The sequence below is a fragment of the Ambystoma mexicanum genome, chromosome 5q (genome assembly GCF_040938575.1).
Source record: "Ambystoma mexicanum isolate Mex_15411 chromosome 5q, UKY_AmexF1_1, whole genome shotgun sequence".
Classification (NCBI taxonomy): Eukaryota; Metazoa; Chordata; class Amphibia; order Caudata; family Ambystomatidae; genus Ambystoma; species Ambystoma mexicanum.
In genome coordinates, this window is record NC_090933.1 from 1,063,083,717 (window position 1) to 1,063,372,074 (window position 288,358).

Sequence of the window (288,358 nt, forward strand, 5' to 3'; positions counted from 1 at the left end):
TGCATTGTCATAATGGTGCTACCTGGGCATAACATGTCAATAACTGGCAAATGATGTGCATACTTGGGTATATGATGTCAGTGCATCGCAAATGCCTGTCTAAAGTGTATACACATGCCAAAACAGTTAGCTATGTAAAGGTTTGTTTTTAACATGACTTCAGTGCAAGGAACAGATGTGAAGATATATACATTGCTTATAAATCAAGTGTCTCAATGCATACTTGCTTAAGACTTTTTTTTATTACAGCAGGAACTCATTTACAGCTACAATTAAGTCATGAACTCACAATGGACTGCTTAGAAATAACACTGACATGTGCTGTGCAACACAAAGTTTGATCTAACTACATGATAGAGCGAGCCAAAACAAATACTAATAGGCTGCATTTTCAGGGTGGTGGGGTAGGTAGTGAGGGAGAATTGCCATAGGGATTAGGACATCGAGTGGTCAGTGGGCAGGTAAAAATCCCCAAATTGCAGTCGCTAGTCGTACGTGATATACAACACTTTTGGATCGCTGTGGAAAGAACTTCCATTGTTTTACCAGGGCTTTAAGTGTCCCTTGGCCTGCAACAGAAAAAGTGGCCTTGAGACGGGGCCCTGCCTGAGCCCCGGAACACAGGCTGATTTCTGCAATCTCTTTTGCCATGCTGCCTCTGCCATGACTGAGCTTAAACCTCAATACCTGAATGCACTTACAAACCCAAAATGAGCATTTTGACATAAAGCCTTGCTGATTGTTTCAGAATGCAGATAGAAGAACATCCCTTATTTTGTTGAACAGTGCCTTTTGCCTTCCCAACAGAAGATGCTCTCAAATATTTTTCTCTCATTTCCTACCATTCCATATTAGCACTGAAAATGTACAATTTCTGCCCTGGTGCTTATACCATGCCAAACTGTGCTTGTCCCGGTGCAATGTTCTTAAAAATAGGGCACACATTGCCCTGGTGCTAATAGCATGCAATGTTGCACTTCCGCCAGTGCAACATTTATGTAATCTGGCCCCAGAAGTTACCCCACACTGTGGGATGTATTTACCCATGCATCCGAGCCCTACCTCAAAACTGTGCAGTATTGACATGGAAAACATCATGATGGCCAGAGCTTCCCAGAAAATGCACAGGGAAATGCATGAAGAATAGGCTGCCACTCATTTTTGCCGATGTTATGGGCACAGAAGGACACTGCCTAAAACCACCATTGGACTACCCACGCAGTAGTCTGAAACCATTGGGAATGGCAATGCTGATTGCCAAAAGCAAACCCATAACTGTTGGGAATTCATTTTCTTAAATCCCAAAAAGGGGTGCAGTACCAGTACTCACCACTATCAGAAAGCCGGCGTTTTAAAACAACACCAGATTTTACTTTTTTGTAGAAAACTGAATAAATGAACCCAAAGCAAGCCAAAGAAAGACTTACTGAGAGGTGGATCCAATGTAAAGTTATATTCTGAAGTGACTTGAAGGTTTATAACAAGACTGGCTGAGCTGTGGATTTCAGCAGTTTAAGTAATTTTGGACTGAAAGACACTACAAATCTAAATGTTTAAAAGAAATGAGTGACCTACTTTGAGTGTCACATAGGTTGCAATTGTTTAAATGTCATAGTTTTAAACTTAGAATCAGCATCCTAGCTGCATATGTAAAAAAATGTCTTGACTTAAACTGGGGAACAGAAATGACATGTAGCTAAAAACTGGCTTAAAGAGATTCCAATTTTGCCTGGCAACTACCCCCCATCAGGAGTGAAACTTGAGTCACAGCTGTGTTCCCAGGCCTATCTGCCTTTTGCTGGCCACACTAAGGATATGCCATCTCTCTGATAATTGAATTAAGGGGAGCCCCCACAGAATACAGGAGCTCTGAACAATGCAACCCCCTTCACCCAGGCAGATGGTTTATTGCAGATGTCGTAAATGTAGCTTCCTCCTGGAAGTAAAGGGGAGGAGCACTGCCTGTGAGAGCAAGCTGGCTTGGCAGAACCGGAAAAACCAGAAATTCAACCTTGTGCTGGGGGGAAACCACACCCCTTTGGGGCCAGAACATAACTCTAAAAAGATGAATAACTCATAGTACGGACTTGTGAAAATTATTTAAATGACACCATAATTCTTGTGATTTTTCTGCCCACATTTTAAGACGTGCTAGGACCCGGTGGTATGTTCAGGGGGGTTTTAGCGGAAAAGAGGATATTACTCAAAATGTGTGCATGTGAAAAATCTGACACTTCATCAACTAATGTCCATACTCCTTGCGCACATGTGTGTAAATTTGGGTTAATGTCCGAAATTGCGAAACCAGTTAAAAAGTGCAAATATTGCCATTTCTGAATGCAAGCCCCCAGGAAGAGCAGAGTTTGAACAGGGGATACCTCCTGTGATATGTGAGGGGTGCATATGATTTTAAAACAATATGTACCTCTGCAAATATGTATTTGGTTCAAATCTAGATTTGTGTGCAAGTTGACAGGAGGAGTGGAATTTCTGCAGGCTGTAAAATGACATCACTCTGACACAACGTAGCTCCCCCAATCAGGGGAGAAATGAAAGCTTGGCCAATGACAAGTGGAGAGGGGTAGAGCCTAGTGATGCTGCACACACACCCATTTTAAAAACAGATAAAAGCAGACAGACAGGACAGATAGGGACCTTCAAATCCATTTGCAGCTGGAAGCTCTGCCGGGAAAATCCATACTTTACCTCCATCAACCTTCAGAGACCCAGACCAGACCAGCAGAGTAGAGCTGACCTGTTAGCAGAACCAGAGAGAGCTGACCCAGATCACTGTGAAGTGCAGAGACCAGAGTCCAGTCTAAAACCTGACCAGATCCGTGGCGAGGCATATTTCAAAGATATAGTGTGAGTACCTAGCAGAACTGTGCAGAACCAATCTCTTAGTTAAAATAATATAATTCAATCCTATTTTAATCTAAGTAGAACTGTCTCCTAACTGTCACCTGTCATTTGCAAAGCTGTCACTTGTCATTTTCTAGTTGCAAGCTGCACTTGTCTTTTTGAACTTTAAAATTTCAAATCTGAAAAATGACCTTTATTTAATCGCTCATATCTCCGTGACCGTTTGCAGTAACTTTCCTCAGAAAGCTTAGAATCGTGGCTTTCCTACGAACCTAGAACCGCATTCCTACCCCCTATAGTTTTGCCGTAATCGTGAAAAACGCACTCGCGAATTTTGCCGCGATTTGCAAATTTCTCCACGTGTGAAAACAGAAGCTTCTTGCTTTCATTTGCCAAAAATTCATTTAACCTACCAATTACTCCTAGATCCTTGCTAAAGTGAGCCTGGACTAATATTAACTTGATTTCACTCACCCTGAACCTCCTAGAGGGAATTAAAAGCATTTTAGCATATTTTTTTTCTACATTGCCAGCACATTTAAAAGCATTTGGGCCTGTGTTTTCAACGTCTGTAGTCTAAGTTGCTGGGTGAACTGAATCACATTTGATTGCATTTCTGAGAACTGTGTGCCTTCCTTCCATTTCCTTGCATAGCATAAAAGGGGGGGTGAATTGTCCAAGAAAGTGATTACATTGTCTTTTGCTGAAATCCTATCAAGTTATTTTCTGTACTGCATTTCATTCCACATTGCATCCATTTGAAACCACAAAAGTATTGTTGCTATCTTATCCATTTCATGTCAACTCCTTAGTGATTATCAAGAAGTGTGCTAGTGCCAGATTCTCCGTTGTTAATCTTTATCATATCAGATTAAGTGTGCTATTCAATTATTAATTTATTCTAAAGTGTGATATATATACCTATTGTTGAAACTATCAATTAAACCTTTTAACTTGCAAAACAGAACTACTTCTTGGCTCAGTGGGGTCAGGAGGATTCCAAGAGAGGGGTGTTATATAGGGGTAGTCATCCAGAACGCATGAACTGGACATAAAGATATATCAATAAGGGTTTTCATTCAGTATTCTAGACTAGGCGTTGACTTGGCTGTAGTGCTGAATTGAATCCTCTTACAACACTCAATTGAATAGCCAACCGTATCTTTCTGAAAGAATGGAGACTCATTCCCCATGGGGGTGAAGGTGGAGGATCAGATTTGCTCATTTCCCACAATATATAGAATTAACTGTTCATATTGAAAGAAGCCATTGTAGGAATATCCTGTGGACTGAGGGCACAGCCGCCACCTTATGGATGATGCAGAGATGTTAATAAATGGAATCCTTAAAATATACATCCTTGTCCGTAGTGCTCACATAGAAGAAACTATGAATAAAGAAATGTTGTAATTGCTCTCATAAAAACTTTGTTTAATACATCATTCACTGCTTTTTACATGATAGCGTGAAGTGGCATCCTCTAGTCCGGTGTATGATTGCTAACTAGCATTTCAGAAGAATTGATTATATTAGTTTCTCCAGCAATGTTTAGGATTTTGTAATAAAAAGATATGAGGTTACATATATACTCTGCTACGTAAAGACAACCAAGGAAATACAACACATCCCTTGTGGAACCTGGGTCTGTAAAGTCTATTGGCTACATAAGTAAGGAATTTCTAACAATTTATTGTCAAATATCAATCTTTTTATTGTTATTTTATAGCTTTGTATACATCTATGAAACAAAGAACACCATGGTGTGTATGTATACACACACAGTACCACCTCTTGTCACAATAAAATTAAATATACAAACAGTTTTCTTAATAAAAATATGTGAGTAATACATTATGTGAAAATGCGCAAGAATAGGTAAGAGATTGGAAAACTTCTACACATTTTTCAATATGAATATAACAGCAATACATGGCACAATCCATAGTGGACATGTAAAGAATATACTTTTTTTTATTATTTATTTGTTTTGGTTTTACATGAAAAACCTTTACAAAAAACAAGAAGAAAGAAAAAACTCCTTAAAACAAGAAAACAGAAAACAGAAAATCGAAAACAGAAACCTGAAGAGTGAAGACCCAGAAAAAAACTCTGAGAATAACCAGGGGCGACCTAGCTGAGACTGGGCGAGGCCATCATTATGTTTCTATATCTAGCTCATGGCTTTTGAACTGGAAAGTCTAGAACATTTTTCTAAAACTTTTACAATTGTAACCGTGAGCATGATTTCTTGGCCTGCAATCAGTCTGTCCCAAAACAGGTCACACGTTAGGCTCTCCTCGTTGGCCACAAATCATCTGAGCAACGAAGATCTTATTTCCCATGTGCCCTCAAACTCCATTAACAGATGTTTGAGGGATTGGTGGCTCGGAGGATCGCAAAATTTGCAAAGTTTGATGGCTTTGTCGCCTTGGTTTCTTCTGGCCAGTACTTCTCCGGAGTGGGCTATGTTGAGTCTTAATCCCAAGAAATTACTTCTTATTGCTCTGTCTGGAAATTTTACAAGATAGCGAGGGAGAGACCCAATTTTCTTTCCACTTGCATCAAAAGATTTGATGGGTTGAGATTTCTTACTCCGTCAATGTTAATGATCCAGTCATTTGTTTCCAAAAGTTTTTTTACTTTCTTTGTATTACAGATAAGGGTTTCTGGCGATATTTCGAGCCTGCTCAGATTATCCCCCACTTTCTTCTTCAAACCATTGAGTTGCTTTGATTTTGCTTTTTTGAGATGTTCATTTACTTCGAAGTAAAGAGTAGACTGGCCAGCTGTAATTACTTCGCGATAGAGGGAGAGGAGTTTCCAGTCAGCTCGGCAGCCCAATGAGGTCAGACCTAACTCGAATCTGAGACTCACTAATAGAGTGCACATTGGAAGGTTTAGCGATTTGTTCCATAAAAGTCCCTCGACTTTGTTCCAGTTGAAATACCAAAGCAGAGGCTTAGCTTCCAGACCATACAGAAGTACCGGGACAGCTTTGGCCAGGTAGTATTTAATGAGGGGAAGAAGTGAGAATTTGCAAAATTTACCATTCAGCTTCTTAATTTGGGAGATGACCTTTGTGGCTTTGTTCAGGATGACCATAGATACTTTGTTCTGAGAAGGGGAAGCTAGGATCTCGTAGCCAAGATAAGTGAGATCTTCAACCCGAGGAACTACTTTGACATCGAAGGCCCATTTTCTAGATCCCAGATTTTTTTTGGGATGTTTGTAGATGAGAATCTTGGATTTTAGGGGATTGATTATCAACCCATTTTGTGTAGCATATTCCCCAAGTTTGGACAAAAGCCGCTGCAGACCGATCGCCAAATTGTCCAACAGTACTAGATCATCCACATATGCCAGTCAGTGAATTCTCCTCCCATTTAACCTCGGGCTGGCCATTGAAAAAGGGGCCAAAAAATGTCTGAGTTCTGACAAGAACAAGTTGAAGAACAGGGGTGCTCCGAGACAACCTTGTCTCACCCCTTTGAATACCTGTATTTTTTCTGACAGGTGGCCCAGGTAATCCAGTCTCACTCTTATAGTGGTGTTCCTATGCAGTTCTATAAGCATTGCGAGTAGAGCGGCTGGAATCCCCCAACTATATAGTTTCCGCCACAGAAGGGATCTATCTACTAAGTCAAAAGCTTTGGACAGGTCGACCCAAGCACCAAAGAGCGGAACGCCATCTTTCTCACTTAAGATTTCACTCAGTAGGTTCAGAATGAGCCCATTTAAGCTAGTAGAAAGCCATTTTCTGAATCCTGTTTGATGTTTAGAAAGGATCAGCTTGGAGTCCACCCAAAGTGTGAGGTCTTTTAGCAGCAACCGCATAATAATGTATCTGTCAATGTCAAGGAGGGCGATTGGACGATAGTTTGCCGGACTTAACCAGTCGCCCCCCTTGAAAAATGGAATATCCAATGCGTTCTTTCATGATGGTGGGAAGATCCTGTTTCGCAAGATTTCCTTGAAAAGACCATTTAGCAGCTTCGCCCACATTTTTGGGTTATCTTTAAGAACCTGATAAGTAAGTCCATTGGGACCTGACACTTTTGATGTGGAGGATGATTGAATGAGTTCCACAATATCTTGTTCCTTAAAAGTGAGAAACCAGTGAGTATCTGATGGCAAGGAAAAGTCCATGGACTCCTTTTGGTAGAAATTGTTTGACAAATATGTCACCCACTCTTGCTCTGGGACTAGGTTACAGAGAGAACTGTTCTGACCACTCTCTAGTTGATTCAGTGCTGCCCAGAAGTTCTTGCAGTTATTTGCATTAAGTAGATAGAGCATTCTCTCTCCCTCTTCTTGTATTTTCTGATGTTTACGTTTTTTGACCAGTTTCTGTAGGTCTGCTTGGCTAATCTTAGATCTTCTTTTCGTATGTTTAGGTCTCCTTGCCCATTTCTTATGCAACGCAATGTTTGTCGCAGGTTTCTTTTTTTCTTTTCCGTTTCTTCGTCGAAAAGGTGAAGGTCTTCTTGTTTGCCTGCAACCTTTAGTTTGCTTGGCAGGCAGATAGACCAGACAAAATTCCCGAATTTCTACGGGTGGAATTCATCTTGCCACAAAAAGGTAGGAACTTCTTCGAGAAGTTTGTTCAGTGCTTTCCAACCCTGTTTGTATTTTGCTGCTCTCAGTTTTCCTTTACGACCCTCAATTTCCTGCATCTTGTTCGGGAGCCAGGACTTCTGAATATCAGGAAACAGGAGTTCCAAACTTGCATGATCACTTCCCCCTTTCCAATTTAGGGAAAAGTTTGGGCAGAGGACTGAGAGACCGGGAGAAACAAATATGTAATCTAGAGTGGATTCTAGGGACCCTTGATGCCAGGTTACACCCACTTTATCGTCTCCTTTGAATTTTATGTGGATCATTTCAAGGTCCCAAGAAGTCAGAAAGTCTCTCCACAGTTTTCCTTTTCGTAGATTGCTCGGCTTTAAGTTCACTAGCGAGCTACTCCAGGGATGGATGTAATCTGCATTTAGATCCTCTGATAATAAAATGTGCGCACCCTGGTAATCGGCCTTCACTGTTGTATACACAGAGTCCAGGGATTCTAAGAACTGCTGCAGTTTTAAATTGTCAGGATTCCAATAGATGTTGATAACTACTATATTGAAGTCAGAGACCGTCGTTTCCAGTTTCACCTTACATGCTTGGATCCCCACTTCGTTGTTGCATATCGGTATAAATTCTTTTATGCTGGACTTTCTGAGAGCAGTTATCATCCCACCTGCTGGTCTCCCCATTCGATTTTTGTGAGGCTCGTAGACTAAGAATTGTGAAACCCTCGATCTCAATAGGGTTGACGAGCCACATTTGGGCCTCTTGTATTCCAGGAAACTACCCTTAGACCCCTATGCCTAAAGGCAATTTTCCTCAGCCCCCAATTTCAGAATTATTTGAGAGATTATCTCTGGGAGTTTAGCTATGAGGTCCTCATTTCGGCTTGGTCCTACTACCTTAGTCCTGCCTAACTCTCTTGTGTTCCCAGCTGGACCTTCGTTCTTTTGGACTTCCTCCACCCCAGTTTGTTTTGAACTGTGTTCAATCTCAGATAAACCCTCCTCACTGGTCTTATAGACCATTAAGCCATCTCTGGCGAGATCACTTTTATTATTAAAGAGGGCTTGTTGGCCTCTGCTTGAGTTCAGTCCAATTTCCACATAGAAATTATCCTCCCTTAATGAAAATTTTACATACTCAATAACTTCTGATGAGAAAAGAAATAGATTTTGATTTTTCTTTATCTTAGACAAAAGCAGAGATCTACAAAGTGATTTGTTCTTATTTTGTTTAACCAGTCTCAGCCATACTTTAGCATTTTAAAGTCACCCACATCTTGTTCATCATTTTTCTTTACAGGTGTTATATGCAAGCAATCGTCATTCCCCTGAATGGGAAAAGGGAGGTATCTGAATTTTCCCGTGCCGTTCCAGCAATCAATGTCATTTTATGGAGAACTTAGTGCTCCTTCCTCTTCAATACGAGATGGATAATGAGGGATGGTCTGGACCATTGGTAAGGCTGGTTTTTGCACCAGTTTCAGAAATATCGGAGCTAGTTTCACAGCAGTTTTTGAGGTAGGTTTAGCTAGGTCTTTAATAGAGTTTTCTTGATGGTTTTGTTGTGTCTTATTTTTTAGAAATATCGGGGCAATCTTCATGTTCCCTGCCCCGAGTTTTTGACATTGTGTCTTAAGGACTTTTTTTGATGATAATATAGGATCTGTTTGCAAACCGACACTTGGGGTTTCCACCCTTCGACTTTGATGATCAATGTTTTGATGCAGGGGGCCCTTTTTTCTCCTTTTTTCCCAATGACTAATTTGGGAAGAATATTTTGGTTTGGGCTAGATCTCTGTAGCAAGTCAGAAGCGGGCATGATGGTTTCTGACGATTTCCCATCTTTTGGCAGTGCCAGATTTTTTAGAAAGGAATTTGTGCCTGTGTTTTTCGCATCTAAATTCTTTTGATTTTTTGATATCTTCTGGGGTCTTTTCGACTGCGGGAATGAGGTTGTGGATTTTATTTTGCACCCTCTTTTCCTTCTTTGCCTCTTTCTCCCTTTGAAGTTTTGAGAGCCTTCTGGGATCCAGTTATTTTCGCTTTGGGATGAGCTTTTTGGGGCCTTAACAATCTCTTCCAAAGAACTAACCGAGATCTCTTCTAGCGCATCAATATGCATATTAGCCAATCTCCTGAATTCTTCTAAGATTGAGTCTGATAATGGGGTATCATCAAAGCTTGTATTGTTCTTAGGGGCCTCTTCCAAGATGGGCTGGTTGAAGGTTCGAAGGTCAGAGACTTTCCTTAGGAGATCATTTAAAAGTTCTTGTGTAGCAACAGTTCCCTTGGCACCCTCCTTCAATAGGCTGAAAATGTGAGTAATGTCCAGCCCGCTTCACACCTTCAACTTGCATTTCTTTTATGATGGGAACCAGAATGGTGTTGATGATATTACTTAGGGACACCATGGCAGATTCACTCTTGGACATTTCATTAGTTAGCTCTAACAGTAGGCCAGCCTGAGTCTGCACCTCCGATTTTAAAAGTTCGAAAACTGAAACCAGGGAGTTTAAGACAAAATGAAGAGCTGACAGTGTACCTTCACCAGTTTGGGGAGAACCTTTGTTGGGAGCAATAACAGGTTCATCTGGAAGAATTTGGAAAGTAGCAGGTATTGCCTCATTTTGTATGTTAATGTCTGAAAGTAAAGAGAAGATCTGAGGACTTTCAGAGGAAGATACCCTTTCTTCTACCTCTTGGGTGCAATCATAGGGTTGCCATGTGCAAGTAGATAGTTCAGTCAGATCATTCACACTTTTATTTCTTTTCCTGGGAAAGTGATCCTTTATTCTACTCTGTATCTTCTTAGTGGTAATTGTGTATTCTACTCCCTGCTTCCATCCTTTCTGGATGAGGGAGGTAGGGGCGGTTTCCTCTACTGTGTGCTGCCCGTGCGTTTGAATGAGGGCTTGCACAATTTCCTGGGTTGGCTGGCTTGGGGTTTGAATGGTGGTGTTATGGGGGACATTCCCTGTCTCCTCCCCTCCGCCCAGATATGAGCCTTCTTGATCGGGCATGATTTCTGTATCAGGTGAACTGCAAAGTCTCATTTGATGGTTAGATGATAATGGTTAAAGAGAGAAAAAAAAGGCAAAAAAAGGTTTTTTTTGTTGCAAAAAGGTAATATAACCTCCCTAAGTCTCCCGATTTCCGAGGGGCCTACAGGAGCACTTTTCTTCAGGACAGAACAGTAGGCTGCTGTTTTGCTGAACATTAAAACTCCCAGGACCTAGGAATAGGAAGCATGAATTGTGTGCAAGCCGGCGGTCAATTACCTTAAAAATGCGCTCCTCCAGCGCCAAACAGTCACACAACAGTCACCGCCCTTTACCCCTGACGGGCTTAACGCCGCAAGGGTGGCTCGAGTCTTTTTAAATATGCGCAAAAAGTCACGTGATCAGTCACGTGGCACGGCCTGGACCCACCTCCTGCAGGAAGCAGGGAGCCTCGCAGCAAGAGCTGCACTCGCTCGCAGGGCCGTGTGATGTTACTGGAAAGTAAGTCAGCGTTCGATTCTGATTCAAATGCAATCCTTAACCGCACAGTGCAATACACCGCTCGGGCGGCTTGAGTCTTTTTAAATATGCGCAAAAAGTCACGTGATCAGACACGTGGCACGGCCTGGACCTGCCTCCTCCAGAAAGCAGGGAGCCTCACGTCAAGAGCTGCACTCGCTCGCAGTACTGTGTGATGTTACTTGGAAGTAAGTCAGCGTTCGATTCTGATTCAAATGCAATCCTTCACCGCGCAGTGCAAAGAATATACACATGTCTTGAATCAATATATCCATCATGTTTCTGTCATTGTGCTAAGTATGCTGACATTCTTCAGGGAATCACAATTTACAAAAAATGTCCAGGTCGCAAGAATCAACTTCCTAATCTTTACAAGTAAAAACTGGTTTACAAATGCTTACCTTGTACACTCAATTGCTTGTGTATTCAAATCTTTTTACTTCCTTCTCGTGTGACATTTTTTCATTACAGATTGGCACAATTTGGACTTCAATGTGAAAACCGGAAACCCATTGCCACAGTGTTGTTTGGTTATGATTCTGTTAGGATATTTGAGGAAGAAAACGTATTTCCTTGTTTTCCCATCTTGCCTCCTTTTTTGTAAATTTTGTGTTTGATTATACTGACTTGGGTGTTGCTATACACTGCTTAATGTGCATAATGTACCCTGATGAAGGATCTTCATAGATGCACAATGCATTGGATTTCTACATCTGCCTCTTATTTACTATTTGATTGGATGTCCAGATATTAAATATATATTTTTATGACACATTCCTAATTGATATTATGTTTTGCTTTATTAACATACCTATGTTATATAAGTGTTTTTTTAATGCTATAGTGCCAGATACTAGTGGGATGTTGCCAGTATCTATAAGGTGCCTTGTGATGTTTTTCTAGTCTGAATATCACACAGTGCAAGTGTGATTACTGGGGTGCTCCAAATAATTTGCTCGGATGTTCATCGTTATGTCCCTATATATTGTACTCTAAAGGGCGCAGCCCACTTGTGATAATCTATCTCTATTTCCAGGAGGTTTCATTGGGGTTCTATGGCCTTTGGGTATTCACTACTCTGAGCTGTGAAAAGCCTGTCAGGAGTCTGCTGCATTTTAATCCAACTGAATATACACCAACTTAACTAATATTTTTTGGAGTGATAGCAAACTCAGAGGATGTAGATAGTAACTGCATCCTGTTCCCTTCTCAACCACATGCAAAATGCAGTGAGCGGAAGGTTACTTCAGTAACACCTGGAGTACTGGTTCCACAAACATAAAATATAACTAATTTCCTAACCCTAGGACCTCCTAGCCAAAGCCCATAAAAATTAAATTAAAAAAAACTGTTTAGAGTGCGACACAAATCCCTGATAACCCTGCCTTCCCTGGCCCACCATCATCACTGTCATCAGGCTGGATGGATATCTCAAGCATAACATGCTGGCATCTGGAACAGGACAACGTCATGTGCCAAATTTGTGCAACCCCAGTCTGAGCCCACTGACCCCTTCAACCTCATGAGGATGATAAGTCAGGTACAACAAGCAGGTTGCAGCACTGATTATTACAGTGCTTAGAAGCAGCCCCTCTGCATGAAGCACTAGCCACATTACCACATTATCATTAGCCACTAAATGTGACAACTCCTCTCCAGCCTATAAAGAGTCACCCTGAGCGCTTTGTGTTGTCACCACCACATGACATAAGCCACGTTACTAGTACAAGTTCGGGCACACTGCCACAGTGGAATGGTTCAGTAACATGCTGGTACAACATCCTGGAGCACATAGTTTAAAACTCCTTGTTGTACGGTGCAACATGTAATTACAACTTTCTTCAGCTCTCAATAACCAATAATGTAACATATTTCGCATGAGAGCCAACCAAAATGAGCCAGCTAACAATGTTTGAATGATTACTTCAAATTCAAAGAAGGGGGTTGAATGACATGATCTTTAATATAGTTCATAGATTCTTGAGTGAAGCTTGCATTCACAATGTATTGCTTCTTGTACTAACAATGAAATGTCATTGCATATCCAATGTAGATGTAAAACCTTTATTTTTATTCACATGGATTTCGGGTCACTTCAGATATTCATTTCCAAGACATTCTGGAATTGATTTGGAATCACTCTAGAAATTATATGTTTTTGCCCATCATTTGGTACCCTCAACACGTGTTTCACCACTATGTCTCTAGTGCATCACCAGGCGGTATTTAACTCAAAATGTCTATATTATCTCAAACAATTTGCCTAGTTTAGTTATTAAGGGATTCAGAGTAAGGTAACTAAAATAGGAATGTATGAGCAAGCAAATTGTTTGAGATAATACAGACATTTTGAGTTAAATACCTCCTGATGATCCAAAACAAAGTTTGGGGTCTCAGAGATCCTATCACAAAGCGACAATATTGCCTTTACTATTTTTGCACCTCATAGTGGAAGAATGAGCTTCTTGCAAGTGCAACCTTGTGAGGCTTTGTACATATCCTTTCTGCAAATTGGCCTAAATGCACACAAAAAAGACACACTCACACTATGTGCAATGGTCACAGTACAGCACAGTGCTATTAGTCAATGTTTTGGGCTGAAACTTAATAAACCTTTGTAGAGACATAAAGCTTCCACGGCCTTATCTGTGGAAAAACAAACAGTCCATTAGGGGCAGGCATCTACTAAAAAGGTGTAATGGCCATTGAAAAGCCACAACGGGCAGTCTTTGGAGGGATAGAGCAGTACCAAGAAACCCAATTATTTGCAGGATAACCTGGCTGTTCACTGCCGATTCGATAAGTGGAAAATATTCACTCGTTGGCTGTGCCCAACAGTCACCACCTATAATTGCAGGCACATGCTGGCCTCCCTTTCTCTTTGGGCAGAAGCTGAGTTTTCAGACTGTAAAAAGCTTTAAAACACATTTTTGTTCTGGACATATAATGATTTTAGTGTTTCTCACTATATTGGTTGTTCAAACACTGTTTACGTTCCAGCATCAACATTTTGTCACCGGCCGGTTGACAGTGCATTATTACCTTACGGTTGTTGGCGCTATACACACTGATATTAATGATACATATGGTGATCAATTCTTGTATGAAATGTATATCGTACTAAAGTGATATTGTAAGCATATTTTTCTTAGTGTACTTCATGTTTTGTTGAGGGGTGAAAGGTCGTTTGCAATCACTTCCCCGGATGTCACTTCGGGGGGCTGTATAAAATGACATCACTTCCTGAGATGGCATCAGAGGTCATGGGTCGTGTGATGTCACTTCCGCTACCCCTGGCATTTTGTGAAATGACGTCCCTGACCAGGAGTCTGCAAACATCCTGCAAATATTTCAGCAGTTGGCAATTATGAACATCTCTAGACATTAGTTTACATGCAAGCATTGTGTAAAAATATGCTTTATTCAATTTACCAATAGATGCATGGTGCATTTCTATTTTCAGACAAACATAATGAAAGTGGTATCTGACTAGGTATTTGTGTGTATGTGTGTGTGTTTATGACTCTTTCAGTGTGGGAGGAGGTTGTACCAATTAAAACGTTAAATCTGACTCAGGATACCCCCAGTTTCTTTTGGGAGTATGTCCTTATTAATATAAGTTGTGTCAAGTTCCTGTATTGCTATGCATATGATTAAGTTTCCCTTCTTCATGTGTACAGGGTTGAGCTTGTGAAGTGGTGTAGGTTTCTGTGTGTGTGAGATTGTGTATTTGCTATGGCGCCACTCGCTCCATTATGTAACAAAAATCACTGCTCCAACTCTGTGCGGGTTAAATTATCTTTATTACATCAACGTTGAGTGTGGGGGCCAGACAGCAACAACAACACGTTTCACCTGAACCAGTGTACATATATTATTAATAGATCACCCTGCAGCCTTTTTCTCTTTTATGCCTTCTATCTATATGCTAATCCTTTATAGGTTGGCAGATGTTAAAAGATACATTCAGGGTGGGTCCTCACTCTGCCACTGCAGTAAGTAATCACACACCCTTATGCTTTCTCCATTTCAGAATGCAAACCCTGTTAAGAAACCCACAGATTCCCAAATTCTGCTTCCTACGTCGATGCTGGGTAGTGTCAATCAAAGATTCAACAGACTGCAGTGTTTCATAGTGTTTAACTGCTGAACAGTCCTTATAAGTGCCTCTGATGGTCGTTACCGCTAGAGAGCTGAAATTATAGGGAAGCCTTATGTCAGGGCTGTCCAACGTCAGGACTCGAGGTTGGAAAACTGATGGGTTTTCAGGATATCCCTCATTAATATTCACATTTAGAATCATTGTATGCACATTTGGCTCATGAATATTAATGAGGGATCTCCTGAAAATCCAAAATGTCTCTGGCCTTCAAGGCCTGGAGTTGGACAACTCTGCCTTATGTGAATCTATCACAACATATTTTTCAAGTCCACTTTGTTCTTCTCTGGAGTACCAAGAACCAAACATCATCTCCCACATGGACACCCCATTTAGGGAGACATTTGTACATCTGCTAGTACAGCCGCAGGGATTTCCACCCAATTTACAGTGTGCCTTGGTAGATTACCTTTCCATTGCCAGAGTCTTTGGCTCGAACAGTGTGACACATTCCCGCATCATCTGGTCCAAGTGGTAGCTAGGTTAAGATGTGATAAAGGAATCCATTTTAAATACTTTTTTTACCCAACAACTTGTGGTTCTAGTCAACATGTTCAGTTTGAGATTGAGCTGCAAGAACAATCATATCACCAATGACAAGCAGCGGCCGGGCACACTTTTGCCATGAATGTGAACTACGAGCCAACTAAAACAGATTGGAGATATGACCCCGTAACATGTCCTCACGTTTCAGAATAAAAATAGTGCAAGATTTTAAATTACAAGGAAAACCTACACTTAACAATGAAACAGAACAAGAAAATAGTTTGAGCACTTGATTGTGAGTGGACAGGACTGACAGCAGTTTCAGTCCATGCCACCCCAAATGTAATCTCAAGTATGAATCTGTCCCTTTCATGTCTTCTACCAAGAAATTTGAACAAATAAGTCCAGAGGTCCTTTAAGAATGCCACACATTGAAGGTTCTACAGGGGACAAGAACCAAATTCGTCAAAAGGGACAAAGAACCTGCACAATTTGTATCCAACATGGTAGATATTTGGCACCGACGAGTATGTACAAATGAAAACCTTTCAGTGGGTGAAGGAAGCCAAACGTATCCAGCTTCACTGCATTGACAGCGGGGCACCATCTGGCATTTTTGTATTATATTTTTTTAAACTTTTATTGTGGCAGCAACATTTCTGAGAATGCTTAATATATCAATCTTGAGAGCATATATATTATTTCTTAACTGATTTTATGATTATAATTGTTCATTTCTCTGCACCCTTATCACTTCCATAAGGAAAGATTTAACTCAGACTGCTACTGAATGGTGGAATGGTAAGTACTGTTTAACATTTATTTCAAACCTATCCTCAGGCTCATCCGTCCTTGGTTGTGTCAGCGCACAGTTACACCAGTGAGCTCCGACTGATACTCACTATGAGAGTTCATAATTCTGCGGAAGGAAACACCTTTCCAGAATGCCTCCTAGTCCTTCATGTATGGATGCAGACAAACCACTGAAACATGAATTCAAAAAGGGCTGAGATCATGATTGTCAAGAAATCAGTGGGCTTGTTGCCATTCAGGATCAGGACTACTCATCTTGGCCTGTGCCCTAAGTTGCTCCAGTAGCTTTGAATCTGGGCATCTTCATGGAGGCAGACCTGATCATAGAGCCTCAAGTTAGCGCTATTGTTAAGGAGGACTTTGCCTGCTGGCAAAGATGTTTCTTTTCTCAATTATCTGTAGGGTTTAATCAAATGCCCCAACAAACAGAACTGAAGGGCTCACCGGAAAAATGACCTGCCAGCCTTAAAAAAACATTCACACTGAAAATGGGACTATTAAGGCAGACTGAGGTGGTTTCTGCAAGTAACAAAAGGAAATGTTATGTGGAAAATGCCTTTCTGTCATTACAAACGGAAAAGCAGTCTTTTAATTCACAGTGGCAGGTGAAATTCAAAGACCCCTTTTACATGAAAAGCAGGATTGTCAAACACTGACAGTAAAACGGATTTGCATGTACATTTGCTGTTTTAAGACATGAGAAAAATGTTACCCTGCTAACACAAAAGATGTCAGGGACAAGACTTAGGGTGTGTTGACAAGATGTACTGTATCTTATGCTTCACATACGAAATACCGGCAACAATTGAAAAGAAAAGGCCACTTGGTTTCCATGGGTCACATTTAAAATTCACGTAGGCCTGAGGCAGACCCTTTTGCTTGTTTTTGGACAGACTTCACAAAGCACTCCCCCACTATAGGCCAAATGGCATTCTGGTCTGGAAAAACAATTCTTGTGAAGCTTGTGCATTTCAGCTATTTGCGACCTGCAGCTTACTAACTTCAAACAACAGCATAGCAAATGGCCTAGCTACTGCGTGACTGGAATGTGGGGAGGAGCTGTGCAATCAAGGGAAGCTGAACTTAAAAAAGAAATGCAAGAAAATAGAAGGTTTTCAGATTGAAATAGTGGTCCACTTCAGATAACAGGACAGGATGCCAGATGGCAGCAGGGCCACGTGACATCACAGTGCCAGCCTAGCTCATTATCTGCAGTGGGAGATCTCTGTGTAGCCGATGCATCCCAAGTATTTAAGACCTGCAGCCTACCAACTCCAAACAACAAAGAGGATAATAAAAACACAGTACAGGAAGCTCCGATCACATGCTAGTCAGGAATAATAAATGGCCTGGAGACAGAACAGCTCAAATCTGCATACACAGGAAGATATCCCATTAGTTCTAACAGACTATTATAACCTATGCATTTGTCTCAGCAACCACAAGTCGTACTGCATTAATTTGTGTGCCTTTTCTATGATAAAGTCCAGGCAATTGTGTTGAAATAAAATTCATCCACCTGCAATGTAGGGAATTGGAATGGCAAGCTAAAATCTGTTCCTGGCTACTTTGAACATGTCCTGAATGTAAGAGTTGGCAGACTGGTGTAGGGTAAAATTAGGTATTTGGAGAGCAAATTGCATGTTCATAACTATTATACTTTTTGTATAAATGGTGGAAAATTGCCACATGCCTGTGCAACATGGTGCAACAATGGCTGTCAGTTTATTAAATCCCCCATGATAAGCTGAAGTGGAATATATGAAGAAAAAGGGAAAGTTATTCCTTCTTTCCCGAAGGGGATAGCCCACAAAAGAATAATGTTGCACGCCAGTCGATGACTTCTTCCCAATGAAACACCAACAAGATGATCGTACAATCCTTAAAGAGTCCAGTTTATTTAAGCATCTGCTAACAGCTAAAAAACATGGTGCAATGCATTTTACAGCACCCTTGGCTGCTTGGTCACGTAATATATATCTATATTACATGGCCCAAGATAGCGGCCATGTAGTTATCGTTAAGTTGCTAAACTCACAGGAATACCACTTTTCCGGCAGCTTATAACTTCGCTCCCTCTGGAGGAATCGTCACCAAACTTTGCAAAAAAAGTATATGGCCAGGTCTGAATTTGTTCACCAAGTTGGGTGAGGTTTCGTGCATGGGGGCAAAGATATAGGGGGTCCCACATTTTTTTCCCCATAGACTGAATGGGAAAAAACTTTGTGCACAGCTACAGCCCGAACGGCTGGATGGATTTGCACCAAATTTGCAGCAGAAGTGGGGGTTTGGGTCAGAAAATCTTCTTTTGTGTGTTTGGTGGGAATTCGATCAGTACTTTTGTTGCAAACAACTGAAATATACGTCTCTAAAAATTAGTGATATCTGGGTCAGACGTGTCATTGGCTTGTGAAACGGCGTGCTGTTGGAGAACTTTGGACGCAGCCACTGGTTGGCTGGAGGGAAGCATGCTGTGCAAAAACATTTTTTGGCAAATGCTGCCATAGTGTATCGGAGGACATTACGCCAGTGGAAGGGTCTAGAAATCATACTGTACGCCATTTGTTGGCGGCAAGAAGGGAGGGAACGGGTGGGGGAGTGAGAAGTGGTTCATGTGACATTTGTAAATAGATGGAAGAAACATCCAAGATTGGATCAGTGAGAAGAGATGACACTCTTTAGTACATATTCACATTTTATTAGTCAAATTTAGCATATGAAAAAAACATTTTCCACAGTATAAAAAAATTCATAAACACTTTTTCATATCAACATTCATAGCCACATACAAAGCTCATTCTTACATTCACACACAATATATCAACACCCATGATGTTTCATCTTTCATTGGGTTTTCAGTATACAACTTCATTGCCTAAGTGCCTTAATAGACCCAGTCCCTAAAATTAGGTGTCATGGTGTATCTAACGCCAGTTCTATGGGTCAGGTATTTGTCACACAGAAACGTCGACACGTGTTTCGGTCGGAGACCTTCCTCAGGACGTGAGGCAAAGCAAAGTTCTTCGCCCCGATTCTTAATACAGGTGGGCCTGTGACCAATCCCCAAGTTCCAAGTCGAGGGAAGATGAACGGGATATTGGAAATTAATCCTCCACTAGCCTCAGTGCAACTACTGAACTTGTGCCCGTGGTACAGCTTGAGACCCAAAGTCGTGGTGTTTCTACCGCGGCCTTCGGCATAAAAGTTGCACGCTTGATGTCCCAATTACTGTATTTCCGCACGGTAACCACGTCTGACTCCAAACCCTTTCAGACTAGTCTAGTCAGACGTGGTTACCGTGCGTAAATACAGTATTTGGGACATGAAGCGGTTTCGCAGGTGAGGTCACTGTTAAAACATGGTAAAGTTTTTCATGTGTATTTGGAGATAGTGCAGTGAAAAGTGCTTAGGTTGGCAGTGACACAATACTTTCTGAGCGGAAGTGGGTAAGACCATAGTATGTGAATGAAAGAGCGTATGGGTGCCAGAGACAGTGTAATGTTTGTAGATTATGGTAACTTGCATTTTACGCTGCATAGCTCCTTTCCAGTCCAAAGGTTGGGTAGGAGTGCTGGTGCCAGTGGTGCATATGTGCATAGTGGTAGTTGGTAACATGCTGACATGCATGGTTGCATTACGGTGCAGGGAATGTGTGCAAGGAGCACACCCACTGCAGCAATGCAGGTTTGACAGTGCATCAGGCACAGGGTGGTGATCTTTGGAGAATGGGTGTGGAGCACATTGTAGGCGTGCTACAGCAGCACAAGTGAGATGAAAAATGGGTCTTGTGTGGTCCATGGTTGTGGTGATAGTTGCAACATACTACAGTATTTGGTGTACAGCAGGAGATGGTGCAGTGAGAAGTTGTGCAGTGTGGCGACAGGGTGCAGTGTTTATATATTGTGAGTATGGAAGAAGGTATGGTTGAAGTGCAGCTTATAGGCACAGGGTGTTGATCATTGGAGAATGGGTGTGGAGCACATTATAGACGTGTTACAGCAGCAAAAGTGTGTTGAAAAGCATGTATTGTGTGCTCCATGGTTGTGGTGATAGTTGCAACATGCTACAGTATTTGGTGTATGGCAGGAGATGGTGCAGTGAGAAGTTGTGCAATGTGGCCACAGGGTGCAGTGTTTATATAATGTGAGTATGGAGGAGGGTATGGTTGAAGTGCAGCTTACATGTGCTTGGTTACTCTGCTGTGTGCAGATTTATTGAAGTAGGCCCAATGTTGTGAAGATGTTGTGCTAAGGTTGCCAGTGAAACAATACTTTCTGAATGGTAGTGGGTAGGGGTGGTGCAGGCTGTGGTATGTTTGTGGATTCTGGTAATTGTGACACGTTTTCATGAATGGGTGTTTTATGGTGTGGGGGAGTTGGGTAGAAGTGCTGCTACGTATGTTACGTGTGTGCACAATTTTAGTTGCCCACATGGTTGCATGCATGGATCCATAGTGTTGTGTTGGGTGTGGGCAAGGGATGCACTGTTGTGTGCATGGCCAAAGGTGTGCTGGGTGCACCTCAGTATCTTTGTGGATGCTGCAATCAGTCATTCTTTAGCAGAAGTTTTTGGTGGAGGGGCTTTGGAATGAAATGGAAAGTGCACTGAGAGTGTTTAACGCTAAATATGGAGTGGGGTACAGAAATAATAGTGTACAATGCAGAGGTTTTGTATGTGATTGCTGCATGCGTGTTTGAAAATTTGACAGCACCCAATGTGGGAGTGCTGCAAAAATCCCAGTGCAAATGGAAGAAGTATTTTGTCTGCTTTACTGTGCCATGGCCCCCACTGTAGATGGGAAAGCGCACATGCAACATCCAGCCATTATGAGCATGGTGGCCATGGAAATGGAATTGTGGGAAATAGGCAATTAGGCGTTTAGGTTGTGGTTGACCGGAAGGGGCAGTATAATTTCTTCCCAATACTGTGTCGTGAGGTTGGTAGACATTGAGAGATGCACAGTGCTTACCGTTGGCGATACCTTTGTGCGCCATCTGAAAAGGTGTTGTGTGCAAAGAGGCGTTGCTGATAATTTCGGATGGGAAGGAGTGGACACTTTCTGGGGCTGTCAGGGTGACTGCAGTTTCGGTGGGATGGTCCGCCTTTGCAGATATGTGGCCTCTGTCATGAACGTAGACTTTGTCGTGGTGCACTATGGAAGTCTACGTTTGAGTTACATGTCATGTGGACCTTTAATCCGTCACCTGAAGAGGTTGCTGAACGTAGTAATGTAGATATTTCCTACTGCCAAGGACGTTTTCTCATGCATAACACCAAGAGGAGTATGAACCCATGTCGGTGTAATTTGTCCCAAGCCAGAGGTCGGAAGGTGTGTTATAAACAGAAGCACGTGTGAATTTATGCAGACTGCTGGCATGTTCCCCACCCACTATGAGATCATGAGGGTGCAAAATATGCAGTGGTTCCATAGAAATGGCATTTATTTGAGCGCCATTGGCAATGCTGTTTTCTTTTACACTGTGCAAGAAGCATTGACCAGAATGTGGTAAAAATGTGAGGAGAGGCAAGCAGAAACACATATAAAAAAACAAAAAAGTTGCTTGCACACACGTAAATAAAAAAAATAACCTTTATGCATCTACAATGGAAGACCCAATCCCCTACCCAGCTTGATATTGCTGCCAAGGTGCTTTTCTCATGTACACCACCAAGATTACTATGCACTTATTCCAATGACTGCTGTCGCCAGCTAGAGGTCAGAAGGGGTCTCATCAACAGAAGCATGTATACTTTTTTGTCCGTTTGTAGGATGTTCTTCTGCAACAATGACCCCATCAGTTGTGGAAATGTGGAGTTGTTCAAAGCAAATGGCATTTTGTTGTCGTCTATTGGTAATGCAGTTTTCTTTGCTTGTCTACAGGATGCGCTGAAGAGTGTACTGTAATAATGTGAGCACAAACAAACAAAAAAACAAATAAAAACCGAAATAAAGGTGTTCTCTAGAAGCATCTACAAAAAAAACCTCTTTTCAGAGCTTCCCCTTACAACAAACTCCCCCTACCCTGGTTGAAATGTATTCCCAAACACCCTCACGCAGCACGAAAGCCACATACGGGGACTTTCATGATGGCGGTAATGGAAATGGGACTGTGGAGGCAGAGGGATTGCGCAATAACGTTTCTGGGCATGGCATGTACGCATAGGACTGTTGTACAGAACTGATACTGTTTAATGGGGAGCTCTTAAATGTTATTGGTGGATGCGTGTGGAACTGTTTAACAGTACACAATGATGGCGTGTTGGAAAGAAGACAGTAGAAAGGGAAGAAGGAATGTTTCTGCTTTATTGGGGCACGGCTCTCGCCGTCCTTGGGGAAACCTGCTACCCATAACATTGGGACAGTGGGGACTATCGCACCTGCGGGTGTAGGTCAGAGGAAGGGCCGTTCTTAATTTTCTACATTACTGTGCACACTGACATGGTTGCAATTACTTGCAAACGCAATGTAGCACAGCCTATTTGGTCCAACATCACTTACATGCCAAACCTATGTTGCCTGCTACTGTGTTCTGAAAAGCTGCAAACAGATTACGGAGCAGCTCTGGGGTGTGGCCTTTTGTAGGGCTGCTGTGGAGAACTTCCATCTGGAAAACAGGCCTACATTGTTCAAAAACCTACATACATGTAAAGCAGCCCATTGTGGTTTGTTTGTAATTGCGTACTTTCCGAAAAAGACTCCCCACGTTCCTCAACACTGTACTTTGCCGCTGTCCATGGGTCTGGATTGTGTCACCGAAATAAGGACCCACGCACAGCGTTGATGTGGTCACATGGTGACATCACCACTGCTCTCCTTTCGAACTGCTCAGGACGCATTTTGGGCGGAATACGTTGTGGGCATGTGCATACCTTTGCCACTTCTATACTGAGTAATAGGGTGCCATACATGTGCCGAGCATTTTGGAAACGCTGGCTGTTCATAGGGTATAGCAGGTGGGATGTTTATCTGTATAGGTACCTGTATAGGTACCTGTAGGCCGTGGGTGGGCACCACAACCTAATTAACATTTGTTCACATATGCTGCACAGTGGCTGTCTTACCGGGACACAGAGGAACAGATACACATGCGTGTACTTGCACAATGAACAAATGTCCCCTCCCACACGTCATCGTAGGTGGAGGACAACATGGGGACATGCGGAGTATGCTGGCGTTGTACAGATGCCTCCATTGTCATTGTGGATAGGCCGGGCAACTGCGGTGTCTATAGGTCTCCTACCTTTTCCTTAATTGCAGTCATTCCAACGAGGACTGTGTGCCGCTGAGTGAGAATGACATTTCAACAAAAAAAACATATTACATATGCACGCAACAACCTTTCACTTATTAAAGTTTACTTGTACCCATTCATATACACCATTAGCAAAGGGAAGGGGTAGCATAAGTGGATACTTATTGTGGGGAATTGGGGATTTTCTTCAAGTGGGTTGTGAGGGGAGGAAGACATTGAGGTTTCACCTTAACGTTTCTCATCACACGGATTTTGAAGCAATGGTGCCTTTTGACATAGGGAAGGGGTACACGTGCAGGTCTGCTAGAGCTGTTTCATTTTGTTAATAATACACCCTTGTACGCAACCTTTCAGCTGGCACAATTGTTCACCAATTGTTCCACTTTGACTTCCAGCCTGTCCTTTTTGCCATGCACAGAGTTTATTTCCTTTGCTATGGCTTTATGCTGTTGTGGAAGTGTTGCCGCTTGTGCTGCCTTGCTTCCCTTTGCAATATGTTCTCTCACAGAAAAGAAAATGTGTTTGCTGTACATATAGCAATATATATAACATAATGTATGCTTCACAGTACTGTGCGTATCAATGGTGTTAGTAGTGTAAGTCATTGTGCCATGAGGGAAATTTTCTTCCAGCTACTCTAAGGTGCTTGCCATTGCTCCGTAATAAATGAGACATTATGCTTCTCTATTATTGTTTACTGCAGCACCTATGCAGTTAGTAGACAAACTTCAGTGTGCTTACTACATTGTAGTGACGTTCTGGTCTTGGTACTTTCCAGTCGGTACTCTCTGGAAACATGTTGTTAAAGGGATATTATGGTTAAGTTACGCTACTGAAAAATTATTGCCTTTACTGAAAACACTATGCTAGAGCAACATTCTGGTTACAGTGCCCTACTAAAAACCTATGAAATTAATTAACAAAAAAAACGTTGTTAAAGGGACGTTATGGTTAAGTTGCAATAGCAAAAACCTATGAAATGCAATGGAAAAATGTTGTTACAGGGACGTTATGGTTACAGGTAATACAGAGAAAAAAAAAGACATTTGCCAGTTATGGTAAGCTAAGCAACCATAACTCGTGCCACCAGTGTGCACTGCATGGACCAACACCCATGACATCAAAGATGCCATCACAAATCTCATTGATGGCATCACATGTGCATTTAGTTTTCATGGAAAGCCTCCACAAGGGATTGTTACTGTAATGGTGGCAGAAAACTATAAAAAATCATTGGAAGAACTATCATGAGATAAGTAGTTCATTGCTCAATGCATTGCTATACACACCATTGTATTACAGACTTCTTTGCAGTATATGAACCAACTCATGTGGATATGTAGCCATTGTCTGCACCATGCCCCATAGAAGTGTAATCTTGAAAATCTTCCCATGTTACATAGTGAAATCATGAATGCTTTCGTTTTAGAGTTTCAGGCAATATGAAACATGTAAGAAGTAGCTACCATTGCATTAATAACTACATAATTGTACTACTGCACAGAAAAAATAAAGACACCACAATGCATACAAATCTGAGCATATACAGGGAAATTACAGTAAGGAAAAAAGGAGCATTATTACCAGAAACTGTTTATCCTCATGCACAGAAATGATTGCTGTGTTTTACACTTTCTTCTTCCCCTATATGCATATGTATCATATGGTGTGAGTGAACACTGAGGAAAGTAGTGCAAGAACATATGGGAAGGATGCTGTACACAAAGATGGAACCTTTTGAATTGTTAGTTCCTGACAGTTAGTGAGGAAAAGCATCCGGCCTACTTATGTCAGTAAACAAAAAAGGGGCAGCCACACGTGATGTCATCAGTGATGTCATAAATGAGATATGTGATGTCATCTTTGATGTCATGGGTGTTAATCCTTGCTGTGCACACTGGCGGCACGAGTTATGGTTGATTAGCTTACCATAACTGGCGAATTTTGGGGGGGTTTCGGTTTTACCTGTAACCATAATGTGAAATCAAAAAGAAGATATTAAGGCTGAGTACCCCAAAAGGAAATACACCAAACGCGGGTTACAAAGAAAGATACAGAGATCTTTATTCTATACTGTACAGTTTCAAAGGACAAAGCAACAGAAAGCTATCGGGCCCTCAGTACAACACAGCGAACTCCAGCCCTGTTTGGTGTCCTCAGTGAGTGGGGCTGTACATTAGAATAGTCGCGCCTTTTATACAGTTTGAAACATGTTGTCCAGCCCACCTACAAGTTAATACATCACGGATCTAGGGTTCATGTTGAGTTCATGCATCTATACATTTAGGGTTTACCATTAATACATTCACCAACAAGTTACAATGGCAACAGTGTGTCTTCGGATTTCTCGTTGAGTCTTTTCATACATCTATATACAATGCAGTTAAACAAGTGTTCACATTTCAGTATTTGAATATATTATGTTTAACATGTGCTCGTGGATTAACTTTGTTGGTGCAGCTAACCCTCTATAGACAGGTCAACGAAGGACAAGGTCTCAGTTCATAACCCCAACATGTGGCCTGCAGGCAAGTTACATATTAGTTTGTACACAGAGATCAAGACGGCCATGTTACATTCGGAATGACACTATCCACCATTTTAGAACACAGGGTGACTTTAGAGAGAGAATCTAAGATGGCGGGTGAACCTAAAATGGCGGCTTACACTGATCTAAGGTCAAGACCTTCTAACGCGGATTTCTTCGCAAAGCGGCTTGGCTTAGGCCAATATACATATATTCATACTGTATAGGAGGCACGATATTATTTTCCGTTCGACAATAACGTCCCTTTAACAATGTTTTTCCATTGAATTTCACGCTAGTGCAACTTAACCATAATGTCCCTTTAACAATGTTTTTTTGTTAGTGATATTATATATATAACCTCACCTTGATAGTGAGGTTAGCCCTCTTTAAGGCCTGCAACAGTCTACCCAGATGTGTCAAGTGCTCTTCCCAAGTGGAAATGTAGATGGCAATGTCGTCTAAATAAGCCACACAAAAGGCTTCCAGCCCACTGAGAGCATGATTGACCAATCTCTGGAAGGTGGCAGGGGCATTCTTCAACCCAAAAGGCATGACCCTAAACTGGTAGAGTCCCTCTGGTGTTGAGAACGCTGTCTTTTCCTTGGCATGGTCCGTCAGAGCTATTTGCCAATAGCCTGAGGTGAGATCAAAGGTGCTCACAAATTTGGCAGCACCTATGGTGTCCACGAGCTCATCATCCCTGGGCAATGGGTGCGCGTCAGTTTTGGTGATGGCATTGACTCCTCGGTAGTCCACACAGAACCTCCAATCCTTGGTACCTGCATGGGAACTTGCCTTGGGGACAAGGACCACGGGACTGGACCAGGGACTGGTTGAGGGTTCAATAACACCCAGATCCAACATATTGGCAACTTCAGCCTTGATGTGGTTCTTGACCGTATCTGACATTCGGTAGCTCCTGCTTTTGACAGGCACACTGTCACCAGTGTCAATCTCGTGCTTACACCACGGTGTAAGGCCTGGCGTCAGAGAAAACAGAGAGGCATGCTGCTGGAGCAAAGTCCTGCATGCCCTCTGCTGCTCGGTTGTCAAAGAGAGCTGCACTCCCTCCACTGAGCCATCCTGAGAGTTGCTATGCATCAAAACAGGAAGGGGCTCACTCTCATCCTCTTCTTGCTCTGAAGCCAGCAAGAGACATGAGACTTCTGCTTGCCTGTGGAAAGGCTTGAGCCTATTGACATGGAATACCTGAGGGGCTACCCCTGGGATTCCCATGTCAACCAGATAGTTGACCTCGCCCATCTTGGAGATTATCCTGAAGGGTCCAGTCCATTTATCTGCCAATGCCCGAGGCTTGGTAGGCTCCATCATGAGGACCTCCTGTCCCGGAGTCCAATCCACTTGCGATGCTTTAAGGTCATGCCAGTATTTGTTCAATTCCTGGTTGGCCTTGAGATTCAATGTTGCTTGATCTATCATTTGTGTCATCCTCCGCCTGAGGCCTAACACATAGTTCCCCACTTGCTTGGTGGGACCGGGAGTGGTGGCTTCCAAACCTTCTCTGATCAAGGCAAGGGGCCCCCTCACGGGATGTCCAAAGAGTAACTCAAAGGGGCTGAAACCAACACCCTCTTGAGGTACCTCTCTGTAAGCAAACATCCCATTTCCTCCTTAGGGGCTCTTCCAAAGCACCTAGCATGCCCTTGACAGTTTTATTAAATCTCTCAACCAGACCATTGGTCTGGAGGTGGTAAGAGGTGGAGAACTTGTAGGTTACCCCGCACTCTTTCCACATGGTTTTCATGTAACTAGACATGAAGTTGGATCCTCTGTCAGAGACAACCTCCTTGGGGAATCCAACACGGGTGAAAATGCCCAGGAGCGCCCTGGCAACCACCTACGCAGTAACAGTCCGAAGGGGTATAGCCTCAGGGTACCTGGTGGCAATATCTACCAAATCCAAGATGAACCGATGTCCACCTGATATGGGAGGGTCAAGGGGTCCGACAATATCGATGCCCACCCTCTCAAATGGTGTGCCAACCTCTGGCAATGGCTGCAGTGGGGCAATGACACTGTCTCTAGTCTTGCCAGACAACTGACAAGTGGGGCAGGTCCTGCAGTGGGACTCCACTTCTACTCCCATCCGAGGCCAGTAGAAATGGGCAGAGAGCATCTGCTTAGTCTTCTTGGTACCAAGATGACCAGCCAAGGGTACCTCATGCGCCAACTGAAGTAGGAAGGGCCTGTAAACCTGGGGTACCACCAACCTCTTGAGGGCACCAGGTTCAGTCTTAGTGGGCTCACTAACAAGTAGCTCACCCTCCCAATAAATCCGGAATGTCCTAGGCACTTCTCCTTGTGCCTGGGACAGGGCCTGTTGCCTCAGACCCTCGAGAGAGGGACACTCTCTCTGTCCTTTACAGATGCCTGCCCAGGAGGGTCCCCCTTCAGCTAACAAGCATTGAAGATCGGGATGATCCTCCGGGTTGAGAACCTCTCCCACAGGAGAGTCTTCTGGCTCTTCTCCCACAGGAGTTGAGACTGGGTTTACCACTGGACCCAGCCAGTCCGGAGCATGGATCCCAATGGGTGCTGTAGGAACAGCAGGAAGAGAAGGAGCTCCCTCCACAGAGGTGACCTTCTTGCTCTTCCTTCGTCTTGCCTTAGGCCGCGCCTTCGGCTCGGGTACCTGACTCACAGCCAGACCCGGTGTCAACTGTGATCTAGTGACCGCAGCAGCAGTCATGGGAAGACCATCCGCGATCAATCCCAACTCCACTAGATCATTACCTAACAGAATGTTAGCAGAGACATTGTCCTGAACCAGGACAGGAAGCTTTGCTGTCTTGTCTCCAATTACGAGTGTGACTCGGATAACAGGCGATAATTTGGGAGGCCCACCAGCTAACCTGGTGGTTCTCAGAGGAGCATCTACATAGTCCTCTGGCTTGAGCAGGTTCCTCTCCACCACTGTCATGCTTGCCCCTGTGTCTCTCAAACCAGTAGAAGGCTGATCATTCAGGAGGACACTTCTCAAACTCAAAAATCTACGGGTGTTCTCTAGGATAGTCGCCAGTACTTCCGCGTACTGGTCCCAGGCCCCAAGGGACACTAAGGAAATCTTTACGGGAGCACCAAATGTGATCCCTGTAGAGGAGGGGAGGACAGTGGCCTCCACCTCAGACATGGGGTAAGGGTAGGTCAGGCTGACAGCCTGTTCTCCGAGTGCCTTACCTTTACACTTGGAGTCACCCCTTTTGTGATCTAGAGCCCCACAGTCCCAACAAGTGCCGGGAGTGCGGGGTACGGTACTGGAAACAACGGGAGCCTGCTTTGCAGCAGGTGGACCACTACTCTTATTCCCACCCACAGATGACTTATCCCCACTAGATCTTTGGGTCTTAGGAGAGGAGGGTTTAGGTTTATTCGACTGTGACTGCTTTTGGGACTCCTCAGCTTTCTGAGAGGCCCCCTTTTCTTTGTCCTTGTCCTTCCCACTGGAGTCCTTAGGGGACACCCGTTGGGAGACCCACTTGTCAGCCAACCTAGCCAGCTTAAAGGGATCCAAAATGTTCTGGTCAGCAACATACTGACGCAGCTCCGGTGAACAGGCTTCAGAAAAATGCTAAAAAACCAACAGGGGGGACAATTCAACAAACGTTTTCACCTTGTAACCATCAATCCACCCCATCATATTCATGTGCACAGTACTCACCCAGTCAACCCAAGACACATTCTCTCTTTTCTTAAAATCCTTGAACCTTTTAAGGTATTGGGTAGGTGTTTTGCCAAACTTGGCAATCAAAGCAGATTTCATACACTCATACCGACCCCTTTCTTCCACACTCAGCTTCAGAATACAGTCATATCCAGGTTGAGACACTCTGCTTAGCAAACACTTAGCCCAATCTCTTTTGTCAACATCATGAATTGCACAAGCCATTTCAAACGCTTCAATCCATTGGAGGATATCAGAACCCTCCACAAACACACCAACCAAATCCTTCATAAATTTAGCTGCTGGGGACCTGACACTCTCACTGGGTTTCGCTGAAGTCTGCACTCGAGCTTTCTCTAGCTGGATTCTCTGACATTCAGTGTCCTTGTCTTTGATTTCATGATCCCTATTCTTGAGTTCAAGATCCCTATTCTTGAGCTCCACTTGAGCCAACTCCTCCTTCTTAAGCTCAGCATCTATTTCCAACTTGCGATATTCGAAGGCCAATTTCATCCTCAATAACTCAAGCTCCAAGGAATTGCTGGGGTTCGGAACAGAGGCAGCAGGAATGGTGGCATTCCCAGAAACAGATTCAGCAGAAACCCCAGGGGCAGAGTCCTCATTGGTTGCATTCCCCCCCTCATCAAGAGTTTGACCATCGGTCTGGTAGTCCACCAGGGCAGCTATCAGCTCAGCCCTAGACTTATCCACAAAGTCTAACTCCCTGGCTTCACAAGCACACGGGAGAGCCTCTAAACTCATCCGAGTCAATTTACCATTCGCAATAGACTCCATTGCTTGTAATGCAGTTATTTTGTACACACCCAAACCTTAATCTAATAAAGTGCAGATATTTTGTAGGTGGCACGGTTATACACTGATTCTTAAAACCATAAGCATCCCACCGCTGCCACCTGTGTAAAGACTGGTAGGGGGTGTCTGTACTTCCGTCCTCTCTCTATATGGTAGAGGAGAGGCACAGAGTACCCCAGCCAAGATTCTCTATTATTGGTAACATAGTCGAGCAATCAAGACCTAGCTTCTCAGGAGGTGATGCAGGCTGGTTCTTAAGTACAGTGTAGTCCCTGAACCCCCACAAAGGAATGTCCACACACTGTATTACTAAAAACACAGTCTTTATATAATTAACATTCAAAGGTATGTACACGATCACAATAACGCACTTTGTACTCGGAAGTCAATAATGATAAATATATACAATTCTAAAGTGGTACCACCAATGTTATCAAATCTCATTAAAGTGCATCAACTGTACGGTTAAAATGTCACACAGATCAATAACGAGGAAACCAGCAATAGAGATAGGCAGGAACGTAAGATGGTTGAAACAATAGGCAGAATGCTGATCCCTACCACTAGGCACAGTTCTGTGTGGAGATCCCCCCACCTGGGCAACCTGTAAAATAAAGATATATAACACATATAACACAAGCCCAGTCCATGTAATGTTCAATAGTCTTATCTCCTCCTATTAAGGTTTTACCCCCCAATGTACCTGGTGGAGTAGAGTTCTCCGCAGATGCGTCGACCGATCCTTCTTGAGTGCCTCCCTTTAAAGCAGGAGCCACGGATCGTCGAGAGGCATCGGGGGAACTTGGCGTTCGGTGTTGGGGAATCGACGGCCCTTCTTGAGTGCCCTCCCTTTAAGGCAGGAGTCACGGGTCGTCAAACGTCCGACGGTGAACAGGTTGAACTACGGTGGTGAAGTGGTGGCTTCGTTCCTAGCGGTGCTCGTCGACGACAGAGCGTTGGCGTCCTGCAAGGAAGAGGCGTGCGGGGCTCCTCGGTGACGATAGTTCTGGACTGCAAAGAGATGATGAAGAACTGTGGCCCAGCACGGGTGTCGAGTCGTCGGCGTCTCTGTGGTCTTTAGGTGGCGGGAAACCCACCGGCGGATGCTCCTCGGCGGGTCGACGGTCGGGCCTTCTCCAGCGGGAGAAAAGCGGGTGACGATGCAGAGGAGAGCGTCCGATGATCAATTGAAGTTCTTAGGCAAACGGGAGCATGGTGGCTCCGGTCGGCGACGGCAGTGTCGACAGTGGCGGACAATAGTCCAAGTGCTTCTCTTTGAGATTCCGCGGCAGTCCCCGTCTCGGGTCGGCAGCCTGTCGAAGGTCTGTCTACCAGGGAGCTTTGGCAAAGATCAGCTGTGCACGATGGTCACTCGTAGCTCGGGAAGAGGGCGCCTTACCATGTCCTCTCTGGGTCAGTCCTTGGAGGCACAGCAGCTTTCAGATTGTGAAGGAGAGCAACAGCACTTCTTCTCGTCCAGCGGGGCTTCAAGGTCAGGCTTCAGTTACTCCAGTTACTCGTCGTAGTGGACTTCAGCTTCTGAACACAATTCCTAGCAGTGAGAGGTCCCCAGATATACTGTTGATCACCCATTCATTCCGCTGGGTCATACTCAAGCATCCAATCACGACTAAGGGCATTCATGCAGGCAGGCAGCCAATCAGGCACACAAGGTATTCAGGCCATTCACTTCTCTCCAGACACTCACAACAAGTTATGTGTATTGGGGCAAGTACCGAGCCATTCAACACTCCAAGCTGCATTAATACCGGTTTCGGGCAGGGCTGTCTCAGTCATTGTGTCAACCACCAGATACTAGACATCCACAACACAGAATGCATATTCGTCACACACTCTATTCACCCAGGTTCCACCCACAGGAGGTACCCACAACATACATCACCGGGAAGGCTCCAGCTAGTCTGGCCGGGGCTTCACAACAACACCATATATGGCATTTCCACCCAACAGCCTGTCAGGGGGAAGGGACAGAGTCAGGGCTTCCCAGGACTTTGGGAAAACAAGGTAATGGGTAATAGAAAGCAAGAGGCCACAGGGGCCATCTTGTTTTCCATCAGGAATCAACTGATCCCAATGGCAGGGCAGGGGTATCCCAAAAATGGAGGATGCTCCGCGCACCTGTCAATTTCAGCATGGAGCTGCCACCAGCCCATACCCTGCTCTGTGGGCCACCCACAGGTGCCCAAAAACATACACTAGGGGCACAGGGTTGTACCCCCACCCATGGGTGCCATAAGGGTATCCCACGGGTCCGTTCACCAAACCAAAAGAGAGAGAGCTGCACCGCCAGGAGTCCCACATTAACTCCTGCGCGGAAAACACAACAGAACACACGATAAAAAGCAGTAAAGGACAAGGATACGGAGGCCCTGTCCCTCCGATGCATTTCCAGCATCACAGTGTGCACTCCTTAAAAACAGGAGAGGCTCTTCAGGTGGCTATACGGACCACTACAGCAGTGTGCAGCGATTTCGAGCACGAAGGCGACCTCTGGCTGAAGAAGATGAGCTGGTTATCCCCACCAGCTCAAGGGAAGAAGTCTCTGGACTGGATCTCCTCTTAGTCGTTGAAGGGTAGATAGCTCAGGACTGCAGCAGGGCTTCACCAGTACGGTATAGTTGCAGCAGTCAACCTCTCCTCCACTTCCTTTGGTTTCTTGTAGTTCCAGTGGCGACTCTCTGACTTCCAGCCCAAGAGACCTGCCTTTTGTGCGAGAATCCCCCATTCACACAGCCTGGCTGTCAATCACACAGCAGGGGGGTTGTCCAGCCCGGACAACCACCTCAGCCAATCATGAAAAAGTGTGACTTGGGTTTCCATGGATACCCTGAGCAGGGGGTGACTACACCCTTCCCTCACATTCAGCCCACCTAGACACCCAGGAGCCTTGAGGAGGGCTTCTTGGCAGAAGCCCGCCAAAAGACAGTGAACAAAGAAGGCAAACATGGTTTGCCGCACAAAGTAAAACACAAGAAGGATTTTAACAAAAAGAAATGGCGAATAAACTGCACCGGAGCCAAACGAAAAAGTATTTGGTCAAGCGGGTTTAAGTTCGAGGCTAACACAATAGCCTACAATATTACCACGGTTATATAAGATAACCGCAGTAGAAAAATTAGGGTAGATACCACTGCCACCAGCCATGTCTAAATGCTAAAAGAGCGAAACAATGCTCTATGAGGTACAGATAAAAAGGGCTAAGAGTTAACCCTTCCAGTACTCCATGTAAGATGGGGTGTGCTGGATCTTGGTTAATTTGACTAAGTAAAGTTAATGGTAACTTTACCCTTTTCTGGGGGACGCGAGTCAGCCTCAGAAATGGAGTCGGTGGGAAGTCTGAACGACAACCCTGTGTCACTGCACAGACAGTGCTGTGTGACACACAAAAGAAGGGGGCTACTGAAGTGGTGTACTCCAGAATCCACAATCACAAAAACAGGTAAAAACACATAGCAAAACACAAGTAAGAGTGGTGAAAAGCTCACACTCTTACCAAGTGGAAAGAAACAACTCCAGAGATCCAGCAAAGCTGCTGAGGGACTCACTAGGTAAGGGAAATTAGCCATGAAATGAGAATTCTCCCTAACACCAAGATGTAATATATATTATTCTTCACATGCGAAATTCCGGCAACAATTGAAAAGAAAAGGCCCCTTGGTTTCCATGGTTCACATGTAAATTTCACCTAGGCCTGAGGCAGACCCTTTTGCTTGTTGTTGGGCAGACTTCACAAAGGATTCTCCACTATAGGCCAATGGCCTTCTGGTCTGGAAAAATAATTCTTGTGAAGCTTGTGTATTTCAGCTATTTGCAACCTGCAGCTTACTAACTTCAAACAACAGAATAACAAATGGCTTAGCCAGTGCATGACTGGAATGTGGGGAGGAGCTGTGCAAACAAGTGAAGCTAAACTTTAAAAAAGAGATGCAAGAAAAAAGAAGGTTTTCAGGTTGAAATAGTGGTCCACTTCAGATAACAAGACAGGATGCCAGATGGCAGCAGGGCAACGTGACAACACAGGGCCGGCCTAGCTCATTATCTGCAGTGGGAGATCTCTGTGTAGCCGATGCATCCCAAGTATATAAGACCTGCAACATACCAACTTCAAACAACAAAGTGGCTAATAAAAACATAGTCCAGGAAGCTCTGGTCACATGCTGGTCAGGAATGACAAATGGCCTGGAGACAGAAGAGCTCAAATCTCCATACACAGGAAGATTTATCATTAGTTTTAAAGGACTATTATAACCAATGCATTTTTCTCAACAACCACAAGTTGTATGCGTTAATTTATGTGTCATTTCTAAGATAAATTCCAGGCAATTTTGTTGAAATAAAATTCATCCACCTGCAAATTAGGAAATTGTAATGGCAAGCAAAAATGGGTTCCTGACTCCTCTGAACATGTCATGTATTTAAGAGTTGGCGGACTGGTGGAGGGTAAAATTAGGTATTTGGAGAGTGAATTGCATGTTCATAACTATTGTATTTATTGTAAACATGGTGGAAATTTGGCACATGCCTGTGCAACATGGTGCAACAATGGCTGTCATCCTCTAGGAGTTTCGCAAGGAAGGGGGTGATAGAAATTGGGCGGTAGTTGACTGGACAAGTGGGGTCTGTTGAAGGTTTTTTCAGGAGGGAGCAAACAAGGGAGTGCCTGGGAGAGGATGGGAAAGAACCAGTATCAAAGAGTGGTGGCATAAATCATCCCAATATTTTTGTCCAGCTTCTCCAACACAGGGCTTTAATTAGGGTCGGAGGGTCTGACATTAAAAATTCCTAAATCATCCCAATTATTCTGTACAGCTTCCCCAACACAGGCCTTTATGGGAAGTTAACTTTCCAATCCTAGATGCAAGAATTTTTGCAGGGCACTGGCCAATATTGAATAATTGATGGTGTCATCCAAGGGGCATGAGATGAATCTGAAATTGCGCTGAACAAAGAACTGACATTAAACAGTTTGTTGTGGATTGGGGCGGGAAGGAACTCCCGGTGTTGAGGGTGGCCTCTCAATAAACCGTTACATATCCTAAGAGGTTCAGGTCTAGGTAGCTTTAGTTCTTTCTCTCCTGGACCACTTGAATTCCAGGAGAGAAAGAAGCCATATTCCTGGCTAAATATATGGCTAACTTGATTACTTATTACGGAATGCGCCTAGAGGGCTTCTTCTGTTCGTACGACCCCAAAACTATATATCACTGGCTCCCGGTTGAGAGCAGAGTGAAGGTTTAGACATTCTGTTTGGTTCTCAGTGTGTGCTTTGTATTTGGACCTTAATTCATACAGGAAATGTTTAAAAACGACACCCTGTCACGAGTCTGCAGTCATGCCCCTTCTTACATTATCTGCATGCCAAATGCCACATATAGGAGAACAGGTGATCATAGTGTCTGTACGAAGTCCCCCCTCTATAAGATCGACAACGGGGCACTGCCAGTTTAGGAGCACATTAAAAACTGTTCTCTTTATGGGTAGGCATGTCTTACTCTTTGTGCACGTGTATTTCTGCTGTATGCTTATGGTTAGTAGAGATGGTTATCAGCGTGCTTTCATAAACAATCATAACATAACACAATGTAACAGCATAGCATAACATAGCCTAATATACCCTCCATAGCATTCAATAACTGTAAGAATCTAATGAAGTGTTGCTCTTTAAAGTTGTGATCTCTCTTTCTATATGAACATCGAAACTTTATTCTGGCATTTGAGTGTGGACCAGTATCAGCAGCAGCTTTTGGTGCTGGGGGGTGGATAATAAGGTGCCAGCCATAGGCTGGCGGGTGCCCTGGGAACCAGGGGTGGCAACCTTCCGCCTGAGCCCCTCCCCGGCTCTGTCCCTGGTTTGGGCTATAGGTCCAGAGAAGCTATCACCTTGGGTAAAATATATGTTGTTGTTTGTGATTCCACAGACAGTGATCTATGGTGAGTTTAAGGAGTTTGTTTTAATCTCTAAAACCATTCGACTCGAATTATGTACAATGCGGCCATTATAAGTTCCTTTGGGTGTTCCTCACGCCTCCATCATAGTATTATGCTATAAGCTTTCAAACACTATTTTCTTTTTTCTCATTTATCATCCTCCCCGATTTCAGCATCTTTCCCGTTCCAATATCCTTCATTTGTCCGGCGCGTTTTTACTTTAATTTATTTCGATAAGTGACATTTTGTTCTATGTACCCCTTCCCTCAAAATGCCTGCATGCCACATATTCATATGCAAGGCAAGCTTCTTATTAAACAAACATTGGTGTAGTTATCCAGTGTCCTAATGCTCCCCATTTTGCAAGCAAGGTAACTAAGACTGAGGGTTATAAAGCAATGTGCTCAAGATCACACAATGTGTATATTGGGGAGCTGGGATTTGAAAGTCGGTTGGCTCTACCTCGCACAAGTTTGCATCTTGGCTACTTCTAAACCACTGTCTTCACACTGTCCATAGACCTGTCCTCACCATTAACAAGAGAACATCCATACATCGAGAAAAAAAAAAACATGTGTTTACGACTGGCACTGTGCAATATATCTCGATACAGCAGACATGGTGCCCGATTTACAAAAGCGTTTTTCAACGGGAAATTCCCTTTGAAAAATGCTTTTGTAAATCGGGCCTAGAGTCTCATGATAAAAGAAAAAATGATTCCCCTCAAGCTGAATATTGTATAGGTGAAAATATAACATTGGCACAAACATATTTTGAACACCAGATGACAACCTCGGGCTCATTCAAAAACAGTCACTGGTAGTACTCTGACTTACTCTTTACTTCCTATTGGAGAGAAACCTATGGAGTAACATTTAAGTTAACAGAAGTATCTCTTATTCCAGGAAAGAGATAAGCCAGGATTAAGTCAAATGTACGACCAGTAACTATTTTGTACATCAGCCCTTTAGTGCTTGGCAGCCAATCCCATCACACACAGGGATAATTCCTCCATAATACTTTCCCTTATCACCTAATTAGAGAAGTTGATTTCCTGCATTTGCAAATATCCTAGAAGACCACTCTCTTGCACATTGCTTTGTAACAGCTTATTTAGAGGCCACCCTCAACACAGGGAGTTTCTTCCCTCGCCGAGCTAAGTGCCACACAATAAACCGCTAATGTCAGTTCTTTCATTCAGCCCTATCCCCAATTCATCTAATACCCTTTGGATCCCTCCCCCTGAGCTACCAATGAGCCAACAACCAGGCTGGTGTACAGGAAATATATTTATATTTATTTGAATTAGATGTTGAGATCATTGCACTAAAATGTCAAACACCACTTTATTCGTGGCACAAGACAAACTTCTCTCAGCATAAATAAATCACACAAGTGAGTTGAAAAGAATACAAATCACAATTCTTTACTTTGCACAAATTTCACTTCAAGAAATTATTAAAGTGATCAATAAACAAAAACAATTACGTATGCAGTGCTGTGCAATTTCTACTTTCCTGCGCGATTAAAAGGCTAGCAGTTTAGTTTTACAAATTTGTGCAAATGCAAGCAGCAATTATTATTTCACCCACACCTTCACTTTAAAATAAACACAGGGTGGTTTTGCAGTTTGTTTATTAGACTGCCCTACTTTGGTCTCTGTTGGGGAAGTCGGACCGAAAAATTGGAATGATTTGGAAATTTTGGATTTCATACCCCCCTCCGCTTTAAGACCTGTGTTGGGGAATCCGGACTCAAAGGGTTACCCAATTAAATTACAGTGCATACTTTTCAGCACACACTGGGAATGAGATATGTTAATTTCAAATTTTAACCAAAATCATCCTGCAGTGTTTTGCCAAGGGGATATCATTAAATTAGTATTTTGTACTTAAATAGGTTAAAGCTCTACACAGTTTTGCCCCCACACCTCTATAAAGGGAAAGGATTTCAGGTCAGCAGACCCTCCCACCTTTTGGTAGCAAAGGGTTCAATTCTACTTAGAAAACCTCTGTTCAAAGCTCATGAAAACAAGCTGCATTTATAGAGCCCTTGAAGGACAATGTGGAAGGACAAGGCAGGGGTCTGGTCACTCCACTCTCAAGGATGGTCCCCAGCTCTTCACCATAGAGACCAGTCAGCTTTTTTAGGCCTCCCTAGCAATATACAGCTCCACCCAGATGCAATATCCTTTGGCGATTCCTTGTGGCTGTCAGATGGTAAGTTTCAGCAGCTCTCTCACTTCCTCATAGTGCTTCCACCTTATATAGCAGTGATAACAATGTCAAGTTTACAATCTTGGGGAGAACCCTGCAAGAGTTCTCGCAACGAGGATTAGACAGTTATCCTTCTCACTCCTCCCTAATCCAGCCTCTCACTAAGAATTGGCTTAATAGTCTGGAGCAAACAGATGGCAGCTTCCAATTGCAATCCCCATTTTTTCTCATGTCAAATGTTTTGCACAAACTAGTTATAGGTCAAAAAACATTGTGATTTACAAGTGACTGCCATAATATATATATATATTTTCTGATTGAGCTAATCATGGAGAATTTAATAAAACAACCGAGAGTCTGCACCATGTTGCACAGTGTTTGGCAATTTTCCACCATTTTTACGAAAAGCATAATTGTTAGGAACATTCAATTTATTATCCATATTCATAATTTTACCCTACAACCGTTGGCCAACTCTCACATTTTCAGATCAGCCAAAAACCCATTTTAGATGGACATTAAAGTTCCATAAATCCAGGTGGAGGAATTTTATATCATCAAAATCGCCTGGAAATTACCTAAAAAATAACATATCAATCACTAAAGAATGACTTTTGGTTGCTAAGAATAATTTCAAATCATAGCAGTGCTTTTAAATTAATAGTTATTATTTAGGTTCATTCATATAGGAGCTCTACTTCCGCCAAGCCATTTGCCATTTGCCACTCTGGCCCAGCCTGTGACTAGAGTTTTTTATTAGTCTCTTTGAAGTTGGTTGCCTGAAGTTGGTTGCTGCTCGTAAATACCTGAGATGCACTATATAGTGTCATCTGTCCTGCCCGAGCTGGGCTTTCAGCTATAGCAAGTTTGGCAGACACTTTGTTATTGCGGTGGTAAATAGCTGGGGGATGTAAATGCCATGCTTGCAGTGGGAGAGTTGTTTGTGAAGTTTGCCCAACAACAAGCCAAAAGTGTCTGCCTTGGGCCTAAATTAAATCTTAATGTGACCCATGGAACAAAGTTTTTCTTTTCCCTTGTTGTCGGTATTTTGCATGTGAAGCATAATATGCATTACATCTTGTTTACACACACCATGCCTTTTCCCTGACATGTTTATGTTGACTGGGAACAATGTTTCTCTTATCTTGCTTTAAACTGAAAACACATATGCAAAGCCTTGTTGTTGTCAATGTTTTAACATTCAGTTTTTCATGTGGAAGGGACCTTTGAATATCCTATGCATTTGTGAATTAAAATGCTGCTTTCGCATTTTTAATGACAGGTAGGTCTTTTTAAAATGGCCCTTCCTTGTGTTCCTTGCAGAAACCCCACAGTCTGCCTTAATAGGCCCATTTTCGGTGTGAAGGTTTTATTATGAATGCTGGCAGGCTATTTTCTAAGTGGGCCCTCAAGTTCCATTGGTTTTGGGTGTTTGATTACACCCCACATGCCCCCCGTTCTTCCATGACTCTTTGGTGGGGAAGAGCAGGCCAGAGTGGAGTTTTAACTGATGTCCCCTTTTCCTTTTCTTGTATTTTTGTTTGGGTTGACGCCCATCCGGCTCAATTTCCTTCATTAGGGAGTGGGCACTCTAGTCTCCCCTTCTCTCTATATGTTGGGGAGTGTTGTATGGCACTCCCATTCTTCTTTTCATTCTGCAGTCGACTAGGGTCCTCTCCGGACTTCCTGCTTTCTCCAGGCTGGAATTTAAGGAGGTTAGTTATCTAACAACAGAAAGAAAGAGAGATTCAGGGCCTCATTATGACTTTGGAGGTAGCCATGCCCTTAATAAGGGCATGTCTGCCTCTAAAATCGTGTCCGGGTCCAGGTTCCCTGAATGGGGAAATACCGGCCATTCCGACTTTGGAGGGCCCGGTATTTCCTTCTTCAGGGAAACCAGGCCAGGTCCTTCCCCATTCCCATTCGAGCCCCCATTGGGCTCAATTGGAATGGGGAGAGAGCTAACAACAAGCCTGTTAATAATGGGCGCATTGTTAGCTCCCTGGTCCCCTCGCGAGGCCCGCTATGGACGTCTGGTAAAACTAGATGCCCAGAGTGGGTCACGCGAGTGAACCTCATAGTAGGGCGGAATGGGTTTAACGGCGCCAGCACCATTACAGGCGCCGTTAAACCCATTACGTCCTTCTCGTAATGAGGTCCTCAGTCTTCTTAAACCCCACATTTCCCCAGAAGTTGGACATTGCATTATGGAGAATATAATAATATAGAAATGGATATCAATTTCAGGACTTCCATTTGAAAGAGGAAAAATTTGCATAAAACTATACAGAATATTTGAGAACATCAACTTTGCAAATGTGTTGTCTCCAAAGAATAATCATTTAAATACTCACCTGTTATAATTCTCCATCTGGTGTTTTCACTTTTAGGATGGTTCCTCTGCTCAACTTTCATTTGGCTCCTCAATCAGTCGTAAAGTGTGTCTGGAATGACAGCTTTACAGCTGATTTATGTGTATCCATTTTTCTTCTGTATCTTATCCTTTTGGGACTCAGAACTTGTTATGTTATTTTGCATTTATATAGCGCCTTATGTACCATTGGTATGGTCTCAAGGCGCTGGTAGGTTGAACGCCCTCGGGAACTGAAGTTCAAGTCAGTAGAGAGAGTAGAGAGAGTCAAAGGTGCGTGTGAGCACCGATATGTGTGCAGCTGGTGTGGCATTCGTGTAATAGCTGCTTCATAGCGGTACGAGTGGTGGTTGAGAGATCAAGAGTATGTGTTCATTCTGGCAGGTTTTATCCAGACCGGTTCTGGCTGCATTAGGCCTGAGGAGGGTGTGTAACCACTAGTGTTTAGTTACAGTGATGTAGAGTATGCGGCAGATGTTGGTATGAGACCAGATATACCCAATGGTGTCATAGTATCTCTGTGTTCAAGTTGAATGGTGGTGTAAAGAAGAGAGTAAGCGTGGTGATGTGATATGATGCTTTGCATGCTATTTCAAATGATCTATGCACTCCAAACCTTTCCATGTATGTCGCACACTTCTATGCGCTCCAGTGTGTTCCATGCATTCCAATCAGTTCCATGTACTCCAGTCTGCTCCATGCACTCAGTCCGCTCCCTGCACTCCAATCCTTTCCCATGCACTCATCTGTTCTACGCATTCATCTGCTCTGCACACTCTTTTGCTCTGCGCACTCTTCCGCTCTGCGTACCCATCCGCTCTGCGCACCCATCCACTCTGCGCACCCATCCGCTCTGCGCATTCATCTGCTCTTACGCACTTGTCCGCTCTACACACTCGTCCGCTCTACACACTTGTCCGTTCTACACGCTCGTCCGCTCTAAGCACCCTTCCGCTCTGTGCACTCGTCTGCTCGTCACACCCATCTGCTCAATGCATCCATCTGTTCAATGCACTCATCCGCTCTACTCACATCTCCACTCTATGCATCCATCCGCTCCACGCACCCATCCACTCCACGCACCCAACCGCTCCACGCACCCACCCGCTCTACGCACCCATCTGCTCCATGCACCCATCCGCTCCACACACCCATCTGCTCTACAAACTCATCCGCTCCACGCACTCATCCTCTCCACGCACTCATCTTCTCCACGCACACATTCGCTCCACGCACTCATCCGCTCCACGCACTCATCCTCACCACACACTCATCCTTTCCACGCACTCATCTGCTTTAGGCACACAACTGCTCTACACAGGCCTTTGCTCTATACACTCATCCGCTCTATACACTCATCCGCTCTATAGACTCATCCGCTCTATACACACATCTGCTCTATATACTCATCCGCTCTATACACTCATCTGCTCTACACACTCACCCTCTCTATATACTCATCCGTTCTATACACTCATCCGCTCTATACACTCATCCGCTCTACTCATTTATCTGCTCTATGCACTCCTGCGCTCTACACACTCCTCCGCTCTTACGCACTCAGCCGCTCTACACGCTCATCCGCTCTATACAGTCATCCGCTCTACACACTCATCCGCTCTACACACTCATCCGTTCTACATTTCGTCCATTTTGTTCATTTTGTCCATTGCAATCATTATATCAATTTCATTAATTTAGACCGCATTACTGTTTTCGTACGATTTATTCTTTTTATCCACTTCACTGCATTGATCTACTTTACTCATTCTATTCTGTTTGTCCTTTTAGTTTACATTAGCGGTTATTAGTTGTTGATTTCTCACTTGGATCTTGACGTTGTATTGTTATTTGTCTTATTGTTATCCAAGATCTACTAGATTGTTGAGTTGGTGTCATTGAGATGCTGTTATTCAGTTTGAGTTAGTTTGAGTGCAGGGTTTGTTTTAGGGGAAGAGCCAAGTTTTCAATAATTTGCGGAAAGACATTAGATCTTCAGTTAGGTGGATGTGGGGTGGAAGTGCGTTCCACAGTGTGGGGGCCAAGGCTGAAAATGATGATCCGCCTAACCTGAATGAGTTTGTTTTAGGTATGACTAGAAGGCCGGTTGACTAGGAGGCCGGCTAAGCTTGATCTTAGAGTACGTGGAGGGTGATAGGGTTTTAGCTTGTCTTGAAGATATTGAGGTCCGGTTTTATGCAGTACTTGGTGAGAAATGCATACGGTTTGAAGGTCACCCTTCGGGCCACCGGAAGCCAGTGCAGAGTTTTGAGGGCTGGGGAGATGTGGTCTCTCAGGGCGAGCGCTAGTAGCAGTTTGGCTGCAGCGTTTTGTGCTCTTTGTAGTTTATTCAGTTGGTAAGCGTGGACTCCAAGGTAGAGGGGGTTAGCATAGTCCAGTCTTGATATAACAATTGATTGGACCGCAGAGAGTCTGTTGGGAAAGGAGAGGTATGGAAAGATGCACCTAAGAGTTTTAAGGTGGTAGTGGCAGGATTTTGAGACGTTGTTGACTTGGCGCGAGAGTGTTAGGTCAGAGTCAAGGGTGCATCCAAGGTTTTTTACTGAATTAGAGGGAGTCGGTGAGTTGCCCATGGCAGATGGCCAGGGTAGTGGGTGTGTAAGAAGTTCAGAGTTGTCACATACCATGGTTTTGAATTTGGAGGGGTTTAGCAAGAGGTGGTTTCTGGTCATCCAGAGCTCTATGTCGAGGAGCCAGGAAGCGAGGTCAGGTCGGCAGTTGGGTTTTGAGTTCAGGAGTTTTAGAATTAGTTGAGTGTCATCAGCGTAGTTGTAACAGAGGATGTTGTGTGAACGAATTATTGGTGGGAGGGTGATCAAGTAGAGATTGAACAGGAGGGCAGATAGGCATGCTCCTTGTGGAACTCCCGTGTCAACTGGTCGGGCTTGGGAGGAATAGGTGGAGAGTAGTGTTATTTGGTAACTATCTTTGAGGAACAAAGCTATCCATTTGAGAGCGGTTCCACAAATTCCTAAGGAGTGGAGGCGGTCAAGGAGGATTGAGTGATTGATTGTGTCGAAGGCGGCGGATAGGTCAAGAAGGATTAATGCGGCATGTCCCACAGAGTCTGCTGTGATTTTAAGGTCATCCCAGATTGAGGTTAGAGTTGTTTCAGTTCCGTTTCGGGCTCTGAAACCTGATTGTGCGGAGTCTAGGAGGTTGTTGTCTTTGACAAAGGTATTTAGTTGGGAGTAGGCATTTGTGTCAATGAGTTTAGCAAGGAACCTGGTGTTTGAGATGGGGCGGTAGTTTTTGGGCTCGAGAGGGTCGATTGAAGGTATTTTTATTAGAGGTTTGCATTGAACCGTTTTGAACGCGTCGGGAAAAATACCAGAGGAAAGGGAGTCATTTATGATGGATCTTGCATGTTCTCCTGCGCAGGTAGAGGCCAAAATTTCTTTGAGGGTTGTGGCCTTGTCTTGTAGGCAACAGATGATATTTTACCTACAGTTTCAAAGGGACCAAGCCAAGAGAGGAGGAAAATCCGCTCCTGGTTCTGATTCCTTTGAAAAGTGTACAAGTAAACCTTGTTCCCTACTTCATACTCTTTCTTGGTGGTCTTTAGACCCTTATAGGTCTTCATTCCATCGGCTGACTTTTCTAAATTGTGCTGAGCATAACCAAAGCATAAAGGAGGTGCTTCCTTACATTTTCAATGTACTCATGAGTAATGTACGCATTTATCAGGGTCTGCTCATGATTTCGGAACAGCAGATGGAGAGGTAACACCATTTTCCATCCGGTCATGAGCTCAAATGGAGACATCTTTATTGCAGTATATGGTGTAGACCTAATAGCCATCAGGATAACTGGTAATTGGATGTCCCAACTGGGTCCAGAATCTGCCACAAACCTCTTTAAGAAACTCACAATTGTTTTGTTATATATCTCTACTCCAACATTTGAGCCCAGGTGCTAGGCAATGTGAAGTTTTCTTTTTAAACCCAGAATCTCCCACATCTTTTCAATACCCTCAGTGGTAAAATGGCTTCCTCGGTCCGACTCAATCCTTTGCAGGAGGCCGAAATGAGACAAGATATGGTTGATCATTAGTGCAGCAGCGTGTCCACCTTACGATTCAGGGCTTAAAGACATTCTACCCACTTTGTGAACTGGCATGTCACAGTCAACATGTACTTGTTTCTTCTCGAGGAGCAGATCATTGACACGATGAAATCAACTTGCAAATCTGACCAAGGCAGTGTCATTCACCTTTTATGTAGGGAAGCAATGTGTGTGAATGTATTGGGCTGAAATTGAGCGCACACACACACGACTCCCCTTTAGGTAAAAGTCAAGGTCCTGGCCCATGCTGGCCAGGGGACAACCCTGTGAAAGATTTCTAATGTAATATGAAACCCCCATGAGCGGTAGTGGCAGTGTCATGGGCCTGGTTCACCATCAGGCTTCAGAATGAAGTAGCTAACCCCCACTGGTCACAGCCAGATAGGGCTCTCTTTACCAACAAACCATCTTACATCTGGAACATCTTGGAAAACTTCATGAACACCCAGAGGTCCTCTTTACTGGTATAATCCCACTCTGTTAGAGGAAAACTTGCAGGGTGTTCAATGTGTCGATAACATTTCCCAATGATTGGATCCTCTTTCTGTGCAGTGATCACATCTGCATTTGGGGTATCTTTACTCCACTGGACAGTCATGAGTTCACTATTCGCGCATGTTTGTTACCTGGTGACAGCAGCAACTTGGATATCACCCAGCAGGGATTCCGTTTCTAGGAGACCCACCTACAGAGTTCCGGTTTTGGCCAGCTGGTCAGCAGGTCATTCCCTGTCTTATCTGACCCCACCATCTTGGTATTACCTCTTATCTTCTTCCAATAGTTGGTAATCTCCTTGGTTGTCCCCAGTTTTGTTTTTAAATAAGTTGCTCATGAAGTATTTTATTGATTTGACATTTTGAGGTTGTAATTCAATATTATGTGTGTGTACACAAAGGTAAGTATGTTTCTTTTCATCCATTAGAGACCTAGGAAGAAGAGGAACATGAAGACGTAGACAGCAACACAGCCTAATAACGTGGCTTGCCAAATCAATGTCAATTGGGAGCAGCTACTTTTTGAAGCTCAGCATGGTCCAGTCAAGATTCAGAGCCTTGATGCAGATGTCCAGTGTCTGGAGTTTGAATGGAATGCCACCAGTGCCACCAATGACCCATGGAAAGTAACCATGGGCCATTGTTACAGCACAAAACATCACACCGAAGAGACAGAAAAGACTGATGATTTTTCCGAATTGCAGAATGCTCACACTATCCACACTCACAAAAAAACTACAATCTAAGAAAGAGAAAATATTCACTCTTTCCCCAATCCATTTGGAAAATCCAGAAATGTCACAAATATAAATAAGTCAAGCAACTTCGCAAGTGATCCACAATGGTGCTCACGATCTGGACTTCACTCATCTGAGTGTCGAGAACATTTCCACCACCATGAAATTGAAAATGACTGTACTGCAGGATGAGTGGCTGTTACGGGAGCCAAAATACATTGTATTCGACTGCTGCCTCATTCAGATTACGAAAATGATAAAATGTGATATTAAATTAGTGTTCAATAGAAACTCTCCTTGTTAAAAATGCGCCAATCTTTGTCAATAGTTTGATCCAAAAATATTGGTTATTTCCACAAATATTTTTGTATTTTAATAGATCACTTTTGAGTAAAAAGCCCTTCTGTGGTAACACGTGTTTCGGCACACCTATAATGCCTTTCTCAAACGAGGGCTGATTTGGACAAGAATATTTTAACATAAAATATAATCACGTATTATTATATAACAGAAAAGAAAAATCACAAAAGAAACACATGATGGAAACATGCATATAAGTTCATATTTGAAACAGTGTCAGAATCCATGTGAGAAAAAGAAGTGTATGTATGAGAAAAAGAAGATTGAGGAGGGGGATTGGGTAAGGAATTTTGAGGGAATGAGAATAACATAAAGAATAAACATTAGTTCAAAAGTCTTATTCAACATGATACATTTGTTCCATTTGTCAATATGAAAATACTAGTACTGCGGTTAAGATGACTGGATACTTCTCAACAACTTCTGGGTTACTCTTCTTATGTGTTCTGTAGCATGATAGTTTCAAATGTAACCAAATCTATACTTCAAAACCTTAAAAACGCTCCATATTGCCCCTTATTTCTTATGCTGTGAATACATGAGTATTTGGCAAAAAATTTAAAATTACCCGCGAACTTGGTACATATATAATTTTCCCGTCTGTACTTGCTGTAATAACGGGTTAGATCCCTGATAAAAGATATAACTATGAATTAGTTATAATTATTTAAATTTGCTAATTACACATGATTTTGTTCGTGACTATTATATTTAAATGTCACCGCGGTTTAATTGAGAACACATTGCATGAATGCTGGTGACGTATTTATTGTGCCATCATGGATTTTGTCTAAATGATTGTAACTGCTACATACTTTAGATGGAATATTTGTTCTAGCCATATAAAGGTTCTGCTTATTTATTTTATTTAGTCACCAATTAGCCCGATCGTGCGCCATGAAAACACGAATATTATAAACTTATAAATGTCAATTTGAAGATAATAATGAACCAGATGCACAAAGTGATCTTAAATTACATAGGAGGATTTGCGGGGAGCCATTGGTGAACTTTACTGGTAGAGTTAAAGACACAAACCTGAAGATGAAAAGTAGTTGTGTACACATCCATAACACATTTTCATGGCCTGCTCCACCTATACTTGGAAAAGTGCCTTCTGGAAAAGTACTTTGTTCACATGCTTTGTTGTTTAGCAGATCAATGTTCAGTAAAATTTCAAGTTTCTGTACATTTGTGGGAGTTGAGTTCCTTGCAAAAACTCAATACTACAGATCTCAGAAGAAATGATTGTCCCCATGCTATTAACCAGGCATGGACACTCAAACAAATATATTTGGACAATACTTACGATGGAAAAAGAATCAGGCTTGCTGGTGATGGACAGTGTGACAGTCCAAGTTTTTATGCTAAATACTGCACTTTCCACTTCATACACATGGAAACCAAACAAATAGTGAGTTTAGTCGTTGTGCAAGTGTCTGAATGTACATCTTCGGTTGCAATGGAAAAATATGGGTTCATTAAATCCTTTGAGCTCTTCCAATCCAGAAGAATGCAAATCGGCCTTATAGCCTCTGACATACACGTGGGAATAGCCAAGATCATTTCCCATACATACAGCATCATTATGATGTATTTCACATTGCAAAATCAATTTCTAAAAAAGTTAAAAGTGCTGGTAAAAAAAGGCTCCAGAAAGCATTTTAAGTTGTTCACATTTTATCAGCAACCATCTTTGGTGGAGCTCAAAAACGTGTGATGGATCTGTAAATATGCTGCTCGAAAAGTGGTGTTGGCACCATTGTTCAAACAAACACTCATGGGAATTAAACAAATGATTCCACAAATGTGCACATGGACCATAGAGTGAGGAGCATGAATGTAAGAAAAGGTAATTGGTGCCAGGCTGCCATCCTCACACAGCACTCAAGAAGATTGTGTATGACAAAACGCTTTCAAGAGGCTTGAGTGGACTAACCGAATTCTGCCACACTGGAGATTTGGAGGTGTTTCATAATATGTGCCTAAGGTACAGTCCTAAAAGGTTGTATTTTGCCATAGATAGAATGGAGGCCAAAACAAGGCTGGCTGTACTTGCACATAATGAGAACGTAGCAGAGAACAATCAAATACTGCAGGCACATTCGGGCTTCTCCATTACAACAAGGTGTTTACCAATAGAAGCAAACACTGGGTGGCCAAGCCTATCTTCCAGCTGATGGATTTCAAATGTGTAAAACATATCACATTGAATGTGCTCGCCATACAAACACATGGACTAGCTCCAGATTTTGTTACCAGTGCCCAGTCTATGCCACAGAACATAGAGATAGAGGTTTGCCCCCCAAACCTGAACTTGTTGAAAGTTTGACTTCACGATTCACATGAAGTGTATCTCTCATGACAATGGGCCTCATTACACGGATGGAGGTAAGGGTTTACCGGTACCGGTATTTTACCAGTACCGGTAAATCTTTACCGCCTTACTACGAGGTCCCTTTGCGGGTTGGGGAATTTAACGCCTGCTTTTTGCAGGCGTTAAAAATCCAACCCACAAAGGGATCAGGGAGCTAATTACGGTACCGCAATTTGCGGTACCGTAATTAGCACCTTCACCTTCCCATGGAGCCCTATGGGGCACAAATGGGAATGGGGAAGGGCAATGGTGGAAGGGGGAATTACCGCCCTGCCAACCTTGGAATAGGGCGGTAATTCCCCTTTCCACCAAGGCGGTGCCGGTATTTTACTGGCATGAACCATGGTGCTAATAGCGCCATGGTTCACCACCATCCGTGTAATGAGGCCCAATGATTTTTCTTTCAAATAAAGAATCATGTACACAGTGTTTGCATAACATTTTTACTGTACAAAGTTGCAGAGAGAGGGGGCAGGTCTCTCTCCTTGGTTGGTGGCTCCCTTTGGAACAGCCTCCCTGCCTCCCTCAGACTTGGTCAGGGCCTAATTACATTCTGGAAAGTGCTAAACACTATGCTCTTATCTACCTCTTTCCCTCTTTGCCTTCCCTTCTAATCACCCCACTGCCTCTGTGACCAGTGTCCTGACCTTCGTGAATCGTACATGATCCGAGGCCCTTCTTCCAGTCTATTCCAACACCCTTTTACCCCCACTGCACTGTCCTGTGGACCCTTGCTTGGTGGCTCAACATCCCAACTTTGTGAGTCACCTGTAGTTGCACTTAGCCTGAGGTTCTTCTCCTTGGCTGCCCATAGCCCTTCTCTCTCGGTCCCTCCTCCAGAACTTGTCCTCTTCTCTGCTCCTCCTTCCATCCCCATCCCCTGCACTTCTCCTCAATTGCACTTGCACATCCGAATACAACAAGGCCTAGTAGGACCACAACTGTATGGTTATTATGTTTGCCCTTATGGTTATTAATTCCACTTTTCCCATCCCATTTAGCCTTGTGGTGCTTTGAAGCACAATTATGTTGTTTAAAGTGCCTTTCAAATGCTCAGTAAAATAAAAATAATAAATAATGGGGGTGCAAACGGTCTTTTAAGATACAGAGTATAACTTTGCTGGAAAGTCAGTGGGCCTCATTACGACCCAGGCGCTACTTGGGCCCTTTGCTCTCACAATCTAGTGAGGTCAAAAGTCTTGGGGTGATGTAAGACTCCTCTGTCTCATTCACCCCTCACATCTTGAACCTTTCCAAAAAGGCACGCTTACAACTTTACCTTCTTCAAAGCATTCTCCCTTTCCTCACCTTACCCCTGAAGCTCAATGTCTTCAGAGCTCTGGTACTTTCCAGGCAAGACTCCTGCAAGAGCCTCTTGCTCAATCTGCTTCTTTCCTCCCTTTGCCTCCCTGAACTAATACAGAATAGGGCAGCAAGACTTATCCTTTGCCTGAATCCCAGGGACAAAATCTAACAGCTTTAAAATCGCTCTACTGGCTCCTGGTGGTCACACACAGCCGCTGTGACTGGTGGCCTGGTCCTTCATGAGTCTTACAGGCTACCAAGCCCTCTGCCAATATGACACCACCACCCACCCCTATCAGCACTGCCGTCTGGACCCCCCGCCTGACTGCCGCAAGGCTGGGCATCCATCCCTTGAGACACCTCCACCCAAGCACTTAGCCAGTAGACTCCTTCCCCGGTAGCCCCTGGCACCTTCCCTCCTGGGCTCTCAGAAGCACCTGTAAATACCTTGGTCCACTACCCTGCCCCACTTCCCTCTCTCCTTCACTTCTAACTGCACTTGCACAATATGAATGTGACATGGCCTAGTAGGACTACTATTATTTATTCATTGTTATTGTTTAGTTACTCCCCTTGTTTCACATCCCACTTTATGGGCCTCATTACACGGATGGCGGTATTAGCACATGGACCAAGGTGCTACTAGCACCTTGGTCCATGCCGGTAAAATACCGGCACCGCCTTGGTGGAAGGGGGAATTACTGCCCCATTCCAAGGTTGGCGGGGCGGTAATTCCCCCTTCCACCACTGCCCTTCCCCATTCCCATTTTTGCCCTATAGGGCATAATGGGAATGGGGAAGGTGCTAATTACGGCACCGCAATTTTGTGGTGCCGTAATTAGCACCAAGGTCCCTTAGCGGGTTGGTTTTTAACGCCTGTAAATAGCAGGCGTTAAAGCACCAACCCGCTAAGGGATCTCGTAGTAAGGCAGTAATGGTTAACGGTCACCGTTACCATTAACGGTGACCGTTAACCATTACCGCCATCCGTGTAATGAGGCCCTATGTCTTGTGGCGTCTGGTGATACTATTTGCTGTATAGACACCTTACAAACATTCATCAACTCTAAGTCAAATTGATGCAGAAATGAGGATGATTGCTGTAATAGATCTCCACATAAGCCAGTAAGCCTTTCAAAACTGAACTGACACTAGTAGTGATGTAAGTTTTCTTTATTGTTAAAGTTGCTCATTGCATGCGTGGCCCTTGGTGCAACAGTGCATACATCCTCGTGCTAAATAGAACCTTTGTGCACCTTTTCACCCCCTTCCCGGTCCACCTGTGTCACCTATATATATCAACCCACTGCTTTTCATCCTTCTGTATACATGTATCTGTATTCCATGCTTTAACCATCTTTATACGTCAAGTAAAATTACCAAAATAAGTTTGTGAGTTTATAAATTGCAGTGAAGGTGGGTAGTGATTAGCTACTTAGCAAACATCAATACATACTTATCAGGTGTTGGGAACTAGGTGCAATGATTAATGTTTAAATAGATTGCATAGTCACAAAGGTACAATTATTTCAGCAATGGACAAAATGGCTAAATGCATTGGTGACCCGGCGGCGGTACGCTCAGTCTATAACTGTACCCATGTTTGCCCCCATTTTGATAAACCACCCCCTTTTCATGTTTTTAACATTCATTCAAAACACCCTTGTTCCCGAAATTAAGACAATTACAACACCCTGATGCTAGAAACATTCTTACATGTGCAAGACCACCAGACATGTCAGTGAATTGCACCACTGGTGTTCACATCACAGAATTGTTTCACACAAGCATCTTGTAAATAAAATCTGCCAGGGTGCATGCCTTACACTTGTTCATGCTTATGTGATGTAGACATTTACTCTGGAGAGTACACACATTGAAGGCCTTCGGAATGCAAATGGTCATTTCCCATTGAGATGTGGGTTTTCCGGGAAAGGGGCTATTAGCACTCTTGAGTTCACATTTGTGTCTACCCCAGCACAATAATAAAAGAGAACACATTACAGAACCACACTTGTGGTATAGCCTGGGGCTTGTGAAGCACAGCATTGGCTTTTATAATCAAGGTACTTGAAAGCCCTGGTTAGTACCAACCTACAATATGGCAACAAATAAAAAAAAGAAACCCTTTTGTTCTGTTTTCAAGGAGGTAGACCTCTGTGTTTCACAAAATCGCACGTTTTTGCGTTATTGGACACAACAATGCGTATTGGGGTCAAGGTGAAAAAGCATGTTTTCCTGATGTGTATTCTAATTCTGTTTTTTGCCATTAAAAGTGACCCCACTTTCAACCAAAAACTGCCTCACACTATCGTTTTGCTTTTCTTTTTCGACCATTGCCCAACGGCTGCACAGGGCAGCCCGACCCTGTCTGCACTTCGACTAGGCGCATCTGTGAAAGAACCCCTAAAATATTGTATCACCAGGCATGTTGTTACCATTACAATGGTAGTAAATATTTTTCAATGCAGAATACTTTCAATATTTCACTGTGTTTCACCACACAGCTTGCCATGAATATTTTTCATTTTTGTGCCATCTGCTCTCTCAGAAATGAAACTTGTTGTTGCTCACTGTAAACACTGCATAAAGGGTCTTATTGTTAATTGGCCTTCAATCCACCACACTAACAATTTGAAGGATGCAATGTGTCTAATATCCACAAAGAATTGATAAGATTCACTATATTGAAAGCGGACATAGCAACGTTCAGTTTCTATTACTGAGAACTGTCTTTCAAAGCGGTTGGTCATCCATCACATATAGAGGATGGAAACTCAATGCACAATGCAAGCAAAGTTTTAATACATTTTTAGGCAAGTGAGGATGACAAGTGTACTGTATGCTGCACGATTAACTATGTCTCGGATGAATGTTCAATTTGACACAAAGAATGGACATTGTACATGTTAATTATAACTTGAATTTATAGTTAACATATTTATGTAATGTGTATGTTATATTAAAAAGTGGGTTCTGAAATATATTTTTTTTTATTTTCGATTTGGAACTGTTACAATGTTTCGATGTGCACCTGTCATGGGGCGAGTCGTCCAGTTAACGGCTTCATAAACCGAAATTGGCCAATACTAGTGAACAACACATCTGTGATAACCATTATCTGATCACCTATTGATTATTTATTTGTGTCTACTGCAGTTTATAGAGAAATGGAGCCAGTCTGTATTTGTGACACAGGCTATGGGGAGCACCTGGCTATCCACTTGACACTGAAACATCCAAATTGGCGTTATAAAACTGTGCTTAATTTTACCCTAATCGAAGCTGGTAAACACCAGATTTCGGTTAGATGGCACCCAGAAACTTGTCATAAGCTAACTAGAAGATTTAGGTCTGACCCATGCATAGTAACTAAGGATACTTTCGATCAACATTCAAGAGCCATAGTGGAGCAGGGGAATGCTAGGCAAATTCAATTCCATGTTAACTGTATTGCTAAAGAAAAAAGACGAGGTCCGCCTCCCATCTTGCATCATCACTCTTTTAACTTGATAATTGACAAATTAAAGAAAGAAAAGAATAAACACATACGTCAGCTCGGTAGACATAATTATGCACTTACAACCTATTTAGATCAAAAAAGGCTTATTAAGCAAGTCTATAAAAATAAAGGTAAACGTCTAAAAAGGGACCTTCTTATGGTAGACAACCAACGTATGATTAACAATTTATTGAAAAATGATACCAGACAGGTATGGGCTACGCTTAGAACCATAGCATGTGTGCCAGAGTCCTATAAAGAACCCTCAATATCAGCTTCAGTGTGGGCAGCATATGTAACTGGAAAATATCGACTGCCCTCCAAATTTGCATGTAAAACCAGCAGGAAGTTTAACAAACTGATATTGAAGGAGTGCCCCATGTCATTCGAAGACATGGTACATGCGATCAATAAGATCAAAGGTTCAAGGGCTGCAAGGCCCAATGGGATTCCGCCATGTGTTTTAAATTCGGAGCCGGAATTGTGGGCAAATATCCTGAAAATCAAATTTGACAATATCTATCAATCCGGACTGATTCCCGAGACATGGTGTTAAGCACATATGATCCCAATATACAAAAAGGGCATGGCTAACGGCCCGGTACATTTTAGACCCATAGCATTGATGGATGCATCCTTTATGTTTACCTTATTGATAATGGAGTAGCTGCCGAGCTATATTGATTGCAATGATATTTTGTCTCGGTACCAGGTGGGGTTCTGAAAAGCCACGGAGTGTCCCCTGAATGCAACCATCATGGCTCATCTGCAAGATCAGACGAAGCATACAAAAACATGGCCAGTATATTTGGTGGCTCTGGATTTGACTGCAGCATTTGATACAGTAATAAGGGACTTACTGTGGTAAAAAATGATTAAGCTCAGTTTCCCAATACATTTGGCTGCTATGATTGCTCTTTTGCACGTAAAATACAAATTACAGAATTTGGCTTAATAAAGAAGAGCTCCTCACCGACCCAGTTCCTAGGGAGATTGCACTCAAACTGGGTTGTAACCTGGCCGCAGTGCTTTTTAATTTGTATTTACCAGCTCTGGATGTATCCTGGAACCAAGCTAATATCTACCTGGTGAAACTAGGTAAATTGGTATTAAATTGGATTGGTTTCGCAGATGACCTACTATTTTGCGATAGGACCCCATTTGGCTTTCAGGCCAAATTGAATCTCTTTGCTTGCTTTGCCCGTAGCCATAATCTCCAAGCAAATCCCTGAAAATCATTTATCATTACTTTTGCTGATGGAAAAAGGAGAACTTCGACATTTACTTGCTTCCTCGATCGATGAACCAACTATTGAATATACCTCGTCCATATGTTATCTGGGTTATACCCTTTCTGACAGGTATTCAGTAGTCATGTGGAAGGAGACATTGATCAACGAAATTAAACCATTGACCTCACAAATGAAGATTATTCTTCATAAATATTGTAAGTTCTCCTCACTCCACATCATCCAATTCTCAGGCCGATTCATGGAATTAATGTGCGCCGCAAATCTCTGCACAAGCGTGCGAAAGCGTGCAAATCGCAGTGCAAGTGCGAAAATTGCAGTACAAGCGTGCGAAAGCCGCACACATCGATTCATGGAATTCCGTGCGCGTGTAAATTCTGGGATGTGCGCTAAAATCCTGCATGTCGCACGCGGGCGCACACGTCATCAAACGGCGTGCGCTACGTGCACAGCGAAAGTGCACATAGCACGGCGCACACAACAAAAGTAGGCGGAACACGGGGCGTCACACGCGGAATGAGGAACAACACATGAAAATGTGGGCGTTACGGGGGAAGTACAGGAGACAAATGCGCGGAATGCCCAAATGCACACCTATAACACGTATTCATGGAATCGAACAGGGCAAACGCGTGCAGCAAAAAAGACGCTCTAATCTGGAAATACATACGCCAGCAGGAAGCAGGCATACGCGGACCCGTGCAGCATAAAAGTGCGCGCAAACAACAAACAAGCTCAGATGCTACAATCAACATACCGTTCCTCGCAGCAGTGGTCGTGAGACACCGCAGGAGGAGGAGGATAGTCAGGGCCAGAATTTTTATACCCAGGACCAGCCTTTTTGGGATGCCTGATGACCAGGTGTATGGGAGGTACAGGTTTCCACCTCACATAATACTCGACTTGGTGAGTGAGTGGGAGTATGACCTCACATCACCCACCTTGTGCTCCCAAGCACTGAGCCCCTTGGAAAAGGTGTTCAATGTACTGCACTTCTTGGCCTCTGGTTAATTTCAGTGGACAAGTGCCATAGTGGGGGGGGGGGGCGTCACAGGCCACGCAGTCACACTGCCTACACCAGGTGTTGGCCATCATGACTGCACGCCCATCAGTCCGCAGGCACATATACCTGCCCAGAACACCTGCAGAAAGGCAGGCTGCCGTCCAGGATTTTTACGGGGCGGCACACTTCCCCAAAGTGCTAGGTGCCATTGATTGCACCCATGTGGCTCTGCGTCCTCCCAGGGCAACTGGGCACATCTATAGAAACCACAAGCACTGGCATTCCATCAACATGCAGGTAGTATGTGATGCCAAGGGAATCATCACCTCAGTATATGCCAACTATCCAGGGTCTACCCATGACAGTTTTATTTACAGAATGTCAACCCTAAACTGGGACCTAGAAGCTGGGCAGCATGGCGATACATGGCTGCTTGGTGAGTATAAATGCCTCTGCACATGCATGCATGTCAGATACTGAGTAATGTCACAACCCCACTAATGAAACCCATCATCACCTCCCCATGGGACATTGCCTACCCTCTGAGCACCCACATGATGACGCCAATTCGGAACCCCACCACACCACCCGAGGTAAGATACAACACAGCCTATATTGCAACCCGGGGCATAGTGGAGCGCACATTCGGAGTGCTCAAGTCACGCTTTCGCTTCCTTGACCGCTCTGATGGTATACGCGCCCCCAGTAGTGTGCAGGATCATAGTGGCAGCATGTCTCCTGCACAACGTTGCAACCCGCCGGGGTCTGCCAGTGGACATGGTGGTGCCCCCACATCCCCAACCACTTGCACGGCCGCTGTGCATGGGAGGGGAAAGGGCATGTGGTGAGGCAGCCCGTACGCAGCTGGTGGCTAATTACTTCACCTAAAATCACACCCCTGTGGAGTGCACACAGCCCTGGCACATACCAGCTGACAATCAATGATGATGACATAAGGGACAGTCAACTGTCACAACCATACCAGCCTGAGATTGGTCACCTGGAAGTGTTACATTGTGTGCATCCCTACCTACCGCAAGATAACCAATGCTGTGTCACAAAAAAACACACATTTATGCTGCATGAATGACTACCCCCTTGCAAAATAGAACATGAAAACAGCGCCACGTCACCCAACCCCTCCCCATCTCCGCTACCCAACACACCATGGCATGTCATGCAATGTGAAAGCAAACAAAGGAATGCACAACACATGACACAAGTGTCACAAAGTGCAGTGTCCCAAATGGAAACAGGCCACAGACAATATGCTCCCAGTAATCAATAACAAACAGCACACATGACCAGATTCTTACCAGCAACGCAATACAGCAACACAGGATGAAACATTGCCGAAATATGACAGTACCAAATCAAAGTAGTGCACGTTTTACAACCTGAATAAGCCAGCACATCCACCCCTTCCAACTGCAGAGTGTTGACGTCAGGCAAATGTGTCAGTGTACTGCATACAACATGAACTGCATCCGCAAAGGAGACAGCCTTGTGAAGACATGAAGAAGGTAACTGTGAATAAGGAGGAAGACATGGATGCACAAGCACATATCAATACACCATGCAGTGTTCAATACAACAACAATCCCCACTAGGGATGTACACACAGTTTTGACTACAGACTGCCCACACAGCTCATGGGAGCCCAATGGCACTGTGTAAGTCACTGTCCCTTGGTCACACCCTTTGCAAGCCCATTGAAAGGGAAGCAGGAAGGGTGTGTGTTGGGAACCCAAGCATCTAACCCAAAGACAGGACAAGCCTGCATGTGCCCAGCTGGAATACACAGTGGATGCCCAGGGGAGAAACACAAGGCAACACACTGTAAAGAAAATAAATAAATAATAATAATAAATGGCCATATGGGGGCCAGGGGGCGGGGGGCAGGTTCCACCCAGGAGGTTCGAGGACAGGGTGCACACCAACACCCGCCTGCGTGGATGTTGCAAAAAAAATACCTCCATGGGCTCATGGCCTGCACGGCTACGCTATTGTGGGAGAACTGCTGCTGTTGCTCTCTTCACCCTCTGCTTCTGCATCAGGAGGTGGTGGTGCTATGGGAGGCAGCCCACACAAAGCCCTGGTATGGTCCTCCATGGCAGCAAGCATGCGGGTGTTGAAGGTCTGATTCTGTAGGATGATAGTGCGGAGATCCCCATGCAGCATCTCACGGGTTGCCTGCATTTCTGCACGCATGGCCTTGCGTGATGACCGGATCTCCACCTGAGTTGCCTGCACCTCAGCTGAGAGTGAACGTGTGAGCTGCTCCAGCTGCTGTTCTGTCCTTAAATTTCGGGAAGCCTCAAGTTTGCTTAGAGTCTGCCTGAGGAACTGGAGTTCTAACCTCAGGGCTTCCCTGTGGCCCTGTGACTCTACAGAAATGGCTTCCCGCAGAGTCTCCAGTGCCGCCCGTGAGTCCCTGTTGGACGCCAACATGTCTTCCCTGTGTGATTGGCAAATGGAGTCTGTTGCTTGCTGTTGTTGCTCCATCTGCCTTTCAGGGGGGAGAATGGAAGTGGCCACCCTATCCATTGCCTGAGTCATCATTTCAACTGATGCTCCCTGTTGTGCAGCTATACCATGCATGGTGTTTTCCCATACAGTATTGCCTACTGGCGTACGGCCACCACCTCGGCGGGCCCCACACCTGTTTGGGGCAAGGCGATCTGCACCTTGCTTTGCCGGCACTGCCTGAGGTTGCAGGACTGCATTCCCCCTCTGATCTGCTGGCCCAGGACCAGGATCAGATGTTGTGGCATGTGACCCTGCATCCGTAACCGCCAAAGGCGGACTTACCAACACTGACATCCCCATAGAAGGTTCTACCCCTGGTGCAGGTGGGTTGGACAGAACAGAATCCCTGCTAGAAACACTCACCTACGACAGCACATACGTCTCATCATCCGATTCAGCACCTGAATCATAGAGGTCTGGGGGGGTGCAACCAGAGATACCCCTGGACAGTATGGTCTGCAATAAGATTGGGATTTCACCCACCACCACACCACGTCCTCCACTCGTGCCCGGTCGTGCCTGAGATTACTCCTAGGTCTGCACCATCTCCTCAACCTCAACAGCATCAAGTGCGTCATCACCTGCAAAAACATGAAAGACAACAAATGGAAACAGGCACGAGCACCATAGCACACACATAGGCCTAACAAGCCAGAGATCCAGTACATGAATTACACATGTCCCACATGACAATAACCCGGGCATGCATGCACTGTCAATGAGTTGGAAGGGGAGGCAAAAAGCAGACACTGAGGACACCAAGATGGAAAAGCAACACATTTGCTGCATGCTGGGTAGCACTGGCATCACGCATTAGCATGTGAGTGGCATGTCCAATAAACATACATGACACATGTCAGCACACAGATGGCATGTAGCCTAGCCATGGTACATTTGACAAGTACAGCCATATGTCAGTGAATGAGTACTATCACCCATCCATGTGAGATGGACATGATGCGATGAAAAATGCTAAATAGTGTGACAAAATATGCATGTGCCACACACTGCAACATATCCAGTGTACAATAATACAGTGATTGCAGGCAGATGTACACATCAATGGTTGGTCACTTCAACATGACAGGAAACAACTATCATGTTCCACATTCAAACAGGCCCCAAAAATTAATGTGAGCAGGCCAATACTCAATCAGCCCGAATGGTCTAATCATTCACATAACAAGGTAACAAATGTGGGCCAATGTGGGGTGTAATCAATGACAGAAGCATGTCACATATGTGGCATTAGGCTGAAAAATGTGTTGTAAAAATGGGAGAATTGAAACAATCAGCCTGAATGAACACTGAAAAATTCAGAACAATGTTGCAAGATGACAGTTCAAGGGCAACTGCAGTAATGTGGTGCTAATTGGCTACTGTGGGCAGAAGGGATACTGTCATACCCAAATCCAAGGCTGGTGAATGTTTTGGTGGAAGCACATGGGTGATCCATACCACTCAGGAGTACACACCCTCACCTGGCACTCAATCAGAACCTGTCACCCATACAACATAAACATGGATTACACACGCATGCATGGGCACTCACCAGACAATGCGTCGTAATCTTGTAGGTCTCCCACGCCTTGGATCTGTTCCTCTTTGATAAAGGTTCCAGCAACAGACTCATGTTCAGTGAGTTGGTTGTCCTCTGTCACCAGAGTAGAGGCATGATTTGAGGCCAGCTTGTTCTTTGCTCTGCGTTTCAGGTCATTCCACTGCTTGTAGCAATCATCAGCCGTGCGCCTCACAAATCCAAGGGCACTAATGTGGTCCGCGATGGTCTGCCAGTGTGCCCTACGTTGACCAGGTGTGGTCTTGCACCCTGCAGTCACCACCATTTTGCGGCTATGTGCCGACACATAGGTCACAAGTGCATCAAGTTCGGCGTCATTAAAGCTAGGCTTCCTTGACGTGCCGGAGTGTGTAGCCGTGTCAGGGGTCTCAGCCTGTAGTGCCAGAGCACCCTTCTTCTTCTTTTTCAAAGGTGGTGCGGATCCTGAGTGGCTTACGCCAGTAGGGGCAGAAGCGCAGGTGGACTGGGTACAATGGCGAATGCACAATGACCATACGTCTTGGTGCAAGCATTGGCTGCAGGGTGATGTTGGCAGGGCCAACGTCGGTTTGATGGACCTGGACCGACACAGTCCCGGCTGGGAGACTCAGAGCTGGGGTGGATAGAGCTGCAGCTGCCCCTGCAGCCTTCCCACCCTTCCTACTTGGGGCAGCAGATGACATTGCTGCCCCAGATCCACGTCGCCTGGTGACAGCAACTTGCACCGCCACATGTGGCTTAGACTTGCTGACCTGGATATCAGCCTGGGAGTCATCCTGTGCCGGTTCAGGTGCCAAAATTGACCGGTCCAACAAGGGCTGAGCTGGGATGGTGTCAGCTACGTTTCCCACAACCATGGGGGGGGGGACATGGGTGTCCCTGATTGGTCCTCCATACACAGGTGTCTAGGGGCACCCTGAAAATCCTGGCCACGTCCCCTACCGTGCCCACCAAGACCACCTTCTGGAGGTGAGCCACATTTGCCTCCCTTACTGCTTGGTCGCCTCCCAACCATGACACTGATGTTGTTGTGCGTATGGGAGTTGCAGTGAACAATTGTCCTGGGCAATTGGGGTGAAAGGGGTAGGGTACTAGATGGAATCCGTACCCTAGGCTCTAGCAAGGCTGTATGTGACCCCTGGGGGAAGATGACGGGTCACGCAACGCACAGGCACCCCAAAAACAAAACCACACGTGCACGCAACCCCTGGTAGACCACATGTGTGGAAAAATAAACCTGCACTACGCTGTGGCACCCAGAAACACAAAAATAAGTGTACGCGTGTTACACGCAGCCTACAATGACCTCTGAAGGGGTACGCGACACATGGGGGCAACCACAGTTGGAAAATACGTGCGCGACACACCGTCTGCCTTGAAAAAGAACGTGAAAAAGATGCACGTGTGCGCGTAGGCAACACCCCCGCCAAAAGAAGAAAAGAACGCAGTCTGAGGAAACAGGGAGTATGAACAGGAAAAGTTGTAAAGTAATCGCGTGTGAACTGACAAGAAGTACAAGATGCACCCGCTCGCTCTCCTCAAAAAGCACGTACAAGGAAATAGCGTGATACTCGTACCTTTTAAGCCAGCCCACATGTGAAACGTCACTTACGCACTTATGCGCTAAGGCCCTTTCCTCCAATAGCACGGTGACGTGCAGTTTTCTCACGTGCTGATTCACAATGCACCCATGTTGTGGGCAACGCCTGCGCACCTAACGTCACTGACGAGCTTACGCGCTAAGGGCCTTTCCTCGAATTACACGCTAACGTGCCATTTTTTCACGTGCCAAATCACTCCGTATCAAGCTGGCCACGCGAATACACACGGAAGACCGCGCTCCTGCCCAAAAGGCCATTTTCCTGCCCCCCAGAGACCCGAGCACACTCCCACCTGCCATCTGCTGCTGCCTGACTGCCTGCTGCCCACGTGCCCTGCTATTTGCTGCCTGCACATCAGCCAGGGGTGCAGTTGCTGTGATCACCCCGGCTGGAACTGAAGACTCCCGACTTGGCAACCATAGCTCCACAGCCCAGCCCCAGGATCCAGTTGCCCACCCACAGCTGCCTCTGGGGTTGCCATGTCAGGCACAACACCATCTGACACCACTGTCAACCCCCAGCCAGAGAGGCAGAGGGCAACCAGCTGGTTGGATGGACATCGTGACTGCCATCAACGAGGAGGGGGTGGCAGTCCGCGACATCAAACATGTCCAGAAGCACTGGGAGGACTTCAGGTCCAGGACCCTCGATAAGGCCCAGCGCCTCTTGAAGGCAGCGGATGCCAAGGAGCACCGGGGCCACCTGTCGGACCACCAAATGAGGGTCCTGGAACGCACATGCCCAGCGCTCCACATCCAGGTCCTTGAGAAGCAGACCCATCTGGAGTCGAGCATTAAGTGTACATGCATACTGATTGGACGCTGTGCGTGTTGGGGTGTGCCAGTAGTGTGCAGGTTGCACATGTGTTTTTGTAGGGCCATGTATGGATGTGTATGTACAGGGGCGTGAGGCTGACACATGTGAGTCCTCTCATGTGTGAGACACATGGATGGTTGTGTGTGTATATGTTGGTAAGCATGCAGGCCAAATGCAGGTGTGGGAGCACACATGTTTGAATTACTGTGTACGTACGTTGGCATGGTTGTGGTGTCACACATGGATGGTGGTTCCAGCTGCATGTATCTGCACTGTGTACATGTGCATGTGTGTGTATTTGACAAGTGTGCAACTGTGATGCAACATGGATGCATGTGACACTGACATGTAGAAGGCTGAATGGCAGATGTGACATGGATGGTGATCTCATCACTGCGACAGTTGGTGGAGATGTACACATGCATGTAAGTGTGGTGGCCTGTGTGCATGTGTTGTGCACTCCCCGTGTTTTATGTGACATCAGGCTCACCTTCGGCTGCTCGTGCTGTTGTTTGTGTATGGATGGTTTTGCCTGGTGCAATAATGCTGTTGAATTGCTCATGTGTGTGAGTTGAAATGACATGTGTGTTGGGGAGTGTGATGCCATGTTTGAAGTTTGACACTGACACTCATGTACAACTGTCATGTGTGTATCAGTCCATTGTCCAGTGCCCTGATGCCTGTGTTCTATCTCTCCCTGTCTGCAGCGTCAACTGATGAAGAGGGCGGAGAGGGTGCTGTGGAGCAAAGCGGCAGGGATTGCACCACCAGCCGGAGATGCAAGGCCCAGCTCCCCTCCCAGGTTGCCATCTTTTCGGGGAGTGGGGAGTCTGGTGCCGCGTCCCAGGCCGCAGCTGCCGAGGGTAGGTTTAAGAGGCACAGGTTGGAGGTCGACTCCTCAGCAGCAGAAGGGGCAGCTGAGACACCACAGGGTCCGACAGAGGAAGATGGCATGGAGTCATCCAGGTTGGTGGGGGGATTGGTGGAGGAGGAGGCCGTGGAAGGGACACACACGGTCTGGAGGTGGGTATTCCACTGGTGCCAGTGGTGCAGTGCAGGGGCAGGGACAGGAGGCAGCACAGGCCGTCGCAGAGGTGCCTGTGTGTAATCCTGTCCCCGATCCTGTGATTGCATCATCCCGCACAAGCAGCGATGCCTAGGTCTAGACCCGTTTTCAGGGAGGGGATCCGCTTACAACAACTGGCCTTCCTCTCCCTGCGGACGTGGCTATCCGGGACCGGGTTGAGCCTGTCCTGAGTGGGATGGCGTTGCATCAACGGGGCATGCGAGGTGACCTGCAGTGTTTTCGTGAAGACACTGCACATCATCTCGAATGCCTCATTGACTGCATTGATCTACTGGGACAGGTCACCAGGGCTGGATTCCTCCGTTTGCTGGACCTTGTTCCAACCCCCTCTTCACCTGAACACCCTACGCGCCAGTCGTCCTCCATGCCATCTTCCCACCCATGTATCACCTGGGTATCCTGTGGAGCTGCCTCTGACCCAGCGGCCAGGCTGGTGGGGGACACATCCCTGCCACAGTCAGGAGTCGGACGTCCAGCAGGGTTGCCACCATGACAACTGCACCCCAGCCAGAGGAGGACGTGCAGGCAGCAAGAGCAGGGGCACAGGCACAGCAGCAGCAGCAACAAGGTGGGAGCCATGATGGCTCGGGGCCATCGACATCGAAGGGGCAGGCATCGGCCAGAGGGCAGGGGGACCCAGGATTACAAGTGTCTTCCGTGTGGCAGCGGTTGGGCCACGCCATAGATGTGGAGCGGCGGCGGGCGGAAGAGGCACGGCTCACAATGGTCAGGGCAGAGAACTCCATGCGGAGGGCACTGAGGCGGGCCGAGTACCTCGAGGCAATTCGCAGGGAGTTGGAGGTCAACATGTCATCGTCCCTGCGAACCCTCGAGGCCATGGAAGAGGACCGCCTGCAGGACATCTAGCAGGAGTTCGATGATGCCCTGGCCCGGGAAAATCGGGAAGTGAGCCGTTGGACTAGCCCACCGCTATTGTATATAGTTTGTAGTTTTAGGTTTCCTTTATCTTTTTCATTCATTTGGGGCGCTTGGACTATGCCCCGCCTTTTTGTATACAGTTCTTTATTAGGTCGTTTTTTGCCTAGGTTTCATTTCATTCGTTGGGCTCATGGACCCTGGATTACTTCTTTGTACATAGTTGAACAGTGGATTTATCTATTATTATTTTTCTCACCATGGATCAATGGATTTTACTGTTTCAGTTTCCTTGGGATTTGATTTGTTGGCCGGAGACTTTGGACACATTTTAATTTCGATTGATTTGGATTCAGACTTCATGATTTTCTGTTTGTGTTTTGGACATGCTGCATTTCATCTTTTTTTGATACATTTTGTCATGTTTTCATTGGATTTCCTTATTTTTCTGTACAATACATTTTGTTTTATTACTGCTCTCTAGGGAATCATTATGGAGTGATGCATGTGGGGGAATAGCCTAAATCTTGTCCTCAAACTGACAAGAGTGTTGTGTTACATTGATGAAAAATTATTAGAAAAGAGAAATGCATTGCTATGTTACAATAGATAATGGCGGTTGTGGAAAACACAATGAAAACCCAATATAAAAATAAACTTAAACTTGTTTATGCATTGACTGGTGTTCAAAGTGTGATTTGATTTGAAATTGAAACCTTTTACAGACCTAAGTGCTTATATATGAGAGATGATCTACGATTTTACGATTTTCATGGTTTGCAATGTAATATCTGTTATGTTTTATGTAGGTTTTTAAGGAAACCGGAGATGTTTTAGGAACTCTGTGAATTGTAATGTTATATTGGTAATGTTTTAAGGGAATCTTGTTTTTAGGATGTGGGGATGATTGTATTTGACTATGTATGTATTTTGAAACTAAGTTATGGTTTTAAAGATAAATTGGATCTTATTTGGTGAATGTTTTTTAAAAAATCATATAATGTTGGTGTAACTTCTACAATTTTGTAAAGGTTTGTTATAAACCAAAGACAATAAAAGAAAACCATTATCTGGGACGATCGCCAGACACCAATCTGTCCTTTTGCCATTGCAGTAACAAGGAGCAACATAGTAGCCTATAGATCATACATATGTGCAGATGTTAAAGTGTAGCATTTGGAACTGAAACCACTCCATTCCTGACGGTCCAGTAATGAAGGGTGCCGGTACGGGACCGGCACCCTTCATTACGGGAGCGCCTATTACGAGGTTCCCTTTGCAGGACTCGGAACAGACGTCTGGTAAAACCAGACTTGCTTTCCGGTTCCCGCGAGGGTATGAGGGAGCTAATAACGGGCCATTTATAATGTGCCCGTTATTACCTCCCTCCCTATTCCCATTGAGCCCTATGGGGGCTCAAATGGGAATGGGGAATGGTTCCTTCAAGGAGGAATTACCGGGTCCTCCAATGTTGTAATGACCCAGTAATTCCCCATTGAAGGAGCACGGTATTGGAGCCCGATATGAAGGCAGTCATGGCGCTTGAAGATGCTATTTCGTTACATCCATCTAGTTCCATCCCTCATATTAGCATACCCTGATACAATGATTTGCATCCCGGTTCTAATTACTGACCAGAGAAGCAGAGATCAGCACATGTGTGAATCATCCTACACTGCCGATCTAAGCGTCCTTTGATAACATAATTATAGGACCTGGATATTATTTACATTCTACAAGGCACTGACACACATGCTATATTTATCCAGATGCAGTGATTCATAGGTCCAGATATTGTCCGATTTTTCACCACACAGGAGGGCTATCGGTACCCCATCTTGAAGTCAGGAAACTACCAAAGGTAAGTTGCCCTTTAGCCCATTTGTTGCTATACATGAATGATCGCTGACGCATTATGTCATACTATCTGAATTCACATGTCACACTCCACATGCTATTAATGTACACATATATATTTTTCATTTTTTGTAGACACAAAATACACATTTGTGTAATTAGAAATTGAATGCTTCCTGATGAAGGCCGCACATCTGGGGATCCACAGCTTTGGTGCATGAGATGGCCAAAACACACTGTGTAGACTTTAAATACAGCAACTACCGACACTGCAAACGAAGGGCAGATCTACCATAAGCAAGAATCTAAAGTTATCCTGGACTCTCTGAGGTTTTTCTACAAATTTCACTGAGAGGAGAGATCCATGCTGTTTATAGTTCTCAACTTTGAACAACCAGGGTTTTTCTGTGTCTGAAAATGAAATGATATGCTATTGTTGGTTATATGAATGTGTATGTAGGCTCAAAGATGGGTCACAGCTGTTGTATATATGAATTGTTTTTAAAGATACAAGTTTTTCTTTATGAATACAAGTATATTTTGTATGAGAAAGTGAAAAGTTAAATATCAAAATATCAAATAGATTGAAGTTATTTAGGTGTGAAATAAAACGCCTTGATCATTTCTACTTTAGGACTCTAGGTTTCTTCTGATTTTGGACTGGTGTAGAATTTTAGGGTGTTCTCTTCCAGTGTGGATTGCCACTTAAAACTGGGAGCATGGCTGAATTTCAAGAATGGAGAAGGGTTCCCATCACTAGTTTGTTCTCCTACTGAGATGACAGTGATGCGAGGGACTTGGTTATTCATGAGATGGAACTCAACTTTCTCAGAAAGTTGATCAATTAAATGACAGGTACCATTCCTGCTTACATAATTGGTACTCATTTTTTAATTTTATAGGTCAGTTAGTCTGGGTCCAAAGAACCTTGTTTACACAGTTGATCAGAGGTGATAGCCTCCTCAGGAGATTCTTCCTTAGTAAACAAGGGGTGTCCTCTGGAGTCACGACTATCACCGGATGTTTAACTCGATGTTGCCAAATTTTTATTTCCAGATCTGCAGTCCCTTTGACGGAAATGTCATTCCCTTTGAAATTTTGGATTTGTCTGGGAAGCACTGTGAGGAGAATTTGGTGGCCCTCCCACCATCCTGAGTTTAGTTGGTTGAAGGTCTTTTTGGATAGGGTGGCTTGGGATCAAGTATCCATCAGAGCTGATAATTCACACTGATACTGCACCTTGACCGGAACATTAAATTGCCTTCTTTCTCTTCCAAGGTGCAAAGAAAGCGTTAATTATTTGACAGCCTGGTGGTAATTTTCTTAATATTTAAGTCAGACATTGTGTGATCTTGGTCAATTTTCTGTGACAGAGTTCAGGAATCATTAAAGACAACTTTGCAACTCGCAAAGGGAGTCGTTGGGGAATACTCATTTTCCCTGGCTCCTTGACTGTCCACCTTTACCTGGCAACAGTTCTCAGAACCTGTTTGGAGAAAGGACACCCCCTCAGTTTCAATTTTGTCTGGTTCGACTTTTTGAGGTTGAAGAGTTTCTTGTTCTGGGTCAGTCTCCATACCCGCCCTGTCCCACGAGGGGTCTTTTGGGACCCATTTTTCTTTCAGAGGGATCCCCTCATTTTTAAAAGAGAAGGTCTGCTACCTGGATCCCCAAGTTATTCTTCTCTTTCAAAGGGGAAGATCCAGAGTTCCTCCACAATGTGGTTTCTCTTTTGACTTCTCCTACTTACCCTCTGTTCTTTAGGTTCCAGCTTTTCGGGAGGTAGAATATTCATATTCAGGCTCAGAGGATACCAGGGGTTTTGTTAGGGTGGGAAAGGAAACTTCCTCTAGGGCTTGCCATCTCCCTTCCACCCGGGCTCCCTCCTCAGGAACCCGTTGGCTGTCAGAATTTTCCTTCAGTCATTTTCTCCCTGTGTCAACAGACCCGCGGGTGGGGTGTCCCGGGCAGAAAGTTTCAGTTGAGGGTTTGACTGAGCCCTCAGCATGCGTCCCAGCTCATTGGTCAGTTGCTGGACCTATCGCTCCAATTGGGAGACTTTTTCTGAGTTGTAAGGAGGTCTCTGTTCATACATCTGCTGCTCCTGGAAAGGGTACCTGTCCCTTCCCCCAGAGTAACTCACGTATTGGAAGTTTCCCCCATAACTTTAAATCCTGGGTCCCGGGATCTATTGTCCTGGAAGCGAGGAGAGAATTATTCTGGAAGTTCTGGTTTGCGGTGTACCTTGTTTACATGCACCATGTCATTTCCCTGACATTTTTATGTTGACTGGGGAACATTTTTCTCTTGTCTTGCTTTAAACTGCAAACACACATTCAAAGCTGTTTTGGTGTCAGTGTTTAAAAATCCTATTTTTAATGTGAAAATGACCTTTGAATTTCCAATCCATTTGAACGTTAAAATGCTGTTTTCCTTTTCTAATGACATGTAGGATTTTTTCACATGGCCCTTCCTTGTGGTACTTATATAAAACCCCACAATCTACCTTAATAGGCCCATTTTCGGTGTGACAGTTTTGATAGAAATGCTGGCAGGCCATTTTTTCAGTGGGCCCTCCAGTTCCATTGGTTTGGGGCCTTTGATTACACCCCACAGCTTTTAGCCAAGACTCAATATATCCTGCAGCTGTTTCACTTCAGAACGTTCCACATCAGCGTTTCTTGCTCATTCTGCTGGTCGTACTCCTGAGACTGAGCCACCAGAGCCTACCTCGTATGGGATCTATCATTAGGGCTGATAAAGCATTATCCTGAAGTATGCCCAGATTGCGATCAAAGAACTTCTCCCCTTCTGCCTTTCACCTCATGTTTGCTATTAAGACAATGTGAGGTGTTCGCTATTATAAAAGTCCTGAGGAGGAAGGTCCGCTTCATGGATATCTTCCTGCTCGCTCTTCATAACAGCACTCTAAACCAAATGCTTTACAGTGTTCTCCACTTTAGACAATAACAAAAATACTCTGAACATATATTTGACCAATTCAAAATGGTCCCGTTTCTCCCTTTTTAATTTATTTTTATTTTTATATAAAGCGAACCGGCGGCCCTTGGGCATTGTGGCGCTGTTACTGAAGGCTTACTTAGTTGCGAAGGAAGTACATAATAATGACAATGACACAATCATGAATAATACATCAGAACAGCATTAAATTTACATGGTGGAGTTGGCCAGGTGTTCCATAGTTACAGTGGAACTATATCTTGGTGGTTTGTGCAGTGGGGAGATTACAATGCAAAGTGGAAAATGTTGAGAAAACAATAGATTTACATTGGCAGTAGCATGTCTAGGGCATGATGGGCCGTGGTTACAGAGGAGCCCGATCAGCCGCACAGGCAGTACTTGGAAATAGGCTAAATGTGGTTCTGGAAGACTCCACATGTATTAGGTGAAGAGTTTGGTATTGAGAGCTTTGCGGAAGAGAGTGTACGAGGCTTCATTTCTGAGTGATGTGGGCAGGGCATTCCAGTTCTTGGGAGCTAGGTGTCGGATGCTGGAGCCTCCCGCTTTAGCTCTTTTGAAAGCGGGGATGTGGATCTGGTGTGCTCGAATGGCTCTGGAGGAGATGACAGGAATAATGTTTTCAGCTAGGTAGGGGGGAGCGGTGCAAGAGAGGCACTTGTGTGTGATGGCCATGGTTTTAAATAGGATGTGCTCCTGACTGGCAGCCAGTGCACATCTCTTCTTGCTTGTGAGAGATGTTCCCTTTTAGAGATGCTCAATGCCTGAGGGCATTGTTTTGCATGACTTGCAGCTTTTTAATGTTGTTGGATGAGGTACCCAGGAAAAGGGCATTATAATAGTCAAGTTTGGTCTGATGGTAGCCCTGGTTATTGTGAGGCAGTTTTCTGTAGACAAGTAGGGTTTAAACCCATTGATGATTTTGGTAGAGGATGCAATGGCACTGACTTGGCGCGTCATGGATAATGATGAGTCAATGAAGACCCCTAGCGTTTTTACTGATGATGACACCGTGATAGGCGTATTATCGATGTTGAAGGTCCTATATCGCGGGTCAAGTTTATTGAGTGTGTCATTGGTGCCTACCAAGAGAAGCTTGTTTTTTTCTCCATTGAGACATAGGCCATTCTGTGATGTCCCTCAATTCCCACGGCCACAGGACAACTATGTTGAGACAGGCATTTAGATATGGCGATTGATTTATTTTCCTTATCAAAAACTTAAGCAAAAATAGAAAAGCAGTCAGTGGCAAGCACACAAAGTTTGAAATAAGAAGTACAGAAACCCAATGCAAAGGCTCTTGACATGTGGCTATGATGGTGCCAGACATTAGCTGCTTTTCCTAGCGCCAACAGTGTCAGAGGGGGCACAATTACATTCGCTGCTCACCCCCCCTGCTTGTCCTTATTCCTTACCCGCTATCCTCCTCCCTTGAAGCCGCCCCTTCCACCCCCCCTGCACACAATGAGAGGCATGACCAGTTGACTGAGTGGGAGAAAATTGCCACAGCAAACGTTATTAACATACATAAAGTCAGGAGTTCTTTTACAGGTGTTCCGTTTCGCCGCTCCCTCAGGATTCTGCGCTGAGCAGTAGCAGCCTAACCCCCCCACCCCCTCCGGTCCTTTGAGGACCCATGAAGGGCCCCGTCCCTCCTTATCCGTCCCTCTCTACCCGTTGGACATTTTATTTTATATTTTATTTTTTAATTTCTTTTAATTTCTTTCCCATTGCTATTTAAGTGCATTTTCTTTCCATTTTCATTTCCTTGTAACTTTTCTGCATTGGCTCGTTTTTTAGGATGTGTCTTGGTTTTCTTTCCATTTCTGTTTCCTTGTCACTTGTTCGCATTGGCTCCTTTCTTAGGATGCGTCCACTTATCTTTTCACCCTTATGCTTCCTTTATCCCCTGAATTCCCCTTCTTCCCCCTTTCCCCTTTTTTCCCTTGGAGGCCTCTCTATTCCTTGCCAAATTCCCCACCCCCAATGATCTTCCCTTAGCCCGTCATGCCATGAATTTCCCCCCCTTTTGTCGAGACCCCGGGTTGCCCTAGCTCCCACCGCCTTAGCTGGCCCATCCCCCTGTGGCCCCTCCTTCCGCTTCATGCCCTCCGGTTCTCCTGAGCCCCATCTAAAGCTACCTTCCCCAGAGCCCAGGCATTCCTTCCCCGTCCTACTCCCCATAGCCTAACAAGGTCCTCCCCAGCTCCCCCTGCTCCTCTGAGGCCTCCTCCCACCGTATGCCAAGGACCCCCCTCCCAGGCATTCTGAGTTCTCCCTCAGCTGTCACTTAAAAATGCCCCAGCTCTCTTCCTACCCCCCTTGCTGACCTCTCGTCCCAGGTTCCTCTCCCCCACTTTTCCATCCTTCTCGCCAGAGCCCTGTTTACTCTCAATCATTTCCTTCCTTCCCCTCCCCTCATTGTATTCGTTGTTACTCTCCTTTTTCTTTTCCATCGATGAACTTCCCCTTTTTCTCCCACCCATGTTGGAGTTGGAAAGTCTTCCAAGCCCCGTAACCCTCCCCTTTAACATGGGCCTCCCCTGAGTCTAATACTCCTCGGCACCGATCATAATAAAATGATGACTGTGCAGTTCCCTTGTGGTATCCGCCAGTACTTTCTAACGATTACACCATGTAACATCCGCTGGGCGTGTCTGAAAGAGAAACAGAAGAATGAAACACAATTTGAAAAGGGTGCGTGGGAGGGCAACAACAACAGAAGGCAGGAAGCAAGAGACCAATCCCACGTGCGGCAGCCCCTTTTAAAGGCTCCCCGCTGGGCCTGCGCCCTGTCGCATCGTGAGGTCACCCACCCCCTCCTCTGGGCGGAGCCATGCTTGGCTATGGGCCCACCCCCCCTACCTCTGACGTGCCCCAATGAGGGGTGTCGGCACTAAGGGGGGCCCCCGCTGAAGACCATTCTGCAAATGGCGCAGGAGCCCGTCGTGGCACCGACAGTCTCAGTGGGTGCACGATTACATACGCTGCTCACACCCCCATGCTTGTCCTTGTTCCTTACCCGCTACCCTCCTCCCTTGAAGCCGCCCCCTCCACCCCCCTGCACAAAATGAGAGGCATGACCAGTTGACTGAGTGGGAAAAAATTGCCACAGCACACTTTATTAACATACATAAAGTCAGGAGTTATCTTACAAGTGTTCCCTTTCGCCGCTCCCTCAGGATTCTGCGCTGAGCAGTAGCAGCCTAACCCCCCCACACCTTCCGGTCCTTTGAGGACCCGTCGAGGGCCCCGTCCCTCCTTATCCGTCCCTCTCTACCCTTTGGCCATTTTATTTTATTTTTTATTTTTTCATTTCTTTTCATTTCTTTCCCATTGCTATTTAAGTGCATTTGCTTTCCATTTTCGTTTCCTTGTGACTTTTCCGCATTGGCTCCTTTTTTAGGATGCGTCTCGATTTTCTTTCCATTTCCGTTTCCTTGTCACTTGTTCGCATTGGCTCCTTTCTTAGGATGCGTCCACTTATCCTTTCCCCGTTATGCTTCCCTTATCCCCTGAATTCCCCTTCTTCCCCATTTTTCCCTTGGAGGTCTCGCTATTCCTTGCCAAATTCCCCTCCCCCCAACGATCTTCCTTAGCCTGTCATGCCATGAATTCCCCCCCTTCCGTCAAGACCCCGGGTTGCCCTAGCTCCCACCGCCTTAGCAGGCCCATCCCCCTGTGGGCCCTCCTTCTCCCCTTCACACCCTCCGGTTCTCCCCAGCTCCATCTAAAGCTACCTTCCCCAGAGCCCAGGAATTCCTTCCTCATCCTACTCCCCATAGCCTAACAAGGTCCTCCCCAGCTGCCCTGCTCCTCTGAGGCCTCCTCCCACCGTATGACAAGGAACCCCTCCCAGGCATTCCCTGAGTTCTACCTAAGCTGTTACTTGAACTTGCCCCAGGTCTTTTCCTACCCCCCTCGCTGACCCCTCGTCCTAGGTTCCCTCCCCTTTTCCATCCTACTCACCAGAGCCCCATTTACTCTCAATCATTTCTTTCCTTCCCCTCGTTGTATTCGTAGTTACTCTCCTTTTTCTTTTCCATTCATGCACTTCCCTTTTTCCCCAACCCATGTTGGAGTTGGAAGGTCTTCCAAGCCCCCTAACCCTCCACTTTAACATGGGCCTCCCCTGCGTCTAATACTCCTGGGCACCGTTCATAATAAACTGATGGCTGTGCAGTTCCCTTGTGATATCCGCCAGTACTTTCTAACGGGAACACCATGTAACTAACATCCGCTGGGCGTGCCTGACCGAAACCCATCACTGCGACCAGTGCCTCCGCCACGACTTACTGCGGGCAACTGGTGGCAGTGAGTTCCCCCTCAGGCACCTTGTGCTGTACCAAAATCCCTGCTATACTCCAATCGCTGTTTTTCTGCCGCCATTCATTCCGTTCGCAACAGACAGGCTTGCCCTCCGGACTCCACCGGTGGCGTGATGATTTGTGCTGGGCACTGCGTTCCTTGGCAACTCAACTCCATTATGTCTGTGCTCCCTGACAGGAGGGCCAACTGTCCAGACAGTGGCGTGCTGGAGTGAGGTCTTCCCTTGACTGTGTGGTTCCTTTTGTAGGAGGCCCCCCTCTTTCCCAACAGGGGGCAGGGCGTGTTGGGCCTTGCTCGGCTGTTGTGATCCCTTCCAGGAGGGCCCTCGCTTGTACGCAATTGCGTAATTTCTTTTATTTAGTTAAACCTGTTTCCTTTCCATTATTCCATCAGTTCACCCCCACACTACTCCCTCCCCTTGCGCCCTGAGTCCCCCACCCCATCAACTGGGTGTAATTTCACCCAAACAAACCTAGATTTACTTCCATTTAATTTCTATACTTTGCCCTCAATCATTCCATAACCTTACATTTAAATAACTTCCTCTTTTTATGTTTAGTTATATTTATTCATTTATTTATTTTTTATAATTTTACCGGAAAGCCAACACTTCCTTCTGTATTTCACCACCATGTGTTTCAGCTTCTTCTTTGAACCCCCTCTTGCCCCTACTTATTACGCAAGCTCGAGCACCCCTCCCCTGCCACAGGGAGAGGGGGATCTGGCCGGCGCAGCCAACCTTAACCATTGCTTGCCCCGCCAAGAACCGTTTTGGCTTTGCTAGATGTGGCAAACCTGCTTGCTGCCCTATCTGTTTTAGTGCACTAATGACCCGCTAGAACCCACAGTTTCTAATATCAGAGCTGCAGGTTGTGTCTGTGTTGTGCCGTGAAGTTTTGCTTCCAAAGCAGGCATGAAGCCCCTGCACTCTGATTCCTGAAATGCTCTGTGATTGGATCTAAGCATACAGGGAACCACACTGATGCCATTTGACACCTTTCCAGCTGTCATAGGCTTTTTTGAGCGAGTACTATAGGCGCTACCAGACTGTCCTTCTTGGAATGATAACTTCCTCCAAAATTAATTCCTATGGTCGGTCTATTATTGTGACATGATATAGCACCCAGGGAAAGTAACTAGATGGGTGCCCTTACAAGTTGGGCTGGGGATACCCATCTGATGCAAATTGCCAGGTTGTGGATCTAGGCCAGGTTGGTTCGTCCACTATGTGGAGTGGAGGAAAGCTTTCACGAGTCGGCAAATAACATTCCAGTTGAGGGGGGGTTGAATTCCTAATTTTGCTCCTGAAGAGAAAGCCTTACAGAGCTCTGTATTAACTATTATTTATGATTTGGTTTTGAAACTCCATCTTAAAGCCTCCCTAACTTAAATATGTGATACCTTTTCATAAACTTTGTTTTCCCATTAGCATTGTCTTCTTTACCATATTGTAATTATTGTTGATTGTAAATTTGTTGCAGTAAAATTCACTAGTGCCCCCTTCAAGAGAGATAACCATTTTATTACTACAAAGGCAGGACACTTTCTGGTCACTTACATCATTTGGTTGTGTGTTGACATCCCCTTTTTTACTTCCTCCTTCTATTGTAGGCCAATGTTTTGCCCCCACCCCCTTCCAACGAATCCTCCACCCTCTTATGCTCCCATATCAAGCTTGGGTCGCTCTTGATAATTCTCTTAAACCTTAGGTCGTTCAGCAGCCAAACAGTGCCTCCCTACTTCCTGTGCTCCTCCTTTCCCCCTCCTTGTCGTGCCAACCGGAGCATCCCTCCCCTGGAAAGGAACAGGGGGATCCAGCCTGCGCACCCAACCTTGTCCGTAGTTTCACCAGGCCAGTTTTGTTATGTATTAAGGTCAAATTACCTTTGTAACCAAGGTATATTGTCCATTTGAGTGATTATGTGATTTGTATTTAGATTCCTGTGCCACTGGACCTCATGTATAGTGGGTACTCCACTGCCTGAAGGGTGCCCTATCACTGTGAAAATGCGTGACCCTATCAACCACCTCCTGACTCCCTGTGACCACCTCCATCACTGGAACTACTGCAGGAACGCTTAGCCCGGACTGCATCCTTCCCCGAACATGAGGGAACCTACGATGCCCATATTTTACTGTATCCATTCGAGTAACCAGCATGCCAGTGGGATTCCTGGGCGCAGTTTGGATCTGGAGCCCATGATATGCGCAGTTGCTGCGTTGGGTTAGCCCTAACCCTACCTAATGGACACACAGGTAGACAAGGCATTATCAGGCTAGAGTACAAAATTGTTTCCATATGAATGATGGAGTTTGGATAATGTGGACCGCACTTCTGAAAGAGCACTGCCTAAGGGTAAAGGGGATAAAAGAAGACTGTCGCTTGCATGCGTTAAAGAAAGGGGCAGGCAGCCACAAGGCAGCCTACCTTTTCTGGATGGGACGCATGGGGGATCGGGACGCATTCTCATGCATGGCACACAATACCCTGCCTTTGCCCCCCCCTTCATAGTAACGCGGCGGCCTCTGCCCATTAGCACCTATCACCTGTATCCCGGCTGCCGCGCCAAGTCAGCACCCCAACTGCTGGTTCCCAGGGTGCATTGCATCCTAAACAGTGCCCTTCCCCATTTACTGCATAACTCTCAACTCACCCGCTTTTGGCAGGTGTCACCCGCCTTGCAAAGGGCTGACTCACCCGCCAAGTCTCCTGCACGCCCATTGATTTCAATGGGCGTCTCACCCGCCAGAAATAAAATCGGGTGATTTCACCCGCCTTTGCGAGACAAATGGTTGAGAGCTATGCCATTGTGTATTACACATGTATATACAGGCACACCAACATCGCCACCCCAGCCCTCCCATGGGAGGCACAGTTTAATAACATATAAGCCCAAGGACTCACTGGCATTTTATTCCCAAAAGACCAAATTCGATGTTGAATCTACCACCTAAAAGCAGTAAGCCAATCAACCCCTTCAACCAAACACTTATTTGATTTGCCGTGGACTGTTGAAAACACAGACATGCGTCATTGTGCTGGAAAGTGCGCTGCCTGCTCTCTCTTACAATGTTGGTGGAGCCGTGGTGCCCAGTTGTAAACTGCGCCATTGTGTGTTGAATAAAAGGCACCTGCGCTTTAAATGACAATAATTGTCTCTCGCACGGTTGGTTCCTTGTTTGCAAGTATCTGTATAATACGCGGCCTCCTGTGCGCTTTGTGTCCTCCTCGGCGTCATTGAAGCCCAGGCATGTACAGTCCCGGCCTGTTTGCTGTGCATTCACCAGGAGCAGCCAAGTTTAAAACAAGCTAACCTACCATAAATATTGACTTGGAGTTGGTAATTGTAAACCTTCACTTTCACTCCAGGGGCTAATTAGAGCTCACAGTGCAGCACACAATCACAGTTGTTCAGGCTCTCCTCCTCCAACCCCTCCTCGGTCCGCCCTATCCCCTCACCCCGCTCCCCTGAGCCAGCCCCTGCCAGCAGTGTGTTGCAATGCAGGGGTTGGCCCTTATATTGCAACCTCCACTAGTGCTGCATTCATGCCTTTCAATAGCCAGCAATGCCCCCATTCCTTGCGCTGCACCGCGCTATAAACAATCCCAAGCAACTGCCCCTTCAAATGGTGTGTGAAGCAAGTGATCCCCACCTAAACATTGCAGCAATCCGACAATTTTAAACACTTGTGGTTAGGCGTGTCATAAAATCTACCCCATTTCACATTATGCATGTTAAAATTGACCCCACCACAACACTTCAACCCACTTAGATCCTTAAATCAGAGCCTTTGCACCAATTGCATTTCGGAACATGCGGTTGCACAAGAAGATAGAAAAACTCACAACCCAAGCGCCGTCATCTCATTGCCTCACTCTCTCCTCTCCGCACCCTATTCAACCCCTATCCCAGTAATACACTTTTTGCACCGCCGTGTCCGAGCCTTGCCCATTCTCTTGTGTGGCCTTGCTGCTCAATCCTCATGCGCACTCCTTGACGCTGTGTTAGCTCTGCCCGGTCCTGTTAACTAGTCACCCGCCTACCCTGCAACCCTCCTCCCCACGAAACGGTCTGTCCTGTATCCGTGGAGCATCCACTTTTACCTAATCCCCAATGCGCTTCACAACTAATGAATGCTTTAGCTGCTACTGTCCCCCCCGGATAGCCCCCTTGCGGTACCCCTCTCTCGACTAGTCCCGTTGACCTTCTCCCCCCAAGAAACTATCGCCCGCTGCTGCACCACCGCAAGACCCACATTCGCACCTTTCCCCAAACTGCTATAGCGTACGCAAAGGTTACCCACGCGGCCCTGTCCATACATGGCACATGCTGTTAAAACTCTGCGCTACCCATCCTCAACGCCCACTCCTCCTATGCTCCTTTATTTCTACAAAACGATCCATGCAACCGAAACCCTTAGTCAACTGTAACGCCTGCACCGGTGCACATCTGCCTTCATTGGAACACGCCGCGTCGACATGTAAAGTTACATGTAAGTAAACAAAACGTTCAATTTCAAACATGTTCCCCATTGACCACGATAAGCATTTGTCTTTTGAAAGGAAACTTAATTGGAAAGCAGTTCAATATGTATAACCCGGCGCGCGGGCCCATACTTTACTTAAATGCCCCATGCCTAGCCTTCTATAACCAGCCTTTCCTATTCCCCCTTGTTTGTGTGTTTTTGGTGAATTCAGAGATGATTTTGTGGAGTTCTTTACTGGGGTTTCCACAATTGAGGATGCAACCCGATGCCGAACTTGCCCATTACCTTGGGAGGCCTCTCAACCCCATTCCACGCATTCCACTAGGCAACATAAACGATGACCACTTCAAGACAGCATGTCCTCTTGGTTGACGTGTGGGGAAAGCACTTCACAGCCCCTTTCTTGCGGCTTCGCACCCGACGGTCCCTTCTCTCCCGACGCTCTACAGCCCAATTCCTAACCACAATAGCCTTGCTGGATCTTCTAACCGCCATGCACCCCCAACGTTGCCGGCCGCCCTTCCCCCGGTAGACCAACTGGCCTCCCTTCCATAGTCACCTTGCTTCCGAACCCGATGTCACAATGCTCCATCCGATCTCGAACTTGTCCTTCCTTCACCGGCCTCCGAAACCACAGCAGCTCTTCATGCACGCAGGAACCAATACACCAACACCAGCAGCAACAACAGAAGGCAGGAAGCAAGAGACCAAACCCATGTGCGGCAGCCCCTTTTAAAGGCTCCCCGGATGGGCCTGTGCCCCGTCGCATCGTGGTGAGGTCACCCACGCCCTCCTCTGGGCGGAGCCATGCTTGGCCATGGGCCAGCCCCCCCTACCTCCGCCGTGCCCCAATGAGGGGTGTCGGCACTAAGGAGGGCCCCCGCCGAAGACCATTCTGCGAATGGCGCGGGAGCCCCTTGTTTCCTTTCCTGCAACACCTAAACTTGGTTTTGAATGTCGACGTTTCCGAAACAGACATCTGCTTGGCCCCCAGCTCCCCCTAATGTGAGAGGTGAATGCACAGAGGGACGAGGGGGCATCTCTGGGCCAGGTTCTGTTTCCACAACTAATTTACGGCACACACTGTTCCTGCCGCAACAAGATAACACGGCCATCTGATTTCAGCCCACCCTGCTAACAAGTAAGCAGTATTGTGCATTTTCACGATTCACAGCAGTAGAAGTCTGTTTTGTTAAAGCCCGTTTTAATTGGCTTAACCGTGTCTGAGAAACAGCCATTCGAATGGAAACTGTAAATAAGCAACATCTGAGAATGATGTCTGAAACTACACTGCTGCGCAGAGGGGAAATGACAATTGACTCGGGGTTACAGAGCACCGGGCGGCTCGCACAGTCTCCAGCTCGCCTCCCCCAGCACAAACAAGCAGGCCGGGCTGCCACACACAGTCGCGAGGCCGGCTGAGATGTGTCTGTCTGCAGGGCTCAAGGCAGAACTGGACAGCTTCATTTTTCCCAGAAGTGGTTCTATTTCGATTCATTGACAGCTCAGAAAGCACACCCTTCTGTTTGTTGATCCAGTGGTTCCCCCTTGTTGGATTTCTACGAATTTGTCCCACCACAGGGACGCGCGAGCAGCAAAAACAGTAGACTCTAATTGAGCGGGGATACAAACTCAATGGATAATAACTTTGTGGCATTAGTCCACTACTCCACATTATAATTCTTGGCAGAGACAACTCGGCAGTTAATTCGCAGGTTTTTTTTGTGTAAAGTCTATCCTATTTCAAGCCTGTCAGTCTCCTGGTCCCGCCACAATGGTTATTTTCTGACGAGTCAAGCTTTCCAGACGATGCATTAAAGGGAACTCTTGGTATTGCCCCTGGTTGTTTGTTGGTGAATTATACAACAGTGATTGTATTCAATGTTTATTAAAAGCCATTGGTAGACTAGTGGTGGGCGAATTGGCTCTAGCAAATCTTAAACCACCCACATTTTGGGTGCTGTGAGTCCCATTAATTTGTCAAACTTTTGCAGATATGATTCTGGAGAAATTTGTGGTGCCACAGGGACAAATACATGAGGGCCCATCTTGGGACAGTAGGTTGCTGGCATCCCCACACATTCCTGTAACATTTCACACGGCCCTACTGAGGCCTGCCAGTTGCCACATGGCATCGGGCATGTTATATTGTGTTCTATTTCCAGAGCTCTTTTGCTAGAAATAGAAAAAAAAAACAGGTACATTTCTAGGGGGAAGGTAGTGGGAGGCATAAGGGTACTTTTGTCGATGCAGGGGGACTGGTATGTAACCCCACAATTCTCCTGTGTAATTTATCAGAAAATAGAACCTTTGGCGAAGTGTCCTGTGACAATTCACTGGGCAGAGTTGGGGGAGTTTGTACATGTATGGTGGACATATATGACTGGACATGGTAAAGAATGCGCTCCAGACACTGACAGGGTAGATTTCTATTTCTATGTCACATGAACTGCCAGACACACCATAATGCAACACGGTGAACACACTGACATGGAAACACAGTGTACATGTCAGGCTAGCCACATTCTGCTAACATATCCTTTTATTTAGGTATTTTGTATAGCATTTGACCAGTGTGACAACACAACTTCTGCCCTGCAGGAGTACAAGGATGAGTAGTGACTATTATCTAAATTCGCGTGCATACCCGATCAGCTGCTTACCTTTGTAAGTGGTGTGTGTTTCATGGATTATAAAATGATCTAATGTCGATAAATACTAACCCTTCCAAACTTAACCACATTTCCAGACACATTGTGAAGTAAAGAGCCTCTATGGCATACTGGCGCCTGAATGGTCAGAAAGACAACCACTTTCATGCGACACCACTTGCCCAAACACCCCTGACTTACAAGTCAATACAGTTAGCTGTCAGAGAGTGAAATGGTCAGTCAAACCACCTGTGATCAGTGACCAAATACAGCATGGACTATGTTCAGGCACTCCTTCTCTAGAAGGTCTATTAATTCATCAGAGGGCTATACCAATTCTAGACATAACATTAGGGGCTGACTCCATATATATATCATAAAGGAGCGTTCAGGTGCTTTAGTAAAATAAATCGTAGCGCTGGTACATGTCAAATAGAAAGCCCTGCCATCTATCAGTCCACAATACCCTTGCCCATTGTATAATGGAGAGGGGGTAGCATTGCCCCCTTTTGTATGGAATGGTCCACCACAGTTGGTACAGCTGGCCAATGAAACTGACCACTGTAAATGATGTCACTAGCAGTCCTAGAGAAAGGAAGAGATCAACCAACTATAATGTTAGGTTGCAACTCAAAGGAATCACATGAAAGAAAAACTGGCACACAAATGCTGCACGTTTCAGCAGGAGGCTAGACTACCATAATGACTAGGCTATCTATGAGGGCATGGATCACCATTTTAGCATGAGGCAAAGAAGAGGCTAGTCACGGACTCATGCTTTCCGAAACTATTAAAATATCTGTAAACATAGATTTAAGCCTGCTTTCCAAACTAGGGAAATAATGCCTAACGCCTGTGTTATCTGGGCTGTGAAACAACAACAAACAGGGCCTGATATCTGGGATAAGAACTGGCTCTCTCCTAAAAAGAAACATGCTTATGGCTGATTCAGAAAAGGAATCTCAGGAATGAAAGGATGAAACCTCTCCCACCCATCAAGCCTTGATTCCTTTCTCAGCTATGTTCATAGTTCTCATCTGGAGACCGTCCATTGGCTTTGTTGGGTCCCAGCATTTTACATTGCTTCCTCAGCTGTCACTTCAGCTTCTTCCATGCGGTGCGCTCTCCTCTGCATGTCTGGTGTGGGGTTTGCTGCCATCCCTGAAGGTGCCGATTGTCTCCATTACTAACATTGGCCAACTCTCTCCAGCTTGGCCAATCTGTCTGCTTTACCCACAGTGTCACTGCTCATGTCCGGACTGTAGTTCCTAACCAACTTCTGAACCAATGGGCTGAGTAATTAATCAATAGTACCTGTTAGACCGAATTGAATGAGATATTTAGGGTCACATTTAACAGTACAAAAGTCACTGTTTGAAATTCTACAGAGAATATTCTAATGTAAGTACTGGACACCTGTGAAAAATCTCAGGTTAGGTCTTGCAAATGATGATAAGTTGCGGGCCTCTATTGAACAAAATGTAAATTGGACTCATATGCCCTCATTACGAGGTTGTCGGTAGGCTGCCGGTAGCACCAGCGGCCTAACAGCAAAATCGGATTACTATTTCCACCACCCCCGATATGGGCAGCGGCGGAATGGTAAGTTTCCATTCCCTAGGACTCCATGGGAATTGGAACACTGAAGCACCTAGCCCATTAATAACAGTGCCGGTGCTTCAGTGAAATATCTCCCTTTTGAGAGGGCCTGGCTGGAAGATGTGTGTTTATTCTGGGCTCAAGAGTCTCCCTAGAGGCTTCTCAAACCATTACTAATTGTACACAGATGTGCTGCATGAATTGGGCGTGGGTGGTGGGTCTGAAGAATGTTTGTACACTACTAATGACTAAGGGCCTGATTCATAGAATAAACGCATAGACCCCACAAAGTACTCTGTGCGTAAAATAACTTTGCGTACAACTGCTCACGAAAGTCATTTGGCGCGTACCGCATATTCATGGAAACCAAAGAAAACCGAGATGTGCGAGGAACGACCACAACATGGCCCCATGCAAACCAAAACCATTGCCAAAGACGAACCTTTGCCAAAACATTTGCGTCCTCCTCTGACCCACCATCCACCACCCCTGGGAAACAGCACACGGTCCCCTGCAAGTCAAGGCTGCACCCCAGCAAAACTTTGCACGGATGCACAAAAGCAACAGCTGCGCTCCAGCAAAACTATGTGCAGTACCCTGTAAGTAACAGCTGCACTCTCACAAAACTGCACACAGTCCCCCATAAATCACGGATTGCACCCCTGCGAAACTACGCAACATACCACCGCGTAACAACGGCTGCATCCCTGCAAAACTATGCGTGGCCCCCTTTAAGTAATGGCTGCACCCCTGCAAACTGTCCCACCACCTCCCAAGGCACCCAAACTGCTGACATATATCTCTCAGCCAATACCTCAGACAACCCCCTCAAGTCCTGACACTACCCACCAGGCCCCCTCACCTATGCCACTACCCCATGCAGCCCCTCAAGCCCCGACACCACCCACCAGACCCCCTGACCTCTGCCACTATCCCAGGCAGCCTCCTCAAGTCCTGACACCACCCACCAGCCCCCCTCATCTCCACCACTATCTCGGTAGCCCCCTCAAGTCCTGACAACACCCAAAAGCCCCCCTCACCTCCACCAATATCCCAGGCATCCCTGCCACCACCCACCAGCCCCCCTCACCTCCGCCAAAACTCAATGCATCCTTGACACCACCCACCAGCCCCACTCATATCCAACACTACCCCAGGCAGCCCCCTCTCAACCCAACACCACCCACCAGCCCCCCTCAGCTATGCCACTACACAGGCAGCCCCTCAAGTCCTGACACCACCCTCAGCCCCCTTCACCTCTGCCACTTCGCCAGGCAGCCCCCTAAAGTCCCAATACCACCCACCAGCCCCCTCACCTCTGCCACTACTCCAGACAGCAATCTCAAGTCCTGACACCACCCACCAGCCCCCTCACCTCCACCACAACCCTAGGCAGCCCGCCTCAAGTCCCAACACCACTCACCAGACACCCTCACCTCTGCCACAACCCCAGGGAGCCCCCTCAAGTCGTGACACCACCCACTAGCTCCCCTCAACTCCAACACTACCTCAGGTAGCACCCTCAAGTCCCGACACCACCCACCAGCCCCTCATCCCCAACACTACCCCAGGCAGGCCTAAAACTACCCACCAGCCCCCTCACCTTTTCCAATGCCCTAGGCAGCAGCCCTGAAACCACCCACCCACCCCCTCACCTCTTATACTACCCAAGTCAGCACCCTCAAGTCCCGACACCACCCATCAGCCCTTTCACCTAAGCCAATACCCTAGGCAACACTGACACCACCTACCAGCCCATCTCACCTCAGGCCCTACCACAGGCAGGCCCCTCAAGTCCAGACATCACCCACCAGACCCACTCAGCCCACTACCCCAGGCAGCCCCCTCAAGTCCCGACACCACCCATCAATACCCTCACCTAAGCCAATACCCCCGGCAACACTGACACCACCTACCAGCCATTCGCACCTCAGACACTACCGCAGGCAGGCCCCTCAAGTCCTGACCCCACCCACCAGACACCCTCATCTCTGACACTACCCCAGGCAGCCACCTCAAGTCTCAACACCACCCACCAGCCCCGTCACCTATGCCAATACCCCAGGCAGCACTGGCATCAGCCCCCTATCACCTCTGCCAATACCCAAGCAGCAAACTGACAGTCATCCACCCCACCCCACCAATTGAATGTGGAGACGCAACTTACCTCAACCTCTGTGGTCTGCTTCCACCATTAAGCAGACCTGCCACATGTCCACCACCAACACACTCAGCTGGAAGCAATATTGTTGAATCCAGGACTGGAGCATTTCCTGTCACTCACTGGCAGCAATTCAACTGGACAGCACACTGTTGCACCACCTACACTCTGGCCACCCCATGTACATGTGACATGTGAATGCAATGCAAGGTGGCATGTGTGTATTGCCCATGCATCACAGAACATCAAGTGAATGCCTGTGTAGGACAGAAGTACCCAGAATCATAGATTGAGCACATCCACGGAGAATGACTGGGCACATCACAGCCTGTGCAAAAGTAGCCCGGGTGGTAAGGGTGTTCAAGTCCATGTCAGGGACGAAAACATGACAAGCCTGTGCATGGGTGATTGGAAGCCAGTCAGAATTGTGTGACTCAGTGAGACATGAAATGTGTTCCACCACACAGAAACACCAATCATGTTACTCATCTGCATTCCAGCGGCAGTGGTGGTGCATGACATGAGAGCAGGCAGTGCATGAATGCAGATCTCAATGGGTGGTTGATCACGACATGGGAGTGACACAGATAAGAAACATCAACTACCCCAGTGAAGTATCCAGGGGCCACCCATCCACAGTGAGCCCACTTCCTAGTCTAGCACCCACAATGACAAACACACACTACAGTGAAAAGAGTATTGGCACATACACAATCCCAAGCATTCACCAAGGGGACACCTGAACAACAGTGGACCCAAAAAGGAAAACAATGCAAAAGAAACAGCACCTCCAGTATCAAATGAGCAGAGGCAATACAGATGACACCAGATACTACACACAATGTAAACATGTTGAACGGGTCGAAGTATACATGAAGAGGTGGCAATCCATCCCCAACGACAGTCAACAAAAACCATCATAAAACAACCACACATCATTACGACCATACCCGTAGTTACACCTTCACACACACAACTGAAGCCTCCACGTCAACCACACTGACACACTGACTCCAAACACGCAGTGCCCCTGCACATGGAATCCAATATTAAAATCATCCAGTGCACCCTCAAGCTGCCTGATGGCCATATCCCCCACATGTCAGGCACATGTCCACCCCTCCACCACCAAACATCACAGCATCGATATGACATACACAGTGAGGCCACAATACACATGACCTGCAATGAACAGATGTACTGGGAGAACATTAAAAAATAAAATGCATAGACAGAGAAACAGACAAAACAAAGCCTGGAATGAAGTGATGGAAAACCTGTCTTGAAATATGACTATATACATGAAAAAGGGAAGACATGTCTTCAAAGTCTGGTGAAGAAAAACAAAATAACAAATCGCAAATTTAACTGAATCCTAAACAAATGACGTAATGGGAAACCTCTATTGAAATAGAATTATATACATGAAAAAAGGCAAGGAATGTCTTGAAAGTCTGGAAAATAAAAATAAAAGAAATCACAAATGAAACCTAATCCTAAAAACTGTTTGAAAGTCTTCTCCAATCTCTGACAACCTTTCCACCAGGGCTGAGTCACAGGCAACATTCTCCTCCCTCAGGCAGTGCTCCGTTGTTGCCTGGACGGCTTGCAGAGTGGCCACCATCTGTTGTTCCACCTCCTCTGCAAGTTGTCTCCAGGATGGCTGCCCACCTCCGTGCCCACTGCAATCCTGGCCACCATCACTTGTGTCTCCCGTGCCCGCTGCCTCTCTGCTACCAGCTGACTCTGGTATCGCCTGAACACAGAAGACAAAGCCTGCATGGCCCCCCTCCTATGATCCTCCTGACTCATAGGTTCCACATGCCTCCTCGGGGTGGTATGCCCTGATACAGTCTGGCTCCTCATATTCTGCTGATGCCATGTAGAGTACAAGCTGAGTAGGTACGCCCTATGAACTGATGACTGTTGTCAGGGACGTACAACACCTGCACTGCTCCAAGACCCTCCACTGCCTGTGGCTGTGTCAGTGCCTTGGTAGGCACAGTGACCACTTCATCTGGCATTGGACACCGCAGGCAATGACGTTAGCTACACCAGATGGTGCATCACTGGTGGAACTTGTGCACAGGGGCCAATGCTGGAATGTGGCCTGGAAGGCACCCTGGAGGATGACTGGTACACAGAGGGGGAAGTGGAGGAGGGGGTCATGACAGTGAACAGCCCATGAGTCCACCCAAGAACATTGTTGTTGCCAGCAAGGCCATGAGGTTGCACAGCTCATTGTGATGATGCACAAGCTTACTTAGATTAGCCTGTACATTATCACAGATGACATCTGGTCTGCCTCTTGAGACAAGCCAGCCGGGGCAGCACCTGATCCCAGATGGACACACCTGGGATCAGGTGCTGGTATGGGGATGCTGGTCTGGGTGGAGGTATGCCAAAAGGTGCACTGCTGCATCTGATGGCCCAGGGACAGGATTTTGTGCAGGACCCTCCACAGTGGCCTGCACAGCCTCATACCCCTGGGACAGGGTTGTAGCATGCACACCCTCCTCAATGCCCACACCTAACCCCATGGGCTGGGCTGCAATGGTCACCTCCTCCACATCCACCTCCATCAACCTGGTTGACCCCAAGGTGTCTTCCTCCATGGATGGCCCCTGTGTGATATCTCTGTGTCTCAATGCTGCTGAGGAGTCCCCTGCCTCCTTCACCTCCTGGGACCTACCCCCTGTAGCCACACCTGATGGTCCAGGTGCTCACTCAGCCACATTGCTCCCCGAAGAGGAACTGTCACAGGGGAGTGGCTGGGGACAGAACCTTGGTCTGGTGGCTCGGGGAACAATAAAACAATAAAGCAGGTGAGTAATTATTTCATATGTTATACATTTTCCAGCACACTGAGTGACGTCATTTGAGGTCAGTAATAACACTTACTTTGTATCACCTTTGCAGCTTTGAGATATAAGGGGGGAAGGTTATGGTTAGATCAGAACATACTGGTATTCTACAAAATAGGGGGGTGCAGGCAGTCTTTTATCCCAGCAATAATAGTATTCAACAATTAAAACCTGTAAGGGAACACACACTGCCAAAGCCAATAGGTTCAGATGGGGCCTTTAGGGAGCCAAGACAGCCAAAGTCAATGGGCCAGTTCAAAGTTCTGATGCTCTCTTCTTAGAAAATAGCAAGTAGTTCAAATAGAAAATCACAGAAACTCAAGAGGAGTCACCTTGAAGAAGCACAAGCTGAAAGGCCAGTGTAAGTGAGTGGAGGTCAACTCAAAAGGGTTCTATGTGAAAATCTTGCAGCCAAGAAGGCAGTTTTTGCAAACTATCACAACAAAAAGGCTGCAGTGTGGACACCCCCGCATCTCCAGGACCCATTATACCGTTCAAGGGGAGCGAGGAACACCCCCGCAACCCCTGCTCCCCTTGTGCGGTATAATGGAGACACTTTTACCAGGTCACACCGCAGCCTTTTTGCTGCGATTTTTTTAAAAAACTGCCATATTTCGGCATCTTTTCTACTGGATACCCTCAGAAGAGGGTAAAATAACACTCCCCAAGGTAGGAAACACCACAAATGGCAAAAGGTTGATGTACCTCAAGCCCCACAGTACCTTAGAACTGAAGAATTTGTTTCAGCTGGATGCCTTCTGGTTGAAGTGCAGCAGACCCTTCCTCTAGGCCCTTGGTCGAGGTGACAAAAGGGAGGAGTCTGGCGAGTTCCTGTGGCAGCACTTGAGAGAGGACTCAGCAGCAATGGATTCTCCTTGATTTAGCAGCTCTTTGTTGTTTTGGCACCTTTTTCTCCGCGCCAAAGTAGAAAGAACAGTTCTGGTTAGAAGTTACTTGATCCCTCGGTCCTGGAATATGATTACGGGACTCTGTATGAAGTTTTCCTGCTTCTGCAGGGTCCTCTGGATGCCCGCAAAGTGTTGACTGGATTTGCACTTGGGAAGTCAATGCAATCGATGATGGTCATGGGTCCCCAGGTATTAGGATTCTGCAGCCTTGGAAAGTCACAGCAAGTCAGGGGTTGCGCGAAAATGGAGTTTCTCTTGAGGCTAGCTGGTCCCACCAGCCTAAGGGAGGAAGTCATCCTGTACGGGTCTTCCCAGTCAAAACGAAAACAGCGTCAGCACAGCTGCAGGGCTTCACTGGGCACTTTGCAGTACAAGAGTGTGCTTCTGGTGTCTCTTCGTGTCTTATTCATTGGATGTTGTCCTCCAGTGATCAGCTCTGCCTCTAGTCCCAAAAGCCGTGCCTTTTAAGCAAGTTCCCATTCATTCACAGCTCTAGGCTGTCAATCACCCAGCAGGGTACTGTCCTCCAGGACAGCCAGCTGGCCAATCAGAACTGTTTTCACTCAGGCACACCTAGAGACAAAGGACAAGGTCTTTTCGGGACCCTCCCTCACTTCCTGCCTTTCTGGAAACACTAGAGCCTGGGCGGGCTTCAGGGCTCTAGCCCGCAAAAGGAAAAACACACAAAGGACTCAAGCCCAATTCAAACAACAGAGTAAAACCCCAGAAGAAACTAACTGACAAGAAATGGTGAAAAAATAAGACAGGGGCCATTTTGGGAAAATGGTCACCCATGGGTGCTGTACTGCAGCGGAGATATCAGCCTGCAGATACATGGCACAAGGTAGTAAAAAAGAAACTACTGCCACTAGCCTTTCTAATGAGTTAGTGTCACAGAATGTTACATGAGGAATAGGATAAAGGAGTTACTAAGTAACCCCCCAGCACTCCACATAGGGTGGTGTGTGCTGGAGCCACAAAAGAAAAGATAAGTAAGATAGGTGTCATCTTACTATTCTTGGGAAGAGTAGATCACCCAAGAAAATGTAGTTAGACATTAAGAGAAGTCCAAGGGACTTCTCAGTGGCACTGCACAAAAGGTGTTGTGTGTCGCAATGCAAAAGCAGATGCCTATCGAGTTTACCAGACTTCATCAAACAGTAAGAAAAAAAAACCCTAGTCAGTAAAAACACATGAGAGAGTGAGAATAAGTCCCACTCACGCAGGAGTTACATTTAAAAAGCCCTGAGTCCAGCAAAAGAGTTGGGGGTATCTAAGGTGAGAGGGAATTGGCACAGAATTGAAAATTCTCCCTAACAACATTCATATGTCAACACAGCACATACACGACGGTCCACAGACACATAACAAGAAACATGACATGGCACAATGGCAAAGCCAAGGTGACCCAACTGCAACCTGCTGCATTGCCATTCGGAACAGGGGCATAGGGAGGTCAGGGAGTCAACTGGTAGGTTGGCCAACCACAGAATGCATGGAAGTACAGATATGATATGATATAAATTATTTATTACTTGCCTGTACACAAGTGGACCGGGGTACTGCTGGGAACACATTGGTGGCAAGACACAGAGTGGAATGCTGGATCTCAGTAGACACTCATGATTATACTACGCACAGCATGGCCATGCAAACACCTGCTTTGGCATCTGTCCACACAATTACATCAACCAACATGCCTCCATGACAGCCTGACCTGTAAGCATTCAACACATAAATGCACACATTGCAGAGGCACATGTGAGTATGCTGTAGCACCAAGCACATACACATGGCATGGTTGCATATGACAAGCACCAGCATCCGTACACACGTGTCACCTCCAGATGTTGAGGGTGGATGCCTACACTTTGTAATGGTCCACACAACAATATGTCCATCGTGCAGGCCCCTCACATTGGGACAACATTGTAATCTGGCACCCTTACTGTCCAAGCCCATCTAACCATCAACTGACATTGCATGTGCATGGTTGGCGCAACTGTACAATGACAAACACTGCACTTACCAGCGTATGTCCAATCAACATATGTCATACATCACACATGGCAAGCAGTGTCTGGGGCTGCATGCCACTGTGGATCACTGAAACACACATGTTGCACACATAAGGGAGTAACTGCAATCATGCAGGCACATGCACAACACACATGATCTGTAGAGCAGTGCACCACATGGCTACTCACAAGGAGCACCCAGACGCTCTTTCCATTTGCAGATCTGGGGATATAGCTCTGGGAAGAACCTCACCAGGACACCATATTGTTAGTGGAAACCTTGCACCTGCCCACATGGTGCACCTACATGGTGATACCAGCCTCCAGGGCATGCAATGCCTTGGTGTGGGTCCTGGACTTGAGGTCCTCCCATCGCTTATGCACGTTCTTGGGGCAATGCCGTGTTACCTATGGGTTTGAGTGCTGTCAATAAATGCAATAAATAAAAATAAATAAAATACATGGACTGCACCCCCTCCACATTGATTGCAGCTGTGATGTTCACCCATATCTGCTTGCGTACTTCAGTCGCCTGCTGCTATGTTGGGTTGAAGAGGGCATCATAGTTCTCCAGGACCAGATCCACCAGGATGCCACCTTCTTTGTAGGTGAAGTTGGCAGCCCTCTGCCTCACTGCCATGGATGTGCCACTTGGTGAAGATGAAGATGGTGCAGGCATGTCAAACCCAAGGCATGTGTGGGTGGGTAAACTGGTCCTGGAAAGGGCTGTGGAGCAGTGGTGGTGGAATGGAGAGGTGGGAGTCCGACACAGAAGATGAGGCGCCCACAGGGCCAGACACAGGCGCAAAGGCAATGGTGAGTCAACAGACACTCCCAACGCTGTGTAGGTGGGCAGCAGTCACTCACTCTGGACAGGCAGCAGCAGATTGCAAGGTGGGAGGCAGCACAGGGCAGGAGGAGGCAGTAGAACTGGCAATGGGGGTAGGAGAAGGGGTGTCTTCTGTGTCTCGCATCAGAGGCAGCAGAATGCAGAGTAAAGGCCGGTATGCAGAGTAAAGCGCGTAAATTACATGACACACGCTGCACACAGTATGCCTACTTGCCTCATGGCAATGACAGTGAAATTTAAGGGGTTCGACATGCATCACTGGTTGTGCGCGTGAAGGTATGAAGATGGATGAGTATCGCATACACGCATTTGGGGGTGCTACTCAAGGCGTTTCCTTCAAGTAATGAGTACCACATTTTACTTTTTTAGGGGTTACTTCTGCGCATTTGTGCATGTAATTTTGTCAATTTTGAGGCGTACGGTGTGTCACATACGCAAGGCCCCAAAAGGGATAGGGAGTAGACGGGACGTGGTGAAGACACATCTGCCGCAGCCCCAGGAGGACATAGTGTGCCCCAGCCCACAGGTGACCCGGGACCTGGGCGTGGATGTGGTCAGAGGCAGACAGTTGAAGCAGCACCAAGCAGCACCACCTAGGGACACTAGGTTCAAGAAGGGACACCCTGCAGAGCAGGAAGGGGCTGCACCCCAAGACACGGGACAGGAGAAGGGTTCACAGATGAAGAAGCACTTCACTGATGACGAGCTCCATATCCTCGTTGACTATGTTACTATTCATCATCATGAGATGTACCAGCATGCAGGGAGCACCCATACACTCGTACAACAAATGGTGCATTGGCAGCATGTCACAGGACTCATCAACACCGTAGGTGTGGAGATGCACACTGCTGAATAGGTCCAGAAACAGATGAATGATCTCACGTGAAGGACCAAGCATAAGCTCAGTGTCAACCTGGCTTCTGCACTGGCCACTGGGGTGGGGAGCAGAGGAGGAGCAGCTGACTCCAATTGAAGAGGCAATGAGTAAACTCATCACCATGGAGCAGGTGCAAGGCGTGGGAGGCAAGGAGACATATGAGGACACATCTGGTGAGTGGCATTTGTGTGCCTCATTTGTGTGGGCAATCATGGTTGACCAACCCATAAATGTGTAATAGTACAGCTGGCTGCAGTTGACAGCCATCGTTGAGCAATGCATATTTGCTACTGTGTAGACTTCTGTCATATGGCCTGCATTCTGGAAGGTTGCTGTGTGGTTCACATGTGTGGCACATGTTAGTGTGACAGTACACATCACTGTGTGCTGGCCTTCACAGATGTGCCAGTACAGGGTTTCACTGTCCAAAATATGTGTAAAATGCAAGACCCCATGACGTGCACCCCTGACAGGCACACATCACCCACAAGGCACACCTCAGTGTCACACCAGAAAATGCCACATCCACATGTCTCGATCATTGCCGCATTCTTTGGGCCTGTCTCTTTGAATTGTACATCATGTACATGCAATATATGTCATCCAAACACACCATTCTCTGCTGAGTTGCATGTTTGTACTGTCATCTTTTCTTACGGGATGCCTTGTCGGAAGCATATCCGAGCAGCCTGCCATGACACACAGTCGTTTGACCGGGCTGCTGGGGCATTTGTGCCCACAGAACATTGCCCTTTGTAGCAGGCATTCTGTAGATGCAACACTAGACAAAACATAGTGGAAAGGAGGTAATGGTGGGTCATCATGCCAAGGTGGTCAGTCTGGTACTCTCCAATTGAAATGTATGTAGACAGCCCATTCAAAAGGTTACTGGCATGAATAATGCCAATGAGTGTGCCTGTCTGAATTGCATGTCATGTATGTGCATGGTTGAATTTCAAATGTGTAAATACAGTTCATATTAGAATCACCAGTCTGACATGAAAGGCCTGTATGTGTTCATCAGTTGATGCATGATCAACACATGCCTTCTTCCACGCATCATTGTGACGACATTCGGATGAACATTGGCCCGCCTGTGTACTTGAGACATGAATACTTGTCCAGACATGTGTAATCTGTTTTAAATGTAATGACATGGCAACTACATTGCCCACTGTGATGCGGTATGAGGGTTCTCTTGTTCCTTGTGTCGTGGGATTTGTAGATGAGGAGGTGCTGGTTCTCAGTCCGAGCATGCCCGGTCAAGAATACTGAAACCTCATCATAGGATGATGCTCATAGACAGGGACCGATGCCCCAACAAAATCACCTATATAGGAGACATGAATGTAGGGAATGATTGTTGCACCCATGTACTACCCCCAGACCACGAATGACCTCTAGCATTATGAATGACAAAGGTGGCTTATGAATTGTCAAATGGGGTACACATTCACAAAGACACAGCCTCCCCACAATCAGTAATATCTCATGGGTCAATTGTGCAGAAAAGAGCATAGACATGCTTCGACTGACAGTGCTGACAATAGTGTCAGCCATTGAATACCATTTTGTGGTGATGTTGAAAGGGGGTTTTGCACAGCGGAGTATTGAATTTGAGGAGAATTCTGTGATTGATCCATGTGACTGAGTAGGGATACAGTATGGCACACTCATAGTAGATGCATATGTCAACGTTCCCAGTGCACTATTGAATGCTCAAGTGGCATAGAGCTGGCGCAAGGGACTATCAAGTTGTGCAGTCACACAGGGCAAGGACGAATACAGTGCACAGCAAGCGCACACAATGTGCAGTGCCACTTCGTATTGTGTGAGATGACAGTGCCCATTACACGACAGTGTCATACACAGCGACAGTCAATGACTGTCAGTCACTCACTCATGGCCAGTCATCACCTGACACGTCATATGACAATGTCATGTGAATGGCTCTGTCATTACACACAATGTGAATTGACAGTGCATATACATAAACTGTGCTAGGCATACAGCAGGGGACTCCTGGCCACGTGAATCCACACACAGGGTGCTGGTAGACCTGCTGTCATCATTGAAGTGACACACCAAATGGTAACAGTCATATATATAGTTACATTTTGGCCAACCACCGGTAGGCCTTCACTGAAAGGGTTGTGAATTGGCCAGCACACACATCATTGATGCACACATATCAAGTCATTTATTGTTCATGAATTACGCTCTGCACAATAACACAATGGACCGTGCTGTCCTTATCAGGGTGCAGAGTAACATTTAGGTGAAATGTGGCAGTTGTTGGCATGTTGGATGGATGTCGATGCTGAGGGAATGCATGGAGGCCATGTCCCAATGTATCTACAGGAGCACTTTTGCAATGACATCACTGTTTAGTATCTCAGGGATGCAGCATGTGGAGCAATAGAGAGAAATGGATGAACAATCTACATCTGTGAATTGACATGGCAAGGTATAAAGTACACATTTGGAATCATGTATTGTCTGTCATTTTTTAATTTTGGTATTATCTGTGGACTTGACTGGCTAACTATGCCATGTGCTGGCCTTCAGCATTACAATCCCCATGTGCAGTACTTGTCCCTGGGTTGTTTGATGATATTTTTGTTGGTATCCGGTCATATTCTTGAAAACATATTTTCAAATGACCATTATGTCGAAAACATTTTGCCGAAATTGTTTTTTTCAAATATTTTTTTATTTAATATGTTTTTTGGGGTTTCGTTAGTAACAAAAAAGTGTAAATAAAAAAAACGGGTTTGGGGGGCAACACCCCCATTTTAAAAATAAAATAAAAAAGAGCATTAAAAAAAACATTTCGGCAAATTTGGTGTCGAGAAAATGACATTCGAAAATATCACTATAAACCATTTTTGTTGCATGGCCCATCAGTCATTGTGCACAGCACTTTTGTACGTCTATGTGTCCACTAACGTCATGGACAGGACCAGGGATGGGGGGGGCCGCATGTCAGCAAATACCATACATCCGTGGCTTAAAGTTCACAGCGTGCCAAGTCACAGTGTCAGATGTATGGGTGTCCAGCCATTTTGTTTCTTTCTGCACTTAGATGCAAATGTGCATGTTTTTCATGAAAAAACAGGACTCAAAATGTCGTTCATTGTCCATGTGCAGGTGATGATACAATGGATACGGGGCAGGGGGAGGAAGAAGGGAAGCTGGTACGTCAGTCCAATCGTGGAAGCCGTGGTGTCCTTCGCCATAAAAATCCACATGTGCTACATGTGATAATCAGTCGTGCTCCTGCTTCTTCGGACTCTTCTGTCTCTGCTGATTCAGATGCATAACCAGAGGTGGATGGCTCACTGAGGGAGAAGGTGAGTGCCCCAAAGGGCAGATTGGATGGCGCTGTTGAGTCTGCAGCAGTGCAGCAGGCTTTACAAGCTGGTCAGTGGTGAGCCCCACGGCTGCAGTGTGTCATGGTGCATGCTCCAAAACACTTGGAGCTGGCAGGCCTTTCCCAGTCACTGACACCCATCAGGGCTTATAAAACCCCAAAGAGTAGTCCAAGGACTTCCTGGACTTAGTACTGGTGCCGTTGGCGCCAGGCTCATCATTTTCCATCTGGTAATGCACTACATGGGACTACATGCAGCCCAGTCAAAGGAAGCTGAATCATCTGGCTTATCTTGGGTGTGGCTGTAGGACTACTTTACCTATGATTGCAGAATGAGGCTGGAGGGACTGTTTTATTGGAACTACTTACAAGGCTATTTAAGCCACACCCTGCCGACAGAACACGCTTTGCGTTATTCTGAACTCCTGCAGCGTAACACTCACAGTGTCTGCTTAACCCCAGTACCTGAATGCCAGAAGCCATGCCCATTCTGCAACTTCCATCCATCGGAACCTGAGGACAGAAGAAGAGAAGAAAGAAACAGGAATTAATCCAGAGTTTTCAACCTTACCTGAAGAATTCCATTCGAGCGGCCGCTCCTTCAGCAGCTCTTCAGTTTTCCACACCTGCAGAAAAGAAAGCATCTGCTAGAACAGCTGATACTCACCCAGAGACCGCTTCCCTTGGGATTTCACTGCAGCGTTTCATTCGATCGCCGCTCCGGAGCCACGCTGCACCTGTTTGCAGGAAAGAAAAGAACACAGCAGGTCGCGCACGGAAAGAAACCATTATAGAGATATTTGGAGCCACTCGCGAACGCTAAACTTCCCGCATAGAACCTGCTCAGCGTTGAAGGACAAGTCAAATCTTCATTACAAAACTGCTCAAAACCGCGCCTGAAAGAAAGGTGAATACAAGGTTAGAACTTGGGTAATAAATCATTTAAGCAGCTATTCCAAGTATCTATTGGTATAAAGACTTACCTGCTGAGTCAAGCAACTCAAGACTCCACTACACCCCCACAGGACCAGTGAAGGAACTAGATCCAGGGAGAGACTGGCATATTGCGCCCCTGCAAGAGACAGCAGGACGGAGAGTCCACCACTAAACAAACCAAGGTGAGGCTGAAGCAGAGAGGGGGCATTCGGAGGTTACGGGAGGTGGGAACTCAACCCCGCTCCTCACGGTGCAAACATCCTATTTCGACCTTGTAGGCAAAAGCATTCGGGGAAGTGACAGGGAAGGAGAGGTCACGTGCAAGTCTCCTCATCCAGCCGTGTAACGCCAGGGCAGACATCATTCCTGCATCTTCGAGTGACGCCCCCCGAGGAAACTAGGTGGGCGTGACACAGTGTTTATGAGTGCAAGACCTCCCTCCCATGAGTTGCTGTCAGGTTCTGGGGCAGATGTCCAAAGGAGATTTGCAGACCTGCAGCCAACGACAGGGGTGCCGCTGCAAAAGGCCTGGTCCCTTGCATCATACTTCCCTGGGCTCAGCACACATGGTCGATGTATGCATGCTGGAAAGACAGTGTGAGAGCAGCAAATGTTGCATGCCAGATGGCAATGAGTTGAGTCGTATTGCAGAGGGCATGGATCACCTGGATGTGAACATGTCCACACCAGCAGTCTGGGATGCACAACAGCAGCAAATCATGTAGTCCTCAAGCTGCTCCCACAGACTGAGCGCGGATGCCCACATCAAGGGCCGATGGGCTGATCTGAAGAATCTGCAGGACTCCCTGCATGCAGATGCTAGGGCACATAGAGAGGCCCTGAGGCAGGAGATGCTGGCATATCGCAAATCCAATTGCTGTGAGATAGAGAGCTTCAGGGCTTCTCTACACAATGAACTCTCAGCCACAAAGACACAGCTCAACAAATAGATGGAAGGCAGACATTGTTTTTTGTGGTCCACTCATGTGGATGAGGACACACACACTCCTCCTGCCCCCTTCAGGGTGGGCATTTGTTTACTCCAGTACAGGATGGACATTATTATTTTGGATTGAACATGACCGGTGTGATCTGATTTTTAGTTTTGTTTTCCCCCCATGATCGTGATGGACACATTCTTCTGATTTTTTCCCATCCCTGTTCAGGATGGAGGCATATGTTGTTTTTTCCCCTGTCCAAGTGTTTTGCTCTCCCAAATATCAGTGCACAGATGTCTATATATATATAATTATTTTCCCCAACACACTGAATAGGAAGGCAATGCACTCTTGGAACACACAAATTCACTCACTCTCAGTGATTATAAAACTGACACTTATATGGCTGTTCACTAACTCAAATACACATTACAAAATAAAATGCAGAATTAAAAAAAGGTTACATCATAGTTGTGCATCACTTAATCCCTACCAATAACTTCACTGGACAGCTTCTATAGAGAAAGACCCTCATAATGGGAACGGACCAGAAAAGATATCTCTGCCTTCTCCAGCCCAGCAGAGGTTTTTGTGTCTCTCTGCCAGCCTCGCCTGATGCCCCCAACGTAACTTACACAACTACAGAACAGTAGTTGTCTAGAAAGGTCACCTGCTGATAGCTCTCCACAGATAATCGGTTGTTGTACCCTGTGGAATGCCGTAACAAGTAAACACGTTATGTTTCTCATGGTAGCCAAATGAACTGCTTTCGGCTCCTGCGAAATTCAAAACAAACAAACCCTGACTGGCCTGGGCAAAAACAAGATGTTTTTCTACTAATTCAGAAAATGCAGACGGTATTCCGAAAGGAAGCCTTTGCTGAAGTTTGGAAGCAAATGTCCAATGCTGCACTCAGAATGCATTTCACACAGACTCCATGTTTGAATCAAAGATATTACAGTTTTGAAATGCATTACATTCCATCCTTGGACATTTGACTTCCATAGCTCAGTGACACTAACGTTGGCCTCTGAAACCTCCACAAAATCATCGCTGAACTAGAAATGTTTTAGAAACAACAACAACAAAGAATCAAAATCATCAAAATAATAGAAATACAAGCAGAAGCATAATGTAGGGTTTCTCCAATATTTGGAATCCATGAAAACAATCAATCCCATCAATTCCCAGTATGAAAATATGTTACTTGCTTTGTCAAATCCTTCAAACTTCGAATGTGGCTTTTTACAGACTGAGAATGATCGCTCAAATTGAAACAGAACATTCCTTCAAATGCATTACACCCTAAATTATGTTGTAATAACAGGTACTCAATAGCAGCTCTGTTGTAAAAAACTGCATTTCTCATAACTTTGCTATCTAAAAGCAATTCTTCTAATGCTTGGGAAGTATGGTTCAACTCTTCCACAACTAAACATCCTAGCTTAATCAAAGATTTATAGCACCCAAAAGCTAATCCCCAGACTGCTAAAAAAAAGAATAAGTAAGAGCTAGAAATGCTGGTTCTGACAATAACTGCACATTTGAATCACAATCTGAGGTTAGCCCTATAGATTCAAAAATGTATCTTTTAACTCTAGGTAATGCTGGCTGCAAAGGAGACAAGGTTAGTGCTAGTTTCGTTATTGCACAGGGTCCTCCAGAGACGTTAGCAGGAATGTAAGTAAAAGTAGCATTCCTGCATGAGAATAACCACCCTAATGGAAGTTTGACATGGTTGAAATGACATGCAGCTACAATTGTATGATTAGAATACATGATGTTGGTTACGTTGGTGCATGTGCTCGGAGCACATGCACATAGTTGTTTTTCAAACACAGTCCAGATGATTTCTTCCTTCAAATTCAATTGCTGACACTTGCCAACCTCCTCTGGCTGACAGTTCAACAAATAACAGATATCGCCATTACCAATATTATAGGTGTAGACTTTAGTTTGATTTCTCTATTTGTCGATGGCCACCTGAAAGAACTTGTAATATTCATAAAGCGACAACGATTGACAAATAATTGTCATTATGCATCGTTTGTCTCAAAGTTGAAGCAGGTGTTGGCACTGCTACCTGACAGGTTGTTAGTAGATCCATTCCATTATGTGAATTTGATAAGAAAAAGTAGGTGATGTTTAGAATTTCCTGAGCCAGATAGATCCATATATTCTATTTTTGGGCGATTTGTATTTGATTCGTCCTCAATGCTTTGCGAATCCGTTTCATCGTGCCTGCTAGTCTGGTATGTCGGCGTAGGCATGAAGCGACCCACGAATCTCATTCTCCAACCACATCAATTTGAAATTGGTTGATTGCAAAAATGTGGCATTTTGCACTTGCTTCTGCTCTGTGTAATTTGATTCTACCAAATCGAGACCATTCAGAATTACACTCACACCAGCCAGGCACAGAATCTGTAAAGCAAACCAGGAAAAGCATATCCGTGTTAATAATCATTCTCTTAAATAACATTTGTCAGCAGGGACATAGTCCAATTTTTCCTTTCCAGGCTCCATAATTAACACCAATTGGTCTCTGCCTGATGCTATGACATTTTCGGGCACAGGTGGGCCACTAGGCTTCTCCACTCACACTTTTGCACCTGGTACCATATGGTCTGATGAACCAAATCCACGGTTCCCCCAGGTAGTTAACACTGTAGGGGGCTCTCCCTTTTTGATCATGGGCAGTTTAACAAGTATGACAATCAATTGGGCTATCCTATCTCCTGCATGTATAGGCAACATCTGATCTCCTCTGTTCATTAATATGACTTTGATTCCTCCTTGATAGCGAGCATCTATCACTCCTCCCAGTACGTGGATAGCCTTCAGTGCTAATCCAGATATAGGGGTAATCAATTCCATATGTTCTGAGGGAATTTGTACTTCAATCCCACTCTAAATGACTATTATACCTCTGAGTTCTAATCTGATTCCTCTATGAGCATGCAAATCTATTCCTGCAGGTTCTGGAGTTGCTCAGTAAGGAGCTAAGGCCCCTGGTGTAATCTCCCAAACAGTAAGGATTCTGTAGCTGAATTATGTTGCACCTGCACAGTAGGTGTTAACAAGAGCGCCAAAGGCGTTTCACACTAAGTCACTGGCCTATTATTCAAGATTTGTAGAACATCAGACACATGCTCACCAGCCTACCAGACTACGATTTCCTGACTTACACAATTGCTCTTTCAACAACCCATGAATTCTCTCATTCAGGGCAGCCCCTTGTGGATGGTACGGGACAATAGTAGATACACTCGACATTGTTCACCTGACAATACTCCTGAATTAACTTGCCTTTGAAATGTGTGCCATTGGCACTCTGAATTTGCAAGAGCACTCCATAATGCAAAATAATCTGATCTAACATCTTAATGGTGTATAATTGTGTGGCCCTCTTGCATGGCAACAGCGTCAAATACTCTGAAAATCAACAATGGTGCATGCATATTGGCAACCTTTACTGATTGGCATAGGAGCGATATAAAGCATCTGCCAATTTTGACTCACTAACTTGCCTCTTTGCAAAGTGCCCTGGACTATATGAGGAATGAGTCTATGCTGTTGATGTTGACACACAGGACATTGCAAAATAAGTGTTTTCACTACCTCTAAAGGATAGTAATCCCTCAGCTTGTGCCCACCTGTGAGTAGCTTTTTCTCCAAGGTGCACACATTTCTGGTGAGCCCACTTGGCCAGACCCTCCAAATCGCCCTCCTGAGCCTCTGCATCCACAGATGAAATCTTTTTGTGTTCATCTGCAACTGAATAAACAAATGTTCTAATGAGTCAGTAGTACAGTTTGCACCCACATGATACGCTGTCACTTCAGTTTGTGATAGCATTTCTATAATATCTTGCCACCATTCATTGTCCCACAATTCTTTTGAATGAATATTCCATCCATTATTTTGCCATGTTGGCAGCCACACACTCCATTGGCTACTGACCATGAATCTGTATACAAATGACATTGACCAGGTGTCTCTTGTTTCAATGCTTGATAGACTGCATAGAGTTCTGCAAAGTGACTGCTCTTCCCTTTCCCTGATTATGTCAAGATCTTTTTTGTCTTGATATTGTATGACACTGCTTTTCAGTAGCGCTCAGTTCCTACATAGTGAGCAGAGCCATCGATAAACCAGGCATGCTCTGTCTGCTCCACTGTCAGATCTCCATAAGGTACACACCATTTCACTGGCGACTCATCTACTTCAGTCACTTTCTGTAGTATGTAATCTACAGGTGGTATATTAGCTACTTGCTCATGTAATTTTGCATCCTCAAGCTTTGCTGATTTGGCTATATCTTGAATGTTCCATTTCCATTGGATTACACTGGCCTCTTGAGCATGACAGATCCTGTGTTTTGGGAGAGCTCAAAACCCACTGCATAGTTGGGATCTCGGGTCTAATCAGTACATCATGACCCACTGTCAATTGTTCGGTATCAAGAAGAGCCCAATCACATTCTATTTATTGCTTTTCAAATGGAGTGTACTTACCACCTGCCTCAGGTAATATGTGACTCCAAAATCCCAAAAGAACTCACTTATTGTTGTGCTTCTGCCACAGAGTCCAGTTAGCATAATTCTCCTGCACAGACTTATAGCTCCACTTCTCCTGACTTAAGGCCACAAATCAAGCACACACTGCACTATGCCCTTTGCCAAATCATTGCTCTCTGCTATTCTTCACCCCAATGAAATGCATATTTCCTTTGTGTCACTTTGTAAAGTGGGGCCAAGATTTGCCCTAAGTGTGGTGTATGCTGTCTCCAAAATCCAAACAGCTGAGCTATGAACTGCTGAGCTTGTTTCTTGTTCACAAGAGTAGTAAATTCAAGTATCTTTTGTTTGGCTTTTAGCACTATCCCTCGGTGTCCATTGTGCCATTGAATTCCCAAAAATATCACATCCTCAGCTGGCCCCTGAATATTACTAGAGTTAATTTCCCAGCCTTCCTTTTTCAATCCACCAATGATTGCTTCTAATTGATTTTGCACACTGCGCTCATCTTTGCCCTGATTTAGAATATCATCAGTGTAATGTGAAATGTGTATGTCAGGCTTACATGGTATCTTGTCTAAGTGTTCTGCCACCAACGAATGACAAAGGGTTGGACTATGCAAGTACCCCATAAGCAATCTTGTGAAGGTGTTCTGACGCTCAACCCAAGAAAATGAGAACTGCTCTTGGCACTCTTCGGACCGAGCAGGGAAGTGAGTCTGGGGACCGAGCCCAGATATCACAAAACATGTTTTAACTACTTTTTGCACAGATTTACACCAAATTTACAAAAGCACGCTTTCGGGACCAAGCCACTGCTCCTGCTGAAAATGTAGTGAAAATCCTTCCAGCGATTTGGACCAAACGTGCCATAAAAGTTTAGAAGGGGTCATATAGTTTTTTTGCAAAGTTTGGTAAGGATTCATATAGAGGGAGCGAAGTTATAAGCTGCCCAAAAGTGTTCTTCCTATGAGATGATCAACTTAACCATAAATACAAGGCCGCTACCGCAGGCCCTGTAATACAAAGTGACATGAAGACAAATACATCCTTTCACCTATACTTTACACACACACACACACACACCCTTATTTTAAAACACACATGAATATAATTGGCCACTGTTTCTCCCTCCCCATCACCAGGTCCAAGGCGTATTCCCCTTGCATTTCTCTCTGCTTCCGTCAGTTGAACTATGCATCCGACTTTCCAGGAAAGTGCAACTTAGCAGCACAAAATGTTCTCCATGTCCAAGTGCATACCCCATAGCCACAATTACTAGCAAGACCCCGACCATGGCTTCTAGTCGTGTCCGGCAGAGTCTGACTGGCAAATCAAGGTTGTCTACTGTCTAACTGTAAGCCAGGGCAACAGAATGTGATGAGGGGCAAAGAATGGGCTTGGTGCGATGAGTATTAAAGGGCGTGATTGGCAAGGAATTGGTGAGTGATCAATGTGGCAGGGGATGGGGGTGCATGCAAGGTAAGGGGTGGGGATTGAGTTAATAGTTCACGGATGGAGCAAAAGGAGAACAAAGGTCTGCAAATGAATTGCAAGAAATAGGCAGCATTGAGAATGTAGTTCAAGGGAAGGACACCTAAGGATGATGAGTAAGCAAAACAGGGTAAATGAGATGGAGGTACACATCTGGAAGAGCAACTCAGCAGGTTGACTGTTGCTGAGATCTATGTCTGATCTGCAGGTCGCTGCACCCAATTGTGAGACTGGCTTGACCCCCTTTTTTTTCTGACCAAGTGATGTATTCTTGCTTGATAAACAAAATGTTCTAATTACTACTTCTCTTATATTTTTTCAAGTTGCTTTATCATGGGACTTGGTGCTTTGAAAGTACACACAACTGTACAGACTAAGATTATACATCATTGTATGTTTTCATTATAATGATTATCTTAGTCTATTTCTCAGATGTATTTACCTCAGGATACAGATGATTAATAGGCTTCCCCCTTGTAATACCATTGGTGTTTGGAAAACCAGGTTTACTGAACAATGTACTAGTTTAGCCCTTGAATAACAACTTTGCAAAAAGCATTTTTTGTTTCTAATACTGAAGATAGAAAAGGAGAAGATCAAGTCACCCCTGCGTTCTGAATTGGAAGCAGTGAAACCAGGAAGACAGAGCTCAAATCCCCACCTTCGACATTTCATACATTATGTGATTCTGAGCAAATCACTTTTCATCACTCTGCCTTATTTTCCTTAACTATTCGTAGAGAAAGCCTCACTCGTATGGGTTTATACTCTATGGTGCGACTCTATAATTAATTATAATCATGACAATGTATGTTAAGCATACTGGTGAGGAAACAGGGTGGCAAATGAGGGTCCTAGGTTGTGGGGTGTGGGTACACAGAACACCAGATATGGGCATTTTGCCATGCAAGTTCATGTTTTGCTCAGAGAGCAAATGCAGACACCCTGGTTCAGCAATGGTTCTGAATTCCTGAGCTTCACCACCTTTTTATAGTGTTCTAAAACTAAATATGGGTTGGGATGGGAGGGGATGTAGCCTGCTGTCAAACTACAAACTGCAACACAATGAAAACTGTGCTTGAATCGCAGATTTCCTATTTCACCATTTATATCATCTAGGTAAAATAAATGTACTGTACAGAAATGTACTGTACAGTAGCACCCTGGAGCGTATTTCATGGGTAGAATGGAATTACCATATCAAATGACCTAGGACCCAAACAACCGTACAGATTCAAATAATATGGCTACTTTATTGTCAGCTCAAATAAAGTAGGGACATCTGGTGACCATACAAAATGCAGCTCACACACTCTCGGTTACTTTTTTCTTATACAAAGACTTCATACTTCGATGTACCTCAGCTATGACATCATCCTACATGGTAAACAGTAAAACCTATCGAGGGGAGGGTTTGTTAGGGGAACATATATACCTATAGTATGTATAAGTGTCAATACATGACTGGCTGATCCTTATCTAGTAGGCACACCTTGAAATATGTATAATACTGATTATAAAAATATTAACAGTGGATTGGCTTCTGCAACATTGTATAACAGGTCACTACATAGCCATTCATGATTTGTTTGCATACTCTCCCAACCTTGGACATTCAGCTTGCAAGCAGCACGTGAACAGAACGAAACCCAGGTGCAGAGAACAAAGTCAGACCACAACCCACATTGGTCAATTAGCCTACCATCTTTCATCAGCTAAACCATGAGTCAAGGCTTCGCCTTTGTAGTTGACCTTGCTGGCTGTTTATTTATCTGGGATTTTTTAGGGAGTCAGAGTACACCACTATCTTCATCCGAGGTTTAATGAATAGACCTTGTTTTCGGGTCTTGCACCACGTGTCAAGAGACCATGAATTTGTCCAGTTTGACCTGTTATTTACTGCTATTTGATTTAATTATGCTGGGTACTAGTACTCCTCTTGGCCTCTGGAGACTTGGTTGCTCTGTCTTACTTTCTGCACTCTTAATTAACCAATACTTGGCACTTTCAGATGTTTTTGCTTCTGCTTAACCGAAGAGAAATGTGCCCTTCGTTCATAGCTTATCCTGGTTAGCGCCCTTTGTACTTTCCAATTATGTCTTGCTGTATCATCCTTACTCTCAGTGAAACAGATAGTCTTTGTTTTTTGCAGGAAGCTGTTTTCTGCAGAATTTCTGATTTGCGGCCCTGGTTTGTCTCTGAGGTAGTTTTGACACGATCTGACACTATCTGACATCCATCTTTCCATCATGGTCGATTTACTTATATTTGTTTAGCTTCATTTCACCTGTCTTCTCGGCATAGATGATTTCTTCATCTCTTTATACTTGATTACTTTGTTACCTGGATTACACCTCCATTCTTTAAGTATTCTTATATCGTTTCTGTGCATCATTGTGTCTTCCCTTTATGACATCACTTTACTCTCATATGTTCGCACTTACAGCTCTTCTATGTCTAATGATATATGCTGACATCCTTCCTGCACTTCAGTGTGGGGGTAAATTCGATATGGTTGTATGAGTCATTGTGGCATAGGGATGATACCTGGTGCCATGAGACTTGCTGCTTTGCTTCCAGTATGACAGAGGTGAGGGGGCTGGCACTAGAGATGATGTTCTACAGTACTATTTGATAAGTGGGGAATTAACAGGGGTTTGGGTGTGTATAAAACCACCAACATAACTGAAAAATATTTTGCATAAAAGGAAAGTAATGTCCATAATGTCAATTATATAAACTTGAGAATGTATGGGAGGGGCAAGAGTTGGTATTGATTTTACTTGATCTGGAAGTTGGGGCGGTTGCACTGTGGGCTTGCTCTGCATGATGGGACAAACATGTAAACTTTCTCCCAGGCCTAATGTTGCCAGTCCTCCCTGATGGAGGTCATGAAGGTAAGGGGTTGTAAAGACAACAGGTCCTGCAGAAAATGGTGTCCTAGGCCAAGGTGATCTACCACAAAAATTAAGGGAAGAGGAGCAGGCCTGAGGGAAGTAGCTTGGTCGAGCACAGGAGACTCTGGGAACAGGGACAATGAAGGGAGATACAAAGCATTCAAAGGGGAAGTAAAAAGACCACAACAACCTTTGCAGCGTGCCAATTCCTCAGCATTTTTGTCGGTATGTAGCCCACACCTTGTGGTCCCCACAACCATTTGGCCTCACCACCGGATTGAGGAGCCGATGGGGGGGCACAGCTCCACGCTCCCATGTACCGCCATGAAGCTAATTATGAGTTACAGCTCATTCCAGGCAGTAGGATGACAGAAGCAATGAGCTATGAATATGCAACTCTATTGTCTGCTTCAGAAGTGCTACTATGTGACGAACATGCATTGTGCAAGTGGTGTTGGTCAAAGTATGCTGTGGAATATCAGCCACTTTACAGACCCCCCATCAAACCTCTAACATGGAGGGATTGAGAGTGACATTTGCATTGTTCATATTGGCATTATGCTAAGCAGGCATAAAGCGCACACATGTGCAATTCATGTGAAGATTTGTGTTATTTTGTGTTTTGGGATTATAGCAAAAGTCTATTTCTTGGGACAAAGTTATGGCTTGGTAGCCGTTTTACATTTAGATACCAAGAGCAGGTCTGCGCAACCTCCTTCTTCCCCTGCTTACCCTGTTTTTGTGTACAGTCTTTGGGTGGCCACCGTGCTGTTCAGCCCGGAGAATGCTGCTATGTATTCGGGAGTTCACTTTTGCAGAAACGTATGCAGGGTGGGTGTCAGAAATCAGCAATCTGTAATGGTGGTGTTTGGGAATCAGTTGTAAGCTGGCAGTGTTTGGCTTTTGTGGTATCGCGAAATCAAGTTATCAGAGAGTTTGAGAACAGTGAACCTGTACACGGGCATGGACACAGATTGTTGTGTGTTCTTGTGCACAGAGTACACAAGACCACACAGAGTAGAACAGCATTTACATTCTCTACAACCTTGTTAATGCAAAGTGCACCATTCACGCAAGTTTGGCTAGATCGGGTGTGTTACTGCTGTCCTCTAGCAATTAATTTCATTATATTTTGTAGATTAAAAAATAGTTTTTTATATGTTGCCTGGATTACAGCCTTCAGTCTTTGCTTGTGAAACTCCATTTCCAAACGTCAGACTTGTGTCATAGGGACTACAGAGTTGTTTTGTGCACATGTAGCAATCACCTGGGGATTTACTGTTTCAGCAATGCTCTCACAGGAGTAATGAGGGCCATTGAGGAATGGCCTGCTTTTTTGCAGGGGTGCAGCTTTGGCTTGGGAGGGAGGGCCTGTATTTTCGCTGGGGTGCAGCATGGGCTTGCCTGGTGAGGCACGCAATTTCGCTGGGGTGATGCCTACACTTAGGAGGGAGTCCCACGTTTTTGCAGGGTTGCACCCTGGGCTTGTGGGGTAGAACATACCAGCAGGGCCCCCTGTGCACCAGTCCCACCCACAACACCCTGTCTGGTGGAACTCACATCCCGGTCCAAGGTGGGAGTCCCAGGCACAGCAGCTGAGGAGGTCACTGTGCCTACCCAGGCACCGTCAGGGTCATAGGCAATGGAGGGACAGCAGGCACCTAGGAGCAGTAAAGGTACCATATGCCCCAGAGGATCATCATCAGCTTGCAGGGTGTACCAGTGTAGCAGGCACTGGGCACTGTGGAAGCAGGCGGCAATGACAAGGAGGCATTATGTTGCAGGGCAGACCACCCAAAGGAATCAGGCAGAAAGTGTGAGGCAGGAGGTACACGTGGAAATGAGGCACTCAGTGTCTTCCGTGTTCAGGCAATATGAAGGGCAGATCATGGCAGAGAGATAACAGGCATGGGAAGCGACATTCATGATGGCCAGGGCTATGATTGGGTTGTGTCAGGCAAAGAGGCAGGCTGCCATCCTGGAGGCCATTTGTAAGGTGGCGCGAGAGGTAGAAGCGCATATGCTGGACAACCTGCAATCCCTCCAGGCAACAACAGAGGACCGACTGACAGATGAGGACGTGGGGTTGGACTCAGCCCTGGTCGAAAGCCTGAGTGACAATGGTGAGGAGGACTAGCCTGCTGCCTTTGTACCTAGTTATTTAGGTGTAGATTTCCTTTTTTGATTTATTATTTGCCCTGGAGTTTGAAGACTTTCCTTCCCAGTTTTCCATGTATATAGTCATTTAGGCATAGGGTTGTTTTTACATTTCATATTTTCTCCTGGACTGCTTGGACCTTCATTCCCCATTTTAATTGTACATATTTGTATTCAATACATCTTTTATTTTTTTACATTTCATGCTTCATGCAGTACATTTGTGTGTCAGCAACTTTGAGAGTTCACTTTTCAGCCAGTGCATCTCTCAATTGCAAGTCATGTGTCTTGTGGCATGCCTACGTGTGTGCTATTTTTGGTGTGATGGTTGCGGCTGGAAGGATACAGATGTGCCTGACATGTAGGGGAGGGTCCATTAGATGACTGGGTCTGCACTGTATATTTTCATTTGCATTTACCTGTGCAGTATCACTGTGCGTTTGGCATCAGTGTGGTTGGGGTAGAGAGAGATGTGCTCACTGTTGAGGTGTGCCATGGTCGCGTTACTTGCACATTTGTTTGTCATTGCTGTGTTAAGCCCTGTCATGCAGACAACTTTGAGAGTTCACTTTTCAGCCAGTGCATCTCTCAATTGCAAGTCATGTGTCTTGTGGCATGCCTACGTGTGTGCTGTTTTTGGTGTGATGGTTGCGGCTGGAAGGCTGCACATGTGCCTGACATGTAGGGGAGGGTCCATCAGACGACTGGGTCTGCACTGTATATTTTCATTTGCATTTACCTGTGCAGTATCACTGTGTGTTTGGCATTAGTGTGGTTTGGGTGGAGAGAGATGTGCTCACTGTTGAGGTGTGCCATGGTCGCGTTACTTGCACATTTGTTTGTCATTGCTGTCTTAAACCCTGTCATGCAGACACGCACGCCAGCATATGCAGGCAAATTCTGCTTACTCTCATGTTTTGCTCGAACTCTACCTCTGGAATGTAGTAGTGAGCCATGTGTGCTCTTTCGGTGTGACAGCACAATTTCCCTGTCTCAGTGACTAATGCACTCTCTGACTGCCCTCCCATCACCCCTGCATGACCCTGTCATTTCATTGTTCCCTGACAGGTATTTTGCCACCCATTACACCAAGGTCACTGATACTCAGGGTGTGACACGCCTGACCATTGTTTTTGGATCTGGAGAATTGTTTTAGTATGTTTACTTCTGCCGTGGGCACACATTCAGTTGGTGTGCCTTGATGCCTTGGCAATGTGCCATGGCAAACATGCACATGCCACTTGGCATTGCATTCACTTGTCACATGTGTATCGGGTGAGCTGATTGGTCTGGAAGAGAGTGTCAGTAGATGCTCCAGTCCTGGATGGATCTACAGTGCTTCCTGTTGATGGTGATGGTGGTAGACATGCTGGTGATCCACTTCATGGTGCTGGCAGACCATGGAGGTTCAGGTGAGCTGCAGACATGCATTGCACTGGTATTGTGGAAGACTGTCAGGGGGCTGCCTGGGGAGGTGTCACAGGTGAGGGGCATTGGTGGGTGGTGTCCAGACTGGAGGGGGCTGCCTGGGGGGGGTGCACAGGTGAGGGGGGCTGGTGGGTGGTGTCCAGTCTGGAGGGGGCTGACTGGGGGATGTCACAGGTGAGGGGAACTGGTGGGTTGATGTGCAGTAGGGGGGTATGTGGCCAGAATGGGTGTGAGGGTGGTGCGAGGGTGGTGGACTCATGAGCGAGGGCTGCATTTTCGAAAGGGTGCAGCCTGGGCTTGGGAGGTGAGATGCAAAATTTCACTGGTGTGCATCCTGGGCTTGCGAGGAAGGGACCGGATTTTAGCAGGGGTGCAGCCTGGGCTTGTGAGGTGATGTGCACAATTTGGTTGGGGTGCAGCCAGGGATTGCGAGGGAGGGCCCTTGTTTTCCCAGGGGTGCAGCCTGGGCTTGCAAGGGAGGGCCCACTTTTTTTCAGGGGTGCAGCCTGGGCTTGCAACAGAGGGCCCGCATTTTCGCAGGGGTTCAGCCTGGGCTTGTGAGGTGAGGCGTGCAATTTCGCTGGGCGCAGCCTGGGCTTGCAAGATGAGATGAGTGTTTTCGCTGGGGTGCAGCCTGGGTGTGCAAGGGAGGGCACGTGTTTTCACAAGGGTGCAGCCTGAGCTTGCGAGGCAGGGCCCATGTTTTTGCGGGGGTGCATCCTGCACTTGCGAGGTGAGGCACTTGATTTCACTGGGGTGCAGCCTGGGCTTGCGAGGGAGGGCCCATGTTTTCGCAGGGGTGCAGCCTGGGCTTGTGAGGAGGGCCTGCTTTCTCGCAGGGGTGCAGCCTTGGCTTGTGAGGGAGGTCCTGCATTTTCGGCAGGGTGCAGCCTGGGCTTGTGAGGTGAGGCTTGCAATTTTGCTGGGGTGCAGCATGAGCTTGGAGGGTAGAGCGTGCCTTCGCGCAGGCGTACTGGATGGTGGGTCAGGGGTGTGCGCGGAGGCTTGTGCCTGGTTTGGGATTTTGCTTGCTTTTTGGTGCATGTGGGGGCGTGTTGTGGGCATTCCCTGTGCAGCTTGTTTTAACTTGCGCAACGGCTATACATGTGCCTTATGGTCCATGAATACGCCGGCCGTGCATTTTATTTTCTCCAGGATGGCTCGCACAGGCTCCTTCTCGGCACGCAGCTCTTGCGCGATTTCTATATCCAAATCCTTGAATCGGGCCCTAAGACTATTGGTATACTCTGGCCGCAACACTTGTCACATATTGCACTATGCTTCCACCGACCCTCTTTCTTGCCAAGACCACAGTTCCAGTACTTTTTTAGGTACACTTCTACCACTGTGCTTTAATCGCTCTACTCCTGCACACATACTCACACAGCTGGCTACGGAAAGGACAATTGCAGGATTTCATGGCAAAGTACCGGCATTTCCTAAGGTAAGTAAACAAATCACCCCGACCCTCGCCGAGCAGACATGTTGAGTTGCATTTCAAAAAAGAAAACATCGCCGACTTGGAAAATGTATTTTTCAACCCTAGAAAGTTGTTCTTTTGGGAAGCGCAAAAACAGGTTTCCAGGAAGTAGCCTGAGTGCCTGTAAAATTTGATGGGACACCTTTGGGACCAGCCTAGCAGGAAACCGAGCAGCAATGTGAACAACCCGCTCTCACTATATGGCCCCATAAAGAATCAACAGCCATGACCGAAAGAAAGTCCTTCACTCCAGGACAGTGACCACATTCATTGATTTTCTGAATGCATAGAGTGAAAATAAAGTCCCTTCAACCCACAGAAATCGTTGTTGCTAAACGAGGCATGCTAGCTAAATAGACACTTCTTGTGTTATTCGTTTTTAGGAAAATCATATCCCTAAGTTCACAAGTCAGAAAATATGTATAAGTTAGAGACTCAAATATTACGCTGATGGTGTTATCATATTCTAGCAAGCGGCAACCTTTAATTCATGTGGAAGTTTATTCTTTTTATATAAAGGACTGTTTACCTAAATTGTCCCATTGTTAGTTTACAAATAAATCCCACCCGTGTAACCAAAAGACCCCCCCATGAAATGTGGATGGTAGTGGAGGGGGACACTCCATCTCTAAACCCACATTATTTAATTTCTCTACCAGTTGTTTATGATGGCTTCTACGAGAGAATTGTGGATCTGTGACGTCATTGTTGTGCTCCTATACCCATAATGACATTGTGGGTTACGAGTCTATGTAATAACCTGCAATTTAAATGTTGATATAAATTACCTAAAACTGTAATGGTTGGTTTATTAAAATGCAATACGTGAGAGATTATGGCTACGAGGTCAACGAAAGGAGGGATCATTATTAAATACAACGTCTTCAAAATGATTTGGAATAATGTAATTTGCGTCCTCTCCAAATTATCTTTCACTCGATCTCCTTTAGGATCAACCAAGGCCGCCTCAGAGGCTATGTGTGTTCATTTTGAAAGCAGAATGATCCCGTTCCAATGCAGCAAAGAATGTACCTAAGAAAATGTAAAAACGAATAAATGTATAATAAGAAATGGATAGTTTTTCTACAAAAAAGCCGTATTTGTAAAACAAAAAAAGTAAAACTTCAAAAAGTTAAACAATCTGTGACAAGGCCTTTTAATCATAGAAACAATCCATCAAGGAGTTATACACATTACAAGGTAATTCAGGAAAAGGGCATTTTTGCATGTTTGTACTCCTCCATAGCATGGGCTGGGCACCAGCAGATCTAGGATATTATACAACACATATAATAATGAGACTCCAATAGATCATGCAAGTTGTCAGAGCAAATGAGCTGAGCCCACAGCTCTATAGGAGATGCAGATGGTGTGTTCACAGGTTGATGTTTAACATAATTGTCTGGGCGTTGGTTTGGGAAGGTTGCTTAACGTAGCGAGACTTTCTTTAAAGGATTATGCCATTTGCCTAGAGCCTATTTGAAGGTTATCCTCTTCAGGACTGGTGAGAGGGATGAGAAGTGGTGCAAGAACATGTGTGTGAATCTACCAGGTGCACATCTATTATGGAATATTCTCCATTCTTCTGTCTTGCTAAACTTAATATTTACCCATGAGCGTTGTGAAAGTGTGTTTTATTGTAGGTGTGTCGAATCTAGCAGTAAGGATCATGAGTCTGTGTCTGTGAAGATGTGGGGTATGTTTATGCCATAACCTGCCATAGTGAGAGTTTGTGCTGCCTGAAGCAAACGGTAAATGGCGTGAAAATTCGGGTGCAACTTACTTTACGGGTGGCAGAAAAAGCCCTGTTTTTCCTATCGCACAAGAACAGGGCCGTCCCTTTGAAAGAATAACTGTGCTGCACCCGAGAGCCTGACATTGCTATGCCCCATTTCTCCCTCTGCACTCCATCCCGATGTAACAGCATCATTGCCCCGTAGCTCCTTTCCATCCACAGCGCACAAGACTATCGGCTTCATTACGAGTTAAGCGGTAAGTGGTCAAATTGGTGGTAACTGTGTTACTGCCAAATTTACCACTGCGCAGAATTATGAGTTTTGGTTTTGAGTGGATGATTTACCTTCAGCAAAACCCTGGAGGTAAATCTTCCCACTCAACGGCGAAAAATAGGCAGAATTGGCGGAATTACCGCGCTGGTAATTCTGCTGCTCTAATTTTGCAAAAAAGCCCCATTGGGTCCAATGGACCCAAATAAAATGGGGAATTACACCACCACCACAACTTGTAATTAGACGGAAATTGCAACTGACCAAGTGGCGGTAACATGAATTCCTCAGGTTTTTTTTTTTTGGAGGATGTAACTCAGAATTTCCACCTAACTCGTAATGAGGCCCATTCCTTAGATCAGATTGACTTGTTCAACGAAAAATGCATTGTGGTTTCTAAACAACAGACCATCCAGTGACAGGCTCAAATAGCTTCAGTATATTTCCTGCAATGACATTCCACCAAGCTACTTACATTTAGACAGATTCCACTTAACAATTAAAAGGGTATTGAAAAGACTTTAGAGAGTGAATGAAGAGAATATACAGCGACCAGACTACCCCCCTGCAAGTCCTTCCCAGCACCCTTTGCCAGCACTTGCCCTTGGTCTCCCTTTCTTTGACTATGCCTAACCAGTCGCCTGCCCACTGCACTTCACCTCTCCCTCTCCCCCTCTCCTCTGGCAATTGCCACCTTGGCCTGTACAGCACTTGCCCTCTCCGCCCCCCTCCTGTATTCCCCCACTATTGCACTTCTCCCTCTAGCCCACCCCTCGGCACTTTATCCTCAAGCACTTGCACGGTAGGATTGTCACAAGACCAATATAACTGTCTCCTTTTATTGTTGCTGTTTTTTCGTTTGATATCCCATGTTCCCCTCCCCCTTCTTGTCTTTTGGCGACTGGAAACACTTGTGCATAGACGCCATACAATTGTCCAATAAAATAAATAAAATAAAACTTCTAGTGGTATCACAGCAACAGTTCCCAGAAAGCCTAATCTTTTAATCTTTTAGTTCTTGTTATCAAAATGCCTAATTCAGTGGTGTAGCCAGAATGTAGAGCCAGTGCGGGTCTTCACATCATACATGTGAGCATAGGGCAGGGGACCAGCAACTGAAGGAGACATATTTATTGTAATGGGGTGTTTTCTTTCTTATGCTCCTGCAGAATATGGGAATGTTTTAACTATTCTAGGCCATTAAATACGTTTAACTAGTTAAAATACCACAGTTCAACACAATGGGCCTAATTACGACCCAGGCGGTAAGTTACCGCCTGGGCCGTGACTTTACCACCATGGCGTAAACTACGTTTACGCCATGGTGGTTGGCGGACTTACCGCCCCATTCCGCCCTTGGCGGGGCGGTAAGTCCCCAATCCCCATTTACCCTTCCCCATTCCCATTTTTGCCCCATAGGGCATAATGGGAGTGGGGAAGGCGTTAATTACGCCACCGTAAATTATGGTGGCGTAATTAACTCCATGGTCCCTTAGCGCCATGGATTTTAACACCCGCTAAAATCGGGTGTTAAAACCTCCATGGCGCTAGGGGAACTCGTAATTGGCGGTAAGGGGTCGGCGCAGCTAACGCTGGCGTTAACCCCTTACCGCCAGGGTCGTAATGAGGCCCAAAATGCCTATTTCAATAGTCCGAGAACATAAAGTAATGTGAGGGCAAATAAAATAATCTCCCAAGTTTTACAATTGAGAGACACACATCAAAAGAAACTCGGTGATAAGGATGCCTACTTGTAGTCATGTACAGGTTTTTGCAGCTTCTTGTTGTATTATATGAAACAATGTAATTACTACCAAATTGAAATAGGGTTACTTTGTGATTCAATACATTATTTTAATTAACAAATCAATCTTCTATAACATGCTTAACAGCTGAGAGACCAGTCTCTAAGCACAGGATCAGGATTCAAACATGTAGTTCTCCGTGTTGTCTTGCTTCCAAGATAAATGGGTTGCCTATGAGCTGTCTGCCCAGCCCTTTTTAGAATGTTAGATTGTGAAATGGGGGTGCATGGGTGTTCTGAATCCAGTTGCACCTATTGTAGTGTATATAACTCAAACATTCACACTCACCAGAAAGAATGTTCACAGGCCAAAGAGTACAAAGTATTGTGTCATAGTGGGTACCATTAGCTTCATAATATGAGTGTAAAAATCAGAAAAAAGGACTCAGGGGTCATATTGGAAACGGATGAAGCAAGACTACATTCATTGTGTGGTTGCAACCACCATAAACAGACAGGATCCTTTCACCCCACTACTCAAACTATTAACCCAACCGACCCCCAGTTAACCTTTCCTTATATCCCCTCCTATCTGCACTGCCACTTTACAGCACAATGTAACACATTGTAAACACTCATAGTCTGTCTTCGGTTTCCGTCTTTCCTGCTGGAACCACATGGTTCTTTACTTCTTGGTCAGCGGCTCTAGTCTGATAGGCCGGTAAAATCCAAGATGGAAGTACAGATGGCATTCACCCAGTGCCCCTGAGAGCTTCCACAAGCGCTGCCTAGGGAGTCCCCTAGTGCATGTTCGTTTTAGTAAGAGCTCTCAGGGCAAGTGTTACCAACAGCCAATAGGCGGGGATATCGCTATTCACTATCTGGGTTAATGAAAAAGCAAAATGACAAATGTCTCCGGTGCATGCATGGTTTATAAAACTGTAGGTATAGCATAGTGTTCCTGGACTCTTGCCATATCATGGATTATTCACACATCATGATCATAGTCATCTAAAATCCTTTATGGCAACATTTTACAGTAGAAATCGGATCCCTTCCCCTCGGCCCCTCGGTGGTGATCACCGTTTACAATAGCATTATAAATAATGCATTTTAGTATTTCCCAACATAGATATTAATGTAATCTACCATGCATAGATAAAGATAGATTTGGCTCTTGCTGATTTCAAACATATGCATGTTTTCTCTTCTGGCAGAGAACAGTCAAATTCAATCAATGTACTCATTGATGTGAGCCTAAAAGATCACATCTGATTTGTCTACTGTATGTAATAAGGTTTAAACATTCCCAGCAAAATAACCTTTGTGATGTGTGCACATACGTTTAGTCATTTTGATGCAGATTTACAGGATGTTCTGTATAATGTGAAACAGAAAACATCCTTTAACCTTTGGATCTCACTTTCTTTATCCATTCACTTGTCTACTTCTGTTCACATATACTGTACTCGTCGGAAATGTCACTTTCATTCTCTTCTCTCTAGTTCCTAACCTCCTCTTTTTCCTTGTTCATTAAATTCATCAGTGCATCATTTTCTTTGGACTATTTAAATTGTTCAACGCTTTGGTTAAAGGTCTTTTATAAGTCTCAATAAAATATGAAAATACAAAAAATACTGAGACATTAAAATAGGTTTGCTAGATGAATGTGACATTTGGTTGACACTCTCCTATAGCTCCAGTCGAAGGGCCCGAATGAAAAGAACAAGTAGATACTAGGCTAAGCAATAATATCAGAATGTGAGAAGGGTCACCCTCTATCCAAAGATTACATTAGTGAGTAGGATGACCTGTACAAGATTACTGTATCTCCTGTTAGCAAAGCCAGAATATGGGCCTTCACAATTTGGCTCTAATGTCTCTAATTTGACTACCTAATCATCTCTCCCGACTAACAAATTATGCTTTTCGTTGGGTGAAGTTGGCAATCTCTGCAAACCTCCTTTTAAGTGATCCACCTCTATACCTGCACCATGCTAATGCTACTTCGCCATAAAGATTTCCGTGTCCTATTTTCGGGCGATTTGTAATCTCACTAAGGCTTTCACCTGGAATCACAAAAAACCAAGAGTCTCTAGTCGAGTGATGTTGATTCCTAGAAAAAAGGGGGAATGGGAGAACCAGATTTTAAAGCCTACTACTACGCAGCACACATTAAAGTCATCAGGGACTGGTCAAAGTAGGACCGTGAGAAAACATGGAGAGATATGCATAGAGCAGTGGTGGGGAACATCTCTGGGAGGTCCTCTGGAAACCTAGGGAAGACAGGCCCTATAACATGCATCTTAGTGAAATAGAGACCCTTGTGGGGAACTCATGGGACATGGTGGTTAAACTATCCAAGATCACCACCTTCCCGTCATCCCTGATTTTTTGGAACCCGCAATTTACACTGGGAATAAGTGGGACCGGATTTTCAAATGGCAGGAAGGAGGGTGTTATAAGGTACGGGAAATGTTCGAGGGAGGGGAAATAAAATACTTCACCCAATATAAATTGGACTTTGGTGTGGGAAAAGGGGAAGGATTCCATTACGCAGAATTGAGACATTGGCTTCAAGACCCCAAGGCAACAAACATATAGTGGGGGCAATATATGGCCTAATTAAAGTAGAGGAAAGGTATAAGAAAGACGATTTATGACCAATTGGGAAAGGGAAGCGGGACAACAGATTGAAAATGAGCAATGGGTAGGGCTCTGGGCAAAGTCTATAGAGATACAGGAGATTTGGACAAAGATGATGTACCAATGGCACCTTACCCAGATCAAACTACATACAATTTATCGGACAGCGAATTACATTTGGTGGCAATGCCTGAAAGTCCTTCCCTTTTGGTTAAGGATTCAAGGAGCAGTAAAAGAAATACTGGGAGTGGAGGCGGAGGACAATCCTGGTTCATAATGGGACGGGCGGGGGGCACTGGAGAGCCTGCCCACGAGAGCTCAACGTAAAGTTTATGTGATGTAATGGTTAATTTGTGATGTTGGTAATGGCAGGGGCCCTGTTAATAGCTCAAAAGTGGAACTCAAGGGAATCTCCCACCGATCACGAATGGGTAGGCAAAGTCTGGAACTTTGTTGCCCTGGAGTGAGTCTTGTACTCTCCCCTGGAGGAGCACCAGAGATTCCTCATGGACTGGGACCTTGTGATGAAATTACTTATGAGGGACTCAAAAAGTCCATGGTGCCCAAGGAAGCTGAAACTAGTGGGGGTGATTTGAGGTCATCAATCCCACCTCTGAAACTGAACTGCCAACAAGTAATCCATGGGAGAGGGAACATTGGGGCTACCCGGACTTGTGGACTTGGTGGAGACGATACATATGCTCAAAAGAGGCAAAATGAAGACCCATAAGAGAGCAAAGGGTGAGGTTGGGGTGAATGATTACACTTTAATGAATGCGACTGGAACACCTGGGAAAGGGCAAGGGGAGTTGGGGATGGGGATTTCACATATTTGTGTTTCTTTGTGCAACATGCCAATAAAATCATATTTGAAAAAAAACAACAGCAGCACAATAGAAACAAGGCAATTAGAGTGTGTGAATAGTCAATGCATTTTAATACACAGGAAAGTGAAGGTGGGATGGGTGGAGTTGGGTCACCTAAAAGGGGGGAGACAATTGGCCTCATTATGAGTTTTTTGGTAGTGCAGAACATTTCTGGTAGTAATTCCTTTTTCTACTACATAACAAAATCAGGTTTTGCTGCATTGCCAATTTTGAACTTCGTAGTTGAATTTGAGGAATTACGCCCATCATATGGATAGGGCAAATTCCCCACTTTACCACCAAAAATCATCAGATTTGTCACATCAGAAATGCTAACAAAATCCCTGTGGATTTAAGGGTTGGGGCTAACACTGCTGTTAGCCCACACCCAGTATTTTGTGTTATAGAGGCATGGTAAAGATAAACACATTAGGAGCCAGTTTACAGAAGTGCTGCACCAGTGCACATTACATTTGGTGGCAATGCCTGAAAGTCCTTCCCTTTTGGTTAAGGATTCAAGGAGCAGTAAAAGAAATACTGGGAGTGGAGGCGGAGGACAATCCTGGTTCATAATGGGATGGGCAGGGGGCACTGGAGAGCCTGCCCACGAGAGCTCAACGTAAAGTTTATGTGATGTAATGGTTAATTTGTGATGTTGGTAATGGCAGGGGCCCTGTTAGTAGCTCAAAAGTGGAACTCAAGGGAATCTCCCACCGATCACGAATGGGTAGGCAACGTCTGGAACTTTGTGCTGCACCAGTGCACATGCAAGTTTGCATGGTATTACCTCTAGGGCAAAGTTTATTCTATTTTTAAAAACTCTGTGACATATCAGAAAACCTTTTCAAAATGATAAATGCAGTTTTTCATGTGTGATCAAGCCCTTGATATTGTCATGTCTTCCCAGTGGGGCCAGGGAGGTGAGGCTGCTACCCGATAGTCCCCCCTGGGGTGGTACTCAGTGGAAGGATCCCATGGGAGGGGACACCCTCTGTGGGAGAGTTGAAGACTATTGAGGGAGAACACAGTATGACAATTACCCCTCTACCCAGAATTACATCCGCACACACTGTTAAAGCCAAAACATTCCCTAAAACTGTACCCTCTGTACCCTTTTTTCTGTTCATACTTACTTCATGAGAGTAGACCTGTTTATGAGTATGAGGAAAACCATACTGACAGCGAGGAAGAGTGAGGAAAATCATGACAAACTCTGACAGGAGGAATGAAGAGAGAGGAAGGACTTTTCAGACTGACTGATCCTACATAGAGAAACCATGAGCAGGAGGGATCTGCCGTGCAGAGAACATGGACACTGAGCCGCCAAACTACACATCCCAGCAGAGCATGCCTCTGGCACACACAAACCACATCAGGAGAAACAGGTACCCTTTGGCGATTGGGAGAAGGTGCTGCTGTATCTGTAAGGGACCCTAGGCTGTGGGTTTATGGCACAACTTCAAGCAATGAGAGAAGCCCAGAGAAACCAAGAGCCAGTGAGAAAGACCCAGAGAAGCCCAGAATCAATGAGAGAAACCCAGGGAGAGCAAGAGTCAGTGACACAGAGAGACCTACACCAATGAGAAAAGCCCAGTGAAGCTGGTAACCAGAGACAGGGAGTCCACGGAGATGGGGTAACGAGCAAGTCCCTGGCGTTGGAAGAAACTATAAAGTTATCTGTGATAATGAATGGGAAAATGCCCTACAAAGTAGGCAGCAGTGTGAAATCCCCAGTGAGAACCTGGGTGTGAAATTAAACCAAGTTGGAGAAAAAGCGTGATCCATGGGATAAAATCAATTATTGAAAAGAATCAAACTGAGTACAAGTGCCATCCTATTCCTCGTACCAGTACTTGGAAGAAACCCAGAGAACTTTATATGTCAAACAGTGCCTGACAATCTAGTGAACTGAGCCTGATTGAGAGACATTAGCAACCTAAGAGAGGAGTGTGGGACCTGAATGCTGAGAGAATTGAAGATGTGTATGTCTGAGACCATGCCTGGCAGGTTAGTGAACCGGGCCTAATTGATAGACACTATAACCTTGAGAGACAGGTCTGGAAACAAAATGCTGAAAGGATTACAGAATTATATCTGCAAAACAGTGCCTCGCAGGATATTGAACACAGGCCTGAGTAAGAGACACTATGAGCCTGAGAAAGTGGTCTGGGACCCCCTCAAGTGGAAAAGAAGAACAAGGGGAGAGAGAGACCTTTTTTACAGGAGACAAGAGAAGACATGGGGAGGAGAAAGTTATTATCTGGTCAAACCACCGGCATCACTGGGAATGCAAAAAGAGAGCCTAAGAAAGGAGTGGGGAAGGAAACATTTTCCCCCTTCTTTATGGAACTGTAAAGAGTTGTCTAAAGGGGCTTGGGAACAGTTGAGCTCCCTTCTAACTGTGTGAAAATAACTAGGAGAAGAAGGAAGTTCTTCACTATCGTCAAAAACTGCCAAATCCCACCCAGAACGAATGGACACCCTTTCTGGAATCAGGGTGAAGCTAGTACTATAGTTTTCTTTTAGAGTGTGAGGGGCGGAAATAGTTTTGAGATGCAGGACAGTGGACTGTTTTTCTTTTGACAGACATTCTAACACTATCCTTAGTTTTGTTTGAGGCGGGGCAACCCCTCTCAGTATTTGAATAAAAGCTTATGGCAAGAGAAATGCCACTTTTGTGTTGTGTTTTGTGTCCATATCTGCATCCTTACACATGTTTAGCATTAGGACAAGAATTGCCTTTGTGCAAAAAGATACGTTTTGAACACATTTCTGCACCAGGGCAAAGTTTGCCCTAGTGCTAATATGAATTGGCAAAGTTTACCCTGGAGCAACATACATTGAAAATGTATGTTTTTATGGGACTAGGGCAATGTTTACCCTGGTGCTTATAACATGCCCCTCTGCGCTGAAATGTTTTTCCAGTATGTCCCATCATTTTAATAATTAGGACACATTTTGCCCTAGTGCTAATACCGTGCAGATCTGTGCTTGCACCGATGCAAAGTTTCTGTAATCTGGCCCCTGCTGGTAATTCCTGTGGAATTACCTTCAAACTCATAATGTGGCCTGTGAAAGAAAGTCTGAGCTCTATTCTTTTTAAATACGAAATGATGCTGGCAATTCTATGTCAAAGTGAAATCCGCTAATCAAACGTCACTTTCAGAATTCTCCATGCTGAAAATTATAGCAAAAACAGATATCTCTGCTGGACTGTCTACTGACAGCCAAAGTAGCTGCCTTGTAGTTTGGTAACATGGCAATTGCAGAGTAACATGTGTATTTCTGCTAGAGGCTGCCTTAAAGAATTACCAACCCATGGTCTGCTGGGAGTTTGATTAATGCATAAATATAAGCCATGTCTGGCTTGACATGGTGGCCTGTGAAGATATACAGTTAAACCAACAAAAACCTTTGATGCAATTTTATTGTCAGCCTGGTCTCTAGTGACTCCTTCAATTGTGAGTATCTTCTGTGTATCAGTGCTCGTGGTCTGATTTTATCCAAAAATAAACCATCTGGCCTCAGCCCTAGGAGCCCCTTTTGTTCTCCCTGGGAATGCTGGCCACCTTCTCAAGAGGACAGGAAATAACCCCAGGGGGAAGGCAGTAACCAGTTCAAAGGACAGACCGTACACTAACTTGAAAAGGACCAATCCACTGTGCCAACATTGATATATAAGGAGTGGGACCAAATGGATATATAAGGCGTTGAACCCTATGACAAAATTAGTTCTGCTCTTCAGGATTACAGGGATGAGTAGTGGATACAACTCCAACTCAGCAGAGATCCCAATCATAAGTTTGAAACAGGCACACCCAAACAGATATACAGCCTTCAGATCTTGTGATGGGCAGAGGACAGGCTAGGATGTGAGTTGGCAAAGAAGTAACTCTCTCTCTTTGTCTCTCTCTCTCTCGCCCTCTCTCTCTCTCTCTCTCTCTCTCTCTCTCTCTCTCTCTCTATATATATATATATATAATATGTATATATATATATATATTACATGGCCACGGTAGTGGCCATGTAGTTATGGTTAAGTTGCTGTTTCCATAGGAAGAGCGGAGTTATAGGGGGATCCCAAAACGTCTTTTTTCCCCCGTAGACTGAATGGGGGAAAAACTTTGCGCATGGCTACAGGTGAAACCGCTGGACGGATTTTGACGAAATCTGCGGCAGGTACAGGGGCTTGGTCCAGAAAGCATGCTTTTGTAAATTTTGTCACCATACATGCAGTACGTTTATTTATAATTATGAAAAAGTAGGTCTGAAATAATTAGTGATATCTATGTTCGCTCCGCGGTCACACTTCCCTGTTCGGTCGACGAACAAGAAACTGATTGGCTAAGGGGCTGCCGTCATGACCACGTACACGCAACGTCTCTGCCCATTGGCTGCTGCGAGACGTGTTCTGAGTCAGATGGTTTGGATGTGCCCGACATCTTGGATCCGCAGAAAGCGGAGCAACAACCAGCGTACACATGCTTTTTTCATTACCCTATTTTGCTGTGTCACAGAGCATTGGGAAAGGTTCACACAGTAAGAAATGGGTGATCTATGCATTTGTTCTTCGGCCGTCATGATGTAATTTCTATGGACACCTTGTACATACAGTAAATGTGGGGGAGGGGGGGTAATAACGATAGCACTTCGGTCCATATAGTGGGCAGGAAATTTGTAACACTTCAGTCCATGTAGTGGACAGGGAATTTGTAACTCTTGAAAGCACACAGGTATAGGTAGGCAACATTGAAATTAACAACATTCCGTGAACGCATTATTTTTCCTAATGGCTATTATTATATTCATTAGTACGCCGCCATGGGTGGCACATGCTACGGTGGTAGCGGCCAGGGGCTACAGTTTTAACATATGGGTGATTAATGCACTTGTTCTGGGGGTCGGTCGTCATGATGTAATGTCTATGGACATCTTGTACGCACAGTACACCTATATCTACTTAATGGCATATGTTCTATGGCCTCCTTGTACACACAGAAAAGGAGGGGTCCAATAAGGCCAGTATTTGAGGCCGTGCACTGCATGGGGGAGTTGTTACATTTGTAAGGACATGTGTGGTGTTAGTTAACATTGAAATTGCCTACATGCTGTGAATACATTACTGTTTGTAATGCCTATTATTATATTGATTAGTATGCTGCCATGGTTGGCACATGCTACGGTGGTTGTGTCACCCATGCATACACCCCTTGTGTTGCATTTTCATTGGCAAGTTGTGGGGAGTGTGTGCAGTGTTCTGTGCATGGCCAAAGGCCATGAACCAAAGAACAAAGAGGTGGTTGTGGGGAGAACCTGCACTCTGGGGTGCAGGGCCGAAGGCCATGCACCCAATAATACACTTATATGCACTTTATTACGTATATTCTGTGGCCTCCTTGTACGCACAGAAAATGAGAGGTCCAATAAGGCCAGTTTTTCAGCCCGTGCAGCGCACGGGGGAGTTGTTAGATTTGTAAGGACACGTACATTACTGTTTCCAATGGCTATTATTATATTCATTAGTACGCTGCCATGTTTGGCACATGCTACGGTGGTTGTGGCCAGGGTCTAGAGTCTTGGATGCATGCCCATGCCGAAGACCTTACTTCCAAGACTGTAGGCCCTGGCCACAACCACCGCCGCATGTGGCACTCATGCATACACCTCTTGTGTTGTATTTTCATTGCCAAGTTGTGGGGAGTGCGTGCAGTGTTAGTTGCATGGCCAAAGGCCATGCACCCAAGAACTAAGAGGTGGTTGTGGGGAGATTCTGCACTCTTGGGTGTAGGGCCGAAGACCATGCACCCAAAAATACACTTATACCTACTTTATGATGTATGTCCTGTGGCCTCCTTGTACGCACAGAAAATGAGGGATCCAATAATGCCAGCATTTCAGCCCGTGGAGTGCACGGGGGAGTTGTTAGATTTGTAAGGACACGTGTGATGTTAGGGAACATTGAAATTGACAACATGCCAGGAATGCATTATTTTTTCTAATGGTTATCAATATATTCATTAGTACGCCGCCATGGGTGGCACATGCTCTGGTGGTTGTGGCCAGGGCCTAGAGTCTTGGATGCATGGCCGTCGGCCAAAGGCCAAAGGCCTTACTTACAAGACTGTAGGCCCTGGCCACAACCACCGACACATGTGCCACCGATGCACACACCCGTAGTGTTGCGTTTTGATTGGCAAGTTGTGGGGAGTGCGTGCAGTCTTGGGTTCATGGCCGAAAGCCATGCAAACAAGAACATAGTGGTAAGTACTAAACTTGGAAGACACTGCACACCCATCCCATGTAAGATCTAGAGACGTACACCTAGGAGGGAAGCCTCTGGGCAGAGGTACTGAAGGATAACACACCTATAGAATAACCCCCACTACCACACATCACCGAGGTGGTTGTGGGGAGACCCTGCAGTCTTGAGTGCATGGCTAAAGCCCATGTATGCAAGACTGAAGTCCTAAGCAGTGGAGTTACAAGTTAATATGTGTGTGGTGGATTGTGGTCATTGTTTTGATGCCCTAGTTTCTTCACTTCATGACTGCAGACGATGGTCCGAAAAGTAAATTTATAAGCAGCTAATTTACAAGGACCATGTTTTACATATGCAGCAATGGTTGTGGATAGGAACTGTACTCCTTGAAACTTGGCTGCAAGGCGTAGATGGTAGGTTACTCACCGCAAACGAAAGACCAGCCTACAGGCACTGCAGCATATTACTACCATGTATTAGACAAGTAGATTCCCATGTGTAGAACATGCCTGCCAATATACTTACTCCTTACTTTGTTCAGAATCCATCAACTCTTTTAAAATTGGTTTTCGTACTTGGTGGAAGTATCACTTTTCCCATTTCTGTGATGAAAGAAAAAGGTGTGTTAATGTTTTCAGTTTTTCCACATTTACCACATTGCATAATAGACAGTTAACTTTTTTTTTAGACCCTCATATTTAGTTTACAAACCAGTGTACTGTGCATTGCGCTCAGTTTCTGTGTTTGCTTTTCTAATCCTTGGGTCTGGGGAAAAAAATCCTTGTCGGATTAAAAAAAAACTTAATTTCTTATGCAACTAAATACTTCATTTTTTCCTTTCAGTGTTTTCTTCATTTTTCTGATCAATGTTATGTTTGTTGCCTTCCTGCCCATTTTTAACAACAGTTAGATACCTGTAGGCATATTCTAACTGTGCATTTGTTCCTACAGATTTTTGATACTCATTCATTTGTGTCATTCTTCCATCCTGTTGGGTAGTTAGATACCTGTAGACGTATTCTAACTGTGCATTTGTTCCTACAGATTTGTGATACTCATTCATTTGTGTCGTTGACATATCCTGTTTCCTGTATCTTTCCCATTAATGTTTTCTTTGTTGCCTTCCTGCCGATTTTTAACAACAGTTAAATATGCATAGGCGTATTCTGCCTCTGCATTTCTTTCCAACGATCTGTGATAATCATTTATTTGTGTCATTCTTCCATCCTGTTGGGTAGTTAGATACCTGTGGGCGTATTCTAACTGTTTGTAGTCTTTCACTTACTTTGTTGACAATTTTGAAGTACACATTATTTCGTAAATTTTGTCTTCAAGAACATTACATACGCATTTGTTAGGTTAGCTGGCAACCTCTGCTTTAGAGTAATGGTGCTATCATTACATTCAAACCATGCAGAATTCTTTTTAATGTATGCAGTGTAGCGACCTGCATTGGTTGTAGCTCCTACATGGTAGATTATTCCTACTGTTGTAAAGGTTTTCTTTCCAAGTGACAGTTGACCGTGTGTAAATCCAGTTAGTTTGCAGCTGTTTTTGGTGCCATCGGCATTATAACGTAGAAGCATAAGTATTATGTAGACACTATGTGATTGTATCAGTAAGGTAGAGCGATTGTCTGAATTGCAAATACTTCATAATCTGCCATGGTTTGCATTTTGCACAAGTTGCTGAAATGGAATGCTCTCACAATTTGGTATGGAAATATACACAAATCGCTCATTTGGGATTTCTTCCTGTATCACTTTGTTACAGAGAGTGCATGTATGAAATTTGGAAGATTTCATTTACAGGTATGCTTTTGTTTTCCAATACTAATAGCATGTAGAAATTCTTGTGGATCTTCTTGTGAGTTCATAGTGAATCTCACCATTCCAGCAAAGTCGTCCAATTGTTGCCTTACTCCATGAACACTGTATGTGTTGTCAGGATTGCTTGTTGCATTTCTATGCAGCACTAACATTTGCAAGCACAATTGGTCTGTGCTGTGCACGTAAATATTGTTAACAATTGGTGGCAATTGAAATACAATATTCATTGCTCATTGCTACACTGATACATAGCAACTTAACCCACTTCATTTGTAAATTAGAATGGGCCAGCAAGTTCTGTATCTGAGTGCATTTTCGTTGTTTCTGTTGCTTCTTTGCCGACGTGCCTGGTTTACATTCCCTAATAGGTTCTTCTATGTTTGCGGCAATTGATGAAATGTTACCTTCTTTTCCTTTTTTTGCAGACTTTTCTGTTGAATTCTGTTGCATTTCTGCTTCATTTACTTTTCTTTTACCATGTTTCACTTTATCTGGAACAGAGTATTGTTTCAGATGAGGGTTGTACAGTGAATGCAATCTATTGTATTCTAGAATGCAAGGAATATCAGCTTTGGCTTTACTTGAATCAAAGTTTATTAGCAATAGTTCGTCAAGTGTACGTAAGCGTGATAATGCCTAGCTCATGCCTTCCTTAAACACTGTCTTTTCTATATCTATCAATGCTTTCTCTAGGGTAAGACCTTGGGATTTATGAATTGTAACTGCATATGCAAGAGTTAGAGAAAATTGCTCTCTACGTACATACGTACATACATGTCTTTGAAGAGAAGAAATCGAGCCATTGAGCACCCTATCCTTTTCACTTCTGAAACTTTATCAAAGCGAATATTTACAAACTGAATGCTGCTATCACGTGGGTATGATTGAAAGCCAACAACTGTGCCCAGTGCTCCATTAACTAGCCCTTGCTCTACGTCAAGGTTATGTTTAAGCATTATTCTACAATTTAATGATAATTTCAATACTTTTTCCAACCCAGCTGTGTTGGAGATTGAATTTTCTAAACTATTTAGTCTTGTTGTGGCTTGCTCACACATGGGTACTCTCAAACCATGTAAGTCTAGTTTGTCTGTGGCGCTAATTTCTATTATTGCTTGCATTTCTTTCTTTAACATTGTTTCATTGAATTTGAAACAGCTTGCAAGAGTTGGCATTAAGGCCATACCGTTGACATTTTTGTGCGCTATTTCTTCCATAACATCAGTTGCACATGCATTATCAAAATAAAGTGCATGTATATGCCGCCTTTTCAATACAGCTTGTGCATCTTGCGATAATACACCAACTCTAATACTTTTTAAGATGTTGGCATAACGTAGATCTGCAGATTGCAGCATGTTCTCAGTTAATTCTCTGTATTGGAAATGTTGCCAAAGGTTAACATTACCTATGCTACCAACAGTTTTCCGGCAGAGTTTGTGGCCTAAGGTTTTAAAAATCGGTTCACCTTTTACTGGTGGAAATTGTAGAAGATCTCCGAAAACGATAATGTGTTTCCCTGCAAAGAGTTCTTCGTTATTACTTTTAAGTACTTCTTGCAATCTGAGATGAATCAAAGCCAACCTTAGATTGGAGACGATGCTCACTTCATCTATTAGTAGGATTTTCATTTGTTTCAATACTCTACGTAATTCTATTGCAGCTTCTGCAGAAAGTTTGTAGTAGTCTAATTTATTTTGGTGCTCTACTGGAAGCAGTAGTAATCGGTGTAAAGTCACACCGCTTATGTTGTAGGCAGCTAAACCTGTTGGGGCTGTTACAACAGCTGACAGTTTGTTGTTTGTCAATTGTTGAAGGAACTTGCTGATAATTTTGATTAAGAATGTTTTCCCTGATCCAGCTTCACCACTGACGTACAGCAGTATAGGTTTGTAATTTTGGCAGGTACATTCTTTATTTTCGTGTTGTACGCCATGCACAATTTGTTTTGTTACCTCTTCAAAAATGATGCGCTGATCGTTGTTAAGTTTTCCTTGTTGTACAGTTAAGTCCTCTGTATCTTCTTGATACTGATACATGGTGTTTTCTACTTCTGCCATAGCAACTTCAGCCTAATTTGCTATTAGTCATTGTCCTAATGGTTCTTGACTTCCTGTTACAGAAGGTTGACTACTGTCGGAAGAGTCTTTATCTAGTTGGGCCTGAATTTCTTCTTCCTGTTGCTGCTCATTGTGTAACATTATTTTGTACTGCGTAAAGTTAACATCGTTGATAGTGCTTTCATTTGCTTTGAAAAAATCTTCACAGCACTCATAATTATCTAGTATGTCTGCCTCTTTTCTCCATGGTTTGAAAAGTTGTAACAGAGACATGTAATATAGTTCTTTCTGTTGAGGAGTTTTTAATGACAATTTCACATGATTAATTAAGCTCCGTTTGTTAAGTTTCACTAAGCTCCCTTCACAATTGGTCACTCTATGTCTACGTTTGCTTTTATCGGGTTTTACATTATTTTTGTATGCAAAGTTTTGAGCTATGTGGTATAGACACATGCTTTCCAGAGTGGTACTCCTGTTCGGATAGTATGGGTCCAGTAAATTGTTTTTTAGAATGTCTTGGCTGTTGGGATCATTTCTGGCAATTGTTTCTATGTCCTTAAATTATTTTAGCACTCTTTTTCTAGATTTTGCAGGACCAAGACTGAGCCATACTATGTTGTCTGATTTTCCCTACAAAGCAGTGCCGGTTAAACGATCTGCTGCTTCATAGGCCCCACATTCTCTATGAGAGAGCATTTTTATGCCTAGGCTGTACAATTTCTGTGATAATGTTTTGTCTAATGCTAGGTCATCCCAGAGGTCTTGCAGCTCTGTTTTTCTGCTTTTGTTAAGTAGGCTGTAACGTATCGTTTGGTTTGGTACAACATTAGTGTGTGTTACACTGTTGTTGTATTGACTTGAAATAATCATTGGGTTATTGGGAAAATAATCCATAGTGGATAAAAAAATACTACATTTTAAAGAATATACATGTTACAGAGTATATGTGTTTTGTTAGAATTCATATATGTTGTGAGTTTGGGTATGGTAGCATGTTTGTTTGAAGTGTGTTGGAAGTATACATATGTTTAACATAGTTAGATACACATTGGCGTATCCTAACTATATTGAATATTAGATGAAGTATTGCAGTAACAATTTTGGTATATTTGAAGTGTATTAGAATCAAAAGAATTTTTAAAGTAGTTAGCGTATTGTAACTGTTTTAGATACTAAAATTAGTATTGTAGTATTATGGATGTAGTTAGATACCCATTGGAATATTCTAACTGTTTATTGTACTATACTTTAGTGAGCACATTTGGGTTGAAGGATTATTAAGTAGGCATTTGTTAGATTTGCTGGTAACCTACATTTTGAAGTAACGGATGTGTTGATACATTCAAACCAACCACTTGTTTTGTTTAACATATGCAGTATAGTGGCCTGAAGTGTGGTAGATTATGCATGCTGTTGTGAACGATTTATTGCCAAGAGATACTTGACCACATGTTGTAGGAAGAGGTGACTCCAAATTTCAACAGTGACTCCACATTTAATCTAGGGCTCCACATTTCAATAAGGATAAACAAGTGATTCCTGTAGTGAGAAAGAGTGTAAGTCTCACATGTGAAACTCAGGCTGAATCTAGTACATGTCAGTATTGTGTGTACATAAAGCACATGCCAGAAAAAGGTTTTGAATTTGGCATTGCATAACAGGATTGTATCACATTGCACCACTACAACAAAAAAAACATGAGACTAACATACGCTAACGTCGACTACCCACTGTTAATATTCGGAACAAGTCAGTTTATGACTTTTATATAAACTTGGTGCAGATTGATAAAGCCAGTTTGCAAGGCATTTGGACTGTGCAAGGTTAGCTTGAAAATGCAATACATACAATGTGCAGAATTAAGGCTTTGCTTTGTTTGAATGAAGACGTGACAAGTCAGGATTGTGGAATGTGAAATCCATTTTGGTAAAAACTAGTTTATTGTTTGGAAGACTTACAGAATGGGAAAACGCACAAGGATGTAGCTGTTTGCTTATATTGCTGCCATTCTGGCCAGTCAGGATGGGCACAGTCAGAGCTTTTGAGAGGGATGGCTGGGTTTCAGGGGAGGGGGTTCAGGCTGACACGAAGCATCACAGAGAAGGGCTGGCACTCTTACATTTCACAAAGGTGCAATTTATGTACATGGGCAAGCTTAGGGAGAGTGCTTAAAAAGGCTGGCAGGAGGACTGACTCCCTCTCTCTCGGGCTTCTGGCCTGGCATTTGTCTCAGATGAGTTTGCATTCTTCAAACACTCTTAATCTTTGACTTACCATTGGAGAACATTGTGGCAGAAAGAGGCAGAAAAGCTGGCAGAGAACTTTGTGGGTTATTTCAAAGAGCAGAGGGACTGGACCAGATAAGGTATTCTTCTGTCCGGCCTCTAGACTGGGGTCGTTGGCAGTCAGGGATATATGCACGATCAACTATTATTCTTGGTGAGTGATCAGATAGTGTAGGGTGGGTAATTCTTTTTAGGTGCTGCAATGTATATTTTAAACATAAACAACTGTGTTCATGTTTCTCCATTAATGTTATAAAATGGAGATGTGACAGAAGTTTATACCCTGCCATATTTGAAAACCAGGTTTAAAATGTCAAGTGGATATCATTGCACATGTCATTCTGTATTGTGCATAGTTTTAACTTCTGATAAAGAATTCAAGAAAAAGGTGAAATAGCCTCAGTGTACATATTCAGTGTCCAGGTTTCTTGGGTTGGCATACGGATTGTTGCAAAAAAAAAATGTTTACTGCAGGCAGTAATTCATTTATCAAATGGGGTAAAAACAAATTGAAAACTGATCACTGTGAAGTGAGTTTTTCTCTGGGGCTCTGATTGAATGATATGATTTCATGTACATTGTAAATGTATTCTGTGATGCAAGCCAAAAGGGCATAATGTGGTATTGTAAATAAAATACTGCAAGGGCATACATTCATCATTTAGAGTTTACTAATTTCTAAACTATGACCCCGGTATAAGAACAATTCTTAGGCGGTACTCTGAAGTTAGGCTCACCACTATAACACAAAATACCAAAAATAGCACCAACCAAAGCTAGCACCAAGCAAAACTACCACCAAAATACCTCAACAGTGTGAAGCTAGTTATCTTAGTTATTTTTTGCACCATCCACATTGCATCCTAGAAGCATTAGTGTGACATATTGGCCTTGTAAGTTTATATGTATGCTGGAACGATTGTCTTAATTGCAAAAAGAACATAATATGCTTTGATTTGCATTTTGGAGAGTGCATGTATGTTTCCATGTTTATGGTTCCTATTACTTGTAGTAAGTATATTAGGAATTATTGAGGATCTTCCTGTGTGTTTAAGGGGTTATGTTATCATCTCTGCATAGTAATCTAATTTGTGCCTTATACCTGAGGCGCTGTAAGTGTTGTCAGGATTATTTGTGGCACTTGTAGGAATAAGCAGCATTTGCATACACAACTGCTCGGAGTAAAGGTTGTGTACAAATGGTGGCAATTGGAAAACAAGATTGATTGCTACATTTGTATAGAAAGTTACTCCACTTGTGTTTCTGAATTTAAATTGACCATAAAGTTCTGCTTTTATATCTTTTGAAGGGCCTGCAGTTGTTTTTTTTAGAAGAAACATTTGTGTGTTTCTTCTATAAAGAAAAACTGTACATCTGTTGGATATACAGTTGTTTTTGAACTAGAGAGTTTTGTGGTTGTATTATTTGATAGACTAGCAGTGTTGTTGTTTTTCAGCAGTATTGCTGAGTAATCCTGTATAGGTTCTATTTGAATTACATTTCTTTTTAAAAAAAATCTTTTTTTTGGGTACAGTGTACATAGCTAGGTGGGTGGTGAACAGTACATGTAGCCTGTTGTATTCTAGGATGCAAGGAATGTCAGTGCAGACTTAGTGTGCATGAACGTTAGATAGGAATAGACCATTGAGTGTACGCAGATACAAAAGTGCTACATAACTCATACCTTCTTTAAAGACTGTGCTGCCAATGTTAATCAATGCATGATCTAGGGTTAGACCTTGCGATTTGTGAAGTGACAGCATATGCAAGGGATAGAGAGAATTGTTCTTTGAAAAGAAGGAAGCATGCTATTTTGCTGCCTATTTTCTTAACGCCTGCAAGTTTGTCAAAGTGGATGTTGACAAACTGAATTCTGTTCTCATGTGAATATGTTTGGAAACCAAAAACTGAACCAATTGCTCAATTGACTAAAACTTGGTCTACATCGATGTTACGTTTTAGGATTACTATGCAGTTTGGACACAGAGTTAATACTTTTTCCAATCCAGCTGTGTCAGTGATACCTTTTTCTAAGCTATTAAGTTGTGCTGTTGCTTGTTGACACATAGGGACCATCACACCGTGCACTTCAGGCTTGTCTGTGGAGCTGATATGCACTATCAGTTGCATTTTGTTTTCAACATTGTATTGTTGAATTGACTGCAGTTTGCAAGGGTTGGCATTAAGGACATGCATTTTATATTTTGTTGAGTTAATATTTCCATGACATCAGGGTCTGATGTGTTTTGCACGTATAGTTCAGAGATCTGTCTAGTTTTTAAGATGGAGTGTGCATCTTTAGTAAGAAGATCTGGTCTAATTCTTTTAAAAAATGTTAGCAATTGTGAGATTTGCAGACTGACACATGCTTTGAGTTAGTTCTCTGTAGCGAAAGATGTTGCCAGAGATTTACATTTCCAATGCTGGCGAGTGTGTTATGGCACTGTTTGTGTCCTAATGTTTTAAAAATAGGTTCACCTTTTACTGGTGTTAACTGCAGGAGGTCTCTGAAAACAATGCTGTGTTTTCCACCAAACAATTGTTCATAGTCGGTTTATAGAACTTCTTGCATTTCAGATGAATTAATGCCAACATGAGGTTGAAAGCCATGTTTACTTCATCTATCAGGAGCATTTTCATGTGTTTCAGGATACTGTGTACTTCAGTAGCAGCTTCTGTTGATAATTTTTAGTATTCCAATTTGTTTTGGTGTTCTACTGGGAGGAGAAGTAGTCAGTGTAATGTTATACCTCCTATGTTGGTGGCATCTAAACCTGTGTGGGCTTTTACAACAGCTGATTGTTTTAGCTAAGTGTTATAAAAATGTGCTGATTATTTTAATTAAGCCCATTTTACTGGAACCAGCTTCTCCACTTAGTTATGGGAGCAAAGGTTTAAAATGTTTACAGCTACACATTTGAGATTCATGTTTAAGACCATGTTCAATTTCTTCAGTCACTTCTAGATAAAGGATGAGTTGTTCATCATTTAGCTTTGATTTGAGAACTGACAAGTCTACTTCAGATTGTTCTGATTGATACATGGTATGTTCTACCTCAGTCATTGCTATTTCTGATTCATTTAGAATGAGTCTCTCTGCAAGTGGTTCTTGGCTTCCTGTAAGGGAAGGTTGACTGCCTTCAGGAGTGTCTTTATCTAGTATAGCTTTAATTTCTTCCTCTTGTTGGCGTTCGTTGTCCAACATTTGTTTGGATTGTTTGACATTGACCTATGTTATACTGCTTTCATTTGCTTTGAATGGAGCTTCAAATGAGTCATGGTCAGCTAATAATTCTTCTTCATTTCTCCAAGGTTTAACAAGTTGTAGTAGGGCCATGTAATAAAGTTCTGTTTGTTGAAATTTAAATGATAACTTTATACTTTATATGATTAATTAGGCTGGGGTTCATAAGTTTTACTAGGCTTCCTTCACATGTTGAGACTGTATATTTGCCAGTTGTTTCATCTGGTGTGACTTTGCTTTTGTAGGAGTAGTTTTGGGCTATGTCGTCTAGACACATGTTTTCCAAACTAGTACTTCTGTTTGGGTAGTATGTGTCAATTACATTTTTATTTTTAATTGTCCTGGCTTTCGGGATCATTTGTGGCTATTGGTTCTATCTCTTGGTAGGATTTTAGTACTCTTTTTCGGGATGAAGCTAGACCAAGGTTTAGCCAGACAATGTGTCCACATTTGCTATATAAGGCGGTTCCTGTTAAATGGTATGCATCTTTGAAGCACCAGCATTCACGAAGTGTGAGCATTTTTATACCGGAACTGTAAAATATTTGTGAGAGTGTCGCCGGTCAGACCCGGACAGCTGCGGTCTCCACCCACGTGATCCGTAGTGCAACGATGACTGACTGGATCTGCCCTCCTAATCTTGTCTGCTTAACCCGTAGAAATATTCTCCTGCAAGTGGACAGATGGATTTAGCCACTTGTGGATTCAAGTGATGGCACCCCCACAGTCCTCCCCAACTAATCACCTCCGAAATGCCCTCACAGCAATCGCACCTTAAATTCTTGAAAGATGAGCTCTCCATCCTGCGTGGATTTGCAGGGGCGCATCGATTCCAGTTTCTTCACTGGTTTGAAGGCTCGGGAGAGTTCCGGAGAGTATTGACTCTGAGGTTCCTGGTGAGGACCAGTAAGTATTAAGTTCATAGAGTTCAATATGTCCGATGTTCACTCTTGTTCCCCCCTTCCTTTCTTGTCTTGCAGCTGGCTCGTGAAAAGAAGCTCTTGTGGCAGCTGGTGGCGCTCAGGTAAGAGTCTGTGTTACCCGGCACTGTCCGGTAAATGTTGCACATGGAAAACATGTTCATTTATCTCTCTTTACAGATGCGGCACGTGAAAATATGGAGAGTCAAAAAAGGATGCCTCCAGTGGTAAATCAGGTAAGTCTATGGTGGTAAGAATTATATTTGTTGGTTCCCTCGGCTCACCTTGTGGTTTTCTTTTGTCTCCTAGGTGCTGAAGTTCGGCGAAGAAATGATGGAGGCAGCGCCGACCCGAAGGATGCTGTGAAGACTGGTGAGTATGGTTCGGCGCTGCAGCTGGAGGTGCGGCACATGCAGAAATGATGTTCTTTACAGGTCCAGAGATGAGATGGATCCAGAATCAGGTGTGGAATAGAAATAAGTTTGTTTCCTAACCTTGTCCCTTTCTTTCCTCTTTGTTTTAGGAGCTCCGGATTCGAGGCGGGCGTGGCAGAAGACTGGATGCAGGCTGCAGGCACGGTGAGCGTTACGCTGCTGGATGCAGTATAACGTGAAGTGTGTGTTGCTGGTCGGGCGTGGTTTAAATAACCTCAAAAGTAGTCCCAGGTAAGAAGTCCCTAGAACCACACCCGAGTAGAAAATAGTCCCTGTAGAAAAATAGTCCCTTTCAGGCTTCATGTTGGATTGTAGTCATTTGCAGCATGGTCTGCCTGAGGTAAGTAATGACTATGAGCCTGGCGCCTTAGGCGCCAGGACTGATTTCTACTATGAGCCTGGCGCCTAAGGCGCCAGGACTGAACCCAGATAGCCCCTAGCCGGGGCTGCTGAGGTTTTACTAAATGTCTAGATGCCTGCTCCCGGGGCTGATGGGCTTGGTCCGGATGCCTGGGGGTAGGCATCATGACAAAATCTCAGACTTCGGAATACATTGGGAAAGAGCGATATTCTGATGCACTCATTTGTATGCATCTTTCAACATATCTGCCTCATTTTCATGTAGGAAAGCATAGAGGAAAAGAATGTGCTTCTACACTTTCTTCCCATACGCTCATTGGAGAGCGTTTAGCTTGACACATTTGATATTTTTCTAATGCATCTTCTATGGTGTCTTTGGAGTGCAGTGGGTGAATTGTATACTGGTCTAATATGTCGGCTGCAGTAACATAATATACAGTTTCAAATTGCCCAGTTTGTGCTGAATCTTGAATTATTTGGCTGGTTTTGTTTAAGGTGTCGTCTATGTTTATATCTTTGTAGTATTCATTGATGTCTTAAAGGTATTGTAGGGCTTGTCTAACTTTGTTTAAGTTGGCTAGTTGTTGCAAACTTTGACTTTTGTTGGTACAACATTAACTAGAACAACATCATGGTCATGAAGTCAGGGGCTCAGGCATGCAGGGTTTGCATGCATAGGAGACCTGGGTGGACACTGTCCTGGCGACTTCGGCGCCAGGCTCATGAACAAAAGTAAACAAGAACATCCATTTAACACCAAAAAGTTTTTATTATGGACATAGCACTTCAGATGCATTAACCTTGACCATTCCATCCATTAAGCACTTCAGATGCATTAACCTTGAACATTCCATCCATTAAGCAGCCCCAGGTGTATTCTTGGGTGTGGCTGCTAATGGATTCACAGCTATATAAGCTGCCCTGATCCTCAAGACAGATGCTTCGCGTTATTCTGCACTTACCAGCAGCGTAACGCTCACTGTCGCCTCAGGTCAGGCCTGCTTACCTTTGAAGACACTGCTTCCTGGACATCCTGCTTCCTGCCAGCATACTTACCAACTGGGGGAAGCTGTTCTTACCCGTACATCTCTTCGGCGAATGCCGAAATCTTCATCTTGGCACCACAGCACGACACGCTCCATTATCGACAGAAGCGACTGCAAGGAAAAACAGAAGACAAGGTTAGACATTGAAAAAACAGTAAGTTTAAGGTCGCGCTTCACCATACTTTGCGCTTTTCCTGAAACCATCACTTACCTGATGTCGAACGTAGCGGTAGCATCAATCTTCCATCCGGCCGCGTCTCGAGTCTCACAGCTGCATTGAGGCCACATTTCCATCTAAGGGAAGAAAACAGAAGAGAGACATTATTGCGGGCATAAGGAGCAACATATAAAGACATTAAACAGAATTAACAGAATCACAAGAGCTCAAGAGACACTTACCAATCATAAGGAGAAGCATAATCGTAGCTGGACTGGACTTATCCTTATCAGGGATCAGTGAAGGAACTATATCCCTTTCAACGCGTCCCTGTCAAAAGTAGCAGGACGGAGAGCTTACCTTCCATAATTCACAGGTAAGCTTTATGAGCCAGCGTATTCTCACAGAAACCGTAGTTTGGGGAGAAGGGTTCGAGAGGTACAACAATGACAAATTAGCACACTCACACACTCTTATCTCCACGCAGGAGCAGTATCACCACGTACCACCGCTCACAGCTTTTCTACTGAGGGAGAGGCCTGAAGGGGTGATTCAAGTTCAGGGAGGGCTGCAACCGTACCCCAACGCCTCCGCAGAGACCAGGTGAGCGTAACAAACAATTAATGATATCTGTTGGCCATTGTACTCCTATAGTTTCTACATTTTCATTAAGACCCTATAGCAAAATACTACTTTGCTGTAAATGCCTTTTAGTAACTCAGATGGAGGCAATTTGACATTTTCTAGATTGTAATGGGTGTTTTGTTTGGATTTTAATGCTCTCATACAAGTTCAGTTGTTGGAGAGCTTTTGGAAGTGGGACGAGTTCTATATTATTAGTAAAAGCGTGTGATGGCATTTGGTTATTGGCCAGCTTTGCATTGCAGTATATGCAAACTATTTAGGGGTCAGTTATTTTGTATTTATTTTCTGCTGTTAGATATAAAGCTAATTGGAACCATTGTGATTCCTCATTGTTTTCTATTTTGTAGGCAATATCTACTATTTTGGTCTTCTTTTTATAAAGAAGTTCTGCAAAAACAGACACATGCTTTTTCTGGTATTTCAGCAGATGTGTTTTGAATCTTAGCTATTTCTTTTCTGTATGTGTCTGTAAGGTGGGTGCTGTTTGTGAGGTTTTTGCTAATGTTTTCAAAAGTTACTGAATTTCGTTAGTCAACTTCAGTTGCAAAATATTTACTTTGGTTCTGTTCTATTTCTCAAAGGAGTTCTTTGGCAGTGACATGTAGGAGAATGCTGTTTATATTTTGCAGTTCTAGAGCCAGACATTTTGCATAGTATAGTCTATGCACAAGATTTCATAGAGCGGAATGATGTCTTGCTAACATTTTGATGTGATTGAGCATGCTTTTGCAAGCAAATAAATGTCCTTGTGTGGATCCACACTGGGCAGGAGCCCATGGTTTGTAAACTTTGTATTCTACTTTTGTCGTTTAGTTTTACATAGTGATTTAGGAATTGTCGTAAAGATTGTACATTACATATTGAGCTGCACACCCATTTGTATACTGGACAGTTTGTTTCGGCGAAAGCAACCTTGGGCTGAAAGTTTGTTGGGGAGGTTTTCTCTATAATTCTTTTTTTTCATTTTTATTAAGTATTTGTGTTTACAATTATAAAAACCTTAAGATTATACAGAGATTGAAAAAGAAAAACACATAAAACAAAAAGCAAATAAAGAAAAAGAAAAAAAAAGTTTTCACATCATCATCTTCATCCCCAGTCCACTATAAAGCATCTTTTTATAGTTCATGCGGTAATGAAACCGATCCTATAAATGAAGACAGCCACAGAACGAATTAAAGAAAAAGAGAAAAAAATAAAAGGTCATCGAACTAGATCTTCTATTTCAACACAGGATATTCATTACATGACTTAGTGGGCTCATCAGCCTGATCTATGTTTGAAAAGATGTCTTTCAAAAATGCAAGTACTGATAGCACCAACGCAGTATTTGCACCTTCTAAAATATCAGACCACCAGTGCTCCCATGATCTTGTTGCAAATTTCCCAACATGTCTGCCCATCCATCTGTTTCTCTTTTTATTGAGATCTGGGCATTGCATGATCAAGTGGTGCAAGGTCTCCTTTTGCTTATCTCTCCACCTGCAGGTGAAATCCCTCACAGTCTTAATTTTCCTAACTTTCAAGATTTCTTTCATCAGCATTACGTTCATTCTGAGTCTCATAAATTCCATTCTCTGTTATATGCAGGGAACATTTTTCAAGTATTGTTGGGGTTTTCCTCTATTACTGGGTGCTGTATTTTTATGTCCATACAATTTGAGGGTGCTTACATTTTCCCTTGTGTATATATACTCTAGGTCTAAGGGCCTCATTACACGATAGGCGGTAAGGGTTTACCGGTACTGGTAAGGGCACCGGTACCGGTAAACCCTTACGCCTTACTACGAGGTCCCTTTGCGGGACCTGACCTTAACGGCTGGTTTTACCGTTAAGGAACGGGCCCGCTAAGGGACCTTGGTGCTAATTACGGTACCGCAAATTAGCGCCTTCCCCATTCCCATTGAGCACTATGGGGGCAAAAATGGGAATGGGGAAGTGCCTTGGTGAATGGGGAATTACTGCCACCCACTCACCTTGGAGTAGGGTGGTAATTCCGCCATCCACCAAGGTGGACACGGTAAAATATGAGCTGTACCCACCAGTCTTTGTGGAAATGATCTAGTTTTTTCAAAGGCCAATAGAATGTCCAATATTAACTGATTAAAGACAATTGGGGCCAATCTGCAACCCTGTTTGAGGCCTTTTGTAGTTGGTATTAGATCGGTGTAATTGCCCACTCTATCCAACTTAACCCGCATACTGGTGTTTGTAAGCAGGGCCATTAATACTTCTAGTAAGTCCAACAGACAATTCAATTTCTACAGCTTATCCCAAAGTTTAGGTCTTTCGAGTACATTGAAGGCGTGAGAGAGCTAAATGTACCTTCTTCTTTGAACTTGACTTGACAATGGTCTTAATGTAGTTGATCAGGAATAGGTTTAAAGCAGTCCCTATTCCCTTCTCAAATCCTGATTGCCATCCATCAAAATTACCTGTTGTGTATCTCCAGTTGTTAAAGGCTCTTAAAATAAGGGCACACAAGATCTACCCATCACATCAAGAAGGGCAATAGGTCTGTAATTAGATGGATCTAACCTATCGGCATTCTTAATGCGTGCACCACAAAGAGGTTATTATTTTCATTCTTTTGATCTCTTAAAATTGCTTATGCATCACTTCCGTCCATCCTTCAAGGTCTTCCTTCAACTGGCAGTTTGTCAGGCCAACGGGTCGCGGGGCTCTTGAATTGCTTGCTGATAGAATCAAGGCTTTGATGACCATTTCTTCCATTGAAAATGACTAGGCGGACTTGGTAGGGAAGTCTTCAACCCTGATTACTTCTTTGGACTTGAAGAGTGCTTGGAAATGGGTCTGCAAGGTTGCTGTTGATACTCCATTCAAGAAACAGAACGGATGGTTATCCCCTTCGTTGCTGACACCGGGGAAAGGAAATATGAAATGCCAAAGGGAGTTGTGTCAAAGGGAACTCCACAGTGCATAGATTGAACGGGACTTCAAATGAACGGTTGTAAGTCCCGTTCAATCTATACACTGTGGAGTTCCGTTTGACACAACTCTCTTTGGCATTTCATATTTCAGCTGATACTCCATTCAGCAGCATGGAATTTTGTGGTGTACTTAAATTATTTCGTATTTTCCAAATTCCTGACGTGCTTTTAGTTCCAATTAGTCGGAGCATCACCTCAGCATCTTTTTTGATGCATCAACTTTCTGTGATTTTTCATCCAGCTCTTAAGGCGTGTTTTCAGGTTTTTTATAACTGAAGAGCACTTTCCTCCTTTCTAGCCTTGATCAACTTGCTCCTTATAGCCGTTTTCTTCCACATAATTTCAACATTAAAGACATGGTCATTCTTAAAACCTGTTTTTTTTTTGTTGCCATAATGGTGCCTTTTACCATTTCATAGCCTCAGCTTTTATTGTCTATGGCAATTGGGTTTCTTTGTTCTTGTTTATAAGTGTCTTCATTTGTGCTGCTTCTTTGAATCCATTCACTGTCACAAAAATGTGAAAACCTATCTCTGTTGACAATACACATGTTTTGAAGTACTTTTGGTAATTTATTGATTCATTTAGTTAGTGGTTTTATTGTGTTTAATATTACTATGAACAACTTTGTCTTTAGTAGAAATGTGCTGTCAATTAGAGATTCCAAGATTTGTTTTCTGCATGGCATCTTTTCAAAATTAAGATATCATGGTGGATAGTGTAAATACTTTTCGGGGCGATGGAGTGAATTTAAATGAAGTTGGGAATCAAATTTGTCTTTATATTGTTAGAAAGTCTTTGAAAAAGTTAATGTTAAGCTGTGGAGTGTATATGAATGCATGTGTTAGTGGGTGTAGGATATAAAAACAAGAAAACCAAAAGAAAATGTGAAAACTGCAAAAAATAATTACTCTTTTAAGAACCACCATTGTGGAATTATTTGTTTAAATTGAGTGTAAACCTCCCCACCCCCTTCAATTGGAAATGCTGTCCGTGGACATCGCATTTGCCATCCGGGTATTTTGAGAATGCCTGGCATGGAAAGGGAACTGCGGAGACCACAGACAGTTGAGATGTCTGAAAACACCGGGGGTTCAGCCAATCAGGTTGCTTGGCTGTGGTGTAAAGGAAGACAGAGCAACAGGAGTTTTGTTTGTTGAGTGTATTGAAGATAGCTATGTCTATGGGCCTCATTACACGGTAGGTGGTAAGGGATTACCGGCACCGGTAAGGGTGCCGGTGCCGGTAATCCCTTACCTCCATATTCCGAGGTCCCTTACCGAGTCCCTTCCTTAACGCCTGGACTGACCAGGTGTTAAGGACGGGACCAGCTAAGGGTCTTTAGACCAAATAACGGTACAGCAAATTGCGGTACCGTTATTAGGTACTTCCCCATTCCCATTTGAGCCCTATGGGGGCTCAAATGGGAATGGGGAATGGTTCTCAGATTGGGACTTACCGGGTCCTCCAAGGTTGGAATGACCCGGTAAGTACCCATTCTGAGAACCCGGACCCGGTATGCAGTAAGGGGATCTCCTACCGCATAATGAGGCCCTATGTCTTTGAGGAGGCAGAGTGAATGGATTGTGGTGACTCTTGGATCCATTGACTGAAGGAGTAGTCTAAGCACTGTGGATTGTCTGAGAATATTGGATTACAAAAATTAGAAGTTTCACGGTATGGAGTTCATGGAATGAAGTGGGCAGAATTGTTCCTGTTTTGTGAGAGAATGGTGTATTTAAAGCATCCGTGCATCATTGTTTTTCAATGTGGAGGCAATAATTTGGGCTATGTGACTACAATTTGTTTACAGTTTGAAATAAAGGACATATTTGGAAAGTTGATGGAACTGTTCCACATTTGAAAATGTTTTTTTCACAGATTGCTCAGAGACAAACGTGGAAGTGTTCAAATTCATTTTGTCCACAAATTGAAAGAGCAAGCTACAATGTTAACAAAGCTGCATGTGCTTTTCTGTTGGATGTTTGCATGACATCTTTTGATAATGCAAATATCAAATCTGATAGTGTCAAAATTCTTTGAAGAGATTGAGTGTATCTGATTGATTTTTGGAAAATGTTCAAAATGCATTAGAACAGGTTTTGTGAACACATACAATATGTAATCAACTATTTGCCCATTCCCTTCATTTCCTCCTTTCCTCCCCTACCATGCCTTGCCTCTCTCACAAAAAACAAAAGCCAAAACAAATATGAAAACACAATTTTTGAATGAAAAACAAGTTAATTGATTTTAATTCCCCCACCCCACACCTGGAATTTCCCAGGTGTACGTGGACTACCACACTGTCCATGAGCTATGCAGGCTGCAAAGGGTCCTGTGATATTCTTTTTGGTTCTATTTTTTAACTGTGAAAGGTGGCTTCTAAAGATACTGTTTTTTGTATTTTATGATTTATTATTTGCTTGGCTTTTTTGTTTCTTATAGGAGTGGGAAGGTAGGTGGGGGAAGGGAGGAAGGGACAGGGTGCCAACCACGGAGAGGGGTAGGTGGACAGGGGAAGATGTTGGGCGGGCTGTACATTTAAGGTAGGTGGCAGTGTTTCTCATGATCCTCAAAGGCACTATGAAACTGCTCCCCCATACAGATCGGTGAGTCACCTACAAAGTATTGAGACCCTCGAAAGGTAAAGGTAAAAAGCTTTCTGTTTGGCTCGCGAGGCAGCAGCCAGGATCCTCTGCCCCACATGAGTAGCCAGTCTGGTTGCAGGAGCAGTCGAGGAAGATGGGTTGGAGCTTGTTAACCTGCTTCTCTTTGAGAAAGGAACAGCCTTTATCAGAGCACTACCGTGGTTGGATCTCGTGTGGCACCTCATGGAGGTGATCCCACAGGAGTACTGACCAGGTTTTCCGTGACTCAGTATGAATTGGCACTGACCTTGTCTGCCCGAGGCTTTGGTACACCCACAACAGTGGTGAGAAATGGCTGCCAGACCCATGATTCAAGCCAGGTGCTGGAGGTAGGAACTTCCTCTACCTCACCTTCCTCTTCCTCTTCATCCTGTTTTGCATCTCTGAGCCTGTTCCCCTCTCCAGGCCCTCCAGATGGTGATGGTGATGGTCGTGGCCCCTGGGAAGCCCATAGTAGATGTTGTTGCTGCAAATGAAGCTGTTCTGCAAACAGGTGCTGTCAGCTGCGCCATCCAGGATAGCCAGATTGGGAATGACTAAAAGTAATGGGTGGGTCCCTTGAGAGGAAATGTCTGTGACGCGAGCGAATCTCAGTGGACTACCGGATCAGAAATAGGCCTTAAACTTAAAATGTTGGAAAAAGTTAACATATCAACTTAGAATGGGTAATTATGGTTAAGATGCACTAATAAAAACCTATGAAATTCAATGAAAAATATTAAAGGGATGTTATGGTTATAAGTAACAAAAAAACAAAATAAATGTTGCAGTTATGGTAAGCTGAGCAACCATAACTTCTGCCACCATTGTGCACTGCTAAGACTAACACCTAGGACATAAAAGAATAAATCGCAAATGTCATTGATGACATCACTGATGACAACACATATAAAATACATTTTGATGAAAAGTCCCTACCAGGGGTTGTGTTTATCATGTTGGTAACAAGATGTCAAAGGTGATCGGAGGACCTTTTGTGAACTACTTGATGTATTTAAGAATGTACTCATCTAAACGAAACATATTGGAGTGTTGTTGTACAGGACCATAATCATAGATACACATAAGCAATGGCTGCAACATGCACCATAGATGTACAACATTTTGAACCTGCTAATTTTGGATACTAAAAGAATTAATACCACCTTATGAGAGTTTTGAGTAATGTTAAACATGGAATAAAAAGCTAATAATTCAAGACTTACTACACACTTGTATAAGTACACACAGTACATATAAAGACCCACAATGCATACAAAAAAGAGGCACATACAGGGAAACTAAAGTAAGGAACAAAGAAACAACATCACCAGAAAATGTCATTAACATTAAAGTTCATCTTCATGTATACAAATGAATTGTGTGTTTGAGGCCTGCTAATTGTCCTGTGTATGCGCACCATGAGCTGAGACCAAACCCTGAGGTAAGTACTTTAAAAAGATAAAAGCTTAGCTTCTAGATGTATAACCCCTTTTGAATTTTTATATCGTTACTGCAAGTGATCAAAACAACCTGGCCTATATATGTCAGTGAACAAAAAGAAGTTGCCTAGATGTGTCATCAGTGATGTAATCAATTATATTTGGGATGTCATCTTTGATGTCCTAGGTGTTAGTATTAGCAGTGCACAGTGGTGGTGCGAGTTATGGTTGCTTAGCTTACCCTAAATGGCGAATTTCTGTGGGTTTTCAGTTTTAGTTGTAACCAGAATGTCCCTTTAACAACATTTTTTCACTGAATTCTGTAGGTTTTTATTAGTGCAAGTTAACCATAACGTCCCTTTAACAAAGTTCTTTCATTGAATATATGTATTTATTATATATATTTATATAGAGTAACTTCATAAATAATTATATCATTAACCATGTCTATAATGCTTAATGGTGGGGATTTAGGATACCAACAGAGAGTCTTATGTTGTGGGGGTGAGAAGACCGGGTGGCAGGTGTGGGTTTTGTGTTGTGGGGATGGGGAAGCAAGAAGCCAGGTTTTGGTCTTTTGTGGTGACAGCACATGTTTAGCTCCTAAAGCAAAGTCAGCTCCTCTATCTTAGCTCTACCAGCACATTTTCCAGCTTCTCCACCTCTTTACATTGGTCTTGAACACAAGATAGAATAGGATGTGATGGGATGAGAAGGGAGGATATGTAGCCTGCTGGCAAAATGTAAACGAGGACACAAGAAAACCTCAGCTCAAATCCTAGCTTTCCCATTTCATCAAATTATATTATCCTGGTGAAATCATTTTCTATGTTTGGTAAGTGGGGGAGGTTTCCTTGAGCCGGGTCTCTAAGAAACCCAAAGCATAACTAAAAGTACTTGAGAATGCGTGGGTGTGGAAGAGGTTAATATTGCGTTTAGTTGTTGTGGATGTTGGGCCCTCTGTATTGTGGGCTTGGACCAATTCCGTGTCGCTTGCATCCTCAGCCAAAAGTTGCCAGTACTTCCCTATCTCACGTCTGCCTTAAAGAACCCCATGTCTATTAAGACCCCACTCTTTACGATTTTAAAAGACATATTCAGAGGCCTTGACTTTCCTACTTTAATTCTTGCCTCTGCACCTACGTCTTCATGTCCAGAGTGCTCACTTTCATCACAAAGTCTACATATTTTCTGTCTCCCATTACAGGTATTGGATTGTAGCGTTTGTGGTTAGTCTGTTTGTATTTTCAGGCAGATACGTGAAGCCCATCTTCCATTTCTATGACTAAGGAGGTGGGGCCTAATCACAACAGACGGCAAAGGTTGGAGGAGCAGCTAAGTTAGGGTGGAGATCCGGAGAAGGATGGATGGTGGAGATGGAGCATGCAGGGTGAGATTGTGCGAAAGCGCAGAGAGCATACAGGATGTTGTCAGACTCATTGGAAAGTTGCTAGTCTCTGAGGTTCAGTTTATCTGATATCCTGATAGGCAGGAACCTTCTCCATGGGTGCTAATATCAGCAAACCCTCTTATAAGAAATATTCATTGTTTGGAAATATTCACAAATGTGTGTTCATTGTGCCATGCATGGATTCACAACTCTTATGTTTAAAGCATTAACAAGATAATTAGCTATAACTTGCTGCTCTTTACTTCCTCATCAATTTGGATTCTCTTTGGACATTTTGTGGTAGGAATTTTCTTGCAAAATAACCAGCCCTCATAGGCTAAAAATGTATTTAAATTGCTATTGTATGCTGAATAAAGTTATTTAAGTGTCAAACCCAAGAATTCATGGTTTGCAAGTACTGAACTAATGGGGTTGGCCTTGCCGATCAGAGGTAGAAGATTTATTAAGATCCTGCACTTCTCATTGACCCTCTTCTTTCCCTTATTTACTTCTACTATGGCTATTGTTTGGGAGAAGACAGAATTCATATCTTAATTGTTCTATGGAGTTATTTTGATCAATTATGTATCACTACCTAATAAACATCAGGGAAGGTGCAGGTTGCGGAACTCGTCAGTTTGTTTGGTGCAGACACTCTTCACTCTAAGGACAATTGACTGACCATAGAGACTGAGGACACATGCTCGTCCCTGCATAGCTTTGTTACTTGACATGTCACAAGACTCTCCTTGGCTCGGTCTGTTCTCGGATCCCTTAAAGGGAGATGGGGCTAGGGGAGAGAAACTGAAATTCAAAAGAGGAGTTTATGCGCTAGCTACTGTTAAGCGAGAAATGACAAGGATGCATCCAAAGGCAGTCTGCTCTGTTGGAACATCTGGACATTTCAGCCTGGTGGATGTCTCTGAAATACAGCTCGGCATAGTTGGCTGTTTGTCAAAATCTCGAGGAAATGTGATTGTATCTTCCCCAGTCCAAATTCTATTTAGAGACAAGAGCCTGTCTGATATCCAACTGTTCCCTTAAGGCCTCTGGGTTCCCCACTTCCACCACAGCTCCCAGTAAGGGAGTCTCAGAAGGAAATATTAGGGGACAGCAGCAGTATTATTGCTAAGGTGATTTTAAAAGTTTAAACCAGGAAAATCCCTGAAGGGATTTTAAATTGAGGCTGTAAAAACACTTAAAATAATATTTTAGGCAATTCTAATATGGGCACTTTTAAGGGGTAGAACAAGTATTGGCCACTGAAATATGGAAATAATAGTACATGTATATTTCTTTCAGGAACATATTGACGAAGTGTAGGCCTGCGTGTGAAATAGACACCTCCGAAGACATTTTCAAGTTGGGGCAGTGTGAGAAATGAAATACATCCACTTTTCAATGAATAGTCCATTTCTGATCTTTGGGTACTTTCTTTTGGATTGCATTTTTTCTTTGACTAAATTGAACAAATTATAGTGCAGTTTACATTAACTGCCTGCCACATAATATCTACAACACATTTAGGTCCTGATTCACAGAATGTTTTCCTACAGCATTGCGCCTTTATAAACCACTTCCATGAATCAGGCCCTCAATATCTGAGATGTATGCTTGAGACCCCTCTCCACAAGGCTGCTCATTACACCCATAAGGTCATTGAACCCAGTCCTTGTTGCTCCAATTGGTTCTATGTTCATTTTTCCACATTCATTTTTTCGATGGGTTTTTTGCAAATGTTTTCTCCCGAAAAACCCCATCAGAAACGAGTTTTTTTCTTTTTGGGCTCTCCCTCCACTCACCCCTTCCCCTATGAATGTTTCTCTATTCCCGACTCCCCTAACACCTTATATTCCCTTCCCCACACACCCTTGTTTTTCAATGTTTTTTTTTTCGAGCGGAATTAATCCGCAAAAAAACCCGTCGAAAAAATTGGTTACATTTTTAGAGCATCCTATGGGAAGGAGTCACGTGGCCTGCTCAGGGATAATAGCCTGTGCAAGGATGCAAACAAAATAACGTAGAAATGCAAATGAAAATATCAGACATGAAATATACCTTGCTACAAAATGCAACCTACATTGAAAGTGAAACTTCGTGACAGAAAAAATACAGGAGGTCCGCAGAAGCTTGTGCATGTGCTGTATGGTTACATTGTTTGGTGTATCCACATCATTACGTCACGCCTGAAAGCAGAACATTCACACACAATCGTGTGCTGAGCTGCGGCCTTGTGAGACGGGATGTTTGACTGTTTGCGTAATCTGTACCAACACCCGGTAACAGCTTCTCACATAGCCGCCGGCCGCAGTCACTTATGTCAATTCTGAATCTGATGCGAATTGGTTTGATGAGGTGTTAAAATGTAAGACAAGCTTTGCTCAACACAACGTCCTCAGTGCTGACATTGCAGAGACCATTCTTTCAGCTCGGGAGAGTTGTCTACTTTTTCCTATCAATATTATTGCTTATAATCATTGCGTCACTTGTTACATTTTTTTCTGTATTTCTGGACACATGTTCTTTGCTTTGGGTCTTGCAGTTCTAATTCATAGATTAATAATTTGGTTTCGGTTACTCCTTTATTAATGCGTTTATATTGATTTGAGTTATGGTTTTGGGCAAAATTCCAAAAGTTATTAAAGACCTAGACTGCAAAGTTTCATAGAGATTTGTTAAAAAATTAAAAAAGGTATTAAGGGTAAAAAACTAAACAAAAATGGGGCCTACTTCCCATTCATTTTCCTATAATGAAACAAGGTACATTTTTGCCAAACCGCAAAGTCTAAAAACGCTGGATGGATTTGTAACATGTCCAAAACAACTTGGGCATGAAGCGTTAACTCACGATCCATGTGTGGTTTGGGGGTTATTCCATGCCAAAACTAGATAGTGATATTTAGGGTATTTAACCGAAATTGGGTGTTTTTAGAAATGAAACAACCTCCATCTTGTTTTTCTCTCGATGCAAGCGATATCTGCGGCTATAGCCGAGGATATGGGAAAATGAAACCCAGGAAAAAGCCATTTGCAGATCAAAAAACATGCAAATGCATCAGGTGAGGCGGAGGCTAGACGGCACCAAGTGAAATTTTGGATTTGGAGAGGGTCTAGGGACTGAGTTTGTAACACAAAGCTTTCCGTAGTCTCGTCTATAGCCGCAAATAGCTGACTTCTGAAAGCAAACTACATCACAGAAACAGCGTGTGTTGTGGGGGGAAAGGGAGAGGGCAAGGGAGGTGAGGAGGCCATCTGGCGAGTGGGGGAGGTGGCACAGATGAGTGGGGGCTTTTGGTGAGGTGCTGGGGGACTGGAAAAGAATTTTCTTTCGGCCGTTTTGCTGATATTTACGGCTTCATGCAAGGCTACAAAGGACTGCAGATAACCGCGGGTACGAGTAGTTCTGTTCCTGTGGCTATATATTTTTGGTTGTCAGTATTTCAATTCCTCAGTTATTTGTATAGGTATAGTGACGTCGGGGTGAAAAATCAGTGACCTGGTAGGTATTTGAGACTCTTTTTTATTTTGGCTGTGTGTTTTCAGGCTTTTGCATATGTGAGACTTTGGAAAAAATGAAAAGAAATTTGGTTAACAAAATAAATATAAAAAGGATCAACCGTATTCTGTTTTTAGATGCTCTGTACAATGTATTTTAGGTTGTGTGTTCCTACATATGGTATTATGTTGTGTGGCTGTGGAATGTTTGGTTACCCAGTTTACTGTTATGTATTATTCTCTGCTTGCTTGATTTGCAGCTACTCTATATGAGTACATGAGTAGCGCTAACTGTATTGATCTTTTAAGTTGTATTGTAGTATAAAACTTGAAGTGAGGACTGTTCTTAACTTTTTTAATTAAAACTAATTTCTGTAACTGTGGTTATGATAAATGTCAATGAAATGTAGCTGCGGGTATAATAAACGTTTATTTTATTTTATTGTATTTGTGTATTTGTTTGTGTTAGGGAGAATTCTCATTTATGGCTAATTTCCCTTACCTAGTGAGTCCCCCAGCAGCTTTGCTGGATTTCTGGAGTTAATTTTTTCTACCTGGTAAGAGTGTGAGCCTTTTCCCACTCTTACAGTGTGTTTATTTGTGTGTGTTGTACTTTTTGTGCTCATGGGCTATGGAGTGTCACCAACTCCCTAGGCATCATCTTCTTACTTGTGTGTCACACAGCACCTTGGAAAGCCACCATTGGCTTTGCTAGTCCTTCAAAAATACAGATCCAGTACAGACCATCTTACAATGGAGTACTGGAGGGGAATATCTTTCCGCTGTCCTTCTGTAACTCAAGGGGCACTTTGTGTCCCCCTTCCCAACTCAACATGTCTGGTAGCAGTGGTAACTGTCATTTTTACACAGATTCCCGTGTTAATGTTCTGGGTGTGGTGACAGACTTGAACATAAAACCCGCTACCCCATATCGTTTTCATCTTGGGTCCTAGCACGTTTTTTCGCCATTTTGTGTTGGAAAGGTCTTTCTTTTTTGCTTTTCATGCCAAACCAGGTTTGGTTTCTTTTTTCGCCGTCCTTTGGCGGGCTTCTGCACACAAGCGCTCCTTTGGCGTCTGGGTGTCTAGGAGTTTCATTGTTATTGATTGTTGTTACTTTTCTATTTGTGTAGCTCTTTGTGATAGTTTGTGGGAAAAATGTGTTATACATGTTCAATTGTTTATTAGTATTTAGTCCTCTTTTTTGGTGTTCATTTTGAAAAGTATAAAAGCCATCGTTTTCTGCAGTTGTATCCTTTTGATTCCAGAACCATCACTGTGGAGGTGGCATAAGTGTGACTGGTGCGAAAGTGAGTGTTAATACATTTTTACATCTGTGAAGGTTTATTTGCAGTCTTGTGTGTGTTGGTTCTATTTACCACTGCTATCTGTTGGTCATCATGATTTGTTTCATCTGCTTTGATTGTGTGGCATGTATTTAATGTATTTTCTAAGTTTTAGAAATATGGATCTATAAAATTAGATTAGTAAATTAATGACATTTATATGCAGGCATTTCGTTTTTATACTGTTGTTAGAGAGGTGGAAAGATTTATTTGATTCTATTTTATGTAATGTTAATACACTTTCCTGTATTCAGTGCTTTTAGGTCTATCAAGTGTTTTGTGAGGTAGTTGAATTAATGGTGGCTTGCACGTTTAGTTGAGGCTTTTTAAAAAGAAATATTTCATTGTAGCTGTATCGATCGCATCATCAATCTCATCCCAGTGGACTCTCACTAGGTGTTGTACAATTAACTCTGCTGAAAGGTCAACCTATATTCAGAAAATAGCAGTAATGTTGGAGATGACGTTTGAGATGGAGCATCTGGTAAAATTGGAAATGTGCAGTTGACACTGCTGAAGAAGTTGAGGCTTCTTTTGGTGTTGGTGATGTTGTGGCACCTGTCGATGGAGGGGCTGCAGGTTTTGCTGATCATTGTCTATGCAAGAAATGGGACCCATAATTTTTTCTTTGTGATGTTTGTACAATTTCCGATAGTCATCATCAACGTCATTCCAGCGGACTCGCACTAGATGATTAATCCTAATAGATTTTCCAAGACTTTGAGATGGAACAGTGCAAGGTCCATGGCGTCGGGATTTGTTGCAGAATGTGAAAAGTACCTCCTCTGCCTCATTTTTTGAAGAGTGTTCTTTGACTTTAAAATAACGCCAACTGTCAGCAGTGGTTTTCGTCCCAGTTGCTTTCTACCTGGGTGGCAATGTATTGGGTACCCAAATGATAATGTCATCACTACTGGTTCTCTCGTGGAACTGTGGAGGAATATGTAAAACAATAAAAATGACAACACTAGAAAGACAATGCCATTATATAGTCAACTATCTTTAGTGGTGTTTATTATTATTTTTTTTTAAATGACAGTACTAGTTGTTCTACCTGTTTGATTGTTTTATATCCCTTGTTCTCCAAGTTGTATTAACCCACACTATTCTCTCTTGTTCTCAAAGTTTACTTAACCTTCCACATCCTCTGTCCTGCAACCACCCAGTATAATGTCCTTTGTTTATTCTTACCCAGTCTATATATCCATGTTTGCTTCTTGTAGTGGTATTTTCTTATACTTGTGTATATTGTTGAATGTTTTTTTTAAATTCAAGTTGGATTTCATTTTTCCCATTGACCCAATTATTAGTATGTCTTCAACTTAGACTTTATTTCGGTAAGAATAAACTACCATAAAAGCAAATATAAAAACAAACAGAATCTTGCTACAAATAATATAAATTGCAGATTTCAGTATTGGACAATATTTCGAAATACATATAATCCATCTATTCGTATATAAATTTAAAAACATCAAAGAAAATTAAGACAATCTACAAAAGTCGCTTAAATTAACATTCTTCATGAACAATAAAATAATACTACTACACCAAAATAACCACAATGCCTTTCCACAGGTTCCAAGCCCTCTGCAAGTATGTCAGAAAGCACCAAGCAACAATGACTAAATCAGCCTGGCGCAGACAAATAAAGGCTGGGCAACATTCAGTGAATCATGTTTGTTTTAGCAATGGTAACATTTTCCTTTTCCTGATTTCAGTGTAGCAAGGACAACATAAAACATAATGCAGAATATCCTCCATTACTGCCTCATTGGACGGACAAGCACATTCTGGGCATACCCCTTCCAATTCTTTGTGATGTTCTGTAGCATATTAGTATGTGCAAAGAGAACAACAGTGTTGTATGGACAAATGTATTTTATATAGTGCATGTGATGCACTGTATACAAAATATCAGGGTAAAAAAAAATACATATTAGATTGTGTTTATTAAAGTGTGTGAGTTCTTGAGCTGTTTTTTTTCTTTTTTATCAGACAGAAGGATTTTATTTTTTGTAAACATAGATCAATGACCGCAGATACAGTCTTGTCCAATGGGTTGTTGGATTTTGGAGCGTGGGTATCCACAGTAATGACTAGGGGTGATCATGGCTGCGGGTTCAATAAATGATACCCGTCTCTATAGCTGTAATATGCAAAAACTACCCTCTTTTTATGTACTCATTTTACTGTCCGTTTTGTTATTAATATTTTAAACTCAGTTTATGAAAAGAAACACACATGATCTTATAGCCAAAGCTTCAAAACATGGGGCATCATTCGATTTTTTTGTAGCCACGGCTATACTACATTTCTGAAAAGAAAATTCAATATGTACAATATATTTAAGATTTATTGAGTCTAGCGTTTGTAAACAGTTATTGTAACATTTAAATATGTTCTATACATGAATAATACATATCATTGTACATATTTGAAAAGGTAAATAAATATGCAAACAAACTTTGTTGAAAACAGATTTATTTGGGGGGTGTGGTTGTGGGTTTTCATTTTATTTTATTTGGAACACAGGATATATCTTCTTCTTTAGCCCAATTATCTTGATGTTTCACTGTTCATGATTTGTCATCTATTGTCAATGCCCTTTTTCATTGATTGATTTTCTTTTTCAATATTAATTAAAAGTTGTAATTTCCGTTAATGAATCCATGATTATTTCATGGGTATTGTTTGTGTTGCTTTTTGCTTGGTTCTTCTTGATATGTGAATGACTTCTACATCTTTATGAAAATATTTTAACAATTGAAGATATACTACACTTTTAAATATTTCTGTTGGTTGTATTCACATTTGATAGTAGATAGATAAAGCACATCTGTTTTGTGACTGATATTTGTTCCTTAAAATATTATTTTTAATCTCATTTTAAATAAATATAAAGAATGGACTTACAAAATCCTGAATGTGGTGTATTTTCTTCTGGTTCTGATTCTTCAGCATTTTCTTTTTTAATTTCTTCCTCTGTAGTATAATTGTCCTCCAACCATTCAATTTAGTTTTCTATTTTAGTGTGGTAGAAAGAAATACGGCTTGTCACTTCAGACATTAGAATTAAAAATGGAGGTACAGTACATGATGAGAGACGGTAGAATGTTTGTATGTACTTTCTGATTGGTTGTTCATTGTCTGTGTGGTGGGTTGCTGCCAATAGGATGTCAAATACCTCAGACGCTGTTGAATTGTTGAAACTATCAGAGAATCTGTTTATATATGCCATTAAAACTGTGGATTATATTGTATTATTATGTTAAGTTTTTTTTCTACAGAGTACAATTTTATTGCTTGAGAGTGCGGTATAGTTGTAGGAGATTGTGGTATTTTTGGGGTATATTTATTGTTTGATTGGATATTTGAAACATGCAGTCATTTTTAGAAGGAGAGGATATTCATTGTGGAGAGTTTGAGCATTTTGAGAATGGTGTTCATAGTGATGTTGAGGTTTAGGTGATGTGTTCTCGAAGCATTGGCTTACACATTTCTTTGGTTCTATAATATTATTTTAGATGGGGTGTTTGAAATGAGAGGTTTATGCTGCAATTGTGGAGAAATGTTTTCGACAGGGAGTGCAGGTTTGTTTCTCTTCATGAAAAGAACATTAATTAAACAGCTAAAGAAAGAGCCCAGAGAAATGTTTCAAGATAATTATTTTTGTAATAGAGGTGAAGAGTATTTCTCTGATTGAAAATATATTGTTTGGTTATATATTGGTAAAAGAACACAAAGGCTCTTTTAAGAGCCACCAAGAGAACTTTTTAAGTGTTAAAATACCTTGGTTGTTTTTTTTTAAATAGCAAATGTTACGACAGCAGCCAATAAAACGTTGTGCTCTACCAGGTGGATTATAGCTGCGGGTAGCCATAAACCAATGAGATGTCATGTATTTTTTGGTGGGTGTATCCATGTCTATGACTATCTCCTTAGCTCTGGGTATGGTTATTCATCTTTCTGCGCATTCTTCATGTCGTTGCATTGATTTTACACTACACAATTTGACATTCTATGCTCTCGTGTGCACCTTTATGTTGTTTCAATTCATATACCTTGTCAATATGACTATGTGAATCTGTATACATGTTACAGGTAGCCACGACTGCTGTCGGTTGACTTGATTCATGGCTATGAATGCTCCATACGTATGTCGTACTTTGTGCTGGGCTTTAATAGCCTCGGGAATGAACCTGTTGGTTGTACCCCCAGTTGTACCTGTCTGTATTTTGATGCAGTGATCATATAAGGTTGCTCGGAACGTGGGCTGACACTACCAGTGAAAGCCAACATACTATGCCGCCAGATGGCCGACGCCCTCACGTGCCATCTTCCCCCACCCGACCCCACTTTTTGTATTAAACCCCTCCCCCAATTTCCCTTCACTTCACTGCTGCTGCTCCTGACCCCCTCTGACCAACATATGGAACCGCACCTTCCTTTTCCATGGCGGCCATGTTGCTACAGTATTTGCTTTCTGTGCACGGAAAGAAAAGACTTTCCATTAAAAAAAACATTTGTACCTGCATAGCATGCTACATGGGTGCTAATGGTGATATGCCCCTCAGTGTCTGGGTCCACCCTGTGGGTAACTGCCAACCATCCTCGCTAAGGGACCCTTGCTTTGCGTAGGTCCTGAATTTGGATGGCGTGCCGTTACCCACAGGTTGGGCCCTCCACCTTGGGGCATATCATCTCATTATGGAGGCTTCAGCACAGATTTGTACATGTGTTTCTGTTTGGATGTTCTTACATGATGGCTAATGTGAACAGGTACAACTGTGGGTACAAATAACATTAACAAGCTACAAATTGTGCAAAATAATGCTCTCCGAGCTGCTCTCAGTATCACCAGGAGAGAGCATATCTACCAGGCCAGACAAGATGCCCACTGGCTACCTATCAAAGAACGCATATTGTTCAAGGTGCTCACAATCACACACAGATGTCTTTCCCAATCAGCGTCCCGATACCTAACAGATCGAATACACCCTGCACAATCGCTCAGACCCAAGTGAGAACTCTACTCTGACCAACTCGCGGTCCCTGTCTTTAACAGAGCCAAAGCTGGCGTACTAGCTTTGAAGTATTGGCACCAAAATCTTGGAACTTACTACCTCCCAAAATCAGGAAGGAAACATCACTCCTAGCCTTTAGAAAGGTCTGAAAACCATACTATTCAAATAACTGTTTGTTCCACTGTAACCAAGGAACTTTGATTATTGCCTAATCTGTATGACCGTGAACTGAGAACTGTACACTGTTTTTGCCTGCACCCAAGTGAATATGCTGTAACAGCGCCACGATGCCCTAGGGCAGCTGCACGCTGTATAAATAAAAATAAATAAAATAAAAAATACATTTTGAAACCTTTGTAATATGTGTTTTTCAGCACATTTGAAAAATGTACCTGTAACTGCGTCTATATATGAGTTTTTATTGTGTAACCAGGGTTACAGCCACGGTTATGTAATTTGGCAAATTAGGTGGGGTTTTTTCTTTTAAATATATTGTTTAAATGTTGTATATAGTATTCTTTGGAAGGATTGTGTTGGGGTTATTGGTTGATATGAGTTGTAATAAAATGTGTTGGGCGTTTTACTTGTTTGCTTTCTACGGTCCTCTTTTTGTGCTATTGATTTATGAAAGCTATGAAAGTGACCTTTTGGTGAACTTTTCATATTCTGGTTCCAGAATTCTGTGTGTGCACATGTTTTGTGTTTGGCTATTGTGAAGATCTGTTCATTAATTGGAGCAGCTGAAGGTGAGTGATAGGGTATTTTTATATATTTTGAATTTTTGTATTTCTAAGATAAATGAAGTATGTTTAGGTGTCTGATTTAGTCACATTTACAAGTATTGTTTGGCAAGTACAGTTTCCATATTTTATTTCAGTGTTTTTAGGACAGTGATGAAGCCGTATGACATGTTATGCAATGCTTATGTGTGACAAAATTATATTTCATATTAAAGGTTGTTTCTCATTGACATTGGGAGATGTGACATGAAGGTGGGTGTATAAGAAACCCTAGTGTGAACCAAGGAGTGTAACTATACACTTGACCAATAATGTGTCTATGTGTGTGCTTTTTAGTTGGATATTAAGCTGTTTTTGATATTAAGCCATATTGTTGTTTTTGTACTGTCTTCGAATTGTGGAAGTGTTTGAATGTGAATTTAAAATTGTGAAGTTTTATGAGGCAGTCCACCTGGTGAATGCAAACATGCTAGTCTTTTAGAAATAATAATCAACAACTATATTTGGCAGTTTCACAATTTGCTTGGAAAAGGTGTGCTTTGGAAGGGCAGGATTCTATTTGAGTGTCATGCTATGTAATGCAATATGTTTTTACTCAATGCACTGACATAGGGAGATGTAAATTGAATGGAGGATGCATAGTGGGATGGGGACACAGTATTATTGATGAGGTTTGCTAAAATAGCTTTCTGGGACCGGCCAGGGCCCTTGGATATTGAAACCATAGTGGAGTGGGGATGGGCAGTGAAGTGAGGACATACCGCTGATAGCTTTTGTTGAGTAGTAGTGATTCGTTTATAGGTGAAATGTAAGTTAGTGGGTCAGGCCATATGATGGTTGAAAAGGTAGAAACAGGTGAGGTGCTTGACTTTACATATTATTTGATGAGACTAACAAAGAAGAACTGATTAAATGGGTGGTAGGAGGAGGATGGTTGTGACAGAGCACTATTATGTGACTAGCCGTAGAGTGAATGTTGTCTGTATGGAGTTGGTGTTCAGTTCTTAAGGATAGGCTTATAAGGTGTGTGCACTGGAGCTGGGTGGAGCAAGTAAGTGGTGGCAGTATATTATCTTGCAGCTCTTTTCTGTTATTACCTTTCTCATGAATTGAGGACACACTACAGATGCATTAATGGTTGGTTGGTACATCAAAGCAAAGATGTTTAGAAAGTATCATGCAAAACCTTTATGAATGTGAATGAAGACATGATGTGAATGTATGTCATATGGGTTTAAGTGAACATTCCATCTCTTTAGAAGTTGTTTGGGAATTGTAGTCTGAAGCTATGGTTAAGGTATGTGAGGTGTTACTGAAGAAATGTATAGTTGTATGGGGAAACAGTATTATTCATGAGGTTTGCTAGGGTATATTTGTGGGACTGACCAGTGCACTTGGCGATACAAATCCTAGCGATAGTGTGGATGGTCAGTGCAGGTAGGATATACATGCTGATATATTTTGTTGAGTAGTAGTAGTAATTAGCTTGTAGGTGAAAGAAGGATAGTGGGCCAGGTCATTGGTTTATGATGCATACATAGGTGGAAACAGGTCAGGTGGTTTGTTTTGCATGTTTTTTGATGAAGATGTCTAAAAAGGACTCATTAAGTGGGTGTTGGGAGATGCAAGGGTGTTTCAAGGCTCAGTTGCATGACCAGGAATATACTTAACGGTGTGTGCCTGGAGATGGCCTACAGTTGTTAAATAGAGGCTTTCAAGGTGTGACTACTGGCGCTGGGTGTAGGAACTAAGTGTCGGTGCGCTATGTTGTAGCTATGTTTTCTTATCACATCAGAGATGAATGAACAGTTGATTGGTATATGAAAGCAAATATGTGTTGCCTATTATTTAGCAACACCTTTATGAATGTGAATGAAGAAAGTATGGTAATCATTGTCATGTTGTTTACAGTGAAAAGTTCTTCTACTTAGAACTTGTTCAGGAATTATACTCTAAAGTTATGTGTAGGATATGTGAGGTATTATTTAAGAAATGTATAGTGTTATGGGGGTAATATTATTACTGATTAGGTTTGGTAAAGTTGCTTTATGTGCCTGCCTAGTGGACTTGAGTAGCAGTAGTAGTGATTGGTTTCTATGTAAAAGGCAGTATAGTGGGTCAGTGCATTGGCTTGTTATGCTTAAATCGGTGGAAACAGGTGAGGTGGTTCATTTAGCATGTATTTTGATGATCATGGCTAAGGTGGAGTGAATAAATGGGTAGTAGGAGAAGCAAGGCTCTGGAAGGACTCAGTTATGTGACTAGCAGTATAACTAATGTGTGTGCCTGGATTTGGCCTCCAGGTGTTAAGTAGATGCTTCTATGGTGTGAAAACTGGAGCTGGGTGGAACAACTAAGTGGCAGTGCATAATCTTGGAGCTATGTTGTCTTTCACGTTACTTATGCATTGAGGACACAACAGAGATTAATGAATAGTTGGTTGGTATATGAAAGGAAAGATGTTTTACATATTATTTTGGAACACCTTTGTGAATGTGAATGAAGAAATGACAGAATTTCTTGTCATGTTGTTTCCAGTGAACATTTCTTCTATTTAGTTTAGCTTGGGAATTGTACTCCGAAGTTATGTGTAGAGTATATGAGGTATTAATTAAGACATTTTTAGTGATATGGGATTACTGTATTATTCATTAGGTTTGGAAGGTAGCTTCATGGGGCTGTCCAGGGCAGTTGCCCATTATAACTCTAGTGTTAATGGGGATGGATAGTGGAGGGAGGATATACATGCTGATATGTTTTGTTGAGTAGCAGTAGTAATGATTAGTTTGAAGGTCCCTTTTTAAATCACAGCGGCCAATTTGGAACAGGTTTTTCATGGTCGCTGTCATACGAAAAGGGAGCTAGTCTCTTTTTGATTTAAATGGCAGTGGCAAATTATTCCTATTTTTCTGATGAGAAAAATTATGAGCACATCTCTTTTGTGGAATAAAAAATAAAATGATTTGCATCTCAGGCAGATTCTGAGTTGCGAATAAATACTATATCTGGGCTGATGGGTGACCGCAGGGTTTTACGCCTCGTATCCTTGATTGACACCATTGTTTCGCTTGGCCCTACAAAGTCCGGGCTGGTGCTCCATTAAACCCTGTCTCTGCCTGTTAGCCTGGGCATGGAAGTTATATTATATATTCAAAATATAAAGATACACAATGCTTGACCTTCATTATCCCAATTACTTGTAGACAGATTTTTTTGAAGGATGCCATCAAGAAAGCAACAACAACAAGCCATACGAAAGGATCATCTGCTGGGGAGTACATTTCTACAGTGTAAGATTTCAAAAAGCACTGTTGTTAAATCTGTAGATACAAATCCTGCAGATAATACAATACCCATTATCAATGATACGTTTGAAAATGTGCAATTTCAAATAGGAGATGTGCCAACAGAATATAATCATGGAACCGAGAATGTTTTTCTTGAAAGAAAAAAAAAAACATGTATCAAATGTGTTACTAGCTAGTAAAAAAAGAAAGATTTCTAGAAGAAAAGGTAGCAAATGTGCTATCAATTTGAAACAAATAAAGATATATATAGGAAAATGTATCGCTCGAGTTTTTCCAAATCTTTGGGGATGTGTGAAACCAAAATCTATATGTGTTGTAAAGCATTTTTTGCCAAAGAAAAAGGTAGAATTAATAATTTAGAAAGCTTTTGATATGAAAAGAAAATTGTTTATTTTCATATTGAATAAACTTAAGAAATTACTTAAGGTGACTACATCATTCTATACAAATATTGAAACAGTTGATGTACTTGCATGTGACAACTTATTTGACGTCTTTGGTGGAGAGTAGAAATACATTTCCCATACAGAAAGATTTTTTAATGAGCAGAGTTACATTCAAGGAAAGAATATTCCCCTAGATATTGATGAGAGTAGACATATATATGAAGTCAGAAATGGTGTGATTTCTAAAAAATAAAAAATCGTACAGTGTGATAATACAGAAATGGAAAGTGGAGGTCAGTCAAAAATCAAATCAAATAAGGATTGTGTGGTATGGACGTGCAATGTTTTGTGCAATATCAATATGTTTTCTTATGAAGTGTTAAAGAGATTTTTGCAAATGATAAGGTTCAAAGACAGAGCAAGATGTTGCAAAGAATATATGACTGTGAAGTTTGTGAAAAACAGGATTTTTGGGTCATTCTCTAGTTTATCTTTTTAAAAGTAGATGTAAGAGTCTGTTTCATCATATACTGATGCTGGCTGCACATCATACTAAAATGATGTACCATGTACCAAACTGTTTGAGTGAAAAACACCAAGTATGTCTCTTTCAGTTTTAAATCAAAATCTTTTGACTGGAATTGTAGAAAGTTTAGTGTCTACAATGCAAATTATAATTATGATGCATTTAAATGAGTATGTGTATGTGGATAAAACACTTACAGGAAGTGGAAATGATGATCCTATGCCTTCAAAGGATCAAATGTGTCAACAGTATAAAAATATTGCAATGTTTGAGTGCATATCTTGTAAGCTCACTTTTTATAATTCTCAAGTGCAACTAGTGTATATTGAGGAGAACAATTCAACAGACTGTTGAAAATGTTTGGAAATAACTGTATCTGTATTTGTTTGTAAAAGAACAATTTGACACAAGAGAGGCTCTTATGTTTGTAGACACTGCATTGGGTTTTATAATCAATTAAGTAATCCCCAAGAAGTTTTTTGAATGACATGGTAATGCCTGATATCCCCTCTGTGCTTCAAAGATTTGTCATGTTTGAAGTGATTGCATTTCAAAACGTTCATTCTTTCCAAGTTAGTGTTCGATTGCAAGCAAAGATGTCCAATCTTCCTACGAAATCATTAGTGCAAGGTTAGAGAGTCAAAGTTGTGTATGTACCTCTCAATTGGGAAGAAAATGTGAGCACTCTAGGAGTGAAGCATGACATTGCAGATTCTTTGTTTTAGTAAATGGTGTTGCCAATAAACATAAGACCATTTTGCAAGAGCTTATAGATATTGGAAAAGTGAAAAACACATTGGTGTTTCTATGGGAGCACAATGATTTATACAAAGGTAGTCTGACTGTACCAGACTTGTCTTTGCTTGATGTTGAATCAACAAACAAAAGCAGTGAAGGTGAGTTGCAGTGTTTATCTGTTGCAGAAGGGAATAGTTTGTATGAACATTACACTATTCATCCTCTACACTCAGGTGAAGAAATGGATGACTTTTTAGAATTCTATCAAATGAAAGCAATGAAAGGTGCACCAATCAGTATCTGCGAAAAGACATTAGAAGCCCATTGTTTTGCAATGCTTTTTCTAAATGTTACAGGAGGAAGAATGGATGAACGTAAGGTGCAAATCTTTGCTTCAGAATATCGTTGTACAAGAACGTATTCAGAATAGTCATGATTCTGCACCAATGTTGAATATATTTTTCATTTATTGTCTGAAAGTGAATTGTCAACATTATGTTATGCTGTTGCTTACACACTTCAGACCGGAACTTGATTTCTAAGTCTTTCTGCATGTGAGACGCTGCAACAGGTAAAAGTAAAAGATGACATTTTAGAGGGTAAACTTACAAATGTTCTTGCTACAATGAGGGGAACTAAAGAATATTGGTATACGGACACTCTGAGGTTAGAAGCATGATCAGAAACATGGGACTTCCAACTTGGTTTGTGACTTTAAGTTGCACAGAGTATGGTTGGGATGCTCTTGCAGAGTGGATTTGTTAAACTAATCTACAGAAAGAAAATATAGAACACATGACACAAGAAGAATTGAGTTCTATGGATCCTGTAAGTGTATCACGGTTTTTTCATCACCAATGTTTAGCCATGTTACACTTTATATTAAGTACCGTGGAACATTTATTTCGGAGGAAAGAGTGCCAGGCACATGGGGCTCCACATACACATGTACTGTTGTGGATTAAAGATGTTTCTCAGTTTGGTAAGGATAGTGATGGCTGTGTGATGGAGTTAATTGACAAATATGTTACTTGTTCCATTCCAGCTCAGCATGTGAATGCTGATCTACAGAACAATGTGGAAGGATTGCAAAAGCACTCATGTGGAGAGTACTGTCAGACAAAAACACAAAAGTAAAGACAAGTACTACACGCAGTGCAGATTTGTCTTTCCAAGGCCTGTGATACCAGTTGGTTGAGTTAATAGTTTAATGTCATCTGTACGACACCATGTTTTGGGTATGTCACCAAGAAATGCATATAATTTAAAAATAAGTAAGGAATGCCTATTCATTAATGATTACAATCCTGTCATTGCACAGCTATGGAATGGAAATGTTGATGTACAATTTATTGCTGATGATTCAACAGCGGTTCCTGGTTATATTACAGTATACATGACAAAAGCTGAAAAGAGCAGTGCAGCTGAAGTATGGGTAGATTTATCACCAGATACAAGTCTTAGTAAGAAACCTCTAAGCTTTAGTTTGAAGGTGCTTTCACAAAGAGAGTGTGGTAGCTACAAAGATGCAGATTGGCTAACTAGTTTACCTCTGTGTGGACGTAGCATTAATGTAGTTTGGTTAAGTCTTGGACCAGCTAGTACTAGAAATCGGGTATTGAAGCCTTTCAGTACAATTGAGCAGTGAGCTAAAGCAGTACCCAACAGTACAGAGATTTTGAAAAACAACTTGATTGATACATATTATCCCAATTGAGCTGAAATGTTGGAGGATCTTTGTTTATATGAAGTAACACAAAGCAAACAGTGACAGAGGATGGTTTAAAGTAAATGGATATAGTGGTTGTCTAGTGAGACATTAGAAGGCAAGTCTCATTAACCACATGGAACTGTCATGCCAAACTGCAGAGGCAAATTAATTCATGTATTTTTGTCTTTTGCAGTTGTTTTTTACATGGCATGCAGAGTGATTTGCTTGCAATTTCTGAAATGTTTGAAAAATAGTTTTTTGCTAAAAAAGCTTAATTAAATATCCAACATTTGAGCAGTATTTGGAGTTACTGGAGAAATACTGAATTGCAAAATAGACTCCTTAGGGAAGTCAAGATTCTGCAGTAGGAAGTCAAAATGTGCAGTGATGAGCTTGCCTTGGAGGAAGTAGACAGCGCAATGCAACAAAGTAAAGTTGCAGATGCAAATTTTGATGAAATTGTTAGTAAACTTAATGTAGAGCAAAACAAAATTTATTATAAAAATTAAATATATGTTTTACATGGTTTACTGCATGACAAGCATTAATGTTCTTGTGTGTATTGTTGTATGTTAGTGGATAAGCAGGAACAGGTAAATATTTTTTAATGTATGCAATAAGAGCTATAATCCAAAAGGAAACAGATTCTTCTTTGCCATCATTGACATTGTAGATCAATATCCTAAGGCTCCACACTATATGGAAGAATTGCCACTGTAGATAATATACATGAAGGCATGACTACGTTCTAAGCCAGTATGTTGTGAAGCTGCAGCCATAATCTATGCCACCATGGTCACTGTAAATCACGTTCATGAAGCTGCACATACTGTATGTAACTGTATAACAAGGGGGGTGGTTACCGCTGTTCAAATTTAGACAATTCTCGAATTATAGAATGTTATATTTGAAGGGAACTTGGGTGATGTGTCAAAGTAATCACCCTATTCCAGACTTGCAAGAGCTTGAACATGGACTCACATTTTTCTAAGAAACAGAACACAGATCAAATCATGTCAATTGTTGTGCACCCTTTTCAATCAGGGGACATGTGTTTATTTACATGTAGTCTAAAAGAAAATCACATAAACATCTTCAGGCAAGAATAACTCATTGTGCAACCTGTTGCCATGGTGTATGGATCAAAGAAAAATAGACAATGTTGAACACTAGGATTGTCCTCATTCAAAGCAAAGCATAGATTCTATGTTCAGGAGTGCGACCAACATTTATATTTAGTTAGAAGGATATTCCCTTTACATGAACCTGTCTGCAAAAAAAGGTAGGTTCTTAATATTTGAACCAAAAATATTGTTATAAAAAGCATGTATATACACAAATGTGCTACTACTGTGGTCTGCTGTCAGAGCTAAAGTACTCTCTAGTGCAGTCAGTATTTATGGCATCAGGGTAGAATACAATACAATTTTACCAAACAGAAAATTCACACGAAAAGTTAAGTACATTGTGTGCTGGGGGCGCCATTAGGTAGCTGTATACAATACATTGCGGTCAAGAGAAAAGCAGGGGAAGTATACATCTCAAGTGCGCTATTTACAGAATCTGACTTTTTACAATTAAATTAGAAAAACCTAGTTCTGTTGTTTAGTAGTGTAGTCTTGCACATTAGTGGGGTGAATTGCCACTGTAGATAATTTACATGAAGGCATGACTACGTTCTAAGCCAGTATGTTGTGAAGCTGCAGCCATAATCCATGCCACCATGGTCACTGTAAATCACGTTAATGAAGCTGCACATACAGTATGTGCCAGAGTTCCCAAAGTAGCACTTTGGTGATGTTGCACACACAAGATAAGCTGTCATTGACATTGTAAATTACTTTCATGATGAAGCCCCACCGTCAAGCATATCAACACATTGATCTTAGACACACACACACACACACACGCATGTATGCACGCACACACACCTACACACACAACCGCACACACAGGCTCAGTCGCTCACATGTGCACAGGCATAAAACAATACATTTCAACATGCACACGCACATTTGTTTTAACTTGCCATCACACGCTGATGGTTTGGTCTTCACAAAGTTGCTCTAGAACATGTCGGGCACCAAGATAGGCTTGTGAGTTGTTGCCTAGCAACCACTGGGCTGCAGTATGTGGCGCCTGAATGCCATAGAGCAGTGCACCGCTCATACTTCCACACATTTTCCTTAAATGCAGTACTTTGCTACTAAGCCAGACCTGCCGGGTGTCTGTTTATGGAGGAGGGCCCAAGGGTGTGCATATGCTCCACCGCACCATCCTTCGATCCACCATTTGACCTTAGCAATACATATGATTTAGCAGGAAAATCATGCATGTAACAGGAAAGTCAGTAGTGTGTACTAGAGAGAAGAAACACAGACTTGTTTCCTTGTTCTGCTAAGTCAGAGGCGTTAAAGCCAAGACTTTATGTGAATCTGGCATTCATTTAGAATTGGATGCATGACAACTAACTGAAGATAATCTATATCAAGATAGGAGCAGTGGTCGAAGTGGGAGGGAGAGCTTGGGAGCGGTGCTCCTCTACTTTGTTGTTCCTATACTTTTATTTTCAAAATAAACTGTTCTGGAATGGCTTCTTTTAAAATAAGAGTGTAGGAAGAAGTTGAAACTTGCACTTCAGTGCACTGCACGGAACATTCCCTTAAACAGCAGGTGAGTTTGGGGTTTTGAATTGCACGCGCGAGGGTGCATAGTGATGGGTTTTGTGGGGACCGGGGGCAGGCCAGCAGGGAACATAGTTCCACTACTTCTATTCGTACACTTCGACCACTGGATGGGAGTGATTATGGGCTGTGGGAAGGATCAGCTGCCAGTGTTAATGCTGCTGCAACCTGTGACTATTTTTTTTTTTTTATCAACTGCAGATTCTAGGTTCTGTGGCACATTTTATCAGCGTCATGAAAGGTGAGCTTTCGCCGCACGTGATGTGTTTACCGACTGTGCTAGCAATCATATATATTAATAGTTCTGAAATGAAAGCGCTCCTTCTCGTATGCCACGAACGTGTAATTAGTGCCCGAATTTAGGACTGCTACGCTAATGAAAAGAAGCCTGCAGAACAATGATAAGAGGCATTAAGAACGAACACTCCAGAATCAAGGAGGAATCAATGCATCCGTGTGCCACGAGGTGTGATGCCTGTGCTTACCGTCTTTCGGGCAGATTATCAAGCTTTGCACCAGTGCACAACATTCAGCATATTCTTAGATAATACGGTATATAGCAAACCGTTTTTGTCACAATCCGTATTATCTAAAAACAATTGTACCAGGGAAATATATAATTAGACTATTATTTTCTGTGTAACAAATAGACGTGTTTCCTAATGTATGTTTTCGTTGCGTGGCACACATACCATAGTGAAAATATTTCCCTACTACAGAAGCTGAAAAATTGGTGCTAAATTAACTTGCTCAATTTTTATGCAAGAGAAAAGTTTAGATAAACTGGCCCTTTTTTGTGTTCACGAGTGAAAGCATAATTGTGATTTGCAATATTTTGTGTAGAGGTCCTACACATTGAAAACAGCTGCAAAAGGGACCACAGCAATCACTGTAAAGCCGCTTCCCATCTGGGAGTTCTAAGAAGTTAGAAAACGTTCTAAGAAAAAATAAGAAAACAATTATTGAAAGCCTCCTGGAAGCACATTTAATGGTCACTTAATGGGAAATGCGCAGGCTTCCTTCTCCAGTTCCTTCTAGTCTGGTTGCCCCCGTGCTGTTTGTGAGATTTTATTTTTATCAAAATAATAATGAAACCATGGTACCGACCCCTAGTCCCCCAATCTGGAACCCACTGACCCATGTATGATGACGTACTTCCTTCATGCTTTGCTCGCTTCAACAATCTGTTCTTTTAATGTACAACCATGTGTATGAACTAGCCAGAATGTAAAACGAATCTAGTGTTTCAGCAGTGTTCTCTGTGAACACGTGTTTGGGGCATTCTGGTAGACAGACACCAGTGACCAGTTTATAGAAACCTTGCACTGGTGCAGTGCAAGTTTGCACAGTATTAGCACTAGGGCAAAGTTTGCCCTATTTTAAAAAATAATGGGACACATTAGAAAACTATTGCACCATGACAAGTGTAGTTTGGCAGGCTACAAGCGCCAGGGCAAAAATTACTCTCGGGCAAAAAAGATACATTTTCAATGCATGGTTGCAACAGGGCAAAGTTTGCCTTAGTGCTAATACGGAATAGTATTAGCACTAGGGTAAAAAAAAAAAAAACGGATTGAAAATGTATCTTTTTTGCCCAGGTGCTTATACCATGTCAAACTGCGCTTGTCATGGTACAATGGTATTGTAATATGTCCCTTTTTTTTTTTTACCTTTGCCCTAGTGCTAATACCGTGAACACTTGCACCGCTGCAATGTTTCTGTAATCTGTCCCCAGCTGTATTGTTTATTGTATGTTGCTTCTATACCGCTTTAAAATCAAAGTGCTTTACAATTATTAAAGAAATGGTACAAGATATAACGGCAAAATAATACAGAACAGAACAGCCAGAACAAGAACAAGAAGTAAATCAGGCAGAGTGAAAATGACAAGATGATCCAGAGGAAAGACAGTAGAATGAAGTCCAGAATAATTGACATTGCCCGAAAAAATGATTGACTCACCGCCACTATAGCTTAAATCACAAAATCATTGGCAGGAAGCAAAAATAAAACCTAAACCACTCGCACTTTGATGTAGAGCAGCCAACTGGATTATCTAGATAAAATAGGTAAAGTGGCACCAACACCACGCCACAGGAACCATGATTTCCAGTCCACATCCGCCAGTCAGCATGAGCTAAATGGAACCCCACCTAATTGCCTTCCAGGTCTTCAAGCATCAAGCTCCACTCCATCCATGTCACCATGAGTCCAACCATGCAACCGGCCGCCAGGCAGCTCGAAGACCCAGCGCCTCCATAGAGCATGGCACTGGCCACGCCATCCAAGCTCCAGCCCAGACCACACAACCCGGCAAAGTGGCCCCAGTGACAGCTGCAAAAGAGTTTGCCCGCCATGGCAACGGAGCAGGCGAGGCAGGACACCAAGACAGAGCCGGTAATCCATGCTCAAAAGTCCATGGCATGGCTCCGGAAGTGCAGCCAGCACCACTATATGCAGCTCCACCTACTGTGGCTCAAAAGCCCCAACGGCTTCACAATGTGCAGCTCTTCCAGTCCAGCTCTTCCAATGTCATTTTATAGACACTGCAGTGGGACTGGTAGGGTAGGGGCGGATACCTGGGTCAACAAGACACACAAAGACTGCAAGGGTAACAGAAGTAGCAGAGAATGTGGGGTCAGCAAAGACAATGGGGACAATGGGGCCACTGACAAATCACAGAGTTTGTAACAACTGTAAGCAAGCAGGGCATTGGAAGAGCATATGCCAAAAAAGTTCAAAGAGACGTTACTTTGAGCGCAATCAGAGGTAAAGAAACATGCAAGGCCCCACTGTAGACATTCCTGCCCTCATTCTGGATCTAGATGCAGACCAGAAAGCCCCAACTCATTTCCTGACCCTAAAAATCCACTAGCTTTGCCCCCAGTCCAACTAACTATTATCAGCAATTCTGACCACCATTCTGATTCTAGCTGGAGAGTAAAGTCCAGCCTATGAACCCCACATGATTACACATCATTGACGCAGATGCTTTTCTTTTGGGTCTCACAGCACCAGTTAAATTGCTTGGTTGGGATCTCTTGTGTAAACTTAGATGCACTATAGATCTATATATTGCACCCTGAATGGTGTGTTCCTTAATGTTCCCCATGGTAATGGAGAAGCTGTCCATGTAACCCTATAGGTAGACCCAGAAGAAGAGCTTCCAAGTGAGGGAGAATGGTCAGATAATTAAAGGCATTGATTAACTCCATAACTGCTTCTTTGTGGTCAATTGATGATAATAAGTTACGGCATATTCACAAACCTGAACCCCTTGAGATAAATGTTTGAACCTTTAAGAAACACTTATGTATTCACAAATTCCCCTTGAAAGCTGAGATTGGACAGGGAATCACCTAATAATTTTGTCACTCCTGAACCAATGTATAATTGTCTGACCACCAGCCCATGCAACAGTTTGATATTTCCTGTCAAAAACCAGAGAAGATCACCCTATTAATTGTTAAATGACTTCAATTCAGTACTCCAACTAAGTCAGTGCCTAGTCTGGGATGCCCAAGGGAAGCCCTTATTTATATATCTTTATGACAAGTTCAGAGATCTGGATGATAAACCCTTGTATAACGCCCCTCTCTTTGAATCCCCTGACCTCACTGAGCCAAGAAGTATGTTTGTTTTGCAAATTAAAATGTTTATTCTACAAATTAAACAGTATATATATATATATCACACTTTTATAAATAAATTAATATTTGATAGCACACTTATGAATATGACAGTGATCAACAATGGATAATATTACACTAGCACACTTTTTTAATTACTTAGGAGTTGGTAGAGAAAGGATAAGGTAGCTGAGAATACCTCTATGGGTTCAAGGAAATGCAATGATGGAAAAGAATGCAGCACAGAAATAACTGAGATGGTTTCCACAAGAGATAATATGATCACTTTGTCTTTGGTCAATTCACTCCACCCCTATGCAATATAAGGTGATGGAATGGGAGCACACAATTTTCAGGAATACAATCAAATACAATACCAATTCAGTTCCCCCCTAGCAAGCTTAGAGCAACAGGGATGATTTTAAAACACAGGCAAAAATACTTTAAATGTGATTTGCAAAGAAGTGAAAATATGCTAAAAATGATTTTAATTCCCTATAGGAGATTCAGGGTAGGTGATAGCTACTTAAGATTGGATCAGGTCAACACTATCAGTGATTTGTGAGGGATTATCAGGTTGAAAACGAATTTCAGCAATGGAAGCAAAAGACAGCGATTTTTGACAGGTGAAGAAGTTTGAGTCAAATTGCAATTCGCTGCACTTTTTCTGAGTGCGTAAAGCTCGATTACGGAAAAACTATAAGGAGTAGAAAGTCGGTTTAGGGCAGGATCTTAGCTTGAAAATGAAAGTTAAATCTCGTTCCTAGCATGCGCGGTTCCAAAGATATGGACGATTTAGTTTAGGTAGGTTTTCAGAAATAAAGTAAGATTCAAATGACAAATGACACTTTCACAGGTTTGAAATCCCAGAATGAACAAACAATTTCTATGCAATTCTAAATAGGTGGAAATGGTTTGAATTAGATTATTTTAAACTAAGAGATTGGATTTGCAGAGCTCTGGCTGGATACTCACTCCTAATTTTGGAAGGAATGGGCCTCGTCACAGATCTGCGCAACAGGTTAGCTGCAGTTCTCTCTGCTCTGCTGGTCTGGATCTCTGGGTCTGGCAAAAGTTCTGGTACTGCACAGCGGTCTGGTCTGGTCTCTGGGTTTGGCAAAAGTTCTGGCACTGCACAGAGGTCTGGTCTGGTCTCTGGTTTTGGCAAAAGTTCTTGACACAGGGTTCTAGCCAGAATCACACAGCTCAGCCCGGCTGTTTCATTCTGATGTGCCCCTTGAAAGTCTGGGGTACATCAGTTTGAAAAATTGTAAGGCCATCTGAGAATATTTTTAGCTTGCAGTAGGCCTTCTGCTTCAAAGTTCTGGAATCTATCTGGAGTCTAAGTTCCAGATATGGTCCTTCTGGATATTGTCTGGTCCGGCAAAGTGCTTCGCAAGAAAGTGGAAAGTGAATGTCTACTTGGGCCTCAGTGGCTCTTTTTATGTCTTTTGAAAGTGGGTGGGAAGGCTGACTTTCTATGCCAAACCCTCTGAGGATCCTGATAGGCTATAAGATTCTCTGTCGCCTGACTGGGGAACTGAATTGTGAGTCATCCGGCATCCTTTTTATGGCATACAGAAAGAACAATCCCCTTGTCACTTTGCACACAAATCTATTTTTGACTTAAATGCATATGTATCTATGTACTATTTTTCTAATATTATATGTCCAGTTAAAATATTTTCGGTAGCGCCAAACCATCCTCTCCCTGTCTTTGTAAGATGTTGTGTTCACTTCTGACATAATTCTGCCCTTTTCATCCAGAACACAACCTCTAAACCGTTCCAAAATTTACACAAATGTGCGCAAGGAATATGGGCATCAGATGATGAAGTGTTAGATTTTTAACATACATACATTTGGAGTAACACCCTATTTTCTGCTACTACCCCCAGCACATACCACAGAGTCCTAACACCTCTTAAAATGTGCACAGAAAAATCACAGGAATCATGATATTATTGATATAATTTTGACAATTATGTACTATGAATTATCCATCTTTCTAAAATTATGCTCTGGCCCAGACGGGTGTGGTTTCCCAAAGCACATGGGGGAATTTCTGGTTTGTCCACTTCCTCCAAGCTCAGCTGGCTCACAGAGGCTGTGCCCCTCCCATTTCCTTCCAAGAGGAAGCCATTTACGACCCCCTGATTTGGAAATTGCTTGGAGCAAAGGGAAGTTCATTGTTCTGTTTTCCTGCAGTCCCAGGCACCCCTCCCCTGATTCAATCAGAGAGGTGTGATCTCCTTTTGGTGGGGCAGTAGAAGGGAGGCCAGGCCTGTGAATACTTTTGCTGGGCAAGTTTGAACTCCTGTCAGGAGTAGTTGCCGGGCAAAATTCAATCCCTTTAAGCCAGGCTTCAGTCAAATGTCACTTTTGTTCCCATTTTTCTTCATTCAAATCAATCTTACAATTTTGACACATGCAGCTAGAGCGCTGATTCTAAGTTCAAAACTATTACATTTAAACAGTTGCAACCTATGTGACACTCAAAAGTAGGTGACTCATTTATTTTAAACATTTCGATTTTAGTGGCTTTAAGTCCAATTTCACTTAAGCTGCTGACCTCCACAGCTCAGCCAGTTTTGTTCTGAACATTATTTTAGGCTCTTCATCTTTCCAGATTTGGTATGCACACAAGACTTCATTCTATCAGACGTCTGCTGGTGTTCAGTAAGATTTTTGAATATATTGCAATGTTTGAAATAGGCATTTTGAGCTTGCAGTTCAGAGAAACAAATGTGATTTCAAAGCGCTTTTTGAGCTGCTGTTTTTCCTTTGGCACCACGTTTCACTCATGGCCCATCACGCTCGCAATGGTGGGTGGCAGGTCAGGCGACCATTTTGGTGTGCGCAAAACTGCGCGGTTTTCCTGGATTCTGGCGCAAATGTGGGCTTTTTGGCCATCTTGAATTTTCTAAACCCACAGCATCAAATGTTGTAGCATAATTCAAACGTGGGTCAAGACACCTGACATAATGCTGTGGCAGTCCCTTCATTGTGGGTCATGCTAAAACCAGCACTAATATTGGTATGTATCTGGAAGCTACTGATTTCACTACAGTGGATCTGTGTTCAGCATTCTTTTCTGTCCCCATACATAAGGATAGACAGTATTTATTTTGTATTTTTACAGAGAGGAATTCCAAAGACCTGGAAACGATTGCATCACTGACTGGGCTGTTCAGAGTCCTCTACACTTTTCATCCAACAGTTGAAAGATTTACAGTATATACAATTCCCTGGAAAATTAATGTTAGCCCAGTATGTGGCAAATTATTGATAGCTTCACCATCCTTTGACTTTGGTCAACTTTGGATCTCTCCTGTTATAAGACCCTCAAGGTTGTGGCTCTGATGAAAAATATGCCCCTGCAGTGAAAAGTATAATTGGATAAGAAAAGGTTGCACGTTGCATGATGGCTCTCTGTGGCGAGATGGCGAGAATGTTAAGGCTCATGTGGTAAAGGGAGAAATGAATATGTACCTGAATAAGTCCTGGCTTGCCCTCAAATTCTTAGGCATTGCACCATCTGCCTTCAGAATAATGTCCTCCTTATGGTCCTATGTGGGCTTTCAGTTCCCTCAGTAGTAATAACTGCTAGCCTCTCTTCCTTGTTCTGTAGGCATTTCAGGGTGGGTGAAGGCATAACCCTGTCGGAGGCCAGATGATATAGCAGTTGTTAAAATAGTTTCCAGAGATGTTGTGACCAGATTTGGCATACCAGTTGGTATCCACAGTGACCAAGGGTCACATTTTGTGAATAGTGTGGTAAAAGCCATTATGTCCTCTTTGAAAAGGGTTGTCCAATGTGGACTATCTCTGTGCCTTAAATGCCAAATCACAGTCCTCTGATTTGACCACTGCCCAAATGTGTTGTTAAAGGATGAAACTACTGTTACTAAACCAACACCAGCTCTTGAACTATACCCTGAACCATCAGATTTCTGAGACCTAAAATTTTACTGTTACTCTGTCTTGCACTCTAGGTTGGGGAAAGAAAGAAATTGGGAATATTATCTATTGGTTGCGCTATTTGATTAATACAATGCTGTTGGTGAGAGAGAGGGCACCGGTCACTTATGAGGGCAGGTACCCTGATACAGTGCTCCTTGGCCGAAGTTTCCATCATGTGATTTTACCAAGTTCGGCATAGATGATTAGAGTGTGGGTCAATAATATTTCTATGCAGCTATTTTGCTATCTACCAACTACTTTGACTTCCACAAACAGCAGCAATGTGGTACGGGTGTGTTGTTCAAAAACCACCCATGCTGTATGCCAATATACCTCATACATAGACAATAGAACATGGACTCTGATCCAGTATCTAGTTTCACCTACATTTGAGGTTGTTGAATTTGTGAAAAATACACAGATGTGGATCAATCTCTCTGGTATATCACTGTGAGCAAGGGATAGGTCAGGGTTTCAATATGTTATTCTCAACATGACTATGCCAACCGTGATTTTATCATTCCGATATGTGCATTTTAGGTTACAACTCAGTTTCCCAACGGTACTGAGGGGGTCTCACTTTGCCTGCAGCAGCACTCTAAAACGTTGCAGAGAGGAGGAACGAAAATGGTAGCAGCCAGTTTAATTTGGGATGGGGCCAATACTGCCCTTGCAGCTTGAGGGATATATAAGGGGAAACACTTAGATGGCTTTTTGGCCCAATTACAACGAGCTACCCGACCTACTGCTGGGGCACAGCTTACCAACACAAAAACACACCATGGGGATTTTCATGTGATTGGGACCCTTAGCAATCTCACTAGTGATGCTCTGATACAACTGATAAGTGGGGTAATGTACTTTGAAGAATGCTGCAATGGAACTTTGCTTGTCAAGAGGTGCAAGATGTCATGAATTCTGCATCCGAGAAGATGTGACGCATGATAGCTGGCCAAGAATCCTGGGAAACAAACCCAGAAATACTGTAAAAACTGTGGCTTAGAGTGACTTCCGGCAGTGCAGTAGAGCCTGTGGATGTTGAGAGTGCACCTTCACTGCAAATGGGCCAGTAAAAGGCATTTGGGCACCCCTAACAGAATTGTGCCTGGCCCTTGTACTGGGTGTAACTTCAATTGCGTCACCCATGGGAAATGAGGGATGTTCGACCACCTGGCAGTTTGGCCAGATATCTCACACCTGCCCGAGAGAATAACCTGATATATGATTATGAATAGGAGCAACCTGGAAATTATGGCCCCTTCATCAACTCCAGCAACAATGCCTTTCAAAGCTAGGAAAAGTTCAGATTTTATTAGTAGGTAATAGGATTTGTTGGGAAGGAAGGGCAACTGGGTTGACCGGAAGGATTTTTTTCAGTGGTGAGGATAACTGTGTTGTGTTGGCCTCAGTTCCAAGGTTAGACATATATTTTGTTTTACAGATAGGAGCTAGACAGTTTAATATATATTGGTCAGCAGTGGAAAGGAAATCTGTTAGTCTCCATATAGATTTTCAAAAGGAAGGGACCAAATTAGTACCCAGATTTTTGAAAACTTAGAGAGTTTGATCGTCGAAGTTAAGATGTTAGCACCTGGTCTCCTCCACAAGACCCACTAGATCACCATATGCCAGCATGCTCTCAGTACCCAGGGTAAAAAGGACCAGAGCAGGGGGCTCCAGTTTCCCGTACCTCGCTGCCGTACACTGGAATACCCTCCCTAGCTCCCTGCGCTCTGAACCCTCACTGACCGCCTTTCGGAAAACCCTGAAAACGACCCTGTTCATCTAACAATTACATGGCCTAGCCCTCATAATTGTATTGTATGATGTATTATGTGGTATATCTGATCACAGGTCACTGCCTCACTGTAACCCAAGGCACAACCTGCACACATTGCAATTAAGTCTTCCTTGCAAGTAACAGTGCCACAATGCCCCTGGGCTGCCTGCGCGCTATATAAATTTAATAAATAAATAAATAAATAAATGTTCACAGGTATCTAGAAAGGTTTGCAAGTATTGGAAGTAGTATTTAATGAGCAGAAAACCATTTTGAAGTAGTTTACCGTGCACTATATATACTCATGATGATAACATGTGTGTTATTAGTAATAAAGAGTCTGAACAACCATATGCCACTTCAACCAACTGTGTTCCTCTTCTTACTGGCAAGTATCATATCATACTGTCGCTGGTATTATAGTAAAAAGGGAACCATGGTCACCAATAGAGCACCCTCCAGTTCCACTCACCACAGCTCTGCTTACAGGATATATCTGTTCTTTATCCTTTATGAAATGAGCAAGGAATCGAATGCTTTGCACCAAGGACTATGCCCGCTTATTGGAACATGCTTATTGGAGTTTAAAATGCAATCTAATAACATTTCACATGTGCTTAGATTCTATTATAGAGGAGCATTAAAGATTGAAAGTTGATGGACCTCTTCCTATAAACCGCAAACTCCTGTAAAACGATTGAAAGAAGAAAACATAACTTACTGCTGCTATGATGGTTGCACTAAAAGTGCAAAAGGGGGGGGTCTGTGAGCAGCAGCCGTCTGTTAAGAAAATAAAACTAATAATTAATTATGTGCTAATCAGAGGTGCAGGAAAACAATGAAATGAAGGGGTGGGAATACACGTCTTTTGTTCCAAGATATAAGAGATTTTTTTAACCCCTGTTATGATGTCATTCTGATCCCCAGACCCAATTTTTATTATTTTCCTTTAATTTTTAGCAGACTTTGGTTAGGCCTTCCCTTGCCCTCCATTTACTTAAGGCAATGCTTTTTTACCATGGACTGGGCTGTGCATGTGGGCCTAATCTGCTGAGTACAGATTTCTTGGAATGCCTATGTTACTGGAAGAAGGCTGTTGAACTAAAGCCAATGGATTGCACCGGTTTAGACTGGTGAGTAAAATGCACCGTTATGAAGAGCTTTGATAGGTGTATTAAATGTGTGAGGTCAGAGGTGAGAGTGTTGATGTATGAGTGAGTGAATGCTGGTATGCTGGTGTTCCAAACCAGGCAGATGGAAGATGTAGCCTGGTTAGTGGAAGCCAGTGGGTTCCTCTCAAGCTACTTAAGGACTCATGATGTAAGAGCAATAAAGGAACTTATGAAGTAATTTACATGAGGCATAACGAAGTATCCTTTATAACACTGGCAGCGAGTTGGTCTTCAAGTATGGACTCAGGTGTGCAGATGCTGGAGCTGCAGTACCAAAGGAAAATAGACCAAGTAATCTTCTGCTGGGGGTTCAGGATTAGAAAGGAAGACATTACCTCTCATCACCCAGGTCGACAGAAATTGCAAGGACGCTAGGAGGCGTCTGGACTGCATCCGGAGCATTTGGGAGAAGATGGTGTTCCAACCCAGGCAGTTGGAAGATATAGCCTGGGTGGTGGGGGCTAGTGGGTTCCTCTTAAGCAACTTAAGGACTCATGATGTAACAGCAATAAAAGAACTTATGAAGTAACTTACATGAGGCATGAGGAAGTATCCTTTATAACACGGACCGCACATCATCACAGGATGCTGTCATAGTGGAGGAGGTCTAGTTCCCTCATATGAGGAGCACAAGACTAGGAAGTGTGTGAAAGCAGCATCTTTACCCAAAACTACTACACCATGTGGTATCTCTCGCCATGAACACAAATGATGGAAACAGGTTTTCTGAACAATGAGGAATATTGCTTTAAGCAGGAGGCAGTTATAGCATGCATGACAGCCCAGTAAGCACTTCTAGAATGTTCAGTGGCCATGTGCCCCGGACAGGATATGAGCAGTGGATATGGAGGCCCGGGTAGGTTTGTTGGGTGGGAATGGGTATAGACTGGGATACTGTTCGTTTGGCTTGCCAGCAAAACAACGCATCTTTTTGCTTCATGAATTTCCAGAAATGCCCCCTGCGTCAAAAGTTACCTTTCCCACTGGCACCACCACTTCATTGTTTTTTCATACCTGATGTATCTTTCACTACCCCATTAATCAGAACCATCAGGAGCATCAAGGTTTAAAGTGCCTCCTTTTAAACTCTGACATGTTAGTACCCCTTAACCATGCGTACCAGCAGGCCCATTCAATTTAGGAGATGCAAATCTACTCCTGGTTAGTTTCAATTCACATATGTCACATTGCAGCTCCTAGCGTAATGAAAATTATGAGCATGAGAGTATAGACAGAGTCGAGGTGAATACGGGAGAAATATGAATCCTGCAATAGTTGTTTGCTTACATATCGCAAATCAATGTTCTATGAAGGAATTGAAACTTGCCCGTTGTACGGCAATCAGAGTATTTTCTATTGTGAAGTATTGGACAAAAGACATTATTTGTTTTGCCTAGACAATTGTATATGTTACTTATCCTACTATAAAGTACACTTGTTACATCTACAAACACACACATACACACACACTACCCTAAACCTTAGCTCAACACACACACACACACACACACACACACACACACACACACACACACACATCTACCTCCTCAGCTCTTCACAGGCACTGTCCCAACCTTGCATAAACACTGCCACCAGACCTGCACATACACATGCCAAGCCTAGCCTGCACATACTTTGGCTAACACTGGAGACAACTGTAAAGGAGATCCCAGACTTGACCTGCACCCCTGCCCCTCATTTCGAGCTACCAGGAGGGTACTCACCAAGGTGCGTGAAGTATGAAGAGCAAATGAACCAGCAATGAGCCGCTCTGGGACTCTGCCCAGTGTACATTTGAAGATCCGTGCCAGTTGAAGCGCCCATAACCAGACAACCCTGGGCAGCACGGTACCCTATCAGACAGCCATACCAGTCGCTGATACGAAATGAAGAGTGCCCTCATGTGATCAATGAGGAGACCCCAAGAGCCTTAAACGGAAGGCCAGTAGAAATGACATAAGTGCCTGAACAGACTCGCAAATTAACAAAACGGCTATCGAAGATGACACGCCAGCGCGAACAGTTATGAAAATAGATGTAATGGACACAGGAGAAAGACAATGTTAAAATGTAAGGAAACATGTTACAAGACAGAATGAAAGTAACTAACCCATCAAACATGTGTAAATAGGCTTGGAACGCAAGAAGCAAAGTAAACGATATTGCTTGCTATGCTTAGTAGAATAATAGAAGCGTCATGCGCCAACTGTATTTCTACCTCAAGAAGCACTTTATGCAAGTGCGACTCCATTTTGTAAAGCAGAAATGTGCCCAGGCTGCCCGAAGCCTAACAGGCCAAGTTTCACAACCCAGCCAGAACAGAGAGAAGGAGCGGAATCAATACTCAACAAAGAGCGGCTCATGTCTGGGAAATCAAGGTCCCCCAGAGAAGTGGAGGAGAGTGTCAACTCACAAGAATCAACTTTGGAGCATACCAGCATACCAGCTCGCCCGTGAAGGTCAAAATAAGAGAGGCCCAGGCAGGTGGCAGAGCCGAAGCAGAATTAAATACAATAAAAGCTGGAAACTGAAGCAAATTCAGGGTGAACAGACACGTGACCAGCCAGGCGCGAAGCAGTACCATCGCCTGATGTCATCCAGAACCAGAGGATGCCATAACTTTTCCTGATAAGAGGCTACAGTTCCGAGGCCATACCCAGCCAACTAATTGACACAATTGATTGATGGAAGGGGGCAAGGGTGAAGCTTAGGACACCAGGCACCTGGGTGTCCACTCTGCATGCTGCTAATTAAAATGGGGATTTATATCTAGGGGTGTAACCCGCCCAATCACAACAGACCAAGTTATCTAGGGTCCTATATATGGTAGAACCAATGGGACGTCGTAGTTATAGTGACGTCCATCACACGTGATGTAGAGGGTTGGGCATAGATGCCCACCCGATGAGAGTTAACCAATCCACATGCTCTGTTACCATATACAGATATAACACCTATACTTAAGTTACCTTTCCTAACCAATTATATTGCATGATGATTTTTTATAGAAGTAGACGTCAGTGATGACAAGTTTTGCCTATAACAATGACTGTTTGACTGAAGTTCGAGGAAGTCAGAGCGAGACAGGTGATCGCAATGCTGCTGAATCCCATTTGTTTCTCTGTTTGATGTACTTGTCATTAAACGGACTTCCCTTTGCCAAGTTACTGAGTCCTCATTATTGAGTCGCATTGGAGTAAGTGAATCCTGCACTCCCTGTCCTCACATGGTGCAGCTATCTTGTCTTACAAGTTCTAGAGGGTGAGCGCTGACCTATGGGCCCATCAGTAACTTCTTCCCCCCCTGAACACAACCGACACACACACATACACACACACATTAGAATCTGGTCTTGAAGTGCTAATTGAGCATAATGGAATTTGAGATTTCCGTTCTTTCTTGAAAAACATGATAAGTGATAAAACCTATGAATATGGCCATGTGGCTGTACAGTTCTAACTGTGCACAATGGAATCTGGCAGTGCTATTGTACTGGGCACAATAGTACCTGCCCTTATTGAGCTGAGCAGGCAATATCAAACGTGGCACTAATGCCCTATTGAAGCTTAATAGAATCTAGCTGTGGTATGCTTACTGGCATCGCCTGTCTTGGCACTGTTCGCTAACTGGACATACAATAGTCTGCCACTGCGTTTCCACCTGGGCATAGTGGGTCCAGATACAGCTCTGCTAACTACATATATCCTTGAAAAATGATTTAAACACCAGGAAATCAGATAACAATGCTGCACAATTTCTTGTTTGATGACAGTCATTTGCATTGTCTTAACACAATCTTGAAATGGTGTGACTATCCTTATCTTTGATGGGATTGATGGTATGTCATAGCACTACCAAGCATATGAGAGAACATAATGTTACTAACTGGCAAATGATGGTGTGCCCTGTGCATGTGATGGCAAGTGCTGCCATTTGGTCTGAGTTCCTGTAGACATGAAGCCAATGCCTATATTTGGGGAAACCCGATTGGATTTCTTCATGCTTGTTTTTATAGCATCTTGATACTTGTAGTCCTGGACCTTTAATGAGGAAATCCAGGACTGAAACCATGTAATGCAAAGAAAACCAGGATTACAGTACTATCTTTCGATTGGAATGTGGCATGTGTGCATGCATGGTCAAGTGATTATGGAGATTGATGCAGCTGTCTGATGTACAGGGCCACATTTTATCTGTCTCCAATCCACTCTGCGTAAAAGCTTTCAAAGTAAATCATTTTATAGTCCAAAGAAACATTTAGCACACGAATTGGAATGATAGGCAAGATGCAATATATGAGGGGAACCTAATGTATTAATACTCATTGTTAATAATATCATTCAAATGAAATGCCCTAAAGAAGAGTGATGCTCAAAACACGTGTAGGCATTGGTGGAACAGATTTCGAAAAATGTGAGCAGCAATATTTATTTGTAAATTGTTTTATTATTATGTGTTTAGTTCATATGAACTTTTGCATTACAAATGCAGCATCATTTATCAAACATAAAAAAATATATATATATATATATATATATATATATATATATATATATATATATATACCTAAGGACAATCGATCATTATAAAAACTAACATATAAATTGGCAATATTTGAGGATTGAGATAAAATAGAGCCTTATTATATACATTATTATTAAAATCCTGGAATATTTATAACAACTAATCTGAGGCAGATATCCCACTTGTGTCCCAATAACATAATTAAATCTCTCCAATGTTCCTGTGTCTATTAGCCTAGTCCAGTCCCGGAAGAGTGCTATATGCATTGAGTTACTATCGGTATTTAAGCAATAGCACCATAACAACTTGCTTTTTATACTTTCATAGTTTGCAACAAAAGGGCCAAAGAATTTCATATGAAGATGTCCATAATCCTGGCATTCCATGAGGACATGACAAGGGGTTTCCTCTTGAATAGAAATGCCACAAAGACGGCATATTCTATCAGTTTTAGCTACTGAAAGTTCGGGCCCAATGGTTGATAATATAGGCAGTCTATTGGTCCGCAATAAGAGGAGAAATCTGTGCAATGCAGGAGACAGACATACATTAAAGTACAATTGAGGTTTCTTAAATGTATGGGATACATTTATAATTGCTGGTTGATAACTTTTGAGACTAAACAAGTGAAAATAAATTGCAGTCCAGTCCCACTGCTTTAATTTTTTAGTTAACCTTTTCTGTAGTACATAATAATACTCATCCCGATTTGGGCACCAGGCAATCATTTCAAACAAGTTTAAAGCCAATTTTGAAAATGTGCACTTATGATTTGCATTGATTTCCATTCCCAGCATTAATCTATAGCAGGCATCTTATTTTTAATGCCATTGCCACCAAAGAAATCAAGCCCAATTCAAGACTTCTAATTTCAATTGGAGTGCTGGGTAACTTAAAGGATGCCTGGGTCCCCCCACATCTAAAAAAAATGACCCTTGACCCAATATACCCACAAACTACAGACCCATCACTACAGTGCCATTTCTCCTGAAAATCTTGGATAGAGCAGCTTACCTGCAGATCCAAGAACTCCTAGAAGTAAATAACCTCCTTGGACTCAGATGATCCGGTTTCAGACCTAAAAATTAATCAAAACGGCTCTGATAGACCTTAAGACTAAAATTGAAAATCTCAAGGACAAAGGCACTAACCCTCCTCCTACTATTAGACCTGTGAGCTGCATTTGACTTAGTAAACCACAAAGTCCTATGCAGCCATCTTACCGTAGCAGCACACTTCTCGGGCAAACCTAACACTTGAATCCAGTCCTTCCTCAACAACAGAGCAATGAGGGTCTTCACACCTTTGGCTTGCCTCTCAAACAGCACCAGTCTCATGCAGAGTCCCCAAAGGGTCCTGTATCTCCCCCACTTTATACAATGTGTTCACGAAACCACTGCTTGATGATCTTGACTATTTGGGTGTCACCTACACTAATTATGCTGATGACACCCACATACTCATCCCTCTCACCGCAGACTATACTACCGACTCCAAAGAGCTGAATGACTTTTACATCATCACCCAGGCCTGGATGGCTAAGCATGGACTATGTCTAAATGATGACAAGACAGAATTGCTCCTCTTGGCTCACAATCTAAACTCAATAATCTTGATGAACAGTTCAACTCCTTCAACATTGATGGTAACAACATCAAGGTCTCAAAGGACGTGAAAACCTTAGGCATTTACATTGACTCTACTCTGAACCTATCCAGACAAACTAATGCGATAGGCTCCTCAATGGCCTACACCTGTAAATTAATTACAGCTTGCAGACCATTCCTCTCCACTGCTAACTTCTTAACTCTAGCCAGAGCACTAGTTTTATCAAAACTAGACTACTGCAATGCGTCTCTACCTGGGAACTAACCAACAAAACTTGTAAAAGGTGCAGATTGTACAAAATAACGCCATCAGATCAGCACTAAACATTCCCATGTCACAAAACATCTCTGAATCAAGACGTAACCGGAACTGGCTATTGGTCAAACAAAGAATTGACCTTATAACCTTATCCTTAACACACAAGTGTCTCGCTCACCAAGCACCCAGCTACCTGACCAACAACATCTCTCACAACACTTCAGATCACCCCACCAGAGCATCACAATCACATTGTCTCAACATCCAGAGATGCAAACTGCAAAAGGCAGAGGCAGTCGTTTCCCGGTACTAGCAGCCAAGTTATACAACCCCTTACCCTTAACATTAAGATCTGAACCATCCCTTCACATCTTTAGGAAAAATTCAAAACTTGGCTCTCCACACAAGAGAACTAGAAATCTCCTGCTATCCTTGCTGACTGTCTATACTGATATGTTTGTACCTTACTGAACTTGATTCACTTCATAAACCTGTATGTATTCATGTAGCCTTTCATCTATGTAACCATATGTAATTGAATGTAAACACGTAAGTTATTCTTATGTAATAAACACACCCAGAGGCCGAAGGGCTTGGTGTGCTCTACAAATAAACAAATACAAACACATCTGTACATTTTCCCACAATAATTCTTAACCAGGCCAAATCTTGCATACATAAGGCTTCCAGCCCATATAATATAGTGGCACAAAAACATTGTTTTTAAGAGCATTATTATGGCAGCCATACTATAGCCAGAGGCATATCTAGCCCATCTCGCAATAGTAGTTGTCACAACCATGGCCTTCCTTTTCTTTAACGTGATTATTTATGAAAAGTCGCACTTGGTGGTTAATTCAAGGTCCAAATATTTAAAGCTTTCAACGTGTTCAATCAATTTCCACGCCACCATCATACGCAGGATTGTCACATGTCTGCAAGTTAATACATAATTTTGGTTTTCTCGTAGTTAATAGCAAGTCTATTAATATTTGCATAGTTTGCAACTCAGAGAGCACTCTTTTAAGTTCCAAATAGGTTCAGTCACACATGACAAAGTCATCTAAGTAGGTCATACAGACCATTTTTTGAACAGCTATCGTAGGTGGACAGCTATTAGCGTTCTTTAGGTATGTCGGTAGGTCTGCCAAATATATGTTAAAAAGCACTGGAGCCAATGCACAGCCTTTAACAACTCTCCACGTAATCATCGGGCACGAAACAACTCCCCTGCAGTCAAGCCTGACCTGTATAGTAGTCCCTTCATTTAGCCCACGCAGAGCTAGCAGGAGGGTACTGGGGCAGCCATACGTATCAGTTTTTACCACAGTCTCTTGTGATCCACTCTGTGAAAAGTCACCCGAAAGTCTACCATAGCAATATAATTTGGTTATCTTGCCTCCCTGCACAATCAATCCATCAGCCAAAGACACTGGATAGTACTTGATCCAGCTCGGAATTCCACCAGAAATTATCTAAAAGATTAGTACAAAGTACCCATGTATTTAAGACATCTAATAGCAGGGATGCAAAGATTTGGCCCAAGATATCTTAAAGGGTCAATAACCTAAAATGTGCACGTTCTGAGCCTTTGCCTTTTTTGTAAATTGGGATCAGAAAAGAGCTCTGCCAGGAAACTGGTATCTTACCCTCTTTACAAATCTTGTTAAATAGAATGAATAGTAGTCTAGCCCAAAATGTGTTGTCTTTTTTCAGGACGACATTGGCTTGGCCATTCGGGCTTGAAACTCGAGAATCATTGAGTTAACGTATTTTTGCTTCAATAATACCTGCAGCTCTAGATATATCAAAGGTCTCTCTACGGTCGTTTCTCACTGCGTAGGGGTTCCTCACAGAACAACATTTATCGTGTATATACTCTGCCCATTTCTGTTCACATATGTTGCACGTCACTTGATTTGATTTGTTTGACTGAAACGTATTAAAAAAGTGCCACATATTCCTTTCATTCTTAATTTTAGCTATATTTATGTGTTTTTGCCATTCTGCATTTTGGATGGAAAACTTCCAAACTTTAGTCCATTTTCTATAAATGTTTTTGGCCTTTTACGAATAGGCAAGTGGCTCTCTTAAATAGACAAGGCTGTGTTCTTAATGCTGCAAACCTCTTCACGCATAATCCCTATCGTGTCTCTGATTGCTTTGTCAGGTGGTTGTCTTGAATTTGTTTACGCCAATGAGGCGTAAAATCCTCTATGTATCGCAAGTGTGGACATATTGTCAACAATCCATAACTTTATATCATCAGCCTTCAAATTGTACACTGATGCTAAAAAAGCCTCTTAATGTATATAAGTAAAGTCCTTAACTTTCACAGGATTTTTGTCTGACCAGCATATTCTGTTTCCAGAGGGACTTATTTCTAGATCACCAATATAGCTCTGGGTATCACATTTTTCCCATCCCTCCAAAGTAAGACAAAGGACAGCATGGTCACTAAATATGCTGCCCTTAATTATTAGTGCTCTAATGTGAGAAATAGTTTTTACATTAGAGAAGAAATAATCAAATTTAGCGATTTTATTGCCACATTTCCAAGTTGGTTTGCCCGGTATATCCCTGATGACTCGACCATTCATCATATAACATTCATATTGGTAGAGCAACTCAATCCACGCTGTGCCTTTACTATTAACCCTGGTATCCTCCATCTTGATTTTACTTTCAACATACTCAGTACCATTGATTTCGTAATCATAGCTGAACTGCAGCAGGCATTGCAATCACTCCCTATAAGAATTAGATCATGCATCCCTGCTGCAATAATATCCGGAAGCAATTCAGAAATCGCCTCAATTATGAAGTCAGAGAATTGAGTACCAGGCGGGTTATAAACATTTATAACAATCAAATCAGATTTAGCAATAGGAGGTCTGACTCTTGAGGGCAGTGTAAAGACTGGAGGGGGGTATCTGTACTTCTGCCCTCTAGATGGCAGAGTAGAAGCACATAGCACCCCAGTCAAGATCCTCTGTAGGATAGCTATGGACAAGCAATAAAGGCTTAAGCTGTCAGGAGGTGAAGAGGGCTGGTTCTTAAGTACAGTGTAGTCCCCAATCCCACACAAAAGAACGACCACACAATATGTTATGTGATAACACAGTTCTTTATATAAATGAGGTTCAGAATAATAATAATAATAATAATATATACACAATCAATAACACACGTTGTGCTTTGGCAATACTAATATGATAAATATGTACAATGTCTATGGGGTACCACAGTTAACTCTTGACTCCTTTAAAATGCACCAACTGCTGATAGTTTCAATTACATACATGTCCAATAGTAATGTGAATCAACATCAGACATAGGAAGAAAGACATGTTAGGTTAAATAATGGCAGAATAGTTTGTTCTGCTACCATAAAACAGTTCTGTGTGAGGATTCCCCCAACTTGGCAACCAGTAAATAAAGTGTATTAACAAGCCCAGTCCATATATGTTTAAGATAGTCTTGTTTCCTGCAAAAAATGTTCTACTACTCCAATGTACCTGATTTAGCAGAGTTTCTTTGTTGGTTCGTCAATGGATCCCTTGTGGGTGAACTCCCTTTAAAGCAGGAGCCACAGCGTGTTGAGATTCCTCTAAGAAAAAGTGAACACTGTCGTTGAGAGAGCAACTTTGACCTTCACAGTGCTCGTCGATGATCGTTCTTGGACGTCCTGTGAAAATGAGGCATACAGTGCACCTCGACGACAAGGGTTTGTTGCCGCAAAGCAAATCGATGAAGAATGTAGGCCTGGCAGCGGGTGCCGGGTGTCGGTGTCGATGGTTGGGACTCGACCACGGCTGGCCTTCCGATCTTCATTGGTCTGTGTCTCTGTGGACTTTGGGTGGTGGGAAACCCACCGGCAGATATGTTTGTCAGGACAAAGCGGTCGACGTTGATGGCAAGGGAGTCCTTTGTTTCAAATGTCTTAGGCAAAGGTGGAGCGTTGCGTCTCCGGTCGTCCTGCAGCACTGCCAAGCTGTCCCTGCTTTTGGGCAACACGACTCAATGGGATTCCATCGGTTACGGCAAACCTCCAAGCCCTGGTCAATGACAATGGACTATGATATCCGGGTGCATCACTTCAGGATTCTTTGGCGATACCCGTCTCCGGTTGTCTTTCGGGACTGGCTTCCAGGGTGCCTTGGTGAAGAGTAGCTTTCTGCACGATGTTCCCTCGTAGATCGGGGTGAGGTCCCCTAGCCAGGTCCTCTCTTGGATCGGTCCTTGAAGACTTGACAGCTTTCAGATTTGTCAATGGCAAGCAGCAGCAAAACCTTCTTCTTCCAGCTGCGCTTCAAGGTTAAGCATCAGGTTTCGATTTTAGCTTCTGAACAATTCTGGTAAGTCAGAGGTCCCCAGATATACTGTTCTGTCTCTCATTCACACTGCTGAGCCAAGTTCAGGCAGCCACACATTCAGAAGGGAATTAATGCAGGCAGGCAGCCAATCAGGCTCACAGTGCATTCAGGCCAGTCACTTTCACCCAGACACCCAAAACAAGGAATGTGGATTGTGGCAAGCACCCAGCCTTTCAGCACCCCACACTGCATTCATGTCAGTTTCGGGCAGGGCTGTCTCATTCTTTGTGTCAAACACACAGATACCAGACACCCATAACATGTAATGCATGTTGTTCACACACTCCATTCACCCAAGTCCAACCCCAAGGGTGTACCCACAATATACAGTCACTGGGAAGGCTTCAGCCAGTGTGGCCTGGACTTTCCCTCAATATCATATATGGTTGTTCCACCCAACAGCCAGTCTGGGGAAGGGACAGAGTCAGGGCTTCCTAGGACTTTGGGAAAACAAGGTAACAGGAAATAGAAACCAAGAGGCGACAGAGGCATCTTGTCTCCTATCAGGAATCCACTGATTCCTATGGCAAGGCCTGGGTACCCCAAAATGGAGGATATGCAGTGCATGTGTCAAATTCAGCATGGAGCTGCCACCAGCCCATACCCTGCTCTGTGGGCCACACCCAGGTGCCCATAAAGATACACTGGGGTTACAGGGTTGTAACCCCAACCCTGTGTGCCATAAGGGTATCCCAAGGGTCTCTGTTCACCACAAACAAAAAGAGATAGATCCGCTCTGCCAGGAGTCCCACAATGGACTCCTGTGCATAAAACAATACAGAACACACATGATAAGGGAGTATGAGACAAGGACATGGGGGCCCTGTCCCTCCAATGCATTTCCAGCATCACAGACAGCATGGACGAATTTTCAATAGGCAAAGGTAATCTGGTGGCAATAAGATGATTCCTGACCCCAATGCTCAGACTATCATAAGGGCGGCTCCACATTCCTTTTTTTGTCCTTGTTTGAAATGTTTTAAAACAGGCCATTCTGAAATCTGCAAGCATCCATCACTCCTGCAATAGAATGATATCATAGTTTGATAACATTTGTAAAGACCCCTCCTCCCTCAACATGTGTGTGAAAACTCTTGTATTCCAACTACAGAGAAGGCTATTTCAATTCAAAATGGAAGATTTAGGGTCACTGCTCTTAATTAACCAGTTTAAAATTCAATGTACCTTCTCCTGCAACGTACCAATGCTAGTTTTCCCTACTACCAAGGTCTTAGTTATCTAAGAATTTTACAGAGTTTTAGCAGTGTTCACAGATTGGTAATCAACAACAGGCTCTTTCTCAACAATATGATCCAACTCATATCGTAGTTCTGAAAACCTAGGTGTATACTGTCATATCATATCAGCATTTCCAGAGGAAAAGCAGTGCATCCTACTAGAAGCGAACTTAGAGTTATTAATAGGTTCGAAGAAATTTAAATCTTTAGTACCAAGTACACACAATGGTAGTATTGGATGTAGCAAACACAAACAGTCAGATCTGTTAATGTGTGGTTTTCTTTGTGTTGGGCCTTGGGTCGTACAGCTAATCAGGAAGACCATTTCATTTCTTGCACTAACTGATTTAACAATGATGCACTGTTGTAGATGTGTCGTGCTTTTCTGATTATTGCTTTCATTTCTTGCATTGAGTTCTGTTTTATCAAGAGTCAGGAGCTCGGCAGGAGTCAGACTATTATCATTAGACAAGTACTCAGGGTTGTCAACATATAGTACAGTATCATCAACAGGTTTCTTATGTGTTTCCTCAGGCATCAGCCAACTTGTCAGAACTGTGTTTTTGGTGTTCTTTTTAACCCGTTTCCTCTGTTCTGTGTTCTTCTGATTGTCTTTATTACCTCCTGTTGCCAAAAAAGCAGTACCGTGTGTATCCAATACCATAGCTGCAACTACTGCCAGGCCCTCGTTCTTTCGTCCCCTCAGACGCTTCTTTAAGCACCGCTATTTCCTGGCGAGGTAAATGGTGCAGGTGTCACTGCCTTCTGCATTGGTAGCATTTTGTCCAGCCCTTGCCTCATACTGTGGACAGATTCCTGGTCTGGTCCTTCGACCGCAGCAATTAGTTGTTCCAATTCCTTATAGGGATTCTCTGCAGTCAGAATAAAATAATTCAGACGTAATACCTCATTTAGTATTCTTCCATTTAAACACAGCAGTACATTGTAGTGTCATTAGTTGTATTTGAGTTTCATTTTGTTTCGCAGACGTTTCAGGTGTAATATTTGCTACACCACCCTCTACAGTCAAAGGGCACAGATTGGGTGATGCTGACAATCTTTTGAATGTTTTTCCAGTTCCTTTGGGCTACAGCCTCTCGTTGAATGGTTCCACTTGGTAGAGTAATAGGATTATTAGAGTTAGTCGGAATTTCCATTTCTGCACCAGGGCATGAATCCCCCCACCTACCGTGTCCCGTACGTAATCAGTGATCGAAGTGAGCGGGAACGGTCTGGAGCGGTGTTCCACTACTTTCATTGTTATCTGTTTAACATTTCTCTATATGTCACGGCCATAGTCACCATTCTATACAGAGGATGCGTCCATTCATGTCCCTGTGCAGTTGTAAAGTTGTAAGAGGTGCATTAGGTACTAGTCATTTAGAATATTGCAAAGCCCCAGCTGCATCACCTTATCACATATTGCACCGTGCTTCCGTCTACCTTCTGCCCTGCCGAGGCCACAGTTCCACTAATTTTTCGTACACTTCTACCACTGCCTGTAATGTGTGACAAAGAGCATGTAAGGAGTTGTTGTTATCAAGAGGTGCCATAGAAGAGTCTGATATATTGGCGTTGATAATCTCAATCTTCTTTCCTGACATGGTGGGATATTGGATGTTTCCCTGGTAACAGTGTCTGCTTCTGCTGTGAAGAATGCACAGATAGTTGCCTGTTCTCGTTGCTTTGTTGATGGGGAGCACGGCGACCTAGTATTTTGAATGTTGGACTTACTGCGTTTTGAGCGAGTGGCAGTAGTGAGTGCATCATTTTTAGTCGTTGCATTTTTTTCCCAAATTATAAATGTTAGCTCTATTTCTGGGTTTTCCCGGCATATTGCTAGTTAAGCGGCTTCTCAGAGATTATACACGAATATTTGAAGACTGTATGAAAGATTGGCCGTGCTTGCTTTATAAAGTACGAATGGACTACAGCACAATCTTATCCGAGGCACGTAGCCAGCAGGCGTATCAAAGAGCTTTGCTTCCGTGAGCAGTGTCAAAATAACCTTAACATAATAGAGCAGAAATGATTATAAGGAAGCTACACAATATTACTGTAGTTGCAAAGCAGCAGTGTCTCTTTAATTGAAGAAACTCTTCCGTTATATCACAGATGTTTTATTATATGGCTGTGAATGGTGTGAGGGGAGGAAAAAGGTAGCTTGCCCGTTCTCCGTATTCAAGAGATTTTAAGTTCACAAGGAATCATCAGAGTGTACTTAGAATCTCAAAGCAGGCTCCACCAGAACCCCTGGAACACTCAGGAGCACTCTGCAGTGCTCCGCTTGAAGAAAACTGTTTTAACAGGCAGCTCTTCCTCTACTACAGTGCGCAGCAACAACAGACTGACCAGCCTCCACCTACAACCGGAACACTCAGAAGCACTCTGCAGCGCTCTGCTTGGATGACGTCGTTTTAACGGGCAGCTCCTCCTCTACTAGCGTAGACAGCAACAAAAGACTGATCAGCCTCCACCGACACCTGGAACACTGAGCACAATAATATATGTTGACTAAAATAAGCATATGAAGACTCACATTAAACATATCTTTGAACTATAAAAAGTTTTACTTTGAGACTATTATTCAATTGATGAATTGGTACAACAATATTCTTTTATACATGCAAGAACAGGTGCAGTACTAGGTGTCCAATAATGTTTTTTTGTTTCTTGGGGTTAAGCGAAAGACTTGGGAAGAATCTCCAAACTGGACTCATATTGCTACACTGTTAAAGATTGATGTTTGTATTTTCACTTAGACGCGAGAGTTGCTGCATACTTGGACCTTCTGTGCTATCTCCCCGCCTATTGCCTCACCCTGGAGTGATGCAGTTTGTTGTGGTGCATTGTGGTGTAAATATCATGGAAACCGTGCATCCTAAGGCCATGAAACGTGGTTTGTTCCTCATATCAAGATCGATCCTTCTACGACCACATTGATGTTTCCCCGATTTCAGGCAACCGTCTCATGTGCGTAGGTGCTGAAATCTGGGGAAAGGAGAAGGATGTCCGAATGTCGTGTAGCCAGTAATGTCCAGAGGGTTTTAAGAGGTAACTATGCAAATGTTGGTGCAGATTGGTGAAACAATATTGAATTGTATAAGGAACAATGATTTGCCAAGCCACACACCCACAAACAAATATGGACTTTTGCTGAAATCTGGGAAGAGGGATGGGGTTTCCAATTACTGTGTAGCCAGTAATGTCTGGAGGGTCCTCACAGGTAATTATGCAGAATTTGGTGCAGATTGGTGAAACAGTGTGGAATTGTACAAGAAACAAGGCTTTGCCAAGCCACAAACCCACACATTTTGACTATTATAAATATAGATATTTGAAACTAGCTTGGATAGCATCACCATCTTACATTATGTAATTTGCACATTATTGCTGGTATGCAGTAAACCCATTTAGCACACCATTACCAGTGTAGATTATGTTAATTTAACCCATCAGTAGCTAGCCCTAACTTCCCTCTTCCAGTAGTTTTACTTTCTGCTGCCGGTGGCAGAAAGAAAGGAGGCAAATGATCTCAATGGTGGTATATGGCCTTAACTGGCAGTGAAGCTCTATCCAACTGTAGGTACAACAGAAAAGATTATGCCCCAAACTGTAGTGTCTATTGAACTCTCTGGGGATGTCTGATCTGCCTTTAAGCAGACACTTATCTGTGAGGCCTATGACAATACTTGTCACTCAGCCATCCTTCATAGCATATATGTATTACTGGTCATAGTTACCCTTTTTGGAGAATTATTTGTGAAAGAGCAGTCACCTGATTTGCACTGGATGTAGCATCAGTGCAATGACTAAATATGCCAGGGTTTTGCACTGTCAATATCAAGATTTGCACCATTATGAGACCCAGCACTAGTTCTGTCTCTGAACCTCCTGACCAAACACTGGGCCATTGCATCAGCATTACTAATTGTAGCTCAAGCCCAATGATCACATATGTCTGGAATTAACTCCTGCACAATGACAATGTCTATACCTGCAAGAGCAATGGTACTAACACCTGCACCTTTTCATCCATGGCACTTGTGCAGACCTTTTAATTCGACAAGTGCTAAGACCAGCATGCATCTGCTTCTTGCGCTAGAGTGACAACAAGCGATTTTGCCCTGACATAAATGTAGTGGCAGGCGCAATATCCTGACAAGACTAGTATTTTCACCATTTGCACATGGCCAATCATGATATGACAGATTATGGCATATCAAGATCTGTCATGGCATGATATATCATGCCATGATATGGTACGGCACGCATGATATGTCATGGGATGTCATGATATGTCATGATGTGACAAGGTATATCATGATATGGTAAGACACGTCATATGAAATGTGTCTTTTTCATGCTATGTCACATGTCAAAATACATCCCTAACACAGATGGCCGTACCACCTACCTGCACTTAAACATGTCTGATCTTGATTGTCCTTGATCTATGTAAGTCCACCCATGCATTGTCCCCGGTTACTCTTCCATTTACTGCCCACCACAAGCTGGTCAGAATGTCATTTTAAGTCACCCCACTGTAAGAAGCTCACCAGGCGTTAAGGACGGGGCCGCAGAGGGACCTCGGAATAGGGTGCAAAGGGATTACCGGCACTGGTGTCATTATTGGTGCCCGGTATCCCTTTGCGCCCAGGTCGTAATGACACCCATTGTTATGTTAAATGAATCCTGTTGTTGTTAAATGTGGAGCGCTTTGGTGTACAGTGCTATATAAGCCTGATAAATACAAAATAAATACAAAAACTAAAGAGAGTCAGAGCTATCACCCTAATGAAATCTGATGCCAAATGGTATACTAAAATGTGAGCTACTTCTCTCGAATAGAGTATGCCACAAAAGATTAATGTGGACATTCTGTCTTTATTAAGGCCGGACAAACTCTTTATAATATCCGCAGAGATGTCTACTTAATTGAGAAGTGCCAAATTAAGAACACACCTGACATCCTGTTATCCTTGGATGGAGGAAAGGGATTTAATTAGGCAGAATGGATTTTTTTTCAAAAAGGCAAACTACGGGATTATAGGAAGGCTTCCTGGCAATGGCATGGGCCCGCAGTGCTTGACTAATGGCAACACGATTGGCGACTTCAAAGATTTTTCCACTAACCAGAGTCACAAACAAGAATGTCCATTATCACATTTATTATATGCTTTAACTATGGCACCATTGGCGATTAGAATATAGGAATAATGGGGATTCAGGATTCAGGGAATTCCTTTTGGAGCCAGAAATCACAAATTATATATTTCTGCTGGCAATATGTGTATTTTTCTATTTATGTATGTAGTTGGTTCACTACAAACCTTTCACGTTTTATAACATATCAATAAAAATGTCATCCACTACGGTACCATTACCACAATCATTCATAAACAAATTATACAATATAATTTCACATTTGCTAGAAAGTTCTAAAATCTCTTCAAAAAATCTAAGTGTCGCAAAAACCAATGGGGCAGAATCACTCTCCTGAATCCTGTTCCACAAGGAGTTGGCTTCACCATACTTACTTTATTTACTAATCTGCTCAACTAGTTTGGCCTTAAACCTACCAATTTTAGCCATTTTGATACTCAATGCTGTAGTGTTTCATTTCTTTATGTGTTTGGACCACCTGCATAATTGCCCTTCTTTGGAATGGCCCATTCTTTCTCCTATGATTTGTTGAGTTGGCATTAGATTTAAATGCAATCTTATATATTGCTATCAAAATTCTGTACATGGAAACTTTGTTAAATACACAGGGATTGCAGTGACTTTCACAACCACCAGCAAACACTGTATACGTTTTCCCCTGGTTCAACAACCTACCAGAATCAATGTTCCATAATTTATCTTTGACTTTGTTGAGATTACTAATTAGGAGGTTACTTGGCACTTTCAGTACCGAGATTCTTTTTACAACTCTCTATTAGATCTATTGATTGACCTGGCACCAAGTTACTGCATAGTTCTCAGATATCCTCATACAAAGAATGTTTTAGATGTTCCCTCATTTTGATGTCCAGTTGAAGAGATGTCCATGCTACAATGGTGTTTAGTGATAGCAACGCTAATTCATGTTGAATCACCAGTGGCAAATGCATTAAGGCAGCGCAAAGACGAATATCCAAATGAGACCCTCCAATTTATCTAATCTTATAGGATCAATTCCAGGGTTGAATTCCAGCCCATAAATCAATCCCGGGACCACTTTGTGTTTATAATAATTCAGGGCTTGGATTAATGAAAATCTGCAATATAGTTTTTTGCTTTTGTTCAACTGAGAGAAAGATGGGGCAATGATTGTTCTCTGTCGTCGAACAGCACCAATCTTTTTGGTTCTGGTAGTTATTAAAAAATCCAAGTATACTGATTCTTTTACAATTTTTATTTCCGCTTCCTCTATGGAACATTTCAGGTCCCTTTTTATTGAAGAGCATGCAAAATATAGATGTCTTTTTTGTCATGTATTATCAATTAATTTCTCCTAGTATAATTGCATAATTTGTTTAAGCTTCACTGGAGCCCTATGTGTGTGCAATTGAAGGTCATTATGTCACCTGCTGTAAAGAGAACAGCAACCCACAACCCGAACGATGAAAAATAATCCAAGAGACCAACAGATCACTGCATCAATTTTCAAGGGAAAACAAGGTTTATTACATGCAAACAGATCTCTGATGGTCCCGTAGACGCAAACTGACATGGATCTCATCATGCCCCAAGAAGTTATAGGTTATATAGCGGAAAAGCACACATTGTGCATGCAAAGGTTAGAATGCTATCCCACCACACTCATTGGCTAGCACCTAAAGAACATGCTGCTACCCCCTATCGTTCCTGGACCAAATTGGCTGAACCTTATCTAAACCCATTCCCCTAGACAAGTACTCCACTGCTTCATCACTATTAAATCCAGATATGGGATTGGCTAATGAATATATTGACACATTAATAAGGAGTAATTGTCACATGATGTGCACCCCTCCGATCCAGACATGATTAAAGTAAACTTGTGAGGACAACTCTGCTTTGATAAGACAATAGGTCATCTCATTATACCAGATGCTGTAGTGCACAGAAGCTGCTCCCTGACCTTGTACAAAATTTATTGGCATCACCACTTCTCCTCCTATCTCAAATCATGGAACGTTACAGACACTGCTACCCCCTTATCTCCTACAACCCCCAGGTGCCCAGTAATGACGTGACCGTGGCACCGCTCTTGTGTCTGAATTGCAGGGATGTATTTGCTTTAGGTGTGTGTTTACTTGTATTTCAAATGGAATGACCACTCCTTGGGTGGGGAAAGTAGTGCACTAAATCTTGGCCTGGTCTCTAGGCATCATAAAACCTCATGCCCTATTCTCATGAATGCGTGCATCCCTATCAGCTCTCCTAGCAGCTAACATTCCATTCCCACCAGGCTCAGGCCCTGCAGCTGGACACAATTAGCGTTTATCTGTACACCACAGGTGCCTCTGACCTCAGATTCTCTCCTGGATAACAGAAAGGGGATTCTTCGTGGGACTGAGCTAAACAGGGTTGCGTTCTGTTCTGTTCATTGTGTACTATGTTGTAACATCCAATATGGTAGTACTCCTGCCATTTCAAAACACTGACCTCGCTCCTACCACAGCATATTTCTGACTCCATCTTCCACCTGCTTCAGCTCTTTCTTTGCACCTCTCTAAGAACAATAAAGCTGCTTAAAAAAGGGCCTATACCCTGCTCTATCTATAACCTCTGCAACCGCAACATGAGCATATTTGTTGCTCCTTCTGTGTTGCTATATGTGGGTATTTAATATGTGTCCAAACAAACTACAATGATAGGTGCACCTTCTGCCACGCTAAACTCACCCTGCCGGTTGGTGGTACATGATAATAGGGTTTTCTCAGCCTGAACCTTTTTTGCCTGACTGGACGCTGTATGTGCATCCTAACACTGTGAAGGCTAGCCAGTTGATTGATAATGTCCCCAGCTTGGCGGGAATGTTCTTTCTATGGTAAGGAATGCCACCAGGTGTAACAATATATTGTTGTCTATAAGAAATCCATCCCTCTCATTGTCTAGTTTACTTCAGGAGCTTAAAAGCTTCCAACAAGTGGTTTTGTTTCATATCAACTATCACAAGTTTGCTTAATCTCACATTAGCTGACTCCACTCAGCAAGTGTTAGATAAATATAATCAGTATGCTGGGAAAAGAAAAGCATGAAATATTTGGTAGTGTTTCTAAGGCCAAAAACATATGAGTATAGGGGGTATAAACGTAAGTTGGTGTGCTAGAGCTGTCTGCTATGCGTGGCATGCTGCAGCAACAGCACTCAGAGGTATTCCCCTTAACCTCTTCTTCTAAGTATGCATTCAGATTGTTTTTGCTGATGCTTGCACTTAACCACTATACAATTAGTACAAATGGGTATCATTCAAAGATTTGCAAAGTCAATATAATAGTGCCATTTATTGGTCCACTTGATGACAGCTGACACGTGTTTCTACACTGGGTCATCCTCAAGGTATCTGTGTCCATATTTTCAGTACCGAAATACAGACACAGAGCTGGGGAACCAGCCCCATTAGTATATTCTCACCTATTAAGGATTCTGACTGGACAATTGTAATCTTGAAGCACAGCTTCTAGAAAAGCACTGTATCTTTCAAGACGGCAGGAGAGAGGATCGTAAGAAACAAATCTGAATAATTTACGTATGACTTGGGTACATTTGAACTGCAACAATTGGGGATCATTAGCCCAGAGACAGATGCCTTGAGAATGACCTAGTGTCAAAACACGTGTCAGCTGTCATCAAGTGGACCAATAAATGACAATAATATATTGACTTCGCAAATCTTTGAATAATACACATTTGTACTAATTGTATAGTGGTTAAGCGCAAGACATCAACACAAACAATCTGATTGCTTAAGTCCAAAAGCATTGTCAATTTATCAGGCAGGCTATCCCCAATACAAAAACAAATTAGAATTGACATGGCTCTTCCCTGGCTGCTCATCCTAAGAGCAATTCTGCCCTGATGACACTTCCCCCTTCCCTCTCCCTGCACTTTCCCCTTCTCCCTCCCCCTGCACTTTGTGTTGTTTGCAATTGCATGATCTGAATGATACAAGGCCTAGTAAGATCGTTTGTTTTGTCCTCCCTCTGTCGTCCCCCCTTGTCTTGTCGCTCCTAGAAACACATGTGTGCAAGCACTTCATAAATGACTTATCATATCATATCATATGTAACACTCAATTGAATTTTCACAGTTAGGCCATTTAGTGTGCCTCAAAATGAATGTTCTACTATTTCTTTTGTATTTTGTCAATCCCTTCCCATAACCATTATTTTTCCTAAGCTAAATTAGTTTATGTCTGATTTCACATGCGCAGGAAACAGTTCCACATTTCCGGGAGACTCCTAAAGGGCCCCAGTAACAGTGGAGGTTTGACTCTTCCTGGCCTTGGGATATGTTTTGAGGCTGCTCAACTTTGTATAATTTTCTTAATGACTTAAGGACATTTTGGCTATAAAATGGTCTTGGATCATCAAAAGAATTGTTGTCTCTTCCCTTTCTGATGTTCTTTGGTTAGACAAATAAATAGGCAGGCCTACATGTATTTAAGTGGGGTAATAAGTACAACTGCAAGTGTGTGCAGCATTCTTTCAACTTGCTGACCTAACTTATTTTCCTTCACCTCAAACAACAATTTACTATAGTCCTAATCTTACACCGGTTTAGAAGGTCCTTGATTTAGAAAGATGGTGGAAGCAAGAGTGTCACCAGATAGGTAATATGTTCTCAAGTGGACCAGAGACAACTTTCATGTTGAAAAAAATGGTTATCTAAGTATCAAACCACCTTCTCTGTTTCCAAATTAGGCACTGGATAACACAACCCTAAATTACAGCTGTTGCATGTAGGGATCATACTTACTTTGAATGTTTTCTACATGCTGGAATGTCCCATTTGATCATGTTGTGTTACCGGTCATTGAAAGGGACTGAGGATTCCCCAAGGTAGTCCTTTGTGAAAACTAGAGTAAAACTGAATGAAGAGTTGCTGTGTTCAGCAACTGAAAATGCTTGGTAGGTGCTATGCAGTGCTATTCAAGTTTCTGCATCTGAGATTGCCACAGGGAGGCCTGGCTTAAAATTATACATAGATGGCATTTAACCCCGATAAGGTACATGTAATGTATCTGAATAAATCATATTGCTTCTGGTTGAACTGTGGCCTGAGTGGAGAGCCCTTATACTTATGATGGTTTTCCACTAAACTGCTAGGATGCTGCATAGAGGTTGTAGGTACAATCAAATGATTTTGGGGTTCCCAGTCGCGAATCATCTAGCAATTTTAATCTTGGGCTTTAAGGATGAGACGCTGGAAAATATGATTTCTAGAAATGGAGGATGGGACAATTTTAACTGTCACAACTCATCAGGTCTTGCCTAGTAGAGGAAGGCTGACCCTGCATCCATTTGTAGTGTGGATTCAAAGATCTGGGAAATGACAGCCATGGAGTCAGTTAGTTTCACTCTGACTCTTGCAGCATCAACGTCTATTGTGGTGCAATAGACCTCATACAATGTTCACCTGACATGCTCAGTGCAGTTATGAATTTTGGATTTATTTAGATAGCAGTGAAGAACACCAATGGGTTGTAAGATGGGTGAAGAAACAATATTGCTATGCAAGAACTATGTTCAGTTCCTTTGTTTATTGTTGGCAGAACAGTCATTTTGACAATGATACTACACTAGTGGGACTGGGAAGGTTTTATATATTTTGTAATTCCTATTTCTGATGTCTGTTTCATTTGTATTTATTGATATTTAAAGGTCACATTAATTTGCACAAAACTGACTGTTTACTTTGTCTTGGGAATTTTCTAATAATGCTGTAATTATTTATATATTTTGTTTATGTTTGCATTTATAGGAGTGTGCAAAGCCTGTGGGAATCTAGGCGTTGTTACAGTAAGGTAGGTAGACAAGTAAGTACAATGAGAATAGTCAACAAGCTGTTAAAGTGGGGTCAGTCAACAAGTAAGTACAATGAGATTACTTAAACAAATTAGTTTTGAGCTTTTTCCCTGAACAGGTGGAAAGAGGGCTCCCCACGCAAGGGAAGTGGGAGGTTGTTCCAGACGGTGACAGCGCGAACCACGGAGCTGGAGCCAACAGCTGTTTTGCGCTTACATCTTGCGATGCTGAGACAGTGGTTGTGAGTGGATCATAGGTTTCTGGCAGGAACATGTCTGTTGAAGCTCAGAGCGAGGTACGAATGACCATTATTAGAAAGACATCAGTGGATGATAGAAAGAATTTTGAATTTGATTCTTTCTCTGACAGGAAGCCAGTGAGTGGTGCTTCTAGTTTTGGAAATGTGGTTGTGCTTATTCAGGTGTAGAGTGGCATGGAGAGCATTGTTTTGTATTAATTGTAGTGTATTAAGGTTTTTCTCAGAAGTGCCACAGAGTAGTGTGTTGCAGTAGTCCAGTTTGGAACGGATGAAAGCCTGTGCAATGGTGAGGCAATTTTCAGAACAAAGGAAAGGTTTGCTTCCTGTCATAGGATGAGGTGAAGGCGAAGTGATTAACTTGGTGAGACATGTTGATAGCTCCATCAAGGTAGATACCATGGTTTTTACAGATGAGGCAACAAGGGATTTTGTGGCCATCGATGCTGATGACTGAAGGGTTTGTCAAGTTTGGCGAGACAGGCAGGAAATCCAATGAGGAGTAGCACTGTTTTCTCATCATTCAGTCAAAGGCTGTGCAAGGCCATCCAAGTATGGATTATTTCATAGATGTGTTCACTTTGAGGGTGTCCTGTGTATAGTTACCGGAAAGGGGGATACAGATTTGGGTGTCATCAGAATTCTTTGTGTAGGTGATACCAAGTTAATCGAGGTGGTCAAATAAGGGCTTTGTGTAAACATTGTAGAGTGTATATGAGACACAGGAGATTGATGTGTGAGGGGTGACAGAATCACCAGCGAAGATTCTGGAGGTTTTGTTGGCCAGGAAGGATGCAATTGAATTGGCGGCGTGGGCTGGTGGCACAGAGTCAGATGGTCGACTAGGTGGAAAGCGGCAGAGAGGTTGAGGAGTGAAAGGAGAGAGAGAGGTTGCCAAAATCCATGTCATCTTCAAGTTGGTTATTAAGGTCCAGCAGGGCTGTTTCAGTTCCATGTTTAGGGTGGAAGCTGGATTGCTGTGCGCCCAGAATGTGGTGAGTTTCGAGGAAGTCTTGAATATGGAAGTAGGTAATTCTCAACGATTTTCAGGTGGAAGGGGATCGTGATTATAGGCCGATAGTTGGTGGAAGTCGCTGGGTCTAAGGCAGGTTTTTTGAGCAAGGGGCTGATGTAGGATTCTTTGAGGTGGGAGATACAGAGCAGGAAGCAAAGGAGGAGTTGACAATGTCAGTGATGAGAAGAAGTAGAGGTTCTGCACATTCTGTTATAAGGGATGCTGGAAAGATGTCGCCTTTACAGTGGGAAGGTTTAAGCCGTTTGATTATGGTGGCTAGGTCAGGATCCGAGATAGGTTAGAGATTGAAAGGAGGGTGTGGCTGATGAGCCAAGGTGAAGGTTGAGTATCTGGGCAATGGGTATAAAAGTGAGTTTGGTGCTGATTTTGGTTTGCAGTTGTATGATTTTCCCAGTGAGAGTGTCTTGGATGTTCCTGCACCAGAGGTTTCACAAAGGTGGACCGGGTTGGCAGTAGGAGATTCTAGCTCACACAGGATTACAAACAGTTCCCGGGAACTAGAGGAGGCATTCACTATTCTTAATTGGAAGTTTTGGTAGAGTGAATGGTCTGCTTGTACTTGAGAGAGATGTTTGAGAAGTGGGCTTTATTTGCTACTGTGGGGTCTTTCTGCCAGGCGTCCTCGGCTGTCATCTTTTGCTGCATGGATTGTGTGGAGATCAGCGGTGAACTATGTGTTATAGTGTCTGATGTTTATGGCTTTGCAAACTTTAAGAGGAGATAAGGAGTCAACTGAATTGCCTAACAATTAATTTTAGTGGTTCACAAGGGAGGATTGTTTCATGGAGAAGGGGTAGGGGATGGCTCCGTAGTGGGCGGAGACAAGCACTGGTGAGGTTACAAGTGCTGCAGGCGATGGTAGGGATTAGTGGGATGGTAGTATTGGTGAGTTTGTTTGGTATGGGGTGGTGAAGGTGATGACAAGTTATTTTATGTTATGTTGATTTAAGGCATGGACCGCTACCACCAGAGGGCAGTTTCCAGGTGCTCTATGGTGGTCTGACCATTGGCAAGGTAGATTAGAGATGATGGAGATATTATAGAGGTGATCCAAAAGCCAATCTAGAGTGCATCCTTGTAAGTGTGCAGGGTTGAGGATCCATTGGAAGTAGCCCAGGGAGGTGGTAGACTTCACAACTGCTGAGGCATCTGCATCAGTGGCATTGTTAAACCCTAGGTTGAAGTCTCGTAAAATAATGAGATTGGTAGTGAGTTTGAGGTCAGTTGAGATAAATTGGTTGAGGTTGTCTTCAAATGTTGCTCTCAGAAAACTCAATAAACAGATATAAGAAAAACAATATAGACCTATTGATTCTCTCCAAGTGAGTATAGCCCAATCAGCATTTGCTAAATATCATGCACAGTGATACAGACTGAGAATGTTCAGAACCAAATCCGAACACCAAGCCCTACGTAGACAAATTAAATTGATCTATGGCCACCCTATCATCCATCTGTTCTTTTCATAAAGCAACATGGGGAGAGGAACTGTACTGTATGCTTGAATCAGCAGCCTCATTGACATCCTCCAAGCTCCTTGTTAGCTTTTTAATGGCGTCTATCATTAGGATGTATTTACTTTTAAAATGTTTTATTATTTTTACAGAAAGATATTCCTGATGTAATATCTGCCACTATGACAATGCTGCCCCAAAATCTTGGACAAGAAACAGACTACTTTTGATCTGGATATTTATATTTATTTAGAATATTCCACATTAATACAGGTAGCTTGTCTACATAAACGAATCACAACCTGCCGCTCTTGTAGCACATACATTTATATTCACAATGCAAAGAAATATTCATATGTATAAGAGCAAACATGAATGACCATTCTAGACAAAAGAATACAATCCTCTCTCATAGAAACATAGGGTCTCCTTACGAGTGTGCCAGTGCGGTAGTAATGTGCTGGTATTGCCACATACTGGCACTTTACTGCACTGGTATACTCCATGTCTGCTGGTAGGGTGGAGGATTTACCACCTGGAGGTATATCCACCACCCTACTGGCAAAAAACTGCTGGTATTACCGGCCACATAATACTGGCGCTGGTAATACTGGCATATATCCCATGGAGTCCTATAGGACTCCATTGAATGGGGATTTACCGGCGTTTCCGCCACTTGGAATCGGCGCGTAGGATATGCGTAGGATGAATGACCCACAATTACAATGCAATTAAGAATAAAGAAATCACACTGATCAAGAATGGAATGATAAGATTAACAGAGGGAACTTGTGTGTTTCTTGTGGTACGACTGGTTTCTGGGATTCATTCACCCAGGGACATGAAACATGACACTCAGAGGAACCATCTGTTCTGTCTTTTTCCAACAAGGACACCCTACATGTCACCTGTAGTAAGGACGCATTCTGAGGAGTTGCCCAGGGACATACAGCAAGTCAACTGTACCAAAGGTCAGTTCACACAGATGGGGAAACTGTTCATCTGTCATGCCTTCGGGTCGTTCCTCCGGCCATGTCCCGACACCCAGTCTAGTAACCTGTCCCTCCCATTCACCTGTCTCCCGGGGCTCACGCAGGCAACCCAGTTTGGCTCGCGCGCTAGCAAGACAAACACCATACTCCCTACAGTTGCGGTTGCGGCCGTTTCTCCATTGGCAGTTGCCATGGAGATTAGGCCACCGCTAGAGCAGTAACACACTCGCTCGTACCATTGTGGCCCGATCACGTGACCCGAGGAGATGGTCACGTGCCCCAGGTTCGCGGTCACGTGACTCCGTTTAGTGTCATGTGACCAGGAAGTAGACGATATTTAAGCAGTGCAGTGCCGGTACACTACGCTTCACAGCTGGTTGGCTTACTTACCCATGTTGCTTACCTGGCTTCCTTGGACCTGGCTTTTTGTTTTCTGGACTTCTTGTGGATCACGCTTGGCTATTGCTGCATCGGCTCTTCTGCTCATCACGGCTCCTGACCTCGGACTGAACTACGGACTTCCTCTGGATCACGTTTTTGTTCTTCCCTTTGGTTCGGACGGCTCTTCCTGGCTTCAGACCTTTTTCTGCAACTGACCTCTCTTGGGCCTCCCTGATTGCACCTCTGCACGGGTAATCCCACTTTCCAGTTGGTGGCTGCCATCTGATTACCTGGGGCCCTTCTACAATACCTACACTCTCAAGGTGGAGACTGGCGAAGAACATTCAGACCTATCCCGCAGGGTGGGTCCTTTGCCTACGTGAGTCCCGGAACCATCCTCCCGTTCAGGTTCACCATCCCTTTCATCAGATCCCCGGTAAGACTCTGATTGTCTTCTGATTAATATATGTAGTATCCTGTCTGCTTGGTATATAATCATTGCCTTTTTTCGCAGCTGCCTTGGGGTTCCTAGTACTTCGGTTCCGGCTCCGGATTATCTCCACCTGTGGCCTCAAAGGTTGCACAGGGAGTGAATAAGTGGTTCTCCCTGTGCGGCACTTGGGGACGGAGGTCTCCTATATCTTCACGACTCTCAACACGAGACATCATCCTAGAAAACCTGGGTTCATGCAGGGATGGAGGGTCTTCCGTATGAAGACATAATGGGTTTGGGCATTATCTGAAGAGGTTTGGAGCTTTGTCTTTAGGAAAAAAGTCTGCCTTAGCATCTACCAGTAAAAAGAACTGGTCACATGCAGACATGATGAATTCTAGTGAGTATGTCTATAAGATAGGTTGGCACGGTAAGGGTTTGCCTTAGAATTGTGTTTTAGCTTAGAGGACACAGGTTCAAAGCATGGCAATGCCAACTCAGTAACTCACCTTCACCAGTCGGAGGCCTATACATTGAGTTCCATTACAATTGATAACAACAGCACCTATTATTACAATGCTTAGAGGCAGAAAGAAACCAGGCGGGAGTGCTACACAAAAACATTATTTTTAATCGAGTGAAAGAGAACCTGTAAAAACAGTACAGACCTCTGGAATGAATACATAGGTGCAGGCACCACATTTGTCAGGCTGAATGGTCCAGAGTACTGTCACAGGGGTACAAAGGCTCCCACCCAACAACGTGGTGGACTGAAAAGCATGCTCAGGGACGTAAGTAATTTTGCCTGCAGTGCAGGATGAGCTCAGCTGATTAAAGTAAGTGTAAGTAACCGTTCAGCTCAAATAGTGGATAGGTCCAACAAGACTGGAAAGGAACCAACGATTTAACAAAAACGTCCTCTGTATGAGACTTAATGGATTCAAAGCTGTTCCCAGGAACATGTGGTTTAGGAATTGCTGTAGTTATAAATATTCATATTAAAAACACCCTTAATAAGGCATGGGGATGCCTAATTCAACACCCCACCCACTGGATAATGTGAGAGATTGACCAGCCCTGTGTTTCTTTTTCTCTTTCAGGCAGTCTTGCATTGGAATTGTTGTGTTTACCTACAATGCATTTGTTGGCTTCTCTAACGGTGTGAACTCTCTGATTGGCATTGGATGTGAGGTCTATGCATTACCTGGCCTATTACAGAAAACGATCCTCTTGAGATGAGGGGTTCTGTATTCATGCCTATTCAGGATGTGTTCTCTCTCTGTAGCTGTATCTTGAAAAGACGAGGTGCACACTGTAATTCCTCACCTACCTCCTTGTATCAATGCACATGTGAAGTAAAAACTATGATAATCATGCAGTAGAGATGGCCATGGTCTCATTAGAAGCCCCAAAGTATTTGATATTGACCCATCATTTCTTCCTGAGCATTTGCGGAGTGTAAGGGATGCTTGGCTCAGGCAGTGCTTTGTAGGTTTTGAAATGTGGGATGTGTTACTTTTAACTCCAGGATGAGTTGATGTTTGCTGGGCTGGGGCTGTACGGCTTGGCTCTCTTCTGCCTCAATCTTATGTCTGATACTGTCTCTTTTTCTCTTTCTCTTTGATGTGGTGGCCAGCTCAGAAACCTTTGTATCAATTTTGCCTGGTCCCACACTGTGCCACGGCAGGCCTCTGGCAAGTTTGCTGTATGTTGGGTTTGTAAAGCAACAGTCAACTGCAGTAGTTGAGGCCAATGAGATGAAAAAGACATCATAGGTCATAGATAGGCAGCAGCACATTGAATGGAATATTAGCAGATTTTTCCATTTCATCATCATGTGATAATTATTGCAAGGCCAATGCAGGGCTTTAATTAGGATTAACGTCTGTGAGTCAGTAACATAAAACAAAAAGAGGGGTCCTCCCAAGCTCCTTGAAGAAGTGCATACTGTGCCACAGACTCCCAGGTCTGCGTGGTGTGGTACGTTCTCAGTCAGTAAGACCTGCTACAACACAAGAAAGCTTAATGGGGCCCCCAAGCTGCTGAACCACCAAAAGAAACATTTTAAAATATTTACAGGGTTTGAAAATCTGCAATATGAGATGCGAGACTTTTTCAGGTCCGTGGACCTGTGCAAGAAAATCAGTGAATTTTTGAGAGAAATTAAAAATGACCAAAATAATAACCATATTATAAACAGCTTCACGGAAGCCAAAGAAGAAAACAGGCTGCCAGCTTCCATATGGCCTTAGGATGACTCACTGACACAACACATGACCCTGGGCACATTTCTCAATTGGGGAACAGACCAGCCCATGAATCCCAGTTGCAACCATTGTTGCCATATCATACCCAAGGAGATGATAAACTGTCCTTTAAAAATCAGCCAGCCCAAGCAGGGATTGTCAGTCAGCAGGAACGCTGCTAGCAAAAGAAGACTGACACTGCTAAGAGGCACCATGCATGGAGATCTAGCAAACATATAAGGCCAAAGATAGAGCATTTCCAAAAGGTACTGGTGTGTGGCTATGTGAGAGAAGTGTTGGGAAAGTTGGACTCTTTAAAGGGAAGTGTGTTACTGTTTGAGGAATGGGATGGTTGTGTGAGAAAAAGAATAGGTCTGGCTGGGAAGAGGTTTCTTGAAGTGTGAATAGAAGGAACATTTTGGATATCACTGCAAGCCAAAGGGTGGTAAAATGTGACAACCCCACAGAATGTGCACCAATGTTCCCACTTGGCCACACCCTCTCTAACATTTCTCTGAAAAGTGGACGGTACTTGCAGGTAACCTAGCTGCAGTTTGATACCATCTGCTGAGAATCTTTGTTTGTGTCTCTGCCAGGTTCGAGCAGAAAAAGGTAGAAGATGAGCCATATATCTCCTCCCATGTTTTTGAATCACGTGTGACCCCCACCTTTCTCTCCCACCATGCACAATAAAACTGCCATAAAGGAGTAGTATGTGCATTCATCGCTTTGCTGAGTTTTGATATCAGGTCCCTTGATTCTGCACACGATTAAAAGATAGCTTCCAGAGGAGTGATGGCTGCAGTGGCGGATGAGTTGTTCCAAGGATGAAGGACTCAATGTCATGCTTGGAAATACCTAAATCAGATCAAAAGCCCCTTTACAATTATCAAAGTAATAAAACTCTCCCCCTGAGAACCCATCCCCCATCTTGCTGCAGCATTTCTCACTCCTTCAGGCATCAAGACTCTGGGGCAGCCAGGGCTTCATCCAGAGAAAAAGTAGAGACACCGGGGAAGTATATTCATTTTAATAGTCGCCATTCTGCCAAACCAAGACAGATTCACTGAGTTCCATTTTTGCAGATCTCTCCGAATCTCCTGAACAATGGAGGGGTAATTAGCTTTGTATAGATTCATAATTTTGGCAGAGGTTTTCACTCCCAATTCCGCACAGTTTCACCAATCTGCACCACATTTTGCATACTTACTTGTTAGAACCCTCCAGACATTACTGCTGCATGACATGTGGACACCCCACCCCTTTCCCTGGATTTCAGCAAAAGTCAAAATGTGTTTGTGAGTTTGTAGCCTGCCGACGAAGCTGTACACCATGTTCACCGGGGAGGGGAACAAAACATTTATGAGAGGAAAATGGATCAGAGAGGCAAAGATGAAGGCAGTTAGCATTCCAGAAATTTCCAAATGTTTGCCACATCAGGTGAAATTACTCTTCCAGAGGATTATTGCGAGATGGTGCCTGCTAACGAAGCCATAAACCATATTCACAGGGAAGAGAGACAAAACATGTTTCTCAACCGGTCACAACACGCAGAACAAGTTCCCTATGGGACTATGGAAACCATGTTTCAAGAACCTAGGATGCACGGTTTCTGAGATATTGGAACTGAAGTACACTGCAACCAACTACACCACAACAAGGTGAGGTGACATGTGGGGAGAGAGCACAGAAAGTATGCAGCAGCAGACCAACTCCTGCCTCCTCCCAATACCTGCTTCGGGGGATGTCAGCCAGCCACATCCACCCATTCTCACTTCAGTTTACTTCAGGGTGCAAAGCACATCAAACGATAAGCGAATCGGAACAGCGACCTACAGGATGCATGTTATCATGTCTGTTTACAGAACCAGTTCGGAGAACGGGTACTTCTGCTAGTAATTAAATCATATGGCACATGTGGGACTCAAAATTATATCTTTCCAGCTTTTAAAAATCTGTAGTCCACTCTACCAAAAGCTTTCTCTGTACTGAGTGCCAACAAGAGAGAGTGGGCTGGGTTCATCCCCACTTTATCGACCAGATGGAGGACTTGTCGAATGTTATCAATTGTCCCCCTCCCCCAGATGAACCCCACTTGGTCTGGATCTATTAGTGTGGGCATTCATTTTGACAACCTGTTGGAAAGGACTTTAGTAAAACCTTTTGAATCTCATTAACGCTATTGACCTGTATGAAGAGCACAACTTAGGGTCTTTCCCTTGTTTAAGCTTAAGCTTCTCTCCTGGAGCTTTTCCCTGATCTAATAAAATGAATTATGTTAGTCAGCGGTTTGGCTAACAAGTGGCTAAGGGCCTCATCATGAGTTGGACGGTAGCCCTTAATTGCAGTGGTAATGGCGTTACCACTGCATTTAAGGGTCCGTCCAATCATGATTATGGCGTGTTTATCCCCGTCCCAATGGGGAATAATATTTACTGCCCAACCCGTGATCTGGCGGTAATACCACCCAACTCGTTAGTGATTTGTAGAAAGAGGCAGTCAGACCATCTGAGTCTGGTGACTTATTTGTTTCAGGCTTTTTATCACCATTAAGACTCATTATCACTCAGAGAAAGTTTTTACAAGTCTACGTTCTCCAAATACGCAGTTTGCTCCCATCTGTTTGGATTGTCAAAAGAATACAGTTCACTATAGAACTCTCATAATATCTCTTGATTTTTGCCTTCTGCCCCCCATTCTCTTCCATGGGAGTACAGCACTGACTGTATGTAGGATCGCCCATCCTTCACCCTTAGCAGATGTGCGAGATATTTACCTGGGTTGTTGACATGTTCGTAGTAGATCTGTTTTAAGCGTAGGACAGTACTTTCTGCTCTTTGTACGTGTAATAGGTGTAATTGATTATTGGACACCGCTAATCGCCTGTGTGTTCGTCTAGATGACGCCTTGTAAAATACCTTATCACACTCCCTGATATCATCTAAGAGTTGTGTTTTAGCAGCACCCTGAATGTGCTTCACAGAAGCAGTACTCATTATTTATTCATTTATTTCATTTGTTGGTAGCGCCCAAACACAGAGGTATCACAGCGCTAATGGTACAAAATTAGGACTTAATGGAAACAGTTTGGTTCCATTAGAACATAGGAAGTGAATTACAGGACACAGTAATTGCATTACAACATCTGTCAACAGGTTCAGAGTAGGTAGGGCAGACCACATTATTTACAGGTATTTCCTGGAGAGGTCTATGAGTTTGGTGAAATAGGCTGCAGAGGAAGCAACAGCTTTGACATGGTTTTGCATGTTTAGTTCTGGGTCGAGGTAAATGTCTAATGTTTTTACATGGGTGGAGACAGTAATGGTATTGCCATCTATGCAAAAAGAAGAGAAAGCAGGGCTGAGGAGTTTGAGGCGATGTGGGGAGCCCACAATAAGGAGCTCAGTTTTCCCATCATTCAGGCTGAGATGATGGGAAGCCATCCAGGCCTAAATGATGCCAAAGAAGTGATTGATATTGGTAGAGTCTAGGTCATGATTTCCAGTGATTCTAAGGAGGACCTGCTTGTCCCTATCAGTGCATAGGTATTTTGCATCCATCTATCCAGCAAGCCATCATTACCAAATTCATGTCTCCCATCAGGCCATCCGACTACCCAGCCATCTTGGCCACGCCTCCCTTTTGCACTTTTTTTCCGCTCTGCTGATTTTAAATTAAGCCAATGTGAGTACATTACCCTGTGGGATGTGTTTACCCATGCATCCAAGACCTACCATAAGTACTGGCATGGAAAACATCATGATGGCCAGAACTCCCCAGAGAGTGCACAGGGAAAACATAAAGAATAGGCTGCCACCCATTTTTGCCTATGTTGTGAGCACAGGAGGGCACTGCCTAAAACCACCTTTGGGCTACACACACAGTAGCCTGAAACCATTGGGAATGGCAATGCTGGATGCCAAAAGCAACTCAGATTTGGGGAATTCATTTTCTTAATAACAAAAATGGATGCAGTACGGGTGCTCACCACTATCAGAAAGCTGGCGTTTTAAAACCACCAGACTTTTGTTTAAAACTGAACAAATGAACCAAAACCAGGCCAAGGAAAGACTTGCTAAGAGGTGGATACAATGTAAAACTATATTCTGAAATGACTTGAAGGAAGTAATTAATTAATGTATATGTAAAAATTGTATGTTTGATTTAAACTGGGAACTAAAGTGACATTTAGCTGAATTCTGCCTGACAACTACCCCCGACAGGAGAAACCTGCTCAGCCACTCTTCCCAGGCCTAGCTGCATCCTGCTTCCCCACCAAAAGGAGTTGACACCTCTCTGATTAGATTAGGGCGGGGGCACCTGCAGGAGGTTGCACAAAGCTTTGTCATGGACTCAGGCAAATGTTATATTGGGGGGGCCGTAAAGTGGCTTCCTCTTGGGAGAAGTGGGAGGAGAAGTGCCTCTGGGAGCCACCCGAGCTGGAGGCGGGGGCAGACAGAAGCTTCCCCCATGTGCTTTGGAACCTAAACCACACCCATCTCGGCCAGAGCATAATTTAAAAAGATAGATAATTCATAGTACGGACTTGTCAGAATTATATAAGTAATACCATTATTCTTGTGATTTGACTGTGCACGTTTTAAGAGGTGTTAGGACCCTGTGGTGTATGCTGGGGGGTTGCTAGCAGAAAATAGGGTCTTACTCCAAATGTCTGCATGTTAAAAATCTGACACTTCATCAATTAATGTCCATACTCCTTGCGCACATGTGTGTAATTTTTGGTAAATGTCTGATATTGGTAAACCAGTCAAAAAGCGCAAAATGTTGTCATTTTTGAATGCAAGCCCCCAGGAAGATCAGAGGCGGACAAGCATGGACCATAAGGAATATATAATGTGTACATGTAATGTCAACCACTTGTGTATCTGGGAAATATGTATTTGAATCAAATATAGATTTGGGGGCAAATTGACCAGGGGAGGATCCTCTGACCCATAAACAGACCTCATCACTCTGACTCACAACCCAATTCCCCCAATCATGGGAGAGGGGAGAATTGGGCCAATGACAAGTGGAGAGGGGCAGGCTCAGTTATGCCACGCACACACCCACTTCCAAAACACATAAAAAGAGACTGCTGGGACAGGTAGAGAGATTCATTTTCCATTTCTGCGGAGCATTTTGACGGCCGACATCCCATCCAGAGAGAGACCAGAGATCCAGAGAGACCAGAGATCCAGAGAGACCAGAGATCCAGAGAGACCAGAACTGTGCAGTGCTGAGAGCAGAACAAGAGACCAGACCGCTATGAGCAGAACCGCCAGAAGTCCCGTCCAACCTGACCAGACCTTGACGGCTTATTTCAAAAATATAGTGTGAGTACTCACTGTGCAAAACCAATCTCTTAGTTAAAATAATCTAATCCAAACTATTTTAACCTAAGTAGAACTGCCTCCTAGAAATCCTGTCATCTGTCATTCTAAAGCTGCGAGCTGTCATCTGTCATTCTAAAGCTGCAAACTGTCACCTGTCATTTTGAGTTTTACTTTAAATCCGAAAAACTACCTTTATTAAATCGTCCGTATCTCTGGAACCGTTTGTCCTAGGAACGAAATTTAACTTTCCTCTCTCTGAAAGCTTAGAATCTAAGCTTTCCAACAAGCCTAGAACCTTCCTACTTTTACCACTATCGCGATTTACGCACTCGCAAAATTTACAGCGATTTGCGATTTGGCTCAATTTCTCCACTTGTCAAAATAGCAGCTCCATTCTTTCCTTTGTTAAAATCTGTTTGCAACCTGGTAATAACTCATAGAGCATTGCTAAAGTGAGCCTGAACTAATACCAATAAGCATCTCTCACTCACCCTGAATCTCTAGAGGGAATTAAAATCAGTTAGCACATTTTCCCATCCATTGCCATCACATTTAAAAGCATTTTGGGCCTGTGTTTCAAATTGCTACCTGTTTCCTCTAAGCTTGCTGGGGGAAACTGAATTCCGTATTGTATTTGATTGTATTCCTGAAGACTGTGTGTGTTACTTCCATTTCCTTGCATTGCATATGGGGGGGGGGTGAATTGCCACCAGGGGAAAAGTGAACATATTATCTCTTGTGAAACCATATCAGTTTATTTTCTGCACTGCATTTATTCCACCTTGCATTTCCTTGAAACGATAAAGCATTTCAGCTACCTCATCCTCTATACTACTTCTAAGTAATCAAGTGTACCACTGTAACATTACCCATTGTGGATCCACATCATATGTCTAAGTGTACCATCAGATATTAATTTATTATAAAAGTGTGATATATATATATTGTTTAATTTTTCAAATAAACCTTTTAAATTTGCAAAACAGACCTACTTCTTGGCTCAGTGGGGTCAGGGGGATTCTAAGAGAGGGGTGTTATATAAGGGTTGTCATCCAGAGTACATGAACTGGACCTAAAAATATATCAATAAGGGTTTCCCTCAGCATCCCAGACTAGGCATTGACTTAGCTGTAGTGTTGAAGTGAAGCCGCTTAACAAAGTAGGGGCTCGGAGCCGGGATCTTCTGGGTTAGATTTAGCACTTGTGCAGCTTAATACAGTGTACTAACTGACGGGATACATACATCCGGTCGGATCACCACGCTGTGGTACGCTGTAAAGCACTCTTCAAAGGAACGCTCTAAGGAGAAGGTCTGTTTTGCAAAATAAAATACAAACTTCTGTAAGTCAGGAAGGAACTCAAATTCCAGAATGACGACACTGGTAGACATCAAAATAGCCAGAGAGCACTTCTTACATCAGCTATTTGTGAGAGGTGAGTGGACTCATCAGGACCAAACGGTCTGGTTGCAGGCAATCGCGCAACAGGTCACTGAAACAGGGTCAGATAGATGGAGAGATCAGGGTCCATTACATGTGGCCCTGAGTGAACTATATATGGCCCCTAAAGCCAAAGATGAACATAATAAGATTGCCAGGATAGCGGCATATTTGTACCTATATATGGGAGCCATGCAGGACAAATGTGCTGAAGGCCAAGATCTGGCAAATAAGCAACAGATGGCGTTAGAAAAGGCCCAATCTGACCTGGACTCTTCTGAGCAGAGGCTGCACAGGAGCCAGGAGTTAGAAAATGATACTAGACAGTACATCATTAAAATAAAAGAGGATATGGATATCCTGCAACAGGAAAAGGCTGACCAGGATACCAGAATTCTTGCCTTGCGGAAGGAGCACCAAGACAGTTTGGACTCCCTACTGCAGAGCCAGAAAAAGCTGGAGCAACAATTAGATTTCAATAGGGCATGTGCTGAGCAGGTAGTCACTGTGCAAAGCCACCTAGATAGGGAGAAGGCAGAGAGCAATAAACTGATTTCGAAAGACCTGGATACCCAGGCAGAGTTTGACCAGGAGCGCCAGAAAGCTGGTGCCTTCCAAAGGCAAAGGGACCACCTGGCGGCACAGATACAGGCTCTTAGTCAGGAAAGGGATACCTTAGGCCAGGAAGTCTGCCACTTAAAAAGGAAAATGGAAGAAAATCACCTGGCCCTCCAGGGACTGGGTGACCTCCAAAAAGAACACCAGAACTTGTTAGAGCACACTAGGAGGGTGGAGGATGGCAAGAAAGGAGCAGGCCAATAGGGACACAGCTCAGGAGGTAACCCTCCTGCAGCAGAGACTGGCCCAGTACTCCAGGACCAATCAGGAGGCACAGAGAGAGAACAAGGCTCTCTGCCAGCACAATCATATGCTCCAGCAACAGGTAGCGATGCAGGAGAGACTGATAGAGTCTAGTAAGGCCTTAACTGAGGAACTGAAAGTGCAGGCTCTTGCATTACAACAGGGAACAGGGGCGGATAGAGATGAGGTTCTCTGGGAAAGAGAAACTCCTGAGCATAACCTCAGGAGCCCTAGTACCAGAGGCCTTCATCTCTCCCAGTACCTGGACTCTGCCACCCCCATGTCCCCTCGCGCACATGAGCCAGGGCCACGGGGATGGCAGATTACTATCCAGCTAGAAGTATGGGGCTCATAGGCCAGTATCTCCCAGGAATGGATGGGCGGGCATCCGGGTATGGGCACTCAAGCACAGTGCAATTTAGTGGGGAACCCCAGGAGAGTAGGCCCATTAAAGGCATCCTGAAAACCTCTGCCCAGTTAGGTCAGTGGGGGGGGTACTCATCAAATCCTGGCAGCAAGGAGGGATATGAAGACTCCTCTGAGCATTACAGGGCACAGGAGACCAAGTCCCCACATTCTGCCAGCCATTCCCAGGCTTGCAGAATCCAGGAAAACCTGGAAGATAAGACGGGCACCTCTGGGAGCAGTGTTTCTGAGTCAGAGGATGAATGGACCAGGGTTACCCGAACCAAAAAAGGCCAATAAGGCAAAAAGGGCCTTGCTTAAGGACCCATTGAAACAAATAAAGGCAATAAGGAGTGTCATCACGCCTTATCATAAGAACGCCAAGTATTCTGTTTGGGAACACTTGGAGCTCTATTAGCAAATGATGGAGACTTTCCATTTGAAGGACAGCAGTAGCTGCATCCAGTACATCAAATGGACCTTCTCACCAGAATACTCCAGTTTCTTTGCAGGGCTGGAGGATCAAAACCATTCAAGGTGGTCCACATACAGGGCGGCCATCTTGAAACATTTTTCTGTGCACAGAAATCCACAAGAGGCTCGCAAGGCAGCTTACAATTTGCAATGTGGGGAGGATCGGGCCACACAAGAGTTTGTGCAAGAATTAAAGCGTGCTTTTGCGCAGACCACCAGAAGGGTGCGCACGGATAGCAGAGAATTTATCAATACGTTTTTCCATGCCTTACCCAAATACATACTGACCCAGCTCGTGAGAGATTTTCATGAGAAAAGATCTTTAGACTGGGCCATTAAACAGGCTACCCGAATCTATGAGGTGCAGAGGCCCATCGAAAATAAACATAATCTGCAGAAAAACCCCAAAACCAACAGCACCCCTGCTGCTGCCAAGGTGGCAGAGGTAAAGGTCACTCCCGTTTTGGATTTGGAGATGGGGGGGCCTAAAAACCTGCCTGCACCAAATAAATCACAGCCCAGAAGGCCCTCGGGCCAGTCACAGACAGGGAGTCGAGGAGGTAGTCCCACAAATGGGGTCCCTCGCTCCCCTGATTATGTAAGTCCCCGCTACAAGGGAAACCGACCCATGCTGGGTTATGTGTGGACTCCTCCAGCCCAAGGGGGGGATCCAGCCAAGCACCTGACCCAGGGAACTTCCCTCCTAACGTCCCCCAGGAGGGCAGAAATTCACCAAATCCTGGGCAGAACTTTTTCCCCAGGTATCCACCCAATTTCCAGCCCCAAAATCATCCATCCTTCTTTCCCCAATTCCCTGAGCCCAGACAACCTAATCCGGGAGAGGGGAGGCCAAGGGTGGGGGGGTACCCAAATCTTCCCAATCCGGGGTATTACCAGAGAAGGGATAGCTACCCTTCCCGGGATCAGCCCAGGGGAGAAAATAGAGCCCCGTATCAGCCTGAGCGGGTTTCACAACTTGAGCGCCAGGTCCAAAATATGGCACGAGATCTGGGTCACATACTGAGGGCTCAACAGAACCCTCAGATGAGCATGCCACCGCAGAATGCCCCAAACTCTGGACCTGGTGCTCCAGAACAATGACGGGGTAAGCACCCCAATAACCCACCGGTTCCCAGGGAGGAGGCACAAGGGGAAGGGGGGTGTAAAGCCTTGGAGGAAGCTTCCTTCCCAACTTGTAAACAGCCCCTGGAAAATCAGGAACCGGAAACAAAATCTCCTGCCCCTGAAAGCCTGCCTCCCAAGGAGCAGAGGGGGGGTAGGAGAAACAAAGGACCCAACAGACACACTTTGTGGAGGAGGTACATGTCTTCCAATTTGAGGGAGAGGGATCCTCAGAAGATCCTGGGAAAAGGATCTTCTCCTTTAGAGATGGGGGAACTCCTCCCAAAGAAAAATGGGTCCCAAGGGATTCTAATCCAGACTGGGGAGATATGGAGACTGAGCTACCGCCGCCCATCATCTCATCCCAGAACCCACAATACCGAAATCCCCTGGTTCAAACCCATCCTGGTGACTGCCTCCAAAAAGGGGGGGGCGACCCAGAACCGGAACCAGGGGAACCCACAATGCCTCTGATCTCCAGTTGCCAACTTTTTCTTTCAGATTCCCCAGACTCTTCACAGAATTCTGCCCAAATCTCTTCTCTTGCAATGTCCAAAACCAGAAAATTGGCCCACCAGTTGTCCAAAAATTATTTGTGCCCCCTTGAGGAGAAGGAGGGAAGATACTATGCCCCGGAACAAGTACAGGGGCAGGGTACAATTTTGGCACTGGTGGACACTGGATCCCAAGCTACCCTTCTGTCCAAAAGGGCCTTTGATGAACTAAATGCAGGAAGGGGGGAGAATTACCGTATTCCTCTCACCTCTCTTCCTGGACAACTGCAGAACTTTGATGTGAAGGAAATTCCTGTCGAGGGGACTGCAGATTTGGACATCAAAATTGGGTGACACAAGGTGAAACACCCGGTCATAGTAGTGACTCCAGAGGGCACCCCTTGTTTACTAGGGAATGACCTCCTGAGAAGGTTGTCACTCCTAATAGATTGCGTAAACAAGGTCCTCTGGACACAGACTAGCCGACCAATAAAATTAAAACAGAGTGTCCACCATGTTAGTTTAAATGGCACCTGCCACATGGTTGGACAAAAATCTGACCAAGTAGAATTTCACTTCCAGAACAACCAAATTCCAGACGTGACAGTCATAGCAGTAGGAGAACAGAATGATGATGGGGGGTCCTCTCTATTTCTGAAAATCAACCTTCCTTCCAGTTTAAGGTGGTATTCCACACTGGAAGGAAACACTCTGAAATTCTTTACCAATCCACAATCAGACACTCCCACTCCTATAGTCCAGAAAGATGTGAAATCAGCTCAGAGCCTGGCTGATATTCAGCAAATTGGAGAGCAGTTGTTCATCCCTGTTCAGTTAAATGATGGGAAGGACTCTGTTCTCGCTCGAGTGTGTGTGAACAACGGTAAGAGCTTCATCAGCAAAGCCATGTTCTGCCAACTCCCAAAAGATCCAGCCATTCCCACATTCAAACTGATAGACAAATGGGAAGTGGACCTGGAAGCACCCAATTCCAAACATCTCCTGCCAAGCAGGTGCATGCTCAAAATCTCCATTGGCAACAAGAGCATAGTCCATAATTGTTGGGTCGTGTGAGACGTCACTGCTGCCTTTTACTTAGGCAGTGACATTCTCAATCACTTTGCCATTAGTTTGGACCTAATAAACTTCAAAGCTTGGTCCCAATTAGCGGATAATCCCATGGGCTTTGATGATCAAGAAAAAGCATTTAGGTCAGCTCAATTGCTACCTTATGCAGTTGAAATTCAGCTTAAAGAGGAAGTCAAAAGCCCAGAAAGGACCCGACAATTCTCCCTGGAAGTGAAAGTTAAAAGAGGACAAAAATTGAAAAACCCTGATGCTTATATTCATCTAAATGCTTCTCTCCAATAGCAAGGGTTAGGGGTAAACCCAACACCATTAGTCAACATAGAACATGACACCATTCCAATAGAGGTGGATAACAGCGACTTAAAGAGTATTACTCTAGCCGGAGGCACCATTATTGGAATGGCGGTTGATGACCGACATTTCTCCATTGATTTAGGAAATGAACTGTTAGGACCAATCCCCAAGGACTGTTTTGACAGTGAGGACAATACAACACTAGACAGGATTTTCACCCGGCATGGGAGGAACTTTCTGGTGTACACTGCTTGCCCTTATGGTAAGGAATATGTGAGGTGATTTTCCAGGTCCATGAGGGCTGCCTTACCCACCTGAAGCCTCCAGTCCAAATCAGCACTCTGACCAGGGACTTCTCCACCTAGCTGGAGGAGGCCGCTGAGATAGCCAAACCAGAAGTCTTTCCAGGCTTCAGGCAGATGGTGGAAGAGAGGGTCAACCTAGCTGATGCCTGCATGACTCTGGAATAGAAGCAAAAGTTGAAACAAGTTTCTTGGATTTCCAAGATCTCTTTGCGGTAGACTCATATGACTGTGGTCGCACCGACATCCACACAACAACAATACCCACGGACCCTGGAATGACTCCAGTGTTTGTGAAGCAATATCGCTTGCCTCTCGCATCAATGGAGTCCCTTACTGAAATAATTAAGAACCTTGAGTCCCGGGGGATAATTCGTCCAGTCCACAGCACCTTCAATAATCCGGTGCTGGGAATATTGAAGCCAAACGGCCAGTGGAGACTCTGCGCCGACCTTAGGGAGCTCAACAAACGGGTCCATACTTCCCGATGGCCTCTGCCCTACATTGACCAAGGGCTGGCCCAGATTCAAGGGTCACAAGTATTCACTGCAATAGATCTGACCAATGGATACTGGACTGCGCCTGTCAGCAGGGAGGACCAATACAAACTGGCTTTTACCTTTGGGGGCCAGCAGTACACCTGGACCCGGACTCCCTTTGGATACCTCAACTCCGGCAATTAATTCAACATTTTCCTACATAAGGCCATGCCCGACCTGGGTGCGAGGGGTAACCTGGCTTATGTAGATGATGTCCTCATCAAAAGTGCATCTGTGGAAGAACACATAGCGGAGATTCGTTATGTTCTGACACAGTTGAGGGCCGCCGGAGCAAAACTTTCCTTCCAGAAAGCACAGTGGTGTAGAACCCGTGTTAATTTCTTGGGGCATGAGATTACTCCTCAGAGTCTCTGTCCCCAAGAAAAGAAAGTGGAAGCACTTCAGAAACTGAAAGACCCCACAACTCTGCGGGAACTAAGGAGCCTCATTGGACTGACTAATTACAGCAGAAAGTTCATTGAGGGCTATGCAGAGATCACCAGACCCCTGAGTCATCTTTTGAAGGGGGGGGTCAAGTGGGAATGGGGTCCAGAACAATCCGAGGCAGTAAGACAACTCAAAAGAAGCCTCTCACAAGCGCCTTGCCTAGCTTACCCTGTCAGAAACAAGGAGTTCTTCCTGGAGACAGGGTTCTCTAATACGTGCTTGACGGCAGTATTACACCAAAAGCATGACAAGGTCAATAAAGTAATCTCCTATGCGAGCAAAACTTTATCCTCTGTGGAGGAAAAATTCAACGATTGTGAGAAGGCACTCCTGGCAGCGGTGTGGGCATTGAAGAATTACCGCCCGTTTATCCAGGGGGAACACATCATAGTGGAGACTCCATACCAGCCTCTGCAATATCTCCAAAGTGACAGAATCCGGGCCGGAAACGTGAGTAATTCCCGAATTACTTCCTGGATTCTGTCAATGCAAGGCTTTCCTGTGGAGGTCAGATATGGCCAAAACAAGAAGAGTCCCCTCGCGCAAGGTGTGGCTGACTTGCATGATTGTGCCAGAGAAAACTGTCTCGAGGACGAAAGTCTAAAAATCAAGGACAACATGGAAGCATACCTTAATTCCCCACACAAAGTCTTTGAAGAAGACAAGTGTGAGGGAATGCCCACTGTCTATGTGGATGGATGCTCTTACCATGTTGACAACAACGGGGAGAAAGAACTGGTGGCCGGCGTAGGGACTGCATGGGTGAAGGAGTTTCCAGAACCCTCCGCTGGATACAAAATTGGTCCCCGAAGTAGCCAGGTGGCAGAATTGATGGCTGTGCATCAGGCCATCCTCACTTCCGTCCAACATCAACTCCACGAACTAGTCATAATCACAGATTCGGATTATGTACGGAACGGGTTCGTGGAGCGCCTGGTTAATTGGAAAACCAGAGGCATGTTATGTGCTAATAACAAACCCCTGAAACATGGGAAGTTAATCCAAAATACTGATGATCTGGTCACATCGAATGGGATGACCATCTACTGGAAAAAGATCAAGGGTCATTCCAAAGTGAAGGGACCAGACAAAACTGGAAATGACTTAGCTGATCAGCTGGCCAAAACCGGGGCCATCCAGGGGGATCTAATAGAAATAGAGTCCCTATTGGGAGAAATCCAGGTCACTGCTATCACTAGGTCCCAGACAAATGCTCACAATGATCTTTCAACTGCACAATGGATTAAGGAGACCCCGAATGCTGATTTAATTACAGCTCATAAGGGGGTTCCAATTATTGGTATGTTTTACCAACACCTTGAGGACCCTGAGAACTTTCCCCTGACGGATACCGATTACATTGGGAAAGAGGACCTAAGAGTGTTGATGAAACGTCCAAAAATGTTCCGAATCTAAGACGGTTTGCTGGTAAGGAAATCCAAAGCTGGCCACGATCAGTGGGTGGTTCCTACTTCATTCCGAAGCCTGATGTTAAGTCACGCCCATGATGCGTCCACCGCCGGTCATAGGTGGTTTCACACAACACTGGAAATCTTAAGAGAGATTGTATACTGGCCACACATGGGGCAGGACCTCGACCAATACTTGAAGGGGTGCCTTGTGTGTGCACAGTTTCAGCCATCATCCCTCACACACCGTGTGCCTCTCCAAAAGAGGGGGATGACACTGCCATGGTCAGATTTGCAAATCGAATTTGTAGGCCTCGTAATTCGCTCGTCTAGAGGAAACAAGTACATGTTGACATGCTTGTTTACCAAGTGGGTGGAATGTCTCCCAACCCCAAACTGCAAGGCAGAAACAGCAGCTGCCCTGATGATTAACCACATCTTTTCCCGTTTTGGTCTACCTCAAAGGATTGAGTCAGACAGAGGTAGCCACTTCACCAGTGAAGTAATGACAAAGATGTGGGAGATACTGGGGGTTAAAAGGAAGCTACATATTGCTTACCGGCCAGCTTCTTCTGGAGCAGTAGAGAGATACAACCGAACCATTGTGAGCATATTAAAAAAGTTTGTGGCAGATTCTGGGCCAAGTTGGGATATCCAATTACCTCTGGTCCTAATGGCCATCAGATCTACCCCTTCATCTGCAACTAAAATGTCACCATTTGAGTTGATGACCGGACGCAAGATGGTGCTTCCCCAGCATCTGCTCTACAGGACTCAAGAGCAGACACTGATAAATGCCTCCACAACTCATGAGTATGTGGAGAATTTAAGGAAACACCTTCAGCATGCTTTTGCCTATGCTCAGCGAAATCTAGAAAGATCAGCTGATAGCATGAAAACCCACTACGACCTGAAGACCACCAGGAAGGAATATACTGTGGGGGACCGGGTCTATCTATACAATTTCCAAAGGAACCAGGCCAAACAGCAAAAATGTTTGCCCACATGGAAGGGACCGTTTGAAATTATAGACAAGATCTCCCCTGTAGCGTACAAGATCCGCATCCCCAAAGGCAGTTCGGCAGAGGGGGAAGACAAGTGGGTACATATAAATCAGCTAAAGTGTTGCCATCCAAGGCACACCCTGCAGCAACTGGAGGAGTCCTCTGCAATACCAGAGTGGGCCGCTCCAGAGTAATTCAGTTCCAACCCTAAAATATCCCATATATAGGCCCTCATTACGACCCAGGCGGTAAGTTACCGCCTGGGCCGTACCCTTACCACCATGGCGTAAACTATGTTTACGCCATGGTGGTTGGCGGATTTACCGCCCCATTCCAAGGTGAGTGGGGCGGTAAATCCCCATTTCCCATTTTACCCTTCCCCATTCCCATTTTCGCCCCATAGGGCATAATGGGAATGGAGAAAGGCTATAATTACGGCACCGTAAATTACGGTGCCGTAATTATCGCCAAGGTCCCTTTGCGGCATGGATTTTAACGGCTGCAAAAAAGCAGCCGTTAAAAGCCATCCCGCAAAGGGAACCTTGTAATCAGGCGTTAAGGGTCGGCGCCGTTTACGGCGCCGTAAACCCCTTAACGTCTGAGTCAGAATGAGGGCCATAGTCTCTAAAATATTATGACGCTTGTAAGCCACTGTTTCTGAATTATATCTTGTTTTTAAAAATTGGAATGCTATATCTATTAAAGTATAAAATGTATATGTCGCCCCACTATATCAATAGTGGGGGAGAAATGTCTATGAATAGGTATTGCCGCTTTCCTTTGTCGTCCTAGGAGAAAGAAAACATGGAGACTGACCACGGAAGGCGACCTGGGGACCGGGAGCGAAGATCCGAGGGGCCCAGGGTACCGCCCAATCCTCCCATCAGGACCAGCAAGGAGAACTGATTGATCGACTGGAGTGAGGAAAAGATGCTGAACTGTGCCATCTATGGAATTCGAAGAAGACGAGGCAAACATCCCAGATCTTGCGATTTCCATTAGTGAAAAGACAGAATTGCCATTGCAAGAGGGGGGGCTTGTGGGATGCTTTTACCCATGCATCCAAGCCCTACCATAAAACTGTGCACTACTGGCATGGAAAACATCATGATGGCCAGAACTCCCCAAAGAGTGCACAGGGAAAACATGAAGAATAGGCTGCCACCCATTTTTGCCTATGTTGTGAGCACAGGAGGGCACTGCCTAAAACCACCATTGGGCTACACACACAGTAGCCTGAAACCATTGGGAATGGCAATGATGGATGCCAAAAGCAACTCAGATTTGGGGAATTAATTTTCTTAATAACAAAAATGGATGCAGTACCGGTGCTCACCACTATCAGAAAGCCGACGTTTTAAAACCACCAGACTTTTGTGTAAAACTGAACAAATGAACCGAAACCAGGCCAAGGAAAGACTTGCTAAGAGGTGGATACAATGTAAAACTATATTCTGAAATGACTTGAAAGAAGTAATTAATTAATGTATATGTAAAAATTGTAAGTTTGATTTAAACTGGGAACTAAAGTGACATTTAGCTGAATTCTGCCTGACAACAACCCCCAACAGGAGAAACCTGCTCAGCCACTCTTCCCAGGCCTAGCTGCATCCTGCTTCCCCACCAAAAGGAGTTGACACCTCTCTGATTAGATTAGGGGAGGGGCACCTGCAGGAGGTTGCATAAAGCCTTGTCCTAGACTCAGGCAAATGTTATATTGGGAGGGCCGTAAAGTGGCTTCCTCTTAGGAGAAGTGGGAGGAGAAGTGCCTCTGGGAGCCACCCGAGCTGGAGACGGGGGCAGACAGAAGCTTCCCCCATGTGCTTTGGAACCTAAACCACACCCATCTGGGCCAGAGCATAATTTAAAAAGATAGATAATTCATAGTACGGACTTGTCAGAATTATATAAGTAATACCATTATTCTTGTGATGTTTCTGTGCACGTTTTAAGAGGTGTTAGGACCCTGTGGTGTATGCTGGGGGGTTGCTAGCGGAAAATAGGGTCTTACTCCAAATGTCTGCATGTTAAAAATCTGACACTTCATCAATTAATGTCCATACTCCTTGCGCACATGTGTGTAATTTTTGGTAAATGTCCGATATTGGTAAACCAGTCAAAAAGCGCAAAATGTTGTCATTTTTTAATGCAAGTCCCCAGAAAGATCAGAGGCAGACAAGCATGGACCATAAGGAATATATAATGTGTACATGTAATGTCAACAACTTGTGTATCTGGGAAATATGTATTTGAATCAAATATAGATTTGTGGGCAAATTGACCATGGGAGGATCCTCTGACCCATAAACAGACCTCATCACTCTGACTCACAACCCAATTCCCCCAATCATAGGAGAGGGGAGAATTGGGCCAATGACAAGTAGAGAGGGGCAGGCTCAGTTATGCCACGCACACACCCACTTCCAAAACACATAAAAAGAGACTGCTGGGACAGGTAGAGAGATTCATTTTCCATTTCTGCGGAGCATTTTGACGGCCGACAGAGAGAGACCAGAGATCCAGAGAGACCAGAGATCCAGAGAGACCAGAACTGTGCAGTGCTGAGAGCAGAACCAGAGACCAGACCGCTGTGAGCAGAACCGCCAGAAGTCCCGTCAACCTGACCAGACCTTGACGGCTTATTTCAAAAATATAGTGTGAGTACTCACTGTGCAAAACCAATCTCTTAGTTAAAATAATCTAATCCAAACTATTTTAACCTAAGTAGAACTGCCTCCTAGAAATCCTGTCATCTGTCATTCTAAAGCTGCAAGCTGTCATCTGTCATTCTAAAGCTGCAAACTGTCACCTGTCATTTTGAGTTTGTTTTAAATCCAAAAAACTACCTTTATTAAATCGTATGTATCTCTGGAATCGTTTGTCCTAGGAATGGGATTTAACTTTCCTCTGAAAGCTTAGAAGCTAGTCTTTCTAATAAGCCTAGAACCGACTTCCTACTCCTTATACTTTTACGGCAATCGCAATTTACGCACTCGCGAAATTTACCGCGATTTGCGATTTGGCTCAATTTCTCCACTTATCAAAATAGCAGCTCCATTCTTTCCTTTGTTAAAATCCGTTTACAACCTGGTAATAACTCATAGAGCATTGCTAAAGTGAGCCTGAACTAATACCAACAAGCATCTCTCACTCACCCTGAATCTCTAGAGGGAATTAAAATCAGTTAGCACATTTTCCCATCCATTGCCATCACATTTAAAAGCATTTTGGGCCTGTGTTTCAAACTGCTACCTGTTTCCTCTAAGCTTGCTGGGGGGAACTGAATTCCGTATTGTATTTGATTGTATTCCTGAAGACTCTGTGTGTTACTTCCATCTCCTTGCATTGCATATAAGGGGGGGTGAATTGCCACCATGGGAAAAGTGAACATATTATCTCTTGTGAAACCATATCAGTTTATTTTCTGTACTGCATGTATTCCACCTTGCATTTCATTGAAGCCATAAAGCATTTCAGCTACCTCATCCTCTATACTACTTCTAAGTAATCAAGTGTACCACTGTAACATTAACCATTGTGGATCCACATCATATGTCAAATAAACCTTTTAAATTTGCAAAACAGACCTACTTCTTGGCTTAGTGGGGTCAGGGGATTCTAAGAGAGGGGTGTTATATAGGGGTTGTCATCCAGAGTACATGAACTGGACCTAAAAATATATCAATAAGGGTTTCCCTCAGCATCCCAGACTAGGCATTGACTTAGCTGTAGTGTTGAAGTGAAGCCGCTTTACAACCCTCATTCTGTAAATAAATCACCTATAAGAAAAAGAAAGTGAACAAATAACTCCCTAACCTTTGCATAAACAATAGAGCATTTTGGGAACATAAGAGTGACCACAAATGTTTATATTTGACAAATATGTCAGCAATAGTGATTTAATCTGAAACCATTCATTTTATCTGTCAAAACACTCACCATAACAGTAATGTGTCTACAGGTAATGAGACATATATATACTCATTTTGACAATGTTCCCTTTCAGGTTGAATCTTGGGCTGCTGCATTGTTTTCACAGCTTATGTATGGAATGCCCACTGTTGAAAAGGAAAAGGGTGGGGTGGAATATTTGTGCGGACCAACAGGTGTATGGCATATCACAAGGCAGTCAGGACAACCTTTATCCACCTAGTAGTTATGCCTATGGATTATTGCACCCACATTTAGGTTGTCCTTGAAAGGCCCAGGACAGGAAAGGACACCAACCATCTCTAAGCAACTCTGCCAGGCAAGTTCTCCCCTATGTCAAAAGAATACAGTTCACTATAGAACTCTCATAATATCTCTTGATTTTTGCCTTCTGCCCCCCATTCTCTTCCATGGGAGTACAGCACTGACTGTATGTAGGATCGCCCATCCTTCACCCTTAGCAGATGTGCGAGATATTTACCTGGGTTGTTGACATGTTCGTAGTAGATCTGTTTTAAGCGTAGGACAGTACTTTCTGCTCTTTGTACGTGTAATAGGTGTAATTGATTATTGGACACCGCTAATCGCCTGTGTGTTCGTCTAGATGACGCCTTGTAAAATACCTTATCACACTCCCTGATATCATCTAAGAGTTGTGTTTTAGCAGCACCCTGAATGTGCTTCACAGAAGCAGTACTCATTATTTATTCATTTATTTCATTTGTTGGTAGCGCCCAAACACAGAGGTATCACAGCGCTAATGGTACAAAATTAGGACTTAATGGAAACAGTTTGGTTCCATTAGAACATAGGAAGTGAATTACAGGACACAGTAATTGCATTACAACATCTGTCAACAGGTTCAGAGTAGGTAGGGCAGACCACATTATTTACAGGTATTTCCTGGAGAGGTCTATGAGTTTGGTGAAATAGGCTGCAGAGGAAGCAACAGCTTTGACATGGTTTTGCATGTTTAGTTCTGGGTCGAGGTAAATGTCTAATGTTTTTACATGGGTGGAGACAGTAATGGTATTGCCATCTATGCAAAAAGAAGAGAAAGCAGGGCTGAGGAGTTTGAGGCGATGTGGGGAGCCCACAATAAGGAGCTCAGTTTTCCCATCATTCAGGCTGAGATGATGGGAAGCCATCCAGGCCTAAATGATGCCAAAGAAGTGATTGATATTGGTAGAGTCTAGGTCATGATTTCCAGTGATTCTAAGGAGGACCTGCTTGTCCCTATCAGTGCATAGGTATTTTGCATCCATCTATCCAGCAAGCCATCATTACCAAATTCATGTCTCCCATCAGGCCATCCGACTACCCAGCCATCTTGGCCACGCCTCCCTTTTGCACTTTTTTTCCGCTCTGCTGATTTTAAATTAAGCCAATGTGAGTACATTACCCTGTGGGATGTGTTTACCCATGCATCCAAGACCTACCATAAGTACTGGCATGGAAAACATCATGATGGCCAGAACTCCCCAGAGAGTGCACAGGGAAAACATAAAGAATAGGCTGCCACCCATTTTTGCCTATGTTGTGAGCACAGGAGGGCACTGCCTAAAACCACCTTTGGGCTACACACACAGTAGCCTGAAACCATTGGGAATGGCAATGCTGGATGCCAAAAGCAACTCAGATTTGGGGAATTCATTTTCTTAATGACAAAAATGGATGCAGTACCGGTGCTCACCACTATCAGAAAGCTGGCGTTTTAAAACCACCAGACTTTTGTGTAAAACTGAACAAATGAACCAAAACCAGGCCAAGGAAAGACTTGCTAAGAGGTGGATACAATGTAAAACTATATTCTGAAATGACTTGAAGGAAGTAATTAATTAATGTATATGTAAAAATTGTATGTTTGATTTAAACTGGGAACTAAAGTGACATTTAGCTGAATTCTGCCTGACAACTACCCCCGACAGGAGAAACCTGCTCAGCCACTCTTCCCAGGCCTAGCTGCATCCTGCTTCCCCACCAAAAGGAGTTGACACCTCTCTGATTAGATTAGGGCGGGGGCACCTGCAGGAGGTTGCACAAAGCTTTGTCATGGACTCAGGCAAATGTTATATTGGGGGGGCCGTAAAGTGGCTTCCTCTTGGGAGAAGTGGGAGGAGAAGTGCCTCTGGGAGCCACCCGAGCTGGAGGCGGGGGCAGACAGAAGCTTCCCCCATGTGCTTTGGAACCTAAACCACACCCATCTCGGCCAGAGCATAATTTAAAAAGATAGATAATTCATAGTACGGACTTGTCAGAATTATATAAGTAATACCATTATTCTTGTGATTTGACTGTGCACGTTTTAAGAGGTGTTAGGACCCTGTGGTGTATGCTGGGGGGTTGCTAGCAGAAAATAGGGTCTTACTCCAAATGTCTGCATGTTAAAAATCTGACACTTCATCAATTAATGTCCATACTCCTTGCGCACATGTGTGTAATTTTTGGTAAATGTCTGATATTGGTAAACCAGTCAAAAAGCGCAAAATGTTGTCATTTTTGAATGCAAGCCCCCAGGAAGATCAGAGGCGGACAAGCATGGACCATAAGGAATATATAATGTGTACATGTAATGTCAACCACTTGTGTATCTGGGAAATATGTATTTGAATCAAATATAGATTTGTGGGCAAATTGACCAGGGGAGGATCCTCTGACCCATAAACAGACCTCATCACTCTGACTCACAACCCAATTCCCCCAATCATGGGAGAGGGGAGAATTGGGCCAATGACAAGTGGAGAGGGGCAGGCTCAGTTATGCCACGCACACACCCACTTCCAAAACACATAAAAAGAGACTGCTGGGACAGGTAGAGAGATTAATTTTCCATTTCTGCGGAGCATTTTGACGGCCGACATCCCATCCAGAGAGAGACCAGAGATCCAGAGAGACCAGAGATCCAGAGAGACCAGAGATCCAGAGAGACCAGAACTGTGCAGTGCTGAGAGCAGAACAAGAGACCAGACCGCTATGAGCAGAACCGCCAGAAGTCCCGTCCAACCTGACCAGACCTTGACGGCTTATTTCAAAAATATAGTGTGAGTACTCACTGTGCAAAACCAATCTCTTAGTTAAAATAATCTAATCCAAACTATTTTAACCTAAGTAGAACTGCCTCCTAGAAATCCTGTCATCTGTCATTCTAAAGCTGCGAGCTGTCATCTGTCATTCTAAAGCTGCAAACTGTCACCTGTCATTTTGAGTTTTACTTTAAATCCGAAAAACTACCTTTATTAAATCGTCCGTATCTCTGGAACCGTTTGTCCTAGGAACGAAATTTAACTTTCCTCTCTCTGAAAGCTTAGAATCTAAGCTTTCCAACAAGCCTAGAACCTTCCTACTTTTACCACTATCGCGATTTACGCACTCGCAAAATTTACAGCGATTTGCGATTTGGCTCAATTTCTCCACTTGTCAAAATAGCAGCTCCATTCTTTCCTTTGTTAAAATCTGTTTGCAACCTGGTAATAACTCATAGAGCATTGCTAAAGTGAGCCTGAACTAATACCAATAAGCATCTCTCACTCACCCTGAATCTCTAGAGGGAATTAAAATCAGTTAGCACATTTTCCCATCCATTGCCATCACATTTGAAAGCATTTTGGGCCTGTGTTTCAAATTGCTACCTGTTTCCTCTAAGCTTGCTGGGGGAAACTGAATTCCGTATTGTATTTGATTGTATTCCTGAAGACTGTGTGTGTTACTTCCATTTCCTTGCATTGCATATGGGGGGGGGGGGGGTGAATTGCCACCAGGGGAAAAGTGAACATATTATCTCTTGTGAAACCATATCAGTTTATTTTCTGCACTGCATTTATTCCACCTTGCATTTCCTTGAAACGATAAAGCATTTCAGCTACCTCATCCTCTATACTACTTCTAAGTAATCAAGTGTACCACTGTAACATTACCCATTGTGGATCCACATCATATGTCTAAGTGTACCATCAGATATTAATTTATTATAAAAGTGTGATATATATATATTGTTTAATTTTTCAAATAAACCTTTTAACTTTGCAAAACAGACCTACTTCTTGGCTCAGTGGGGTCAGGGGGATTCTAAGAGAGGGGTGTTATATAAGGGTTGTCATCCAGAGTACATGAACTGGACCTAAAAATATATCAATAAGGGTTTCCCTCAGCATCCCAGACTAGGCATTGACTTAGCTGTAGTGTTGAAGTGAAGCCGCTTAACAAAGTAGGGGCTCGGAGCCGGGATCTTCTGGGTTAGATTTAGCACTTGTGCAGCTTAATACAGTGTACTAACTGACGGGATACATACATCCGGTCGGATCACCACGCTGTGGTACGCTGTAAAGCACTCTTCAAAGGAACGCTCTAAGGAGAAGGTCTGTTTTGCAAAATAAAATACAAACTTCTGTAAGTCAGGAAGGAACTCAAATTCCAGAATGACGACACTGGTAGACATCAAAATAGCCAGAGAGCACTTCTTACATCAGCTATTTGTGAGAGGTGAGTGGACTCATCAGGACCAAACGGTCTGGTTGCAGGCAATCGCGCAACAGGTCACTGAAACAGGGTCAGATAGATGGAGAGATCAGGGTCCATTACATGTGGCCCTGAGTGAACTATATATGGCCCCTAAAGCCAAAGATGAACATAATAAGATTGCCAGGATAGCGGCATATTTGTACCTATATATGGGAGCCATGCAGGACAAATGTGCTGAAGGCCAAGATCTGGCAAATAAGCAACAGATGGCGTTAGAAAAGGCCCAATCTGACCTGGACTCTTCTGAGCAGAGGCTGCACAGGAGCCAGGAGTTAGAAAATGATACTAGACAGTACATCATTAAAATAAAAGAGGATATGGATATCCTGCAACAGGAAAAGGCTGACCAGGATACCAGAATTCTGGCCTTGCGGAAGGAGCACCAAGACAGTTTGGACTCCCTACTGCAGAGCCAGAAAAAGCTGGAGCAACAATTAGATTTCAATAGGGCATGTGCTGAGCAGGTAGTCACTGTGCAAAGCCACCTAGATAGGGAGAAGGCAGAGAGCAATAAACTGATTTCGAAAGACCTGGATACCCAGGCAGAGTTTGACCAGGAGCGCCAGAAAGCTGGTGCCTTCCAAAGGCAAAGGGACCACCTGGCGGCACAGATACAGGCTCTTAGTCAGGAAAGGGATACCTTAGGCCAGGAAGTCTGCCACTTAAAAAGGAAAATGGAAGAAAATCACCTGGCCCTCCAGGGACTGGGTGACCTCCAAAAAGAACACCAGAACTTGTTAGAGCACACTAGGAGGGTGGAGGATGGCAAGAAAGGAGCAGGCCAATAGGGACACAGCTCAGGAGGTAACCCTCCTGCAGCAGAGACTGGCCCAGTACTCCAGGACCAATCAGGAGGCACAGAGAGAGAACAAGGCTCTCTGCCAGCACAATCATATGCTCCAGCAACAGGTAGCGATGCAGGAGAGACTGATAGAGTCTAGTAAGGCCTTAACTGAGGAACTGAAAGTGCAGGCTCTTGCATTACAACAGGGAACAGGGGCGGATAGAGATGAGGTTCTCTGGGAAAGAGAAACTCCTGAGCATAACCTCAGGAGCCCTAGTACCAGAGGCCTTCATCTCTCCCAGTACCTGGACTCTGCCACCCCCATGTCCCCTCGCGCACATGAGCCAGGGCCACGGGGATGGCAGATTACTATCCAGCTAGAAGTATGGGGCTCATAGGCCAGTATCTCCCAGGAATGGATGGGCGGGCATCCGGGTATGGGCACTCAAGCACAGTGCAATTTAGTGGGGAACCCCAGGAGAGTAGGCCCATTAAAGGCATCCTGAAAACCTCTGCCCAGTTAGGTCAGTGGGGGGGGGTACTCATCAAATCCTGGCAGCAAGGAGGGATATGAAGACTCCTCTGAGCATTACAGGGCACAGGAGACCAAGTCCCCACATTCTGCCAGCCATTCCCAGGCTTGCAGAATCCAGGAAAACCTGGAAGATAAGACGGGCACCTCTGGGAGCAGTGTTTCTGAGTCAGAGGATGAATGGACCAGGGTTACCCGAACCAAAAAAGGCCAATAAGGCAAAAAGGGCCTTGCTTAAGGACCCATTGAAACAAATAAAGGCAATAAGGAGTGTCATCACGCCTTATCATAAGAACGCCAAGTATTCTGTTTGGGAACACTTGGAGCTCTATTAGCAAATGATGGAGACTTTCCATTTGAAGGACAGCAGTAGCTGCATCCAGTACATCAAATGGACCTTCTCACCAGAATACTCCAGTTTCTTTGCAGGGCTGGAGGATCAAAACCATTCAAGGTGGTCCACATACAGGGCGGCCATCTTGAAACATTTTTCTGTGCACAGAAATCCACAAGAGGCTCGCAAGGCAGCTTACAATTTGCAATGTGGGGAGGATCGGGCCACACAAGAGTTTGTGCAAGAATTAAAGCGTGCTTTTGCGCAGACCACCAGAAGGGTGCGCACGGATAGCAGAGAATTTATCAATACGTTTTTCCATGCCTTACCCAAATACATACTGACCCAGCTCGTGAGAGATTTTCATGAGAAAAGATCTTTAGACTGGGCCATTAAACAGGCTACCCGAATCTATGAGGTGCAGAGGCCCATCGAAAATAAACATAATCTGCAGAAAAACCCCAAAACCAACAGCACCCCTGCTGCTGCCAAGGTGGCAGAGGTAAAGGTCACTCCCGTTTTGGATTTGGAGATGGGGGGGCCTAAAAACCTGCCTGCACCAAATAAATCACAGCCCAGAAGGCCCTCGGGCCAGTCACAGACAGGGAGTCGAGGAGGTAGTCCCACAAATGGGGTCCCTCGCTCCCCTGATTATGTAAGTCCCCGCTACAAGGGAAACCGACCCATGCTGGGTTATGTGTGGACTCCTCCAGCCCAAGGGGGGGATCCAGCCAAGCACCTGACCCAGGGAACTTCCCTCCTAACGTCCCCCAGGAGGGCAGAAATTCACCAAATCCTGGGCAGAACTTTTTCCCCAGGTATCCACCCAATTTCCAGCCCCAAAATCATCCATCCTTCTTTCCCCAATTCCCTGAGCCCAGACAACCTAATCCGGGAGAGGGGAGGCCAAGGGTGGGGGGGTACCCAAATCTTCCCAATCCGGGGTATTACCAGAGAAGGGATAGCTACCCTTCCCGGGATCAGCCCAGGGGAGAAAATAGAGCCCCGTATCAGCCTGAGCGGGTTTCACAACTTGAGCGCCAGGTCCAAAATATGGCACGAGATCTGGGTCACATACTGAGGGCTCAACAGAACCCTCAGATGAGCATGCCACCGCAGAATGCCCCAAACTCTGGACCTGGTGCTCCAGAACAATGACGGGGTAAGCACCCCAATAACCCACCGGTTCCCAGGGAGGAGGCACAAGGGGAAGGGGGGTGTAAAGCCTTGGAGGAAGCTTCCTTCCCAACTTGTAAACAGCCCCTGGAAAATCAGGAACCGGAAACAAAATCTCCTGCCCCTGAAAGCCTGCCTCCCAAGGAGCAGAGGGGGGGTAGGAGAAACAAAGGACCCAACAGACACACTTTGTGGAGGAGGTACATGTCTTCCAATTTGAGGGAGAGGGATCCTCAGAAGATCCTGGGAAAAGGATCTTCTCCTTTAGAGATGGGGGAACTCCTCCCAAAGAAAAATGGGTCCCAAGGGATTCTAATCCAGACTGGGGAGATATGGAGACTGAGCTACCGCCGCCCATCATCTCATCCCAGAACCCACAATACCGAAATCCCCTGGTTCAAACCCATCCTGGTGACTGCCTCCAAAAAGGGGGGGCGACCCAGAACCGGAACCAGGGGAACCCACAATGCCTCTGATCTCCAGTTGCCAACTTTTTCTTTCAGATTCCCCAGACTCTTCACAGAATTCTGCCCAAATCTCTTCTCTTGCAATGTCCAAAACCAGAAAATTGGCCCACCAGTTGTCCAAAAATTATTTGTGCCCCCTTGAGGAGAAGGAGGGAAGATACTATGCCCCGGAACAAGTACAGGGGCAGGGTACAATTTTGGCACTGGTGGACACTGGATCCCAAGCTACCCTTCTGTCCAAAAGGGCCTTTGATGAACTAAATGCAGGAAGGGGGGAGAATTACCGTATTCCTCTCACCTCTCTTCCTGGACAACTGCAGAACTTTGATGTGAAGGAAATTCCTGTCGAGGGGACTGCAGATTTGGACATCAAAATTGGGTGACACAAGGTGAAACACCCGGTCATAGTAGTGACTCCAGAGGGCACCCCTTGTTTACTAGGGAATGACCTCCTGAGAAGGTTGTCACTCCTAATAGATTGCGTAAACAAGGTCCTCTGGACACAGACTAGCCGACCAATAAAATTAAAACAGAGTGTCCACCATGTTAGTTTAAATGGCACCTGCCACATGGTTGGACCAAAATCTGACCAAGTAGAATTTCACTTCCAGAACAACCAAATTCCAGACGTGACAGTCATAGCAGTAGGAGAACAGAATGATGATGGGGGGTCCTCTCTATTTCTGAAAATCAACCTTCCTTCCAGTTTAAGGTGGTATTCCACACTGGAAGGAAACACTCTGAAATTCTTTACCAATCCACAATCAGACACTCCCACTCCTATAGTCCAGAAAGATGTGAAATCAGCTCAGAGCCTGGCTGATATTCAGCAAATTGGAGAGCAGTTGTTCATCCCTGTTCAGTTAAATGATGGGAAGGACTCTGTTCTCGCTCGAGTGTGTGTGAACAACGGTAAGAGCTTCATCAGCAAAGCCATGTTCTGCCAACTCCCAAAAGATCCAGCCATTCCCACATTCAAACTGATAGACAAATGGGAAGTGGACCTGGAAGCACCCAATTCCAAACATCTCCTGCCAAGCAGGTGCATGCTCAAAATCTCCATTGGCAACAAGAGCATAGTCCATAATTGTTGGGTCGTGTGAGACGTCACTGCTGCCTTTTACTTAGGCAGTGACATTCTCAATCACTTTGCCATTAGTTTGGACCTAATAAACTTCAAAGCTTGGTCCCAATTAGCGGATAATCCCATGGGCTTTGATGATCAAGAAAAAGCATTTAGGTCAGCTCAATTGCTACCTTATGCAGTTGAAATTCAGCTTAAAGAGGAAGTCAAAAGCCCAGAAAGGACCCGACAATTCTCCCTGGAAGTGAAAGTTAAAAGAGGACAAAAATTGAAAAACCCTGATGCTTATATTCATCTAAATGCTTCTCTCCAATAGCAAGGGTTAGGGGTAAACCCAACACCATTAGTCAACATAGAACATGACACCATTCCAATAGAGGTGGATAACAGCGACTTAAAGAGTATTACTCTAGCCGGAGGCACCATTATTGGAATGGCGGTTGATGACCGACATTTCTCCATTGATTTAGGAAATGAACTGTTAGGACCAATCCCCAAGGACTGTTTTGACAGTGAGGACAATACAACACTAGACAGGATTTTCACCCGGCATGGGAGGAACTTTCTGGTGTACACTGCTTGCCCTTATGGTAAGGAATATGTGAGGTGATTTTCCAGGTCCATGAGGGCTGCCTTACCCACCTGAAGCCTCCAGTCCAAATCAGCACTCTGACCAGGGACTTCTCCACCTAGCTGGAGGAGGCCGCTGAGAAAGCCAAACCAGAAGTCTTTCCAGGCTTCAGGCAGATGGTGGAAGAGAGGGTCAACCTAGCTGATGCCTGCATGACTCTGGAATAGAAGCAAAAGTTGAAACAAGTTTCTTGGATTTCCAAGATCTCTTTGCGGTAGACTCATATGACTGTGGTCGCACCGACATCCACACAACAACAATACCCACGGACCCTGGAATGACTCCAGTGTTTGTGAAGCAATATCGCTTGCCTCTCGCATCAATGGAGTCCCTTACTGAAATAATTAAGAACCTTGAGTCCCGGGGGATAATTCGTCCAGTCCACAGCACCTTCAATAATCCGGTGCTGGGAATATTGAAGCCAAACGGCCAGTGGAGACTCTGCGCCGACCTTAGGGAGCTCAACAAACGGGTCCATACTTCCCGATGGCCTCTGCCCTACATTGACCAAGGGCTGGCCCAGATTCAAGGGTCACAAGTATTCACTGCAATAGATCTGACCAATGGATACTGGACTGCGCCTGTCAGCAGGGAGGACCAATACAAACTGGCTTTTACCTTTGGGGGCCAGCAGTACACCTGGACCCGGACTCCCTTTGGATACCTCAACTCCGGCAATTAATTCAACATTTTCCTACATAAGGCCATGCCCGACCTGGGTGCGAGGGGTAACCTGGCTTATGTAGATGATGTCCTCATCAAAAGTGCATCTGTGGAAGAACACATAGCGGAGATTCGTTATGTTCTGACACAGTTGAGGGCCGCCGGAGCAAAACTTTCCTTCCAGAAAGCACAGTGGTGTAGAACCCGTGTTAATTTCTTGGGGCATGAGATTACTCCTCAGAGTCTCTGTCCCCAAGAAAAGAAAGTGGAAGCACTTCAGAAACTGAAAGACCCCACAACTCTGCGGGAACTAAGGAGCCTCATTGGACTGACTAATTACAGCAGAAAGTTCATTGAGGGCTATGCAGAGATCACCAGACCCCTGAGTCATCTTTTGAAGGGGGGGGTCAAGTGGGAATGGGGTCCAGAACAATCCGAGGCAGTAAGACAACTCAAAAGAAGCCTCTCACAAGCGCCTTGCCTAGCTTACCCTGTCAGAAACAAGGAGTTCTTCCTGGAGACAGGGTTCTCTAATACGTGCTTGACGGCAGTATTACACCAAAAACATGACAAGGTCAATAAAGTAATCTCCTATGCGAGCAAAACTTTATCCTCTGTGGAGGAAAAATTCAACGATTGTGAGAAGGCACTCCTGGCAGCGGTGTGGGCATTGAAGAATTACCGCCCGTTTATCCAGGGGGAACACATCATAGTGGAGACTCCATACCAGCCTCTGCAATATCTCCAAAGTGACAGAATCCGGGCCGGAAACGTGAGTAATTCCCGAATTACTTCCTGGATTCTGTCAATGCAAGGCTTTCCTGTGGAGGTCAGATATGGCCAAAACAAGAAGAGTCCCCTCGCGCAAGGTGTGGCTGACTTGCATGATTGTGCCAGAGAAAACTGTCTCGAGGACGAAAGTCTAAAAATCAAGGACAACATGGAAGCATACCTTAATTCCCCACACAAAGTCTTTGAAGAAGACAAGTGTGAGGGAATGCCCACTGTCTATGTGGATGGATGCTCTTACCATGTTGACAACAACGGGGAGAAAGAACTGGTGGCCGGCGTAGGGACTGCATGGGTGAAGGAGTTTCCAGAACCCTCCGCTGGATACAAAATTGGTCCCCGAAGTAGCCAGGTGGCAGAATTGATGGCTGTGCATCAGGCCATCCTCACTTCCGTCCAACATCAACTCCACGAACTAGTCATAATCACAGATTCGGATTATGTACGGAACGGGTTCGTGGAGCACCTGGTTAATTGGAAAACCAGAGGCATGTTATGTGCTAATAACAAACCCCTGAAACATGGGAAGTTAATCCAAAATACTGATGATCTGGTCACATCGAATGGGATGACCATCTACTGGAAAAAGATCAAGGGTCATTCCAAAGTGAAGGGACCAGACAAAACTGGAAATGACTTAGCTGATCAGCTGGCCAAAACCGGGGCCATCCAGGGGGATCTAATAGAAATAGAGTCCCTATTGGGAGAAATCCAGGTCACTGCTATCACTAGGTCCCAGACAAATGCTCACAATGATCTTTCAACTGCACAATGGATTAAGGAGACCCCTGATGCTGATTTAATTACAGCTCATAAGGGGGTTCCAATTATTGGTATGTTTTACCAACACCTTGAGGACCCTGAGAACTTTCCCCTGACGGATACCGATTACATTGGGAAAGAGGACCTAAGAGTGTTGATGAAACGTCCAAAAATGTTCCGAATCTAAGACGGTTTGCTGGTAAGGAAATCCAAAGCTGGCCACGATCAGTGGGTGGTTCCTACCTCATTCCGAAGCCTGATGTTAAGTCACGCCCATGATGCGTCCACCGCCGGTCATAGGTGGTTTCACACAACACTGGAAATCTTAAGAGAGATTGTATACTGGCCACACATGGGGCAGGACCTCGACCAATACTTGAAGGGGTGCCTTGTGTGTGCACAGTTTCAGCCATCATCCCTCACACACCGTGTGCCTCTCCAAAAGAGGGGGATGACACTGCCATGGTCAGATTTGCAAATCGAATTTGTAGGCCTCGTAATTCGCTCGTCTAGAGGAAACAAGTACATGTTGACATGCTTGTTTACCAAGTGGGTGGAATGTCTCCCAACCCCAAACTGCAAGGCAGAAACAGCAGCTGCCCTGATGATTAACCACATCTTTTCCCGTTTTGGTCTACCTCAAAGGATTGAGTCAGACAGAGGTAGCCACTTCACCAGTGAAGTAATGACAAAGATGTGGGAGATACTGGGGGTTAAAAGGAAGCTACATATTGCTTACCGGCCAGCTTCTTCTGGAGCAGTAGAGAGATACAACCGAACCATTGTGAGCATATTAAAAAAGTTTGTGGCAGATTCTGGGCCAAGTTGGGATATCCAATTACCTCTGGTCCTAATGGCCATCAGATCTACCCCTTCATCTGCAACTAAAATGTCACCATTTGAGTTGATGACCGGACGCAAGATGGTGCTTCCCCAGCATCTGCTCTACAGGACTCAAGAGCAGACACTGATAAATGCCTCCACAACTCATGAGTATGTGGAGAATTTAAGGAAACACCTTCAGCATGCTTTTGCCTATGCTCAGCGAAATCTAGAAAGATCAGCTGATAGCATGAAAACCCACTACGACCTGAAGACCACCAGGAAGGAATATACTGTGGGGGACCGGGTCTATCTATACAATTTCCAAAGGAACCAGGCCAAACAGCAAAAATGTTTGCCCACATGGAAGGGACCGTTTGAAATTATAGACAAGATCTCCCCTGTAGCGTACAAGATCCGCATCCCCAAAGGCAGTTCGGCAGAGGGGGAAGACAAGTGGGTACATATAAATCAGCTAAAGTGTTGCCATCCAAGGCACACCCTGCAGCAACTGGAGGAGTCCTCTGCAATACCAGAGTGGGCCGCTCCAGAGTAATTCAGTTCCAACCCTAAAATATCCCATATATAGGCCCTCATTACGACCCAGGCGGTAAGTTACCGCCTGGGCCGTACCCTTACCACCATGGCGTAAACTATGTTTACGCCATGGTGGTTGGCGGATTTACCGCCCCATTCCAAGGTGAGTGGGGCGGTAAATCCCCATTTCCCATTTTACCCTTCCCCATTCCCATTTTCGCCCCATAGGGCATAATGGGAATGGGGAAAGGCTATAATTACGGCACCGTAAATTACGGTGCCGTAATTATCGCCAAGGTCCCTTTGCGGCATGGATTTTAACGGCTGCAAAAAAGCAGCCGTTAAAAGCCATCCCGCAAAGGGAACCTTGTAATCAGGCGTTAAGGGTCGGCGCCGTTTACGGCGCCGTAAACCCCTTAACGTCTGAGTCAGAATGAGGGCCATAGTCTCTAAAATATTATGACGCTTGTAAGCCACTGTTTCTGAATTATATCTTGTTTTTAAAAATTGGAATGCTATATCTATTAAAGTATAAAATGTATATGTCGCCCCACTATATCAATAGTGGGGGAGAAATGTCTATGAATAGGTATTGCCGCTTTCCTTTGTCGTCCTAGGAGAAAGAAAACATGGAGACTGACCACGGAAGGCGACCTGGGGACCGGGAGCGAAGATCCGAGGGGCCCAGGGTACCGCCCAATCCTCCCATCAGGACCAGCAAGGAGAACTGATTGATCGACTGGAGTGAGGAAAAGATGCTGAACTGTGCCATCTATGGAATTCGAAGAAGACGAGGCAAACATCCCAGATCTTGCGATTTCCATTAGTGAAAAGACAGAATTGCCATTGCAAGAGGGGGGGCTTGTGGGATGCTTTTACCCATGCATCCAAGCCCTACCATAAAACTGTGCACTACTGGCATGGAAAACATCATGATGGCCAGAACTCCCCAAAGAGTGCACAGGGAAAACATGAAGAATAGGCTGCCACCCATTTTTGCCTATGTTGTGAGCACAGGAGGGCACTGCCTAAAACCACCATTGGGCTACACACACAGTAGCCTGAAACCATTGGGAATGGCAATGATGGATGCCAAAAGCAACTCAGATTTGGGGAATTAATTTTCTTAATAACAAAAATGGATGCAGTACCGGTGCTCACCACTATCAGAAAGCCGACGTTTTAAAACCACCAGACTTTTGTGTAAAACTGAACAAATGAACCGAAACCAGGCCAAGGAAAGACTTGCTAAGAGGTGGATACAATGTAAAACTATATTCTGAAATGACTTGAAAGAAGTAATTAATTAATGTATATGTAAAAATTGTAAGTTTGATTTAAACTGGGAACTAAAGTGACATTTAGCTGAATTCTGCCTGACAACAACCCCCAACAGGAGAAACCTGCTCAGCCACTCTTCCCAGGCCTAGCTGCATCCTGCTTCCCCACCAAAAGGAGTTGACACCTCTCTGATTAGATTAGGGGAGGGGCACCTGCAGGAGGTTGCATAAAGCCTTGTCCTAGACTCAGGCAAATGTTATATTGGGAGGGCCGTAAAGTGGCTTCCTCTTAGGAGAAGTGGGAGGAGAAGTGCCTCTGGGAGCCACCCGAGCTGGAGACGGGGGCAGACAGAAGCTTCCCCCATGTGCTTTGGAACCTAAACCACACCCATCTGGGCCAGAGCATAATTTAAAAAGATAGATAATTCATAGTACGGACTTGTCAGAATTATATAAGTAATACCATTATTCTTGTGATTTTTCTGTGCACGTTTTAAGAGGTGTTAGGACCCTGTGGTGTATGCTGGGGGGTTGCTAGCGGAAAATAGGGTCTTACTCCAAATGTCTGCATGTTAAAAATCTGACACTTCATCAATTAATGTCCATACTCCTTGCGCACATGTGTGTAATTTTTGGTAAATGTCCGATATTGGTAAACCAGTCAAAAAGCGCAAAATGTTGTCATTTTTTAATGCAAGTCCCCAGAAAGATCAGAGGCAGACAAGCATGGACCATAAGGAATATATAATGTGTACATGTAATGTCAACAACTTGTGTATCTGGGAAATATGTATTTGAATCAAATATAGATTTGTGGGCAAATTGACCATGGGAGGATCCTCTGACCCATAAACAGACCTCATCACTCTGACTCACAACCCAATTCCCCCAATCATAGGAGAGGGGAGAATTGGGCCAATGACAAGTAGAGAGGGGCAGGCTCAGTTATGCCACGCACACACCCACTTCCAAAACACATAAAAAGAGACTGCTGGGACAGGTAGAGAGATTCATTTTCCATTTCTGCGGAGCATTTTGACGGCCGACAGAGAGAGACCAGAGATCCAGAGAGACCAGAGATCCAGAGAGACCAGAACTGTGCAGTGCTGAGAGCAGAACCAGAGACCAGACCGCTGTGAGCAGAACCGCCAGAAGTCCCGTCAACCTGACCAGACCTTGACGGCTTATTTCAAAAATATAGTGTGAGTACTCACTGTGCAAAACCAATCTCTTAGTTAAAATAATCTAATCCAAACTATTTTAACCTAAGTAGAACTGCCTCCTAGAAATCCTGTCATCTGTCATTCTAAAGCTGCAAGCTGTCATCTGTCATTCTAAAGCTGCAAACTGTCACCTGTCATTTTGAGTTTGTTTTAAATCCAAAAAACTACCTTTATTAAATCGTATGTATCTCTGGAATCGTTTGTCCTAGGAATGGGATTTCCTCTGAAAGCTTAGAAGCTAGTCTTTCTAATAAGCCTAGAACCGACTTCCTACTCCTTATACTTTTACGGCAATCGCAATTTACGCACTCGCGAAATTTACCGCGATTTGCGATTTGGCTCAATTTCTCCACTTATCAAAATAGCAGCTCCATTCTTTCCTTTGTTAAAATCCGTTTACAACCTGGTAATAACTCATAGAGCATTGCTAAAGTGAGCCTGAACTAATACCAACAAGCATCTCTCACTCACCCTGAATCTCTAGAGGGAATTAAAATCAGTTAGCACATTTTCCCATCCATTGCCATCACATTTAAAAGCATTTTGGGCCTGTGTTTCAAACTGCTACCTGTTTCCTCTAAGCTTGCTGGGGGGAACTGAATTCCGTATTGTATTTGATTGTATTCCTGAAGACTCTGTGTGTTACTTCCATCTCCTTGCATTGCATATAGGGGGGGGGTGAATTGCCACCATGGGAAAAGTGAACATATTATCTCTTGTGAAACCATATCAGTTTATTTTCTGTACTGCATGTATTCCACCTTGCATTTCATTGAAGCCATAAAGCATTTCGGCTACCTCATCCTCTATACTACTTCTAAGTAATCAAGTGTACCACTGTAACATTAACCATTGTGGATCCACATCATATGTCAAATAAACCTTTTAAATTTGCAAAACAGACCTACTTCTTGGCTTAGTGGGGTCAGGGGATTCTAAGAGAGGGGTGTTATATAGGGGTTGTCATCCAGAGTACATGAACTGGACCTAAAAATATATCAATAAGGGTTTCCCTCAGCATCCCAGACTAGGCATTGACTTAGCTGTAGTGTTGAAGTGAAGCCGCTTTACAACCCTCATTCTGTAAATAAATCACCTATAAGAAAAAGAAAGTGAACAAATAACTCCCTAACCTTTGCATAAACAATAGAGCATTTTGGGAACATAAGAGTGACCACAAATGTTTATATTTGACAAATATGTCAGCAATAGTGATTTAATCTGAAACCATTCATTTTATCTGTCAAAACACTCACCATAACAGTAATGTGTCTACAGGTAATGAGACATATATATACTCATTTTGACAATGTTCCCTTTCAGGTTGAATCTTGGGCTGCTGCATTGTTTTCACAGCTTATGTATGGAATGCCCACTGTTGAAAAGGAAAAGGGTGGGGTGGAATATTTGTGCGGACCAACAGGTGTATGGCATATCACAAGGCAGTCAGGACAACCTTTATCCACCTAGTAGTTATGCCTATGGATTATTGCACCCACATTTAGGTTGTCCTTGAAAGGCCCAGGACAGGAAAGGACACCAACCATCTCTAAGCAACTCTGCCAGGCAAGTTCTCCCCTATAGTCTGTCTACCTGTTCCCAAAAGCCTTGCAAGGAAATCTGCTTATACCATAGGAAATGCTTCCGCATTCCGTTTCCTCTGGGAAAGGCCTTCTTAATGAGAATTTTAATCAGCTAATTCCTGTTGGATCTCCCAGTCACTCTCTTCTGTCAGGCATGCTCTCCTCCTTTGCTGCTTTCATAGAAATTCTCCTCTCTTCTTATGTGTCTGAGTTTAAATACTCTGTAAACCCCATCCATGCAGCATCGTTTGATATGGTAATTTGTGATTGGACATAGCCTGTGATAGGTTCCGAGTAGATCACCTCTTTTCTACGATGGCCCATTGAATTCTATACATGCTTAAGGAATGCATTGGCTACAAGGTAACATTTGAATTTGACAGATATATGTCTTTCCCTTTTAATAAGATTCACAAAATACTGTAAATTGAGAGACATCCTTCCTATGTTTTTACTGGATGTATAACAGGTTTATTAAAATGTACAAATGTATGCACAATTCATACTTTTAAATATATGCTTTTTATATGCCTGTGATTCACACTATTACACTGAATGCCAGTATATCTCATATATTCAGTTAAAAAAGGATTAAAAAAACTAGAGACAGTAACATTTGTCACTTTGAAACACATTGTTTTGGTGAAGTACGTCACTGTACAATCCAGTTTAAATTATATGTGTGAGTGTCTTGACCCATATTTATCAGCTGAATCCAGATATTCTGTATAACAAAGGTATCATTTTAATGTGCTTCTTTTATGGATTGCTCTGTCAGGATGAAGATCAGGACCTGTTCAAGACCGCTTCTATTAGGAGTGTGTTGACCTTCTGACCAGCTTAAAAAATAGGTCCATGAACGTTTTGCATTTGCAATGCATTTTGACCTATTATTTTGTATTTTGCACACAGGACTTTGTGTTTGACATACACCGCTATTTCTATTTAGTTCTGTAATGTGTGGGTCACATTGATCGACAATGGGTTTTGCACATTCCTTGCCTCACAGTTAACGTGTCAATAATGTTCACCACTTGCAGTTTCCCAGTACATAAATGCTTCATGAGATATGTTGTATCCCATGTAATTAAATGTGATGCTTACCTTGTTGTTATTTATTATAACATTTGAATAATACATGTTTTGTTCATGAATATACTAAACCTCTTATGTCATTCAAAGCTTATGTTCTGTTCATTATTTCCTTGCAGAATGCTAAATTTCAAATGCACAGTTTAATATATTCGTTATGTAACATGGCAGCAGAAATACAGAAACTCTTTAGCTCATTTAATTTTTTGGATAATACATTTAGGTGTATTATATTTAAAATGAACTGCATGAAATGTCATTGTAAAGCAATTGTGAATTCACATTGTTTAATGGAAAGCATTACATTCAATCAGATATGTGCTTACAGATTCCCACAGACCATTCCTTGTGGAATTAGAATGCCCAGTCAACCGATTCAAGTGGGTCTTTTAAATCATCAAGCCCAAATTGATATATTTACAAGGTTTGGAGCTACAAGGAATTAATGAACTATGTGGAAGCCAAATCAGAGAACACACAGTTCGATCCCTGTTTTATCTAGATGAATGTAATCACAGTACATTCCATAACAGTACTCTGTAGTATGCACCAGCCATATGTTGGTGGTTAATAGCAGAGATATCCATCAGGATAGTATCATCTTCAGTCATCAGTGCGCTCTTAAGTACTCCCCAGATGCTTTGTGAAAAGGTGCATACCCAGGGAATCACAGACCTTCCAAATATAGATTATTGAGCAGTAGGGCATTGGTCTGCTCCGTCATAACATGTTTTCTACTCAACTACACAAGGTGTGCAATTCATGATATTGCACACAAGACCAGTAATTTGCTGGCAATGCTACCAGACTCACAGAATTGTCAGGCAGATGCACACTACTTTTAAATACATTGTTGATTTGTCAGTTCCGTAGAATTAAACCATCTGAAAATTGATGAAGCAGCACAATAAATTGTGGGCCTATTTGGAAGAAGCTGTTCACACAGTACCAGCTTTATCTGAAAGGCCATATGGCCAGACGTCTCGAGATGCGGGTCAGTTTTGTACCCTTGTGGCCCCTGACTATGAAGTGGGCATTGCAACAAGAGTACACCATTTGAAATACATATCAATGACAGGACCTACACCTAAACCTAACCTAAAATCACATCTCCTGTTGGTGCTTTAGTCTTGCAGGATGTGTAGCGGGAGAGTTAGGGGTTGGCTCGTGAGTCCATTTGTTCCAGATTGATTCCGTCTTACCTGGGAAATCCACAGGAAGTACTAATAAAAAACTGTCAAACGAGCTGGAGATTCATGGGGGTGGGGGCGCTGAATTAAGATAGTCACCACATCCAATAAAATATGCATGTATGCACCTGGTGAAATGCATTTGAATATTCTGATTCAAACTGGCACAAACTGATTTAAATGTTCACTAATGTCTTCTGTGGTGTAGTGCAGGGCTCACATTCAAACGCTACTTGTTGCCTCTAAGGAGGATGCTCTGGGAACTTGGCCATGACAGTTCATCTCAGTGCAGATAAAGAAGCAGTCTATCTGTGGGTTAATATTCTTCACAACGTTTTTATTTTAGTATGTTCAGCCTGGATGATCAATGGATGAGAGTGAGTAGGCTAAGCTGTTTCAGTGTGGTGCAATATTCTTTACAATTTCTTCACAGACATCCCATCCTGTCCCCTTCTTTGGACGTACTTGCACATTGCACTGGTAAACCATGAACCATCACATTCTCTTCGAGTGTTAGCATCTAAATAACTGCAATCGCTGAAGGTCAACCTTTCTTGTTCTTCCAACTTTGACAAATTATTTTCTTCATCTCTCTTAGCCGCAACACTGTAGCTATATGCTTTCTGGTCAAAACCAAGACGAACTACTCTAATTTACTGTGCACGACAACCTTTAATCATTGGCTTCACTGCTGTAGGAAGAGAGCCCAAAAGGTGGTTCACGGACCCATTGCTTCCCTCAAAAGGAACTATATTTGCGTGTCCTGAGAGAAATCCACTGACTTACAGAGGGATTCAAAATGAAACAAACAACTAAGAAACACAATGTTATCTATATATTATATTAGGATTTTTCGTACTAAGGTACAGCGCAACCAACACCCAAAGGCATCCTGGTGCTAAAACTGAATAAGCACTATGAAAGGAAAAGGAAGGGCTCAGAAGAGTAGAGTTTTCAGAGCCTCCCTAAATTGCAAATGGGCAGCCACAGAGCAGAGGGTAGTGGGTAGGGCATTCCACAATATGGCAGCCTTAACAGAAAAACAACTACTGCAAATTCTAGCGCGGCAAAACCCAGGGACAGCGAGAACGAAGCAGTCTTTTTGCGTAGCACACGAACAGGAATGTAAGGTTGAAACTTCGACTGCAAATACTCAGGGCCAACTGCATAGAATGCCCTATGCACCAGACAAAAGAGATGTGATATGCTCCTCTGACATTGAGAAGAGCGAAATGAGGAGTGTTGAGAAGCAATACATCTGGTTACTATAACAACTGGCCTGTTGGTGGCATGCATTTCCCGAAGTAATTTTTGTTCCATATACTCCAACAATTGTTTCTTTTATTTACATTCGTGGAAATCAGGAGCGAGGTCTCTTAAAAAAGCAAAAGAATAAAAAAATGTAAAAACAAGTTTTAAAAACTATTTAAAGAAAAGCATATGTACATCGCTCAGCGACCTGGCATCTGGAACAGTGTGTACATAAATGCCGCTGGCACCGGAAAGCACATAACGTGACATCAGTGTCAACGCCAAGTAACACATGCCTCAAATAACTGAGGTCCATAATTAGTGCTGATGACTGTCCTTTCTCGCCACAGACCAACCGTAGCTTTGCCAATTGTTCTGTATTTTGTGTGACTGTCCCAATTTTATAGGCTTTAGCTGGCGTCCCACATATAATTGTCTGGGATGGGGGACAGTCCCTACTTTACCTATCCTCCACAGGATCAAATCCTTCCAGCACCCAGAGCTTTCACTTTCTCATGTAATAAATAGTACAAAAGGCAGCACAGCAACGATCTGTGAAACACCTCCTGAACAGAGGGGTCTGTGTCAGCAGAGCAGTACTTTGGCAGGATTTTGAAGGTGGTTTCTGCAGACACAGTAGTAAGGGGTATCTTGCTAAGGACTTGCCCCTTAAGAAGTGCGAATAGTGGGGGCAAAGAAATGGAAAGTGTGCATAAAGTTGCATGCTATGTGAAATAATGACTACATTTCAGATTGGCGATTATAATGCTAAAACAATACTCTTTTTACTCGACATGTTCCTATGATGATTTCTATATTGCCAAGTTATTTGAATATGTTATTTGTTAGGCACGTGTATAAAAGTACATTTCGAATAAACTCCTGAAATCCAAAACTTATAAATAGTTATATGAACTAAAGCTGGAACGATATGTGTTAAAGTGCTTAAATCACAGACTGGAACCAAATCATAGTTTCACCACAACCAAAATCTGTGATTCTGGCGAAAACCTTAAATCATAATATGCGTATCTAGATTATATGGAATTGATTTAGTTCACATCTTATACTGTTATAAAAAAATAGCCTCGCTACTGGTTAACTAGACTATAGAGTTGATGCATATATAATATTAGTACCCGGCGCAGGGTATTTTGAAGAAAACAAATGCACCGATTGATGCTGTTCCTAGCCTTACCTCATGGTAAGCCCGCACGTGTCCCTGCGTGTCGTCTACGGTCTTCTTTATTTTTTAGTTCAAGCCACCATGGAAAGGGAGACGGGACCACACCTAGTCCCTTCTCCCTCTTCCATGGTGGCCATTTGTTCTGTTTACTTTTTTTTTAAATTTACTTGAATGGCCACCATAGAAAGAGAGAATGTGGCAATTTTCTATGGTTACTATGGTCACCACGGAAAGAGAAAATGGACTATGTTTTTCAGTCGGCAGGGCCATTTTTTTAAACTTTTTTTTTTACTGTCCGTGAAACGCAATGCATCTTGCAACCGAAAAAATAAATGCCTTTACTACCCCGTTCTAAGGGGTCAGGGTTCTAATGTCAATAAGCCCTGAGACTGCGGACCATTACCGCATCAGCTAATGCCCCGGGTCCTTTGCTAAGGCCCTTGCTATTCTCGGGCCTGTAACTATGGGCCCCGGGGACAGTACCATAATCAGTAATGGCCCGCAGTTTCGGGGCTTATCGCCATAACATTGATTGTTCAAATATTGCACCCTGTGACGTTATTTGTCTTCCGTCTTCATTGTCAAAAACCTTACAGTTAGGGCACAGTGGGCCTCATTACGAGGTTGGAGGTAGCCTTGCCGGTTTTACCGGCAAGGCTACCTCCAAACTCACATCCGAGTCTGGCACCCGTAAATGGACAATCACCGGGCTATTCCGGCCCAGCCGGACCCGGTAATTGTCCTTTTGCAGGTGCCGGGCACGGTACATCCCCATTCCCATTTGAGCCCCATAGGGCTCAATAGGAATGGGGAGGGTGGTAGCACCGGTACCGTTAATAACGGTACCGGTGCTACCATCATGTTCTGCTCGCGGGTGCTGGCATGGCCACCAGGTTAGACCTGGTGGCTGCAAGGGCACCCACGAGCAGAACTCCTAGTATGATGGAACGGTAGCAATGGTGCCGGTAGCGATACCGGCGCCGGTGTTGCCTTACCGCCATACTAGTAATGAGGCCCAGTGTGTATGTATGTCTATCAACCAAGGTCTGAATGACAAGGTTGGTATGTTTATAGTTACATCATAATACACTTCTCCCCTTTCCTATAGTAGAAAGAACTTATTGAAACACTTTTGATTATATAATGTCATTGGTCTGTGTCTTATCTGAGTTCAAGGGGGACTCACAATCAAACATTGGAGAAAGCACATACATTGCTAGACATGTGGGTGTAGTATGTATGTTTGATTAAAACTATGTATTTCCCAATATAACCAACAACGCAGTACATTTTTTGCCTGAATGTATTGTAGATTCGTAATACTTCATATGCATGCATCTACCTATTCATGTACTTATTATGGCGCCTACACAGAAATGTATTCAGAGTATACTGAGTACACTAACAATCAGTTTCACTCAAACACTTTTTCCTACATGAACAGATATTCAAAAATGCACTCACTTTAACACCCATTGGTCCATTCATCCATCCATTATAAATACGCCCATTCACACACTGTGAAGACTTCTGCTCTGCAGGAGTACAAGTGTGAGTAGCAGTAAAATCACTTACTCAGCCCTCACAAACCAACAGCAATCCCAATCGTAAAGGTAAAACAGACACAGTTAGGTGACATACCTCCTTTGTCTTTTGTTCTTGTCTCGGGAGGATAGCTCAAGGGCAACGTGCTCGCCTTGGAAACAAGATGACATGGAGCGACACAGGTTCGATCCTTGGGTCCGCGTTTAGATTCCTCTAAGTGTTATAAACAACCAATCATGTCATAGTAAAGTGGGCAGAGGGAAGGCTATATAATCTCAAGAAGGCTATGAATGCAAAATAAAGTGTATACTAACACCTGCCACACACAAGTTAATTTGGTGAAAATCTACCCTCGATGTGTATTTGTAAAAACAATTAAATAGGCAAACCTTTAAGAAAAAGCAATGATAAAAATAATTGTGCATTTGTCTTGGATGACAACGCAGAGAAACACGGGTTCGAAATTCAGCTGCTTTCAGAGATTGGTCACTGGTATTAAGCACGCCATTATAAAAGATTAAACAATTAATTAAATGAATAAATACAAATAATAACATTAAAGTTTGCTATGGTGTAGAACTGACTTCAGGCTTTCACAACAACGTCTCAGTCAGAACGTCTGTTGCACAGATGCATTCTGATTAAAGGCACACACTTTTCAAGTGGAAGAGTGAGTGGGTGGGGAGCAGGCAAGAGATTAGTCCCGACCATAACCCAGTCTGGACTAATGCTTTCCCCCTCACACCCATTGTTCAGCTTATTTAACAATCGGGAGGGCACTTTGCTGCAATTTGCTGCAGTGTACATACAGTAAATCCCAAAGTTCATCTTGCTCTGTCATGATGGCAGGCCCTTTTGCTTCTTTAGTAAGTACTCAGATTTCATCCACTAACTCAAGATTATCAACACATCTAAAACAGAGCAAGTTGATTTTACATAACATTCACCCTTCGATAAATCTGAGTGCTACCTTTGCATAGTGCAGTATGTCTTCTTCATGTTCATGTTATCTTCTTCACTAGTCTTCTTCTGAGTGCTGCCCTTACATAATAAAAGCATCATATAGGAAGTCTGCATCATTTCATGACATCAACATCAGCATAGCATCCGTGCATGTCAGGATATTGGGCTTCATTCCAAGGTTGCCGGTCCGGTAACAATGGTACCGGTATGCTTGCTGGTACCGTTATTACCGGACCGGCAAACTCCGAGTTGTGCCGCGGGGGCCTTTCATTCCTCCAGGTCTGCCCTGGCGGAATGAAAGGCACCCGCGAGCACAGCATGCATGTAGCACCGACACCGTTATGAACGGTGCCAGTGCTACAGGCATCCCCATTCCCATTGAGCCCTATGGGCCTGAAATGGGAATGGGGATCTACCGGCACCCAGGAAAGGGCAATTACCAGTTACGGCGGGGTCGGAATACCCCAGTAATTGCCCATTTGTTGATGCCAGACTTTCATGACGGTATGAAGGTTGCCTTGCCGCTCTTACCGGCAAGGCTACCTCCAACCTCGTAATGTGGCCCATTATCATTATCTTTAATAACGTGGCCTAAGCCATTTATTCCTAAAATCAATGTAAAATGTCCAATTATTAAAAAGTGTATTAACTCTTTGTCTCTGCCCAGAACACATGGACATACCCTACCTGGGCTCAACCAACTCATCCTAGCTCTTAAAGGAAGGACATTTAGCCTGACAATTAATATAATCTTGCAGCATTCTGAAGATTGTATTTTATCTGTGAAAGTTATGACCCCTGAATGTATGCAGGCGGGGGAGTAACATTTTAAAGACAGCAATGGCACTCATTACGAGTTTAGTGGTTTGGAAATAAAGGTGGCGGTAGCAACATACCGGCACCCTTCCTGGACTGTCAAACTATAAGTATGCCGGTAGTGGACATGAACTACTGGCAGGCCTGACGTGCCTGGAGTACAGGCCCGTACCGGCATGTTTTTCACTGAAGCACCTGCCCCGTTAACAACGGCTGATGGTACTTCAGTGTCCCCATTCCCATGGAGTCCTAGTGGACTCCATGGGAATGGGGATTTACCGTACCACTGCCGCTTGTCATATCCCGGTAACATCGGGATGTCAAGCAGCGGTAACAGTCTTACAGGGTTGCCCGATACCGATGGGTTTTACTGGAAACCTCATAATGAGGCCCAATGTGTGGACTCTGTTGAGCAAAGTTTTACTTCAGCAGCCCTTTGCTTGAGAAGAGTCTTGCACTGAGTTCAGGGCTTTAAAATCCCTCAACTGTTCCTCAAAGCAATCCCACTGGTAAACGAGCTTGAAGGATCCTTAATAGGGAAATGAGTTATCTCCACCTTAGCTTTACCCAATTTGGATTCACCGAGGAGATAAGCTGAAACTTCAGAAACTCCCAAAAACTCCTTGGGGTCATCACGAGTTGGGTGGTAACCCTTAAATGTGGTGGTGACGTTATTACTGCCGCATTTAAGGGTCTGCCAAATCATGGGTTTGGCAAGATTTGCTGGGGGGAAATCCGCTGGGAATTTGTCGATTTTCGGCACTATTACCTCACAGTAAATAAACTAAACATTCTCATTGGGTCCAGTGGGGGATGGGGAATTCCTGAATGGGCCCAATATGGAATGCGGTTCTGCTATACCCGTGATCCGGCGCTAATAGCACCGGATGATTGGTGGTAGCGTTATTAGCGCAGGCGGTATCCCTGTGGGAATACCACCAGGATACCGCCCAACTCGTGATGAGGCCCAATGTAAAGTGTGGTAGGAGTCAGACACCAGGAAAAGGACATACGTGCATGTGGAGTGCATATAACAAAAGTATCTGATGAACGATATACATCGGCACAAGATACGTTCACTGGCCAAGCCATGCAGAAGGCGTTCCCTGTCCATCACCTAATTTCTAAACTGATATTACCCTAGCTGCTTGGGGAATCTGGAACGTAAATCACGCTTTATTTTCCTAATGGCAATGATAGCTACACATTCAGTAATCTAAAAGTAATAAGGATATTATTTGAGCAACATGAAGGTGAGTTAAGATCTGTTTGGAGATCTTGAGCAGAGCTGCACACCAGCAGTATCAGAGTTTGTGAGCACAGAAAAAAAGGATTTCTCCTAAGGGATATACTCCACAGTGCACATCCATTTTGTGTGTAGGAATCATGTCCAATATAAACAAAACAGCCCTGTTGCAAACCTTCACCACGCCTTTAAGCAGATAGCAAGAATATTCCATCTCTGCCAGTGGTTAAAGTAAAGATAATAGACTGGGGTTTGAATTAGCAATATTAAACAGAGGAAATGATCCAGTGACAGACGTGCAGGCTCGCAATTGGCCATCCATGACACAGAAAACACAAAACCGCCCCACCATCGGCATTCATTATTAATGTAGTTCATGTAGTGTAGCCAGTGGACGACCCCAATCCAATAGGAGGGCAACACGGTGCTTTAGCGTTACATGTTAGCTTGACAAAAGCGAGAACATTAAAACATATACAGGGCTTTAAAGGGGGTCCGTGCAAGATGCTTTGACAAGGTGTTTGAAATCTGTACGGCACTAACAAGCAATCAAATTTGGCAAATGCTGTTCTCAAACCTAAGGGTGAGGGTACAGATAGCGATTGTCCAATTTTTACGAATGATATTACCGCGAGTGAAGGAAACATGAAAAAGCATTGCGATTAGCAATTGATAGTAGTGAACAGTTGTCTATCGACTGATTTAGTAGTTGATTTACTGATCTTTGTTGCGTTATGATTGATTTATGTGTTTTTTTTAAAGTATGTTTTTATGTATTTTGTGTATATAGGTTTATGATAAGACAGTACAAAGTATTGACTAGAATTGTGGTTTACTTTTAAGATAGTTAAATTGACTTCACAGAATTGTTTTATCATTATGATTATTATGAGTGTTTAATTCCCTCATTGTGTCTTTTTATGTATAATATGGATGTTAGACTGATGTATGTTGTATAAAATATTTGAAAAGTTGCGCCGCAACTAAAACAAATAATAAACAAATATATATATATACAAATTCATGAGCGACGAAAACAAATACAGCATTGTCTAATGTCCAGAAACATGTACAAAGGGACTGCCAATCTGTAACGAGGATCTACAGATCTACAAACTATGAACCAACCAAAACCCAGCAGCTCGCATGGTTTTTAGCCCTAACAATCACAATCACTTCTCCAAAGCCTACAGGATCTTTGCTGCCTTCCAGTCCATGATTACATTCAAATCACTGTCCTGGGCATCAGGGGGAGAGCCTCTATGAACACAAGTCTTCCCTCCATCAATAACCTCTACGAACCACGCACCCCACCCGGAAACCCTCACTTCTCGCACAGGATTCAGCCTCTCCCCACGTGGTGACACATGACTCACTTTATGTAAACTTTGCACACTGTCAAACTTTGCCTGACTTCGCTACCACCAGTACCGTTTAGCCCTTTCAATGATGTTCTATGTATTTCATTCGTGTTAAGTGTTCTGTATTAATTTCATGTATCATATTTACTATGGTAAGCATGATCGACATTTCAATTGATTATTAGGTGATGTATTCAGTTTTCTGTATTTGAATGTTTAGCAATAAGAATAGTTTACATATTAGATGAATCTGTTTGGTTTAACCGCTAAATAAATGAATGCACTTTAAAGCATGGAACCCAATCCTTTGAAATAGACATTGGGCCTCATTATGAGTCCGGCGGTAGCTGTGCCAGAAAAAACGGCACGGCTGCCACCGGAGTCATTCTTTTTCCGGGGCCTGGCAATGGGGACTTACCGGGGCATTACAGCCCTGGCGATCCTGGTATTTGCCCATTGCCGGGCGCCAGAAAATATTACTCCCCATTACCATTCGAGTCATTGGACTCAATGGGAATGGGGAGGACAGATGCACCGGCACCATTCATGAATGGTGCCAGTGCATCCGTCAAGGTCTGCGAGCGGGTGCCGTTCCGCCTACCAGGTCAGACCTGGTGGGCTGAAAGTCACCCACTCGCAGAACTCGGAGTATGCCGGTCCGGTAGCAACGGTGCAGGTAGCTCAGCAGCACTGTTGTTACCGGACCGGCATACTTATAATGAGGGCCACTGACTCGTATTCTTGATAGGAACAGTACATATTTGTTACCGCTGCTCTGAGCTGACACTCACACATCTGTGACTTTGGTCCTATTTTGTGCTGTATTTTCTGTCACCTCCCCTGTTCCTTCCTTTCCAGTGTACACCTCTGCACTCTTAAGTATCTGGTACTCCTATACCACATTATGAAACATCAAGTAAGCAAAAAAGAGATTTACACGCTTTCTGGAACGCCCTAAGGATCTTTATTAATTAATGTATATATTTCTGTATTTGTAGAATTCAAAGTTCATCATAAAGGTAGTCTCCTGAGTCTGAAATCTTGAATGGTGAAGGCAGAGCCCAATGGAGTGAACTTTGCTGGAAGGGATACGATTTTTAGATTTCGGCAGAAGGATAGGTGATCTGAGGTGTTTTTTTATTCATAGAAGGTGGCAGTTAAATGGTACAGATGGCAGCAAGGTGAATGCTCACCCACCTGCATGAAATCTATTGACGATGGGGGCGAGAAAGGATCTAAGTCATGATCAAAGTTTTCTGGAAGGGGTAAGTAAGGAGCATTTCAATGAGAGAAAGGGGGCACCAATCTTTTTAAAAGCATGATGTGTAATGCATCAGGATTTCTGTGTGATGTGTTGTTGAACAGGTAGTTACAGCACGATCCAAGCCCAGTTGAAGCCGGGGGAGGCCGAAGAAGGCCGTCTCTCTGAGTATGGCAACCTGAGCAGAGGAGAAGCCGCTTGCCTAAATCGTTTATCAGCTGCCTCTGCGGTTGCGCGAGTGAAGCATGAGCCACGCGCAGTTGGAGCTGGTGAAGGTTGTCTTTCTGTATATGAGCGACCTAAGACTAGCAGAGGAGAATCCCCTTTTCTACTGGTGGAAAATAGTTTATCACCTGCAGCGGTGGTCGCGCGATTGAGGCAGGAGCCAAGTGCAGTTGAAGCGTTCAATGGCTGTAGAAAGCTCTCTTTCTGTGTATGGGTGATTGAGCAGATGAGGAGCCCCTTTCCTACTGGTGGAAATTAATTTATCAGCTGTAGCTTTGTTCATGTGAGCAAAGCAGGGGGCAAGCACAGTTCAAGCAGGTGGAGGCTGGAGAAGGCTGTCATTCTGTGCACAGGCATCCTAAGAGTGAGCAGAGCAGGAGCCCCTTTCTTAATGGTGGAAAATCATGTCTCAGCTGTAGCTGTGGTCCCACAAGAGAAGCGTCAGCCAAGCACAGTTGAAGCAATTAAAGCAGAGGAGCAGATGCAAGTTACAAAGGCTCTAATTCAAGGGGCTATTATTGTATTGGAAATACATTAAGGCTTATTAGTAACCCCCTGGCTAATCTTTCACAACTAGATGGTGAGAAATAATTTAAAAAACAGTCCCAGCCCATTGAAGGAGGATGGGCAAGGTCCTACTTTACCAAAGCTTTCTTTAAGCATGGGAGGTGGTGGCTCCAACTGTTCACAAGGCTTGAGAGATAGGCAAACTGTACAAGACAAGAATCCTGTTAACCCTCAAGCAAGAATCACTTCCGTTGCAGTCAACACCAATCAGTTCCCTCTTCCCTATACATGTTCAGAATGGGCAGTGGAAGATGCACAGGGAGTCAATATTACGGCAACAGAGAGGAGACTATATCAATAATCTGATGACTTGTTCACACCTCATGAAATAAAAAAAGTCACACTCGCATGCAATAAAAGTTCACTGATAAATCAACCAAACATCAAACAGGTAGAATTAGCTGACATTGAAGATTCAATTAATAATTCTATATACAGCGCCCCTTTGTACGCTCCAACTATGGCCTTGCTTTCGGGTTTGTAACACAGTATGTCGTTTTTACACTTACGTGAGGACATTTTGACACCAGGGAGTCCGACAACTGTAGACATTAACCTCTCTCCATTTAGTATCGAAGACGATGGTTAAACTAAATGAGCAGTTTAGGAGCTAAGTGGATCAGCAAGGTGTCAACTCAAACTCTAATCAAACATTAAACCAAGAGACTCACACGCTAGTAGATCGGTAGTGTGTATGAATGAGCTAACAGACCTCGAGCCCCTAGCTGGGGAATCTGCTTCGACTGGCAATGAACCTCGGTGCAGTCCAATTACAGATTCAGTCGAGGCTCTGAGAATTCATTAAACTCCAGAGGAGAGTGTGTGAGAAAGGACGGATCTATCTGCGGAGGAAGACAAACGAAAGAAAGGAATGCCAAAGAAGGAAAAAAACTATCAAAACAAAAAATAACATACAGTGGAAATGAAAAAGGCATGTGAATTAAGCAGCACAAAGGAAAAACAAATTGACCACATATGTGAACTGCCACTGAGTAAGGGTAAGGACAAAAAAAAAATGATGGTCATAAAAGAGGATGCAGATACATTTGAGCTAGTGGAACAAATGAGGCCGAAAAAGAAACCAACACGCAGGCAATGCTGAAAGGCCCAGAGCAGCGTGATACTTCAAGACTTTGATCTGCACTCTATTTGGGGCCTGAACATTGACCAAAAAAAGACACCTCATTGCTGGACAAAGAGCGCCAGGCAGTTACAGAAGGCAACCGATACTGTATTGCTGTAATGACATCAATACAATAATTGAAAGTAGGGTCAAAACTGCAACAAGAATGTAATAGCATTTTTAAAATATATGAGTAAAGCCATGAATAACATGATCTCAATAAGGTCAGAAATAAAAATTGATTTTGATAGGATATGCTGGTCAGGTACTCGTTTGGGACCATAGTTTCAGGGTAGACAACAAAAGGGGGGTTTGACATTGTTAGAGGTCCGGATGAAAGTCATATGATGATAACATACAAGAGAAGAAAAGAAAATATTGTAGAGAAATAAAACTACTTGATGGGTTGAGTGAAATGAACGGCGAGTACAACATGAGAAAACAGTGTATGTTGCAGATTTTGAAAAATTGGTTGAAATTCTATGAACATCGGGCAGAGACAGAACAATGGTCTAATACTTTGCACATTTTAACTGAGAAATATTCTACAGCGTTTTGGCAAAGTTTCAATTAAAATCGGGATGGGAAAGCTAAGAGCACTGTAATGCCATTCAAAGAAATAAGATGGGAACATCATATTACTGAGGCATTTCAGGACTCGGGTTGTAAAACAAGTAGTGACGTGATGTCACTGACGTCCTCACAATCATGGAGTCCAACTGCACAATACAGCTGTTTGAATATGACGAAATCCTTGCAGTGCTAAAGAAATTAAAAAAAACTATCAGGCTCCAGGGCCAGATGGTTTGGCAACCGCAATACTAATCCAAAACCCAGGATTTTGGACATGGTTTGCTTTACCACTGTTTAATGTAATCTTGATAAGAGGTATTGTCCCTGATCCTTGACAAGAAGCATTGCTGATACCTATCTATACGAAAGGCAAAAGAGCACATCCATTGTCATATAGATTGATCACCCTTCTTGACTCGCAGAGCTGGGAATTCAATAAAGTGCGAATTAAGCATTAGAGCGAGAAAGGAGAGGCATTACTGGTCTGAATCAAAAAGATTACCAAAAGAGAACTAAATGAAATTATATCCAAACAATCATCAAAACCATCACAACTAAGATTAATTAATTTCTTAAATGGAGCTTGGCGTCCAACCAAGCACGAATTAAGCGCTAGAGCGAGAAAGGAGAGGCATTCCTGATCTGATTAAAATAGGCAAAGAAAACAAAGCTAAAGAAATTATATCTAAACAATCATCACAACTAAGATTAATTAATTTCTTAAGAGCAATGCAAAACGAACGCAGCGACATATGTAAGAAGGCAGTGTTCATCTTCTCCTGTTGAACTGTGTTTTATATAAAAACACTTGTTGAGGATTTACTGGATCTATTCTGCCAATGTAATGAGAATCAATTGAAATCACTGTTGTAATATATTGAGAGGTCCAACCAGAATTATTGTGATACAAAATGACGATCAACAGGAGCTACTGTGATAACAAATTAGAATCAAAAGGAATCATTACAGAAAACATAATACATTGTATAATGATATATAGAAAGGATCGATTGGGACATCAAGAAATTAAAGGAGAGGATGATTTGGAAAATTAAGGAATGACTGTTATCAATTTTGTGTTCAATAATTCTTTAAGAATGAATGACAGCAAACAATCTGCTAAGAAGAACATAAATGAATGGCATACATTCAAAAATACCTAATGGGTGAAATTCAAAGACGTTCAGAAACATGATATATATTCAAAATACAGGATGGAGTGAGGAATATATCAGGAACTACAATTAAATTTGTTTTACAAATGAGTACTTGATGGTTCAATAATACTATATTGTCTGTTTTATTAACAATAGAAATATAAATTATTTTTAATTGTGGATTCCTTTTTGCACATGAAGCATCCTCATTAAAAAAATATGTTATTATTTTGGGGGTAATTTAGCAGGGGACTACTGTGGTTTGACATGCAGCATTAATAGTTTGCATATATATTTTAACATTTAAGGGGAGTGAACCAGATCATTTGCTACCCTGCTTAAATAAACTTTAAAAAGAGTTTTCAACGTATTCTACCTTCTGGCAAATTCTGCATTTGTTTACACCCATTATCAAATCTTTTCTGGTAGATGAGCTGTATACGGGCAGAGACCCTCCACTTAGATAACTCTTCCTTTAACACTTAAAGGAGAAGGATTCACCTGGAACCTGGAAGTGAGGTGGAATTGTGCCTAGGTAATGGGGAAGGGGGATAGCCTCCCCTGAGTTGATTAATCTGTGGGCACTTGAGAAGAAGGATACATCTGAAACCCAGATGGGAGTACATCCTAGTCCCAAATCCATTGCCTTACAGGTGAAGGTCTCGATCTCCAAGAAAGAGGCAAGGTCTCTTCATAACCATTGCAAAGGAACAATTGGGGTGAGTGCTGGGTGGACAACCTCTGCACTGGGGACTACTGGTACTCAGGACCTGCTCACTACAGCTGACAGGACCCTGTAAGTACTCTCTAAAACCTTCCTGGCTGAGCGGTGCAGAGGAAAGGATGTACCTTGTCTCTGGAGACCTTGGACGCTGTCACTCCAGCACCTACAATTCAAGCATGAGTTCTGGGCCCTGGTTAACAGTTTCAATGTGTTTTAGAATTTGATTAATGCTTTGAAACGCTTTCTAAACTGCCACAAACACCTGGGTACTGCCTTTATAAATCACTGCTTTTTCCAGCTTCTGTTAAGTCATTGAGACGCTGACTTGACCCATTGCCTTCTGCTCTTCAGGACTTTTGAGCTGATTGCCATTGAAGAACCGCATTGCATCATGGGATACCTTTGAGGCAATGTATCCTATTCGAGATGCTGACTCAAACTATTGCAGCTTGGTTCAGCTATCCAAATTCAAATTGATCACGCTACGGGATGCCACCGCAACATTTAACCACCACAGGCCAATTCAATACTCTTGATATCCATGCTCCAATGGCAATCACTGACTAGAAATATCTTAACACAGACAAAACCCAGTTAAAATACTTAGAAGCCAGGCTCGACATTGTAGAACCTCAAGGACATAAACTAAACACAATTAAAGGCATTTGAAGTCGTGTTGACCTGGCCCACCGTAAAGCGGCCTGGTGCCTTGTAGGACCACCAACTCTGCCGTTTTAAAGACATCTTCAGTAATCTTGAGAATTGCTGCTGAAATCATTGCCTATGCACCTTTGTCTGTATACCCAGAGTTCCTCTTTATTGCAAAGTCAGAATTATCTGTGTTTTTCTTTATGGTGGCATGTCATTATGTTTACATTTGTTATTTGTATTTTGTTATTAAAATACCCAATTTGAATAGAAATATAATTGGACATTGATTTACTTTTGAACCACAGTATTATTGTTGTTTGTTCTGCTTCTTAATTGGCTCACACCCCTGCTGAAGAATATTGCCTGCCCTCTGCCTAGCTTAGCCTAAGTTGTGAAGAGGTGTACTTTTTATTTTATTTTATTTTTTTTAAGATTTTATTGAATTTTACAAACAATCAAACAATATAAACCAAACAAACAGTGCATGTTCCAACAGTTTCATTACACTTTTCTTAATTCCTAACCACTACTCCCTCTAACCCACCCCCCCTTGCGAGTCTATTGCATTAAACCTTCAGTTTCCGCATCCTGTGGTTCGGTCTCCTCCTCTACAGGCTCCGCTAGGGCCAGCTAATGACCCAAACAGTTCGGCTATCAGTGATATACAGGCCATCAGGGACTCATTCTCCTCCTCCCCCCCAGTGCTACACGCTTCTTGCCATGCCATGGTTTCGGCTTCTGCCCATTTTTGCAAGTCTTTCACCGCACCTCTATCTTCGGCACATGGCATGACTTCCATCCCATTGCAATCCTTCTTTTTGCGAGCACATAAGCCAGGTCCCTCAGCTTACTTACATGCCTGAGCTTCTGTGGTCTGGGGAACCCCCCCAGCAGACAGGCCCACACCGTATCCACTACTATCTTAACCCCTCTTTCTTCTAGTTTTTCTTTCACTCCCCTCCAGAATCTCTCTATGATCGGGCATGACCAGAACATATGCACCATGCCCGCGTTCACCTCATCACACTTGGGGCATGCTTGCCGTCCTGCATTTTCAAACCTTGATATCCTCCAAGGCGTCATATAGGCCCTATGTGTTATGTACAGCTGTATCTGTTTCGGCCTCGCGTTTCTGGACACCTTTTTATGATATCCTTGCACCCGTTCCCACGTACCACCCCCCATTGGGGCCCTGACCTCCATTTCCCAGTCTAGTCTCAACTGCGTGACCTCCTTCCCCACTTTAGACATCAACATCTCCTACAGTCTGGAAATCTCATGGCCCCCCTCAGCTATGTCTATGGTGGCGTCTAATTCCTCCTCCAACACAGTTTCAGGCCATGTTCACTTAATCCTCTGTACCACTCTGTGATACGTGACGTACTGGCCTTTGTGCAACCCAGTTTCTTCCTGCAGCCCCTCAAAAGTAATACTTGAGCCCTCCTGCCAAATATCACCCATCGTTGCCACCTCAGCCGGTTCCCAGTGGGTCCGGAGTATCATTCGCAGCTGAGCATCTGCCCCCTTCAATACAACCAGTGGTATCTGCGGTGAGCATGGGGACGGGTCCTCCATCATTTGGCATGCCCTGCACCACACCTTCCCCCCAGTAGCATCATTTTAGGGCGCCCCACCATTTCCGCCCTGGGTACCCACATCATCTCTTTCAAATAAAAGGGTGCACAATCTCGCCCAAACAGCCTGAATTCAGAGGTCTCTTCATCATAGAATCATTTGGCAACATACTGCAACTGGCTTGCCACATAATACGCCTCATAGTTGGGCAGCTTTATTCCTCCTTTGTCATGGAAGTTCTGAATCTTCCATAACGCCACTCTGTTTCGCGTGCCATGCCACAAAAAGTCCCTACGCATGCTATTCAGTTTGGTGAAGAACATCTTAGGAATCAGGTACGGTATACTCCCGAAGTAGTGTAGGAGCCTCGGCAGGACCACCATCTTAAGCATTGCTCCCCGCCCCATCATCGCCAAAGGCAGCTTTGCCCAAAACTGCATGCTCTTCTCAATTTTCTTGATGGCTACTTCTGTATTACACCTATGCTCTTCCTCCACAGTGTGATATATGTCTATCCCCAGGTACCGAAAAATACTAACCGCCCACGGTACCTGCAATACTGGTAACCTCTCCGCTGGAATCCCTACGTACCCCCCCAATGGGTACAAGCTAGACTTCTGGGGGTTCACCGCTATGCCGGACAGCACCGCGTTTCTCCCGAGCACTTCCAGAATGTACTGGAGGTTTTCTTCTGGGAATCGCACGTACAGCAGCATGTCATCTGCATATAGGGAGATCAAATGCTGCTCCCCTTTCACCTCGATGCCTATGTTGTCATATTGCTACCTCAGATAAATCGCCAGAGGTTCCAGGGCCAGTATGTAGAGCATAGGAGACCACGGGCATCCCTGTCTAGTACCCCTGCTGAGCTGCCACCTCTCTGATATCACAGATCCTGTCTTAACTCTAGCCAGCGGTTCGCTATACAAAATTTTTGCCCACCTTACATATCCAGGCCCTAACCCCTAGTGCTTCAGGGCCGCCAGCAGCCATGGCCACTTGACGGAGTCGAAGGCCTTGATCGCATCCAAGGACATGATTGCCATTTCCTCATCGCTTTCTCTGCCACACTCAATGATTCTCTGGAGTCGCCTATGATTATTGGTAATGTTTCTATGGGGGACATAGCCCGTTTGATCCGAATGTATTAATTTGCTAATGACCCTCTTGAGTCTATTCGCTAGGACAGCAGTCAATATCTTGCCGTCTTGATTCAGCATTGACATGGATTTAAAGGAACCACAGTTGCGCCCAGGTTTATTAGGTTTAGGGAGAGGTACTATGACAGCCTCTCTCAGTGACTCCGGTAAGCGACCCATCTCGAATGCTTCGTTTATCATCTCTAGCAGTGGGGGGAGGACCTCTTCTATGTATACTTTGTAAAATTCGCTTGTGAGCCCATATGTCCCTGCGGTTTTACTAGTAGGCAGCTGCCTCACCACCTCCCCCAATTCTTCCAGTGTAATCGGAGTGTCCAATTCCTCTGTCTCCTCCTCGCTTATTTTGGTTAGCCCCATATCCTCAAGCGTTTCTTCGATCATTGCACGGCTACGTTCCCCCTCTTCTCCGTATAATACTTGATAATAATTCACAAACGCTTGATTAACTCCCTCCTGGGTGTCCTCTATGCTACCGTCTTCTCTCTCTATAGTTCTGATTGTGGCTCTGGGGGTCTCACTCTTATATAACCACGCCAAAAGTCTCCCCGGTTTATCACCTCCCGCATGCTGTCTCTCTATGTATTTTTTATAATTAAGGTTACACAATCTCTCCCAATATTCCACACATTTTTGCTGTAGCCTAAGTATCAAGTCTAGCTTCTCTGCTGTATCGTCTCCGGCCTTTAAGGCCTCTTCTAATTTAACTTCCGTCTCCCGCAGTTCAGTCGAAACACCACCCTGCAGGCCCTTGGATTTCGCTATGGCCGCCCCCCTCATGACAACTTTGAAGGCCTCCCATAGTGTTCCTGCAGAGTCCACGCTCCCAGTATTTGTTTCAAAATAGTTTATGATCTCCTCCCTCAGATCCTCCCTAAAGAAGGGGTCCTGCAACGCCTCCACTCGTAGGCGCCATGTCAGGATCCTCGCTCTCGGGGGGCAGTATTGCCACGCAAGAATCAGGGGAGAGTGGTCCGAGAGGACCCTGGCCCTATACTCTATGTGTGCAATCTCTGCTATCATTTCAGGTGATGCGAAGACATAATCCAGCCTTGTTGATAACTGCTGTGGGGCAGAATAATGTGAATATTGCCTTTCCTGGGGGTGCCACACTCTCCATGCATCTTCCAACCCAAAGTCATCAAGCAATGCCCGTAGCGCCCTGGCTGCAGGGGCCGGTCTATCCAATTTCCCATCCGATCTGTCCACCCTCGGGTTCAATACGCAGTTGAAGTCCCCTCCCCAGATCACTGCGCTTCCTACACTCAGGTTCGCACTCAATGTCCTAATGTACGCCACTGTGTTCTGGTTCGGGGCATACGTGTTAACAATACTTATCTCCCTGTTCTTCACCAGTCCCCTCAGCATAACATCCTCCCGTCCGTCTCAGCCACCACTTGCAATCGCTGAAACGGGACATGTGGCACCACCCATATAAGTACTCCTCTTGCGTAGGCAGAGTACGATGAGCCAACCAACACCCCCTTCCACTTTCCCGCAATCATATCCATCCTCTCACGTGTAAGGTGGGTTTCCTGCAGCAATGCAATATCTATTTTCTGCCTACGCAGATACAACATAACCTTGTTCCTTTTTAAGTAACTATTAAGCCCCCACACATTCCATGTGAGTATTTTAAGGTCCCCCATGGCCTGTTGTAGTCCCATTCCCTCTCCTCCAGGTGCAGTTTGACTTTGAATTCCAATCCAATCTATATAGGCTCGCATCCAATTCTAAATACCCTTTAACCAAAAACACACCAAACTTCCCACTCCCCCTCCCTCCCACCTCCCGTCCCTTCCCCAACATCACACCCCCCAACTGTTGCCCAGCTCCATCCCTGGAACTCAGGCTCCCCCGCATCTAGCTCTTTCTGGCTATCGCCTGTGCTCGAAGCTCCGCAGGGTGAGGCCGCCCTAGTGGCCAACCTACTACAACTACAACTATAATTTGGAGGGTAGGGTGCTTTCGCCCTGCCGCTCCTATAGCACATCGGATAACTACACATTGCTATACAATTTAAATATATGTACCTGCCACTATATTCCAGTCCATCAAGTCCATTACAATCAGCTGTATTTTATCGAATATCATCCTTGTACAGCCGCGCCCATTGTTCTTAGCCTGCGCCCCTGGGATGTTCACACACCGCCATAACAGTATGCATACCGTATCCCAGTCACTTATCGCGTCCATCTTGTTTCCCTTCCGTGTCTTGTTCCGGGCAGCCCTGCAGATCCAGCCATGTCGTTGCTTCTTCCGGAGTGTCAAAAAAATGCATTTTGGTCTTGTGCACCACCTTCAATTTAGCAGGTTATAGAAGCATATATTTTATCCCAGCCGCCCGCAGCCTCCATTTGATGGTTACATAGCTGTACCATTGCCTTTGGACCAGCATAGTATAATCCGGGTATGCCGTGATGGTGCTCGAGGCCCTTTCGATTGTTCCGCCTTTTCGGAAGTACTCCAGTATTTTCTCGCGGTCTTTGTAGTTCAATATTTTGGCGATTATCGCTCATGGAGGGGCCCCTGGTCTCGGCTTCCTCATAAGGGCTCTGTGTGCGCGCTCCACTATAAATCCCTACGAGAGTGTGCAGGCCCCAGTTCCTTGTAGGAGTAAGTTCTCGATGTAATCAGTCGGGTCCTTGCCCTCTTCACCCTCCGGCAAACCCACCACGCGGATATTGTTTCTCCTCGCTCTCCGTTCCGCTTCTTCTGCTCGAGACTCCAAGTTGACCACCTGTTGCTTAAGGACATGGATCTCCTTTGCATTGTTGGTGCTGGGGTCTGTGTTAGTTTTCACGGCACATTCCAGGCTGCTTGTACGTTCCGCCAGCCTCCTGACATCTTGTCTCAGCAGGGAGACTTCAATGCCCACTGCTTCAATATTAGCCTCCAGGGAAGTGCGCAGGTCCAACATCGCAACCCCCCAAGAGTCTTTCAGCTCCGTAATGGCCTCCAAAATCTGATGATTATCAGCCGCTGTGGTGCCCTCAGGTGGTGCCATCGAGCCTTTGGGTGCGATGACCGCAGGAGACTGTTGTGTTTTAGCAAAAATATCCATTGTCGGTTGTTTGTTCTTATTCTTGCCCACGACCCCTCGTGCCGACATTTTCCGGCCTTCGTTGGGCCTCTCTATCGCAATTCAGCGTCCGCATGTCTCCCCAACCGTCTTTTCCACTCTTATCGGCTGTTGTGGTGATCTTCAAGCAGTCGTGACATCCGCCACCTCTCGCCGCTGCTAGTTGCTCATCAATGCCGAGCGAGCGCTTCTCGTGCCTGTCGTGGTGCGGCCTGTCTTTTCACACCTCCGCTGCCCTCGGGCTCCTGCCGTCCGGGTCAGCACCCAAGCCTTTGCGACCCAAGGCTCACCGCCACAGGGGTTTCACTCCGTCTCCATTCCGCCATCGTCATTCTTTCCCCGTGGCAGCTGCCTCTATTCGTCCTCTTTGGGTGCTCTAGTTTCGTTTCCTTTATTGTCGGCCATCTTGTGTGACAATGGACTGAACGTCGTTCGCCGAGCAGTTCCTCCAGAATCCTGCTTACGATTCTCTCGGTCTTTATACAGTGAGCAGAACACACGTTCCCGTGCATGTGTGGCCAATTCTGGACCCAGTGGCACGTTTTTAAAGGTAGTTTTCATGGATCATCTGTCGGATCTTCCGGAGCTGCACGGGAAGCACGTCCTACTCCATGGCTGCCCAAGCCACGCCCCCCAAGAGGTACACTTGTTTTGATTCTGCGTGTTTCACCTTTATGATTGGGATCACTGCTTGTTTAGTAGTAGTGTGATGGAGGGTATGCATTGTATCCATTACTTATCCCTGTACGTCTGCAAAGCTGTAGTCAGTTCATCATAAAGGAAGGTTAGGGTAAGTTCTGTTTCTGTACTTCATCCTTGAATATTTTAGGGGATGGGGAAACATCAGGTATGGGAAAACTCTTCTGAAAAATGGACAGGAAAGAAACGGGAGCTGATTACCACATCCGGGAGGATAGCAAGAATTTGGCCTATATATGGGAAAACGGGTTTGTGATCATGATGACTGGTGACTACATCTGAGCGATGAACACGAGATGTAGTGTGACCAGAGGTGTGGGTGGAGATTTTCGATGAGTGTGACAGATTGCCAACTGCAAAGGCGTGACACTCCCTAGCTTTTTGATATTTATTAAAATACAATGATGCAGGTACATATCTTTCTGAAAGGGAGGGAGGGCTGTAATCAGACACCCCTTTTCAAATGCTCCAAAAGGATTGTGCACGCAGGTGCCTTGCTGTTACCATTTTACTGACGTGACTGTGCCAGCTCTGCTGTGGCACAGAGCAGTTTCAAAGGTCACCTGGGCATCCCTGACAGCTGCAGGGACACAAATGCACTGTACATAGAAGTAGTATTTTACATTCTGCACCTCTGATATAGAGTATAACAATTTCCTGCTTTAATCAGTCTAGTGGAAGGTTTATCTTTAAAAAGAAGTAAGGCTCCCTGTTGTATGGTATTTGTTTTTTCAAACATCTCCAAAGAGAAATGTATTCCTTATTTTTAGCCTCCCTCTTGTTATAGATTGTACAGACACTGGCCTGCAAGGTATGATTTGCAACTTTGAGAGCTGAAAAGGAGACCTCTGAATTCCATTGCTATTTATGTGTAAAATCAGTAAAAATGGAAAACGGGGAGCCTGAAATAGAAGCCTGAGTGGCTGTTGCATGGTGACTGATAAGAAGCCATTGTTACACACCGCAGCAATCTGATATCACACCAGTGTCAGCTCTGTGAGCAGAGCTCAGGTGAGACAGGACAAATGTGAATCGGATGAATGACTCAAGAGCTGCCTTGTGGAACAATAGCCAGGAGGTTGCCTCATTTGATTGCACAGTAAGAAGGGGCATAACTTCTCTCACAGCATAGAAACCTCCCACGGGAGGTCTCTTGGGGAGGGTGTTTTAGAGGCAGTACTGACATAACAAAGCCAGCTTCACACCACAGTGCTGATCACTGGAATGCCTTTGAAATTATCACTGGAATGCCTTTCATCAGACATGGGAAAGTGCCCGGATTACGCAGCCATAGAGGGACGATAGGAAATGGAGGCTGATTACAGGCAAGATCCATCCAGCAGTTATCAACGTTGTCAATAAAGAAGTTAGTGGACATTTCTGTACATAGAGAGTGAAGCTGTGTGGAGTAATATAGTTTTGAAAGGGTTGGAGAGTTCACTGAAGACTTAGAAAATCTCTTTGTCAGTGTTCTGGATATTGTATAGCCTTCGCTGAAGTGGATCTTTTCGTTTTCCTGCTTAGATTAGCTGGGCCTCTGATTTGGTGGATGTGTTGTAGGATTTGCACCATTTTAATTCTGGGGAGCAACAATGATGTTTGATTCAAGGTTCCCCTTCTCGAGCTATTTTTCTTGGTGCATTTGAGGGAATCATTTCGTTTTGTTGCTATGAACATAGGACATTGTATGGTTGACACTATCCTATAGAGTGAGGGGTCTGTTTCAGGTCAATATGTGCACAGAATTCCTCATACAGCATATGGTCTGCAGCTCTGTGATAACACGGTAGATGGGAAAGGTCATGCACTGAGTGCATGAAGAACCACATGTGAGATCATGCATCCCCTATGTAGTATAGTAATACCTGTAAAACCAGTAAAGTGTGTGGAAGCAGTTTGGTGCTGTAAAATGAGAGACTTTGTGGAGTCAAGAAAGGGGTGGGAATGCAGGCTCATGCTGTGGTACTCAGGGGACTAGCCTAAATTTAGACAAAAGCCTATAGCACTTGTGAAGGATGTCCGGGTGATGGTCTGGGGGAGTGGCAGGCAAGCATAACCATGGTGAGTTCCAGGGGCCCACCCCCAAAAGAAAATATGGAGAGAAACTGTATAGAGGCAAGTGTAGCATTTACTAGGCAGTCTCGGGAGGATAGCTCAGGGGTAACGCACACAGTCTTGGAAACAAGACGAGATGGAGCAGCGCATGTTCGATCCCTGGGTCCACGATTAGAAACCTCTGGGTATTAAGCGCATTATAAATAACCCATTACAATTGCAATTATGCATTTTGCATAAATGGCAGTTAACATTGAACAAGTGGCCACACACATAGAACCCATGGGGCTGGAGTCACAATGGGTTGGTATGTTTGGACTGACAAAAAAGGGAGCAGAGAGTCTCTTTGGAGGTCGTGTAGTGAGGAAGGAGAAGAGATTCAGATGAGCAGGAGAGAGGACATTCATGGAAATGGGAATGCAGAAGAGGTCAAACCATGGGATTGTGGACGATTGAGTGCAGGATATTCAAGGCAATGGCCGTTTTTCCAAAATAGTTCCTCAATAAATATAGAGCTAGGCAGGGATGGGTGACAGATATCCTGGATGTCGTAGGGTAGGTTAGACAGAATATTCTACCCAAAAGCAAAAACATACATATTCTCACTGGTCCTACTTTTCTCTCTCAATGGACTGCTCACACTTCCACTTTTCAATACGAGGGGGGTGTTGGTTGAGATGGGGCCAGTATTATCCTAATATTCTTGCATTTCTGTAATCAGAGTGGGTTAATTGCTTTTACCACTCAATTGGCTCAGAGGTATTCCCTACATAGCCTATCAGCGCGCACATAACTTTGCACTGCCCTGATTGTCTGAAACATTTATGTTCGCTGGTTTCCCAGCTCATTGCCTCCACTCTGACTGGACAAAACACCAGACATTCTATCCAATCAGGTAACCTGTTTGTGGCATCAACCTTGCTTTTGCACCTGTAGGCAAAATTACATCAGTGACCGATTCCCTCATCCCAAAACAATCCTCCTTGGTGAAGGTGTCCAAGTGTAGGACAAGGGCATAGAAGGTGATGATGAAAGTTCTGAACACAACAATCTAAAGTGGCCAGCATAGTTGAAGGTTACTAAAATGGATGTGATCAGATAGTCACAGAGTGAATATAAAATTACAGGAGCTTATCAGTTGATGCAGGCAACTGTTATACAATTCCTGTCTAGCCATCAAGCCTAGAAATAATCAAGGATTAAACTGTGATGCATAATTCAGAAAACTGTGGGAAAGCTATGACTTTCAAGTGCTTCCTTAAGGTTTCTGCTAGTGCTTAAAAACTGAAGGGTACGTCACATTTGCCTGAATTGTGTAGAGTAAGTAGCCGAGATTCAGGAAAGTGAAAGATAGCATTCAGTGCCTATCTCTTGAAGTGAGTGAATGGAACACATACAATTAGGTGACACTTTAGAGCAGTAGCACAGAAACCCTAAGGGCAGCTTGTGCAAGGCACATGTTCACCTGCTTAATGTGTGAGAAAGTAATACAGACTCAGGAATGAAATACCATTCCATGACTGTCACATGAAGTGCATGAATGAAACACTTTCCACCACATGACACTTGGGAGGATGAGCAAAAATAACCTAAGGGGATACTTGTGCTTACGTGACTTTTTTGGAGGAAATATAGTGACGATTCAGGAAGGTGGAAGATGCCATTCAGTGAGTGCCTTGAAGTGAGTCAACGTGACGTGGCATTGGATGACACATGGGTAGAAGGGCAAGCGGAGTAGAGAATTCCTGAGGGCATCTTGTGTGAAACTCATGCTCACATGATTTTTGTGGAATAAAGTATCAGAGATTCATGAAGACGGGTGATAACATTTAGTGTCTATCTCTTGAACTGAATAAATTGTGAATGAGACACGTGCTTAGGGTGACACTTGTGAGGAGGTGCAGGAGGAGCTTGTGCTCTTCCCTTAATCCTTTCCCACTTACCCAACGACTTCTTGACTCATCTACCCACCTCCTGCTTACCTCCATTTACCTTCCCCTCCTTAAGCATCTCTACACCCAGAACTAGCTTCACTCCTAAAACTCCTGGGTCTCTTTCCTTCTCTCTGACCCTATGGGTGTCTCAATTCCCTTCTCTCTTGGTCATTCTGTTTCCCAGTTCCCTGGATCTCTTTTCGCCCTATATCCACTCCCCAGCATGCATCCTTCTGCCTTAAATAATCTTGTTCTCCTTCTATGAAACCTCTGGGGCCTTTTTCTCTGGCACCCAGTACTGTCTTTTCCTAGTAAAATGGCTCGATGCTCTCAAGCACCCTGAGTCTTTTTCTCTTTAAAAACCGAGGTCTCTGGCTCCCCGAATGTATGGCTTTACTTTACTTGAACCGTGAATCTGTCTTTTCCCAGCAACCATGAGCGTAGGACATGAGGGTGTGGGGGGGACAAATCCCCCCCACAGTTTTAAGTGGGGGGATATAATAGCTTTTATACCCCCCAGAATTTGTACCTTAAAATAAACACATTCTAGTGTGTTTTGTGGCTAGTTTCCATGTTCAGGATCGAACCCTGGTTGTTCCAACTGTGGGCGGGAAGCTTGGCTGCAGTGCCATGTGGAGCTGCTTGTAAATATGCTGACAGATGTCAGTATCAGTTGCAGGTCGCCTGTAGTACCACAGTCGGCCTTGTGCGCCCCCACGACACTGTCTTGCTTAAGCAAGCTGCTCTTGTTTGCCAGATATGTCGGAAGGGCTGGGGCACGATCAGAATAATTGTGGCCACGCAATGAAAATATCACAGTAGCACTGCCGCTCGCCTGGAAATGTTCAAAATAATATTTACAAAATGGTGCAATTTCTTTCATGTGGCTTCTTTCTTCCAAACTCCTCACTGTACATTTCCACTTTAAATCACTTCCATGACCATGTACACCCACTTTTAGTACATTAAGCAATCCACAGACACACTGTACAGTAGAAGCCTGCCAGGGTAGCTCAGCAGGTTGACAGACCGATGCTGAGATGTTATATATTCAAAACTACAGGTTGTTAATTGTATGACTTTTTGCAATGCCTCATAAAACAAAAGTGTTAATGTGTTTGGCCAGGGTATGGGTTGGGCTGGTTGCTTGCTTATATTCAGGGCGAAAGTGGGGATATATCTGCCTCTGTAGTGAAAATGTAAAGTTGCCACCCATGAACCCACTGTTTAATTTCCTAAAAACTGCTATCAGCACAACAGAAGCATTTATTTGTGATTAACCAGTTTGACAAGCATATACCATCTTTATAAATATAACCTCTGCTAAAAAACAGAGGGGCACACAAAATAACAGTATATGTGTTGTGTCTGACAAAAAAAACATTTCAAAGAAAACTAGTGAACACAAGCAGCATTTTTCAATTTGGAAATTACTTTTGTTTTTTTTATGGAAGTGTGAAATGCACATTTGGAAAACAATAGTGTGCCTAGCATGTAGAAATCCTGCATAAAACGCAAAGGAAGGAGCACACAAATTACAGGATATTTGTGTGGTAGTCCAACAAATATCTGTCTTTTTGAGACAGCTACTAATAAATAATAATGCAACAAAGAAGTTTTTGAAGTTTTTAATATAATCGTGAAGGCATATGTTATTCCAGCTTTTTATAGAGGGGAAATAACCGGGCCAAAACAATGTGGGTAAAAATTGTGAGGTTTATAAATACCTCCATCCCGTTATCGCCCATTAGTAGCTCTCCACTGTTGGCCTCCACTACAAGTAGCTCTAGCTAACGTAAAGGTTGAAGACGCCTGCTCTAGCGCCTTCACCTCAATGTCACGTTTGTGTGTCTCATTCCTGTGGTGCCATAAAACACGTCACTAGGTCCAGGACCAGAACGCCCTCGCCCTTTGCCCACAGTAACAGAGCACGCCGGGTAATCTCCCTTCTGTCCAGTACACACAGTGCCAGAACACACACACCTTTTCATCCGGTGTCTTTGTCGCTGTAGTCCTGGGTCAAGGGCTGTGGCGAGGAAGGGGGCGCATTGCTGACCGCCCCATTCACATTTCGCTCTATCTTCCTTGCTCGCATGCATTGGCAGACACCATATTTTTACCACCGCAATCAGTGCCCCAGCAAAACCCATCTTTCTTTCCACAATGCATACAGTGCCAGCACACACACCATAGAACGTTCTTCCCCCAACGCATGCAGTGTTAGATTACCCACACTTCCCAACATAATGCATGCGACGCCTAAAGAAAGCACCCCCAGAACCCACGCACCCTAGCTCACTATAACACTTGCATGTAGTGACGAAACACAGCTCATCTATTTCACTGCACCCCACTACACGCACTGTATGAAGACACACCCTTTCTCTCCCCCCCATCAAGCGCATGTAATGTCAGAACACACACCCCTCTGACTCCTTTCACCCGAATGCCCCATTTCGGGCCCTGCCTCCTCCCTTCACCCCTTGGCCCCAATGTATGCACTGCCACACAAAGTGACTCGTCCCCCGCTCCCGCTGCATGCAGTGCCACAGGGGCACTCGTGGGCCCTCCACCCCCTTCCACTGCAGTGGTGCCAGCCTTGCCCCTCCCTGGCACTCCATCGCCTCTGCATGGAGAGCTGCATGTGCCATTGCCACAGATGCCCCCACTCCCTCGGCCGGTCAATGCCAGGGTACGCACTTTGTTGCCAGTCCGCTGTGTCAGTGTTGCTGTCCCTTCTTGACCACATCAGTCGCCATTGCCGACACTCTGTGTCGCCTCCTGTAAGATATTTTTGGAAGCTTTTTGATAACAAATTATTCACCTTGAAAGATGAGCCTAGTCCCAAAAGAAGAAATATTCCCCTTGTGGCGATATTTTAGCGCTTTTGTATATTCCTGGCACTATACGATACTCAGTCCAATATTGGGGGAACCAGCATACACTGCCTTGTACAAACTGGGGGCAATACATGGCCGGGAGAGAGAAGGGGCAAGGGGATAATGGAACTACAGCACAGCGCTGGTAGGTGGAGGGGGTGTCGCATAAAATTGAAATGCGTGCATATCTTATGCTGTCGTTGAAAGGCGCAGCTGGGGGAGTAGAGGCAGTCACGTGTCAGGTGGGTCGGGTGCGTCCATGTATCTTTCTGCGGGCAGTAAAAGAAAAACTGATTTATAATATTCCAGAAGTATTATAGATGCTGGTACTTCAGAGACTGTGCTAGGGCTGGGGCAGTTACATGTTGGGTGTGCCTACATAACCTTCTGTTCCTCTGATGGCGTTCAAATGTCTGCCACAGAATTGTGTAATGTATGAATGCATGGGTTTTATAAAGCGTAAACCTATGTGGAAAGAAGCCCCTGTACATAGGCGATGCACCCAGGTGGCCATTATTAAGCACTGGTCCCTTTTAAAGACCAGTAGAGAAGAGGAGTCAATCACATGTCACATGTGCCCAACGGAGCCCTTTACCTTGCTTAGAACAGTAAAATGAGAGACATTGAAATGGGGAAGATTAACATCTGCAGGCTTCCTACAAGGTAGTACTTAAGGCCATTCTCAAATGGTGCCGACTAGAATGGCTTCATTGAGCCCCTGACAAACTGGTCAAAATATAATAAAGTTTTCTCCAAAATGTGTTTACACAAAGTGCCAAAAGTAAGCCCTACACCTCTCACATCAACCTCGTTTGAGGGGTGCCACCCTCCTTGGGATCAGCTTCACCCTCACGAAAAACCAATAATCTAGAATAGGGTGGGCGGACTAGTAATCCCTCATTACCGCCAGAATATATGTGATCTAATTTGCTTTTAATGGGATCACCACTACCAACATCTGAATTAGGCCATCTTAAAGGTTCAGGTGGTTTAGCTGTCCCTGGAACACCAGGCAAGTATCTGCAGCGTGTAAAATACGATGTCAGCTTGAAAAAGTTAAAGTAGACTGTCTGCACACTTCTGCTGGGTGCCCCGTGCCTGCGCATAATGAACGTGCCCAGGCCGGGGGACAAACTGCACGTACCCTGCCTGCACAGTGCACTGCTGCGCAGCCTCAGCCTTTGTTTTTCCTGAATGAAGGAGAAGCCAGGCAGAGACGCATGCTCCAGTGACTCTGTGATAGCATGTGTTATTGAAGGAGACAGAGTGAGACTCCTAGTCCGACTGCGACTCGACCTCCACCTAAGTCCTCAGCTACCATAAGGTAAGTCAAGTGGCGTGGCCCCCCCTCTCCCAGGTGCAGGGTGGCATGGGGAGGATTTATTAGAGGGAATGTGCCATTGACAACGTCAGGTATACAGTTTCTAAGCACGTGTGGTGCATTGCAAAACTGTTTCATTATGAAACTTTAAGAGGCCAGGATGCCCTGATCAGTTTGCTACGCGCTGCGCTTGTTTAGAAACTGTACATCTGACGTTGGCACACTTTCATGAATTGAAAAACCTGAGGCCATGCCGCCCTCAGGTTTTTCAATTCATGAAAGTGAAAGTGTGCCCCTTCCAAAGAGGAACATCACATTGGAATGGCTCTTCCTTACTGATGGGCAGCCAGGGCTCACATCTAAGCTCCAAGCATTGGCCAACACAGGCTTGCAAGGCTGCACAAACAAAACACGGAGGCCATTCACTGACACAGCGGAGGATCAAGGGTGCACAATGGGAGTCGGTATTGCCATGTACATGCAGTTTCTATACAAATGCCAGGCACAACACTGTTTAATATATTATGCATTGCCTTTTTTAAGGCGAAGGCATGACGATTATTTTTACTGCTTACACTAGTGCCCCTAAACCATCAGGTTACTTTGAGATTGTTTCTAGTTTATTTCCTTAGAGTTGGATCAAGCTGATCGCACCTGACATGTTTCACTGACAAAAAATTACTAATTCTATGAATGTATCTATAACTGCGTCCCAAAATGAGACCCGGTGCCCCAGCTGGAGGTGACATCTATTGCTGTGACACTTTGTCCCTCTCCGCACTCACTCAACATGCTTAGCATACATGGAGCAACAAGAAACTCTGTTAGAACATTTAAGATTGAGACATTCCGTTATAGTGTACACTGCCAACTGAGTCACTTCTAGGTGATGCCAAGTAAACCTATAGAGAAAATAATGCACAGTGGGGGGGGGGGGTTCACACGATTCGCCCAGGATCACACAATCTGGGAAAGACTGGATTTTCTCCAAGATGTCCCTGTACCCCAGGCCTGGCTTGCAAAGTGCAGACACTGCCTGAGATATCAGCCTGACATAGCATACGAAATCCTCATGAAACCATATAAAGTAAAATGAGGATGAGCCAATCTCAAGAAGGGCCGCTACATGGGATGTGTCCTCTTTTCCATAGTAATGTCTAAGGTAGGCAAGGGAAAACACTTGAAGTATGCATTAATATCAGTAGGCCTCACTTAAGGCACACCCCTCCACCTCTTTCCACCAACTCAGACCTGCTTGAAGTTTGGATGGTACCATACCTAAAGCTTGGTCTCTGACATGAGGGCTACCTGCATTTCTCTAGTTCAAACCCAGCAGCAGCTGCGTCCACTTAATCTTTCATAAATTCAGTACCGTTCAAATGAGGGTAATAATACCTGCTATTACATTGCCTAGAAGCTGAAAGCATCTAGCATGAAGCACTATGACCAAAGTGTTATTATATTCCATAATACAAACTATTACCAGCACAGGCCTGAACGCTGTCCCTGCCCAAAATAAACAATTTCTTGGTGCCCATTTGCGCGTCTCTCAAAAGAAATCAAGCGCAAATCTTCTGTAGGTCTTGGCTAAGCTTCACTGTTTTATTCAGCCTGGTTGTTTCCGTCAGCGTACTTGAGTGGTCGCAGTGCAATCAGATTTTGGGGGTAGAGCCTCGGCAGTATGGGGTTTTAGTGACTTCTCTGTCTGTGCCCCCTTCCAAATATCCATGCTCCTGACTATTTCTTAAGAGTTAATTCTTGCAGGTATCAATGGGCCCTTTAAAGGTCATGGATCTGGCATGCCTGTTCCAGCTTATTCTGAGAAGCTATATGAGTGGTTGGTCATGCAAGGCGTGCAAGAGAAAACCTGTGAAATGTAAGCCAGGAAAGTGAGGGTGCTCTGAAGACTGAGGAGAAAGTGCTGAGTAAGTGTACAGATGAGAGTTGTGGGGTGCTGGCCATGGGGGAATGGGAAGGAAGGGACTGGGCTGCAGTAGAGTGTGGGAGTGTAAGTGAAAAAGGTTAGAAAGAGTGCAGAGGACAGAAAAAGAGAGGAGCAAGGGAGGGGAGAGATGGGAACAAGAACGGAGTGCAGATGAAAGATAGGGATGTAGTACAAGAAGGGAAAACTCCAGGACTCAACGCCTTTAAGTATATGTATGCTTGATTTTAATGGTCAATCAAACAAAAAAGTTTATTAGCCCTCTTTAGGTTGATTACACGTGTTTCGGCTTGCCTGAGCCTTTTTCAAATCAGGGCCGTGGATAACGTGAAAGATCCATACGACTGTTGTCAGGTAAGTAATAGCGGGGTCAAATCCCCAAGTCCAAAAATCCTTTTGTTCTAAAATTGCACGTGTCGGCTGGTGTCCATGCTCACGAGGCCTGCACGAGGATGATTAGAAGTCGTTTGTTGAAATAATTGCAGATATATACACTACACCATACCTGTCTGTGCATTGATTGGGCCTGATCATACACACAGTGACCCCCCTCTCCCAGGTGCAGGCCGGCATGGGGAGGATTTATTAGAAGGAACGTGGGAGCACGGGCTCGACGCTCTCCCACTGCCCCAGTGTCATCTGCGCTCCTGTCTTGTTCCTCTCCAGGAAGAGACAGTCACAGCAGGCTGTTCCTGAATCAACTCCCTTTTCACTCACTCCTACCTGCAGCCTAGGTCTGAAGTCAAGACTAACGTTAAATGAGGTATATATTCACCTCTGACCTGTCCTGTAGTGGGAGCTGGGGCCAGGGTGCGTGGCCTCTTGCCTTGCGAAACACCATCATGTTATTTGGGCTATCTCAGCAACGCCAGTTCTGGTTTAGATAAAGCCACTGATTTAGGGATGTTTACTACGAAGTCCTGTGTAGTTAACAACTTAATTGGAGCTGGGAACATACTACTAGTGTAATACAAATGTCTTAGCCAGGGATGCCTTCATCCACTCTATTAGCACTATGCATTTCCTTCACTGAAGTCCTGCTAAAACCAGCAATGGCAAGTGTTTGCTTGTCTATACGTATTGGGCATTTGCCAGGCACTGCTATTAAATGTCCAGGTACTTGCACCATTTTGCAGCTGCTACCACCAGTGGGTACCTAATACCACTATGGCAGTGCTTGGCAAGTGCCTTTTCCATGCCTACATTAAAGCCCAAATGGTTGGCGTTGCCAATGCTTGTTTTAAAACTGCATGTTTGTTACCCACCACCAGCTGACTAATGCATTGTAGACAAGTTTTAATAGTGGCAACCATAAGCCATCTTGGTGACCCAGAAAAAAATAAAGCAGAGCCTCGAGATTCAAACAGCGCTTGTTCCGCTATCCATGTAAATCCAGTAAATACCCTGGTGCCGAGGTATGATTGCAGCCCATAGACTGCTGTAAAGGTGCTCAAGTGGAATAGGATAGGATGGGTTGGCGAAACTCCATCAAGCATCTGCATTTAAAGCGCAGGTGAGAGTATTATAAAAGATCTCTCTAAATGTCCATTGCTGGGAGGATTTTATACTCTGAACTGCTTTTCTTTTTCTTAATTTTCTTCGGTGTTGTTTTCTTCTCTTCTCTTCTCTTGTTTTATACAGTGATGATATATGTCATTTAATACATACTGCCATTTTAATTTTGTGAAAAGTCGAGTTCTTTAAAAAAGCAAAGTCCCCAAGGTGTCCCTTGCCCCCCCAGAGTTTATGGGTCTCATACGCCCCTGCCAGCAACCTCAGTCATTCTCTTCCCAGCTCTCTTGATCTAATTCTCCACAGCGCCATTGTCCTCTCTTGTCCAAAAACCCTGTTTCTCTTTCTCCCAAACTAACAATGTACCTCTCTCCCCAACAACATGGGGTCTTCACAAAACTTGGTTCCCCCCATTAGGCTTCTATATCTTCCTTATCCCAGCCTCTTGGCAATCTCCTCTGGCTTCCTGACTATTGCACAGCCTGCTTCTGCACACCACTCTGCCTAACACCACAGGAGTTCCTTCTACAAATTCCAACTCTCTTCTGCCAATGCTGCTCCCTTTAATGGTGCCCTGATTATACATTCCAGTCTTTCATTGGCCTCAGGAAAATCATGGGTTTAGGTTTGGTATGCATAACATGGCACTGGTGATCCTCTGTGTCTGTACAGGCCTCTCCCTGTTTACCGCACCTCTGCCAGGCCTGAATTGGGGTTGACAGTTCGAGTGACAAATGTTTGAGGGAGAAAAGACTGAAGATAATTTTTTCAAAATAACCTTTGGTCTTTTCTCCCATTGAACATTTCTGACTTGGCCAAACCCCTGCCCACACCCCCATGCACACCCCTGCCCACACCCCCAAAACACTCCTGCGACTCCCCCCACCCTCTACTTACCTTGCTTCCGACTCACTGGTCCCTGCAACGCCTGTTCCCTTTCACTCCAGTGACCGGGATCCGGCGCCGCAGTGTCCTTTTATTTGTTTTTATTTTTTTTCCGGGACAGCTGTGGGTGTCCCCCGCAACCCCTGCTCACTATGGTGAGTGGGGATTGTGGGGGACACCCCTGCAGCCCCCACAGCCCTTATTATTTTTTTGGGGGGATGGCTGCGGGGACACGCATTTCAGTTTGTAGATGGCCACTATTATGGTTAACTGTGTGTTTAAGCACTCTAGGATGATTTGGGGGTTGGAAGCAAAGGCTCTCGCTAATTGTTATAACAACGACTACCATGTGAGTCACGTAAATGACCAGGTGTGACTCTGGTGACCACATGAGGAGCCCATGTTACCCATACATGCCATGTTTGGGGTAGTCAGGGGATCCACTGCATACTGCCCATGGTGCCAGCATCACATGGCGCTGGCATCGCCTGGACCCCTGGGCAACACCAACATCCACCAGTAAGTTTAGGTAAGTGACTTTGTCACACTGGCTATATAATGTTTGCAATAGACCTCTTGGCCTTGCCCTTTGGGGAACACCCTGTTTTTCAGTGACATATAAGAAAATATAAACACAGCAGAGCTGTTCCCAGGCATCATTTTTGTCTCCCACACAGTAGTTGCACAATGGTTCAATGATGTTATGGTTATAGTGACTGGGTACTGCAGCAGTCCATGGGCCAAAAAAGACTCTTCACCATTATTAAAAACAGAGAACAGTTTATTTCTCCAAAGTTCTGATGCCTTTCATCCATCTGCCAGCCAGAGGTCACAGAGCAATGCAAGCGGGCAGCAGGTGCATGTCGTTCGGCACCAGACAACATTGTCAATGCAAGGACTTCAAGGATAAAGCTACAGGGGAGATGACGTCTGGGAGAAGGTTCTGGAGGTGGAGGTACAGTGGTTAAAGTGTCATAATTTGCAGTTGTGCTTTGTTGCCATGGGGAATGGCTTCAGTGTCATTGCAGCTTTCTGGCAAGTCAATGCACATCACCTGCTTTGTGTCTATTCGTCACCGAATTGTAACACGATTAATCAGCAATCAACATTCTGTGAAATAAATGGACACTTTGGCCCAGAAGATCAGCTCACAAGTTAGTGGGGCTTGCCACGTGTTTGTCACTGCAAATTCTGAATACCTCAGTAGCCCCCCATTGGAACTATTTGAGTGGTGCAATGACGTGGTATATCAGTGAAACACTCACAACAGCGCCCTAGATCAGGAATGTTTGACACTTTGTCACTGGCAGGTGTTACCTAATGTCTTCCCTGTGCTCCAATCTTCTGAAGAGGCCACTTTTCTAGTTAGTCATAACAATGCACTCCTACGTGAGGGTTTCAATGTTTTATAACTGCCTGACCGGACCCTGTCCAACATGGCAAGGGCCTAAACCTCATCAGGTAAAGTGGGGGTTACACAGCTCACAAGGGGGTTGATTTCATACATATATGATCTATTCCTGGTTGCATTTAAAGGTAATATTGAGAAACTGCTGGCTTCCTTAATTAGCTCACAATTCAAAGTAAAACCTCATGATGTTCATCTGCATGTGTCAGTGCTAAGGAGGGGTACTCACTGCACACATCACACTGTCTACATCCATTGGATAAAGAACAGAGTCCGTAGGAAGAACATCAGCCAGCGCAGATGTTGCCAAGTTAACAGGGAATGTCAAGCTCAGCACTGACAACCTCACTGGCAGTGCATTTCTTACAGCTGTTGGAAGCTTTGTGGGCAGTGAAGGTGCAGGCTGCAGGGAGAGGATGATGTGGCACACCCCCTTCATTGATTAAGGCGCCTTAAATAAAGACACATTAACAACAAGAGCAGGTGGTGGACCATTCATCTCTGCCTATCTACTCCACAGTTTACATGTGGGAAAGGATGATGACCCAGTCGGGTATTTGTACATCAAGAGGTCCATCTAGCCAGTAACATGTGTGTGTTCTTGATGAATCGCCTAACAGCCCCTGTAAGTTTTCAGTCACACAGAGTATTTAGTGTGGCCGGGGATATATTGTCTCAGACTGTAGGAGAATCCTCTGAGTTCCACATGTTGAACAGTTGAAATGTATAAAGATGAACAGTGACTTCAATGCAGAACACTCTGGAAAGATATATGCCCTAAACCAAAACTCCAGCTCAGAGTTTACCGATACCCACATGCTGATGACGTACGAAACGGTACATTCTAGACACTGAAAAGTAGATCCGGGTTGTTTTCTAGTGTGTGTGGTTGATAAACAAATAGCTGTAGTAGTGTCTGAGAGGCCTTCACCGCTTGCTAACTTGCTGCTGACAATATGCTCCTGCCTTTTGTGCCCTACAGTTCTTGAGTCCTACCTTTGTCATGATGAAAGCCACCACTTGTCCAGGGTTCCCAGTCTATCCCACAGAGCACTACCAGCCCCCAATGTTCTTGAGCTGTCCCACAGAGTGTTGACACCTCCAGACGTTCTCAAACTCACCAATAAAGTGCAGTCACCCTCAGACGGTCAAAATGTCTTTGGTTCTCCTACAGAGTGCTTCCACTTTCCGCAGTGCAGTGTCTCCCTAAGAGGACAATTGCACCTTCACAACTGACTCATTCCTTCCCACAAGTATAGGCATGAGAAAGAGAGCATAATGATGCTGCTCCAAATGCCACCATATTGCAGCATCAATTAATTGTTTGGTGTTCTGGTTGCTGGCAACATTGGCCTGCCTTTGCCTGCAGTCACTGGTACCACTGGCATAGATTCGACAGGTTTGGAGTGTGCAGGGGTTAGAAGCTGCTTGGAATGACATTCAAAATTACATTGTGCAGTATCCTAGTCCTGGGAGATTACTGACACATCGTCACCACTGCTGGTGGAGGTTGTAGGAGCAGTCAGGTAATTGACAAGATCACAGTTTGTGGGGGATACGTGTGCGGGGTTAACCTCTTCTTGCCACCAGCAAATGTGAATGCATATACAAAATGTCCCCAGGGCACAGCCCTTGTTTTTCATCTTCAGGCACACTTTCTTGCCACAGCTTGCTACCTGCAGAAGACCACACACTCGTCACCATTGACAGCCCTATTTGCCCTCAAGGATCTTCTATGCCTGCCTTGCCCCCTCTGCAATGGCAGGCATATGGTGAGGCTAGGGCACTACCACCTCCTCATCCTTCTCCCCCCTACAGCTCCCTCCTCAGGTAGGTTCAAATGTCTTTGAATGAGTTTCTTTTATTTATTTATTGGACATTTGTATGACTCCTATACACAAGTGTTTCTGGAAAACAACAGTGGCAGATGCTAAGCTGAAAGTCATCCTCTTGCACAGGAATAGGCCCATTGGCTTTATACACATCAGCAGGTTCCAGAGAGGCAGGCTGTAATTTCATCTGGAGTTAGGCAGATTTAAGATGCATCATGGAGAACATCTTCTTACAGGAGACTTCTGTCATCGACTTGACAATGTTTGTAACAGCTAATCCATTGTGCTCTGTACACACGTGTGCAAATCCAGTCTTTGTCACCAGTATGATAGATCCAGGCTGATTCAGGCATCACTGTGAGAACAGGTACTTTGATACCTCTTCCTTTTATTGAAGCAAGTTGTGAAACATACCCCCGTGTGCCAGTCCTGGACACCCAGAAGGATCAGCCATCAGTCTCGCCACATTCACGAACTCAGTGAGGTAATTTAAAATATATTAGACAAAGGGTAGGCGGGTGGAGGCAAAGGCAGGGAAGTGGGGCGAGCAGCAGAGAAGGGAACGCAGGGAAAGAGAAGTGTTTGAGGGAAGGAGGTGTAGGGACAGAGGACCCAGCAAGAAGCCTATCAGAAGGCCTGGGTCAACTTATACAATAAGTGATGTATGTATCTGCACAAATGTCAGTGTGAGATCCTGGTTTGTTATTCTACCTAAATCTTATGCAAGAGGAATAAACAGGTGATTTCCAGGAACGTTCACGGTGGATCCAGTTGCAGCGTGAAAGAATAACTAAGAAAGAAAAAAGATGACCAGGAGGGAGGGACTTGTAACCCCTGGGTGCATCCTCTTTGTACAGTGCCCCGTTTCTTCCCAACCAGGTTTGCGGGTGGTGAATTGCATACATACATCCATACATAAATAACATGTTGTACATTTGTGAGGTATGAAATGGGACTATGTGGTACACTATCTTAATATGTTACTAGACCTACCGCAGAGATATGCGTGTACCTTCAGGTCAATGGTTTGAATTTGATGTGTATTGAAATAAATCTTTCTTTCATCTTTCTCTCAAATTTTTGAGTTGTCATGACACACCTAGGTCGCTGTACATCCAGGAAACAGTCAAGCACATCCGAGGCACTTGCTTCGTCTGCTTTCCATCCTTTGGAGGTTTTTACAATGGATAACATTGAAGTGTGCAATATTAACATATGGAGCTCATTGCAGGCATGTATATCTTAAAGTCCCACAGGGCTGGAACAGAGTCGGTCACATGTTAGGTTTGCATGATGTAGCCTTTCACTCCTCTGCCATTTCTTACATGAATAAGATGGAGGTTTGTAATGTTTCTGTGGGGAGAGTGCATGCCTGGCAGACATTCCATCAGAAAGGCCAATAGGGCTAAAACGCAAGCCCATGCCAAACACACATGATGCAGCCATTTTTCCATATGAGCTTACTTCCCTAAGTACCATTGAGGGAGGTGATATTGCACAATGGGGACGTTCTAGTAAGTGTTTACATCTACAAAGTCTTGCGAGAATGGGGCATAGTGAACCACAAGCCAAACATGCACGATGCAGTCATTCACCCGGCTGGCATTGATTAAACAGGTCCACTTTCAGAAACATTGCCCTTCTCTTCAGCCATGAAAGGTCGGTAGATATCATATCTCCAAAGTGTGCACTTTTTTAAGGAACATTACTTTGTCAGCAGTTAAAACATGCCAATGTACTCTCTTTGCAGCTGCTGGTGGCACGTTGCAATTCTGCTGGTAGAAAAATAGCACTAACCCCTTCTTTAACAACTGTTTACAGAACCCATCATCAGGCTTCACCTGTCATGGGTTTAACCCAAGTATAACAAGCAAAAATCTCAGAAGATGCAAACATCTTGAAAGTTCAGGTGCTTCTGTGTGCATCAAAATACGTCTAGTTTTGAGACGAATAGTTTAAGTTCACATGTATCTAGTTCCATGAAACCATGGTTGGCGTCATATAGTTCAAAGGTTTGAAAGCATCATAGTCAGCAATGCATTATTCAATGCAACTACCAAAAATAGGAACTACATTGGTGCCAACAGCTGATCAGCTGATCATGAAACAGCAGGAAGAGTATATTCATACATCACTGTCATCCTTTCCATCCTTGCAGTGTCACATGGGATTCTGGGAAATCCTCTACTTCGACCACAGTTCATGCATACGCCATTGCATCACCCTTGTGCTTTGCATCAGGGGAACACTTTCCAAGTTCCATGTTGCTTGTGGTGGTGTGGTGGCATACGTTTCTTAATCTTGACGGCATTACATTCTCTGTCTGCCTTCTACCTCCAGCAAAAATGCAGAAGGCTGTATGCATGCCTAAGGCTACCTCTGGAAACTCCTTGAAGTTAAGAGGTATTTGCAAATATATTGACTGAATTGACTAAAATGCACTTTTCCGTACCACTTGAACAATTATTAGTCTGGTAGCTAGTTGTGTTTGCAAACACGTGTGGCCTTCTGCAGATTTGAATGTAAACCTGTCTACATTTTTAAATGGTTTTTGAATTTAGCTGCCTAAGCACTTCCAATGCCCCATTTATGAGACTGCTGCCAAAGTAGCCAGGACTAGGAGTCTGCATGTTAACTTTTAAGGCACTCTCTCTCATTGTTAATGTTATCTACATGTATGCTTTATTATCCGACCCCCCTTCAATGTGTGCAAATAATACCTTTTGGAATATACAAAAAAAGTTATTATACATTGTGTTAAGTCAATCCATATCATGCCACGTTTTATCGTGTCATATTTGCAATGTCGTGTCACTTTGGTTAAGGGCAGTAAAGCAGTGGGAAGCAGACATGTAGCTCCCCACACCTCCAAATAATAACAACATACATGTGAGAGTCACTCCGTTCAGGTAAGGTGCCACATTGCGCAATGTAGACCTGCAAATGTAGACTCTACAACCCTTCTGAACATAGGACTCCCTTCTGCTCTCTATTAACAGGAAGAGGCACCTGCAGCCCAGGTTGAGAAGGGGAGTCAAGGCTGGACTATGCAGCTGAACTCCGAGAAGAGCCTGGACTCAGTCCAAGAGAAATCCTGGTTTATATGATGTCATTACCATCCCACAAAACCTAGTAGCAAGCCCCAAGAACCTCCAGGTAGCCTAGTTCGGGACCTTACTTCGAGTGGGGGTCACAGACTGAAAGTCACCCTCATTCACAGCTTTCCTTTCTCTAGAACCTGGTCGTTTGGGGCCACTGGAGCAATTTGAAGGGTGCATATTCGCCTGCTCCTTTGGGCATCACTTGAATACTTCTTGGCTGTTTAGTAAGGGCTCAAAGCTTGTTCACAAGGTGCCAGACAGCCACTTCATACACTGCGTTAGAAGGGATAGATGCCCTCAATATGAATGCTGCCTTTGACCAAGCTAGCCTGCTCTTCATTATTTTATAACCTACCTCTAGTTCTGTTCTCTGATACTGCATGTGATTGTATTAGTTACTAAAACACTACATATAAGGTCAATACCTATCATCTCTTCTAAACCTGAGGCCAATCTGGTATGGCTCTGGATGGGAGATAGCCTTTTATTAAGCTTAACTTTTGTGTCCCCTATTTCTGGCTCTGACACCTCCGTTCACAGGCTTGGCTTTACCTGAACTTCCTCCAGCAATCAGCAGGAGAAGATCCAATATAATTATCTGGTTAATAATCCCCACTAAACCTAAGAACACTTTAGTTCTGATGTGCAGTAAGGGAATCTCTCGTTTCTTCTTTTCATTACATTTCCTTCTATTCAAAACACTGAAAACTTTGCATTCATTCCAATGACCTCTATCAATAAATGTATGTTTTCCTTTCTGTATTCTGTATTCCTTTTGACCCCCCCCCTCTTTTTTGTTTTCCTTTGCTGCTCTACTTGGCTCTGTTTACTCTTCAACCACCAGACCACAGTTGGAAGCCACCCTGGGTGTGGGGTCAAAATTTCCCACCTGGGTGGGGGTCAAAATGTGTCTCTGCACAGACAAGATTTGTTGCTTTAAGTCCACTACGGTGTTAAGGGATGCATTATAATTGACAAATAATATAACATAACAAATGTATACCCTCTCCAAATACCAATAAATGGTTTAGAGCTTTACATGCTCATTTCTAAAATCTTCATGTAATGTGCACTTTTCAGGTTCAAATCTAAGGGTGAATTAACTGATGTATGTGATCTGCCCATTAAGGTTTTGTTCATGGGCACACTGCCCGCAGTAAAACTTTTCGGGTTCTCGTTTGATTGTTAATTTAAAATGGGGGCCACAGCACTCTTTGTCCCCCCGCCTCCCTTGTTAAGCGTGCCGGGAGCAACCCTGCAACCCCTGAGGCTGCAGATAAATGAACATGAGGAGCGGTAGACACGCACGCATCCACCGCTCCTCATGTTCAGGTAAGTAGGTCAAAAGGGAAGAAGGTAAAACATACAGCTATAATTAGGCAAAAAAAAAACAACAAACAAAAATAAACGAGCAAATTGGGTGATACTGAATTAACCATTCACCTGAGGTCAGAAATGTGAATACCTCTGGCATCAGTCAATATTCTAAAAAGCCGCATGTGTACCTAATGGTGTCCTCAAGTGCCCTGGTTGATATTGTAGGTAGGGGTGAAGATGGAATTTTTAGAATCACTCACATGAAATGTGATTTGGGATCATCAATATAGTTTGCATTTATTGATACTTACATATTGTCAACAACACATGAGCTCAAATGGCTGCCAGAAGAATTGTAATTGACAGCAGAAATCAGTGACAGGCAAAGGGAATTAAGAGGAGTCATGCATAACTCCACCATTATTGTCTCTTTTTGCAACTGTTTGAAGATAAGAGGAAAAACCTTTCTGCATTTTATATACTCATAAACATATTGCTGTTGAGTATTTAAAGGAAAAGTACGATGTCAAACATCTAGATCTCCAGCCTTTTCCTGGAGATCACTACACTGTCCATCTAAGCAAAAGTAATACTCAAACATACAACATATAAGTCCTCAAAGGCATGCACTTTTGATCACAAAGTCTTCCTCTAAATATTATGAGAATCTAAAACACACTGGCATTCTAACATTTCTCAGCATTAACTATTTTATCAACATCACTATTTTCACACTGGAACATTTTACACATGCAAATATGGATACACATTTGATTATCTCCATCATCAAGGCAAAGTATGGACCAGAGAAAGTTAAAGAAATAACATAGCAATCAGAGATTCTTGTATTCCAATCTGATGATTGTGTTAGCTATGTAGAAGCCACCTTAGAAAAAGACAATGATGGGTTAGCATATAAGTATGTCTTATGCCATTTACATGCAAAAGGTGACTTATTGCATTGGCTCATGTAAGTTTAAAATCACAGGCAATGTTCTTGGAAATCTATGTATCCTGTTCTAAATACACATGCATCCTACGTTTTATGAATGTGTTGTTGCAGTTCCCTATTGAGATGTGAATGTGACTTTGATTACATGTACACATGTTATTTTATCTATACAGTATGTATGTGTGTGTGTGTGTCTTTCCCTGAACACAAATGCATTCATTTAATCCAGAGACATACACACTTTAAAAGGGCTGTCCTCTAATGTTTTTTTGTCTCTTTAGACTTCTGGGCTGGAGATGTACTATTCGCCAGTAACAAATGCTTATTGGCAAACCTCTCTGCCTCCCACGTTACACTTGGCTCTGCCTATGATTTGAAAGACAGGGGAATGCAGGTGATTTGCAGTTCTTAATGAATACAATGAATTATGTCAGCATACATGTTGTTTCACACCCAACCAGTCTATACTATGAGCTTCATGAGTGGCATTTACTGCACAATGTCTCTTAGGCTATAGTGGATCATTATACCACTATTATCCAAATGACTCAACACCTCTTTAATCACTAACTATATTTTCAGATAATACATAGCTTTACAAAGACAATCCCACTT